General features: G+C 35.6%; 1 long non-coding RNA gene across 2 annotated transcripts; it reads left to right on the top strand.

The window, feature by feature from the left end:
• Nucleotides 1–55,913: 55,913 nt before the first annotated feature.
• LOC129532080 (uncharacterized) lies at nt 55,914–223,053 on the top strand. 2 transcript variants are annotated; one of them, XR_008677708.2, is made up of 10 exons: nt 55,914–56,366; nt 108,218–108,480; nt 109,288–109,407; nt 110,182–110,255; nt 115,964–116,052; nt 194,943–195,013; nt 195,174–196,939; nt 207,915–208,094; nt 212,039–212,119; nt 220,514–223,053. It is a non-coding gene; the product is annotated as an uncharacterized lncRNA (long non-coding RNA). The 2 variants fall into 2 exon arrangements; XR_010129583.1 differs by lacking the exons at nt 194,943–195,013; nt 195,174–196,939; nt 207,915–208,094; nt 212,039–212,119; nt 220,514–223,053 and adding an exon at nt 123,546–125,011.
• Nucleotides 223,054–288,358: the final 65,305 nt, after the last annotated feature.

Genomic DNA, 288,358 nt, shown 5'->3' with positions numbered 1-288,358 from the left:
CTAAATGTATAGTGTTCCTGCAGAATCAAACTAAAGTTTTCAAATAACCTATAGTGTATGCATTGGCTATGTTTATTTTAGGCTTAAATTATTTGAGTATGATAGCTCTTGATTTCTAATCTGAGAAAGGGAGAGATATTTACAATTAATCCCTTTCTAGAAGGAATATGTCTATTGTATAACTATAGTTCGAATTTCTATCTATTACAATGAAAATTTGCCATTAGGGATAAGACATTCTTTATTATTTCTCTGTATCATCAAAAGAAGTTTAAATCTACCCTGAAAACAAGGAGAAGTTGTTTGGCTACTCTGGAAGCGTGATACTCAAAGCAACTGGTATAGAAGTCTTTTCAACTTCCAACTGTGTTAAAATGAAAAAAATTAATGTCAACTACCCTATTAAATTCTGTACAGTTAGAAAAATCTACCCCTCTGATAGAAGCTTTAAAAGAACCAACCAGTTCTCACCAGTCTTAGGGTGAATTCAATAGTGTCCTAATAAAGTGGGAAGGGTTAGAATATAAGAGCATTTTTTTTGACATGATGCTCTCTAGGGAAGTTAAATTTATTTCTAACATAAGTACTAAATCATAAGAGAGCCAGTGCTTTAGCTTTTTCAGAATGTGGTGCAATTTTTATAACTGTACTACCTCATCTCTGTTTGAACTCTAAGATTTTATACTATGCAATCTGACAGCTAGTTATAAAATGGAAAATGGTGTTGTTTTAAGTCAAATTTGTTGAGGGCAGTATTGAGAAATTTGCATGACCTGTCTTTCAAGTTGTAATGCTGTATCAGGCAACAAATATTTCTGTTTCTATTTCCATGTTTATGTTTTGTGATGTCACCTGTAGGCATCTGTCTCAAAGAAATCTAAAACTATTTATTATTCTGTTTTCTAGCTCTGTCCAGATGTTTAGCTACAGGGTAGTGTTACAGCCCAGATTAGTGCAGCTGGTTAGAAGACCCTGCTAAATATGTACAGCATCTGTGGTTTGTCTTGGGAGGTTGGATTTCTATTAATTAAATGTGCAGCGAACTTACAAAGATCTTGCTTCTCAGTTAAACTGACTATGGTGCAGAACTAGTTTTAAAAGCCAAGAATAAATGATATAACAGAAAACTTTTTTAAACAAATGTACCCAACTATGCCAATAGAGTAAAAATATATTTAAATGAATAAACAGTCATTTTATCTAGAAAGTATGAGTCTATTTTCAATATTGCTGCTAGAAAATAGCACATTTTTGTAAGATTACCTGAGAATTAAACTCATTGCTTTTATTGATAATTTAGTTTAAAAGGCCACCATTTCTTCCTGTATCCTCTTCACTTTGGTGTTTACTTTTATTTAAAGAGAAAAAAATTGAGTCAAAAATGATCATTCCAGCAACATTACACTGAGCCAAAATTAATCAGACAGCAACTACAGCTTGTACCACTTATGATTACAGTTACGATGTTTAGATGAATTTCCTGGCTTAATATTCTGTTAGGGGGTCTTTTGTCATTATTGAGACATTTGGAAAATGGATTTTATGAAAAAGTATTCTAACAGTGAATGCTTACAAAACTGTCCACTGAACATCTGCAACAAATTAAATAAGCTTGTAAACATAATAAACAAGCTAACTTGAAAACTATGAGGGAATAAACAAAATTTGATTCAGTTTTCTTTGGCTAGCTCAAATAATTTTATTTGTAATGGTTTTTGCAATCTCTGTAGTATGCATGCCAGATACCCTGCCTGATACAGGGGACCACCAGACTGATTAGTTTAAAAAGGAAAGAAAAGAAAGAAAGAAAGAAAAGAACCAGAGCCCAAGCCCAGATTTCACACATAACATGAATTGGGAATTGTAGAGATTTTATGCATATAAATGTGTGAATTCTCATTGGCTCTTTATTTTTCTTCAAACTATGTTATGGACTGAATTGTGTCCCTCCAAAATTCATATATTGAAGCTGTAACCCCCTGTATAACTGTATTGGAGATTAGACCATTAAGGAAGTGATTAAGATTAAATGAGGTCCTAAAGACAGGGATCTCTCATTTGCTAGAAGTGGTGTCTTTATAAAAGAGGAAGACACACCAGAGATAGCTTTCTCTCCCCCTACCTTGTGAGGACACAGTGAGAAGGCAGCCATCTGCAACCCAGGAAGAGAACCCTCACCAGAATTTGACTATGCTGGCACACTGATCTCAGATATCCAGCCCTCAGAACTGTGAGAAATAAATTTCTATTCTTTATGCCAGCAGTCTATGCTATTTTGCCATGATAGGCTACCTGACTCGATGACACCTGTTTAAAAGAAGTAATTCTTCATTATTGAAGCAGGTTATAAAGCTTCTTCATAATTCAAATACTGCAAAGAAGTTTTCACTGTTGATTTCAGCTTGCTCTGAAGTTATCAGCACAGATATTCAGAAATTATAATTAACAGATGAATAAATTAATTGTCATACGCTTTATTTTCAAAATAGTGAGCTCTGAACCTTGGTCATCTCCTGGGATGACACATTCCATGAGGACAGGAAGCAATGCTGCAGGAGAATATAAAAGATCATCACCTATATAAAAGACCTATGAAACCTTTCCAGTTTCCCTTGAATTGGTAACAATATCTAGCTTTTAAAAACCAGATAAATTAAACTTCGTAGCATGTTGCTATTTGAATGACCTACTCCGTGGAATTACAGCAGCAGTCTAATCCTTTAGGAGAGATGGCTCTATCAATCTTTGGATTTTTCTAATGTGGAAGCTACTCAATTGCATCTCAGAAATCAGGGAGGTAATTACTCATGCAGACAGCACAAAATGAAAGAAAAAAATGCAAGTTCTGCTGAGTATCCCTTTTAGAACAAGCCGTGGAACAAGGAAAACAGCCTCTATAATCAGTCAAATTCTTCCACTAATTTTTCAGGTGTTGAAGGCTGTAGTGAGAATACATGATATGAAAGTTAACAAACCAAAGTGGCTTTAAGAGTGGGTTTTAGCGAAAAAAGGCAGGGGTTGCAATCCTAGTCTCTGATAAAACAGACTTTAAACCAACAAAGATCAAAAGAGACAAAGAAGGCCATTACATAATGGTAAAGGGATCAATTCAACAAGAAGAGCTAACTCTCCTAAATATATATGCACCCAATACAGGAGCACCAAGATTCATAAAGCAAGTCCTGAGTGACCTACAAAGAGTCTTAGACGCCCACACATTAATAATGGGAGACTTTAACACCCCACTGTCAACATTAGGCAGATCAACGAGACAGAAAGTCAACAAGGATACCCAGGAATTGAACTCAGCTCTGCACCAAGCAGACCTAATAGACATCTACAGAACTCTCCACCCCAAATCAACAGAATATACATTTTTTTCAGCACCACACCACACCTATTCCAAAATTGACCATATACTGGGAAGTAAAGCTCACCTCAGCAAAGGTAAAAGAACAGAAATTATAACAAACTATCTCTCAGACCACAGTGCAATCAAACTAGAACTCAGGATTAAGAATCTCACTCAGAACCACTCAACTACATGGAAACTGAACAACCTGCTCCTGAATGACTACTGGGTACATAACGAAATGAAGGCAGAAATAAAGATGTTCTTTGAAACCAACGAGAACAAAGACACAACATACCAGAATCTCTGGGACGCATTCAAAGCAGTGTGTAGAGGGAAATTTATAGCACTAAATGCCCACAAGAGAAAGCAGGAAAGATCCAAAATTGACACCCTAACATCACAATTAAAAGAACTAGAAAAGCAAGAGCAAACACATTCAAAAGCTAGCAGAAGGCAAGAAATAACTAAAATCAGAGCAGAACTGAAGGAAATAGAGACACAAAAAACCCTTCAAAAAATTAATGAATCCAGGAGCTGGTTTTTTGAAAGGATCAACAAAATTGATAGACCACTAGCAAGACTAATAAAGAAAAAAAGAGAGAAGAATCAAATACACACAATAAAAAATGATAAAGGGGATATCACCACCGATCCCACAGAAATACAAACTACCATCAGAGAATACTACAAACACCTCTACGCAAATAAACTAGAAAATCTAGAAGAAATGGATAAATTCCTCGACACATACACTCTCCCAAGACTAAACCAGGAAGAAGTTGAATCTCTGAATAGACCAATAACAGGATCTGAAATTGTGGCAATAATCAATAGCTTACCAACCAAAAAGAGTCCAGGACCAGATGGATTCACAGCCGAATTCTACCAGAGGCACAAGGAGGAACTGGTACCATTCCTTCTGAAACTATTCCAATCAATAGAAAAAGAGGGAATCCTCCCTAACTCGTTTTATGAGGCCAGCATCATTCTGATACCAAAGCCGGGCAGAGACACAACCAAAAAAGAGAATTTTAGACCAATATCCTTGATGAACATTGATGCAAAAATCCTCAATAAAATACTGGCAAAACAAATCCAGCAGCACATCAAAAAGCTTATCCACCATGATCAAGTGGGCTTCATCCCTGGGATGCAAGGCTGGTTCAATATACGCAAATCAATAAATGTAATCCAGCATATAAACAGAGCCAAAGACAAAAACCACATGATTATCTCAATAGATGCAGAAAAAGCCTTTGACAAAATTCAACAATGCTTCATGCTAAAAACTCTCAATAAATTAGGTATTGATGGGATGTATTTCAAAATAATAAGAGCTATCTATGACAAACCGACAGCCAATATCATACTGAATGGGCAAAAACTGGAAGCATTCCCTTTGAAAACTGGCACAAGACAGGGATGCCCTCTCTCACCACTCCTATTCAACATAGTGTTGGAAGTTCTGGCCAGGGCAGTTAGGCAGGAGAAGGAAATAAAGGGTATTCATTTAGGAAAAGAGGAAGTCAAATTGTCCCTGTTTGCAGACGACATGATTGTATATCTAGAAAACCCCATTGTCTCAGCCCAAAATCTCCTTAAGCTGATAAGCAACTTCAGCAAAGTCTCAGGATACAAAATCAATGTACAAAAATCACAAGCATTCTTATACACCAACAACAAACAGAGAGCCAAATCATGAGTGAACTCCCATTCACAATTGCTTCAAAGAGAATAAAATACCTAGGAATCCAACTTGCAAGGGATGTGGAGGACCTCTTCAAGGAGAACTACAAACCACTGCTCAAGGAAAGAAAAGAGGATACAAACAAATGGAAGAACATTCCATGCTCATGGGTAGGAAGAATCAATATCATGAAAATGGCCATACTGCCCAAGGTAATTTACAGATTCAACGCCATCCCCATCAAGCTACCAATGCCTTTCTTCACAGAATTAGAAAATAGTACTTTAAAGTTCATATGGAACCAAAAAAGAGCCTGCATTGCCAAGTCAATCCTAAGCCAAAAGAACAAAGCTGGAGGCATCACACTACCTGACTTCAAACTATACTACAAGGCTACAGTAACCAAAACAGCATGGTACTGGTACCAAAACAGAGATATAGATCAATGGAACAGAACAGAGCCCTCAGAAGTAACGCCACATATCTACAACTATCTGATCTTTGACAAACCTGAGAAAAACAAGCAATGGGGAAAGGATTCCCTATTTAATAAATGGTGCTGGGAAAACTGGCTAGCCATATGTAGAAAGCTGAAACTGGATCCCTTCCTTACACCTTCTACAAAAATCAATTCAAGATGGATTAAAGACTTAAACGTTCGACCTAAAACCATAAAAACCCTAGAAGAAAACCTAGGCATTACCATTCAGGACATAGGCATGGGCAAGGACTTCATGTCTAAAACACCAAAAGCAAAAGCAACAAAAGACAAAATTGACAAATGGGATCTAATTAAACGAAAGAGCTTCTGCACAGCAAAAGAAACTACCATCAGAGTGAACAGGCAACCTACAAAATGGGAGAAAATTTTCGCAACCTACTCATCTGACAAAGGGCTAATATCCAGAATCTACAATGAACTCAAACAAATTTACAAGAAAAAAACAAACAACCCCATCAAAAAGTGGGCGAAGGACATGAACAGACACTTCTCAAAAGAAGACATTTATGCAGCCAAAAAACACATGAAAAAATGCTCATCATCACTGGCCATCAGAGAAATGCAAATCAAAACCACAATGAGATACCATCTCACACCAGTTAGAATGGCAATCATTAAAAAGTCAGGAAACAACAGGTGCTGGAGAGGATGTGGAGAAATAGGAACACTTTTACACTGTTGGTGGGACTGTAAACTAGTTCAACCATTGTGGAAGTCAGTGTGGCGATTCCTCAAGGATCTAGAACTGGAAATACCATTTGACCCAGCCATCCCATTACTGGGTATATACCCAAAGGACTATAAATCATGCTGCTATAAAGACACAGGCACACGTATGTTTATTGCAGCAATATTCACAATAGCAAAGACTTGGAACCAACCCAAATGTCCAACAATGATAGACTGGATTAAGAAACTGTGGCACATATACACCATGGAATACTATGCAGCCATAAAAAATGATGAGTTCATGTCCTTTGTAGGGACATGGATGAAATTGGAAATCATCATTCTCAGTAAACTATCACAAGAACAAAAAACCAAACACCGCATATTCTCACTCGTAGGAGGGAATTGAACAATGAGATCACATGGACACAGGAAGGGGAATATCACACTCTGGGGACTGTTGTGGGGTGGGGGGAGGGGGGAGGGATAGCATCAGGAGATATACCTAATGCTAGATGACGAGTTAGTGGGTGCAACGCACCAGCGTGGCACATGTATACATATGTAACTAACCTACACAATGTGCACATGTACCCTAAAACTTAAAGTATAGTAATAAAAAAAAAAAGGAGTGGGTTTTAGAAGACAGCAAAAAGGAGGAGAGGTATTTTTAAGCAAGAATTCTACTAGGAGTGAAGTTCAGTTCAAGTTTATTACTTAAGTAAATGTTCTAGGACTTAAGTCTGATGTTACCTTATGGATCATGTAGCAAAAGTCTGATCATTCTATTAATTATAAATATTTTCAAAAATATTAATCTGTGGGGTGAGTTAAATATTCAAATTTTTGAAAGCATTATTTGGGATTTCCAAAAGTTTAAGAGATCCTATTAACAAACAAACTATAGAAAAGAATTTGAGAGATGCTGCTTTGGTTTATTCTAGATTACTTCAGACTTTCATGTGTTCTAAAAATCTAAAGGATTTAAACCTCCAGCTGAAAGCTTCTCTTTGCCATAAAATGTTTGCCTCCAATCATTTAAGTAACTTGTGGAAGCTTCTTTTCACTGAAGTAAAGAGAGATAGCACTGTTTTTATGAAGCATGCAGTCACTGGGTTTGACATTACTTCATTTTGTTTTTGATACTGTGCATACAAAAATTTGGTTATAAGTCATCTCTTCCTTCTACTCAATCTCCTCTTTCTTCCAGTCAGACCTGAGTATTTTTCACTTAAGATATTTAATTTGAATACTTAACTAAGTTAACATACTTCTTTCTCCTTAGGGAAAACAAAAAGTGGGGAATAAGGTCAAGAGAGCTGTTCAACATTGTGACCATGGTCACGTGGACTCCAAATGTGCTAATTTCTGGTTGAAGTTCTTTTTAAATATAAGCCATCTTTCAGATTGCCAGCCATATGAGAACAATTTTGTACCATGAAAATACTAAAAAATGATGTAATTTTTTGGGCTGCTAGCTTTTGGGTGATTCTATATCTATAGTGGTAAAGAATATTGATATTTTTAATCTGTATAAATGAGCTAGCTACACCCTTGATTTGGCAGTAAATTTTTTTTTTCTCTGAGAGTTGGGTAATTGTCACTTTTGCAGCCATTTAAAAAGCCATCAGTGACAGTAGGCTAAGAAACAGGAAGAATGGAGGTTATTGTTCATCATTAGAGCTGGGCTTTTGTGTGGTCTTGAGGAATCACAGGTCGTTGAGGTTTCATTTTGGACAGGTTCCAGATAATGCAAAAGTGAGCTGCTTTATTTCAGAAATCCAATTCAAAGTTCACAAAACTATAATAGTACATACAGGTTGCATTCCACGTCGTCTCTCACTCTTTCTAGTTATATTTGCTTTGTACCAAATTACCATTTCCCAGAAGGTGTCAATCTTACTTTATATCATAGTCTTTGAATAATTAAGAGAGTTCAGTCTTAATGTGTAACATTCAAGTGAATGAAGAATTCAAAGAATGCTGAAAAACAGTTATCAAATTAATACTCTGAAAGTTTACATAAACAAAGGATGCAAAATATAACATTGAGAGACATAGATTCATTTTTGTGTTACTGGTTTTTTGAAAAGTTCTGAATTTCTCTTTTTCTATCTGCTTTGTCACAAAAATAGCTATAGGGGTAAGGCAACTGACATAAAACACACTCAATATTATGGGATGTAAAAGAAGGAAGATATTATAAAAATATTATAATGTGTATACGAGGAAAAATGCCATGGAGGAAGTGGAATTTCAAATGGATCTTAAAGTGGAGATTGTGATTTCTTTAGGCGGAGTGGATCTCAGTAACGCTTTCAGTAAACTAAGCTGACCACAGTGTGTAGGATGGATAAATACTAGTGGGGAAGGGCAAGACATGACCGGTGATCCTGGCAATCAAGGTAGGGAGTAAAAAAGGTTCAAACCGGGTGGTGGCAATAAGAATGGGAAGAGGAACGTGCAATGCAAAAAGCATTGAGATTTGGGAACTGGTTATAAAATTGAGGGTAAAAAGGGATAAAAAATATGAATCTGATTTTTCAAATTAAGAAACTGGAAAACAGTCTAGATACAAAATAACACACAAATGTTGAGTGTGTTATTACAACTAGGGAATTGGAATCAGGAACGAAGAGACAGATCTAGGAGTAAATTTCCTTAAGTGTGATAATTGAGCCAACAGGGATGATTGTGTTTTTTGAATAGAAGAGTGCAGAAAGGGAAGAGAAGAGTTTTAAGGACAAAACTTTAGGCGATGGCTACATTTCCAAGAAGGCAGGATAAACAGAGGTCATCCCCAGGTAACTTTACTTAGGTCAGAGAATCAAAGAGAAGGAATTTTCAAGAAAGTTTAAAGTAGTCCAATGTTAGGAGATGATAAAGAGGATAAAGACAGAGGAAGAAAACTAATTAAGGTTGAGTTTTCTTCTTTAACTCCATTTATTCATATATAGGTTGACTTTCTTTATAATATAATAAGCTTTTAGAAAGATTGACATTGTTTGCCAATTTTAAATTATTTCCTTTATGATTTCTATATGGCAGAAAAGATGGCTGTTAAGAACCGATGACCTAAAACACTTTCCTTCCTGTAGTTTCCCATCTTCTTCCTTAATCAATTCTCTCTCTCTCTGTCTCTCTCCCTCTCTCAAACTTAGACTGCAAGTTGAGTGAAGGTGCAGCAAACAATAAATACATTTTCGGTTAGAAGATAAACAACCTAGTCAGTATTAGAATTCTCTGAGGCCATGTCTTTCTCCTCTCAGAAAACATTCACTTCGTGTTTATTAAAAAATAAAATGGCATCATTGGAAGGAAAAAAAAATATGTGTGCCCTCAGGAGTGAACCCTCTGCCTAGTAGGAGAAAACAGTAAAAAGGTGGTCCTATCATTTTTCATTTTTGCTGCAGAAAACACAAATGCCTTTTGATGCCAAAATAAAAGAGGGCTGGAATTTGAATAGAATACATTTCTCCAGCCTGGAGATATTCCACCATACAAGGATGCCAATACTAAGACACGTTGTCTTTTATAAAACTTCAGGATCTTAATATTCTTATTAAGAGGGTGAGAGAGGAAAAAGAAAACACTCTTAGGGAAAGTTAGGTAGACAAATTGTGCCAGGAACTCTGATAGAATCCTATCTCGTTTCTCTTCACTGTCTTAAACAACAACATACTTAGAAATTCTGGATTCACTGACAAAAGGAAAGTAAGGTTATTAGTTATGAGCATCTTTATTTCCTAAATATGTATCACAGAAAAACTAATACCTCCTAAAGGTCAACAAGTCATTCTCAGGAAGAAGACAGTATTTTTAAGAGTTCTTATGTATATTAACCTTTAGCCTTTGAGATGAAATTTAGAATAATTTTCTGAAGTTAAAAAAAAAGAGAGACTAGGGTGTGGGTGAAACTGCCATTGCAAAATTATAACTGAGACAGTGAAAGGTATCTGACCTAACCAACTAACTCCATCTTACTTCTAACCTCCAAGCTGTCGTTGTTCATTCCTGAGCGTAGGCTGAACTAACTTTGGGAGAAACTTAGTTTATAGTTTAAAACAAAGACGATAGCAGCCCTTTTCCAAAACAAACCTCCTTCTTGCCTGGGGACTAGAATGCCTTTGTAGGACTAACAAATTAGCCACAAGATGAGAAATTATGATTTAGGAATCATGCAGCTGGAGGCTACAAGATTCTGACCCTCCCTAAATTGCTCCTAAGATAAGTGCTTGAGATATTTTGCAGACCCTGAACTTGATGGATCAGCTGGCACCACCCAGATGGATAAACTGGCTCATCTGATCTTGTGGCACCCAACCCAGGAACTGACTCAGCGCAAGAGGACAGCTTCAACTCCCTATGATTTTATCTCTGACCCAACTGATCAGCACTCTTGACTCACTGGCCTTCCCCCATCTGTTGTGGGACTTTTCCTTAGTTCACCTAAAAATGGGGTCCTTGTCACACAGCCATGAAAATTTAGGCTCACAGACTATTTGAAGAGTGAGAAAAAATGGGATTTCTTGGTCGAAAAGGAAAAAAAAGGAGGAAACAGAGACTCAGAGAATCGAGAGAGTATGCTTCATGCCCATGGGCTTCCTGCCTCACAGATTGAATCCCAGGTTCCATACAGGAAGAAGAGGGGCCAGGCTCCTCCCCACTGCAAATGGTGCAGACTTCTGTAGCTCCACCCCAGTGTGCATTTCTCCCAGTGCACAGGCCAGCTGGAGCCCTTCTCAGCTGTCTGTCTTACATACACCAAATTATCCTTAAAATTTCTGATCTCTGGATGGCTGGGGAGACTGATTTGAGTAATAGTAAAACTCTGGTCTCCTGCACGGCTGGTGCTGTGTGAATTAGCCTTTCTCTATTGCAATTCCCCTGTCTTGATAAATTGTCTTTGTCCAGGCTGTGGGCAAGGTGAACTCATTGAGTAATTACATGGGGAGGGGGAAGAAAAAAGAAACCTATTGGTATTTTATTAGAATTACTTTAGAACTATGAATCTATTGTGGGTGGTGATTGGCTATCTAGGCAATGTTGTTTTCTTATTGAGAAACAGCCTAAGTTGGCTTTTTCCCTGAATCTTCCTTCACGTACCCTACACTTTTGTTGCTAGGATTATCTTAGTTAATATTTTTGTTATTGCAAGTGTGCAAGTACGGTATTTTATTCTAATTTTATGATAGCTTTTTGATCTCATAAAGAAAAAATATTGATTTTTAAAGTGCACTTATGTATTCCTATATGTATACTTGTCACTATTCAGCATTATAATTATTATAAAAATAGTAATGTTTCTATTAAGCTTAAGCATCAAACTAGCAAAAATACTATTAATAAAAATAATTAATTTGAGGCCTAATATGAGCCAAGCACTTTGGTAAATATTTTTAAATAAACACCTCACATAAGCTTCACAATAACCCATGAAATTGATTCTTCTATGGCTTATCTTTCATAGATGAGGAACTTGAAGCTTGAAGAGGAGACTCAGCTCTTTAGTGGTCAACACAGCTGATGAGGGAGGAGTTCTAGACAGGCCCAAAGCCATTTAATGGGTTTTTAACCTCTATGCAAAACTGTTTTATAAGCTGGTAATATTGATAATATGCAGATTTAATTACACACTGTAATGGGTAAACTGACTGCAGGAGACACAGGAATTCTCCTTAGGGAAAGGACTTGTTTGCTTGTTTGTTTATAGAAGCAGAGTTAAGCTTTTTGGCTGTAAAAATTTAAAGAGGGAAGAAAGAGACTGTTTGAGAGTTGCCAAATGCTTTAACATCAGAAATGAACAGATAATTGGGCTTGGGGAAAGCCAAATAAGAGGAAAAATAAGAGGAAAAATAAGATAGTGGTAAGAGGAAAGAGAGAAGACCAAGGAACACAGAGTGGGCAGACGTGACTAAATTACATCATGACCTTAGCATCTGCAGACATCCTGGAGAGAACACTGGATTTCCCCCTGAATAAGGACAGAGTTTGTGTCAATTCTATGGAATTTAAGAGGAAAGAGTTGACATTTAGATTAAATTAATACAAGATATACAATTCTTAAAGAATCAAATACATATTGGTGTCTGTCATTTTATTGGTAATTTGAAAGCCATTTTTACTCTAACGAAGTATAAATACGATGAAAGAGAAAAACTCTGTTTTGATCTAAGTACATGATGTAGTTTGGCTGTGTCCCTATCCAAATCTCATCTTAAATTGTAACTCCCCAAATTCCCACACATTGTGGGAGGGACCAGTGGGAAGTAATTGAATAATGGGGCGGGTCTTTCCCATGCTGTTCTCATGATAGTGAATGAGTCTCACGAGATCTGATGGATTTATAAACGGGAGTTTCCCTGCACAAGCTCTCTTCTCTTGTCTGCTGCCATGTGAGATGTGCCTTTCACCTTCTGCCGTGATTGTGAGGCCTCCCCAGCCACATGGAACTCTTAAACCTGTTTCTTTTGTAAATTGCCCAGTCTCAGGTATGTCTTTATCAGCAGTGTGAAAATGGACTAATACAGCACAATAGATGAGAGCAGACCTCAAATTAATGTAAACCTCATGGTTTAGGAATAGTTAACTTGATCTTGTACAAGTAGTGTTTGAATAGTGAAACTGAGCATTAAGTCCATAGCTTATATAACCAAAAACTTACAAAGATACACACAGAGGGTGATTGCATTTACTGGTGCAACTGACCACTTGCCTGTGCTGTTATTCATGTTAATTATTGTCAAAAAAGTATCTCGGGTTTTAAAAGAAGATAATCATACTATCTGCAAATAATGTTATCTCCTTTTTACTAATAAAAGGTTTGTCATATAGTGGAGATCTCAGTTTACCTAGATTTTATTTATATTTTAAATCAGGAATAGATACTGCATTTTTATTAAGCTCCTTATTAATATTTATTGAAGCAATCGTCTGCTTTGTTGTTATAAATTGATGTCATATATTAATCCATTTAATATTGAATAATAATTACACAAAATGCTATGTGGTTGTGGTGAATTCTTTTAATGCTGTTGAAATTTTATTGTTATTATTTTATTATTTTTTTCAGCAGTATTTGTCTGTGTTTATAAGTAAAAGCAGCTTAGTTTTCCTTTTTTTAACAAATTTTTGATGCTTTGGGATGAAAGATTTGCTACTGTAATAAAAGCAAGTGCATCTTATGTGTGACAGAGCAATGTAAAAATCAGTTTCTTAAAAATTTGAAAGAAACCACAGTAAAATGAGGTTATTTTGCTGAAAGTAGAAGTGCAAAGAAAAAAACGCAAGAAAAAATTACAAAAACAATGACAAATAATTTCCTCATAACTCTTCAAACTAATATTTATATGCTTTATATTTTAATGGATTTAATAAAAATAAAAGCATTAGCAATTTTAAAATAACTTTTAAAATTATTTTCCAATTGGTGTATGTTAATTTTTTTGAGAAAACTTAATATATCAAGCATTTAAAATATATTTTCAATAACATCTATTTTACTAGAATAAGGAATCGAATATATTTAATAATTAAATTATGTTTCTACTAATTCACTGATTTTTCTCTTTAATTTTTATTTTCCTTTATTTTTTTGGCTAAGTTGCCCCTTTTTCTAACTTCTAGAGCTGCATATTTATTTTTTATTTCTATCTTTAGAAATAAAAATATTATAACAATAAATTTACTGCTGAAGATCATTTTTGCTAATTTCATAGGCCTGGTTTTGTGGGTTTTCATTTTTGCTTTCTACACCAGTATATTAACTGCAATTTGAATTTCTTCTTTGACTCTATAATGATTTAGGAGAATTATAATTTTATTTCCAATGTTTTGAGAATGTAATTGTTATCATTACTTTAAGTTTTATTACTTGTTTCGAGTTTATGGTACTGTGGTATCAGGGTTCAGAACGCAACACCCCAAAATATGTTGTGTTTGTGTGCTGACTATTTTGAACTGAAGAAGATTGGAAGGGTCTCAGAAGTAAGGCTTTTCTCACCTTCTACTGTCCTCTTGTCTCCCCCCAAATCAAGTCATAGACACCAGAATTATTCTTCCCCAATTCAAGTCATAAAACCTAGAAAGGTCATCCTACGACCTTCTTCCTTGTTTTGAAGACCTTCATGTGATAGGTGTCCTGCCTTATACCTTGGGAAAAAAATGCCACACAGAGAGGCCGTGAAGAATCTGAACAGACAAAGCCTACAGGGTTTTCCCCCTCAGTCTGCTAGTGTTAGCTCATACTCTTTTACTCAGTCACATTTCTACATGGCTGTCTATTCTTTATTCAACTTAAGAATAAACACAGACGGTTTTCCCTGGGTCTTTGGGTCTTCATTCCTGAAGTCTCTTGTGTAATATAAAACTTTGATTAAGTAAATTTTTGGCTGCTTTTCTTTTGTTAACCTGCCCTTTGTCATAAGAGTGTCTGTCAGGACCCTTATGATGGGTGAAGAAATTTATTGATGGCAGCGGCAGGCTATCCGGAGTGGCCACTGGCATCACATTGCCACTGTGGGAAGGGAATGGAGAGGAGGTGGACAGCCCCCTGCAACCTACTGCCCTGGGGGCAGCCATGATGGGGCTGCTCCGGGTCACCCACCGGTGAGGCAGCAGTGCGGTCGGGCAGAGAAGGGCCCTGAGACAGAGCTGGGCCTGGAACAGTGCTGCACTTGCACATGGAGGGTGGGGACTCAGCTTGGGTGAGGAGCTAGGGCTGCATTTTTGGGGGCCTGGAGCAGGAAGTGGGAATGGCACCTACCTTGGGGAACCAGCCAGCAGTACAGCCATGGTGCCCACCCCACGAGGGCTCTGGGTTTCTATGCCTCTGGAGGTGGCTCTGCACGGGGTCACTCATGGCTGGGTCCCCAGGTCCACCCTGCATCAGGGTGATGCTGAACCTGAAACTCCCAGTGGCTGGGCCCAGGGCCCGTGATCCACTCCTGGAGGTGCCCCATGGGTAGGACCTTGAGCCAGGTGAGGGTGAGCCCCAGGATGGAGATCACAGTGATGTCGCCCCTGCCCTGGATGCCAGCCTGGGCCCAGCGAGGACTTGGAGCCCTCGGCCCAGGTTGCGAGGGTGTGCGGCCGGGGTTGCATGCTCCATGGAGCCGGCAGGAGCTGGGAGCAGGCAGCAGTCCAAGTTGGGGCTGTGGACCCAGGCCTCCCTCTGCTCTTGGGGGTTGGGAGCGGGCAGGAGCCCTGCCCACCCCCAGGCACAGCTGCAACTGCCCAAGTCAGTGCTGTGGACCTAGGCATCTCTGTACTCTTTGGGACCTGGGAAGGGCCCCCACCCTGGGTCTGCAGGCTCAGAAGTGCCTGCTCCCACTGCCTCGTTTCTCCTCACTGTTAGTGCCTGCTCCTATCTTGGAGCAATGTGGGGCAGAGCCCAGGTGCTGTCATAGCCCGGCCAGAGGTGCACATGCTTGGGACAGCACTGACACGCCAGCCCCCTGTCGCCTTGATCCCCTCTGGATTTTGGGCACCAAGAAGCACAAGAGGGAGCCAAAGAGGGTGCTGAGGACAGCCTGGCACTGGCCTGCAGTTGCCACTTGGTGCAAGCAGCCTGGGTACCATGGACTGCTACATGGACTGCTGCAGGATCCTGGGTGGAAGGGGGCAGGTCCCTGGTGAGGCCCCACCTTCAGGCCAGGGAGGGCCTGAAGGCTGAGGGCTGGGCTTCCAGTCCCATTGACTGAAGTGGGAGCTTGTGGTGCCTTTTCCAGGCCTACCCATGGCTGCCCATGGACCAATCAGCACACATTTCCTCCCTTTGAGGCCCATAAAAGCCCCAGGATCAGCCAGAACAGAACAGACCATGGGACAACCAGCTGCAGAGAGGGGCTACTGTCTGTGCTAGGAGCTGAACACATGATGGGACACCCTGGCTGCAGAAAGGAGCTGCCCCCTGCAGGATACTGAGCTGTTCTATGACTCACTAAAGCTTCTCTTCATCTTGCTCACCCTGCACTTGTCTGCATATCTCATTCTTCCCGGTTGCAGGACAAGAACTTGGGGCCTGCCGAATGGCAAGGCTAAAAGAACAGTAACACAAACAGGGCTGAAACATGCCCCTTGCTTGCCACATTGTGGATGAAGAGAAGGAGAGAAGAGCTGTGTCCCTTTGAGGAGCCCAGACCTGGGAACTCCCCGAGCCAGAGCTGTGACTCCCTCTTTGGGGCCCTATGGTTCCTGATGTCTCCGAGCTCCTGGACATCAATGCATTCCCTGGTGATAGCCAGGGAAGCTGCTGTGATGCACCTGGTCCAGCTACACCCTTGCAGAGAGCTGGTGCCTGTGCTGCACCTGGAGCTGCCCATGCCACAGCAGCAGCTGGTGTGTCTGACTGCTCAGTGGCCAGGCCCCACACTTGCTCACACACCCCTCGCTGCTCCACGTATGACTGACAGTCTCCCTTGGAGGCGTGGGATCCAGGTCACTAGCATGAGCTGAGCGCAGCCTCCCAGTCTGAGTGGGTGGAACAAGCCCAGTGGGCCCTAGCAAAACTTGGGGCAAGGGCACCACTGGTCACAAATTTCCAGCCAGAAAAGCAACACCCCAAAGATCCCATAGCATTATTACATCTTTTTGCCCCTACAATGGGTAAAAGACTATGTTCAAAATTTTCATGTTTTGAAATATATTGGTTCTCTTCTGTGCAGCTTATATACATTTATTTTTTATCTTTATAAGTGAAATAAACTCTATAGGAACCAATTTTCTTAAAATTAAGATTTTAAAAAAGTTTACATTATTTATATGCTACATTTTAATTTAGCTATTGTACACTAACTTGATCAAAATTAAGCATGATCTGGTAAAAACTTCTATTTTGTTCTTGTTCATTTCTATTTTTATTTTTAAAACTTTTGCTTCATATATTTTGATAGCATGACCATGTAATTTGACATTCAAACTAAGAAACTCATGAGAGTGAAAGGGGGTGCTATTAATTAAGATGGGACAACAGGCTTAATTTTAAGACTACCCTATGAAAACATATTCTTATGGTTAACCTATATGCCTGTTTCCATTCTTCTGTTTGCCTGATGAAGAGAAAAATTGCTATCCTTGCTAGTTGCTTTAGCCTGTACTTTTTTTTTTTTTTGGTTGTTATTGCCTTATCTGAAAAGAAAAAATATTATTGATCTCTGTTTACCAAAGTGTTCTGATTCTTGTTAATAGTCCTGCTTAAGGGCGAGGGTGGATAAAGGAGCCTGGATTATGCAGATAGCTATGCCCTGTCTTCCCTCAGCTGCATGTTCTCCGTTTGCCTCTGGAGACACACTCTCCTCTATTCTCCTCTCCACTCTCTTCTCAGTCCTGAGACATTGACCTGGGATACATCAAAACTCCTTCCCTTTTGGCTTCCAGTGGGATTTTACCAATGGAAACCCAGCAGGAGACTGAAGAAAGAAAGGAGTGAGGGCTGGCTTGCTATTAAGTAGTGCTGCAGGACTGCATGGAGGTTGCCCTACGCTCAACCACACCATGGTAAGGATCTCTTTATTGAACTCTCCTCCATGATGTGCCATCTGTTTCTGGCTCACTCCATGACTAATACACTATCCACATATGTGTGACTGTGTTTTTTCCTGTATGAAAATATATGTTTTATAATAATTAACATTTTCTTCATCTAAAGCTTCAATGCATCTGTAGAGAGAAAACAAGAGTTTTTGTTTTTTTTTTAAGACAAAATCAACAAAATATTTAGCTTGGCATTCTCTAATTTTTAAAATTGTGTTTAAACAAAACAAAACATCTGGTAAGTGGAAACAATTGCTTGCAGTCATTTTTTCAAATTTATTCATTTATGTATTCATTAAACACGGAATTCTCGCCATGTACTAGGAAAGCAGTGCATGCTCTTTTAACATTTACAGTAATACCTGGGAAAGCAAGTAATTAGAGATGTGATGAGTGCTACAAAAAGAATTACCAGGCCGGGTGCAGTGGATCATGCCTGTAATCCTAGCACTTTGGGAGGCGGAGGTGGGTGGATCTCTTGAGCTCCTGAGTTCGAGATCAGCTTGGGCAACATGGGGAAACCCCAACTCTACAAAAAATAGAAAAATTAGCTGGGCATGGTGGTGTATGCTTACAGTCATAGCTACACAGGAAGCTGAGAGGGGAAGATCACTTGAGCCTGGGAGGGTGAGGCTGCACTGAACCATGATCACGCCACTACACTCCAACCTGGGTGACAGAGAAAAAAAAAAAAAAAAAAAAAAAGCAAAGATTCTGATAATAGATAACAAGAAGGCCTAACTTAGGGTCATGTGTGCCTATGATCAGGGGTGGGTGAGTGTTAAGGAAGGCTTTTAAGGAAATTATTTAAATCAAAACCTGAATGATAAATTAGGCAAACAAGGAAAAAGGGTGAGAATCTGAGTTAAAATGGGTCAGGTGGGCATGTCCTATAGAGATTCTGAAGGAATTGGTCCTTACTGTATGGACATTTATATAATGGGGAGTTAATAAAATGTTGATGCAGACAAGTAACAATAGATAACCACTTAAAAAATATCCCTCTGATTTGTGAGGTCTGGATTAAAGGCAGTTAGGACTAGAGGCAATTAGATAATTATTGCAATAGTCTAAATATGTTGTGTTGGGCCTTATTATGAAGGCGATGAACATGAAAAGTGGCAGAGTCTTCAGACATAATGAGGGAAAAAATTGTATCCCAGGATACAATTATACCAATAAGACCTTGTAATTGCTTAAATGGGCATAAGATTAAAGTAATACAAGTAAATAGTTGAATATAACTCCCAGGTAGATGTGCAGAAAGGGCACAATTGTCATGGTGAAATTACTTTCTGTTTCAGGTCAGTGGCTTTTAGTTCTGTTAAAATCACATGTATATATTTTTAAATTATGGCTTTATCTTGTCTAAACTCTGGAGATTCTGATTAAGTAGATCCCTTGGATGGAGCTTGGGCATTCATGTTAAAACAAAGTAAAACCAACCAACCAAACAACTACGAAATTCCTTTGGTGCTTCTAGCTTACCCTCTCAGTTGAGAATCTGTGAAACAAGTTTATTAGAATGAGGAAAAACTTTCCAGGTGAAGAAAACAAAGAAGCATGGAGACAAAAAATATATTTTATGCCTAGGTAAGGTTAGTGCATATATAAATTTGCATAAATTGCCTATAGATTAAATTGCCAAATTTTAGCATGGCATTCAAGATTACTGGCAATCTAGACCCTCCTGACTTTTTTACAAGAGATAAGGCTTGAAAGTCCGGAGGGTCTAGATTGCCAACAACCTTGAATGCCATGCTAAGTTTGGGAATTTAATCCATAGGCAATTTCCTGGAAACTAATCCATTAAGCCAGACTTTATGGAAACTCACAAGACTCAAATTGAATTATGAAAATGGTGAACAGAATAAATACAAATAGGTGAAAAATCTGCAGTGGGTTTGTAAATTGTCGTGGTCATTTTATAGGCATTTTAAGCTACAGAACTGTGATCTTGGTTTTGGAAAAAATAGTTTGCTGAATCTTAATGTGTAATATATTTTACTTTGAAAAAACTTTATATATATATACATATACATAAATTATTATATGAAAAATTAGACTTAATTTATTTCATCTTATTAAGAACATCAAAAATTTGAAAGAGAAAAAGAGATGTTATATTTTTAGAAATGACTTGAATTCATTCAGTGTTTGTGTATTATGAGACTTATAGAAAGCTTAAAATACTGCAAATTGATTTGCAAATAACCCGTTATTGTCTGTAATATTTCTGTATTGTTTGTAAGAGTAAAAATAAACCTTTATGTAAAGTATATATTATTTGAGTAAAAATTATAAAATGCACATATACAAAGGTGAAATTAAATATTCATAATTTTGCCATAGGTATTTATTTTAATAATTTTTTCTATGTCAATTTAGTTTTCATTTATTTTTAAACAAAAAAATTATATAGTAAGAATTTATTATAAATAGATTTCTATGTAGTAAATAATGTCTATGATCACAGCTAATGGTTGTATGGTATTCTATGTTATTGGATTGAATCAAATTATACTTAATCATTCCTCTTGTGCATTTATTTTATTTTATTAAAAAATTATTTAACTATTACAATTCTCCCTCTTTCTTCCCTCTTTTCCTTCCATTTCCCTTTCACCCCCCCCTCCCTTTTCCTTTATCTTTCCCTCTTCCGGTCTGTCCTTCTCTCTTTCAATTGTCCCATGTCTCTATATATTGACCTGTAAACCTACCTATTCTTTAAAAACTGTTGCTTAGTATTCCACTCAATTGAGTATAGTTTATCTTTTTCCTGCTGGTGAGCATTTAGTTTGTTTCTAGCTTTTTATTATTACAAAAAATAAACTAATGAAAATCTTTGTACTTTCCTCTTCTCTTGAAGGGAAAAAGTTTAATCAAAAAGATAAACACTTAAAAATTTTGGAACAATTGCCAAATTTTTCTTTAAAAATCTGTGTGTGTGACAAAATAATAAATACGCATTTTAGAAAATTCAAACAGCACAGAAATTCACAAAATAAAAAGTGATAGCTCCTATTCCTAGAGTGTGATCATTTTAGCCAAATTGGAATATATTTGAGAATAAAAGTAAAAGTAATTAAAGCTTACTTAATTACTTCAGGAACACAGGTGAATTAGAGCTGCCCCTCAGAACCAATTTTATGATCACCTCACCTATTCCTTTTCCTATTTTATAATCTCATCTCTCAGAATTAACAATTAAGTTTTAGTAGTATAAACTTCCAGGTATTTTTCCATATAAACATACATATACATATTTTTACAAAAGCAGGATTAAGTGGAAACTATTGTGCAAATTTTATTCTTTTAATTCAACATTATATTATAAAATACTTCCACATTAATTCTTACTGAGATACCTCTTTCTTTACTTTCATATTCCATAGTACTGTATTTTATGCAATCATCTTCTCATCATTATATATTTAGGTCGTCTCTCTTTTTCAGTTTCAAATCATGCTACAGTAAACATCTTTATACTAGTCACCTCAAGGAAATCTCTGATAATACTTGCAGAAGTAGAATTATTGGGTCAAAGACGTGTTTACTTTAAATATTTTTGGGTATTAACAATTTGCCCTTCTAATATGTTGGCACAAATTATGAACACATCAGGATTTCTTCATTCCATAACGTTTTCAATCCTTTGACAATGTGAAAGAGTCCAACTGATGTTACTGTTTAATTTGCATTTATTTGACTAATTATAAAGTTGATATGCTTTTTTTGTATATTTATTGACTATTGACAGTCCTGTTGCTAAAATCATACGTTTTATCATATAATATTATTTCTATTAGATAGTGTTCCATTTATCATTATTATTCAGTGAATTAACTAAAACATAGCAACTTAAAACAATAATTTTATTGTGTTACTGCATTCTATGGGTCAGAAAATGTGGAAAGGCACAGCAGGGTGTCTCTACTCTATGACGTCTGGGATTTCATCTAGGGGGTACCAGAAGCCTGGGAGTGATGTGGTACCTCTGGGCTGTTTCCAGAACAAGTTCAAAGAGTGAATGTGTAGCCTGTACAGCTGCACGTGGATCTGCACTTAGAAGGGCCCCATGTTTGGTTTTGTGCTCTGCTGTGGCTGTCTTGAGATTCTTAACAATTGTTTAATATGGAGTCCTGCATTTCATTTTACACTGGACTCTGCAAATTAAAAAGCCGGTTCTGATTGTATCACCTTATGATAGGCAGAATGATGCCCCCAAAGTACCCACATCTTAAACCCCAGAACATGTGACTGTGGTACATATGTAAAAGGAAACTTGCAAGTGTGATTAAATCAAATAGTTTGAGATAGGCGTATTATTTTGGATTATCCATCTGGGCCCAATGTAATCACAAGGGTCTTTATATGAGAAAGAGGACGGTAAAAGAGAGAGAGTGTCAGAGTGATGTGATGGGAGAAAGACTCAATTCGCCATTACTGGTTTTGCAGATGAAGCAGTTACAAGCCAAGGAATGAAAGCAGCCTCTAGAATCCAGAGAAACAAGAAAAAATTTTCTCCCATAGAGCTTCTAGAAGGAACACAATCCTGCCAAGTCAGTTCCCTTGATTTTAGTCCAGAGAAACCCACTTTGGAAGTCTAATCTCCAGATTCCAAGATAATATATTTGTGTTGTTTCAAGTCACCAATTGTAGTAACTTATTATAGCAGCATTTATTATAGCAGGAAACTGCTCGGGATACTAAAAGAAAGTATCATAGACTGGGTGGCTTCTAAATAATGAGAACTTATTACGTACAGGTCTGGAGGCTAGAAGTAAGCATGGTGCAGTTCTGGTAAAGACCTTCTTCTAGGCTGCAGATTGCTGACCTCTTGTATCCTTACAAGGTGAGAAAGGAGGTAACTCGATCTCTGGACTGTTCTGTTTTTAAAAATTTCAACTTTTATTTTAGATTCATGGGGGTATACAAGTGCACATTTGTCATGTGGGTATATTGTGTAATGCTGAAGTTTGGGGTATGATTGATCCTGTCAGACAGGTAGTGAGGATGACACCCAATAGGTAATTTTCAACCATTGCTCTCTTCCTACCTTCCACCGTAGTCCCAAGTGTCTATCATTCCTCTGTTTATGTCCATGTTTACTCAAGGTTTAGCTCCCACTTATAAGTGAGAACATACAGTATTTGATTTTCTGTGTCTGAATTAATTCACTTAGGAAAATGACCTTCAGTGGCATCCATTTTGCTGCAGAAGACATGATTTGATTCTTTTTTATGGTTGTGTAGTATTCCATGGTGTATGTGTACCACCTTTTCTTTATTCGATTCACCACTGATGGCCACCTAAGTTGATTCCATGTCTTTGCTATTGTGAATAGCGCTGCAGTGAAAATACAAGTGCATGTGTCTTTTTGATAGAATACTTTATTTTGTTTTGGGTATATATCCTGTAATGGGATTGCTGTGTTGAATGATAGTTATATTTTCAGTTCTTTGAGAAATCTCCAAACTGCTTTCCACAGTGGCTGAACTAATTTACATTCCCACCAACAGTGTGTAAGTGTTCCCTTTTCTCTGCAGCCTCACCAACATCTGATTTTTTTCTCCTCTTTAATAATAGCCATTCTGACTGGTGTGAGATGGTATTTCATTGTGATTTTGATTAGCATTTCTCTAACGATTTGTGATATTGAGCATTTTTTCATGTTTGCTGGCCATCTGTATGTCTTCTTTTTTGAAGTGTCCGTTCATGTCCTTTGCTTACTTTTCAGTGAGGTTATTTGTTTTTTGCTTGCAGATTTGTTTAAGTTCCTTTTAGAGTCTAAATATTAGATCTCTGTCAGATGCATAGTTTGTGGATATTTTCTCCCATTCCATAGGTTATCTGTTTACTCTGTTGAGAGTTTCTTTTGCTGGTCAGAAGCTCTTTAGTTTAATCAGGTCCTACGTATCTATCTTTGTTTTTGTTGCAGTTGCTTTTGAGAACTTAGTCATAAATTCTTTGCCAAGGCCAATGTCGAGAAGGGTATTTCCTAGTTGTTTTTTAAGGAATTTTATAGTTTTAGGTCTTACATTTAAGTATTTAATCCATCTTGAGTTAATTTTTGTATATGGTGACAAGTAGGGGTCCAGCATCATTCTTCTGCATATGGATAACCAGGTACCACAGCACCATTTATTGAATAGGGAATCCTTTCCCCATTGCTTATTTTTGTCAATTTTGTTGAAGATCAGTTGGTTGTAGGTATGCAGCTTTATTTCTGGGTTCTCTATTCTGTTTGATTGGTTTATGTGTTTTATACCAGTATCACACTATTTTGGTTACTGTAGCCTTGTAGTATATTTTGAACTTAAGTGGTGTGATGCCTCTGAATTTATTCATTTTGCTTAGGATTGCTTTGGCTATTCAGGCTCATTTTTTGGTTCCATATGCATTTTGGAATAGTTTTTTCTAATTCTGTGAAAAATGATGTTGGTTGTTTGATAGGAACAGATTTGAAACCATAGATTTATTTGGGCAGTATTGGCCTATTCTTTTAAGGGTACTAATTCCACTCATGAGAGCTTCACACCCATGAACTAATTACCTTCCATATGCCCCACCTCCAAATACCATCACAGCGGAATTAGGATTTCACCATATGAATTGTGGGTGGAGGGGACCAGCAAATCAGTCCACTGCAGAAACTAATATACACCAGTATTAATACACACACATAATACTAATACATACACAAACTCATTTACTCATATGTCTGGCACCTGGGTTGGGATGACTCAAAGACCAAGACTGCTGAGGAGAACACTTATTAAGGTCTCTCTATGCAGCTTGGCTTCCTCATAGTGGAGTATCTTCAGAATAGGTGAACTTTTTACACAGAGATTGAGTGATCCAAGTGTGAGTGTTCTAGTGAAGCTGCACTGTCATGCATCCTTGGAAGTCACACAGCATTACTCTGCCATACTCTATCGGTTGAAACAGTCACAGGGCTGCACCCAGATCCTAGAGATCATACATAGACCTAGTTTCTCACTGAGGGAAGTAAAACATATTTTTAAATAGAGAGTTTAAACTAAGTGTTTTAAAACTATCACAGATGGTTTGTCTTTTTCCTATTGAATTTTACTAACTCCTTGCTTATCTTATTGTGGCTGTGAACCATTTGCATCTATCTTATGATTATTACTAATTGTTCTGACCAGGCTTGAGATAGACAGATAGGATATCTGTCTTCATGACTTATTTTTGATATTGGAAATTTCAAATTAAAAAAATAGGTAAGAATTAATGAAGAAATTGAATTTCAGAGACTGTCTATGACCAGATTTAATTTATTCATGGACAGCACCTCAATTTCGAAAGTTAAGCAAGTAAAACATTATGGTAAGTTTCCAAGGTAACAACTCTTAGAAAATTGAGAAAAAAAAGAGTTAAATTTTGTTTCATATGATCACATTTACAGTGACATCAATGTTTTATTCTGTTTCTGCTAAATCTTTTTTTTTTTTTCCTGAAGTATCTATGTGCTTTTGTAACTAAAGCTTCGGCCAAGTCTAATTTCAGATGTTTATTAATAATGGAAACTACACTTTTGAAGTAAAAGAGTATCATATTTAAGAATTATTTTTCTCTTTTTAGGTTTGAGCAGATTCTGTTTTATTTATTTATTTAGACTGATTCTCGCTCTGTCACTCAGGATCGAGTGCAGTGTCATGATCTCGGCTCATTGCAACTTCCAACTCATGGGTTCAAGTGATCTTCCTGCCTCAGCCTCCCAAGTAGCTGGGATTACATGCACCTGCCACCACATCAGGCTAGTTTTTTGTTTGTTGGTTGGTTGGTTTGTTTTGTTTTGTTTTGCATTTTTAGTAGAGATGGGGTTTCATTATATTGGCCAAACTAGTCTTCAATTCCTGGTCTCAAGTGGTCCACTCACCTCAGTCTCCTAAAGTGCTGGGATTATAGACATGAGCCACCATGCCTGGCCCAGTTTCTATTTTATTTAACAACAGAACTTTAAAAAAATTGGCAGGGCAAAACTTTAAGGTATTTATTAATAAAATATATATTTTGAAATAAATATAAAAAAATTTTGAATTATGAGTCTAACTATATTCAAGCTTGTGTCTTCAGGTAGTGTGGTTTCTCATACTTTGTGAATAAATCTGTATGTTAATAAATGTACTGTTTTACATAATAAAATATAAACAATTTTAATCATCTTACAGAAAGGCTATGAAAGAGACATTAATTAATACATATGGATCAATGTTCAAAACCTAATGTTCTTTTAAGAAAGATCACCTATTTAGCACTCGTGTATTTAACACATATATGCTTCAATATATTTGATTGGGACATTAATAAAACCTTATTGCTTATATTAGCATCCACTTGTATAAAACAATTAGCAGGCAAGAGGAACCAGGCACAATACATTAATCACTGATAGAAAAAGCAGAATAATTTAAAGAATTTGTTAAAGATAATCACTTTGGATAAAAATAGGAAAATCAAATGTAATGTTATTTTCTTAATTAGTCTATATACAGAAAAGTGTAGGAAGGTGATGTTTGAAGACCATTAAAAAAACGGGGAAGGGCCTTGTCACAGACAATTCATAAGCCAGAATGATTATGCTTTGTGTGTTAGTAAAAGACTCGGGCTTTCATTATAATGATCAATAGTGTGTTTAAGCAACTGGTCATGTCTAAAAAGTGTTTGTTTATTTTCAAAGAACACATGTATTTACCATTTTAGAATTTCTTTTAGATTGCTCACAGTTAATTTTGGATCACACAAAAGAAAGACAAATAGTACTGCTGTTGTGAAGATATCTTAGATTAAAAAACTTAAATTTGGCTTTGTGATCTATCAGGCATATTTTTGTTTTCCAAAGAGGTGTTTGAGACTCATGCCACTGCAATTGTATTTTTATCAATGATATCAAGAGCCTGGTAATGCAATTCCCAGAAATTATACTTAGAGTGATATGTTTTTATAAAACTTTCCCTAAAGGGTTTATTATCAATTTCTGGAGGCAGGGTAATCCTTGTGGAAAGATTACATCAGAAAGGACAAATCCTCACTAACTTAACTCACATCCTGAGAGATCCTTCATGAAAGTGTGTCTCTAAAGTTAGGGCACTGAAGCAAAAAAGAAACAAGTGAGAATGCCCTTAATAATGGCTTAACAGTTTAATTGATATTATTTTGGAAAATTTAGAAGGCATAGAGGAAAGAGAAGCAAATTCTGATAGTGGTGAGGGCATGTGAAATATTGCAGATTGTGAGTTATTGTGAAGTCTTGGATCAGCCTTATACATGACAGTCCTAGCAGGCCAAAGAATGAGAGTACTCAATTAGTATTTATACAATAACTAAATTGAAAAGAAGTGTGAAAGGAGAGGAAAGTGTTCATTATTTTCTATTGAGCATCTACTATCTTGAAAACCATATTAGATGCTGGAAATATATACCCATGTCTACCAAATTTCAATAGCCAAAGCTGTGATATGTCCATGACTAACTGAATGATGTTAGAAAATGCAGTTAAACTGTGTGATGAGAAGGAAAAGGAAAATTATTTAGTGAGCACGTAGGCTACTCTTGCCAGAGTCTATCTTCTTATCACATCTGTTAAATAATTCCTTTCAAATATGGATCACACATCCCCTCCTCAGCTCTAAATCCAACCAGGATCTCTAGCTAATGGACAGTTCTGTTCATCAAGTCTAGATGTTTTTCATGGGCAACAAATTTTCTACTTTTCCTCTCCCCTACCCATCCAATATAGAATTGTGGAGCAGGGATTAAAAAATCATAATTAATACCCCATTTGGAAAGGACAAGAGACACACAATAGTTGCTGGTCCATAGCAATTACAAAATCACTATGACAGTCATTATCAAGGTTCCCTCCCTAGGTGTAGAGGAAATTCTTTGATTATCCTAATTTGACTCTCTGGGAGAAATAATCTTGCCCACTGGTGTTTATGGTCCTTGAATCCACTCTTTGGTAAATTCTGCCCTGTCCATTATTTAATTTGGCTATATCCAAGGTGGGTGTTGCAAAATATGCACTTCTCAGAGCTGTACAGTGTTTACAAGCTGCCTGTACATATTGAAGAATTTGGCATTATTCTAATGATCAGTAAGAGGCTTTTTAAGTATAGGCTGGTGAATTTTTTTGATGATACAATTCCCTCAAAAATGTAGTTGATTCATAAAACACGTGCTTAGAGATTTTTGAAGAGACTTAGATAACCGCATCCCACTTCAATAATAAGTGAAAAATTTCAGTATCCCACTGACCGTATTGGACAGATCATCAAAGCAGAAAACTAATACATTATATATTATATATATAATATATAATATATAGTATATAATATAAATACGTTAATACAGAGTCTCTCTCTGCTGCCCAAGCTGAAGTGCAGTGGTACGATCTTGGCTCACTGAAACCTCCATCTCTCAGGCTCAAGCAACTCTCCCACCTCAGCCTACTGAGTGGCTGGGACTACAGGCACATGCCACCATGTCTGGCTAATTTTTGTATTTTTTCATAGAGTTGGGGCTTTGCCATGTTGGCCAGGCTGATCTGAAACTCATGGGCTCAAGTGATCTGCCTGCCTCAGCCTCCCAAAGTGGGAGCATGAGTCACTGTACCCAGCCCTAACAAAGATATATGAGACCTAAAGTTGATACTTGACCGAATGGACCTAACAGACTTCTACAGAGCATTCCATCAAACAACAGAATATACATTAGTCACATCTGTACACGGCACATACTTTAAGATGGAATACATGCTCAGCCATAAAGCAATTCTCAACAAATTCAAAAAAAACAAAATCATACCAAGCATGCTCTTGGATCACACTGCAATAAAAATTGATACCAAAACCATACAATCACATGGAAATTAAACAGCCTGCTCCTGAATGACTTTTGGGTAAACAATGAAATTAATATAGACATAAATTTTTTGTTTGTAGCTAGTGAAAACAAAGACTCAACGTGCCAGAATCTCTGGGATACAGCTAAAGCAGTCTTCTAAGGAAAGTTTACAGCACTAAACATTAAGAAGTTAGAAAGATTTCAGGTTAACAACCTAACATCGCACCTTGAGGAACCAGAAAAATAGGAGGTAACCAACTCCAAAGCAGGTAGGAGAAAAGAAATAACCAAAATCAGAGCAGATGTGAATGAAATTAAGATGCAAAATCCCACGCCTGTAATCCCAGAACTTTGGGAAGCCGAGATGGGTGGATCAAGAGGTCAGGAGATTGAGACCATCCTGGCTAACAGGGTGAAACCCCGTCTCTACTACAAATACAATAAAATTAGCCAGGAGTGGTGGAGGGCACCTGTAGTCCCAGCTACACGGGAGGCTGAGGCAGGAGAATGGCATGAACCCAGAAGGCGGAGCTTGCAGTAAGCTGAGATCGCCCCACTGCATTCCAGCCTGGGAGACTGAGCGAGGCTCCATCTCAAAAAAAACAAAAACAAACAAACAACAACAACAAAAGATGCAAAACTCCTACAAATGATAAATGAAACCAAAAGTTGGTGCTTTGAAAGAATAAACAAGATAGGCCACTAGCTAGATTAATAAAGAAGAAAAAAAGATCCAAATAAACAGAATCAGAAATAACAAATGTGACATCACCACCAAACCCACAGAAATACAAACAACCCTCAGAGGCTATTAGGAATACGTTTATGCAAACAAACTAGAAAGCCTCTAAGAAGCAGATAAATTCCTAGAAACATAGAACCTTTCAAATTGAACCAGGAATATATAGAAATTCTGAACAGACGAATAATGAGTTCTGAAGTTGAATCATTAATAAAAAACCTACCAACCAGAAAAAGCCCAGGACCAGAAGGATTCACAGGCTACTTCTACCAGACATAAAAGAAGAGCTGGTACCGATCCTACTAAAATTATTCCAAAAAAATCAAGGAGGAAGAGACTCCTCCCAAACTCATTCTATGAAGCCAGCATCATTCTACTACCAAAACCTGGCAGAGATAGAACAAAAAAGAAAACTTCCGGCCAGTGTGCTTCATGAACACAGACCCTAAAGTCTTCAACAAAATACTAGCAAACCGAATCTAGCAGCACATCAAAAAGTGAATCTACCAAGATTGAGTAGGCTTTATTCCCGGGATTCAGGTTGGTTTAATATAAACAAATCAATAAATGTGATTCAACATATAAAGCTAAAAACATAAACCACATGATCATCTCTATAGATGCAGAAAAATATATGATAAAATTCAAACACCACTTCATGTTAAAAACCGTCAAGAAGGGAGGTGGAGGTGTGGTGGGAATAGTTAATGGGTACAAAAAAGTAGAATGAATGAATAAGACCTAATATTTGATAGCACAACATGGTGACTATAACAACAATTACTTAATTGTACATTTAAAAATAACTTAAAAAGTATAATTAGATTATTTGTAACACAAAAGATCAGTGCTTGAGGGGATAGATATCCCACTTTCCATGATGTGATTATTACACATTACATGCTGTATCAAAACATCTCATGTACCCAATAAATATATACACTTACTATGTAACCACAAAAGTTTAGAGAAAAGCCCTTGACAAACTAAGTATCAAAAGAATATACCTCAAAATAACAAGAGTCATCTATGACAAACTCCCACAACCAACATCATACTGAATGGGGAAAAACTGGAAGCATTGCCATTGAGAATTGGAACAAGACAAGGATGCCCACTCTTACCACTCCTATTCAATACAGAAGTGGAAGTTCTCGCCAGAGAAATTAAGCAAGAAGGAGAAATAAAAGGCATCCACACAGGAAGAGAGAAAGTCATACTATTTCTCTTTGCAGATGATATGATTCTATACATATAAAACCCCATAGTCTCTGCTGAAAGGCTCCTAGTACTGATAGACAACTTCAGTAAAGTTTTAGGATTCAAAACCAATGTACAAAAATCAGTAGCATTTCTATACGGCAATGACTTCCAAGCTAAGAGCCAAGTCAATAATACAGTTTAATTCAGAACAGACACACTAAAAATAAAATACCTAGGAATACAGCTACAGAGGGAGGTGAAAGAGCTCTACAATGAAAATTACAAAACTCTGCTGAAAGAATTCAGAGATGACATAAACAAATGGAAAAACTTTCCATGTTAGTGGATAGGAATAATTAGTATTGTTAAACTGGTCATACTGCCCAAAGCAATTTACAGATTTGAAGCTATTCCTATTAAAGTACCAATATTATTTTTCACAGAATTAGAAAAACACATTCTTAAATTTATACAGAACCAAAAAAAGAGCCTGAATAGTCAAAGTATTCCTAAGCAGAAAAAACAAAGCCAGAGGCATACACTACTGGACTTTAAACTATGTCACAAGGTTACAGTAACCAAAACTGAATGGTACTGGTACAAAAATAGACACATAGACCAATGGAACAAGTTAGAGAACTCAGAAATAAAGCTACACACCTAAAACTATCTAATCTTCAACAAAGTTGCACAATAACAAAGTTGTCAACAAAGTTGACAATAACAAAAAAATGGGGAAAGGACTCATTATTCAATACATGGTGCTGGGATATCAGGCTTGCCATATACAGAACATTGAAACTGGACCCCTTCCTTTCACCATATACAAAAACCTACTTAAAATGGATTGAAGACTTACATGTAAGACCTAAAGCTATAAAATTCCTAGAAGAAAACCTAGGAAATACTCTTCTGAATATCTGCCTTGGCAAAGATTTCATGATGGAGTCTCCAAAAGCAATTGCAACAAAAATAAAAATTGACAAGTGGGATCTATTAAACTAAACAGCTTCTGCCAAGCAAAAGAAACTATCAACAGAGTAAGCAGACAACCTACAGAATGGGAGTCAATATTTGCAAACTATGCATCCAACAAAGGTCTAATATTCAGAATCTATAAGGAATTTAAACAGAACAATAAAAACCAACTGACCCCATTAAAAGTAGGCAAAGGACGTGAACAGGCACTTCTCAAAAGAACATATACAGGTGGCCAACAAACATGAAAAAATGCTCAACATTCCTAATCATTACAGAAATGCAAATAAAAACCACAATGAAGTATCATCTCACACAAGTCAGAATGGCTATTGTTAAAAAGTCCAAAATAAAAACAAACAAATGTTGGCAAAACTGCAGGGAAAAGGAAATGCTTATACACTGTTGGTGGGAATGCAAATTAGTTCAGCCACTGTGGAAACAGTTTGGAGATTTCTCAAAGAACTAAAAACAGAACTACCATTCAACCCAACAATCCCATTACTGTATATATATATATATCCAAAGGAATTCTAATAAGACAAGGATGCCCACTCAAAGGAACATCAATTGTTCTGTCAAAGAGATACATGTATGTGTATGTTCATCTCAGCAAAGATATGGAATCAATCTGGATGTCCACCAATGATAGATAGGATAGAGAAAATGTGGTACATATACACCATGGAATACTATGCAGCCATTAAAAAAACAAAATCATGTTATTTGCAGCAACATGGATGCAGTTGTAGACCATTATCATAAGCAAATTAACACAGGTTTAGAAAACCAAATATTGTATGTTCTCACTTTTAAGTGGGAGCTAATCATTGGGTACACATAGACATAAAGATGAGAATAATAGACACTGGGGACTACAGAGGGGGAGAAAGGATGGGGAGGAAGGTTTGAAATACTACCTATCAGATAGTATGCTCGCTAGCTGGGTGGCAAATCATTTGTACACCAAACCCCAGCAATACACAATTTACCAGTGTAACAAACTTGCATATGCACCCCAAAAACCTAAAATGAAAGTTCAGAAAAAGAAACAAAAAGAAAAGGCCAAACTCTTGGTTGCCAAGGCTAGCAGCAACTACAGGCTACCCCTGTAGTCACACTCAGAAGCAGGACAGCTACAATAAAGTGTCAGTGTCCGCTTCCTTCTCTGGTGTTTAATTTTCCTTCATTTTCTTTCCATGGGGATAGCTCTTTACTGCCTCATGAGCTCAGCTATGCACGTCAAAGGCTTTATGCTATATTTATGCAGTTTTCATAGCAAGGGAGTTTTCATGATAGCCAGTCATATTGCTGGAAATGCAAGTCCTGGAATGAATTTTAAAGTGGGACTATTCTAGAAATTTCAAGTTGCATAGGGCCTGTAACTATAGATTTAAAAAAAAGAAGAATTGCATCAATTAAAAACAGGTACATTTTTATAAAAGTTTCAATGTTTAATGTAACTTTTTAATTCCAATGTTTGCAATTTTAAAGTGTTGAGACAGGAGATGATTTTAATATAATCTTCTGATATTTTTAAAATTTGTTTTTTTAATATATGAATAAACAGAGACCAAAAGAAGCCACAGAGTTATTCAAAGATATAATACGACTTAGTGGAAGAGACAAACTACATTTCCTGTCCCTCCTGACACTCTCATGTCGCTTTTTAAAATTACCCTGTATTGATAGGAGCTTTGAGGAATTTAATTTTAGGTTCAAACTGTCTAAAATTACTTTGATATGTTTAATGTAATCTAAAACAATTTTTTTCTATTAAAAGAAATCAAGACACAAAAATGTCCTTAAGACTCAAAAAATGCATTATAGCATTAAGCACAGTAAAATGTAACTTATTACAAACTATCTTATTCCTAATGAAGAGAACAGGAAAAGTAAAGTGGGAGGAAGATTATGTTAAAGAGAATAAAATCAAAGACATTTCCCTCCAAATCTAATTTAATAATGATAATTAGTTCTGTTTGATTTCACTTTAATCACAGGCAAGGTGCTCCTTCCACACCATGGTCCCAAGTATCCCATTTTTTTTGCTGAGAGTTTTTAAATGTTCAGAACTGTTGGCTGGCAGTTTATGCCTGCGTTAGGGTTGCAAGACTTTAAAAAACAATAATAGGAGGCAGCAAAAAACAGGGAACTCAATAAAGTTAGATTTAGATAAACAACATATAATTTTTAGTATGACCAGATCCCATGATTTTTTAAAAAAAATTTTATTTCTATTTTTTGTTTATTATTATTATTATTTTTTGAGGAAGGGTGGCCCAGGCTGGAGTGCAGTAGCACTATCATAGCTCCCTGGAGCCTGGAACTCCTGGGCTCAAGTGATCCTCCCCCGTCTGTCTTCCAAAGCACTGCGATTACAGGCGTGAGCCACCGTGCCCAGTCTATCCCATAAATATTGCATGGAACATACTTATACTAAATATTTATTATTTGTTTATTTGACATTCAAGTCTAACTAGGAATCCTGTATTTTATCTGACACACTCTGGGTGATGAGTCAGAGGGCAAAGGGGTCCCCAGCAATGATAGCTACATGCTGAGTTCATAATTTCCTTGTTCTCTTGAAAAAAGATTCTTCTTTTCAATTTCATTTAATGGACACTCTACTTTCAATACTTTCCCTTCTCTTTACAATTTGCTTACTTGTCCTTTTTAATAATAGTGTGGAGGTAAAAGATATCAAAAAATGTAGATTAACATTTCAAACTGAAGGCCTATTAGCTTGAATCAATTTATAAAATATATATCCCATAATTTAATGTTGCATTTTCCTGCAGAAAATAGAATTTCAATGTTATTCTCCATTTCTCTGACATGACTACATTTAAAAGACAAGATATTTTCCTTTCAGTTCGATTGCCAAATTCACCTTAATGGTTAATAAACAAGTGGGATCCTCACAGTAATCCAATAATATATCTCCAGTTACCTTTTGTCACCATGAAAAGTTTTTATTTATGACCATACCCTCTTCTGCCCTTTAGCCAGCATTCAATCCATTTTATGTACATTTATGTCCATTCTGTTTTCCTCCTTTTTTAGACCTCAATCTCTCTACCAAGACCTTGATCTCTGATGTGGAACTTTGTCAAATGCTGTCTGCAAACGTAAGAGCATGCTCTTCCTTGCAGGAGGACAAAGCCAGAGTCGTCTTCGAAAGGCAGAGGAGCGCTGAATGAATAAACATTGGCATTTCATGGTGGGGCTTGCTGTCAGACCCAAGCTACTTCAGATAGAACATTTTGATTAGAAATTTCAAGAAGTGTTGTTTGGAAGGGCATCATTCGTCCATTGTCTAGTGATTTTACAGAATAATACTTTTACAAACCACTTGTCAATGGATTGAAGAAGAAGAAAGTTGCAGTCAGGTGCTTTGCATAAAGCATTGTCCCAGACGTCACTAGGGAAATGAAGAAATGTTTTTCCTCCTTTCTGTTCAGAAAAAAAGTAGTTATTATGAAGGTCTTAGGAGAAGATAAATTAGACTGCTTTTCCTGGGAGTGGCTTGATGGACTGTGAATGAATATTCAGTCTTTTTAGAGAAAATTGATTACATTTTAAGGGCTGTTATAGGTTTTATGAGCAAACATATGCATCCCATTCCAATTTGCTGTAGGATGAATGTAGTTCTTTAGAACAAAGTGCAATTAAAATATATATAGAAACAGGATGACAAGAGTTCTCTTTTAAGAGCTGAATAAAACTGGAAACCCATAGAATGTCAAGATTTTTATCCAGTTAAGTTTACAGCTATAAACTTCTTCAAACTCAGTTAAAATAGTAATTTGTTTAACTTTTCACTAGTCTTCATGTTAGGAATGGAGTGTCAGAGGATGAGATGTACAAATAGTCACCCTGCCTTAGCTAATAAAGAAACCTGAGGAAAAACTGTGATGTAATCTCTTCTCCTTTCCCCCCTCCAACGAGCCTGAACTCTCAGAATCAGGGATCAGATTTATGAGGAATGTTTAAAATCCATTTCTTTTAGGTTTAATAAACCAAAATGTTCAACTTTCTCGCAAAATTTTCTAAATTTTATCTGCAACTGTTGACATTCATGTTTTTAAAAAGTGCACACCTAGAGTGACAAAATAAGAAACAAATGTATTTAAGTTAATGTAGAATTTTTATGAGTATCTTATAATCTGTAGAGTACCAATTTTTTTAAAGAAACAAAACATTAAAAAGTTTTAAACTCTATAGAAGTATTATGCTATAGGGCTTTATAAAGATTAAGTGAGGTAATATATAACAAGTGCTTAAAACATACACAGTATTACAGTAGAGTTAGCTTTATTATTAATAGTAACTCAAGCCTATGATGACCAAAACTGAGTTTTTGATTCCTGCAAGTTCAACATCTGCTCCTCCCCTTGTCTTTCTGTTTAATAAGTTGTTACACCATCTACCCTAATTCCTGAATTCCAAAACCTTGGAGTCTTCTTTGATTTCTTTCTCATGTTCTCCACGTTAGTAGGCCCTGCTGCTTTCCCTCCTCAGTGTATGCTAAACTCATTCAACTTTCTCCATTTTTACTGACAATGCACACCATCATACTCTGTCATCTATGCCACTGTAACACATTCTTAAATGGTCCCTCTGTTCAACTGTTGCCCCTGCAATTCATTCTATATGTAGTGGTGAAAGTGAATACATATAAACACAAATCAAGTTTTTTTACTTGATGGAAACCCTCCAATAATCATTTCACTATGAATAAAATCCAGACCTTTTGCTATGACCTTCAAGACCCCATGTGACCTGGTCCTTGCCTACCTCTCTGGCCTTGGCTCTCACGATTCTGTCTGTACTGATATTCACCAGTCATATTGGTTGTCTCTTTTTTCCTAAATTAAGCACTCTAAACTCATTTCTGCTTCAGAGACTGCAGATGCCATGCTCTGTGCCAGAAACTCTCTTTTCCCTTCTCTGGTTAGCTCCTTCCCATCATTCAGGTTTCAGTTCAAATGAGGCTTCTCTGAGGACTGATCTATTATTTGCCACAGCCATTCTTTATTCTCTATGGCATCCTCCATATTATTTTCTTTATAATACTTCTTAATATGTGAATAATTACTGTGTGGATGACTTCCTTATGTAGTTATTTATTTGTTCATGTTCTTGCTTACATTTCATTGTCAGCTTCTAGAAGAAGAGCTCTTTAAGAGCAGTGACGCTTTCTGTCTTGATCATGGAACAAAGACTGGTATATCCAGATGTTCAATAAATACTTCCTGTATGAATACATGAATATGTTTCATTTTCCTCTTCTTTCCTCCTTTTGCCCCTCACTTCTCTGTCTTTTTTTTATGTGTCTCTCTCTTTCTCTGTCACTATCTTACACAAAAGGAATATAAATATATATTTGTATATATGCAGATGACTTTGTGCCCCCAATGTTATAGAAATCATTACAAGTCAGTATATTTCGTTCTACCTTATACTTCTAAAACAGTTGTAAGATATTGTATGAATGAATCATAATTTATTTAATCATTCTCTAGTGAGAGACATCAAGATGACTTAAATTTTTTTTTCTTAAGTAAGTAATCATTGCTGTAATGAATACCTTTGCATAGTCTTTTTTGCTCACATGTGCTTGCATTTCTCTAAAATACATTTCTAGATGTGGAATAACTTTGTCATTTAAAAAAATTCTCTCTGAAAAGGCTTAACTAAAAATATAGAAATTTGCTCATTTTTTCCACCTTTACCCAAACTAGATATTAATATTTTTTAAAAGAATTATTTCTCCTTTTTTTGACAAAACATTGATATCTGGCTGGGCATGGTGACTCACACCTGTAATCCCAGCACTTTGGGAGGCAGAGGAGGGCAGATTTGTTGAAGTCAGAAGTTCAGGACTAACCTGACCAACATGGTGAAACCCCTTCTCTACTAAAAATACAAAAATTAGCCAGGTGTGGTGGCATATCTGTAGTTCCAGCTACTTGGGAGGCTGGGACACAAGAATCGCTTGAACCTGAGAGGCAGAGGCTGCAGTCAGCTGAGAACGCACCACTGAACTCCAGCCTGGGTGACAGACCTAGAACCTGCCTCAAAGAAAACAAAACAAAACAAAACATTGAAATCTTATTTTTAGATTATCTTTGTCTGATCTTAGTGAGGTTGATGACATTTCTGTGTATTTATTGGCTAATCATATTTCTTCTCTGAGTTGCTTTCTCTTATTCTTTTCTCATTTTCTGTTACATTGTTTATTCTTTTTGCTTTGTAGGAGGTAGATATATATTTTGATTATAAAAATTTTTACTATTACATATGTTGAAAATATTTTTTCTAGTTTGTGCCTTGTTTTTTATCTTTGGCCATAAGATCTTTGAAAATACTAAAGTATAAAAATTAGCCAAATCTGTCAAATGTTTTCTTTATGGATTTCAGATTGTAATTTATTTAAAAAGGCTTTTTAATTTCAAGACTATTAAAATATTTCAATTTTTTCTCTAATGTGTTGTATCTTTAAATTTTTTACATTTGTCTTTATACCTCTCTGAAATATACTTTTAGGTATGTTGCATGCATATATGGGATTGAACTTCATATTTTCCAAATAGTCAATTATTATATGGTCATTTATAAAATAGTCAATTTTTTCTAAATGATTCAAATTTTTAAATGGTGACATAGGCATTTATCTCCCTGGACACTTTGTTCTATTTCACTGATTTATGTGTATATTTCTTCAACAAATTCACACTAAGAATCTGTATAGCTTTATTCTATGTTGATTATAATGCTGATGGTACACAGTATGCCTCTATTTAATTGTAAATTCTATTGCACAGAGAATTGAAGCACAAATACTAAATGCCCTATCCAAGTTAAAGCTCAAAGACGGTGAAAGTCAAAAGAATGAGTCTGAAATGTAAAAAAAACTTGCTCTTGTGCGACCAAAAATATGAGGGCTGGGGAGAAAGGATATGGAAAGCCTGGTTATTTATTTATATTTGTCTAATCAAAGAGAACAATATGATATAGATTAACTCTTGGAAATATTTTAAGTTTAAATACGTTGTTTAACAATTTAGCAGGAGGATAGAAATAGATGTATAACTTCCAAAACCCCAGATAAATAAAGGAAAAATAGAGGAAGAAAACTTGAATAATTTTCCAAATGGCAGGAAAGGGAAGAAAATACAACAATAGAAAAGAATATCAAGCAGAACAGCTAAAAAATATATAGCAGGAATAGTCTCACATAGACCAGTAAATCGTGATCAATATTAAACATGGATTAAACAATCCTTTTAAACACAGAGACTGCTTACTTGCTTTTTTTAAATCTTTTTAGAAATCATGGTATCTGTAAGAATCCTCCAGAAAACAAAATTATGCAGAAAATTGAAAATGGAAGAATGAAACATGTTCATAGGCTATTATCTACACAATATAAACTAATTTCTGACAAAAATAAACCAAAAAGCATTAAATGCTACTGAGGCAAATTGCATACCTCTACCAGGAAGATGTAGAGTTATGTGCCTTTATTCAGTTAACAACATGACAGCATCGAGATATAAAGCAATTTATGATGTAAATAAAAGAAGACATGGACATTCAGCAATTGGCAGATTATTCCTAGTTTTCACAGAAATAGGCAACAACAAAAGTAAATAACAATGAAAGAGATTTAGCAGAATTGTTTATAATATACATACACACATAAATATGTATGCATACACAAATATAGTTTTGCACTAAATAAACAGAGAAAGTAATTATCCTCTAATTTCAATGAATCATTCATAGAAATTGTTGAATAAAAACCATGAACAACTTACAAGAAAATCTCTAGAAAATTCTAATACACCAAAATAAGAGAAGATATATTATTTATTTGATGGTAAAATTAGAAGTGAACCACAAAAGAATGTCCCATGATCCTAATAATCTATCTAGTGGAACATTTTAAAGCCTTTCTAAGTCTTGCATATAAGGAGAAAAATACAATTGTGATGACAAGAAATTTTGAAATGAATGACAGAGTACTTATATATATCAACACTTGTGAATTGAAGACAAAGTTAGAAAATGCAATGTATAGCCATCATTTATTTATTAGAAAACAAGAAAAGTAGAAAATGTCTTGTGTGTTTTATATATGAGAAAATAGAAAATAATTATCGTAAACAAAATATTTCTTGACAGCATTCTATGAGCTGGCCACACTTCTAACTCTAATCATAAATTCATTGAGACTTCAAAACAACTGTATGAGGTAGGAAAATATTATCCCTACGTTATAGATAAGGAACTGATGCACAAGAAGCTTAAGTAAGTTGCCTAAGATCACCCTGCTAGCACATTGATGAAGCTGGCATTGATTAAAACCCAGGATTGACAAGGCAGGACAAAACAAAACAAAACAAACACAAAACACACCAAAAAGCCTAGATCGCATCATTACACTCTAAAGATTGTTCTTTGAAAGGATCAAGTAAAGAAACCAAACCCATAGCAAGTCTGATAGCGCAGAAAAATAAATAAAATGCAAAAGTAAACATTAAGAATAGAAAGGGGTAAAATTTCAGAAATGAGGTAGAGTTTGAAATAATTATGGGAAAAAATTTACAAGCCATGGATTTCATAGTCTGGATGAACTCGATAATGTAGCATATGGACAGATGAATATCAAATTAAAAATTGACTCAAGAAGTAAGATTTAAAAAGCTTGTAAAGACCAATATTTGTAGAAATAAAAATCAAAATGTATTTCAGGATCTACCTCTGAAAGTGGATGGCCCAGGTTATTGGGTGAGTATACTCATTTATTCAACATATATTGATTGATTCTTGTTCAGAGTAAGAAAGTCCCTTCACAGAATGGCTTGCCTCTATCAGCAAACATCAAGTAGTGGATTTTTCCCCAATGTTTTTGTCCTTCATCTGACCTCCAGCTGTGACTTTTATAGATACTCCCTAAAGTCCAAAAATTTTTACCTTTATCTGTGGCATGAACTGCTTTGTCAGTCTGGTAAATTCTTTGTACCCGTTTCAGTAAAATGTTTTTAAATGCACACAAATATACACGAATACATATGATCATACTACAAAGGAGTATTTACAAAATCAATTATATTGAAATATTTTTCAGCCACAGATCCCTTGGGGATAAATCCTAATACGGTTTAGGTTTGTGTTCCCACTCAAGTCTCACTCAAGTCTCATGTTGAATTGTAGTTCCGAGTGTTGGGGGAGGGATCTGGTGGGAGGTGATTGGATCATGGGGGCGGACTTTTCCCTTGCTGTTCTCGTGATAGTGAGTGAGTTCTCACAAGATCTGTTTATTCAAAAGTGTGCAGCACTTCCCCCTTTGCTCTCTTCCTCCTTCTCCAGCCATGTGAAGACATGCCTTGCTTCCCCTTTGCCTTCTGTCATGATTGTAAGTTTTCTGAGGCCTCCCCAGCCATGTGAAACTTTGAGTCTATTAAACCTCTTTTCTCCATAAATTACCCAGTCTCAGGTCATTCTTGGTAGCAGTGCGAGAACAGACTAATACAGATCTCAAGTTAAGATCTCTGCCAGTTCTTGTTATCACACTATTTTCACTTTCAATTCTATGACTACTATATCCTAGGAGACCTTTAGTTCCACCCAAGAATTCTCCATTTCGATAACCCTTTCACTCACTCACCCTTCTAGATGACTATTGCCACCTTCTCTCCTCACTTCAAATCTTTCATGCCTCCTGAGCAAGGTGGATTATTATATTATGTAATATGATAATTATATTATTTTTTAAAAAAATTATTTTAATATTTCTTTAAAATTTCTCTGATAAATTTCTGAATAGTTTCTCTGTGCTTTCTTGATGTTCACTGAGCATTTTTAACCAAGCTATTTCCAATTTCTTTTCTAACAGATCACACATCTTCATCTCTTTAGAATCCATCACTGGTGCCTTGTTTTGTCTATAAGGTGAGGTCATAATTCCCTAATTGTTCTTGATGCTTGTGGACATACGCTAATGTCTGCACATTAACAAGTTAGGTATTCACTCCAGTCTTTTCTTTCTGGCTTTGCGTGTGCCTGTCTTTCTTCAGTGGGCCTATCCAGTCATCTAAGCAGACTGTTGTCAGAGACTGTGATCACAGCAACCATTTCAGCACTAGCAATTGCCCTAATCCCTGGTTCACAGTGAGGGCTCCAAGATTGGCTTGGCACCTCTGTCCATATGGATCTGGGGAAAACCTAAGGGGGTTACCCAGGCTATATGGAAAAGCTCACCAGAAACTTAAGTCTAGAAGTCATTCCTGGTGGCCAAGATGGATGTGTGTCTCCCAGAAGATTCCTGTATAGGTGGGACAATGCCATGACTGCTGCAAGGGTGCTGGAGCTGACTCTGGACTTCCTCTGAATCTGATGTGAAAAGATGCTGGTGAGCCCATCTCAGTGGCCCAGACATGTGTGCTTCCCAGCAGTTTCCTGCACTAACAGAGGAGTTCCCCAGTTGTAGCAAGAAGGCCCAGAACTGAGCTGGGCCCCCTCAGGAACTGCTGTAGGACAATGGGCCCATTACAAAGGTTCAGGCAAATTCCCAGGCTCTGAGATGTAAGTTAGTTTCCCTCTGGGTTATTGTGTGAGCTGTAATAAGCTGAGAGGTGAGGGTGGCTAGAGGTGATTTACAGGGTAACTTTCAGATCCACTCCCAAGATCAATGTTAGCGGGCAGGTGAGCCTTTATGCTGAGAGACTAGTGTGCATGATTCCTTCCAGGTCCCTTGGTAAATGGTTTTGTTTCCAGGTTCAAGTCTGAATGGCATTGTAGCCATGCCCTTTGGGGAATTACACTGTTGCCGGGTTTGAATCTGGGAACACAATCAGAGGGTCTGCAACCTGGATGCTGGTCTGCACTCTCAAAACACTCTTTCTAGGTTTGTACTTCACCAGGATTTCGTAATCTCCTACCTAAATTTCAAGGATCTCACAGCGAGACTTTGTGGATAGGTGCAGAATTCTTATTTTTGTTGGGGATGGTATGAGAAGCTTGCCTCATATTCTACCACCTTGCTGATATCTCTTCTCTATTTCTTTTATAACCCATTAACAAGTGTTTGCACTCTACGTAAAATATTATCTTAATATAATTTTAGTATAAATATATTATCACTTACTTTATTATAAATATATTTTGTTTAATCTAGTTACTCTAATATAGATTTTATTGATTTTTTTGTCATCACCTCCATCATTATGTAATAACTAGGTCAACAAATGCTTCATAGAGAACTTGACATGAGAACTAGGCCTCTAGAAAAAAATACAATTGGGGATGAAGTGATTTTAGGATCAAAAATTTCAAGACTGATACTTAGTAATTATGAAGAGTCTACAGTACAGATGCACAACATATAGTTTACGGGACTCATGGAGTTCTTTGAGACAAAAGTTCAAACTTTTATAATGAATGATTCCAGGATGTTAGTTGCTTTCTTACTTTCATTCTCTCATGAGTGCCATGCAGTTTTCCAGAAGCTATTTGACTTATAATTACATAATCACTCTGAACACTAATAGAATGTATGCTGTATAGACTTGTGTTTTAAGAAGTTTATGGGTTTAATTTCCAATATGGTATCCATCAATAGGCATAACCCATACAAACAAAAATTCTTTGGATTCTTTAATGCTAGTTAAAAGTATAAAGCAGTCCTGATACCAAAAAGTTTAAGAATCACTGATTTAGGATGATGTTTAGTATTTGTGACTAGTGTAGAGTAGTTAAGTAGAGTGTGTGTACATGTTTGTTGTAATGCAGCTGTCCCCAAGCTTTTTGGCACCAGGGACCATTTTTGTGGAAGACAATTTTTCCATGGACCAGGGAGGGGGGATGGTTTCAGGATGATTCAAGTGCATTACATTTATTGTGCACTTTATTTCTATTAGTATTACATTGTAGTATATAATGAAATAATTATACAACTAACCATAATGTAGAATTGGTGGGATCCCTGAGTTTTTTTTCTTGCAACTAGATGATCCCATCTGTGAGTGATGGCAGACAGTAGCAGATCACCAGGCATTAGATTCTCATAAGAAGCATGCAACCTAGATCCCTCACATGAGCAGTTCACAATCTGATCCCACTACTGATCTGACAGGAGGTGGAGCTCAGGTGGTAACGCGAGTGATAGGGAGTGACTATAAATACAGATGAAACTTCACTTGCTTGCCCACTGCTCACCTACTGCTGTGTGCCCTGGTTCCTAACAGGCCATGAACTGGTACTGGTTAGGGACCCCTGTTGTAAAGCATACTTAGCCTAAAAGGGTACATCATGGTTACTTTCTGGAATAAATATCAGAATAAAGACTGTGAAACTTATTCTGAACTTCAGTAATTTAGAACATGGGGGGACACTGCAGTTGGGCAAAAGAGGAGAATGCGGGTTGATTACCAGTACTATTTTTTTTTTTTTTAATAAATGAAAACTTATAGGTAGACAAGAGAACTTCTTGGAAAAAAATGTTTTACAAAAGCTTTTCTTGTGATTTTAATTTGACTAATTACTACCCCCACTCCCCAGCCACACCTCCTTATCCACCACACACACACACACACACACACACACACACGCACACACACACACACACAGAGTACCACTAGTTGGGTCACTAGAAATTCATTATTGTTTTATGAAGTTCACTGTATCTGTTTGGAAAAATCCAAGAAATGAGAAGCATTGAAAAGGAGGGAAGAAAAAGTAGAATTCGAAACGCATTGGAAGGAGGAATCGAGTTGGACTTAACTACTAATAAGGCAAGGAAGGAGTCAGACAGTTTCTAACCTGGTTGAGAGAGTAGTTGTTAATCTGTTATGGACAGAATGTTTGTGTCCCCCCAAACATTTATATGCTGAAACCTCAATCTCCAGTTGTATTTGGAGATAGGGTCTTTGAGGTAATTAAGGTTAAATGAGGTCATAATAATGAGGTCTTGATCTGATAGGATTCGTGTGTTTATAAGAAGAGACACAAGAACTCTCTCTCTCTTGCCATGTGAGGACACAGTGAGAAGGTGGAAGTTTGCAAGCCAGAAAGAGTTCTCACCAGAAACCTAATTTACAGGAACCTTGATCGTGCATTTCTAGCCCTCAAAACTATGAGAAAATGAATTTCTGTTATTTAAACTACCCAGTCTACAGTATTTTTTAAATGGCAGCCTGAGCTAAGACATGATCATATAAGATACAAAAACCTGGGTGGGAAAGGGGAGTAGTGTAGACAGATTTTAGAAGCAAAATAATGAATTGCCAACATGACTTTCCCTCTTGGACCAGCTAAGTTGCCTGAAATTTCTCAACATTCTGTGACTTTAATGCTTCTGGATTTTTTAAAAAGTGTTATCTAAAAGATGGAACAAAGTAAAAATTAGTTTTTATTGTTCTTTAATCCTTTAATGTTAATTTTGCTACTCAGATTAACTGTAATTAAATGGAACTGAGAAGAATTAATGTAGAATAGATAAGGAAAATTAGTGGTGGCCTACAACTGGTGCTTACTAGTTACTTATTCCTACAATTTGAGAAGACCTTGCAAATCAGAAAGACTTTATTTTACTGATGGGAAAGCTAAACTCCAGAGTTACAAAGTTCTTATTCATGAAACCAAAATAGTAACAAGGATGGCACTTGAACCCAAATTATCTTAATTCAAAATTTCCACTAGGAATGCTCAATATTTCTGATGGGTAGCTAATGACTTCCAAGCCAAAGTTTAGATGAACATTTGTGGGTGGTGGGTTTGTGTTTCCAAGGTATTATTAAATATTGGCTAGTTTTTTAAAACTTTTTTTTTTCATTTGAAACAGTTATTGCCTGGAATCATGCAGAAATAAAAGAACATAAATAATCTCCACCAATGTCCTTTGAGTTCACAGTTTCACAGTAAAGGCATGCATTTAATTATATTAATTATAATTACTACCCTAAATGTTATACCTTCACGGGTAATGTCATCAATATCTATTGAGTAGAATAATTAAAAATTGGTATGAAAATTGCTATGAATCAAAACAAGATACATATTACCACACTTGGTACAATATAAGCTTTCTCTTAAAGTTTTATTTCTTTAAATTAATATGCATAATACGTTTCCCTTGGGCAGGTACAGTACAAGAATGCATCCTCTTTTGACTTGGGCTGTCTTATTGATTCCCTCATTTTCTTCACTGTTGGGCCTGTGCTTGCCAATATAGTCCCCTGTAGAGAGAATTTTTAAAATTCCCAAATGTTTTGAAGAGCGCTTTAGAATGTAACTTCTGCCAGAACCTAATTAGACAGGAAACTTGGATTTGGGGAGACATTCTTTATAACTGGCTTTTTTTTTTTTACCCCTATTCTCAAAAAGACTCTTAAAAATATTGTCTTCATAATTATCCCTTCTCCTTATTTTTGGCCTTTTCCATAATGGTTTAAAAATTCTTCTAAACAATAAGAACAAATGTTATAAACAAACTCTTTCACAGGCTTTTTCTTCATCACACCCTCCTTCTCTTCCTACAGTCTGAATAAAACAAAGACGAAACCTCACAAAGCAGATCTTCAAGAGGAAAATACATAAATCATAAATTTAAGAAAATAAGGCAGGGGTCAATTTGCCACAATTTATCAATACATTTAGTTTTTCAACATGAGTTTTCTATCATATCTAAAGGAAGTGGATCCCATTAGCAACAAGCCAGCTTGGTGGTGTAAAGGCTGTTGACCATTCTGGCATTGATTCTGCCCACAAAAATATGCAGCCTGTTACAAGTGGAATTTACCCTTTGGCCTTTAGCTCCCCCTCTTCTGAAACCAAGAAGTATTGTTTGCACTGTGAGACCAACTTTTCCACCAGCTAAAAGCGTTTGCAGCTTATTACTAAATGATCTTAAAACAGTTCCAGAAAATATGGAATTTCTTTTCTCATGAGCACAGGAAAAAAAAAAAAACAGGCTTAAAGTTGCCAGTTTTTAAGAAAATAAACTACAAACTTTCTCCTAGATTTTTGCTTTTTCTTTAAATTTTTGGTATATTTTCATTTCAAAAGCATATTGGAAATTACAACACAGAATTATATGCATCTGAGAAGATATAGTAATTCCCAGTATTTTGGTTTCTACTTATTACTTTCCTAAAGTTTACTTATTTTTACTTTTAAATTAAATAAATTAAAATACTTTGGAGATACTTGTAGAGTTTCCAAAACAATGTTGATATGCACAAATAAAAAATGTCAGCAGTCAGAAGAGAGGATTTTGCCCTCTTTTCTTCTAAAACAACAGATAATACTGATTGGTTTATTGTAAAAATAAGGTATGCCAAGAAAACAAAGAAATTGAAAACATACATAAAAATTTGCCTAAATGCTCTTATATGCACCCAAATTTAGAGAATATTGTTGTATTTTTAAATACACTGTTGATGATTATCATGTTTAAAAGGCGTGTCCTTACCATGTGAACATTAGCTGCTATGGCTATTTTTAATATTTTTATATTTAAGAAAATTAACGAGTAAAATAGAGAATTGTTTAAGTTAGTGCCTGAGGTATGAAGAGAATCGAAATATAACCTGTGTCTCAAACCTTTCTGTTGTTCCTGAACACTTAGTTTCCCATGGTAAGAATAATTTAAAAAATGAAAAGAAAATTTTGTGAAGAAAATGATTACAATACACAATGACAGTGGAAAGAGTAGAAGAAAGCTAGAAAGAGTTAATATACCAAATGTGATTTTCTTGGTTTAATCATCTCAGATTTCAGATTAAGATCTGAGATTTATTTAAGTCTCTTTTGTTGAGGCATAAGGATGGAGTTCTTGTCAGAAATTTGTTCACTTTTCTTGGCTGTAGTAAAATTATAAATGCTGTACAAATACTGTTTTTTCATAGTCTGCCAAAAAAGTGGCAATAAAGAGTTAACTAAATATATCCACATCTCAAAAGCATTTTAATTTGAATTTTAGAATAAGATTGTAGTTAATTCACTTTTAAACACTGCAAACTTTCTTAATTGTAAGAAGTAAAAATGGAATTTATATATGAAAAACTGTGTGGTTTGTTAGAGAGAGAGAGAGAAAACAGACTCAAAAACTGTTAGTAACCTTTTCGAATCTATTCAAAGATTGAAAGTGATGTGAAAGATCAAGATCATTGCTAGTTCAACATTTTGCACTCTAGTTTAGGTAATAACAGGGGGCATAAGATGATACTGACCATATATTATTCTCTCTTGTCTAATTCTTTGGTCTGAATTCCCACAACATTTGGCATTTGTTGCCTCAAGAAACAAAATATTACTTGCAATGTCAGTGCTTTTATCCTAAAAAAATGTAATTCCTGGAACATATACTATTTTTCAGAGAGTCAGAATTAGTGAAAAAAAATGGAAACATTTTGCAAAGTGTTTACATTCCTCAAAATTGTCACAGCATCAAAGGATCATAGTCTAGGTGTTCTTTTTCTTGGTTGAAGAGGATAAAGAAGGGAGTGAAGAGATGCAGTAACAAGCAAAATACATTTAAGTTTTATCAGGTTTATTGATATAATTCACATAAAATAAAATCACAATTCAATAAGTTTTGAAAATATATGTATCTGAAAATTTAAACCACAATCATAATGTAGAATATTTCCATCACCCCAAAATGTCCCTTGTGCTCCTTGTAGTAAATTCCTCCCTATTTCCCCCATCAGCCCTTGGAAACAATTGACCTGATTTCCATCTTTGCCTTTCTCAGAATTTCATAAAAATAGAATCACAAAGTATGTAGTCTCTGTTTCTGGCTTGTTTTTATTTAACATAACACTTTTGAAATGTTTCTATGTTGTTATGTGTATCAGTAGTTATTTCGTTGCTGACTTAATATTCATTATATTCAACAAATTATTTATTCACCAATTGATAAATACTCCAGTTTTTGTCTGTTGTTAATAAAGCCTTATAAATATTGGAGTTCATGCTTCTGTGAGAACATATACTTTCATTTCTATTAGGGAAATACCTAGAAGTGATATCACTAGGCCTTAGAGTAAATTTATGTTTAACTGTATAAGATGTTGACAAACTCTTTCCTAAAGTGGCTGTTATAATTTTGCATTGCATTTTCACAATCAATGTATTAGAATTCCAATGGCATCACATTCTCAATAACACTTGGTATGGTCAGTCTTTTTAATTTTAGTCATTCAAGTGGTACTATGAACTGAATGTTTCTTCCTCCCCAAAATTCATTTGTTGAAGCCCTAATGCCCAATATGATGGAAATGGCCGGTAGGGCCTTAGTGGGGTAATAAGGTTTAGATGTCATCATGAGGGTGGGGGCTCCATGATGTATTAATATCTCTTACAAGAAGAGGAAGAGACTCCAGAGCTTTCTTTCTCTGTCTTATGAGGGTACAGTGAGGAGACCGCTTGCAAGCCAGGAAGAGGACCCTCACCAAGAAACAAACTGCTGTTATCTTAATCTGGGACTTCTCAGCCTCTAGAACTGTGAGGAATAAATACATATTGTTTAAACCACCCAGTTTATGGCATTTTGTTTTAGCATCTTGGAATGACTAAGATAAATGAGCATGTAGTAGTATCTCATTGTTATCTGAATTTGCATTTTCCTGATAAACAATGGTGTTGACATTTTTTTAATGTGCTTGTTTGCAATTCATCAGGAAACTATTTACTCAAGTCTTTTGCTCATTTTTGCTCAACTTTTAAATGAGATTGATTGTTTTCCAATTATTGAGCTGTAGGAAGATGATCCGTCACATATTCTCAAAGTTTTTCTTTTTTTTTTTTTTTTTTTTAACAGAGTAAAAGTTTTTCATTTTGGGAGAAGTACAATGTACCTTTATTTTTTTCTTATATGAATCTAGGTTTTGGAATAATATCAAAAAAACTTTAACTATCATAAAGTCACAAAGAATTCCTCCTGTTTTTCTTTTTTTTTTTTTTTCTAGAAGTTTTATAGGTTTAACTGCTACATTTAGCTCTATGGCTGATTTTGAGTTAATTTTTGCAAATGATGTGTAGTAAGGGTCAAGGTTTATTTTTTTTCTTGTATAAACATATCCAGCTGTTCCAGAACCATTGTTGAAAAGACTATTTTACTCTGTTGAATCACCCTGACACCTTTGTCAAAAATCAGTTTATGACACATGTATTACTTTTATTTCTGAATTATTTCCATTCCGTTGATTTGAATGTCTATTCTTTGTCAGTATCACAATGTCTTGATTACTGTAGCTTTGTTGTAATTCTTGAAATAGGACAGTGTAAGTTCTCCAGATTTGTTCTTCATTTTAAAGATTATTTTGGTTATTACACAGGTCACTGCATTTCACATACATTTTAGAATCATCTTACAATATCTACAAAAGGCCTATTTGGATTTTGATTGAAGCTACATTGAATCTATAAATCAGTTTTTCTAGGTCCTCTTTCATTTCTTTGAGCAGTTTTTTTAGTTTTCAGGGTATAAATATTGCACATAACTTATTAATTTTATCCTGAATGTTTTATCTAGTGACACTAAAGAAATCCAATTTTATGTTGTCATTATACATGAATACTCCTAATTGTTTGTATTGACCTTGTATTATATGACCTTCTTAAACTGACTTTATTTAGTGAAAAAGGAACAGAGATGTAGGAATATTTGAAGATTCATTAATTTAGTATTATGTGATATGATCAAGGATCAAGGTATGTTTTTTTTTCTTTGTGATGTGTGTGTTCATCTCACAGAGTTGAACGTTGCTTTTCTTTTTTCCTTTTCTTTTTTTTTAATTATTATACTTTAAGTTTTAGGGTACATGTGCACATTGTGCAGGTTAGTTACATATGTATACATGTGCCATGCTGGTGCGCTGCACCCACTAACTCGTCATCTAGCATTAGGTATATCTCCCAATGCTATCCCTCCCCCCTCCCCCCACCCCACAACAGTCCCCAGAGTGTGATATTCGCCTTCCTGTGTCCATGTGATCTCATTGTTCAATTACCACCTATGAGTGAGAATATGCGGTGTTTGGTTTTTTGTTCTTGTGATAGTTTACTGAGAATGATGATTTCCAATTTCATCCATGTCCCTACAAAGGACATGAACTCATCATTTTTTATGGCTGCATAGTATTCCATGGTGTATATGTGCCACAGTTTCTTAATCCAGTCTATCATTGTTGGACATTTGGGTTGGTTCCAAGTCTTTGCTATTGTGAATAATGCCACAATAAACATACGTGTGCATGTGTCTTTATAGCAGCATGATTTATAGTCCTTTGGGTATATACCCAGTAATGGGATGGCTGGGTCAAATGGTATTTCCAGTTCTAGATCCCTGAGGAATCGCCACACTGACTTCCACAATGGTTGAACTAGTTTACAGTCCCACCAACAGTGTAAAAGTGTTCCTATTTCTCCACATCCTCTCCAGCACCTGTTGTTTCCTGACTTTTTAATGATTGCCATTCTAACTGGTGTGAGATGGTATCTCATTGTGGTTTTGATTTGCATTTCTCTGATGGCCAGTGATGATGAGCATTTTTTCATGTGTTTTTTGGCTGCATAAATGTCTTCTTTTGAGAAGTGTCTGTTCATGTCCTTCGCCCACTTTTTGATGGGGTTGTTTGTTTTTTTTCTTGTAAATTTGTTTGAGTTCATTGTAGATTCTGGATATTAGTCCTTTGTCAGATGAGTAGGTTGTGAAAATTTTCTCCCATTTTGTAGGTTGCCTTTTCACTCTGATGGTAGTTTCTTTTGCTGTGCAGAAGCTCTTTAGTTTAATTAGATCCCATTTGTCAATTTTGTCTTTTGTTGCTTTTGCTTTTGGTGTTTTAGACATGAAGTCCTTGCCCATGCCTATGTCCTGAATGGTAATGCCTAGGTTTTCTTCTAGGGTTTTTATGGTTTTAGGTCTAACGTTTAAGTCTTTACTCCATCTTGAATTGATTTTTGTATAAGGTGTAAGGAAGCGATCCAGTTTCAGCTTTCTACATATGGCTAGCCAGTTTTCCCAGCACCATTTATTAAATAGGGAATCCTTTCCCCATTGCTTGTTTTTCTCAGGTTTGTCAAAGATCAGATAGTTGTAGCTATGTGGCATTATTTCTGAGGGCTCTGTTCTGTTCCATTGATCTATATCTCTGTTTTGGTACCAGTACCATGCTGTTTTGGTTACTGTAGCCTTGTAGTATAGTTTGAAGTCAGGTAGTGTGATGCCTCCAGCTTTGTTCTTTTGGCTTAAGATTGACTTGGCAATGAGGGCTCTTTTTTGGTTCCATATAAACTTTAAAGTAGTTTTTTCCAATTCTGTGAAGAAAGGCATTGGTAGCTTAGTGGGGATGGCATTGAATCTGTAAATTACCTTGGACAGTATGGCCATTTTCACGATATTGATTCTTCCTACCCATGAGCATGGAATGTTCTTCCATTTGTTTGTATCCTCTTTTCTTTCCTTGAGCAGTGGTTTGTAGTTCTCCTTGAAGAGGTCCTCCACATCCCTTGTAAGTTGGATTCCTAGGTATTTTATTCTCTTTGAAGCAATTGTGAATGAGAGTTCACTCATGATTTGGCTCTCTGTTTGTCTGTTGTTGGTGTATAAGAATGCTTGTGATGTTTGTACATTGATTTTGTATCCTGAGACTTTGCTGAAGTTGCTTATCAGCTTAAGGAGATTTTGGGCTGAGACAATGGGGTTTGCAGACAATCATGTCGTCTGCAAACAGGGGCAATTTGACTTCCTCTTTTCCTAATTGAATACCCTTTATTTCCTTCTCCTGCCTAATTTCTCTGGCCAGAACTTCCAACACTATGTTGAATAGGAGTGGTGAGAGAGGGCATCCCTGTCTTGTGCCAGTTTTCAAAGGGAATGCTTCCAGTTTTTGCCCATTCAGTATGTTATTGGCTGTCGGTTTGTCATAGATAGCTCTTATTATTTTGAAATACATCCCATCAATACCTAATTTATTGAGGGTTTTTAGCATGAAGGTTGTTGAATTTTGTCAAAGGCCTTTTCTGCATCTATTGAGATAATCATGTGGTTTTTGTCTTTGGCTCTGTTTATATGCTGGATTACATTTATTGATTTGTGTATATTGAACCAGCCTTGCATCCCAGGGATGAAGCCCACTTGATCATGGTAGATAAGCTTTTTCATGTGCTGCTGGATTCATTTTGCCAGTATTTTACAGAGGATTTTTGCATCAATGTTCATCAAGGATATTGGTCTAAAATTCTCTTTTTTGGTTGTGTCTCTGCCTGGCTTTGGTATCAGAATGATGCTGGCCTCATAAAATGAGTTAGGGAGGATTCCCTCTTTTTCTATTGATTGGAATAGTTTCAGAAGGAATGGTACCAGTTCCTCCTTGTACCTCTGGTAGAATTCAGCTGTGAATCCATCTGGTCCTGGACTCTTTTTGGTTGGTAAGCTATTGATTATTGCCACAATTTCAGTTCCTGTTATTGGTCTATTCAGAGATTCAACTTCTTCCTGGTTTAGTCTTGGGAGAGTGTATGTGTCGAGGAATTTATCCATTTCTTCTAGATTTTCTAGTTTATTTGCATAGAGGTGTTTGTAGTAGTCTCTGATGGTAGTTTGCATTTCTGTGGGATCGGTGGTGATATCCCCTTTATCATTTTTTATTGCGTCTATTTGATTCTTCTCTCTTTTTTTCTTTATTAGTCTTGTTAGCGGTCTATCAATTTTGTTGATCCTTTCAAAAAACCAGCTCCTGGATTCATTAATTTTTTGAAGGGTTTTTTGTGTCTCTATTTCCTTCAGTTCTGCTCTGATTTTAGTTATTTCTTGCCTCCTGCTAGCTTTTGAATGTGTTTGCTGTTGCTTTTCTAGTTCTTTTAATTGTGATGTTAGGGTGTCAATTTTGGATCTTTCCTGCTTTCTCTTGTGGGCATTTAGTGCTATAAATTTCCCTCTACACACTGCTTTGAATGCATCCCAGAGATTCTGGTATGTTGTGTCTTTGTTCTCGTTGGTTTCAAAGAACATCTTTATTTCTGCCTTCATTTCGTTAGGTACCCAGTAGTCATTCAGGAGCAGGTTGTTCAGTTTCCATGTAGTTGAGTGGTTCTGAGTGAGATTCTTAATCCTGAGTTCTAGTTTGATTGCACTGTGGTCTGAGAGAGAGTTTGTTATAATTTCTGTTCTTTTACATTTGCTGAGGAGAGCTTTACTTCCCAGTATGTGGTCAATTTTGGAATAGGTGTGGTGTGGTGCTGAAAAAAATGTATATTCTGTTGATTTGGGGTGGAGAGTTCTGTAGATGTCTATTAGGTCCGCTTGATGCAGAGCTGAGTTCAATTCCTGGGTATCCTTGTTGACTTTCTGTCTCGTTGATCTGTCTAATGTTGACAGTGGGGTGTTAAAGTCTCCCATTATTAATGAGTGGGAGTCTCAGTCTCTTTGTAGGTCACTCAGGACTTGCTTTATGAATCTGGGTGCTCCTGTATTGGGTGCATATATATTTAGGATAGTTAGCTCTTCTGGTTGAATTGATCCCTGTACCATTACGTAGTGGCCTTCTTTGTCTCTTTTGATCTTTGTTGGTTTAAAGTCTGTTTTATCAGAGACTAGGATTGCAACCCCTGCCTTTTTTTGTTTTCCATTTGCTTGGTAGATCTTCCTCCATCCTTTTATTTTGAGCCTATGTGTGTCTCTGCCCGTGAGATGGGTTTCCTGAATACAGCACACTGATGGGTCTTGACTCTTCATCCAATTTGCCAGTCTGTGTCTTTTAATTGGAGCATTTAGTCCATTTACATTTAAAGTTAATATTGTTATGTGTGAATTTGATCCTGTAATTATGATGTTAGCTGGTTATTTTGCTCGTTCGTTGATGCAGTTTCTTCCTAGTCTCCATGGTCTTTACATTTTGGCATGATTTTGCAGTGGCTGGTACCGGTTGTTCCTTTCCATATTTAGCGCTTCCTTCAGGAGGTCTTTTAGGGCAGGTCTGGTGGTGACAAAATCTCTCAGCATTTGCTTGTCTGTAAAGTATTTTATTTCTCCTTCGCCTATGAAGCTTAGTTTGGCTGGATATGAAATTCTGGGTTGAAAATTCTTTTCTTTAAGAATGTTGAATATTGGCCCCCACTCTTTTCTGGCTTGTAGGGTTTCTGCCGAGAGATCAGCTGTTAGTCTGATGGGCTTCCCTTTGTGGGTAACCCGACCTTTCTCTCTGGCTGCCCTTAACATTTTTTCCTTCATTTCAACTTTGGTGAATCTGACAATTATGTGTCTTGCAGTTGCTCTTCTCGAGGAGTATCTTTGTGGCATTCTCTGTATTTCCTGAATCTGAACTTTGGCCTGCCTTGCTAGATTGGGGAAGTTCTCCTGGATAATATCCTGCAGCGTGTTTTCCAACTTGGTTCCATTCTCCCCATCACTTTCAGGTACACCAATCAGATGTAGATTTGGTCTTTTCACATAGTCCCATATTTCTTGGAGGCTTTGCTCATTTCTTTTTATTCTTTTTTCTCTAGACTTCCCTTCTCGCTTCATTTCATTCATTTCATCTTCCGTTGCTGATACCCTTTCTTCCAGTTGATCACATCGGCTCCTGAGGCTTCTGCATTCTTCACGTAGTTCTCGAGCCTTGGTTTTCAGCTCCATCAGCTCCTTTAAGCACTTCTCTGTGTTGGTTATTCTAATTATACATTCTTCTAAATTTTTTTCAAAGTTTTCAACTTCTTTGCCTTTGGTTTGAATGTCCTCCCGTAGCTCAGAGTAATTTGATCGTCTGAAGCCTTCTTCTCTCAGCTCGTCAAAGTCATTCTCCATCCAGCTTTGTTCCATTGCTGGTGAGGAACTGCGTTCCTTTGGAGGAGGAGAGGCGCTCTGCTTTTAGGGTTTCCAGTTTTTCTGTTCTGTTTTTTCCCCATCTTTGTGGTTTTATCTACTTTTGGTCTTTGATGATGGTGATGTACAGATGGGTTTTCGGTGTGGATGTCCTTTCTGTTTGTTAGTTTTCCTTCTAACAGACAGGACCCTCAGCTGCAGGTCTGTTGGAATATCCTGCCGTGTGAGGTGTCAGTGTGCCCCTGCTGGGGGGTGCCTCCTAGTTAGGCTGCTCGGGGGTCAGGGGTCAGGGACCCACTTGAGGAGGCAGTCGGCCCGTTCTCAGATCTGCAGCTGCGTGCTGGGAGAACCACTGCTCTCTTCAAAGCTGTCAGACAGGGACATTTAAGTCTGCAGAGGTTACTGCTGTCTTTTAGTCTGTGCCCTGCCCCCAGAGGTGGAGCCTAGAGAGGCAGGCAGGCCTCCTTGAGCTGTGGTGGGCTCCACCCAGTTCTCGCTTCCAGGCTGCTTTGTTTACCTAATCAAGCCCGGGCAATGGCGGGCGCTCCTCCCCCAGCCTCGCTGCCGCCTTGCAGTTTGATCTGAGACTGCTGTGCTAGCAATCAGCGAGACTCCCTGGGCGTAGGACCCTCCGAGCCAGGTGCGGGTTATAATCTCGTGGTGCGCCGTTTTTTAAGCCTGTCGGAAAAGCGCAGTATTCGGGTGGGAGTGACCGGATTTTCCAGGTGCCGTCCGTCACCCCTTTCTTTGACTCGGAAAGGGAACTCCCTGACCCCTTGCGCTTCCCAAGTGAGTCAGTGCCTCGCCCTGCTTTGGCTCGCGCACGGTGCGCGCACCCACTGACCTGCGCCCAATGTCTGGCACTCCATAGTGAGATGAACCCGGTACCTCAGATGGAAATGCGGAAATCACCCGTCTTCTGCGTCGCTCACGCTGGGAGCTGTAGACCGGAGCTGTTCCTATTCGGCCATCTTGGCTCCCCCCCACAAGGTATGTTTCATAACTCAGTTCTGACATCCTCATTATGCTGGCTTTGACCTCGAATTTATTTTGTCATAGTCATAAAATGGCTACAAAAGCTCCAAGTATCATGTTCTCTCACAATACAATTTCAAGAACTAGATGGGAAAATGTTTCTTCTGATGTCTCTTTATAAGAGATTTATCAAGTACTGTCTTTTTCTACAGCCCATCAGTCAGAATTCCATTGCATGCCTGTTCTTGAACAACCATGGTCAAGGAGACAAGATTCCTGATGACTGACTCACACTAATCAAAACTCAGCCACTGGTCCTAGTGAACTTCATGAGATGACAGTGGAGAGTGTCCCATCTCATCTTAAGCATATGACTGTCCCATACCCATACAAAATCAGGTTCTTTGCAGAAGGAACAATAGAGGTGAATGACCAATGAGTAATCAAAGAGAGAGTTTTTCAGGTATCTGATAATTTTATGGGTGCTTTTATATGCTTTTAATTACCTGGCAACAGAATAATAAAAAAACGTTATTTTAAACTTGAGTTACTGTTATGGGACAGGGGTCTGGTATATTATCCACGTCAGTCATAATAGTTCTAAATCAAATCTTAATAGAAGAGTTAATGAAACACCAAATCAAGTACAGAACTATGAAAATTATACACAGATTTTAAGGGGAAAAAAAGAACCTTTGTTTCTCTTGAGACGCTATTCTAGTTAAGGTTTCCCACATTTAGAAACTTAAGTTTAATCTTATTTGAGTAAAACAGTGGCAAAGGGAAAAGACCTTATTCATGTTATTTTTGGATTTTATAAATAATGGCAAAAATGACTAAGATTATATCTGTAATCTTAAAAAAAGAAAGAGATTAAGGTAACCAAAAAGAAACTGGCCAACTAACACATATGAATAGAATATGAAATAACAAAGCATAATGTTGGAAAATTGTTCATTGATCTCTTAAAATAGACATTCATATGTGAAAGGGGTTGAGATTCCAAAAAGACCTACAATTAAGTATTTAAGTGCTTAATTAAAAACGTAAATTCACAATAAGCATAGAAGTGAGAGTTTAGACAGTTCTTTCAGTTATTTTCTTACTAAAAAAGCACAGTAATTTTGATATATGTGATTTTAATCATTGAACCCCCTCCCTTCTAAAAATAGCTTATGTCCCAAAACCTTTAATGTAACTCTCGAGATTTAAAGGTTAAAACTTTAAATTTGAAAGTTAAGGGTATAATAGCATTATTAACAAATTAGGTCATTTAGTGTTCAACTGGCCAATCCTTACATTTCTGCATGATAGTAATTTTAGAAAATCATATTATCTGATATAATGTATATAATATTTTATTATGTATAGCTACACATTATGAGTGTGTGTGTGTGTGTATGTGTGTGTGTGTATGTGTGTTTGTGTTTGTATGTGGGTGTAGTACATTGCAACCCCAGCAAGCATGCAGGGTATAAACTCTGGTACTAGGAAAAATAAACTGGAGTGTAAAAGTACTTTAGTACTTTAGTTTCTTAGAATTTGGAGGTTAAGGGAGTCTCTAGGAACATTCGGTCACAGGTAGCTAGGGCACAGTGATAGATAACAGCCTCAACAGCCCTTCCCAGTCTGCAAAGGGCAGAGACTGGGTGAGTTTGGGGGCAATGTTTGTCTAATGGAACATGTGTGCTGACAGACCCCTGAATCACCTATCTTTTAACTGAGGAAACATCACACATATATCCCAAGGTGAAGAAAGGGGCATGTTGAAGCCTGGGTTTCTGCGTCCAAATGGCATGACAGTGCCCAAGGGCCCTGAAGGGAGCCTTTAGGACTGGGCTTAAATTGTAGGAACCAGACATTCTATTATCAGAAAAGGGAAGGTAAGAGGTGACGAGAGTAACCAGGACATGTGTGGTTAGTGACTGTCTAATCCTTTCTCAAATTCCCCGGTATATATATAAATATTTTTTTTTCCAGAGGAAAACATATCCACCATTAAACAAAAATTCCAGAAAGTGAATTTCTCCTTCTTAGAATAACTTGTGTATTATTGTTCTTCAGATCAGAGTTCAGGAGGTCAAACATCCACTTGATATCAGATTCTGTGGAAGATGCTATGGGTATATACAATGGTTAACGGTCAGATTTTATCCCCTGCAATCTTTCTACCCTCACCTTGATTCTTTTTCTGCAGTTTTTAAACATACTCAACTACTTTTCCTACTTAAAGTAAAACAAAACCATGAAAAATAATACAAATAAAATGACAGTGACCCTGAAATCCCTTGGCCTATCAATCTCTGTCCTTTATTAGCTAACTTATGAAAACGCCTTCTACCTTCGTGATTTCTATTTACCTCTTCACTAATTGTTCTGGCAAAAAAAAAAATGTAGAATGATTTTCTACCTGCCACATCCAATATTCTCCTTTTAGCTTTCCTTTGATTTGCCGCTCTGAAGTGATGGACATTTTTGACTACTCTTTTAAGAACTCTCATCATCCTTGGCTTCTGTGACTTCTCTTTTTCTTGTTTGGCCTCAGCATTCTGGCTACTTCTTTTCAGTCTTTTCTTTCTAGTTTTCTCCACTTTGCATCTTACGTGGCATCATCAAGTGACTTGGTCTCTCTTCCTTTATCATACATGGCTTTAAGCACTATTTGTATGCTGCTGCTCTCAATTCTGTATATCCAATCCAGACATTTCTGGTTTGCTATTGTGCCAGCTGGACATATGCAATTTGGAAGTTTTATAAGCATTTAAAGCACAAATGTCCTTTAGAATACAACTCAAGTAATTAAAATGAATTTATGTAACTCCTACTCCAAATCTCCATCCCCTTCATACCTGATATCTGTTAATGATTATACTCACCCAAAATGAAACATAGGGGTCAATGTAACTTTTATGTCGCCTAAATCATTCATTCACTTATTCGGTCATAAAATCTAACAGAAACAGCCTTTTAGTACAATGGTTTTGATGTAGGTTTTGGAAGTGGACTGCCTTTGTTTAAATCCTGGCTATGTTACTTGGTAGGTCCATATCTTTTGCAAGTTACTTAATCTATCTCTGCTGGTTTCATCATCTCTAACATGGGTATAACATGAAGGAAGTCAGGTAAAGGCAGATACCAATCTGATAATATTGATTAGCTCAAAAATAAAGGGGGGAATGGAGAGGACTATTAACTTTTTCTTGATATATATATTTTCAACCCTTGAAAAGATAATTATTATTTTTATAATTTAGTTAATGAATGAAGAAAAACTTAAAAACAAATTATTTAACTAAAAGGCCCTAAATCGGGCAGTCATCATTTAAACCCCCAAGGCCATTACTATAAGTGACAAATATCAGAGTATCACAATCCCTTAATTTCCTAATGATTACTGATAGCCCACTATCAATATAAGTGTCCCCTAAACCATTATTGATACATATTGCTCATACATCGTTTATTTTAGTTCACCTGTAGTTTGGATTAGTTTAACAATGTGGCAGTATTTGAGGTCTGCCTGAAGCATACGACTTGCTAAATATAGTGAGAAATAAAATTATTTCACTAATTTCAGTTACAGAGAATTCTCTGAAATGCTATGATTTGCAGAAATTCTTAGAAGAAAAAAGTTTTAATCATTTTGGATTTTGTCCTTAAACATATGTATTCAGAATTTGTACAGCGGAAGTAACATAACTGTAATATTATCAAATGGGAAGACAGCAAAAGAAATAAGGAAAGAGAAGTGGAACTATTAGTGACAATTGTAATAGCTCAACTGAATGAAATAAATAATACAGTGTGCTATAGTGGATTTTTCTCTTAATAATGTATATCCTATTCAAATGAAGCTTTTTTCTTCTTTGACCCTGTTTATAGCTTTATTACAGACAGTGTTAGCCCATATTAACCACTTACTAGATAAATATAGGAAAACTGCCTGTCATTTATCAGTTTATCCATTGTCATCTCAGATAGGGCCGAGTGGTCTGATTTCAAAGTGACAGCTGGTGGTGTCTCTTCCTGATACGTGCTAATCCAGTTTTTATTATGGAAAAACTGCCTGTGCTTTCAGACAGCGAAAGGGAGTTACTAAATGTAATCACTAAGGAGAAACCTTGGGATCGCAAACATAAAAGACTAAAATGAACAGTTTTCTCATTACAGAATGGTTTCCTGATTAAATACAGATTAAGGGCAGGGAAAAATCATTTAGAGATCTAAACAGCATTCTCCATTGTGTATATACACACAGAATCACTGATACACACATTTTTAAATGGATATAGATATAGAAGTTACATGCACATGGATATAGGTATAGACACAATCATGGCATGTACTGTCTCTTAATATGTTCATAAAATAATTTGAGAGTATGTGAATCAATCCCCATTTTTAGACAATTTCTTTGGATGGCAGCGTAAAAGAAACAATTATCATTTAAACAAAGTGTGACTTCTACATATATCACTGCTATGGTTTTATTATATCACTCTAGTGTAGACAGACTCTGTACAGACTACACTGTAGTGTAGTCAGAGCAATGGAGGATTTTCTATTATCTTTTCCCCACACGAGAAATTAAAACCTAAGAGAATGCTATCAAAAATGACTTGGTAGCTAGTGCATTGTAATTGCATGAGAGTCACCAGAAATATGAGCATTTAGTGCGTATAGACATATACCTTTCCCGTACTCTACTTTGGGATCTTGATGCTATTTGTGCTATATAATAAACAGCTCTCTCAAATTTTAACTCCTAGCTGTCAAATGAAAAGGCCACCTAACTATTTCATTATGCCTTAATTAATAATACACTTCAATAAAATTAATTTATTTACTACATAATTTATCAGCATGTTGAACATCTTGCCCAATACTTATTGCCAGAATAAAATAAGCATCCTGTCTGGAGGACTGTTTAATTGACAGAAGAAGAGATATGGAGTCAAATCTAGAAAGAGTATCCCACTTCCTCAGTCCGTGTTGTGGCCTCATTATTTTGGACCTCAAATCACAAATACAAATAACTGTGCTGGAGTTAGGTAGTTATGTCAGCAGATTACCATTCGCCAGCCCCATTAGCCATCTGACCCCATTTTCGAAGTACAGGCATTATGGATTTTGTTCCAGACCATCCTAATAATGCAAATATTGCAGTCAAGTAAGCCACACACAATTTTTTTTTGTTTTCCAGTGCATATAAAAGTTATGTTTACACTATACTGCAGTCTATTAAGTGTGTAATTAATGGAAAAAACAATGTACAGACCTTAATGATAAAAATACTTTATTGCTAAAAATGCTAATGATCTTCTGAACCTTCAGCAAGTTGTCATGTTTTTTTTTTTGGTAGAGGGTCTTGCCTCCATGTTGATGGCAACTAACTGATCGTGGTGGTGGTTGCTGAAGGTTAGGGTGACTACGACAATTTGTTAAAATGAGACAATGAAGTTTGCTGCATTCATTGACACTTCCTTTCAAGGAAGATTTCTCTGTGCAAGTGATACTGCTTGACAGCATTTTACTCACAATAGAACTTCTTTCAAAATGGGGGTTGATCTTCTCAAACCCTGATACTGCTTTATCAACAAGGTTTATATAATATAATCCTTTCTTGTCATTTCAACAATGTTCATAGCCTCTTCACTAACAGTAGATTCCATCATCTAAAGAAACCATGTTCTTTGCTCATCCATAAGAATTAACTCCTCATCTGCTCAAGTTTTATCATGAGAGTGCAGCATTTCAGTCACATCTTCAGGTTTCACTTCTAATCGATTTATCTTGTTAGTTGCACCACATCTGCAGTTACTTTCCCCACTGCATTCTTGAACCCCACAAAGTTATCCATGAGGGTTGGAACTAACATCTTCCAAACTCCTGCTCATGTTAATATTTTGACCTCCTCCCATGAATCATGAATATCCTTAATGATATCTAGAATGGCAAATCCTTTCCAGCAGGTTTTCAATTCATTTTGTTCAGACCTATCAGGGGTCTGATAGGTAGCTTTACAAAGTGTATTTCTTACATAATAAGACTTAAAATTTGACATTACTTGATCCATGGCTACAGAATGGACATTGTGTTAGCAGGCATGAAAACAACATTAATCTCCTTGTATATTTTAAATAGAGCTCTTGGGTGACCAAGTGCATTGTCAGTGAGCAGTAATATTAACAGAATCTTTTTTTTTCTGTGCAGTTGGTCTCAACAGGGGGCTTCAAATGTTCACTAAAACATGTTGCAAACACATGTGTCATCATCCAATTCTAAGCTTTGTTATTTCATTTATAGAGCACAGACAGAGTAGATTTAGAACAAATTCAGCATAAATCCTTAGGGTCTAGGATTTTCAGAATAGTAAATGAGCATTAGTTTCCATTTAATGTCACTAGGTACATTAGCTTGCAACAAGAGAATCAGACTGTTCTTTGGAGCTTTGAAGCCAGGACCTGACTTCTCCTCTCTAGCTATGAAAGTCCTAGATGGCATCTTCCAATATAAAGCTGTTTTGTTTACACTGAAATTTTATGAGATCTTCTGGATAACTTGCTGAAGCTTCTACAACAACACTTGCTGCTTCACCTTGTACTTTTATGTTATAAAGATGGCTTATATTTTTTAACCTTATGCACCAATCTCTGCTAGCTTCAAACTTTTCCTCTGCAGCTTCCTAACTTCTTAAAGCCTTCATGGAATTGGAGAGAATTAAAGCTTTTCTCTGGATTAAACTTTGGCTTAAGGGAATGCTGTGGCTCGTTTGATCTTCTATCCAGACCACTCAAACTTTCTCCATATCAGCAATAAGCTGTTCTGCGTGCTTAACATTCATGAATTCACTGGAGTAGCACTTTTAATTTCTTTCAAGAGCTTTCTCTTTGCACTCACAACTTGTCTAACTGTTCAGTGTAAGAGGCTTAGCTTTCAGACTATCTTGGCTTTTGACATGCCTTCTTTACTAAGCTCAATCATTTCTAGCTTTTGATTTAAAGTGAGAGACATAGGACACTTCCTTTCACTTGAACACTTAGAGGTCATTGTAGGGTTACTAATTTGTTTAATTTCAATATTGTTGTGTCTCAGGGAATAGAGAGGCCTGAGTGGGGAGAGACTGGAGATTGGCCGTTGGTGAAGCCATCAGAACACACACAACTTTTATTAAGTTTGCTGTCTTATATGGATGTGGTTCATGGCAACCCAAAACAATTACGATAGTAACACCAAAGATCACTGATCACAGATCACCATGACAGATATGATACGAAAAAGTTTGAAATACTGGGAGAATTGCCAAAATGTGACACAGAGACACAAAATGAGTACATGTTGTTGAAATGGTCTCAATAGACTTGCTCCATGTAAGGTTGTCATATCTTTAAGTTGTAAAAAGTGCATTATCTGCCAAGCAAAATAAAACAATAAAAGGAATTATGCCTATATAAGTGCTCACAGTTTCTATATCCTTGGTTAGAGGCCTAATAGAAACCTCTTTTCAAAATCTAGCTGTCAGTGTCAACAAATTCTTCCTTAGCTAGTCTGTGAGTTCAAGAATCACAAATATTCATTTCTAGTTGCAAGAATTAATTAGAGAACGCAGACCAAATGCTGCTTCTCTTTAAAGAGAGGTAGAGGATTATTATTTAAAATTGAAAGAAGTCATATCTGTCAATGGGCTCCACAAATGGGTGTTTATTTTATGTACTTAGATGCCTTTTCATAATCTATAATCAAGGAATCTTCAGAGACCACTGTGGCAATACTGTGATCAAAATCATCAGATGATTTCAAACGTTGCCACCTTAACTGATCTGTTTATGTAAGAAGAGCTGATAACAAGATATCCTGTTCATTGACATGCTGAGAGAATGTGTCGCCATTTATAAAATGAACTTTTATCTTTATTTTTTTCTGGAAATAGTGGTGATTGGCATTCGTTTTGTTTGCATTCTGCAGTATTATAAACAGGAACCAGGATTCTTCAATACTAAGATCAGAAATGAATGAAAAAGCCCATGCAGTGGCTCACACCTGTAATCCCAGCACTTTGGGGGGCTGTGGCAGGTGGATCACCTGAGGTCAGGAGTTCGAGACCAGCCTGGTCAACATGGCAAAATCCCGTCTCTACTAAAAAGACAAAAAAAAAATTTAGCCAGGTCTGGTAGTGGGCACCTGTAATCCCAGCTACTTGGGAGGCTAAGGCAGGAGAATTGCTTGGACCTGGGAGGCAGAGGTTGTGCAAAATTATTTACTTACCATTCCACATTGATTCAGTTATGATATTGTAAAATAGGCTCCAATGAAAGTTAATAATTCTATTTCAAGAATGTTGACACTATGCTCATGGCAATAATATATGAGATAATAAAGCTTAAAAATTATGAGGTTATTCCCTTCAAAATGCCCCATAGTGTTGTCCTACAGTTTGTAAACCATTTTCAGAATAACCAAATTAGCTAACAGAATAAGGAATTATGTAACAATTAAATTTATATTTTGAAATAGGAAAGAGAGAAATCAATGATGAAATTGCCAAAATAGAAAACTAATCTAGGGATAAAAATAATTATTTACAGAGGTTCAGATTTAAAATATACTCACATCTAGATATTATTTAGAAAGTATCTTATTTTATTTGCATACACTTGGCTGGAGTTAATACAAACTTCACTCAAAATTCTCTACAGAGAGTTGGAGACCTGAATTCTAGGCCCTAGGGCAAAGTACTCAATGACTTCATTGAACCTCGATTTCTTCATTGGTAAAATAGATCATATAACAGTTTTTTCTTCTTCATAGTGTGAATGAGATAATATGTAATAAATCAGTTTGTAACTTGCCAATTATGTACTTCAGAATTTTTACTGTTGATTTATTATTGCTGTCCTGGATTTAAGCTTGTAGAAGTAAAGTAGGGCCAGTTAATAAAAGGCCTTAAAATCCAAACAACAGCTCATTAACTCTCTTGGTGATTCTGTTTAAAAATTTATTCTTAAAACTCCTAAAAAAATTGCTGGACATTTCTACTTTATGTCTTGTCATTACTATAAACTCAAATGTCTTTTCCTTTCCTCTTAATTTCCCTGTTCCTGTTAATTACTGCTATTTGGTCAAGCCAAACTTCAGAATTACCCTTTTTAAAATTTGTCTGTCAATATCCAAACAGTTGAAAAAACCTTTTTATAATGTCTTTTCCAATTCTATTATTAATATCTAAGCTCATGGTTATAATAGTATTCCCTTTAAAGAGTATTTTTCCTTGATTTTTAACAAATTACATATTCAATGTAAAACACATACAGATTCAGAAAAAATACAAAAGTAACAAAATTCCATATTTTATCACCCAGAGTATTCTACTGTTAGTATATTTGCATAAATTTGTTTTTTCTATGCATAATTTTTACATCATTGGCATCCTATTTGTATATGCAATAGCATTATTGCTATTATTATTAATTTTTCAGACAAAAATATTAAGCTGTACAAATTATTTACCATCACTAAAATTTCATCTAATAAGTGCATTTTGATTGTACATTTTAATTATTTGAGTGAGTTAAACATGTATGTGGTTCCAAATGAACAGAAAGTATGCCGTGCACACTTAACTTTCCTCTTGCCTGTTTCCCAGCCACTAAGTATCCCTCCTGAGAAGCAATCACTCCTGCCAACATTTTGTATATTCATCTAGAGATAATTGGTATATGTATAAATGCATATAATTACTATCAGATTTACTGCTATATACATCAGCATACTTTAAAAATATGTGTATTTTGGCCAGGTGCGGTGGCTCATGCCTGTAATCCCAGCACCTTGGGAGGCTGAGGCAGGTGGATCACTTAAGGTCAGGAGTTCAAGACCAGACTGGCCAACATGGTGAAACCCTGTCTCTACTAAAAATACAAAAATTAGCCGGGTGTGGTGGTGCATGCCTGTAATCTCAGCTACTTGGGAAGCTGAGGCAGGAGAATCATTTGAGCCTAGGAGGCGGAGGTTGCAGTGAGCCAAGATCACGCTACTGCACTCCAGCCTGGGCGACAGAGTGAGAGTCTGTCTCAAAAAAAAAAAAAAAAAAAAAAAAAAAAAAGCGTAGTTTTTAAAATATGTACATACATACACACACATACTCAGCAAAATAGTAATCTATCATGCTATATTTTTCCTTGCTTTAAAGGAATTTTAATAATACATCTGATAGCATTAGATTAATTCACAAAATTTTATTACTTTATCCTTATTTTTAATATATTGCACCAAAATTAATGAGATATCCCCTTGAGGCACTTCCAGTCTATAGAGAGTTATCTGACCACTATACCATGAACCATTAGCTAAGCTTAGGACTACCAAATATGTTCAGAAAACATAAGAAAGTAGTGATTATGTAAAATGTACTGCAATTGATTCTTTTTTCTGACAAACGATTGAGCTATATGATTCCTTGTCAAGAAATGTATGATATTTCCAGAATTTTTATTGGTCTTACCAGTATCTTCTTTAATGATAAAGTAGTCATTCAAATATGTAAACTTTAAAAAAATTTTTTTCTGCTCTCTTTGGTTTCTGAAAGTGGTAAGTTAAAAATCTCCCAGTATGATTGTATGTTTCAAATTCTTAATAATAGTTTTTTTCTTATGTATGTTGAGACTATCTTTCTAAGTTCATGTAGTTTTAGTAATATTATACCTTCCTAATTGTTCTTTTTGTGTAATTTAATGACCTTCTTTCCCCCTAAATTGCATATGCCTTAAAGACTAATTTGTCTGATACTAATATTTTCATACCAGTTCATTTTGATTATTATTTCCCCAGTTTTAGGTGTGTCTCTTACGAAGAGCATATGGACAGATTTTTATAATCTAACCTGAGAAAATTAAAAATGTTATTGTTTTACATTTGTTAGGATAACTAATAATATTTAGATGGTGGTTCTATCATCTTGTTTTGTGAGTTTTGATTACAATATTCTTTCTTATTTCTCCTCTGTTGCCCTTTATTAAGTTTATTGACTTTTTATGCCCCCCACCAGCATTTTCTCTCTCTCTTTCTTTCTTTTAGCAGTTACCCTTGAATTTTTAGCATGCATAATTTACCTAATAAGTCCGTCAGCATAACTATCCTCTCCATGCCATACTGTCAGCATACTTTAACTGAAATTTCTTCCTTACAGTTTCATTTCCATGATACTATTGTTTCATATTTTAGGTTCACCTAACTTTAATGACACAAAATTCAAGTTACGGTTGTTATAATTGTTTTATTTTACATTACAAATGTCTGTTGAATGGATGAATGTTGGTAAAATTTTGAATTCACATCCATGTTTATTACAGGCTTGTGCTTTTGATTTCTCCTCATAGATAGCTTTTTATTTTTCTACCTAGATAAGGCGTAAATCTTTCTTGACCTAATAGTTTTAAAAAAATTCCTTATGGAATATTAAAGCTGCATTCTCTCGTTTATAGGTCCTAAATCTTGAAGCAATTTCACCTGGGCTTCTGCAGCATTGACTTGTAATAGTAGCAATCTGCTCTAAACTTGATTTTCTCTTCTGGCACTCAGGAATTTCTCTTTCTACTAACTTTTAAGTGTTGTCTATTAGCTAGCATTTCTATGTACTTATGTACTTGTAGTTAGAGAGAAATCTATATAGGCTCAGCTCAGAATATTGCTAGTATTCTAAATTCAGCCTAAATTCATATCTATGTATATGCAATTTTATATGCTTTAGTCTAACTTAATGTGGCATTATAAGCACTTCTCCTATGACCACAAATTCTTTGTAAATCTCATTTTCCATTGATTTACAATATTCTGTATTTTAGAGCTGGGATGTCTGAGTTTGATTCTTGGCTCTGCCTCTTTCAAATATTACAAAAGGTGCAATATTTTGGAGAAGGTACTTATTCTTTCTATCACTGTTTCTTCACTCATAAAATAGGGAAACTAATACCATAGGATTATTATGAAAAACAAATGAGATAATAGTCATGGAACACATAGAGTCATGCCAGGCGTCCTCTTAGTATTCAACAAATGTTAACTATTTGTATTATTATTTTATATTATCGCCATTGCCAACCACCCTCCCTACCATTATCATCATCATCATCTACCACCACTATCATCAACATCATCATCATCATCCTCACCAAACTCTTTGGTTAGAAATTGCCTCCAAATTCAACAGTATAAATAGTTCTTTGACAAGCATATCTTTGCACAATCCTTATATATATTTTATTTTCTTAGACTAGATGTTAAAAATGAAATTATAAGGCACAGGACACAGTTATTTTAAAGCGGGTTTTGATATAGATTTCCCAGTGCTTAATGCCCTATTAAATGTGTTCTCTTCTACCAATTTCATTCTTTTCCAATGAATGGTGGTGTCTTGTTTCATTCTTATAAGGCACAGAACACAGTTTCATTCTTATCAGGCACAGAACACAGTTATTTTAAAGGGGGTTTTGATATAGATTTCCCAGTGCTTAATGTCCTGTTAAATGTGTTCTCTTGTACCAATTTCATTCTTTTCCAATGAATTGGTGGTGTCTTGTTTCATTCTTATAAGGCACAGAACACAGTTTCATTCTTATAAGGCACGGAACACAGTTATTTTAAAGGGGGTTTTGATGCAGATTTCCCAGTGCTTAATGTCCTGTTAAATGTGTTCTCTTGTACCAATTTCATTCTTTCCCAATTAATTGGTGGTGTCTTGTTTCATTTCTTCTTGGTCTTCTTAAATTCACCTTTACATGTGGTAGACCATTCTAGGTGTGCTCAAGCACCTGTGGTTCTCTCCATCTCTGCCTAAGGGCTTACTGTACCATCCAGGAACTTGTTTGACCATAAACAGGGCAATGTAAAAATACCAGGAAGTTAACACTCTCAGGGCCAACCTCCAATCAATAAGGGGTAGAAGTGGATGGAAAAGTACCCAGCCTGATCATCCTGGGCATGGATAGGCTGGAGCATTTGTAATATAATTATGAGATGTGTTCATGGTTTCTCACAGGCTACCCAGTGATGCTGAGCCCAAGTTGCTCACAATGATAGCTCACTCACTAACGCACCTTTCATGCCTTTCTCCCTTCCTGTCCCACTTCCTCTCTCTATTGATTCTGTCCTGAGATTTTCACCAAATAAACTCAAGCTGTAGTCTCAACATTTGCTTTTAGAGAAGGTCAATCTAAGAAAACACCATACAGCAGTTTCACCTTTCTAAACTTCTTTATCAGTTAGCTCAACAATCTTCCATGGCTCCCATGCCACAAGACAAAATGTAAACTCTCTGCTTCAGGAATTAAGATTCACTACAATCTATCACTTCCTATATCCACTACAAAACTATTTTTATAACCAAATGGTTTACTCATTGTTTTAAAAGTACAATAGGTAGGCTTTAGGCCATTTCTTCACATCACTTTGTCTGCCTGAAATCTAAGCCTGCTTCTCTGTTTTAGTTAGATTATATACTCTTTCTCCAAGACCCATCTTCTTTGTGAACATTCCAAGCTGCTCCTGTCAGGGTTGTTTGAGCATCCTTCTGGAGTCTATAGTGTGACTGTTTCCCCTCACTCATTTGGTTCTTGGCATACCTAGCTTGGAATGTCCTATTCGATTGTCATGTCTTAAGCTCAGTCCCTCAGGGATAAGGCCTCTGTTATTAGGGTTATCTAATGAATATTCATTAGAGAAACCTTAGCATATAATGAAAAGGAAAACAAAACCACTTTCCTGTTTAAAAATAGCCAGTGTCGACATTTTGAAATATTTTATTCTAGTCTTTCTCTATGCTTGTTTTATTTAAATATTATTTTGGCATACAGTTAATGACCCTAACATTTATTTTGAGGAGATATTATATGCTAGGCATTTTTGTAAGTCCTTTATATATAATATGCTTTACAACAGTGAGAAGGATACTGATAATTTTTCCATTTACGTATGAGGAGCCTGAGGCTTGAAGAGTTTAAATAATTCTTCTTCTATTCAAAAACTATTATGTACTCAAATTGGGACTCAAACCTGTCACCCTGCTTGAAAATTTTATGCTCCTAACCAATATAACATACTGCCCTTTTCACTTTCATGTTCTATCTCAGGATTTAGGTACATAGAAATGGATTAATCATAATCTTCAGTGATGTTACCCTGATCATTAGCCCTCCTATTTTCTTATCTATCTATCTATCTCTCTATCACCTATCTTTTTTCCTATCTATCTCTATTATCTATCTATATCTATCTTTATCATCTGCCTGTCTTTATTATCATCACATCATCATCAATTTATCTGCATTATTTAATAAAAACCTGTGAATATACCACACAGCTTGGAATTTAACTGAAACCCTTATTTATAAGCTCTCCCACATTGTATCACCCTGAAGCCATATTTATGATTATTTAGCTTTCATTTTTATACATTGTTGTTGCATTTATGTGATGTGTGTGTGTGTGTGTGTGTGTGTGTGTGTGTGTGTGTGCAATTTGTAACATTGTACAAAGGGACTGGGCATGGTGGCTCATGCCTGTAATCCCAGAATTTTGGGAGGCCAAGGCAGGAAGATAGCTTGGGACTAGGAGTTCTAGACAAGCCTGGGCAATATGGTAAGACCCCATATCTACCAAAAATAAGAAAATTAACTGGGTATGGTGGCGTGCATCTATAGTCTCAGCTACTTGGGAGGCTGAATTGGCAGGATCACTTGAACGAAGGAGTTTGGGGTTACATTGAGCTATGATAGTGCCACTGCATTGCAGCCTGGAGGAGAGTGAGACCATGTCTCAAAGAAAGTTGTACAAAAGGTGTCATGCTGAACTAATTATTTTAGACTATCTTTTCTTATTTAATAGGTGTTCAGATTCAACCACATTGTTGTATGTCACTGTAGAATCATTTTGACTACTCTGTAATATTCCAGTATGAGTATATACAAGTTTATGTATCTATTCTTTTCTGATAAACATTTGAACCTTTTCAAATTTTACTCCTGTGAACAATTCTATGAACATTTTTTTTTTTTTTAAGACGGAGTCTCGCTCTGTCCAGGTTGGAGTGCATTGGCACAGTCTCGGCTCACTGCAACCTCCGCTCCCAGGTTCATGCCATTCTCCTGCCTCAGCCTCCCGAGTAGCTGGGACTACAGGCACCCGCCACCATGCCTGGCTAATTTTTTTTTTTTGTATTTTTATTAGAGACGGGGTTTCACCATGTTAGCCAGGATGGTCTCGATCTCCTGAACTTGTGATCCATCCGCCTCGGCCTCCCAGAGTGCTGGGATTACAGGCGTGATCCACTGCGCCGGGCATGAACATTCTTATACATGTCTTTTCTTTATTTATCATAATTTTGAATTTAATATTGAAACTTTATAACACAAGTATTTATGATCTTACTGAATTTTAAAATAGTAATTTTTTTTTTTTTTTTTTTAGAGACAGAGTCTCACTCTGTCACCCAGGCTGGAGTGCAGTGGCGCAGACTTGGCTCACTGCAACCTCTGCCTCCCAGGTTCAAGCAATTCTCGTGCCTCAGCCTCCTGAGTAGTTGGGACCACAGCTGCCGCCACCATGCCAGGCTAATTTTATATTTTTAGTAGAGGTGGGGTTTCGCCATGTTGGCCAGGCTGGCCTTGAACTACTGACCTCAGTGATCCACCCATCTCAGCCTCCCAAAGTGTTGGGATTACAGGCATCAGCCACTGTGCCTGTCCTAAAATAGTAATTTTTATAATTAAATTGTTACTGAGTAATTTATTGATTTAATACAGCATATTTTACTTAATCAGCTCACTGTTGTAATTTGTGGGTAGTTCTAAATTTTTCCTATTATAAATAATTGTGTGTTGAACATCTTTGTACTTAGTGTTTCACATGTGGGAGGATCCAATCGTCATCCATACGAATTACTGGCATCAAGATAGAGATTACAAATAATACATAAATGCTAAGATTATGAGAATGTTGTATGAGTTATTTTGCCTCAGCTGCACAATAAGAATATGCTTTGTTAACTGTTACTCTATTGACACTATGTTATTCTAGAGACACTATGCTATTGTGATCATAAAGACATGTAACATAATGCACTATAATTTTTTTCTTTCAATAAACAATAGATTAATTCAGTTCTGCAGTCAAAAAGGATCTTACTGACACACATTTGATGAAACTCAATTTGAAAAACTAAGCTTCCTTGTGTGAATGAATATAATCTGTGAGCTGAAAATGGCTCAAAGCTCTCTAGAGTAGAACTAATTTAAATGTTTATTTGACTTGAGATCTGTGTATGCATGTTGTAAAAAGGAGGCATAATTAACTTGATTCAGATCAAATAAAATGAGATACATAGGGCAGTGAATAACTTTCTTTTCGCTAAATTTGAGAGTCCTGTTCTTGATCTCATCTCATTGACTCAGCTTCCTCCCAGGAGCACTTTGTCACTATTTATAAGCAGATTGGGGAAAACTAACAAGGTTCTCTACTTCCTTCTTCACACCTTGAGCCTTCTAGCCATTGTTCTTTATCTAAGCCAGAAGTTGACAAGAATTACTCTATCATTTTTTTGACTATTTTTTAATGACATAGTACTTACAATAAAACAAACATTTATAATAGCTCTCCTTATAGATGAGCTCTATCTATATATCCTTATAGATGAGTCCACCCTATCCAATTGCCACTACTTAGAAGTTGAAGAGATATTTATTTCCTAAACTGTCCTAGAGTTGGTGTGGAAACTATATGAAGAAGGAGAAAATGAAGATGCTGTTTTCTTAGGTTAGCATTAGTTCTGCATTGCTCCATGCCTCCGTTGTTCAAAGGCCATATGGTGGATAAAATCCTGGATACTTTCTATTGACAGTGTTCATTCTTGGTTAACAGAAGGAGGCCTGAAAGCATACAAAAACCATTTCTAAAATAAGTGACAGCCATTAATTTTATATTATGTAAAAAATTAGTGATAAACTACAAAGACATAATAAAATTGCACAGATTATATTCAAATAATTTATTATCAGAATTCTTATAAGTCTGAAAATTGTCATTGAAGAGCAAACTGTTTAAAATTTGTCACTATGTAATAAAGCATGTAATTGAAAATGAATAAAAAACACAGAGCATTGAACATGAATAAAAACCATAGAGCATTGCAGCCATGTATAGACCTTAAAACCATCTTTTATTCTATTAAAATATGAAAGGGAGAGAAGAGCTTCAAGATGGCTGACTAGAGGCACCTGGTACTCACCTCCTCCACAAAGAAGAACCAAAATAATGAGTAGATATTAATCACACTTCTAATAGATGATCTAAGGGAGAACACTGGAGTTTAACAAAGAAGTGCCAGCAAACACCTACAGCAAGGAAGGAAAGGGAAGGAGGCAGCCTGCTCTGCTGGGATCAACTGGGAACCAGGAGGGGCTCCCTAATGCAGGGAAAGGCTGAAGAAATCATACAGAGACTACACTACTACACACACCTGGAATCAAAGCCAAAGTACCCTACCCGACCAACACCACAGATACAACTTCAGGAAAAAGTACTCCCCTATGAAAGCAAATCCAAAAAATTGGAAGAAGCAACTGTTACACCAGATGCACAGATATCAAAGTAAGGACACAAGAAACATGAAAAAGCAAGGAAATATAACACCTCCAAGGGAGCAAATAATTCTCCAGCAACAGATTCCAATGAAAAGAAAAAGTATGAAATCCCTCCAAAAAGAATTTAAGATAATGATACTAAAGAATCTCATGAGATACAAGAGAATGCAGAAAAACAATACAAAGAAATTAGAAAAACAATTCAGGATATGAATGAGAAATTTGAAAGAGAGATTTCATTAAAATAATCAAATGTAGATTTCTGTGTTAAAAAGGAATGTTCACATTTTCTTAAAATTAATTTTGAAATAACATCTTTTAGTGTTTTTCAATATAGCAAATATTAGGTAGGTAGAAAGTGAAAACTGCACAATAATAATATTTAATACTCTGTGTAAACTATGTGAATAAAATAGTTATTAGTAATTCTTTTGAATCTTGTATCTATTAATCAGCATAACATATCTCTGCATAATTTACAGTTTAAGTGAAAAGCAGGAACTAAATTATACCACCTTAGTTTACAAAAATACAGAAAGAAAAGTATTAACCTAAATAAAACTAACAATAGCATGTCATGTAATTAGAAGAAGAAAAGCTAAAGATTTTTTCAGCATCTGAAGCAGTTTTATAAAAATGATAACAGTTATTCAAGTTGTAAGCAGTTTAATATAATCTGAATATAATCAGAGGCCCAAAATTAATTGAAAAGTTTTATAACCCATATCTTTTTTTCAAGAAAAAAAATTCTTGATATTACAAAGCAAAATTGAAATATTTTAAAGTGATTTCGAAATGAGGATACTAGAAAGTGAGAAATTAAGACAGAGAACCCCTTCATTGTTCATACAACTCCACATACGCACACATGTTCATACTGTTGTGGTGAGAAATTATGCCATTTCAGCTATTCCTAATAATATTCTCATTTGGCGGATTTAAGTCAGCACCTTAATATCATTCTAGCATAATTTTTATGGTATAATACAAAATGATTTTAGGTTAGATTTTGGTAGAAAATAGCCAAGGCCCATTTGGCTGCTACTTTTCTTGGAAGAGAAAAAAAATAAAAGCTTTATCTTAATTAAAGTTTAATTAAGGATCACGTTTGGCAGTACTTTTCACACCGATCTACACCAGCAGATTTTCTAGGGCTTAACTTTATCGTGCAGAAAATCCTCTTTTATTACTCCCAACCTGTTGTAAAAGCTGTTGGCACAGAGAGCTGGTTGCTTCATTCAGACGCCTTGTTTGCCACTGGAAATATCCCAAGTCTCTAGAGATAGCACCACAGTGGTTCAATTTAATATCTGTCCTATCACTACAAGACTCCAGCTCATTATTAATGATACTATTCATTAATTTCTTGTTGGGCTGATGTTGTTATTTATTAAAATATTAAAGAATGCCCCTGGGACACATGCATAATGAGGGACACCTCAGTTTCATGAGCGATACCAGCTGAAGGAATGAATGAACACACTACAGCTTTACCCACCCTACGCTGCACCATTCCTCCCTCATTAGTCCTGCTACATCTCTGAGTGACACTGTAAATTCATTTTGTGCTCTGTCCAATCAGAGCTTAATAAAAATGCAGGGCCCTTTTTTTTTAATGAGCCATTCCTATGCAAAATGAATTGACTACTGTCTAACTCATCTAATCCGCCTGTATTTTGGGGAAGAACTAAATTGCCTGTGTTTATATGGGAAATAAATAAAAGTTGACATATTTTTTTCCTTTTCAGTCTTACATTTGGAAAATTTCAACATAATAAATTCTCCATCTTAAGAACCTGCCACCTTAGTTAACTAAATCCCAGCATGACATTTAAACATGTGATCGTCGTATTTAAAAAAGCCTAAACAAGCAGTTTGTACATGGCAGTGGTCATTTGATGTGTGTTTGCACATGCATTCAGGTGCAGACTACAGAAATTCTGAGGATGCTTGATGTATTTGCTCACCCTTTTAATACATGGGTATTTAAAGACATTCTTTGAGTGTGCTAAAATGTATATGGTAGTATAAAAGAGAAAATATGTGAAATGTTGTAACATTTTCAACTATGTAGGGAATAAATAATATTAAAATATTTTTATTAGAGAAGAAAAATCTTATTTTTTGATGCCCCTGCTTGTCACTGAATGTACAGAGTGAAATCTGCATAACAATTGAGGTAGCATCTGAAGGTAAAGTTTTAATTTGTTCTATATGGTTGTTATTTTCTCTCCTGTGCAAATAATTACTCTGGTGAAGAAATACCACACTGTTTTGAGGGGATTAACTGGGCATAATTGCAGCCTGTTTTGATCCCTCTTTTAATAATGGATTCTTTCAATCTATATCTGGTAGAGCAGCTTTGTAGGGATAGTTTAAAAGCTCTTATAGATGCCTATGCAATCTTTATATTGTGAACTTCTACGGGTTTGTTTCTGAGCAAAAAAGGCTTTGTATTTATATGGTAACATGGAAGCTGTACGTTGCAAATCTTAACCCACATTTGCCTAAAACAATAAATTATGGTTGTTTTAAACTCTTCCAATGGCTTTTATTTCAGTATACACTATAGATTATATTCTGTTGAAAGTAGAGTTTATAGCATGTTTTATTTCGAAATATTAATTTTATAAAATAATTTTTCCTAACGAGTGTACAGGTGTTCCAAATCTTTTGCAAAAATAAAGTATGTTAAATAGACTGCAAAATCTTTCAATTGTTTAAGTTTACAAATCTTGAACTATTAGTGACCTGATTTTAATACTTTAGTATATTGGCCTCATAATCATGTCTTACAAAGGTACTGGTTATGAGGCCATATTTTTTCCAAGTCCTGATTAAGATAGACGATAACATCCTGTTTTAATTTATTGGTATTAATCTTATTAAAGAAGGGCATGGGAGTTTATTTTTTTCAAAGCGACTGGAACCATAATGACCAAGAGATTTTCAAGGCAGCAGGGCAGAATGATTTAATGAAATTTTAACACTGAAAAAAGGAATTAAAGAATTTCCTTAAGCATATATGTGTGTGTGTATATACTTAATATGTATATCAAATACATATATAAATACATATATATATATAGAGAGAAGCTGATATATATACATAGCATATATATAAATAGAGGCTGAAAAGGTAAAATTTGAGGGGAACATAATCAAATTTTAACAAAATCATGAGTGCAAAGAAGATTATGTTTTTACACAATCTCTGAAAAGTAAAACTTGGCCGTTTTGCAAGGATGTTTTATGTCAAATCGAATGATGGTAAAATAGAAAAAAAAAGTGTTACTATAACTCCTCCTGGAAAGTGAGCTGCATTCTTTATGGAAATGAATGCTTTCATACTTTGAAACCTGTTCAAAGACCTTGGAATGGAAAGTAAAACAAAGAGGGCTCCAGATCAGTGGAAAAACATTTAGTGTGATATTGGACTTGAAGATTGAGGGTAGGTGGAGAGGGAGAAAAATGTGTTTATTTCTTTGGAGAGGGAGATAGTAGAAAAATGTGATAGAAAGAGGATCTGCTGATGATTGAGCCATTCCCCTTCCTCTCAAGGTCAGTAAAACCTACTAATATCACCATATGATTGGTGTGAGAAGATCTTGGGGTGGAAATCAGTGAAAGGCTTATCTTCAGGAAAGGTATAACAGTTTATGTAGATATGGGAATTCTAAAATAGAGAGAATCTATGGAACTGGGAGTTGAAACCAAAATAATAAATTGTTTTATTTAACTCCCAGCCACAGCAGGATGACACACAAATTCCTATAGGAACCCATTCTCATCTACACTTTTCAGTCTAACAAGCCCTCTAATTTACAGATAATGAAAAACACATTAAGAAATTAAATGGCACATCTAATTATGCACTAGTTACTGTAGTTAGTGTAATTTCTACTCTACCATGTTTTCACAGAGTGGTTATAGGCTCTTAATGCTAAGAAGTAGTACAGAATTAAACTGTATAGTCCAGAAGATCAGAGATAAAATCATGCATAAAATTACATATGCATAATGGACAACACAGTTTCAGGATTTATTTAAACAAGTATGACTAACATCATAGGAAGTAGTTAGATATTATGACAAGAATTTCCTTGAATCTCTCTCCCAGAGACAAATGCTTTGCATGCATTGACCAGTGGAATGATATTCTTGGATTCTTATGCTACTTTGATTACTTTATATAAGAAAATATTCATTAACTACACCATATAGTTAACATTTTGAAGGATTAAATAATAAAGACAAGTTTCTTCAGGAGTTATGAGGAAAAGAAACATAATAATTTATCACTGAGATTACCTTTAAAATTCCAAGTTAAAGTATCTACTTAGTGGATATTATCATCATTAAATGACTACAGTTAGATTTTGAGAATCATATTTTAGGCTTTACAAGTGTGCAATATCTTGAGATTTCTTTTGCAATGTAATCTTAAGCCTTTGGATTAAGAAGCAGAAGTGGAATGTACTGTTTGTTTAAGTAAATTAGTCAACATTTTTGTTAATTTTCATAGAATCAATTTAAATAGTTGATCTTAAAAATATAATGCAAAGAGTAAACATTCTGCATGCAATTATTTAATATTATTTTTAATATAGTTTAAAGAGGATAGATCAAATTTTCAACCATCTCTTCATTGTCTTTTATCACACCTATCTTAAATAGTTTTCGGCAACCAATCATTATTGCTTACCATCTTTCCAATACTAAGTTAATATTTGTATTCCCCAAAATGATTCGTGAGGGATAGGGAGAGCTTAAAGTATATTGTTTAGAAGAGTTATTTGAATCAAGTATCTGTTTTTTCAGTTCCTCGGAATATTAAACTAAAGAAAATAATCTCTTTTTTCCTAGCCATATCTTCATACGCATATTTAGAAGTGAGTTATTTTTGTACTATATTTTATACAGATTTTCTATACAAACTGAGGAGTTTTTAAAATTTTAGTAAAAATGGTTATTTAAAAAGTGAATGAAAAAGGCAATTTCTAATCTATAATTCTCTGAAAAGAAAGGGAATCTTAGACTGCGACTTTGTCTCTGCTTTTCTAGAAAGCGAATCTAACAATGACAATTCAAAGGAAAAGCTTACTTTAAAAATAAGATTAAAAGGATAAACTCTGTCACAGACATGTGGAAAACTATTTTGTTCTTTGGTATAGAAGAGGGAGAATGAAATTTTATAATCCTGTGCTTAGAAAACAAGTGCCCTGCCAGCTTTGTCGAATAGCAGATGGTTGTAGATTGGCTCTGTATCCTGTTCCATTGGTATATGTGCCTGTTTTTGTACCAGTACAATGCTGTTTTGGTTAGTGTAGCTTTGTAGTATAGTTTGAAGTCAGGTAACATGATGCCTCCAGCTTTGTTCTTTTTGCTTAGAATTGCCTTGGCTAATTGGGCTATTTTTCAGTTCTATATGAATTTTAAAATAGTTTTTTTCTAATTCTGTGAAATATGTCATTAGTAGCTTGATAGGAATGGCATTGAATCTGTAAATTGTTTTGGGCAGTGTGGCCATTTTGATGATATTTATTCTTCCTATCCATGACCATGGGATGCTTTTTTATTTGTTTGTGTCTTCTCTGAGCTCTTTGAAGAGTGTTTTAAAATTTTCATTGTAGAGATATTTCGCCTCCCTGGTTAGCTGTATTCTTAGATATTTTATTACTTTTGTGACAGTTGTGAATGACACTGCCTTTCTGATTTGGCTGTTGATTTGGTGTTGCTGTTGTATAGGAATGCTAGTGATTTTTGTACATTGATTTTATATCCTGCAACATTGCTGAAGTTATTTATTGGCTAGGGGAGCTGTGGGGCCACAACTATGGGTTTTTTTAGATAAAGAATCTTGTTGTCTACAAACAGGGATAGTTTGACTTCCTCTCTTCCTCTTTGGATGTCTTTTATTTCTTTCTTTTGCCTGATTGCTCTGGCTAGGACTTTCAGCTTTTGCCCCTTTAGAATGATGTTGGCTGTGGGTTTGTCATAGATGGCTCTTATTGTTTTGAGGTATGTTCCTTTAATGCCTAGTTTATTGAGAGTTTTTTAACCTGGAAGGGTGTTTAATTTTATCAAAGGCCTTTTCTGCATCTATTGCGATAATCATGTGGTTTTTGTCTTTAGTTCTATTTATGCAATGAATCACATTTATTGATTTCCATATGTTGAACCAACCTTGCATCCCAGGGAAGAAGCCTACCTGATCATGGTGGATTAGCTTTTTGATGTGCTGCTGGATTAGGTTTGCATTTTGCTGAGGGTATTTGCATCAGTGTTCATCAAGGATATTGGCCTAAAGTTCTTTTTGTTGTTGTGCCTCTGCGAGGATTTGGTATCAAGATGATGTTGGCCTTATACAATGAGTTGTGGAGGAGTCCTCCCTCCTTAATTTTTTGGAATAGTTTCTGTAGGAATGCTACCAGCTCTTCCTTGTACGTCTGGTAGAATTTGGCTGTGAATCCATCAGGTCCTGGGCTTTCTTTGGTTGGTAGGCTATTTATTACTGATTTAATTTAGCAGCTCATTATCGGTCTGTTCAGGGAGGGAATCAGTTTCTTCTTGGCTCAGTTTTGGGAGGGTGTATATGTCCAGGAATTTTTCCTTTTCTTCTAGGTTTTCTAGTTTGTGTGTGTAGAGGTGTTCATGGTATTCTCTGATGGTTTTTTGTTTTTCTGTGAGGTCAGTGGTAATATCTGCTAACATGGTTTGGCTCTGTGTTCCCACCCAAATCTTATGTCTAATTGTAATTCCTAGTGTTGGGGGAGGGACCTGGTGTGAGACAATTGGATCATGGAAATAGATTTCCCCCTTGTTGTTCTTGTGAGTGAGTTCTCATGAGATCTTGTTTTTTGAAATTGTGTAGCACTTCCCCCTTAGCCCTCTCTCTCTCTCCTGCTCCGCCATGGTAAGATGTGCTTGCTTCCCCTTCACCTTCTACCATGATTGTAAGTTTCCCAGCTATGCTTTCTGTACAGCCTACAGAACTGTGAGTGAATTAAACCTCTTTTCTTCATACATTACCCAGTCTCATGTAGCTCTTTGTAGCAGTGTGAGAATGAACTAATATCCCTCTTGTCGCTTTCGATTGCATTTATTAGAATCTTTCTCTTTTTTCTTTATTAGTCTATTTTATAAATTTTTTTTTTTTAAAAAAACAGCTCCTGGATTCTTTATTTTTTGAATGTTTTTTTCACATCTTGATTTTCTTCAGTTGCACTCTGATTTTTGTTGTTTCTTAGCTTCTGCTAGCTTTGGGGTTGATTTGTTCTTGCTTCTCCAATTCTTTCAGTTGTGAAGTTAGGTCATTCATTTGAGATCCTTCTAACTTTTTGATGTGTGCATTTCATACTGTGAATTTCCTCTTAACACTGACATAGCTGGGTTCCAGAGATTCTGGTATGTTTTATTTTTGTTCTCATTATTTTCAAAAAGGTTCTTTATTTCTCTTTTAATTTTGTTATCTACCCCAAAGTCATTCAGGAGCATGTTGCTTAATTTCCATGCAATTGCATGGTTTTCATAGTCTTGAGTGATTTTGAGTGCCTTGGTTTTGAGTGATTTTCATAGTCTTGACTTTTTTTTTTATTGTGCTGTGGTCCAAGAGTGTGTTTAGTATAATTTCAGTTCTTTTACAATTGTTGATAATTGGTTTATGTCCAACTATGATGTCAGTTTTACAGTATGTGCCATATGGTGATGAGAAGAATGTATATTCTGTTGTGTTTTTTTGGGGGGGCGGTGTGTGGAGAGTTATGTAAAGGTCTATCAGATCCATTTGGTCCAGTGCTGAGTTTAGGTCCTGAATACCCTTGTTAATTTTCTGTCTCAATTATCTATTTAACACTGTCAGTGGAGTGTTGAAATCTCCCATTTTATTGTGTGGGAGTCTATGTCTGCTTGTAGATCTCTCTAGACCTTGCTTTATGAATCTGGGTGCCCCTGTGTTGAGTGCATATATATTTAAGACAGTTAGGTCTTCTTGTTGAATTGAACTCTTTACTATTATGTAATGTCCTTCTTCATCTTTTTTGATCTTATCTTTGACAAAGCTGATAGAACAAGCAATGCAGAAAAGACTCTCTAATCAGTAAATGGTGCTGGGATAAATGGCTAGCCATATGCAGATGATTGAAGCTGGATTACTTCCTTACATCATATAAAAAGTCAACTCAGGATGGATTAAAGACTTCAGTGTAAAACCCACAACTGGATATAAAAATCCTGATAGACAACCTGGGAAATACCATCCTGGACATAGGAACAGGCAAAGATTTCTGGACAAAAACATCAAAAGCAATCAATCACAACAAAAGCAAAAATTGACAAGTGGGACCTAATTAAACTTAAGAGCTTCTGCATTGCAAAAGAAACTCAATTGAGTAAACAGACAAACCTACAGAATGGGAGAAAATATTTGCAAACTATGCATCTGACAAAAAGTCTAATATCCAGCATCTATAAGGAACTTAAGTAAATTTACAAGAGAAAAACAAACCCCTTAAAAAGTGGGCAAAGGACATGAACAGACACTTCTCAAAAGACAACAAACATGCAGCCAACAAGCATATGAAAAAAAAGCTCAGTATCATTGATCATTAGCGAAATGTAAATCAAAACCACAATGTGATACCATCTCACACCAGTCAGAATGTTTATTAGTAAAAATAAAGGAAATCACAGATAGTGGTGAGGTTGCAGAGAAAAGAGAACACTTATAAGCTGTTGTTGGGAGTGTAAATTAGTTCAACCATTGTGGAAAGCAGTATGACGATTTGACCCAGCAGAACTTCCACTTGACCCTGAAATCCCATTACTGGGCGTATACCCAGATGAATATAAATCATCTACCATAAAGACACAATTTTCATTGCAATATTATTCACAAGAGCAAATACATGGAATCAACCTAAATGCCCATTTATTTATCTGACAGATTGGATAAAGAAAATGATACACATATACCATGGAATACTATGCAGCCATAGAAAAGAATGACATGATATCTTTTGTAGGAGCATGGATGGAGCTGGAGGCTATTATTCTGAGCAAACCAACACAGAACAGAAAACCAAATACTGCATGTTCTCACTTTCAACTGGGAGCTAAACATTAAGAACTTATGAAAACAAAAAAGGAAACAACAGAAACTTAAGTCTTATTTTGGGTGGTAAGGCATGGGAGAAGGGAGTGTAGCAGAAAAGATAACTATTGGGTACTGGTCTTAATACTTGTGTGATGAAATAATATGTACCACATACCGCTATGACACATGTTTACCTGTGTAACAAACCTTCACATGTACCCCCAAACCTAAAATAAAAGTTAAACAAAAAAGAAATACCATGGAAGCACTATAATGAAAGTGATAATTTATCAATAACTTAAAGAAATGAAGTTGTCTTTAAAATATGTACATATGTACACACACATACATCTTAGAAAAGAAAGCAAATTTGTCTTTTAATTTTAATCTCCAACTATCATCTAGAGAAAACTTACTTCTAAGATTTGTAAATACAATACTATTTTTCTAGTTTTCAAAGAAAAGCATGGTTATACGTCATAATAATTCTGAAGTTTAGTCTGTCAGTATCCGTAAATCAATAGCTGTTCAAGTCTCCCTTACGGGAGTAAATTCAGCTATTTCTCTTTATCCTTTTGTGCATCTGATTACTCTTGACTTGGAATGACCTAACAAAAAAAATTGGTAAACTTTGAGTTGAAGTTGTACAGTTGCTATTGTTTGCTTTTTTAAAAAAAAAAACACTTTTAAAGAGGTCTTTTTTTGTACTTATAAAAATGCTGTCTCTAAGATAAGCTATTTTCTTTGCAAGTATCATCCAGAGGCAAATATGATCATTTCCGTTTTCCAAAAATGTACCCAGAGACATAAAAATACTATTTGTACCATAAGATGGAAAAGGAGCATTGCCTTGTTACAGTCAGATTCCAAGCTAGGGTTTAGCCCAGTGTCTTGGCTCTGACCACTGTAGCAAGTAGCCATGTGTGGAAGGGCATGATTGTTCATGGTCACAACTTCAAAAGTTACTCTTTTTGAAACTCTCTTATTTTTTAGAGCTCATTAAGAGTTTGTCACTTATTTTTTTTTGTATTATTTATGGGGGCAGAAAAGGCAGAAGTAGTGAGCTCTTAAAACCAAGTAAAGAAATGCTTTCTTAAATTTATATTTACCAATTTTAAGAATTTATCTAGGACTTTGTGAATAAACTTTTTTTTGCAATAGCCATGCGGGTGGTGCCTATTTTTCTTTCTATTTCCTAAGAAACATTAATCTTTTAGGAATACCTGAGATGTATGGGCAGATTTGGGGAAATTATATATGTGAATATAATTATATATGGGGAAATTATATATGTGTATATATATATATGTGCGTGTGTGTGTATGTATATATATATACATACACATATATATGCATTTATACATATTCATATGTTAACTCATTCTGAATTACTAACATTATATTTTGATTACAAGTAAAACTAGATCCATTTCTGGTTGGAATACAGAAAAGTTACAGCAAATCTGTACTTTCAAAACTAGGAAACTATACTATCATATAAGTTAAAAGGCATAGAAAACTGTGGTTATAAGAAACCTAAAAGACCTCAATTCCATAGAGGAAGATAGATGGATAAATATATATTAGTAGCCACTGTTTTTTGCTGGTTGCATTAGTCACTTTGGGCATGAGTGACATAAGTGAGCAGAATGTGGAGCTCCCTTTGGCTGAGGGATTGTATGTGAGAAGAAATCAGTGACATTTTAGTGAGCACGCTGACCAGTGTGACCACTGGAATCTCAGGACCCCTTAAGTCACTGATCGTGCCCCCACTCATCACCATCAGTTTTCCCTTAAAGATTTTGTTGGGTATGAAAGACTAAGGAGCTAGCCTAGAAAGGCAGAGAAAAAAACTCCCACAGACTAATGATGGTTAGGAGACAGTTCTTCTTGTAAAGGGGACCAGCAGTAAAACACAAGAATGTTCATGCCCTCAAAACATTTTAACATGAGGTAAATGATACTAAATAATACTGCAAACCAGCCTCAACACAGCTCAGTTCTCAAATACATCCAGGCGATCAGCCTCTTACCCTACCTGCCTTATGAGAACAGGACACGTCTTGCCTGGGGAAAAATATATATCAAATTACCTACCATTTTCAAAATACAGAATCTGTGGCATGTAATCAAAACTATGAAATATATGGAAAGATGCAAGAACATTTGAACCATATAATGCAGAGAAAAATTATTTTATAGAAGCAGAAACACAAATGATACAAACACTGTAATCCCAGACACGTAACTCAACATAGCTACCATAGATGTGTAATAGAAAATAAAGAAAAAAATGGAAAATGAAAGAATGATAAAAAAAAATCAACAGCATATTGGAATCTTGAAGGAAAAAGAACGTCAGGACATTCTAGAAACAAAAATAAAATACCTGAAATGAGTTAATTGGATAAGCTTACAACAACTGAATGCGGCAGAAGAAATGCCCAATTAACTCAAAGGAAGAGATTTAGTCTGAAGTAGAGAGAGAAAACAAAGAAAAAGCAGCAGAAAAGAATGTCAGAGATGTGAGACTTTGCCATGTCATCTAACATGTGTAGTTGAAGACCCAAAAGGAAAGAAGAGAAAGAACAGAAGTAATTTTGATAAAATTATTACCAAAAATTTCTTTAAAACTGATACAAAGAATCCAATCTCCATATTCAAGAAGTTTAGCAAACCCCAAGTAAGATCAATGCAAAGAAATTCATACCTAGGTACATCATAGTGTAATTGCTAAAAACAGAAGTTAAAGAGAAAACCTTACAAGCAGCCAGAGGAAAAAGATACAATATTTACAGGGGAGCAACAATGATTAAAGACTTATTTCTAAATACAAACAATGGAAGCAAAAATTATAATGGAATACTAACTCTAAAGTTGTAAGGCAAATAATTGTCAGATTAGAATTCTATATTCATTGAAAACCACTGAAAAATGGAATCAAATAAAGATATTTTTAGAAAGATTAAGAAAATTCATTGCCAGAAGACTCATATTATAGGAAATACTACAGGAAAATTTTCAGGTTAAAAAAATGTTCTAGATAAGAGCATGGGACTGCAGGAGTACGATAAATATTTGGGTAAATATTAAAGACGCTTAAAACCTTTTTAAAGAAATTTACTCTTTAATGCAACAAAAAAGATGATGGATTTTAGGACATATAACATACATAGAGGTAAAATATAGCATCCAACAGCACAGATTATAAGAGAAGAGAATAAATAGAAGTATGCTATTGGTATGTTCTTACCTTATTTATAAAGGAGTAAAACACTACTTTATGTAGACTCTAGTTAAAAATGTATATTGTAATCTCTAGAGTAGCTAATTAAAAATACAAAAAGTTGTAGCTAAAAAGCCAGTAGAGGATTTAAAATGGAATTATAAAAAAGTTCTTTATTAACTTAAAAAAAAGGAAAAGAGAGAATAAAGAAGCCACATAGATGTGCAAACGTGAAAACAAATAGAACATATTTAAACCTAACTGTACAAATTACAACATAAAGTTTTAATAAAAGTTTCAGTTTAAAAAATTGTCACGCAGTATAAAATAAAACCCAAATATAATATACATGTATTATAATTCCAAAGTAAAAGCCTGGCAAAACCTATATTGCACTATGTTAATATTGGACCAAGTAAACTTTAAGTCAAAGAGAATTATGAAAGATAACAGAAGACATTTCAAAGTGGCAAATGGGTCAATTCATCATGGAGTCCCAAGTATTCTAAATGTATATGCAATTAACATCCTAACTTCAAAGTCTATGAAGGCAAATTGGGAAAATAGACAAAAAAGATGTAGACAAATTCCTAATAATAGTTGAAGACATATCTCTCAGTAATTTTTAGAACAAGCGGACAATTATGGAAGTTTATAGAACATCTGAATAATATTAATAAAACGGAACTAATTAACATTTGTATAGAACATTATGTGCAACCACTACAAAATATATGGGCATGTAGAATTTTCACCAAAATAGGCCACATGCTAGGCCATAAAGCAAGTGTCAGATCATTTGTTGAGTAGTATCTACAGAGAATGACCCGCAAATGCTCCTTAAACGCTGGAGGGGGAGGGCAGTTAGAGAAGGCCTCACAGGCCAGCTGTCTCCATCATCTCCATGGATCTCTCACATTTCATATTGGGCTAGGCTGTTTTGGATAGTTTCTCTTGAGCCCCTCACTCCAGGAAGGAATACTTGCAGACTGAAGGAATCATACTCCATCTTACTTCCAGGTGTTGGTACCCTACACACCCTCAACTTCCCTCTTATTTTTTGCTTGGGAAATTTGTTCTTACTTTTGAGGACATACCTTAATTCCTCTTCATTAGGGAGTTTCCTTGTCACCCAAAGCTGTAATGCCTTGCTGTGCATTTTCAAAACACCCTGTACTTATGTTTAGCATAGTTCTTATTAAATTAGGTTTTATTTTTACCTTTCTGACACCCAGGTTTAAACAAACCTGTATTTTTTCATGTCTTGAGAACAGAAACTACGTTCTTAATATTTTGTCTACAGTGCATGGCACGATAAAGTTTTTGCATTACAGTGATTAAGAATAAATAAAAGTGTTTATGAGTATCAATATAAAGAGTCAGTATTACCAGAGAAGATAGTTTCTTTTTTCTACCTTTTCAGTTAAGTCTCTCTGTTGTCTTGAACAGCAGTAACTTTTCGTTGAAACTGCAACAAAGAGACTTGTTTCGTTTTAATGATTGTGCAGAACATACATGCTGTTCCAGCTCATTTTTACTTGAACTGAGAACTGTCATCTTCCCTTCTCTATTTGTCAAATATTTATTGAGAGTTCAACATGTGCTAAGCATGGTATGGCCTGATGGAGGGAGAGGATTAAAACTAAATCAGAATATTTTGTCTCCTTAAATATATTATAATCAAGTAATGGATATAACACATGCATATAAGCAGTTCTATTATAACATAAAAAATTGTCATTAGGTATAATGTAGTTCTATAGAAATTCTAGCAAAGAAGGAATCTGATTAATTACTCAAATGTTGGGTGGTCAAGGAAGGCTTCAAAGGGGAATGTACATTTCACATGATCTTTTTAGAAAAAATGGGATTTGGGCACAGTGAGATAGGGAAGAAGGACATTCAAGGTCAATGAACTATTTGAGCAAAGGCACAGAGATGATAAATCAAGATGTGTGAAAGAGAAATTTTTCAGTTGTCTGAATTACAGGGTGGAAATAATTCATTGAAACAAAGATTGGAATTGTGCAATTGATATCAGTGTGACAGTCCAGATTTTATTATGCTTGTGGATATTAGATGAGGATATCTTGCATTTTCTAAAACTAGGTAATTTACTATAGTCTTTCCAAGTTATATGGAGTATATGTGGAGATTGACTGTTGCTTCTCTTTAGTATATAGGTTCCCAGAATAGCCTCCCGAAAGTTCAAACTTAAAATTTAAAAACATAACCTTCCAACCTTGGGAAGCTGTTTTTAAAGAACAGTGCTAACCTTTTGGTTAGGCATTTCTTCTGTTATTTCTATTATTTCTATATGAATTCGATATGGTATCCCAAGAATATTTTTAGAATCACACTTCTTTAAATCTGAAGTATGCCTTGTAAAACATTTCCTGAGGGTTGATGTGTACTCCACAGTGTCAATAAAGTAGCAATTTCACATAAAGAACTAGGCAGCTGCAAACCGAATAAATTGTTAATGCTTTTTGACCTGAGTTTGTTTTTCTATGTAAAATCTGGAGGAAATAGTTTTAGAAGAGAAATAAAAAATGTGATTATTATAATTGAATGTTTCTGAACTGCTACTGTTAAGATTTCAGAGAATCTGTTGTGAGGGTTAATAACTCTTGGAAAGGGGAAAAATTTTATATCCAATGTGCAGAACTGTGAAATGTTTCCAAGGGTAATTTTCTTGAAGTTAAAGTTGGAATTACTTAGGTTCACTTAGCAGATAAAGTTTGCTACAATGTTTTGGAACTCTATGATAAGATGACAAGATTTCTCATTTATAAAACCTGGACAGATTATTAGAGGGCCACAAGCCACACTCCAGGGACACTTCCAGATTTTTCCTTTTACATAGAGTCCAATTGAAAAAGAATTGGAGAATGTTCAAGCTGAATATTACATAAGTAATCCTCTTGGATCCTTTACTTATCTTTTTTTTTTTTTTTGTCCAAATAGTTAATTTTGATGAGCTCCATGAAACCTGTGAAACCGTGAAAATGTCATTATTAACCAGATTCAGGCTTTAAGTATAATTTCTATTTATCAAAATTTAGTGCTAATTTGTATAGGAATACTTGGAATAAATACTAATTTTTGAAGTCTTCTAATGTAGACAGATTTGTCTCATAAAGAACAATACTTATTTTTTAATTAAAAGGGACCATTTCAGTGGAAAGTCATTTTAATGTGACAATGATTTTCAGATATTAGAATCAATTGGATCACACTTTAAAAAATTACATATAACTAGAAAAATTTAGATTGCAGTACATTCATAATAGTTGACTAAACTTCTAAAGTCTCACTAACTGGTCAACTAAACCAAGATTGGTTTGGAAGATTTCTCATTGATGCGTCTTAAGGAGCTGAAGAGCTTTCTCACAAATGGGATACTATGGCAAGTAGCGTGGTTTTTCTTCAGGCTCAAGCATCAAAAGAAGATTAATTAGACTGCCACAATATTCTCATAAGAAAAACCACTTTATTAAGTAAATACATATTACCTTTTCCCATCTTTAAAATAAAGATATAATTTACATACAGTAACATTTGCCACTTTCAGTGTACAGTTGTGTGGGTTTTGATAATCATATATCATTTTGTAATATCAAGAAATAGAAAAGTTTAATCATCCTGCAAACTTCTTACATGTCTCTTTTAGTCGACTTTTTTTCTCAACCCAGCCCCTGGCAACCACTGGTATGTTTTCTATCCCTGAGTGTTTGGACAGTTCCAGAATATCATGCAGATGAAATCGTAGTGCTAGACCTTTCAATTCTGGCTTTTCTCACTTAGCATAATACATTTGAGGTTTATCCATGATGTTGTTGCTGTAACAGTAGTTTTTACCTTGTCACTGCTGACTAATATTCCATTGTATATTATTTATTCAGTACCCATTTGAGTTGTTTTTCTTTCTAGTTTTTGATAATTATAAGGAAATCATTTTAAATATTTGCATTTGTGTTTTTGTGTGAACATGTTTTTATTTCCCTGGGTTGCTAGGAGTGGGATGGCAAAGTTACATGATAAGTAAATGTATAACTTAAGGAATTACTCGTTTCCCAAAGGTGATGAACCATTTTGCATTTCCGCCAGCAATGCGTGAGTGTTCCAGTTGCTCCACATTCTCACCAACTCCACATTCTGATGACATTTTCATATTATTATTATTATTGTTGAAATTTTAGCCATTATAAAAGGTTTGGAATGGCATTTCCCTAAGGACTGATTGTGATGAGCTTCTTTCATGTGCTTATTTGCTCTACGTATTTCTTCTTTGAAAAGGTTCTGTTAAAATCTTTTCTCCATTTATTTTCTTTCAGTTTGTGTCTTATTGTTTTATGATTGTAGCACCATTTTGGAACTCAGAAGTACTTAATTCTGATGAAGCCCAGTTTATTGATTTTTTAAATGAATTGGGAGCACACTACTTTTAACCACTTACTTTATAAAAGGCAAAGGACATTGCAGTTATTGTTTTCTGTTTTGTATGCAAAGAAAATATTCAGTATCTTTGATAACCTTAAGTTTTGATATTCTCAAGTTAATTTATTTGGTTGTGAGTATAGGAAAATATAATATTTTTTAAAATTGTAAAATTATGTCTATATTGAATATTATTTTATTATTGTTTATATAACTGACTTGATAACAATATTATGCCAAATTACATTTGAAAATTTTAAAATCCTTTGGTTCAATTAATCATTTGTATTTTCTAGAAATTTTGGATTGTTTAATATTGATCTTTAAATTTTAAGTAATCTCAATGCAATGAAAAAAAAACTGGAATACTATTTTGAATATTTCAGTTGGTAAAAACACTATTAGGTTTTTGGTTAAGTTAAAATGAAAAATATCTCTCAGTAGGTCATCAACATATAATTCACTTTGATAATTATTTATCTATTTGTTTATTGCAAACAGTACTTCTAATTACTTATATTTAATACTATGTCTTCCTGAAGCTTTCAACCCAAAAACTGCACTGGAATTTTTAAGACTTCCATAGCCCCTTTCAACAAGAAAATAAAAAATTTCAACCATGATGATTCTATATTATCTGAAAATTCAACTTTATGAATTGAAGTTTGGTTTTATATTAATTTTCTGTCAGTATCCCAGATGTTAAGATTTCTGCCCCAGGAGCTTGTGGTTTTATTTGCTTGGAAACTATCTGACAATGAAGAGTTTGGGATTTCCCTGCCAGAATGCTAGAGTTTAGCGTAACAGAGTGCAAAGTAGATACAAAAACTTTGTATAATGCATGATGTCCTCAGAGCAGTGTTCTTTCAAGTGTGTTAAAATAATACTTCTCTTATTAATATGTTGCAAAACGAACTACAATTACCTGCTCAGATGAAGACTGCCCTGACTAGGTCCCTTTTACTGTCAGATAGAGTCATTTTTCAGCTACTATGAAGGTGGGTTACTAAGAGTTCACCACTATCCCCCGCCCCCCCACACTCTCTTTTTTTTTTTTTTCCTGGAGAATTACCCTCTTTTTTTAAACAGGAGCTGTCTGACATAGGAGGTAGAATGTCCTACACTCCCAATCCAGGCAACACCTAACCAATGATTGACTGACAAAGGGTCGTGTAGAGGCTAGCCACCTTGCCACAAAGCAGAACTAACTTTGTGGTGGAATTTGTGCTCTCTGAGGGGAGCTAACTCAAAGTAGTCTCCAGTTGATACAGTATTTTGCTCCGGGAACATTGCCTCAATAAATCATTTGCACTAGAATGCCTGTCTCCAGCTCTGCTAATGGGGAATCAGACTTAAGATAAATATATATTGCTTATTACTACTCACTCTTGGAGTTAGTGAAGTTTGCATATTAAAGACTGTGATGGTCTGTAGTCATAAGTATTAATTTGTTTAAATCATACTTTTCCAAATTTATTTAAAGATGGAATCATTTTTATCTATAGTAACATTTTATATCTCCCAGTTCTAGTGTTACTTTGAGAAAAACTGGCTTAGAATATGCGATTCTTTATTTAGATCTAGAAACATAAATCATTTGATTATTTACAAATAATTTTGATATATCTAGCTCCTCATGATATACCATGCCACATTTTGTCCAGGCTCTTATTTAACTTGCAAGAATGAGTTGCAGAATATTTTAGATTTCAGTCAGCTACCAACATAGAGCATTGTCTTTCAAGGAACACTCTTTATTGCTATTAGGAGCTTTTCTTTAGTACTCTAAATTGGCAAATTGCATTTCTGATTCTTCTGCATTGGCATTCATATTTTCCTCTCTCTGATTGCCTGTTGCTAAGAAGACTATACATAAAGTGGGCCCTGCACAGTAGAGTCAAACTATATTTATTGCCTACTCTAATTTTTAACGGAGTTTCTCTCTTAAAAATGTCCAGCTTTAGATAACAAATTTTGTTATTACCCTGATTACAATCACAGTGATTTTTCTTCCCTGACTCTGAGACTCTTCCTAGACCAGAAGAAATACCCTGATGTGTGGTTTAGTTTGCCAACAGTGATGCCATTTTGTTATTCTACAAATCTACTCTGCCAAAGTCCTCTGCCCTCTTGATACATTGGACTTCATTACAGAACTAAATTGAGATTATCATACTCAGGGAGAAGTTAATAACTTGCCTAAATTGATGGATTATTAAATCCATGAATATATTTTTTCTCCCTATCCATAGTTTTACCATCTGCTTACCACACCACCAATTCTTTCTTACTTCTTTAGAGAAACAGGAAGTTTCTACTTATTTTTTCTTTTGTGAAATTCTAGTTCTAAGATAGAATGGTGTGAGAGCATCACTATGTATGCCAAGTTGGAGCTACAATGGTGTGAAAATATCAGAAGTGTTGAATGTAAAACAAACTTCTGGAGAACAAATCGACAGTCGAAAAAATAGGTCACTTGCTGCTCATGACTATAGAAGTAAATAACCAAGATTTAAGAAATTTGGCCGAGTATGACACCTAGGAAAAAATATTTTAAAGGTTTTAGAACGTTTTTTTTCATTCTCGTAGAAGATTAAAAAGTAAATCTTTTTCATTTTTTCTTTATGCATCAAAAATCATTTTATATTATTTTCATCTGAACTTAAAATGTAGATCTAATTTATATATTTTAAATTTTACACTGAACTCCATAATAAAGAACTACACATGCTCCTTAAACGTGACCCTTCTATCTTGCCAGTGGAACTCATGTTACATTGTACAGGAATTGGGTTAAGTATTAGGAAAATAGGAACCAATCCACTTATTGGTGCTCCAGGGTAAGTCTCATTTCCCTGGCAAGAAAAATAGCAGTGTTCCTTATTATGTTATACTGTTCTCCTTCAACAAATTTTATGTTGAACTGTAATATAAAAATCCCACAAAATAAGTGGTGAAGCTTTTTCTCAAAATGTTGAATTTTCCATTGCCTTCTGTTTTTGGTTCTACAGGTATTCTAACAGAAAATAAATTCTTTTAAAATGTCGATGTATGAGCAGATAGGTTAGTGACTAAATCGAAAGTTGACTTAAGTTTCTTGATTCTTGCAGGGTTTCATTCACCTGACAACTCTGATTAGCACAATAACAAACAAACATATCAAAATTAAGAGGCTTTATAAAAATGATCAAAGATGTGTATCTAATTTTTAAAAATCACAAATATGTCCTTATTTAGTTCATATCAGAAAAAAATATTAATACTACCTGTGGAGCACCACTGGTTTCCAAATAAAACTTTGTAAGCACAGAGAAGACCACTAGAAATTCTATATCTAGCCCATGAACGCTAAACAATAACTGCATCAGAGATTCAGCTATTGTTCAACAAATGGTGTCAAATGGTCCCATGAACTTTTAATATGTAAAAAATTATAAAAAGTGGAGAAAAATGTAAATTTAAGCACACAAGAAAGTGTCCAATGACAGAACTGGAAGAGGTTTTGCAGCTTTCTGGCTCGTGAGCTGCCTAATCCCTGACTTATAGCAGAAGGAAACAGCATTGAGGAATCAGACATTGCAGTAGGAAAACCACAGCTTTATTAATAAAATATGCCAGAAATTAGCATTCAGGTTTGAAAATCACGTGGAAACTTAAAGGGAAATCTCTAGAAGTGGAAATACCAAGAAAGAGTAGACCCCTTTAGAACATAAATTATTTAAGACCTGGGGTGACAAAGTTTGCTTGTGCAAATAGACAACACGGAGAATACCGAAAAAAAGGCTTTACTGGCCTAGCGTCCTGGCATGCATCTTTCTCCCATGCTGGACTCTTCCTTCCCTCAAACATCTGACTCCAAGTTCTTCAGTTTTGAGACTCGGACTGGCTTTTCTTGCTCCTCAGCCTGCAGACGGCCTACTGTGGGACTTTGTGATCATGTGAGTTAATGCTTAATAAACTCCCCTTTATATACACACACACACACACACACACACACACACACACACACACACACACACACACACATCCTATTAGCTCTGTCCCTCTAGAGAACCCTGATTAGTGCAGATTTTGGTACCAGGAGGGGTTCTAGAGAAACAAAATATTAAGATGGAGTTCTTTAATTGGTTTTGGGGTTTCTGGAGTGGGTTTCTTAATATGATTAGACCCAAAAATGCTAAGGACTCTACTTCTAATAGTATGATGAACACTGATAGTCCTTGGTGTAAATGTTTAGAGAGTTATGCAAAATAAATGCATTTGGCACTCCTGATTCACTGCTCATGAAAGGCAAGGAGTTTAGTGACTATACATAATACCTTTGACCATATGTGGAGAACCTAGGAGCATAATGAAGCTGGCTGGTTGCTCTTAAGTTCAGTGGACAAAGAGACGAAAGAAAATGATGAACTCAGGGATTCCATCTCCTGGCTTCAAAAGTAGAGACTAAGCCTCAAGTCTGCTAAGATTACCCTGAGAGAGAGTCTTATCTCCTGTAGAGAAGGAGCTGAAATTGTGGAAAAACAGACACAAGCTCTTATCACGTGAGTGGCTGACCTGCAATGAAAGGTGCATGCACAGCCTTGTCAGGTGTCTACTGTTAATGTGAGGGCATTGATTGGAAAAGAATTGGACCTTGAATCTTGGAATGGGGATGTGTGGGAGGACCCTGATGAAGCCATGGGCACTGATTTTGTAAACTCTGATGAACCTTTTGTGCCAGAACAAACAGCTTCCTCATCCCCAGTTGTGGCAACATCCCCTCTCGACCCATGCTGCCATCAGCCTTTCCACCTTTGTCTGAGGAGATAAATCCTGTGCTGCCTGAGGCAACAGTGATGGCTTCCCCTGAGGCAGCTGCCATACAAGATAATGTTGATTATCCTCAGGAGCCTCCCCCAACACCCCTGTTTGCTTCTAGACCTATAACTAGACTTTAGTCCCTAGGCTAAAGAGGTGAGGTTGAGAGTGTGACCCATGACGATGTGTGTTAACTTGAAAAGAACTGCTTGAGTTTTCTAATTTATGTAACAGAAATCTGGAGAACAGGCATGGGAATGGATATTAAGGGTGTGGGATAATGGTGGAAGAAACATAGAATTGGATCGGCCTGAATTTATTGATTTAGGCTCACTAAATAGAGGCTCTATATTTAATGTTGCAGCTCAGGAGTTAAAAAAAAGGTTCTAATAGTTTATTTGCTTGGTTAGCTGAAATATGCATTAAAAGATGGCCCACTGTGAGCAAGCTGGAAATGTCTGATCTTCCTTGGTTTAATGTAGAGGAAGGGATCTAAAGGGTTAGGGAGATTGGGATGGTGGAGTGGATTAGTCACTTTAGACCTACTTATCCCAGTTGGGAGGGTCCAGAATATATATCCTTGTGAAATAGATTTGTGAGGGCAGCACCTGCATCTTTGAAGAGGCCTGTAATTGATCTTCTCTGTATGCCAGGTCTAACAGTGGGAACAGCAGTCACTCAACTGCAAAATTTAAATTACAAAATTTAAATACAATGGGAATAATTGGATCTCGAGGTGGCAGGGGCCAAGTGGTGGCACTCAACCATCAAAGGCAAGGTGGGTGTAGCTACTGTAATGGACAGCAGAGGCAAAGTGACAATCAGAATAGTCTGAGTCATGTAGAGCTCTGGCATTGGCTAATTAATCATGGTGATCTCAGCAGTGAAATTAATAGAAAGCCTACCGCATTCCTACTTACTTTATACAAGCAGAAAACTTCTAGGTTGAATGGACAAAAGACTAATTTGAATTACAAAGGCAGAGTCATGACCCCTCAATCAATTTCCAGAATTGAGGCAGTTTACAGACCCAGAACTCCTTGAATGAAGGGGAGGCTGGGTCGCCTTGAGGAAGGATCCCACTACACTACCAATAATTTATGCAGAGAATCTTTCTCCCATCCTTTCCCAAGGGGACCCCCAGCCTTTTACCAGGGTAACTGTGCATTGTGAAAAGGTAAATGATCAGACATTTCGCAGACTACTGGACACTAACTCTGAGCTGACATTGATTCCAGAGAACTCAAAACATCATGTGGTCCTCCAGTTAAAGTAGGGGCTTCTGGAGGTCAGGTTATTAATGAAGTTGTAGCTCAGGTCTGACTTACAGTGGATCCAGTGGGTCCCTGGACTCATCCTGTGATCATTTCGTCAGTGCCAGAATGCATAATTGGCATAGACATACTTAGCAGCTGGCAGAACCCTCATATTTGCTCCCTGACTGGTAGGGTGATGGCTGTTATGGTGGGAAAGGGCATATGGAAGCCATTAGAATTGCCTCTACCCAGAAAAATAGTAAATCAAAAACAATATCACATCCCTTATTGTGGAGATTAGTGCCACCAGCAAGGACTTGAAGGATGCAGTGGTGGTGATTCCCACCACATCCCCATTCAACTCTCCCATTTGTCCTGTGCAGAAGACAGATGGATCTCAGAGAATGACAGTGGATTATCATCAGCTTAACCAAGTGGTTACTCCAATTGCAGCTGCTGTACCAGATATGGTTTCATTGCTTGAGCAGATTAACACATCTGGTACCTGATATGCAGCCATTGACTTGGAAAATACATTTATGTCCATTCCAGTCCATAAGATCCACCAGAAGAAATTTGCCTTCAGCTGGCCAGGCCAGGAATATACCTTTACTGTCCTACCACAGGGGTATATCAATTCTCCAGCTTTGAGTCATAAGCTTATTTGGACAGACCTTAATCTCTTTGCTTCCACAAGATATCACACTGGTCCATTACATTGAGGACATTATGCTGATTGGATCCAGTGAGCAAGAAGTAGCAAACACACTGGACTTAATGGTGAGACATTTGCAAGCCAGAAGATGGGAAATAAATCTGACTGAACTTCAGGGACTTTCTACCTCAGTAAAATTTCTAGGGGTCCAATGGTGTGGGGCCTGTCAAGATATTCCTTTTAAGGTGAAGGACAAGTTGCTACATCTGGCCCCTCCTACAATCAAGAAAGAGGCACAACGCTTAGTGCGCCTATTTGGATTTTGGAGGCAATACATTCCTCATTTGGGCGTGTTACGCTGGCCCATTTAGAGAGTGACCTGAATTTGGATTTTGGAGGCAGTACATTCCTTTTTTGGGTGTGTTACACTGGCCCATTTACCGAGTGACCCGAAAGGCTGCCAGTTTTGAGTGGGGTCCAGAAGAGAAGGCTCTGCAACAGGTCCAGGCTTCTGTGCAAGCTGCTCTGCCACTTGGGCCATATGACCCAGCAGATACAATGGCGCTTGAGGTGTCATTGGCAGATAAGGATGCTGTTTGGATCCTTTGGCAGGCCTCCATAGGTGAATCACAGCGGAGGCCTCTAGGATTTGGGAGCAAGACACTCCCATCTTCTGCAGATAACTGCTCTCCTTTTGAGAGACAGCTCATGGCCTGTTACTGGGCTTTGGTGGAAACTGAACGTTTGACTGTGGATCATCCAGTCATCATGCGACCTGAACTGCCTATCATGAACTGGGTGCTTTCTGACCCATCATGCACAGCAGCATTCTCTCATCAAATGGAAGTGGTATATATGTGATCAGGCTTGAGCAGGTCCTGAGAGCACAAGTAAGTTACATAAGGAAGTGGCTCAAATGTCCATGGTCTCTACTCCTGCCACCCTGCCTTCTCTCCCCCAGCCTGCACTGATGGCCTCATGGGGAGTTCCCTATGATCAGTTGATAGAGGAAGAGAAGACTATAGCCTTGTTCATGGGTGGTTCTGCACGATATGCAGGCACCACCCGAAAGTGGACAGCTGCAGCACTACAGCCCCTTACTAGGACATCCCTGAAGGACAGCAATGAAGGGAAATCTTCCCAGTGTGCAGAACTTCAAGTAGTGCACCTGGTTCTGCACTTTGCATGGAAGGAGAAATGGCCAGATGTGAGGTTACATACTGATTCATGGGCTGTAGCCAGTGGTTTGGCTGGATGGTCAGGGACTTGGAAGAAGCATGATTGGAAAATTGGTGACAAAGAAATTTTGGGAAGGGGTATGTGGATAGTCCTCTGAGTGGTCAAAAAACATGAAGATATTTGTATCCCATGTGAGTGTCCACCAACGGGTGACCTGAGCAGAGGAGGAGTTTAATAATCAAGTGAATAGGATGACCCATTCTGTGGACACCATTCAGCCTCTCTCCCCAGCCACCCCTGTCATCTCCCAGTGGGCGCATAAACAAAGTGGCCATGGTGGCAAGGATAGAGGTTATGCATGGGCTCAGCAACATGGACTTGCACTCATCAAGGCTGACCTGGCTACGGCCACTGCTGAGTGACCCATTTGCCAGCAGCAGAGACTAACACTGAGAGCTCGATATGGCACCATTCCTTCGAGTGATCAGCCAGCTACCTGGTGGCAGTTTGATTATATTGGACTTCTTCCATCTTGGAAAGGGCAGAGGTTTGTCTTCACTGAAATATATACTTACTCCAGATATGGGTTTGCCTATCCTGCACACAATGCTTAAAGAAGTGCAGCAGTGGGCTCATGCTCATGGAATTCACTGGTCTTAAACCATGTTCCCCATCATCTTGAAGAAGCTGGGTTGATAGAATGGTGGGATGGCCTTTTGAAGTCATAATTACAATATCAACTAGGTGACAATACTTTGCAGTTCCACCCTCTAAAAGGCCTCAGTATGTGTTGTTCCCCTCTATGTGTCCATGTGTTCTCATCATTTAGCTCCTGCTTATATGTGAGAACATGTATTTGGTTTTCTGTTCTTGTGTTAGTTTGCTAAGATAATGGCTTCCAGCAACTTCCATGTCCCTGCAAAGGATATGATCTTTTTTATGGCTGCATAATATTCCGTGGCATATATGTACTACATTTTAAAATCCAGTATATCATTGATGAACATTTAGGTTGATTCCATGTCTCTGCTATTATGAATAGTGCTGCAGTGAACATACATGTGCATGTTGCTTTTTGTTTGATTTTATCAATATAGAAAATGTTGCAGTATATCATGAGTGTCATTTCTATAGTCGTAGGGGAAGGGAAACCTTGAAGGTGGCAACGTGGGCTGGGTGCAGTGGCTGATGCCTGTAATGCCAACACTTGGGAGACCGAGATGGGTGGATCACAAGGTCAGGAGTTCGAGACCAGCCTGGCCAACATGGTGAGACTCCATCTCTACTAAAAATATAAAAATTAGCCAGGCCGGGTGGCACACGTCTGTAATCCCAGCTACTTGGGAGGCTGAGGCAAGAGAATTGTTTGAACACAGAAGGTGGATGTTGCAATGAGTCAAGATCACACCATTGCACTCCAGCCTGGGTGACAAGAGTAAGACTCTGTCTCAAAAAGAAAAAAAAAAAAGAAAGTCTGGACATGACTGGAAATATGAAGATTGTAATATTCACAATCAATTAAAGCTGCTTCACTATTTGGCATCATAATTTGGTAGCAAACATGAACTCTGTCATATTTATTGAGTTAAAAATAGACCTTCAGCAAATGTTTATTAAAAATAAATGTAGACAATGAATGTAAGTAGTTGGAAGATGATATAAGACATTGAGAAATTTGTGATAGAGATTGGAACTGAAGGGAAACATGAATTACTGTAATATTTTAGAGATAATAGCAGAAAACACATTCAACTTATCAACTAAGAGAAAAGAAAAAGCAATCTATTCCAAGACAAAGATAAATGAATGAACTCAATGGGCAGTCTTGTTTTCTATGTAGGCATATGTGAGTCATTATGTAATTGTAAAGGTGCCCAATACTAGAAAATTAAGTGTAAATAAATACCAGCCAAGAATGATTTCATAAAACCCCAATTCCTAGAATTGAGTATGCAATACAACTTTCACATTTTTCTTGACAAAGCTTACGTAAAATTATTTTGAAACATTTCTAATAATTGTGTATGAAATAAAAACTTGGAAATAATAAGAATTGAGTAATAATACAGACATTTCTTGGTGTCTGCAGGACTTGAGTTCCAGTACCTTTCATGAATACCAGAATCTGAGGATGCTCAAGTCTTTGATACAAAATCATGTCCTATTTGCATGTAACCTGCGCACATCCTCCAGTATACTTTAAATCATCTCTAGACGTATAATACCTAATATAATGTAAATGCTATGTAAATAGTTGTTTTACTCTATTGTCGGGGAGTCATAAAAAGAATAAAAAGTCTGTATATGTTCAGTACAGATGCAATTTTATTTCAAATATTTTTGATCTATGGTTGCTTGAGTCTACAGATGCAGAACCCATGCATACAGAGGGCTGACTGTATACTGAAAATGTACATGTGTTGATATTAAATATATATATAATTGTTTTCTTTTTATATATGCTTAGATTACTTCCCTATTAAATAGCTAACATTTATATATTGCTTTCAGAATGACAGGCATTTTTCTAAGCATTTTACATGTATTAATATTATCTTGATAAAACTAATAATAACCTAAAAAGTAGGCACTATTATTATAATATAGACTTTATAGAAAGGAAACTGAAACACAGAGAGAATAAGTAACTTGCTCAAGTCCACACAGTTGCAGATTAAAATAGTCAGATGTCTTCCTGTTACTATTACAGTAATATCAAAAGTCCTTGTTTTGGTAATTTTATGTATTTGACATTTTATTATAAATCTACTTCTAAACATAAGCTAAGTCCATGGGCATAAAGTCTATCATCTGGTTCACTGTGTTTATAATAGTGCTTGGCACCCACTAGGAACAAAAATGTTTTTTGATAAAGTGAGTATTAATCAATTGTTCTTTCTTATATGTACATTATGTATATATTGCACCTGTGCATATAATTGCTGGAAGAACTTTAAAGATCAGTTGATAGAGTTATTAACTTGAGTTACATGGAACCCATAAGATGATTGAATGAAATATCAATATGATCGGTTTCCTTTTATTTATACATAGTTTATTTTGTACTTTAAAAATATTATTTTAAGAAAAGTCCATAGGATGTAAATGGACCTAGACAAGATTAAGACTAAGCATCCATATTTGTGGTTTAGTTTATAGTTTTGTCTAGACCTATATTTTTCTTCTGAGGCCACCAAGAGGAAAGGGAAGTTAAATACCATATATATCAGTTTTCATCTATTTTTCATATTGTGATTCCCCACAATATTTACCTGAAATAATAGATTCTGTTGTTAAAATATAATTTTGAAAACCATGAATATAATCAAGTTCTTTTATTTTATATATATTAGGAAATGGGAATTCAGAGAGAATAAAAGAGTAACCACTGGTAATTACTAAGGAAAAGCCATTGACAACAGAGTAGGGAACTTGAACTCAGGTTTCAGTTCAATTCAGCAAAATGAGAATTTACTGAAAACTTTTTACATGAAGTGTAGAATTCAAAGGGGACATGGGCATGGTTAAAATAATTCATAGTCAAATTGACAGATTATATGTACAAACAAGAAAAAATACAGAATGAAGTAAGCATTTTAAGATATTATGTGAAAGTAGACAGTTATGGGAGATAATAATATTGTGAGGTAATAACAAACTTATCTGGGGGAATCAAGCAGATCTAAATTTGAAGCCCAGTTCGAACACACAACTATTTGACTTCAGCCTTTTATTGAACCTCTCCAAGCCTTGATGCTGATGTTCTTACCTATAAAATGAGGATAACAATGCTGAATGCATAATGGCTTTGTTTTTCGGTATTAGATGGTGAATATAAAGCAGCTTAATACAATGCCTGACAAATACATTCTCAAAATGTGACAGACAATTATTTCTGTCATCATAGTTTTGTCAGTCGCTATGACTTTACCCAATGTTGTGGGATATCACCAAGAAGTATTAAATTTACTGTCCTGGACTTTGATAACACAAAAGACAGAAAAAATACTTTCATACTTAAATTACTCAATGATATAATAAATATTACTTAATAAATCAAATAGTTGACCTTCTCTACAAGCATTTACGATTCTATGAAGAAGATGTTATCTCAGTGTTAATTTGTTTTTAATTGTGTTCCAAAATCCTTACTCAGATGTTTTCAGTGGCAATCATATTAACTATTTTTACAAACTTCAAAATGCATTTGCCTAAATATGAGGTAGAAATTACCAATAAACTGGAGACTTAAAATGTGAATGGGTTTATATACTGTTTATATATATAGCAATTTAGCTACATACTAACCAAGAAGTTACAAAGATAACGGAAATCGAGGGGATCTTGTATTCAGTCTTTAATTAGATAATAAAGCCATTAGTGTTTTGTTGTTGTTGTTTGTTTGTTTGTTGTTTGAGACAGAGTCATGCTCTGTCACCCAGGCTGGAGGGCAGTGGCATGATCTTGGTGCACTGCAACTTCTGCCTCCCAGATTCAGTGATTCTTCTGCCTCAGCCTCCCTAGGATTCTCCTGCTTCAGCCTCCCGAGTAAAGCTGGGACTACTGGCGCACGCCATCACACCAGGCTAATTTTTGTATTTTTAGTGGAGACAGGTTTTTGCCATGTTAGCCAGGTTGGTCTTAAACTCCTGACCTCAGGTGATCTGCCTGCCTTGGCCTCCCAAAGTGCTGGGATTACAGGTGTGAGCCACCACACCTGGCCGCCATCAGTGTTTCTTATTAAGGTTTTAATTTTTCTTATTTCTCTATTATGCTGTGTCCTTTATGGCAGCTACTAGTCATATGTAGATATTGAACAATTAAAATGAAGCTAATGTGATTACAGAAATAAGTTTTTACTTGTATTTTATTTTAATTTAAATTTAAATCTGATGTTTGGTTTAGTTATTGAAAAACTTCAAAATGTGTTTGGAAATTTGGGTGTGTAAATCTACTGTTTCATCTGTAAATTCTGTGAAATTTATATACAAATTATGTATTTTTAATGAAAATTTAGTGTACATATCAGGATGTGGTTAATTGTAAAATATACTGATTTTCCAAGATTAGGTATAAAAGTGTAAAAAATTTAATTAATAACATTCTATGTGCATTATATAGTAAAGTGATCATATTTTTAATATACTGGGCTAAATAAAAATATTTGAGATTAATTTCACTTTTTTTTTTGCTGTTTGAATGTGAATGTGGCTACCAGAAAATTTAGACTTACACATGTAACTTTCATTGCAATTCAATTGGACAGTGCTTCTCCATATAGTCTTGATTTGTTTTATTTTAATCTTATTAAGTTAACGTCAGTAGTTTTTGGGAAATATATAAAATTCTAAAAAATAGATGAAAAGTGTAGAGTTTTGGGTGAATTTTATAGAATCAGGATTCACATTTCAACCAACAGAACTGAAAAGTTGGCGGTGAGGAAAAGGGATGTTTTTTTCTCAAATGTAGTATGATTTTCACTAGAGAAATTAACTTTAGCATTAGCTATTTAACAGCCATTTGAAACTGAAAATAAAAATGCTTCAGGACCTGGTATCTAATGGATGATGGATTGAGACTAGCACCATCTGAACTGTATGAACAAGAGTGTGTATTAATTGGTTTTGATTATTTTCTCTCTCAGAACTCTTACACATTTTCCTCCCTTAAATTGGTAGAAGGAAATAAATGGAACCGCTCACTGAACTCTACTCTTTCTTAGTTGTTCATGCCCCAGAGCACATTCTACTACTTTTCAGAAGATAATAATTAAAGCTACAGTTATGTTCTCCAAGCTTCCCTTATTTTATTTAGGGAAATAAGATTTTTTTTAGGGAAATAAGATTTTATTTAGGGAAATAAGATTAAGATTTGGACTTCTGCTTGTGTTAGTTTTTTTGAATGTAATGAATGACTACTTCAGGTTTCAGAGGGATGCTAGTGTATTTACATCTTGTTGAATTTGTTGTATTTACCAGATACCCAAGCTTTTTGCTTGTTAATATTAATGATGCAGAAAGGGAGAGGGAAATACCATCAAACATATATTTATTGTAGGCTTATTGAGTTAATTCTAATAGTTTGAGATTTTTAACTCTAATGAAAAGCTGTAAGTGAAAGAGATTTACATGCTACATCTTTACTCACTTTTTTCCTTCGATGCTAAAATGAAGGAAATATACGGGTATATTTACAAGTTGCTATGTGAGCAGTTATGTGAAATTTATGCTGTGTAATGGATTATGGAAAGTAGCTTTGAACAAACTAAATGGCCATTTCATTTGATCAAAGCATATTTTTACAAATCCAATAATTAAGCAATGCACAGGTTTTTTTTTAAGTTTTTCAAAGTATGGTAAACAAGCAGTAGGTTTTCTCATTTGCACAGTAAAATGGACTTATAGGGTAAGGGTGATTAATGTACTGAAGTAATTTAAATTCCATACTTTCAAAGTCACAATGCATATGTTACATGCCTATAATTATGCTCCTCCGGGTGTGCACGCCAAGAAGGTGGCAGAGTCAGACACAGAAAAAGAAAGGAGATTGATGATATGGTATTTTGCTAATACAATGCAAAGGCACTAACTGATTATGAGCCTCATTCTTGCCTTTCCTACTTCTACGTACCCTCTACATTACATTTTCAAACTGATGTCTTCACTGATCTGTCATTTACAGAAAATGCCTTCATTATGAAGAAGCCCTCCTGAAAAAAATTGGACAAAAACCCAATACTTCCAATATTACAATTCAAACTTCTTTGGTTTAAGGATAAAGAAACTCCCCCAGCACTCCACCACCACCGTACACACACACTCATTTATTAGATTTGATATACATATGCTTAAGTATTAATTTCCTCTTTTCTAAATTTGGGGCCATTTTAGGAAGGAAAACTGTTTTGTTGATATCAAGATAATGCACTGGTGTCCTATAAAAAGTCATGCCAAAGGAAGACAGAATTTTTTAGGAGAGTATTACAAATTTTACAACTTTATAGTTACAATTTGTGTATACTGTCATTTTAAGAAAAGTGATGTTGCGGCTTTTCTTAGGATTCCCAACAGGTTGCTAGACATTTTCTTACTCCTAAGTATTGGGTGACCTCAAACAGACTGAACATTTATAGGGAATACAATCAGGGTAAACAAATTTTTTATTAAATCATGCATCCTAATTCCTTTATTATGTTAGTGCCATGATGTTTAATGACCACTTCCTTTGGGTCAACTCAACTATAGATTCTATTATCTCTAAACTATTAACAGAATCCTATTCGATTTCAAAGTTTTAAATACATACACCTCTGCTTTTTTCTCCCCTAAAAAGTACGTTATTCCATTGACACAAAGATTTAGTGCCACAATGTACCTAGTCAAAAAGAGAAGAAATAAATATTGCTTTAAATTTTTGAGGACGGGGCTGGTGCTACCTTTTTATGCCATATAACGTATGAGTTTGGTTTTCAGTTTTTTGTTTGTTTGTTTGTTTGTTTTTTGAGATGGAGTCTCACTCTCTTTCCCAGGCTGGAGTACAGTGCAATGATCTTGGCTCACTGCAACTTCCCTCTCCCGGGTTCAAGCAATTCTCCTGCCTCAGCCTCCCGAGTATCTGGGACTACAGGTGCACACCACCATGCCTGGGTAATTTTTTCTGTTTTAGGAGAGACGAGTTTTGCCGTGTTGCCCAGGCTGGTCTCGAACTCCTGAGCTCCGGCAATCTGCCCGCCTCGGCCTCCCAAAGTGCTAGGATTACAAGCATGAGCCACCGTGCCCAGCCTGGTTTTCAGTTTTAATTACCAACCTTATCTGGCCATTTCAGCTGAAGTTTTACATAAACCTATATTGTACTTTTGATGAGATGATGATGAAATAGAAATTTGCACACATAAAAAAGTGGACTGATGTTTGATATGTCTGAAAGAGGGTAATAAATTAAAAATATAGAAACTTGATACTTCTTATTAGAAAAAAGGGAGTATTTTGAATAGTTTTGTTAGTGTTGTTTGTTTAGTTTGTTTGCTTTGCCTGGAATCCTGTGGTTTTCGATATATACAGTTTGACCGTGGAAATTTCAAAGCTCTGTTCTTTATATTCTGAATAATACAATAAACTCATCTAGCTACAACTTTTTAGGTAGCTTTTTTTTTTTAACAAATGTTCTTTTGGCCTAGAATTTTAAAAAGAAATTAAAAAGATTCAGATTATTAATTAGCAGTAATAAGTGATTATTTTTAGGATGAAATAGCTAGATCTGGCCCCTTATAGGGAGTAGTGGCTACTGTTGTCTTTTATAGGAAGACTTATATTAATGTAAGTGAATGAGTGTGTGAGTGTTATTTATGATCTTTGTGCTGTGTTTGTACAGTGAAGTCAGTGAGACCCATAGAGACCACTAGGGTGCTGTTAATGTATGTGGTCTATTGCATACCTTTGAGAGCTAAATCATGGGGCTCATTTTTGAGACTAATTATTATAGGGAGCTTTTTATCATATCATGTATGCATTTTAAAACTTTAAGATAAGAATATTGCTCAACCATACCATAATGGACAGCAATTATCATATTTTCAAATATTAATAATGAAATTAAAATTAGGGAATTATTGCAAATATCAAAGTCACTTTTTTAGTGATTGTTCAATATTCACTATATCTAATAATCATTATTATGTAATACAATTATTAGAGAATTACAAATATTAGTAATAATATATTAAGAATATTTTTAGTTATCCCATAATTTTCTAGAAAGTATTAAGCAGTCTTTGTTCATTAAACACATTTTCATGAAGCTAAATACATTCATAAATTGGTTATCTTTTGCTAATAGCTTCCTTAAGAAAGGTTTGCTAAAAATTCTTCCAAAGTGAAAAATAACATAGGTTAATATGAATATAGAAAACCTTCCAGTCTGAAAATGTTCTTAAATTAAAAAATAATCATTTTAACTTTTTGTTTTTCCTGAAGCCACCAAGTCATGTAATATGTATATATATAAATAATTGTTTATTCTTCTAAGCACTAATTATAAATTTTTCTACTAGTTAACAATTACTGAATCCACAAATATGTTTCCTATACATGACAAATTGTAGGTATTATAGATGTAAAAACAAAAATATAATACTTTCTACTTTAACGAAAAGATAGAAACAAAAAAAGAAATGTAAACCCACTTGTTAATTAAAATGATTATTGGTTTAATGAGAGCATTTCAGAAAGCAGTAGGAGCATAAAATTACTAAGAATGGAGAAATTCATTCAAGTTGTTATAGTTCTGTATATAGTTGCATCAATTTTCTCAAAATCATTTTATATTTGTTACTATGTTTATAGAAATACCTAAGCAACTAGTGACAAGTAACTATTGTATTTTTACAGAGATTAAAATAAATAATGTTATAATATGGACTCCCATTGTACACTGAGGAACTCAGAACAATGAAGTAACATTTTCTGCAGAGTAGGGGACTGTGAAAGACTAAAATGGATGTTTAGGATAGGGTGCAAAGGTTGCTGTTATGGGCTAAATTGTATGTCACAAAATTCATATGTTGAAACCCTTACCTCCTGTATTTCAGAATATGACTGCATTTGGAAATAGGGACTTTAAAGAGGTGATTAAGTTACAATGAGGCCACTAGAGTAGACAATTATCCATTTGGACTGATGTGCTTAGAAGAAGAGCATATTGGTGAAAAGAGACACCAGAGGTACACCAGCACAGAGAAAGACCATGTGAGGACACAGTGAGAAGATGGCCATCTGCAAGCCAAGGACAGAGGCCTCAGGAGAAACCAACCCTGATGACACCTTGATCTTGGACTTCACAGCCTCCAGAACTGTAAGAAATAAATTTCTGTTGTTTAAGCCACTCTGCCTATGGTACTTTGTTATGGCAGCCCTAGCAAACTAATACAGATGTTTACAGTCTTTGCCCCAAGAACAGTTTGACACAAAAATGGACAGGCAGAGCAATCACGAAATATCATAGAATGGCTTTCCCTAGTGTGTTTCTGGTCATTGTTGCACCAATGGCTCTAAGGAGTAGAAGGCTTATTTTTATACATACATATATTGAAACAGATGAGATGACTAAAATTGGTCTCTGTGCCTCTAAAAACCAAAGTTGATTCTTAGTTCTTTTATTGTTTTTTTTTTTAGATAGCAGGCATTTCTTTGCACCCAGCTAATCTTGCAGTAACTTGGGAGATAAATTTTTGCCATGATTCAGAGTTGAGTGACTAAATTCTTGGTTTAGTAAATTCACCAGAAAAGCATGCACATGTTTGAGAAATTTTCCTCTGATTTTATGGATTTCATGTGTACATCTTTGAAGAAAAAGTGAAGTGTGTTAATATACTTCCTGTTCACAAACTATATGGTTTTATTTGACAAGTATTGCCAGTGGCATGAGCAAATTGTATTGTTCTTCATTGTGCGATCAGAAAATTCTCATTCCTGAATCTTTCATTATTAAAATATTTACCTTCAAATTTACACCTGGATGTTATATACCTATTCTTACTCTATATCTCCAGCACCATTGTGTTTTACAACTATTTCCTCTTAACATTTCTTGGTTTTCCAATTTATCTACAAGTATGTTTCCTAGTGAATAAGCTTATTTCTGCAATTTTTGATCTAACAGAACATACTCAAGTGTCTCAGCTCAACATTTGGAGATGAGCCATCCTCCTCTTATTGTAAAAAAAGCTTGAAGGAGTATTTTCACAGCGATGGAACTGGAAGTTAAGGCAACTTCTATCAGGTAAAATGGCAAATCACTGTTATTTTCCTGAATCTGCATACAAGCAAAGCCTGTGTACTTGCAAAGCCATAATGTTAGAGATGATCATTAGTAAATTGTGTTTACTTGTATCTTAATATGTGATTATCCACATATTTAGTCGTTTTAGGGCTCTGTGAAACAGTATGCCATTTGACCTTCTTTGATGTTCAGGTTCTTGAATTCTAAACACTTGATTTACAAAGTTCAATTTCTAATGCATGTTTATCATTCTGAATGTTTCTTGTGGGATTAAAAAATTCAGAGAAACAAGAATATCCAGGAACACATTTCTGGCTACTAATATTGCTGCTGATCTTATTCTTTTTTGTAATGTACTATCATCAGTGTTTTAGATGAACAACTATATATAGCACAACAATTTCTATATAATGTAATTATTGTGAAAATTTTATTAGAAAACATGGGACCTTCCTGGTCAATATTTATCTAAAATGCTGGAATTTAAAACACCAAAACATGTAAATGGTATTTCAAAGTAAAAGATTACTGGAGATCAGCAATACATCAGCTTTATTTTGGCTATTGATTTGGTTTTCTATTTTTTGCTTTGTGATTTAGGGGAGCAATGTTATCTCCATAAAATGAGGCTGTCCTTTTCATTAGGTAATTGTAAAGCGAACACCGCATATTTAAGTAGAAACAGTGTTGCTAATATGGAATTGTTAAATTTTAAATTATTGCACTATCTACTAGAATAAATATATAAAAAACCTTTTTTTTTTTACTTCCTAGCATCAAGAAAAGAAACGAAGTATTCACCACTTATGAAACAACATCTCTCTTCTCATCAATAGTTTGATTTACAGGTATATGTTTTGCTTTAGAAGTTTTTATTTTTTATAAATGTAATGTGTATTCTTAAGGTGTAACATTAAGAACCTTGTTTTGTTGTTAGAGATTTTAGCAAAAGTAAAAATAATATTAAAACTTTTCAAAAATCTTAGGTATAACAGACTTTAGATGAGAACAGAGTTTAAAAACTGATGCTCTGATACTGTTTTCTACATTAAATAGGCAATTCTGGGGCTCTTCAAATGTAGTATTTGTAGAATGTCTTCTTTTGAGGAATTCCAAATTCCTATCAAGTTTGATTTTACATACTAAGTATGCTTTTCCACATGAAGTTACATCGTTTTATTCCAAGAATATACTGTATATGTGGAAAATAGACGAGGTGAAATATTGCATGTTAAAATTGCATGGCAGAGACATAGAAAGTTGCCAAACAACTAAATTGCTTTGTCTTTTGAATCTTTCAACTGAAGAGTGTGCACCAACATTCTTGGAAGTGATATTAAAGAATTACAAACCAAATAAAACAAAAGCCAAAGACAAAGCCTTTAACTTTTTATTTTTTCACTCATCATTTTCATGCATAAACTAGCACTGTATTTATTATAATAAAATATAATAACCTTTTCTTTATTTTTTGATAAAAATGTAAGACTACATAACTTTTGTAACCATACAGCCATCATTAGTTATTATATTCCTACTGAAGAAAAAATAGTAAATAGAGGGGTATTTAAAAAATTAAAAAATAAAAAAAAAATACCAAACACTTTGCTTACCAAAAAGTGTCTGCACCTCAGAAATGTGATAAGAATTTGGAAAAAAAACCCACAAAGTTTTTCTTTGTAAATGTCATGTAAGACTGTAAAATTTAGAATTTGGTTTTATGCAATTTCTTTAGTTTTACCTTTTAATTTTTAATTATAAAAGCAAATATCTCGTTACTGTTTTAAAAAAAAAGTCAGCCCAGAAATACATGTAGCATGTCATGAAATTATCCCTCTCGTTCCCACCATTAGGATCCCTGGAGAGACTCATGATTAAACACTGATGTGCATTATGCTAGACATTCTCATATAACCAAATTAAAAATTTTAAAAACTGGATCATTCTTTGCATACTTTTTTGCTGCTTGCATTTGGAACATTTAACCACATATAATGCATATATATTCATGCTGCTATATGAAAAGAAGAGTTATCTCATTCTTTGAGATTATCTAACAACATTTTATGATATATTTCATATATTGAACCAATTCCTGTTAGGTGGATGTTTAGGTTTTTTTCAATTTCATTTCATTTTCTAGAGGAATATTTGTAAAAGATATTCTTTACTTAAGCTAGAGTATTGGTTATTTAGACAAAACACGAATCTCCTAGGGAATTCTGACTGATAAGAATTTTTAAAAATTGAGCTCTAAATGTCATATTTTAAAATATCAGTCAGCAACTATATAGTATATTGGAAAGGGTTATAGGTTTATAGCCAGGAGAATTGGGTCTTTTTGATCCCTGACACTTATTAATTATATAATATTGTGCAAAGTATCTAAATTCTCTGGGCCTTGTTTTCCCATCTACAAAATGATGAGTATGAAGTAGATGGTCTTTAAAGGGTCTAAAAACTCTAAATAAAAGACTCTATACTGCAATTATATATATATAAAAAAAAACAACTATGGGCTCATCACTGGCTAGGAAGGATGAGTATTCCAGAGAAAAGAAGCAGTCACCAGCTATTTTAGGTTGCTCACTATGTGGTAGAAAAAACTGATGGAAATCATGGTATTGGGTTTGAAAAATTGAAAGGATTTATACCCCTTGCTGTGCTTGTATTTTAGCCACGCCTTGCTCTATACTCTATTGTATAGGTAAGCGTGGGCAAACCCAGGCTCGACATTCCTGTCAGGGTTGCATTATACTCTGACACAGTAGTTTAATTCAATAATGGGTAGAGACTTTTCTAATCTTTGTTCAGTCTTGATCAGGTTTCCTCAGAGCCCTACTTGTTTGGATAGACTCTTGATGTTAGAATAGAATTAAGACAGACTACCTAGAGTGTAGTGCACCAGAGAGCAGCTTCTAGAGATTCTGTCCCTTAGAGGATGCAGTGAGTTGATGCTGCCTCTTAAATGGTTTGCTGTCAGTCCATGGCTGAGATCAGATTCATAGACCTAGTATTACTCCTGATTATTCTCCTGGTTTGCTAGATGATTTGTTATTGGCTCTGAATCGTTAAATAATTGACAAATAAGATTATTTTCTAAAATAGTAATGTGGGAAAAAGTGATTATAATCATTTTGTTCTTTTGTTTGATTAAAATTTAAATGGTCTTCTTCTGAGGAGTCTTTTGGTCATACATATCAGACACAACACTAGGGTCTCTTTGTCTCTGTAATAACAATACATATGTCAAATATAAAATTTCTCCTGTGAAAGCATGTAAAACATTTGGATACATGTTGCTACAAGGTATTACTGTTATGAATGTTATGTGTATTTTCTTTTTCTCAAGTAGTTGGAAGTGACTACCTGAAACCAAGATAAGAGGAGAATGGAAAGGTGTTCCCTTGTGGTGACAGATAGGTCATCTACATTAATTGTAAGCACCCAGGGCCCAGGACTATTCTTATTGATGTCCTGGATGGTGTGCAGTTTTATTTGCTTTACGTTGCATTTTTCCACAAAATATATTTCAAAACCAATTTTCTTAATGGCAATTCATACACAGTATATTTAATAATGTCATTAATCGCTCTGTTACTAATTGTTTCATTACCTTTCTCCTATTAGCAACTGTGAATACCCAACATTATTTATCAGGTATGCGAATGCCCTTTCTCTCCTGGGCGGTGATGCTTACCTAGGAAAAGAAATGAAACCCTTTAACAAGTTTCTTGCCTTTCACCACAACTCTCACTCTCACCTGGGGTGAAGGCCAGCCCTAATTTCTAAAGTAATTGCCATAAACATGGTTTATATATACAAGGAGCTCATGAAAATAGCTTCAGTGTTGATCTTCACATTAATCCCATTTTTCTACTCTCAGAAAAAAACTAGCATTATCCTTATATAAATAATGTATACAGAGCCATTCAGCAGGGGAATGGGGTGGTGGTGGTGGTGGTGGTGGTAGTGGCCTATTTAAGAACTCTGATAGGCCAAATTACTTATTCTGGTAAAACTAGAAGATTTTTAATGAGGTTCTTGCATTTGTTTTAATCATTTCTATAATGATTAAACAAATCATACCTTTTAAAATGTGTGAATTTGAATAAATAATTTTACATTTCAATACCAATAATTGTGTGAAAGCTTCACAGGAATTCACTGTCTGGGAAAAACTAAAATGACTAAAGAGTCAGGTGTGCTTTCAATGTTTTGCTATTCACCTCCACACAATGATACCTTTAGGCTACCTTCTTTCTCTTTTTGGTGAGTTTAATATGAATCATCAAAGAAAAATTACAGTTGTTTATAAAACAAATTCATCTCTTGCATTTATATATTGGGTTGGTTAGCAAGCATTGTTTAAGTTAAAAAAATACTAATTTTCCAGCATTATCACATTGAATATTATCAGATACCTGCATCTGGATCTAACTAAAAAGCTATATTTTAACTCTTTTGAGAATCTTGATGCTAATGCAGGCACCACTACCAATTCTGGGTCAGACGGAATGAATCCATTTTCTCAGCAAGATTCAAGCCTTCGTGCCCCCTGTTAAGACTCATGCTATGAGCAAGGCTGGTACTGTTTATGAAAGATGCAAATTATACTCAACATCTTTTGGATTTTACAATTTATAATCAGGCATGCATCCTCCAAACCCAATTCTTTTCTTTAAAGCCCAGAATTCTGGACACTTCGTAAAGCAAAAAGCTTGCTGCCACCTTCAAGGAACTCAAACTATCTGATTTTTTTTTATTTGCTGCTGCCATTAGATTGAAATGATTTTTCTTCAGTTTGCTCAAAGCCAGATTTAAAGTCAGGTCCCAGAGGTAACAGGCAAGTCGATCCCCTAAGCTACTCAGTCGTTGTTTGCTTTTTTTACATGTAATATCCTACTACTAAGCCAGAATATAATTTAAAATACAAAACACACTCTACATAAATATGTCCTTTAGTAATTTTGTAATCTGACATTTAATAGAAGTTAACTAAGTGCCTTATATCATGTTTGTCAAGGAAAATGGAGAAATTATAAATATCCTTCAAGACAATTATTTCTTAATAGCTTTCTACATATTTTTAATGCTACACATTTTCTTACTACTTCAAATCAACAATACTATGTGCTCCTTGAACATAGACCTGCCAGATTACTCACTTACAATGCACCTGAATAAGCCCGAAATCATCCTAAACACTTCACACATTATGAGCTTCTGAAAACCATTCAAATAGCTCAGGTTTACAGTCACTTTCTGTTTGCTAGGGAACAGCAAAGGGTTACTTTAGCCCAGGTGCTGCAAGTGTGAGCAACAGGAATCCATTGGCTTTAATTTGTCCATGTCTTTCATTTGATACTACCAGTATTAATAGCTTTGCAAGGAAATTCTGCAGTCATTAATCATAATAATTAATCAGATCCAATTATATTGCATATAAATGCGAACAAATTGCTGAAAAAATAATGATCTATCACCAACATGTCACAAGGAAAAAGAGACTAAAATAGTAATTAGACACAGGGATTTAGTTGTGTATGAGTGCCCTGCAACTGATTTTAACTGTATGATGATCCGATGATGTAATTAGTCGAAAGTCTAGCAGGCCTTTTTAGCAGACCATCTAATGACTGTGCAACTGGAGAAAATAAGGTCCACTTTTCTAAGAGATCTTTTTGCATTTTCTTCTAGCTTTGCTGTTCTGAATAAAGGAGATCCATTGCCCTTGGTGTTCTAATACTGGGAACTAAATTTTTCCTGCATGGGTTTTCTGAATTTTTATTGCCTGTTTTTAAAGTAATGCTATCTGTTAACTGATGATTACTCAAGTTAGGAATCAAGATATTCTAAATGGCATTTTTTTTTTCCTTTTTACTCTTGTAATCATACAAATGTGTAACATATAATTCAAAATGAAATGTTTTGGTTATAGTAAGTTAACACACTGTGGGTAGCATGCATGTTAGCTATTTTCACCTATCTTCTTTCCCTTGAACTGAACTGAAAACATTTCAGAAAATGGAATTACTCTGTTTTCACTTCAGTTAGCACTCTCTGGAGCACTGGCAGATTTTATCAGAAACCATTTAAAAATATATGTATGTGCATATGTGTGTGTGTGTGTGTGTGTATATATATATGTATATATATTCTTTAACAGATTCTTACATTCTGACCAAAGTGAATTGTTTAATGCAAATTATTCTATGAAATAATCTTAACGTTCCTATTTTCTTTTTAATTTTCACTCTTGTCTCACAAGATAGAGCTTCCACTATAGTGTTATATATATGCATAATTAGCATTAGTTTATTGTGTGGTCAAATATGTGTTTTTAAACCTTTCAAAATATTTTCTTGCTCCACTCACAGATTACACATGAAATGGTTAACTAAAGATTGATGAGCAGTTTTTATGATAGGTTTGCGACCTGAAAATAAATGTTAGGTTCATCATAGTTTTCAATACTAAGCACTGCACTTTACCGTCTTTGATCTCAGTGTTGTGACTACTACAAAGAAATAAAACCTTATCTTACCTTTTCCAGCATCTACTGCAGAAGACCTCAATAATGCATAAGAACATCTGGAAGTACGGTAATTTCAGCTATCAGAGATAAGAATTGACACAGAACAGGTAAACCCTACAAAGTCATCATGTTGAAATGAACTGATTAAGGTTTAGTAACATAAAACATCATGTATAGTGTTTCCATGCTTGCTACATCTTGCTATTTTATATTTAAAAAGGAATGTCAATTATATATATTTAATAGGTTGATTAGCTGGTGGCAATATTATATTTTACATAAAGAGACAGAAATGTCTGCAGATATTGCCATACCCATCTATTTAGAGTTAACTGTGAGTTCATAGAAAATACATGGGCATAGTAAACAGGGTTTTGAAATGACAATTTTTTACTGGTTGCCAAGTGCTAATTGCTAGTTTCTCAAGGGTATAGAATTAATCACCTGCTAGATTTACAGTCTCTAGGTTGAGACCTGAGGATGGAGGCAATAAGAAAAGCTCTTGAGGGACATATCATATGGTGAGTCTAAATATCAGTCTCTATGCATATGTAAATTGGTAACAAAGTTTTTTCAAAGCTCAAGTATGCTAATTTCAAACAGGCAAGACTAAAGCTAGCTTTTAGCAGCTGTTTAACGTCTGCCTGTGGGTGGTAGAGAGAGCTTAAAATACAAGCAAACAGTGGTGCATAAGTAATTAAGCAACATTTTGCTGGGCATAAATAATTCTGTTTATATTGCTCTTTTGAAGAGTATAGAATACAAAATAACAGATCAAGTGTACCTTTGGTCACCAGAGGTTAACTGTTCTTCCTCTTTACATTTCCTTTGGTTTTATGATTTAAGAGAAATAAATAACAAAGTCTGATATACAATATTTTATAACTTTACAGAAAATAAAATTATTTCAGGTGAAGAAAAAAACCCTGTTATGGAATCACTGTACTATAAAATCAATATAGTGCAACTATATTGATTTTAGTTTATTCCTCTAACAATTTATCAGAAGAAAATGTAATATTTAATTGTGGATCTGTTTATTGCCTTCTTAACTTTTAGGATTATTGAAAATAGAGTTTGGGTTGTTTGCCAAAATAGAAAAATCAAACTATTTTCAAATTCCACAAAAGGAAAATATCCTCAATTTTTCAGGACAAATTTTAATTGTCCCATGCATTAAAAATAAAGAGATAAATTAATGATTCACCTGGAGATTATTGTCTAAAAATTAAGACTGCTTAAATCAAGGTACTACATATAAAATAATCACCTAATTTGAACAGCTCTTGCTAAGCCAGTAGAAGTGTCTAAAAGCAAAAGAAACGCTGGTATAAAAAAATTGCATTTGATTCAATAAAAACCTTGAAATTGACCAGAAGGAAGATGAAAGATTTAACACGATTTAGAAATACCTAGTCTGGAAAAAGGGATTATAGATACTAACTGTGAAAAGAGTAAGGGGTTTAAACTTTGTTTGCTTTAAATATTCATGGTTTAAGGAGTTAATGGTGAAAGGAAGTACTCAGTTGGGTATCAGATCTTATAAAGGGCTTTATAACACATAAGAATGCTAGGAAGGCAGGAGTGGCCATTTTTGCACAGGATTGCTATTTCCCTTTGCACTGAAGGAACAGGTAAATGAAATAGGATTTGAACAAACTTCCTTTTATTTATTCTCAAAATTCTAAGAAAATATGTAAAATTTGGTGGCGAAAAAACACCCTGTTTTTTTCCTGATATTTATAATTTCTCTAAATTCGTATTTTTTAAAAACTTGCTACAGGGCTGGGTTTTAAACCCACATGGCCTGAGTAGAAAAGTGGATAGGACAGTGGATTATGTGCAGACATGTACAGTCAGGGTTGATCTGTGTTCTTTCTTTGCCTCTTGTTCTTCCTCTTCCTCTTGTGGATATGTGATATCCACATATGTAATATGTGGATATTAACACCTGTTCCAGTCTCCCTAACAAACCAAAGAGATGAAATTCAGTTAAGTGATTGCAGAATAATGATTTCTTTGAGATACTATTCTAAACTTTCTCAGGCTCTTGGGACATCTTATTCTGGTTGACTTAGTCAAACAATTCATTCTCTATGTACTGTACCAATGGGAGTAGGCCTCATTACCAATTTCATGGAGGAAGGATAGAACAAGCAGACAAGCAATAGGCTCCCTATACCTATGTGAAAATATTCAGACTTGTTTGAAAAGTTTGACAAAAATGGATGACAAAGACTCACAACTACTCAAAGTAATATAATTGATACTTTTTCTCCTGAATTGCCATTTCCCTGCAAATTGTAATTATTGCCTGTGCATATTCTGCAAAGTGATCTTTTGTGTTAGAGGGGCATTGTCCAAGCCCAATTAGGTGGGAACTTGAATATTATGCATTATTAGGTTAACATAAGTCTTGGTCACATATGATCGCAGAAGAACTTTAAAATTGTTTTAGGAGATTTGAAGTGTTCTGCTTTGCCATACCCCTGCCTTTTTTTTTTTTTTTTTAATTCTGGATCTTCACGCTTCTGTGTGTTGCTTAGTACATGTCACTTGTCATCACTTTGAACAACAAACTCTTTGTCTCACCAAGAATGGATAGTTACTAAGAAAGTAACACTGGAAATGGAAATGCTTTAGTTTGGGTTTCCGTGGATATACCATGAAACCATTGTCCTGTACCTCCTCACTCATTTGTCAGTAGAGGCTACCTGTTTAGGTACTTTACTGTAATTCATAAATAAAAATTTGTTTTTTCTGATTATCTAGGAAGACATGAAAGCAGCCAAGTTTAGACTTTTGTTGATCAGATTAGTTTCTCCTTTGTATCTGCAAGATTATTAATGCTTATTTAGGTAGAAAATAGTATAATTTTTTTTGAGAATTGTGAGTCTAATTGATACAGACCTGAAAGATGTGATAAACTATGATCAATTCATCATGTTCTATTCACTAAATTAGGGTAAATATACAAGGTATGTGGAAACAGTCGATAGCCGACTAGGAGACATCCTAAGTAGGAGTCCTTGCTAGATGTGGTGGTGTCCACCTGTAGTCCCAGCTAAAAGGGAGTCTGAGGCAAGAGAATCACTTAAACCAAGGAATTCAAGACCAGCCTGGGCAACACAGCAAGACATCATCTCAAAAACAAAGGAAAAAGTAAGCAGGAGTCTAGGAAAAAAATAATCTGACAGATACTGAAATATAGAGTTTTATCCTAGAGTTTGAATCAAGTGCTAAATAGAAAGGACCTAGCTGATATAATGTATATAGATAGTCAATATCATATAATTACTGTGAACATTATGGGACTGGAAAAATCCAGAAAAGAATTCTAATCTTAGGGTGGAGGCTGATTTTTTTCTATTAACTTTGCTGCTTTTTATAGTGTATTCACAAGTTTGTGTGTATATATACACATACGCACACACACACACACACACACACACATACACATAGTCAGAGATTTGCAGAGCATCTGCAGATATCTCTTCTCCAATGGTGGGTGAAGCAAAGGGTTCCCATATGTGCACCAAGGCATGGTCTCAGAAAAGTCTGTAATCCATCCCAGTTTGTGCTTAGTGTTTTATCACGAGGAAATGCTGAGATTGACTTATTCATTTATTCACTCAGTCATTGACTGTTTACTTAGGTACTACAATGTGTTGGTCACTGTGAAAGTTTCTAGAGATGCAAAGATTTATAAGATACAATAAAACACTAGAGTCAATAAATGTGAAAATACTGTAAAGTTAGATTTGGGGGAATACTCATCATTGGCAGATACCTCACTCCATCTCTGACTTTTTGAGCCAACATTATGATGGATATGAAGAAGTGGGATTACTAAGCAATGTGACCCACAATATACATAGAATTCAGAATATCTTTGAATGCAGAATATCTGATTGTAAGCTTTCTCTTTTTAACTACACTGCAAAATTCTGATGACTCATCTTGCCAGGCTCTTTGGAAATAATTGCATGAATATATGCTAATATATATAAATATGTTATATATATAATCTAATAGTGAATATATGTTAGTGAATAGTGAATGATATGTTATTTATAGTGTGTGTACGCCTGTCAGACTGGCACCAATGAGTATGGAATACTGATGAGATAATTCCAGGTTCAAGGTATCCCACAAAGCCTGCAGGCCCCTGGGACTTCAGTGAGAAACACTCTATATATGTTTGTGTGTGTGTGTGTGTATATATATATATATATATATGATTAAACATATAATCTAATAGTGAACATATATTTTTATAATCTAATAGTGAATATTAAACAATGTGTATATTTCACAATTTGATTATAAAAACTTTGAATATAGGGAATATACCCATTCTTTTTTTTTCTTTCTTTTTTTTTGAAATGGAATTTTGCTCTTGTACTCAGGCTGGAGTGCAATGGTGTGATCTCAGCTGACTGCAACCTCCGCCTCCTGGGTTCAAGTGAGTCTCCTGCCTCAGCCTCTCGAGTAGCTGGGATTACAGGCATGCACCACCACATCCACCTAATTTTTGTATTTTTTAGTAGAGACGGGGCATCACCATGTTGGTCAGGCTGGTCTCGAACTCCTGACCTTAGGTGATCCACCTGCCTCTGCCTTTCAAAGTGCTGGAATTACAGGCATGAGCCACTGTGCCCAGTCAGGAATATATCCATTCTTAAATGGTATCCCATATGCCCATACCCCCTATTTCCAATGGCCATTCAGAAAACATTTGCAGTCTATTGATAAAACTTCCTATTTCAAAATAAAGCTTTGTCTTGTCCTTATCTCAACACATAAACTAACTTACATTGTTCAAACTAAATTAATTGAAATTCCGAACTTTCTCTGTTCCAAAACTGTTGATTTCAAATGAAGGCTGCATAGCTTTCTGCATTCAGAAAGACAATTTCAATTTGTGAATTACTTAGTAACATTTCTCCCTTTTAAACTTGGAAGCAGCACTCTACTGGTTTGCTCTAAAGATGTGCTACTATGAAAAAGACAACAATTACATATTGTGGAAGACTTTATCTAGGGAAAATTGGTGGGTAATACATTCTGGTGGCGGAGAATAGAGAAATAACCCCCAAACATGAATGTCTAAAAGAGAAGTCCTATTTTCTTAAATAAATTAACTTATTTTTCAGCTATTATTCAGACCTTCTTGACAAGCAAGGGAAATTTGTTTTGTTAATTTCCTTTGAACATATGTATGCTTCTCTTTATTTTTCTATTTCTGATAGTAGTCAGCATATAGTCTTAACAGGCACTTGGGCCAAACATGATGGTGACATTAGCAAATCATATACTAATGCTCTTACTATGAGAGAAAAAATATTTTTTATGCAGTATATTTTTTATACACAATACTATTATGTATATATTGTTGGAGGTAAAGAAACTTTTAAGAAAAAACAAACCTATCATCTAATCTTTCCTACCAACCCAAATCAACAGCTATATAAAGGGTAGGTTTGGAAGAGGGGAAGATGAAATTTTCTCACTGATGGCCCATGGGCCTGCAGGCTGTGTAGGATACCTTGAACCTGGAATCATTCCATCAGTATTCCATGGCCTTTGGTGTCAGCCTGATAGATGTACACGTGCTATAAAATGCTCACCCTTATTTTGCTTTCTGAACTGAGATTCTTCTTAAAGGCATCATCAGTCTGTTGTCTATATCTCATGTTAAGGGAACATCTAGATAGAACCATTTCAGTGTTTGTGTTTTTCACTTTATTTGTTTGTCTTCATAACTTTTTATGCAGATGATTGTACAATGTTGAGATCAATTGTAGCTGAGAAACTTCTCTCATATTTAGTAATTTATATAGCAACCAAAAGATAGAAGGGAAATAAAACAAAAACATACTTGGTAATTTAATGAATTTAAAAACTAGCCCTGGGGGAAAATGCATCACTTTATATTTTGTATCACTGCTGTGTTTAAGAAACCTAAAAATGGGAATTTCATATTCTCATATTTTGACAAGTACTTTACATTTGCTTGAATAAATATTTTACTATGAAAGGAATATGATTAAAAAGAAAAGAACCCCCACACTATTAACTTCTCAGGAACATTAAAGCAGTAAAAGTACACATTCCATAAGCCAAGGGATGCAGCAGCATTCAGTTAGCTCCAACTTATCCTGGAAAGAGATTTTCTTTCTTATTTTTAAGGTGCAAGGAACCCTGCACTTACAGAAAGGAGAGGTGTGCTTCAACTGTCATATTGATGTGGGAGAATTTAGCTCTTTTCTGAAGAGTTTTCATATCCCAAGAGCATAAAGACAATAGCACACTATATAGAGAGCCAATAAATCAATTAACTTTAACAGCCAGAGTTCAGGAAATGCATTTATTCTCTTCGATGAAAACACGGCTTCTCCTTGTAGCTATACTTCAAACTGTTAAGGTCAATTTTTCACATGGAAATTATATTTAGTGGCTGAAAAAAATCACTGAAATTTCATAAAGCAAAAGAGAAGCACTTACTAATGTAGGAGAACAAGTTTGTTTTATTTGTAATTATCTATCTTTAGAGTAATTGAGATTCTAAACAGCAGCTAATAGCCTCACTGTCTCAAATTACTACTGCCTGTAACTTTACCTTGCCAAATATCAAAGAGCTTTTCAATTGCAACACTACTACTAAAACCTGGGTCATTTTCTAGCAATTAATTGGAAGAGGTGATTAATAGCTTAATAATGGGTTGCTCTGTGTTTAAAAAGTGCAGGGGACGTGCATAGGAAAGGAATATGTAATTTTGTATCCCTGAAACATAACCTAATTGAAAAATCAGCAGTTGGTCTTATTTACTTTAGGCTTGTATTTCCAAACCCTCTTTTGATCTACTCTGAGAAAATGTGTAAATCTGGAGAGTATTTTTTAATTAACTCCTTGAACATTGAACATGCTATGAATTTAAGGAGCACAAGCTATTCCATGGCACCTGCTGTGCCGCAGTCAACTTCACAGGAATTTGAGGGCAATACATGTCAAATATCTATCTGGATGTGCAGATGGTAGTGCCCATTCAGCAAGTCACCCACTACAGGACCACCGGTGGATTCATATGGCCATTTGCCAATAGCATAGCCTAAGTAATGTGGTTCCTGGGAGCCTATGTCCACTTCTACAATGGATTCTTGTTATATTCACCCCAGACTTAGTGACTGTAAAATCTACCTTCAACCTTTCATAATATTCTCCCAGAAACCTCCATTAAGACAGTCAGTGCAATTCAGCAAGTTCACCACTCTCAATGTTTAGCTGGTTTACAAGGAAATGGCAAGTTGACTAGTCAGACAAGTAATTTAATAGAGAGGTAGGTCTCATAATAAGGTAAGGGATGCAACCAGCAAATAGAAAGGGACCAGGACTCATTTGTCCAAACTATTACAACATTGGGTTTATCCATGGCAAGATGTTTGGGTAGGGGCACACTGATTTTGTTTTAAATTGTCTATTGCAATTGCTATCAATGTACATGTGTTTCTCTTTTATGTTGCTAGAAGATAGTCAAGATTAAAACTCTTGGTTTCCCATAATTTCTTTCACATTGTGCATTCCTGCTTCTCATTTCAGTCCAATTGTATCCCAGTTGAACCTAGAAGTACTGGACTATTCGTCCCCCATTGTATTTGCACAATGACTTAATGTTAGTGGAAATTAGGATTTTAGTAACTTCCTGGCACTAATTCCGTGGAACCAAACCTAAATTGGGAATGAAAGGACATAGGAAATAAAGACAACTACCTGGAAGGGAGCTCCACATACCCAGCTCTCATACACCCAGGTAAGCAATCTTGAAATCATTTATTCTACCAAAGGCAAGGCATCAAATGAAGACTCAACTGGTCATAGAATTTTTCTTTCAATTCTTTTCACTTTTTTTGGATAATATATAAAGATAAAGTGAAATTATGAAAATTAAAACAAAAAGGACTTGGTCTTCCTCTGCTAAAAGGCACACAGTTCACCAATTTTAATAAACTGGAATGAAGATAGAACAGTTTGCTAGTGGTGGGGAAAGCCAGTCAGCTGAAAACCAAGACAAGAGTGGCTTTATGAGATTATTATATGCTCCCAAACTGGAGCTCACTTATGCTCAGAAGTTAAAGGCTAGAGAAGGCCTAGATAAATGGAAATTCATCAGTGTGAAGGGGGCTGGCCTGTACCTCTGAAATTCCTGCTGGGCAGGTAGCCTAAAGTTCTAATCATCCTCCAGCTCAGAGCAAAAAGCTCTGATTCCAAGATGTGATGGAGGCAGACCAACTCAGTGGGAGTAGTTCTTTTCTTGCATAGCTTTTGATAATTTTCCTTAAAAAAAATTTCTTTTTTTTTTTTGAGACAGGGTCTTACCCTGCCACCCAGGCAGGAATGCAGTGGTGTGATCACAGCCCATTGCAGCACTGACCTCCCAAGCTCAAGCTCAAGCTCAAGCAATCCTCTGCCTCATTTTTTGATTTTTTTGTTTTTGTTTTTGTTTTTGTTTTTGTAGAGATGAGGTCTTACTATGTTGCCCAGGCTGGTCTCAAACTCCTGGGCTCAAGCCATCCTCACACCTCAACCTCCCGAAGTGTTGGGATTACAGGTATGCACCACTGGGCCCTACATATTGTTATTTTTAATTTGCTTAATTTCTTTGTACTCACAGCTAAATCTCCCCATGACTGTCAAATATTTAGTACAATTTTCTATGCCTTCATATTTTTGAATTTGTCAACTTTATTTCTCAGTTCTTTCTTTCTCAGAAGGCCCCATCTCAAATCTGGTTTGATGGTTTTCAATCTAGGCCTGCTAATAGCTAATACTTGTCTTCTGGAATTACCTTTATTTCTCTCTTGCTTTACTTCTTTAGTTTTGTGGAGTAAATTTTCTAATAAGCTTTCTGAGAAAGAGTTCTTGGAAAGTAAGTTGTTTGATGCTTTCTCCATCTTAAATATCTGTCCCCTAACCATACTTATTCCATTGTTTGCTAGCTCCCGGTGTTTCTTCAAAGAAGTCGCATATCTCTCTGATTCTTGATCCCTTGTATATTAACTTTTTTAAAGGACAGTGTTTTGTTTTTCTCTTGGGAAGCAGTTAGAATCTAATTTTAATATGTGACATTTTGAAATTTTATGATTTTTTACTTTGGCATGAATCTTTGTCATTCTTCATACTGGGTACATATCTGAAAATATATATTTTTTAATTCAGGAACAATTCCTTACGTATTTTTTAAAAAAATAATTTCCCTCTCACCGTCTGTGTTTTCTGCTAGTCAGATGTTAGAGCTTTGGATTTGATCCTCTAATTGTTTTACCTTTTCTCATCCAACTTATCATGCTTTTTTTTTTCTTTCTATTTCCTTGAGCTTATATTCTAACTCTAATATTGATTTTTAATTTTAAAAATATTTTTGATATGTATGGCCCATGTCTTGTTCTCTAATTTTTTCAATGGCATTCTATCTTTATATTGTATGAATGCAATATTGTCTATTTTCTTAATCTACTGATGACATTATATTTTCCACAATTCTATTATCTTTATTTTTATTTCCTATTTATTTTGGTGTTTCCTTTTTTTCAAGATCTTTTGTTCAGATCTTCTTGCAAATATCTGATGGTTGTTGGTTATGCTGACTGAAAACTTACTTTGCAAAGGAAAGACTGCCAATTGACCATTTTGCTAGAGGGTGCACAGCCTGCTGGCCAGCTTGCTTTTTTTCAGGGTATGTAAGGTAATATAAGCTTAGCTGTATACACTGAAAGTGGGATGAGAAGAAGGTTGTTGATCTTACCCTTATGTGTGGGAACTTTTATTTAGTCCACTGTTTACATGGTGGTGGCATTCTCCCATCATCTCCTGTGCTTGAATCCCAGAATTTCTTTGTTTTGTTTTTGTTTCATTTTGTTTTTCCTCCAGAGATTAAAATTCCCAGAATGGGAAAGATGGAGAAAATACAGTGGTTTCTCTATAGGTGGGGTCTGGAATATTTTTTACCTAACTTGCTTATTTCCAGTCAGATATTTTGCCCTGTAAATTGCTCTAGTTTTACATATCTTTCTTTTCTTGTAATGTCGATACATTTGTGATGTCTTACTTTTTTCTTTTTTCTTTTTTTTGAAAAGTGGCAAAGGGAAGGGTCTTTATTTTTTCACTGAAATCAGGGTAAACTAGGCACGATAGTAAGGTATTTTCACATATCTTTATAACAATTTTAGTTAAGAATTATCATCTTTTACAGATTAAATAATTTAAAGCTTAGAGAACTTTCTTACATTGCACAAGGTTTTACAGCAAATCAATGGCAGAATCCGTGTTTGTGTCCACATTTCAAAGACTCTAGTGCACATTTTTTTTAAACACTCTGCTGGATGCCTCCACAACACAGGAATATTTTTAAATGGGTTCAAAGCTGATTCTAGCAGGTAAAGATTTCATGGGCTATTGAGTTAGCTAGACTAGAAATCAAAATAATTTTCTTTTGGCAGGATACTGTTTTTCCCTTCGTTTAACTCAGGCCTCCATTCTCCTTATTAAAACCTATTTTCAAAATTTTAACTTACACTAGGTTATAAATTGTTGACAAAAACTTTAAAAACTTTCCCTCTCAGGGGTATTTGAAGGTTAATTTAAGAATATGTTTGATGAAGCTCCAACAGTATTTCAGGAGGTAGAAGAAGACATAGTTTAGACACAACTAAATTTCTGAAATAACTATATAGACACTTATCTATTTTCTACCTATAAAGCAGGTTATCAATGTTGAGGAAAAATTGAATTATCAGATAATAGCCCTTCACAGTTGGGGGAGAGGGTGGAAGAGAAAGATCTTCTTGGGATCCTGACAGGATAGGCTAGCTTTTAATATTTGGCTCTTTGGGGCTGGGCCTGGGATGGGTAGAATATTTCATCTGAAATATCTAGGAGAGGGGAGAGTCAGAGTATGATGAAAAGTAAGTGGGGAGAACAGTAAATAGATTAGATAGGAGAGAGCATGGTGTATTCAGAGGTTAAAATCAGATTAAGGAGATTCTTATATTGAACTTTATTATATAACCAATGGAAAGTGAATGGTAATTTTTGCATCTGGGACTTACATATGCAGACCTATGTTTCAAGGGATTTAATCTGGTACAGATAGCTTCCTTATCTTTCTCTGCTATTAAAATAGTTTAATTTGACGAGAATATAAATGGAATTGAAAGAACAAACTCTTGAGTCACTATAGATAGGATGACTATGATTCATTGTCTAACTTGTAAGAGTGAAAGGGAGGTACTGGGGCAAAAGGATAAACAGAGAATTCCAAAGGCTCATTGGAATGTATAGCTATCCTCCCTATGGGCAAATTGGGGAAAGGAGGTAGGACAGAGTATATGAAACCCTGTCTGAATAACTGCAGGAAGAGTAGGGAAAAAGGAAGAGTAATTAATCATTATAATACAATATTTGGTTTGCCAATTCCATATTCATTTTTAATGGACCAAGATATAACATTTATTTTTATGTGGATCTTTCTAGTTTTTAAAGATCCTACCAAAAAAAAATCAGTGAGTGCTCTTGTGAACCCATATGTTCAGGAATATTAAATAGCAACATGTTTGATTATTTTAAAATTTTGCTTTAATTTGGTTAGAGAAATATATTCAATTTAGCTCTTCTAGTAATCTGGGCAACCACAGTCCTTGTCTTTTGTGTTCTAAGTGCTCTAAGTACATGTTAAATGATTATTTAGTGATATGGAAAACCATAAAAACTCTGTGAGACACAACTGTAGTGCTTGGTTTGAAGAATGATTTAGCCATTTGAGAGACAAACTGCGTTCAAAATATTTTCCTCTCATTTGAGCAGGGCCAACTTATCCATTAGGCACTGTAAGCACAGCAGTTGAGCCTCCCTTCTTTTAGAGGCCTATGAAAAGATTTTAATTTATTTTAAAATCTGAAGGGAAAGCAAGAAACTTTTAGATAAAGAAAAAATTTTTAATATGTAATGACATTTATTTTATGTCAGTTAATGTGGTCAGAAAATATATTTTTGATAATTTTTATTGAGAAAGGGGCCCACAAAAATAGAATTGCTCAGCACCTACAAAAGTCATTGGGTCCACGTAAACTATGAAGAATCTATTTCTTAGTATACTGCTGGAATAATCTTTTTGTTATTGTTGTTCATACATTAGGTTTTATTTTAATGTGAGTATCTAAAACAAGGTAACATGTTTTCTTTTTGAGCTGAAAAATCTCTAAAGCTAATCATTCTCTTTCATGAAGCAACCTTATGTGTTTTGTGGAGACAGGCTTCTTTCATTTCCTTAAATCATTTCGCCAATAGTGGTGAAGGCCTTCCTGGGGACCACTGAGGGCTTTCCTTGGGGAAAGGTTGAGAAGATGCCTGAGGCTGGAAGCATGGGGCAAACCAATAAGCTGGAAGCAGGGAGAGATCATGGGACATTTGGTGGTAGCGGGTCTGAAAATCAACTAGGTGGGATGCAGCTTCACATGGCTGACATGTATTCAATTTAGGACCTGTCCCAGATGGCTGTTACAGAACGCTACATTGCCCATGGCTGTGTGAAGCAAATGGATGTTCTTCCTTCCCACATCCAAGCTTTTGCTAGTAGTTAGTGAAAGCCAACATCACACACATGGAATAAAGCTAAACACATGCCCCCATTACATTAACATTTTAATGATAACTACAGTCTTCCTAACACATACACATGTTGTACTTACTATTTTACCTGTAACCTCTTATAACATTATTAATACAAATAGTGATACCAGTGAAAAAATAACTTAAAACAATAATAGTTAATGTACTTTGGGTCACACACTATTCACACATATTTTCCTGAATTTTTGTTAGAATTATTTGAAAGTTGTTGGAATGTCTACTATATACCAGACTGTTCTAAACTCTGGGAAGATAGTAGAGAATAGATAGGTGAAGTTTCTACTTTGATAGAGTTAACATTCTACTGCAATAGTAAATAAAAAAAACAAAAAGATAAATATCAGATGGTGATAATTTCTTTAATTTTCCATTTGAAATCATCATATGAATTTTAATCACAGCAAATGTGTTTTAATGGTAGTCATAAAATCAACATTACCACGTATACAAGAGACGAGACACCAGTTTGGCATACAAAAATACTACATATTAAAATTGGGTTCATTGTCAAAAGTCAAGGCTAGACAAGATGGTGATGCTTTTAATGAAGAAAATTATAAAAGAATAATGAGATAGAGAATGTTGGTGGCTATATTCGATTGACTAGTCTAGCATTTAATTTAAAATATAATGTTCAAAAAATAGAAAATATCCAATGCAGCTACAGCATAGTAAAAAATGGAGGGGGGCAATAAAAGAGGACATCAGAAAGGTGCATGGGGTCAGATTGCATGGAACACTGTAACTAAATAAAGTCAAAGACCATGATTTTGCCAAACAGGTCTCTGGTTAACCTTGGACCAACCAAGTCCTCCCTCCTTTCTTACTTGTAGTTATCAAAAACAAAACAAAACAAAAAAAACTAAAAACTTTAGAATTTGATGGGAATGCAAATTTCTGAGATAAAGGGGGATTGACTGTAATAGCCTAGGCTCTGTTGCAGTCCCTTGTAACAACAGGATGTCCTGCAGTGCTTTAGTGCAGTGAGTCTTGTGACACCAGAGTATAAAATCCAGGGCAGGCTGCTTTCCAGGGTCCCTCAGCTGTGATGCAAGTGGGGAACAAGCAGTTGAGACTCCATCCACCCTGGAGAAGCTTTCCTGAGACTTTGAGGACCATCCAGCAATTAATTCTGTGGTGCTCTTGTCCCTTGCTGCCTATCTGCAAGTGAAAAAACCCTCTTCTTGTAACTTATGTGTATAAGTGTTATTTCTCAGCAAACTCAGGTAAGTAACCAGTGCACGTTGAACCTGCTTCACCAACTCAATTCTTGGAGTAATGGGAATTCATTAGAGAATTCTCATATTTAGCAAGAGAAGAACATGAACTTACATATTTGGCTTGAAAAGCTGGGCAGATGGTGGTCATCTTGCCAGAGTGTAGAAAGCTCAGGAAAGAGCAATTTGGGCAAGAAAAAAATTAAAAAATGTGTTTTAATTACTTACCATATAAAATTTGTTCTGCCGTTCAAGAAGCAGAATGAACTAAGTAGTTAGATAATGAGTTTTGAGTTTAGAAAGGTACAGACAGAGGCTTGCAGTTGGAATTTAGAACTGTGGGACTGGATGAGGTCACCAAGGTGGACGATACAAAAGAGAAAGAGATACAAGACTGAGTTTTCAGGTCTTCAAAATTTAGAAGTTAAGCCAAGTAGGAAAATCCAGCAAATGATACCACAAAATGGCCATCAGTGAAACAGAAAGAAGACTAAGAATGTAGAAAGACTGAGACCAAGAAAAGAAAATATTTTCAGAAAGGTAGACTACTTATCAAGTACTGATAAGGGTTTAAATTAGATAAGAATAGAGACTGGACCATTGGATTTTAAAATGTGGTTACTTTAACAAGAGCAGTTTTAGTGATGCTGTGAGAATGATAGTATGTTTGGATTAGATCGAGATTAGAGTAGAAGGATGTGGAGAAGGTAAATATATACCATTATTTCAATAAATTTTGAGATGAAAGAGCCAGTCCAAAGGGAAGTAGGCTAGAAAGATAGTATGGTTGGATTAGATTGAGATTAGAGTAGAGGATGTGGAGAAGGTAAATATGTATCATTATTTCAATAAATTTTGAGATGAAAGAGACAGCCCAGAGGGAAGTAGACTAGAAAGAATATTGTTTTCCTTCCTTCCCTTCTCCATCCTATCTCTTCTTTCCTCCCCTCCTTGTCTTTTCTTCCTTTCTTCTTTCCTTCCTTCCCTCCTTCTTTTTAAAAGATAGGATTTAGCATGTTTGTATGCTGATTCAAATAGAATTGAAAGGAGGGAGAATCTATGATTTAGGAGCTATAATGGAGAAGCAAAGTTCTTACTAATGCAGTGGGTGAAAAGAAGGAAAAATCCACGGGGTAAGTTGAAGACTCCTCCGTTGACAGGCAGTAGGATGCTTCACTCCTACTGATAGGTGGAACAGGGGAGTCTGTGATGTTGACTGGTTGGACATTTTGGTGGCAAAACAATAAAGAATTCCTGGTGCTGTAGACATTGGAGAAAGAAAATAACATTTGAAGAGAATTACTAACTAGACAGTTAGGAAAGACAGAAACAAGTATTAAAAACAAATCAAGTAAGAAAAATAGGATATGCTTTTACTTGATCATTTTTAAAATGGATTTTTGGAGTCTTAACTTGTAAGTTTCTAAAATGATAACTTGTTTGAATAATGATAATTATGCAGCAGATTACCTTATCTTATTTTGTGATTATGGATAAATTGCATTTTTTGGTTCAAATGTCACATGTAAATGTGTTATATTTAAAACATCTAAAACCTTGATATAAATTTTGTCAATTTTTTTGTTTTAGGTTATTTAATGCAAATTAAGTATCAACTTCAGGGAGTAGTACCTTTCTGCTAGTTCCCCCCAAACTCTTACCCCCCAAAAAACTATCATAGAGTTCAGTTATTTTTGTATTATTTGGGAGAAACAACATGCAAGACAGGCAATCACATTTTTTACCAATTATTGCACCATCTAAGGGAGATTTATCTGGTTATGATTAGCCCCATGTTGAGGGAAAATCTAAATTTAGTTTCTTAACCCATATCTTGCTCTGATGGCATCACCTTACTGTGTTTTTATGTCACAGCTGGTTCACTCAAGGAAGGACAATTGCCTCAGTGCAGCTAGTCTATAGGCTGTCTGGTAGAATGGCCTGGGAGGTAATTTTGCATGAATGTTCTGTTACTAGATAGTCAAAACACAGATGAGGATTATTTAGGCCAGCTCACATCTTCTATCTGGAAACATTTTGCTGAATAGATAGGGAGAAAGGGGGAATTATTTTGTTAGCAATAATAGAGTTGAGTAAGCTGAAGTAACAAGTAAGCAGAGGCTATGAGGGAGTAAGTATGTGTAAGTGGAAGACAAAAGATATAGAGCATTAGAATGTGAGATAGCTGGCTTGGTGGTGGCTAGATCAGAAGTGGAGGAATTGATAACAAAGAGAGATTGACATTGTTCTTCTGTTGAAGCAGGGGTAGGCTAACTAGCTCCTAAACATGCTTTGAGTTAATTTTTGACCTGTTCCAAATTCCAGAAGTCCAACCTACCACTGTTTCTGGGTTTTCTCAAGATTAGGTCAATGTGCATGTTCACAATATAATCTTATTACCTGAGGTGATTTGAATAAAGCTTTGTCCCTTACCAGCTAAAGAGCTGAAAGAGCACTCCAGGTATTATATCCTTTCCTTTTGTCATGGAAAGAAAAAATAATGAACTGTAAGATCCCAGATGGGAGGAAATAAATTGCATTCATTACTACAAGTCAAAAATTTCAGATGAAGTATGAAATTATAGTAACTTTCCCCAAAAATATTTTAATAAATAAATGGAAAAGAGTCTGTTTTTTCTTTTTTCTGTACTAAGGCATATTTCTTATACAATAAAATGCACATATGTTAAGTGTTCAATTTGTTGAGTACTGGTTCAGTTTGTTAATGTGTATAAGCATTATTACAAGCAAGACATAAAATATTTCTGTCAATCCCAAAAGTTCCCTTATCCCCCTTTCTAGTCATTCTTTCCCAGCCCTGAAGAAGTGATCACTATCTGTACTTATCACCACAGATGACTTTTGCCTATTCTTGGACTTCAGGTAGAAAGAACCATATAATAGATTTTCTTATGTATCCTGTTTCATTTGCCCAAGATTGTTTTGAGATGCATTCACATATACATACACTGTATATGTACATATAAATGTATACATACATACATAAATGGATACATACATACAATACACATACATAGCAACATATATTCTATGTTCAGGAGTCATTTGTATGTATTGCTGAGTAGTAATCCAATATTGTGGTTTTCATTTATGTTTTCCTAAATATTAATAACATTGAGCACTTTTTTTCATTTTTATTGGCCATTTGTAAATATTTTTCTGGGAAATGTTTAAGATTTTTGCTTAATTTTTATTAATTTACTGTTTTACCGATACATAATATTTCACATACTTATAGGGTACATGTGATATTTTATGCTTGTATAGAATGTGTAATGATCAAGTCAGGGTCTTTGGGGTATTCATCACCTTGAATATTTGTCATTTCTATTTGTTCTGTCTTCTAGCTACTTTTAGCTTATAATACATTGTTACTAATTATAATTACCCTGCTCTGCCATTGACTATTAGACCTTATACTTTATATTGAAATACATGTTTGTACCCATTGATCAACTTCTCTTCATTCCTCCTCCCACCCACAAACTCTTCCCAGCCTCTAGTATCTATTTTCTACCTCCATGAGATTTTTTTTTCTTTTTTACCTCCCTCAAATAAGTGAGATCATACAAAATTTGTCTTCCTGTGTCTAGCTGATTTCTCTTAACATACTGACCTCTTGTTTCCATCCATGTTGCTGCAAGCGATATGATTTCATTTTTTTAAATGGCTGAATAGCATTCTTGGGTGTATATGACACATTTTCTCTTTTTTTTTTTTTTTTTTTGAGACAGAGTCTCGCTCTGTCGCCCAGGCTGGAGTGCAGTGGTGCGATCTCGGCTCACTGCAAGCTCCATCTCCCAGGCTTCCGCCATTCTCCTGCTTCAGCCTCCCAAGTAGCTGGGACTACAGGCGCCCACCACCACGCCCAGCTAATTTTTTTTTTGCATATTTAGTAGAGACGGGGTTTCACCGTGTTAGCTAGGATGGTCTCGATCTCCTGACCTCATGATCCGCCGTCCTTGGCCTCCCAAACTGCTGGGATTACAGGCGTGAGCCACCGCGCCAGGCCTACATTTTCTTTATCCATTCGTCTATGGATGAATACTCAGGTTGATTATAAATCTTTGCTGTTGTAAATCGGGCTGCAATAATCATGTGAATGCTGGTATCCCTTTGATAGACTAATTTATTTTCCTTTGGATAAAGGAATATAGTGAAATTGCTAGATAATATGGTAGTCCTATTTTTAGTGTTTTGAGAAATTCCCATACTGTTTTCTATAGAGGCTGTACTAATTTACATTCCTACCCGCAATGTATAAGAGTTGCCTTTTCTCCACATCCTTGCCAAGATTTTCATTTTTTGTCTTTTTAATAATAGCCATTCTAACTGAGATAAGATGATATCTAATGGTTGTTTTGATTTGGGCTTGCCCGATGATTAATGATATTGAGCATTATCTCATATTCCTGCTGGCCATTTTATGCCTTCTTTTGAAAAATTCTTTTGAGAAATATTCTTGTCCTTGCCCACTTTTGAATGTGATCATTTGGCTTTAGGCTACTGTTTAAATTTCTTATATATTCCAGATATTAATTCCTTACTAGATGCACAGTGGGCAAATATTTTCTCCCATTCAACAGGTTGTCTCTTTACTCTGTTCCTTTGCTGTGCAGAAGTTTTTAGTGTAATGTAGTCCCATTTGTCTATTTTTGTTTTAGTTGTCTGTGCTTTATGAGGTCTTAGCTATAAAGTCTTTTCCTAGGTTAATGTCCTCAAATGTTTTCCCTATGTTTTCTTGTATTAATTTCATAGTTTCGGGTTGAACACGTAAGTCTTTTATCCATCTTGACTTGACTTTTGCATATAGTGAGAAATAGAGTCCTAGTTTCATTCTTCTGCATGTGGATATCAAGCTTCCCTAGTACCATTTATTGAAGAGTATGCCTTTCCTCAGTGTATATGCATGAATTGATTTTTGGATTCTCTATTCTGTTACGTTGATCTATGTTTCTTTTATTTTTCTTAATAACAAAACCATGCTGTTTGGGTTACTATAGCCTTTTAATGTACTTTTGAAGTCAGGTAATGTGACACCTGTAGCTTTGTTCCTCTTTCTCAGCATTATTTTTGCTATTCAGGCTCTCTTTTGGTTCCACGCAAATTTTAGGATTTAAAAATGTCTGTGAAAAATGACATTGGTATTTTGCTAAGATTTGTATTGAATTTGTTGATTGTTTTGGGCAGTATGGTCACTTTAATAATATAAAGTCTTCCAGTCATGAACATAGAGTGTCTTTTTGTTTGTGTTATATTCCATTTCTTTCATCAATATTTTGTTGTTTTTCTTGTAGAGATGTTTCACCTCCTTGGTTTACGTTATTCCTACATATTTTAATTTTTGTAGCAATTGTAAATGTGATTGCCTTATTGATTTCTTTCTCAGGTACTTCATTATCGGTGTATAGGAACATTACTCATTTTTGTATGTTGATTTCTATGTCACAACTTTACTAGATGTATTTATCAGATCTAAGAAGTTTTTTTTTTTTTGTTATTGCTGATGACTTTAGTTTTTTCCAGATATAAAATCATAGCATCAACAAAGAGAGACAATTTGACTTATTTTCCAATGTGGATGCCCTTTATTACTTTCTCTTGCCCCATTTCTTTGGCTAGGACTTCCAGTACTATGTTGTATTGTAGTGGTGAAAGTGACATCTTTGTCTTGTCGTAGTTCTTAGGGGTAAGGTTTTCAGCTGTCCCCCATTAAGTATGATGTTAGCTGTGGGTTTGCCACAAATGACCTTTATTAAGTTGAGGTATGTTCTTTCTAGGCCTAGTTTTTTGAGAGCTTTATTTTTATTTTTTTTTTGATACTTTAAGTTCTGTGATACAAGTGCAGAACGTGCAGGTTTGTTACCTAAGTATACATGTGCAGTGGTGGTTTGCTGCACTCATCAATCCGTCATCTGCATTAGGTATTTCTTCTAATGCTATCCCTCCCCTATCCCCCAACCCTATGACAGGCCACAGTGTGTGATGTTCCCCTCCCCGTGTCCATGTGTTCTCATTGTTCAACTCCCACTTAGGTGTGAGAACATGTGGTGGTTGGTTTTCTATTCCTGTGTTAGTTTGCTGAGAATGATGTTTTCCAGCTTCATCCATGTCCCTGCAAAGGACATAACTCATCCTTTTTATGGCTGCATAGTATTCCATGGTGTATATGTGCCGTATTTTCTTTTTCCAGCCTATCATCCATGGTCATTTGGGTTGGTTCCAAGTCTTTGTTATTGTGAATAGTGCTGCAATAAAACATATGTGTGCATGTGTCTTTATAGTAGAATGATTTATAATACTTTGGGTATATACCCAGTAATGGGATTGCTGGGTCAAATGGTATTTCTGGTTCTAGATCCTTGAGGAATAGCCACACTGTCTTCCACAATGGATGAAATAATTTACACTCCCACCAACAGTGTAAAAGCATTTCTATTTCTCCAGCATCTGTTGTTTCCTGACTTTTTAATGATTGCCATTCTAACTGGTGTGAGATGGTATCTCATTGTGGTTTTCATTTGCATTTCTCTAATGACCAGTGATGATGAGCCTTTTTTCATATGTTTTTTGGTCACATCAATGTCTTCTTTTTTTTTTTTTTTTGAGACAGAGTCTCACTCTGTTGCCCAGGCTGGAGTGCAGTGGCTCGATCTCGGCTTACTGCAACCTGTGCTCCCTGGGTTCAAGTGATTTTCTGCCTCAGCCTCTTGAATAGCTGGGATTACAGGTGCTTGCCACCATGCCCAGCTAATTTTTTCTTTTTTCTGATTTTTAGTAGAGATGGGGTTTTGCTATCTTGGCCAGGCTTGTCTTGGACTCCTGACTTCGCGATCCACCCCCATCGGCCTCCCAAAGTACTGGGATTACAGGCATGAGCCACCGTGCCCAGCCCAAATGTCTTCTTTTGAGAAGTGCCTGTTCATATCCTTTGCCCACTTTGTGATGGGGTTGTATGATTTTTTTCTTGTAAATTTGTTTAAGTTCCTTGTAGATTCTGGATATTAGCCCTTTGTCAGATGGACAGATTGCAAAACTTTTCTCCCATTCTGTAGGTTGCCTGTTCACTCTGATGATAGTTTCTTTTGCTGTGCAGAAGCTCTTTAGTTTAATTGCATGCCATTTGTCAATTTTGGCTTTTGTTGCCATTGCTTTTGGTGTTTTAGTCATGAAGTCTTTGCCCATGTATATGTCCTGAATGGTATTGCCTAGGTTTTCTTCTAAGGTTTTTATGGTTTTAGGTCTTATGTTTAAGTCTTCAATCCATCTTGAGTTAATTTTTATATAAGGAGTAAGGAAGGGATCCAGTTTCAGTTTTCTGCATATGGCTAGCCAGTTTTCCCAACACCATTTATTAAATAGGGAATCCTTTCCCCATTGCTAGTTTTTGCCAGGTTTATCAAAGATCAGATGTTGGCAGATGTGTGGCATTATTTCTGAGGCCTCTGTTCTGTTTCATTGGTCTATATCTCTGTTTTGGACAGTACCATGCTATTTTGGTTACTGTAGTCTTGTAGTATAGTTTGAAGTCAGGTATTGTGATGCCTCCAGCTTTGTTATTTTGGCTTAGGATTGTCTTGGCTATACAAGCTCTTTTTGGTTTCATATAAAATTTAAAGTAGTTTTTTTCTAATTCTGTGAAGAAAGTCAATGGTAGCTTTATGGAAATAGCACTTAATCTATAAATTACTTTGGGCAGTATGGCCATGTCACAATATTGATTCTTCCTATCCATGAGCATGAAATGTTTTTCATTTGTGTCATCTCTTATTTCTTTGAGCAGTGGTTTGTAGTTCCCCTTGAAGAGGTCCTTCACATCCCCTGTAAGTTGGATTCCTAGGTATTTTATTCTCTTTGTAGCAATTGTGAATGGGAGTTCACTCATGAGTTGGCTCTTTGTTTGTCTGTTATTGATGTATAAGAATGCTTGTGATTTTTGCACATTGATTTTGTATCCTGAGACTTTGCTGAAGTTGCTTATCAACTTAAGGAGATTTGGGGCTGAGACGATGGGGTTTTCTAAATATACAATCGTGTCATCTGCAAACAGAAACAATTTGCCTTTCTCTCTTCCTATCTGAATACCCTTTATTTCTTTCTCTTGCCTGATTGCCCTGGCCAGAAATTCCAATACTATGTTGAATAGGAGTGGTGAGAGAGGGCATATCTGTCTTGTGCCAGTTTTCAAAGGGAATGCTTCCAGGTTTTGCCCATTCAGTATAATATTGGCTGTGGGTTTGTCATAAATGGCTCTTATTACTTTGAGATACGTTCCATCAATACACAGTTTATTGAGAGTTTTTAGCATGAAGGGGTGTTGAATTTTATCAAAGGCCTTTTCTGCATCTATTGAGATAATCATGTGGTTTTTGTCATTGGTTCTGTTTATATAATAGATTACTTTTTTTGATTTGTGTATGTTGAACCAGCCTTGCATTCCAGGGATGAAGCTGTCTTGATTGTGGTGGATAAGCTTTTTGCTGTGCTGCTGGATTCGATTTGCCAGTATTTTCTTGAGTATTTTCACATCAATGTTCATCAAGAATATTGGCCTGAAATTTTCTTTTTTTTGTTGTATCTCTGCCAGGTTTTTGTATCAGGATAATGCTGGTCTTATAAACGGAGTTAGGGAGGAGTCCCTCTTTTTCTACTGACTGGAATAATTTCAGAAGGAATGGTACCAGCTCCTCTTTGTACCTCTGGTAGAATTTGGCTGTGAAGCCATCTGGCCCTGGGCTTTTTTTGGTTAAGGCTATTAATTACTGCCTCAGTTTCAGAACTTGTTATTGGTCTATTCAGGGATTCAACTTCTTCCTGGTTTAATCTTGGGAGGGTGTATGTGTCCAGGAATTTATCCATTTCTTCTAGATTTTCTAGTTTATTTATGTAGAGATGTTTATAGTATTCTCTGATGGTAGTTTGTATTTCTGTGGGATCAGTGATGATATCCCCTTTATCATTTTCTATTGTATCTATTTGATTTTTCTCTCTTTTCTTCTTTATTAGTCTGGCTAGTGGTTTATTTATTTTCTTGATCTTTTCAAAACACCAGCTCCTGGATTCATTGATTTTTTGAAGGGGTTTTTGTCTCTATCATCTTGAGTTCTGCTCTGATCTTAGTTATTTCTTGTCTTCTGATAGCTTTTGAATTTGTTTGCTCTTGCTTCTCTCATTCTTTTAATTGTGATGTTAGGGTTTTGATTTTAGATCTTTCCTGCTGTCTCCTGTGGACATTTAGTGCTATAAATTTTCCTCTAAACACTGCTTTAGCTGTGTCCCAGAGATTCAGGTACATTGTGTCTTTGTTCTCACTGGTTTCAAAGAACTCATTTATTTCTGCATTAATTTTGTTATTGACCCAATAGTCATTCAGAAGCAGGTTGTTCAGTTTCCATGTAGTTGTGTGGTTTTGAGTGAGTTTCTTAATCCTGAGTTCTAATTTGATTGCACTGTGGTCTGAGAGACTGTTTGTTATGGTTTCCATTCTTTTGCATTTGCTGAGGAATGTTTTACTTCCAATTATGTGGTTGATTTTAGAATAAGTATGATGTGGTGCTGAGAAGAATGTATATTCTGCTGATTTGCGGTGGAGAGTTCTGTAGATGTTTATTAGGTCTGCTTGGTCCACAGCTGAATTCAAGTCCTGAATATCCTTGTTAATTTTCTGTCTCATTCATCTGTCTAATATTGACAGTGGGGTGTTAAAGTCTCCCACTATTATTGTGTGGGAGTCTAAGTCTCTTTGTAGGTCTCCAAGAGCTTGCTTTATGAATCCAGGTGCTCCTGTATTGGGTGCATATATATTAAGGATAGTTAGCTCTTCTTGTTGCATTGATCACTTTACCATTATGTAATGCCCTTCTTTGTCTTTTTTGATCTTTGCTGGTTTAAAGCCTGTTTTATCAGAGACTAGGATTGCAGGCCCTGCTTTTTTTCCTTTCCATTTGCTTGGAAAATATTCCTCCATCCGTTTATTTTGAGGCAATTTGTGTTTTTGTGTGTGAGATGGGTCTCCTGAATACAGCACACCGATGGGTCTCAACTCTTTATTCAATTTGCCAGTCTGTGTGTTTAATTGGGGCATTTAGCCCATTGACATTTAAGGTTAATATTGTTATGTGTGAATTTGATCCTGTCTTTATGATGCTAGCTGGTTATTTTGCCCATTAATTGATGCAGTTTCTTCATAGTTTCAATGGTCTTTAGAATTTGGTATGTTTGTGCAGTGACTGGTACCAGTTATTCCTTTCCATATTTAGTGCCTCCTTCAGGAGCTCTTGTAAGGCAGGCCTGGTGGTGACACAATCCCTCAGCATTTGCTTGTCTGTAAATGATTTTAATTCTCCTTCACTTATGAAGCCTAGTTTGGCTGGATATGAAATTCTGGGTTTAAAATTCTTTTCTCTAAGAATGTTGAATATTGGCCCCCACTCTCTTCTGGCTTGTAGGGTTTCTGCAGAGAGCTCCACTGTTAGTCTGATTGGCTTCCCTTTTGGGTAACCTGACCTTTCTCTCTTGCTGCCCTTAACATTTTTTCCTTCATTTCAACCTTGGTGAATCTGATGATTATGTGTCTAGGGGTTGCTCTTCTCGAGGAGTATCTTTGTGGTGTTCTCTGTATTTCCTGAATTTGAATATTGGCCCATCTTGCTAGGTTGGGGAAGTTCTCCTGGATAATATCCTGAAGAGTGTTTTCCAACTTGGTTCCATTCTCCTCATCACTTTCAGGTACACCAGTCAAACGTAGGTTTGGTCTTTTCACATAGTCCCATATTTCTTGGAGGCTTTGTTTGCTCCTTTTCATTCATTTTTCTCTAATCTTGTCTTCACACTTTATTTCACTAAGTTGATCTTCAATCTCTGATATCCTTTCTTCTGCTTAATCAATTTGGCTATTGATACTTGTGTATGCTTCACGAAGTTCTCCTGCTGTGTTATTAAGGTCCATTAGGTCATTTATGTTCTTCTCTAAGCTCGTTATTCTAGATAGCAATTCCTCTAACCTTTTTCAAGGATCTTAGCTATCTTGTATTGGGTTAGAACATGCTCATTTAGCTCACAGGAGTTTATTATTACCCACATTCTGAAGACTACTTCTGTCAATTCATCAAACTCATTCTCCATCCAGTTTTTTTCCTTTGCTGGCGAGGAGTTGTGACCCTTTGGAGGAGAAGAGACATTCTGGTTGTTTGAATTTTCAGCCTTTTTGCACTGGGTTTTCCTCATCTTCATGGATTTATCTACCTTTGGTGTTTGAAATTGGTGACCTTCAGAATGGGGTTTCTGTGTGGATGTCCTTTTGGTTCATGTTGATGCTATTTCTTTCTGTTTGTTAGTTTTCCTTGTAACAGTCAGCCCTCTCTACTGCAGGTCTGCTGGAGTTTTCTGGAGATCCACTCCAGACCAGTTTGCCTGGGTATCACCAGTGGAGGCTGCAGAACAGCAAAGATTGCTATCTGTTTCTTTTTCTGGAAGCTTTGTCCCAGAGGGGCACCCGGCAGATGCCAGCTGGAGCTCTCCTGTATGAGGTGTCTGTCGACTCCTGCCAAGACGTGTCTCCCCGTCAGGAGACACGGGGGTCAGGGACCCACTTGAGGAGGCAGTCTGTCCCTTAGCAGAGCTTGAGTGCTCTCTTGATCTGCTGCTCTCTTCAGAGCTGGCTGGCAGGCAGGAACGTTTAAGTCTGCTGAAGTGGTGCCCACAGACTCCCTTTCCCCCAGGTGCTCTGTCCCAGAGAGATGGGAGTTTTATCTATAAGCCCCTGACTGGGGTTGCTGCCTTTCTTTCAGAGATCTCCTGTCCAGAGAGGAGGAATCTAAAGAGGCAGTCTGGCTACAGTGGCTTTGCCAAGCTGCGGTGGGCTCCACCCAGTTTGAACTTCCCAGCGGCTTTGTTTACACTGTGAGGGGAAAACTGCCTACTCAAGCCTCAGTAATGGCAGATGCCCCTCCCACCACTAAGCTCTAGCATCCCAGGTTGACTTCAGACTGCTGTGCTGGCAGCGAGAATTTCAAGCCAGTGGATCTTAGCTTGCTGGGCTCTGTGTGGGTTGGATTCACTGAGCTAGACCACCTGGCTCCCTGGCTTCAGCCCTCTTTCCAGGGGAGTGAATGGTTCTGTCTCACTGGTGTTCCAGGTGCCACCGGGGTATGAAAAAAAACTCCTGTAGCTAGCTTGGTGTCTGCCCAAATGGCTGCCCAGTTTTGTGGTTGAAACCCAGGGCCCTGGTGGTGTAGGCAACCAAGGGAATCTTCTGGTCTACGGGTTGCAAAGGCCATGGGAAAAGCGTAGTATCTGGGCTGGAATGCACCATTCCTCACGGCACAGTCATTCACGGCTTCCCTTGGCTAGGGGAGGGAGTTCCCCAACCCCTTGCACTTCCTGGGTGAGGTGATGCCCCACCCTTCTTTGACTCACTCTCCGTGGGCTGCACCCACTGTCTAACCAGTCCCAGTGAGATAAGCTGAGTACCTCAGTAGAAATGCAGAAATCACCACCTTCTGTGTTGATCTAGCTGGGAGCTGCAGACTAGAGCTGTTTCTATTTGGCCATCTTGCCAGCCACCCCCAGCTGAGAGCTTTGATCATGAAGGGATGTTGAATTTTGTCAAATGCTTTTTCTGCATCCATTGAGATGATCATACTGTTTTTGTCCTTCATACTGTTGATGGGATATACAATGTTTATTGATCTGCAGATATTGAAACATTTTTGCATTTCTGGGATAAATCTCACTTGATCTTGGTGCATTTTTTTTAATGTGCTGTTTAATTTGGTTTGCTAGTTTTGTTAAGAAATTTTGTATTTTTGTATGTTTCATTGGATATAGGTATAGCTATTCCTCCTCACTTTTGTTTTCTGTTTGCATGAAATATCTTTTCCCATCATTTTATTTTCAGTTTATATGTGTCTAGAGGTAAGAAGAATTTCTTGTAGGAAGGATATACTTGGGTCATGCTTTTTAAAAAATTCCATTCAGCTAGTTTATGTATTTTAAATGGAAAGATTAATTTGTTTACATTCAAGGTTATTATTGATATATTGAGGGGTTATTCTTGTCATTTTATTAATTGATTTCTGATTGTTCTGTATATCATTTGTTTGTTTCTTTCTTATTTTTTACTTTTGCAGTTTTGTGGTATTCTATAATGGTAAATTTGAGTTTTTTCTCTTCCTTTTTTGTGTTTGTTCTGTTATTTGCTTTTTAACTTTTGTGTTTTCATGATGGTAGTCGTTGTTGTTTTGCTTCTGAGTACAGGACTCCCTTAAGCATTTCTTGAAGTATCAGTCTAGCAGTGATGAATTTCCTCAGCTTTTGCTTGTCTGGGAAAGACTTCATTCCTCTTCACAACTGAAGAATAATTTTGCTGTGTATAGTCTCCTTGGCTTACAGTTTTCTTTTCTATTTGTACTTTGAATATATCATCCCATTCACTCCTGACCTGAAGATTTCTGCTGAGAAATCCACTGTTATTTCTTTGTAAGTGACTAGATCCTTTTTCTGTTGCTGTTGTTAGAATTCACCCTTTGTCTTAGACTTCTAACAGTTTAACTATAATGTGCTGTTGAGAAGACTTTTGTGAATTTTATTTATTCATGAATTTTTGAGCCTCTTGTATCTGGATGTCTAAATCTTTTTCAAGGGGGAAATATTTATCTACTGTTTCATTAATAGGATTTCTTTTTTTTTAAATTATACTTTAAGTTCTATGGTACATGTGCACAACGTGCAGGTTTGTTACGTATGTATACATGTGCCATGTTAGTGTGCTGCACCCATTAATGCGTCATTTACATTAGGTATATCTCCTAACGCTCTCCCTCCCCCCTCCCCTCATCCCATGACAGGCCCCAGTGTATGATGTTCCTCTTCCAGTGTCCAAGTGTTCTCATTATTTGATTCCCACCTGTGAGTGAGAACATGCGGTGTTTGGTTTTTTGTCCTTGCAATAGTTTGCTGAGAATGATAGTTTCCAGCTTCATCCATGTCCCTACAAGGGACATGAACTCATCCTTTTTTATGGCTGCATAGTATTCCATGGTGTATATGTGTGACATTTTCTTAATCCAGTCTATCATTGATGGACATTTGGGTTGGTTCCAAGTCTTTGCTATTGTGAATAGTGCCGCTATAAACATACGTGTGCATGTGTCTTTATAGCAGCATGATTTATAATCCTTTGGGTATATACCCAGTAATGGGATGGCTGGGTCAAATGGTATTTCTAGTTCTAGATCCTTGAGGAATCACCAAACTGTCTTCCACAATGGTTGAACTAGTTTACAGTCCCACCAACAGTGTAAAAGTGTTCCTATTTCTCCACATCCTCTCCAGCACCTGTTGTTTCCTGACTTTTTAATGATTGCCATTCTAACTGGTGTGAGATGGTATCTCATTGTGGTTTTGATTTGCATTTCTCTGATGGCCAGTGATGATGAGCATTTTTTCATGTGTCTTTTGGCTGCATAAATGTCTTCTTTTGAGAAGTGTCTATTCATATCCTTTGCCCACTTTTTGATGGCATTGTTTTTCACTTGTAAATTTGTTTGAGTTCTTTGTAGATTCTGGATATTAGCTCTTTGTCAGATGAGTAGATTGCAAAAATTTTCTCCCATTCTGTAGGTTGCCTGTTCACGCTGATGGTAGTTTGTTTTGCTGTGCAGAAGCTCTTTAGTTTAATTAGATCCCATTTGTCAATTTTGGCTTTTGTTGCCATTGCTTTTGGTGTTTTAGACATGCAGTCCTTGCCCATGCCTATGTCCTGAATGGTATTGCCTAGATTTTCTTCTAGGGTTTTTATGGTTTTAGGTCTAACATTTAAGTCTTTAATCCATCTTGAATTGATTTTTGTATAAGGTGTAAGGAAGGCATCCAGTTTCAGCTTTCTACATATGGCTAGCCAGTTTTCCCAGCACCATTTATTAAATAGGGAATCCTTTCCCCATTTCTTGTTTTTGTCAGGTTTGTCAAAGATCAGATGGTTGTAGATGTGTGTTATTATTTCTGAGGCCTCTGTTCTGTTCCATTGGTCTATATCTCTGTTTTGGTACAAGTACCATGCTGTTTTGGTTACTGTAACCTTGTAGTATAGTTTGAAGTCAGGTATTGTGATGCCTCCAGCTTTGTTCTTTTGGCTTAGGATTGATTTGGCAATGAGGGCTCTTTTTTGGTTCCATATGAACTTTAAATTAGTTTTTTTCCAATTCTTTGAAGAAAGTCATTGGTAGCTTGATGGGGATGGCATTGAATCTATAAATTACCTTGGGCAGTATGACCATTTCCACGATATTGATTCTTCCTATCCATGAGCATGGAATGTTCTTCCATTTGTTTGTGTCCTCTTTTATTTCATTGAGCAGTGGTTTGTTGTTCTCCTTGAATAGGTCCTTCACACCCCTTGTAAGTTGGATTCCTAGGTATTTTATTCTCTTTGAAGCAATTGTGAATGGGAGTTCACTCATGATTTGGTTCTCTGTTTGTCTGTTCTTGGTGTATAAGAATGCTTGTGATTTTTGCACATTGATTTTGTATCCTGAGACTTTGCTGAAGTTGCTTATCAGCTTAAGGAGATTTTGGGCTGAGATGATGGGGATGCTTCTCTGCAAAGGATTTTATTTCTGCTTCACTTATGAAGCTTAGTTTGGCTGGATATGAAATTCTGGGTTGAAAATTCTTTTCTTTAAGAGTGTTGAATATTGGCCCCCACTCTCTTCTGGCTTGTGGAGTTTCTGCTGAGAGATCCACTGTTAGTCTGATGAGCTTCCCTTTGTGGGTAACCCACATTTCTCTCTGGCTGCCCTTAACATTTTTTCCTTCATTTCAACTTTAGTGAATCTATCTTGGAGTTGCTCTTCTTGAGGAGTATCTTTGTGGCATTCACTATATTTCCTGAATTTGAATGTTGGCCTGTCTTGCTAGGTTGGTGAAGTTCTCCTGGATAATATCCTGCAGAGTGTTTTCCAACTTTGTTCCATTCTCTCCATCACTTTCAGGTACACCAATCAGATGTAGATTTGGTCTTTGCACATAGTCCCATATTTCTTGGAGGCTTTGTTTGTTTCTTTTTACTTTTTTTTCTCTAAACTTCTCTTCTCGCTTCACTTCATTCATTTGATCTTCAATCACTGATACCCTTTCTTCCAGTTGATCGAATTGGCTACTGAAGCTTGTGCATTCATCACGTAGTTCTCATGCCATAGTTTTCAGCTCCATCAGATCATTTAAGGACTCCTCTACACTGGTTATTCTGGTTAGCCATTTGTCTAATCTTTTTTCAAGGTTTTTAGCTTCTTTGCGATTGGTTCGAACTTCCTCCTTTTGCTCAGAGAATTTTGATTGTCTGAAGCCTTTTTCTCCTAACTCGTCAAAGTCATTCTCCATTCAGCTTGTTCCATTGCTGCAAGGAGCTGCATTCCTTTGGAGGAGGAGAGGCACTCTGGTTTTTAGAATTTTCAGCTTTTCTGCTCTGTGTTTTCTCCATCTTTGTGGTTTTATCTACCTTTGGTCTTTGATGATGGTGGCGTACATATGGGGTTTTGGTGTGGATGTCCTTTCTGTTTGTTAGTTTTCCTTCCAACAGTCAGGACCCTCAGCTGCAGGTCTGTTGGAGTTTGCTGGAGGTCTACTCCAGACCCTGTTTTTCTGGGTATCAGCAGCGGAGGCTGCAGAACAGCGAATATTGTTGAACAGCAAATGTTGCTGCCTGATCATTCCCTGGAAGCTTCGTCTCAGAGGGGTACCCGGCTGTGTGAGGTGTCAGTCTGCTCCTATTGGTGGGTGTCTCCCAGTTAGGCTACTCGGGGATCAGGGACCCACTTGAGGAGGCAGTCTATCCGTTCTCAGATCTCAAACTCTGTGCTGGGAGAACTACTACTCTCTTCAAAGCTTTCAGACAGGGACATTTAAGTCTACAGAGGTTTCTGCTGCCTATGTTTGGCTATGCCCTGTGCCCAGAGGTGAAGTCTACAGAGGCAGGCAGGCCTCCTTGAGCTGCAGTGGGCTCCACCCAGTTTGAGCTTCCAGGCCTCTTTGTTTACTTACTTAAGCCTCAGCAATGGTGGGTGCCCCTTCCTAGACTTGCTGCCACCTTGCAGTTTGATCTCAGACTGCTGGGCTAGCAATGAGTGAGGCTCCATGGGCATGGGATCCCCCCAGCCAGGCATGGGATATATGGGGTGTGCCGTTTGCTAAGACCATTGGAAAAGTGCAGTATTAGGGTAGGAGTGACCCGATTTTCCGGGTGCCGTCTGTCACAGCTTCCCTTGGCTAGGAAAGGGAGTTCCCTGACCCCTTGCACTTCCCAGGTGAGGCAATGCCTCTCCCTGCTTCGGCTCATGCTCGTTGGGCTGCAACCAAAGTCTGACAAGCCCCAGTGAGATGAACCGAGTACCTCAGTTGGAAATGCAGAAATCACCCATCTTCTGCATTGCTCATTCTGGGAGCTGTAGACTGGAGCTGTTCCTATTCAGCCATCTTGGAACCACCCCCTCATTAATAGGCTTTCTAACCTTTTCAATTTCTCTTTACCTTCTAGGACACTGAAAATTTAGAAATTTGATTGCTTTGTGGAATTCCATATGTCACAAAGACTTCACTCATTCTTTTAAAATTCAATTTCCTTTATTTTGTCTAGCTGGGTTATTTCAAAAGACCTGTATTCAAATTCTGAGATTTTTTTTCTTCCTGTTTGAGCTAGTCTATTGTTGTAGCTTTCAAATATGTTTTGTATTTCTTTCAAGGAATTCTTCACTTCCAGAATTTCTGTTTGGTTCTTTTTCATGAGATCTGTCTCTTTAGTCACTTTCTCATTTCTATCCTGAATTGTTTTAGTTATTTCTTTATTATTTTTCAGAATTCTCTTGTATCTCTCTGAACTTCTTTAGTATCAATATTTTGGATTCTTTTTCAGGGATTTCATAAATGTGTTTTTGATTGGGATTTGTTCTTAAACAATATTGTGTTCCTTTGGAGGTTTCACATTTTTAAAAATGTTTCCTGTGTTCTTACATTAATATCTGTGTATCTGGTGTAATAGTTCTTTCTTTCCATTTTTGGAATATGCTGTACTAAGGGAGGATGTTTTCCTGAGATAAATCTGTGGTGTTGGTTGGTTAGGACCCTTTGTCTTTGATTCTGGGTGCATTCTGTAGTGCAGTCTCTGTATGATTTATTTGGCTGTAAAAACTCTCAGTTGGATCTGTGATTGCTTCTGTGGCTTAGGGTACAGTTGTTAGTAGAGATAGTGGTGAAGTTTTGCTGGGAACTGATATGCCAGCTGGGCCAGTATTCAGACCCTAGTGAGGTTGCAGCTGTAGGCTGTGCATGCCTGTCTTGGGCTCCAGGGCAATGTATGTTGGCTCTAATGTTAGTGAGTCTAGGCAGATCAATTTTAGGGCCTCCAGGTGCCTTGCTTGGGTGCTGGGAATGGCAATGATTGGTTTGGCCGATGGGTGGGTTCTCAAGCCCCTGGGCAGGAAGCGTGGCATGGCCTACGGCATTAGAAGTAGTGGGACAACATTCTGGGATCCAAGTTGTCCATACCGTTGTTGACAGTGGCTGTGATGGGTTGGGCAGGCTGGTCTCGAGACTTACAGGTGGTACATGTTGGTGGTTGTCAGTTGTGATGGTAGTAGCAGGTTCAGTGAACCATAGGCAGGTACCTGGAGGGTGTATGCTTTGCTTTCGCATTGGTCCTACAGCTGCTTACAGCAGTGGCAATTGTGGGCTTTGCAATTTGTCTTCAGTGTACATGAAAATGTGCAGCTGCCTACAGGGTAGGACACATTCTGGTGGAGACTAGCATCTCAAATTGGCACCATGCTGCAGCTTAGGAGTTATGGGATTTAGAAAGAACTCTCTCTCTGAAGCAATGCCTTTGTGTGGTTTCCAGACAGCTACCTATGTTCGTCTTGTGGCCCATGAAGATTGAGGGACTCTCCTTGGCTTAGATTGTAGGCACCCAGGTGGGAACGTGGACAACTGGGATTCCCTCAGTTACCCTTTCCCTGCATTAGAAAGTCTCTCTAGACTCTAATTCATCCTTGATGAACAGGCTGCCTCGATTTCCTCTCCTTCCTTGCTTTCAGTGCCTCCCATCACTTCTCGGTTGAATTTTAGTGTTCTCACTTAGATGATCTGTTAATTCATGTGATTATCTACTCACAATTTGGTTCCTCTCCATGGAAGAGGCATGTGCCAGATGCATCTAGTGAGCCATCTTGAAGTTCCTCCAGTTGCTTTTCATTTCTTTATAAATAATTTCTTCATGCATTTAGCAATATCAGAATTCGAACATTTAACTTGGAGGCTTCTTACTTTCTGGGGTATCTGTGTTTCTATCAAAGGCTAACTACTCATCCTCACTGCCTGCTTATATCCCCACCTACTTGAGTGTTCTAAATATGTTAATTTTTTTCCCTGAAATGCTTTAGTGTAAACCGTATAATGTCATGTTTGTACATGTTCTTTCGTGATACTCATTTTATCAGATACATTTCTCAATGAATTTTAAACACTTAAAGGTCAAAGAGCTGCCTGTTTCCTAATTTCCTACCCTTTCTTCATTCCCAAACCCAGTGCTGCAAGTGAGACAAACGCCTAATAAATACTTGCAGGAAAACAGAAATGAAATCTATTTCTAATAATTATCAGCTTGTATTTTGTTGATTTGTACCTTTTAAAGATTTGTTATTGCAAAAGTAACAAATACATATGTTCAAAAGGCTAATCAGTACAAAAAGAGATCTATCTGTGGCAAATAGATCTCCCCTATGCCCAACCTTCTGACCCTCTTCCCAGAAGCATTCCCAGCTCTATTTCCTGTACATCGCTCTTAGGGATCACCTAGTTCATTCATCTCAGCCTGCAGTGTTCTAGGTTGGCAGTCAGCCCTCTTTTCCTTCAGTTGGGGCATGTGTACATACCAGAGAAAGTTGTCTCTGAGTTGAGAGACTGGCTTGTTTTTTAGCTGCTGCAAAATAATTAAAAATGAATGGATACGGTTGAATTGTAGAAAGCATATTTATTATTTCCAGTAGTTATAAAAAAATCTTTGAAATTAAAAATCATACTTTGAACAGGTCGATTAGTCAGATTTAATTTTTCTTTCACTCTCTTATATTGGTGTAAATATTTTCATCTGTTATGCATAAACAAAAAGTATATTAAACTGTCAAAACATAAATGATTTCCTTTTGGCCACCATGGCTTGAGGGATTTATTTCGAGTCTGTTGTGCTACTATTTGCCCCTAGGATGTATAATCTATATTTTAGGGGAATGTGGCTTACTGTAAGACACCTGTATTATTTATGTGTGATTAATATTTGCGTTATGGTGAATGAGGTTTTTTGGCCTTACTTTTCTCTTATAGTGACTTAATCATTTCTCACAAGAATGTAGTCATTGTAATAAAACATTCCACGTACTAGTTTGTTTTTCAGCAGTGACAAATGCAATTGTAGTAAAATGTGAATTTTCAGTTATTAAATATGGCATCATGAATGTAATTTACTGAGCTACATCTGCAAGATACTGCTATATGGCACTGCTGAAGCTAAAACCAAGCCAGTCCTTATTGTATAAATTTAAATATAAACATTGGTGAACAGAATCTTTAAATCACAATGCTTAGGCCTCCATACCTAATTTTGTGTTTCTGGATATAAATCTGTAAACCATAAAAACAGTTGGTTATATGGATGCCTATTAAGAAGGGTTCATTGTAATTTGCAAATTTGCAACAAATTATGAAGATCTTTGATCATCTCTGACAGATAATATCATGCGCCAAATTAGGACATATGTCAAAGTTCCATTCTGTGGGTCATAAGACATGAAATTTTTTACAACATTCTTTTAGAAAAAGCACTTATGTTGGAAGAATGAGAAATTGTAAGAATTCCAAAATCTAGAAGGCTAAAATTCAGTTAGATATTAATGTTACCTGCCAGAATAATCTTCTTTCACAATGGTGACAGTGAAACATATTGCTTTTAGCAATTATAATACAGACTTGGCATCATATGGATTATTGAATATAAAAGAAATTAATCTTAAAATGGCCACAATGAGTCTTTTAATTGAGTTTTGGTGAGCTTTGCCAAGTGGTAAGAAAGAAGATATAAACATAAAAGATTATACATACACACACTCATGCACACACATGGGTGTGTGTGTGTGGTGTGTGTGTGTGTAGCTGGACAACCTTCCTTTGTGAATACCTGAAAGTAGTAACTTTTTTGTCACTTAATGACATTACTTTAAATTTGAAAAGATGCAAATAACTCTGGAATTTGAAACCTTTTTTTTCTTTATACCTTGTCTATTATTAGTTATAGCCCAAGTTTTATACTGTAATCTTGCAAGTGATAAATATTTTGGAAATAGAACCCTCTGTCAGTATTTCAGAGAAGGGATTAGATTATGTGTCTATTAAAGGTGTGATAGAAGAATCATGTATGTAAATACTGGAATTGTGATATATTAAAAACCTTTCAGGTATATATTAAAATTGTAAAAGTGCTCAAACTTACCGAGTTTCCAGAAGAAGTCATCAAGAGTATTAAAGAATGATGTTGATAATTATACTAAATTCTAAACCAGGATATGGGGGACAAGGGCTTTAAAACTTCAGAAACATCAATTAAAGCCCAAGTTGTGTGCAATAAGCATCAAAAATTGATAAAAACTCAAATTTAGGGTTTTAGATTTAGTGTTTAAATCAATCAACTGCAAACAAGATTTAATTAAAGAATATTATTTCAAAGTGTAATTACCTACTGGGATTAGAATGAACCTCTATTGCCCATAATGTTCTCCTACTGTGATCCCACACTGAAAAATGTTGAGTTTTAGATTAATATGCATCTTGTAAGTACAAGTCCTAATCTCAATCTTAAAGGACATTTAAAACACACTTGGAACCTTCTATGCAATCAAGCCCAGTGTGACTACTCTGTCCACCATGCTAAATTTGTGATTACATTTTTTATGTGCATGATTTAAATCGCTTTAGCAGCAGTCCAGGGAGCATTTTACCCTGCATATTAATTACACAAAGGCTTTGTCATGTGAGGGTCTCAGTGGTCATGGTCTGTAATCCAGCTCATTTGAACTGTGAGTACAGTTTTTGAGCATGCTGTGCACATCAAGCCCAGCTTTAAAGCTAGAATAGGCTGAGATGGTTAACAGGTATGGTTCCTGCTTAAGGAATGAATGCCATTTATTTAGTGACATCTGCAAACTAATTGCTTAAAAATCTGAAAGTGAATATGTGTGCTCAGAAGTCTGTTATTAATACATAAAGAACAAGATTCCAGGCCACAGCATTCCAGTTCCTATTGTCTCAAGCTAGCAGTATCTATATAATCATATGATTCCATCATAAAATTCTTCATGTTACGCAAAAGAGATTTTTTTTTCTTTTTATGCTTCAGTAATGTTATCATCATCAGTCCATTTAAATGTTTGGAACCACTTTTAAACTTGTGATTTAAAGAGGAATTAAATATATTTTAAATATATATTTATATATGTTATGCAATACCAAGAAGCAGAAAGTAAAGATCATTAAAAACCCTAGCATCTCTATTGAAGAATTTTCAAATATTCAGTACTTAAAATATGTCGCTTTATTATAAGTTTGGCATTGAAATATCAGAAAATTAATGTAGTCTTTGTACATGCATTTTAGTGGGCTAGTCATATAATATTAGTCTATCATATACTATTAAAACAAAAATGGAAGTTCATATCATATATGACATTGGAAGCTTGATGTCAATGGAAGCCTACAGTGGTTCCTAAGCATGAGGGAAATTCAGAATTATTTCAGTAAATGCTATATACAGACACCCCAGACCCATGCCAGAATTTTAAAATCAAAGCCAGTAAAAGAAGGATATGGTCGTATGCATGTGTATTCTGAGAAAAGACACTGAAAATCCAGAATCACTAATGGTTAGCTGAGCAATTTAATAGAAAATAACTGTGCTTTAATTTATGTCCAAAGAAATGTGATGACAGAAATATAGAAAAGACCCACAATAAAAGAATGGTAAATGCTTCAAGATTCACTTTTCTGGGTAACTCCATTGAATCCCTGCCAGCAAATGATGTAGCAAGCAATCTTTTAATTGACACATATGACTATATCATCACACTTTACTGGAAGAGCAAAGAAAGTATAATATTTTTAAATGCCAAATTATGTCTTAAAAACATAAAATGGACAGTCTAAATGTGAGCTACTGAAATATTTTATAAAACCTAAGTGGAAATAAAATAGGAATTGATTCTTCTTTTGTTAAACTTAAAAAATATGTGGCATATCTATCATGCCTACCAATATTTGAGGGAGAAATTAATCATCTCTCAGAACGAATGAACATCTCTGTTATTAAAAATATGTGTTCAATTATTTATGTATAACTTTTCTTATTCAAAGCAATTTACCTTTTACTTCTTAATCTTAAAAACCAGCTAGCAACTAAACTATTTGAAATTCTTCCTGAGACTCCTGATTAAGTTCTACTCATTCAATATTCAATACAGATGTTTTTTAAAGGATATTCCATGCATTAGGCACTATAAATGGTGCTGAGGAGAGAGAGATAGCTAAACTATAGACTCTGGCTTAAGGAACTCACAATCTTTAGGAAAGAAATATGACAAAACAAAAGATTAAAATTTAGTATAAGAAGAAATGCATAAAAATAAATAACTTTATTTTTCTAAGCTTGTCTTCCATTGTCAGTTTTATTTTTCATTATATAATAAATGTTTTGGAAATAAATTATTTTCCATATACTTTGAAATAAAAATTATTTGATAATGAAAATAGAAATTTATTATTAGCATTTACAAGAATATGTACCCTATAGACTTATTTTCATTTAATCAGAGTAAAGTTTATGATTTGAATAAGGTAGACCTGCCCTGCAGGTAGAGAACTTTAACATGAGTTTTTGGTGCAGGAAGAATTATGTGTAGGTTATAATAAGCAAAGGGTATGTAAAGTTACAGATATTTTTGTGAAATTGGCTCAAATGTATCCTATGCATTGAGTTGCATATTTAAAGGATTTTTTGGTGTGGTATTTGAAGAGTCAAATGCTACGTTGACTTACACTTATGCATCATTGTATTATAAAAAGATTCAAGAGAAATTTGGCTATGCCATTTAGCAGGTCTGACAGCCTTTGTAGGAGTGTGAACACTTAAGAGGCCATGTAAAAATGCAGTGTCTATGTCTGAACATTTGTGCTTTCGTACTGTTGGTTTGGGTTACAAAAGATTGTGATGGTTTTTAAAGGAACAGCATCAGTTCAATCAACTCTAAATATTTTAATATTAATTTCCACTTTGGTAAAGCAGAATGAAGATTTAAGATAGATATCCAACTAATTTGAATTATATAGGCAGCCTTTACAATTACCTGAATATCTCAGTAAAAAAAGAATTATCAGTAGGAAGTGACTTACTTCTGTTCTTCATTTCTGTTTGGCCACATGGATGCCAAAAATTATGAATATTTGGAAACAGCCTTGGCAATTGTGTTTTTCACTTTTCTTAGGGATGGCTGGCATCATATAGTCAAAGACCTCATTGAATTTTGTAGCCTTTACAATGATTTTCAAAAAAAGAAAACCATTTTATACGAGGCATATTTTAAGAGTTTGTTACTTAAATCAGTTTGACGACTAAAGCCTGACGTCATTCAATTTAAATTTTATCAAAGAATCAGGGCTCTTTCTTAAAATAATCTGTCTTCTAGTGACTGCTTAACACTATTCATGAACCAGTGTAATTCTTTCCAGAGAAATCACTGGAAATTAAGCTTTTGTAATCATTTATTTAAATTTCCCAGTTCTTTAAGCAACAGTTTTCCTCCCTTAAAACTGGTCTAAAATTCTGGTAATTGGAAGTTAATATGCCCTTTCAGGGTTGATGACTTTTCTTTAATGTTCTTTCTTCTGTTTACTTCATAGAGTTGTACATTAATAAAAATCCATAGATTAAAGCCATGGAGTTATTTTTCTAATGAAAAGGCTCCCTAAGTATCTGGCATTTTATATCAAATTTTAATGTTTCCAATTTTGAAATCTCAGCAAAAAACTGTTGATGTGGGTCCCCTTTGATAAATTATAAAGGTAAACTTTAATGAACATTGAATAGGATCACCTTTGCTACTTGGGGTAATAGAATAAAATAAAACAAGCAAACACATTTTTCTTACTGCCACATGCCTCTCCTTAATAATAACTTTTGTCTCTTCCACAGGAATAGATGCTGTGTAAGTCTCATTAAATTACCTGACTGATGGAATAAATACACAGCCTATAGCTCGGCAGTCCATAGTAAACTGAGCAAGGGTCTTGATATCTCAGAGTTCTGCTTATTTACACATGCCTTGGACTCTTCTCACAGATATGTAAATTATTCTGGTTAAAACTAAATGCTAAAGTCTACACCATTAGTCTTCCACTTCATGATCTCCACATGGGGCTGTTAGAGGGATAATGTACCATACAATACACGGTTTACTTTTAATTAATAGAAAAAAAATGTGAAATGAATATTAAATGTAGCTTAATGTGAAAGAAAGCTCAAAGCAGTTTGGTTGTTATTTATTTATTTTAAAAATATTCAGTCCCGCTTCATGATTAGAAAATAAGGAATGCATTACCGGACTGGAAGCCTTGCTGGAGCCTTGGAAGAAAAAAAGAGCTTGGAGAGGCTTTAACAAACCAGCTAATGGTACTGGGCCTGACACAAAGAAGGGATGCTTTAGGGAGCGGTCCAAGGAGCTCTGCTCTGTGCCTATTGAATCCCAGCAGAGCTTTTCTCTATATTCCCTGCTGAGATTGTCCCCTGCTCTATACCATATGAATTGAAGGATCTGGTATTAAATCATAGAGTAAAAAAGCTCATCAAATAGAGCATTTAATTAAAACACAAGATCTGTTTGTCTGTGTTATAATTCAATGTGTCAGAATTAATGCCTCTGTTTTTAATAAATAGAATTACCAATTCGCAAACAGTTTATCACACTGTTCCCAACCACAGAATGGAATTTTAATCATATAACATTATTTATGGCAATGAAATGATCGTGTTTCATAATGTTTGCCAACAGCAAAAGTTCGGGTTTAGAAAGAAAAGCTCTATTAAATAATCACTTCCTTCGGTGGATTCCCTTTTGTCTCACTTGGCTCACCTAGGATAAGGTAAAGACCTTGGGAAAAGACAAAGAGCATGAACAATTCTGGCTAGGCTTTAGGAGATAACAAAGTCCTCACCGAAAGCACTTATTTGCAAGATTAAAGGGTTTGAAGTAAAGCCTGAAATTAGTAACTTTTCATCTCTTTTTACCCAGACAGCCAGTGTTTTGTAATAAAATGAAGACCTTGCACTTTCAAACCTTCGTGCCAGACAGACTGTGAAACTGAATGCTACTCAATTTTAAATTATTCATACATTCTTAATGTGATGTTATCCTTATAAATGATAGTAATGGTACCATTTAAAACCTAGAAACCAGCAGGCACCTGCCAGTGAAACGGGTTCATTTAAAGCATAGTCATTGAATCCTTAATATGAGCGGATAGTCCAGAAGACTCAGCTAGAGGAAAGTCAGTAAGACATTTGATTTTACAGTTAGGAATTAGGTAGCTTGACGTGATTAGCAGAAGGGAAGTGAAATGCCAGTGCTTAAATTACAGAGAATTTACAGACCATTTGGAGAAATCACCCTGGGCTTAGACAGTACTTGTAGAAAATTCTACTAACTCTCTTTATAAGAGCATTAGCTACAAATAATTGTTTTCATATTACTTAGAAGAGATCAAAATATACCATGAGGAAAAAAGACATGTGAAATCGTGAATACATTCACTTGCTCACTTCAAAAAATATAAAAGTTTGTGTATATGTCTAAGTGCATCTGTGTGTGAATTTGAGTGCTTAAAAAAGTTTGTGAGAAAGATCCATGTAACAATCCAAATAGCTCTTTTCTGAGTATTAAGATAACTGAGTTGAGTCTATAAAAACTAAGGTCTTTACAAGACATACCATACCAGTCATTTTGCTTTCTCCAACATTAAAAAAAAATGATGTTGCTTTGAATTCATTTTCAGAATCCTTTTAGTGATATCAACACTTGTCATGGTGTTGGGAGAAGAAATGTCTCTCTGAAATGTGGCCATATTCTTTTGGAACATACTTGTTAAAAAAAAAAGCAACTTTTTGAGGTTGTGTCATTTTTAGATGGACATTTTTACATACATCAATTTTTGTAACCTTTTGAACATTTTTTCTTTCTTTCCTGTTTGTAATTTCACATTAAGAGTCTTTTTTTGAAAAGGAATTTAGTTGTTAAATACTTTATTCAGCTATCAGTTTTCACATCTAAATAAGTAAGGAAATTAATAACAGATTTCTGTTCATCCAACTTTGGGTTCAAGACACAAGTATCTCCAGGACTCTAATGATAACTGCTTTAGGTGTCATTAAATAATTCTGGCCTGCATATTATTAAAGCTTACAAGAGCTGGTGTTAGTGAATCTCATTTGAACTCCTTGAAATCTGTTATTTATACCTGAAGCCTTTTCTTGTATCCATTAAGAAAAGGTACTCTCATGTCTAGAAGTCTCAAAGTTGATTAATATGAGATTTTAACACTCTTTTCCACAAAACCCCAACCCAAAGGGTGTTTGCTCTTGTTAATTGTTTACTTGATTGCTTGTGTCTGTCCTGCGGCCTCAGTGAAAGGAACTCCTTTTTCCACATGCATGTGTACTGAAAAATAATATTTACTTTTAATTAGGATAATGAATACAATGGTCAGATAGGAAGCCTAATAATATTACACTACTAAAATAAGGTGTCTCAAAATTGAAATGTATCCTTTCCTTAAAATTTGAGATTTTAGAGTTTTAGAAGACACAGTTTAGTGTTTCAGGCATAGTTGCTTAATTCAGATTGTTTGGGTAAAATGCAGGATTTGATGCTTCCATACCACCTGTGTGTCCTTGGGCTCAACAGGGACACATATACAATCACAGCATCGAGATAGGTGCTTGACTCCTGTTAGCTGTTCAACAGCTATGGACTATTTGGAAGGTCAGTTTTAGTGGGGAACCAGCTTTATACATTTTATAATGTACATATACATTCTATATAGTCTTACTAGCAAATACTTGGGTCTTTAGCGTATTGAATAAGCAGAATGTCACAAAATCAATTTTGCTTAGTTGTCTCACTGGTCTTTTAAATCATTTGAGAGGATAATCCTCACCTTGATTCTTGATGGCACTTCCATCAGACCTCATGACTTCCTCTCATCTTGAAGCACACAAAAATGTTCTCTATCATTTTTCTAAGCTCAGTTCACTACATTGAGAAGGTCCAGTCCCCAAAATTTATCAAAATATTCAACTTCATTTAATATTATATCTTTTTCCAACCTCTATTTTATCACGCTGACAAGCATGGGCGCTTGCGGTGGGGAGGGCATGGCAGTCTCCTTTTTTTTTGCCACCGAACAGTGGCCTCACTCCTCAAGGGTGCCAATTGAGGTTTTAAGTTCTGTCAGGCTCAAGAGGTACTGGCTGGAAGAAAGAGTAGAGGGATAAGATAATTCAGCACATGATGCTTTTTCTTATTCGTATCCTTCTCCAAAATAGCCTCATTTTTATATTTAACTTTATTTTGTTCCTTAAGAACTAATGAATTCAGTGTCACCTGGTAAATGTTTATTAATAAATTACACGAAGTGCCAATCAATGGACAGCTAATTCTCACTGCATAATGACAAATACTGCATGATCTTACTTATATGTGGGATCTAAAAAAGTCAAACTTACAGAAGCAGAGACTGGAGTGGTGGTTACCAGGGGCAAGAGGAAATAGGAGATTGAAGAGATGTTGGTGAAAGGACACATAGCCTCTGTTCGGAAGAGCAAGCTCAGGAAATGTATTGCACAGCATGGTGATTATAGTTAATAACAATGCATTGTATACTTGAAAATTGCTAAGAGACAGTAGATTTCAAATATTTTCACTAGAATAAAAGTAAGTATGTGAGGTAGTGAATATGTTAATTAGCTTGATTTGGTTATTCCACGATGCAGACATATATCAAAATATTATATACACCATAAATATATACAATTTTTATTTGTAAATTAAAAATAAAAATAAAAGTTCTAAAAAAAGAAAAAGACTTGATTTCTATCCCTGAACATACAAATCTTTGTCACATTTTTGGTTCATGAAACAATTCTGACACCCTAACATTTGGAATTATTCTCTCATAAAAAGTTCAAGTATTTTATTCTCTTAATTTTGATAGTAAAAATTTCCCATTAAACAAGTCTTCTTGGGATAAGAAATATATTTCTTTTGGATAGTTTTGATGCCAGCTTAAAATTTTAAGTTATTTAATACGTAATCACATTATTTCTAAAAAATGTAATAGAATATAATTAGCCGAGTATGGTGGTGCCCACCTGTAATCCCAGCTACTTGGGAGCCTGAGGCAGGAGAATCACTTGAACCTTGGAGGCAAAGGTTCCACGGAGCCAAGATCACTCCACTGCACTCCAGCCTAGGCAACAGAGGAAGACTTTGTCACACACACAAAAAGTAACAAACTATAGAAAATTTGAAAAATAGTTCACAACACAGTTTCTCACAAAGGAATGGAAAATATTTTAATTTGATTGCTAAATTTAACATGTTTGTAATGACTCTAGCACAGAGGGTTGAGAAAGATTCTTTGGCCACAGTACCTGTAATTGATTGATAATGTCTGCTGTGATACACGAAGGAGTGCCATATATATGCCCTCCTCATCCTAACATTACCACTAACCACATGGTAAGAATTTCTTTCCAGTTATTTTCTTCTATGTATATTATTTACATTGTTATGATTATTGTGCTAAACAGCAATTCTAAATACATATATGTGCATGGCTTATGAGCCTCATTTCTGCTTCTGAATTTATTGAAATGACTAAACTTTTATGAATTATTCATTAGTATACAAGATGGGCAGGAAGATTCAATCACTTTAAAATTCCATGTAGAGGAAAATACACATAAGCAAGAGTGCTACTTATATATTAACTCTATTAGGAAGTATGTATTATATTAAAGATAATTATTTTATTAATTTAAAGTATTTGATTTGAAATTCTGGATTAAAAATTAGTATTTTACCTTTCTTAACATTTTAACTATTGGAAGAAATTTTGGTAAGTTCTGGGCAGAATATTTTACATTCTGTCATATTCCCCATATGGGAAAATAAGCTTAAATGAACCTTATGGAAGGCATGAAAATGGGCTTTATTGATGCCCAGCTCCCCTGCCGAAATATATTTTTACATGTATATACATGCACACACACACACAGACACTCGCACACTCACACACAGACACACACATATACATTCAAATATTTTATTTTGATTGTGAACTTTTTCTTTAGAAATTCCCACATAACTAATATATTTTAAGGATTGGGGTGAATGCTCTATTTTAAAAATATAACACTAATTATACATTAATTGAATCTTATATTCTTATATTTTCTTCAACTTTTTAATTTGAGAAAATTATAGATTCACACATAATTGGAAGAAATAATAGAGAGACATCACACATACCTTATACTAATTTCCCCCAGTGTTTACAGCTTACAACATTAGTGTAATAGTATCAGATCAGAAGCAAAATATTGACATCGATAAAGATACAGAACAGCTCCAACATGAAAAGTATCTCTCTTGTTGCCACACCAACTTCCTTCCCCATCCTTTTGCTATTTTTACAATTTTGTCATTTTGAACCTGTTATACATTTGGCTCTCTCTCTGAGATCCACATCCACAAATTTAACCAACTGTGGATCAAAAATATTCAGAAAAATAAAATATAATACAATAATAAAAAATACAAATTTTAAAATACAGATTAAGAAATATTTGCATTGTATTTATATAATAAGTAATCTAGAAATAATTTAATATATACAGGCGGATGTGTGTAGGTTGTATGCAAATACTATTCCATTTTCTATATGGGATTTGAGCATGTGTGGATTTTGGTATCCCTGGGGATCTTGGAAACAATCTCCTGCAGATACTGAAGGATGACTGTATACATGAAATCATAAAATATTTAGTGTTTAGGGATTGACACTTTTCACTCAGCCTAATTCCTGGACATGTATCTAAGTTGTGTGTATCAACAGTTTGTTTCTTTTTATTCCTAAGTAGACTTCCATTGTATAGATGTACCGCAGTTTGTTTAACCATTCACTCAAGAAAGGATGTCTGGGGTTTTTCATTTTTTAGCTGTTACAAATAAACTGCTGTGAACATTTGTGTACAGATTTTTGTGTGAACATAAGTTTTCATTTATATGAGACAAATACACGAATGTTCAGTGGTTGAGTCATATGGTAATTGCATGTTGAGTTTGATAAGAAATTGACTAACTTTTTTTTTTTTTTTTTGAAACGGAGTCTCACTCGGTCACCCAGGCTGGAGTGCTGTGGTGTGATCTCCGCTCACCGCAACCTCTGCCTCCAGGGTTCAAGTGAGTCTCCTGCCTCAGCCTCCCAAGTAGCTGGGATTACAGGCACCTGCCACCACGCCCAGCTAATTTTGTATTTTTATTAGAGACGGAGTTTCACCATGTTGGCCAGGCTGGTCTCGAACTCCTGACCTCAGGTGATCTGCCGGCTCAGCCTTCCAAAGTGCTGGGATTAAAGGCATGAGCCACTGCGCCTGGCCCAACTGTTTTCAAGAATGGCTGTGCTAGGCTGGGCATGGTGGCACATGCTTGTATTCCCAGCTACTCCAGAGGCTGAGGCAGGAGGATCTCTTGAGCCCAGGAAGTTGAGGCTGCAGTGAGCCATGATTGAGCCACTTCACTCTAGCCTGCACTCAACAGAGTGAGACACTGTCTAAAACAAACAAACAAACAAACAAAAAACCAAAAAAGAACAACTGGACCATTTTGCATTCTCACCACCAATATTTAAATGGTTCAGTTTCTTCAAATTCTCACCACCATTTGGTGGTGTCACTATTTTTTCCCCTAAGTATTCTAATAGATTTACAGTAATATTGATTGTGGTTTATGATTTTCATTTTTCTGATGGCTAATTATGTTGAGCATCTTTTCATTTGCTTATTTTGCATTTGTCTATTCTTTCAGGCAAATATCTTTCCATATATTTTTCCTAATTTGTAATTAATTTTTAAAAATTCTTCAGTTTTGAGAGTTTTTGTATATTCCAGATACTGTCTTTTCTTTTTTTTTTTTTGGTCTGTTATGTAGTTTGCATGTATTTTCTCCCGGTCTCTAGTCTGTCTTTTCATCTTCACATGAGCTTTTACAGATCAAAGATTTTAATTTTGATAACGTCCAGTTTGTTTTCTCTTATAATGTATGCTTTTGTTGTCATTCTAAAAATTTTTGCCTGGCCTAGATCCCAAATATTTTTATCCTGTTTTTTTTCTGGAAGTATTTTTTTCTTAACTTTTTCTAAAGTTTTAAATCTGTAATCTATTATGAGTTCATTTTCATATAAAATGTGAGATTTAAGTTGGGTTTCATTTTTTCGACTATCGATATACAGTTGTTCCAGCCCAATTTGTTGAAAAGGCTTACTTTTCTCCATTGGATTGCTTTTGCACCTTTGTTAAAATCAGTTTAGCATATTTATATTAGTCTGTTTCTGGGCTCTTTATTCTGTTCCATTGATCTGTGTGTCTGCCCCTCTGTCAATACCACATAACATTGATTATTAGCTATCTAGTAGGCCCTTATATCTGGTAGAGTGATTCACTCTACTGGCTAGAATCTTGCTGGAATTTTAATAAGACCTGCATGCAGTAAACCTACAGATCAGTTTAGATAGAACTGACACCTTTAGTATGTTGAGCATTCCAACCTATGCTCATGGCATATCTCTACATTTACTAAGATCTTTCTTTCATCAGCATTATATAATTTGCAGCATATAGATATGATATTTATTTTGTAGGTTTACACATAAGATGTTTTGTTAATTGTGGGGCTTTGGGGGTAATTATAAATTGTATTATGCTTTTAATTGTGGCTAATAATTTAAAAATTGTTCAATATTTCTGTTATTTTAAAGATGACTATATGACCATTCACTTTTCAGCAACGCTTAAACTTTTGTAATCATTTCTTTCCTTCCTAAAGAGTTTAAATACAAAACAGAGTGGAACCTAGAATTGTTACTACTAACAGAAATGTGTAGTGATCTAAAGCCATTATAGCCATATTGTTTGAGAGAGGAAGGCTCAAGCAAATATGTATGACACAGACTTATGGACAAGAGATACACACACACACTGGATCATAGTTTAAATGGAGCATCAGCTGGTTAAATTTATATCAACATAACTTTTAAAGCTTCTCCCTTATTATACATGTGCTTATATGTAATACATATAAGGATGAAGGTAGTACAATATGTATATTATGAAGTAGGCAAAAAATGTCTCAGAATATTTTAAGGGATAAAATTAACATAAATAGAAGTTTCATATTATTCTTTTCTTATCTCAAAGGATCATTTTGCATACCCAAAAAGTGTGTGCATTACACTTTTGAGAACTTAGGTTTAATAATCCTATTTAAAAGGTGATGACATATCTTGATCTAAGAGGAGGTCTCAAGTATTGTGGTCCAGGCCTAACCCTGTTCTATATTCTATATTTGTATTGATGTGTTTTCATTTCTCCTCTTGTCAACATCCAATCTATTACATACACATCAGGTGATGTAATTTTTGTAAAATTTGCATTTGGATGATATCATTCTTCTATTGAAAATCTGATAATGGCTTCTTAAAGCATATAGGAAAAAAATATCTGTTCCTTTATGATAGCCTACATGATTTAGTACAGCCTAACTCTCCTCCTGTATTTCTTGCTCATGTCTTCCATGTTACCCTTACAGTTCTGGCAGTCAGTTTTTTCCTCAAACAAGCTAAGCTCTGTTTTCCTGGCCTACATTATGATTTTTCTACATCTTCCCCTCATTGCTTCTTGTAACACAACCTTAAAGTTGTAAATTAAATGTGAATTCCTTTATGTTATCTTCCTTAAACTTTCAGTTTAAATTGGGTTTGTCTACCCATCTTCTCAAGCTATTCTTTATCTCAGCACCCATCCCCCGTTACATTAATACAAATGGTAATTATTTTTCTTGTTCTCTTGCTTTTGTTTCACACTATTTCCCTGCAAGTGGCTGTAAGCTATAAGAGGGCAGGGTACATAAGTCTTTTGTTTACCTTGGCTTATAATATAGGTTCCATAAATGTGTGCTGAGTGAATGAATGAATATTGAAGATACATAGAAGTTAAAAAGAAATAAATTTGGAATATATGTTTAGAATTATGTTTGGCCTATAAAATTAATTGTGTATAATTTTCCACAAATGGTAGAAGATCCTTGCAATTTTTCTTGACTGCATATTTACCAGTATTATTGTGGATGAAAAATTTAAAAAGAAAAATGGTGTCCAGAAACAGAGTTGGGAGCTTTGGTGCATTATTTTCTGATTATATTTCTGAGGTACCGTGTTCCATTTAGGTAAGTATCTTTGCCCCAGTATCTTTGTTTTTTACTAAGGTATCATTTATATTTCCTAAAAATTCACACATTTTGAATGTAGTTTGATGTCTTGGTAAGTGTATAAGATCACATAAACACCACTAATATCAAAATACAGAGCAGTTATTAGAGTGATATTTTAAAAAGGAATATCACTTACCTGAAGTGTATGTGGAAGAAGATCAACATTATGGGGTAACTAGAATGTGTACCTAATGGAGATTAGTGGAAGAAATTGGGCATATAAGACAGGTCTTCAATTTTGACTTGGAGCTAATGCAGGAGTGAAACGCAATGCCTTTTGTCAACTTTTTGAAGGACCATTACTTGAAAGAGGGATTTAATCACTTCAGTCTGTTCTTAGGAAGCAGAACAGAGACCTATACATAAAGATTACAGGCAGGTAGATTTTAGCTTACCTAGGGGGAAGATGTTTTAGGAACTGGTGCTTCACAAAGAAATGAGCTCCGCATAGTTGAAAGGATTTAACCAACAGTTAAATATGTTAGGAATCTTGTAGCAAATTTTTCCTAACTTGAGTAGAGGTTATGGAGGATGATCTTTAAGCTGTCTCTTCCAAAGTATTTGTTGAATAAATGAGATCACTGGGTTAGGAGGCTTAGGTGGTGAAGTACTCCAAGGAGAAGTGGGATTTGAGTTGAAGTAGAAAGCCTTTGGGGTTTTCAATTACATACAGAGAAAGATAGGCGGAAGGAATATTCAGAAGGAAAACTATTAGAAAGGCAAAGATATGTAACAACACATATCCATTCAGGTTGGATTGTTCTAAATAACCACTTAGATTTTATGGATCACAGACCACTGAAATAGGAAGAAAAAGTGCTCTCTCACACTGCTTTTTAAAAAATTCTTTTATTTCTAAATAGTTTTAAAAGTAAGAGAAGAAAGAGTTTTATCTGCTTGTACAAATTCTCTGGTCTCTTAAGCAGGACTAATGATCTTAAATTTGCAAATAGCAGATAGCTACAAACAAATATATATTTTTCATTTAAAAACACCATGTGTGTTTGCTTTTCTTCCAGGCAGATAATGGGCCTTTTTCTCTCATAGTTCAACTGAAAAAAATTGGTAGATTTTCTTTATAATATGCTATTATCCTAAAACTCAAAAGCAAACCCAAATACCATCAGTAGTTATAACCTGTGATGTGTTTGAAAATGGAAATTTGACCACTTCAAGCAGCAAAATCTTCATTTCCATTAGTTTTATGAACTGCCTGATTGTAGTTCAGGATAAAATGTACACTATTCTGTAGGCTGCTATGATGCACCAGTCAAGATGATGGAAACAAAGGCAATTATTTGTACTAGATATAGCATATTTCATTAAGCACTTCATGAATGAATATAGCCACTTTGGAGCACATTGCCTTTTATTGGATTTATACCCTCAAAGTTATAGACAGGTCTTCTATTTTAGTTATGGAGATTTGTCTTTGGACATCTTTCTTGTGTATAACTTTTAATTATGCATTTTATACACAATATTTTATAAATCAACATTCAATGAACTAAACAGTCAATTGAATTGATAATCATCTTCCAGTCAATGAACAAAAGACTACCCATTAAAAAACAAAGATAAGTTGTTCCTTATTGCTTTAGCAAAGGAAAATAAGGACAAAGTTTAAATAAATGATTTCTATAGGCTCAAACACAGGTAAAAAGCAAAGTTTCATAGAACTTTCAGAATTGTCAGGAGTGATCAAATATTTTATTAGAAATAGAATGATCTAGATATGGTTGTGAAACAATTTTACTTTAAAAAATGATAAAGTAATGGATCTGAATCTCCAACTAGGGATCACACTAGACAAAATATAGGCTATTTTGTTTTACTTATTGACATGTGAGTAGAAAGCCAGAAGCTTTAGACTTTTGTTATTCTTAAGGGAAGTGACAGCAAATATTGATGACCAAAATGGAAGTGTTTACCCAGACTGTATAAATGAAAACTCTCAAAATGAGTTACTAAAACATTTTTCCTTTCCCATAGTTCAGAAATGCAGACTTTAATTTTAAAGGGAGAGGATCTTCCTGCTTCTAGATTCAAGGTCTTCACATACTTCCATCATGGATGTAGGAGCAGGCCCTTGGGAAAATCTGTAGTCTGAGAATAGGTTATCTGGGAATAAATCACCCAGGCTTGCTAGTGGTTTGTGTTATTGAAGATTGAAAAATCATCATACCTGTATAATCTCTGGTACATTTTCTTGTGCAGTAGAGTTATACTATACCCATCTGGAGAATAGTCGGAGGTTGAGTCTACCAATTTTTAGCTATCTTATTTTGGATAAGTTACCCAATTATTCCAGACTTTAGGTTTTCTCCATGAAATGGGGATAACAATGTTCATTTTAGAAGGACTGATGTGAAGACTAGAGGAGTGCATGCAAAGCATCAACCTAGTGCCCAGTTCATGACACATGAAATCCATGTAAACCACAGTATAAGTAATTAGGTGAGATATAAGGAGAAGATCATTATCATGTTAAGCAAGAAATAATATGACTCATTTGCTAATTATTTAATCAAACTTGAGGGAAACCAGATTCAGTTGTATTGGAGATTCTGCACATTTAGCTCTAAAAATTCTTATCTACGTCCATTTCTAGTCATTCACTTAATAAACTTTTATTAAGTGCCCAGTATGTTTCAGTAACTATTCTAAACCCTACGTATGCAAAAATGAATAGAATAGGGCTTAACTCTCATTTTGCTCCCATTCCAGTGGGAGAGACAGATTCAAACAAAATGCATTAAGTGTAACTATGGAGGTGCAGGCAAGGGCTGGGAGAGCTTAAGGAGCAAGTATTGAAATCCTCTTAGAAAAGTCAGGAGAATTTCTAAGAAGAGGTAAGGAATTGAGCTAAATTTTACACCGTGAGTAGCAGTTTGCCAGGCAGATAAGGTGGAGAAGGACGTACCTGAAAAAGAGTCCAGCATATGAAAGCAGGAAGTTGAAAAAGAAAAAAGCAAGGGAGAGAGATGGCATGTAGCTGAGTACACTTTTTATCACATGATGAGAGTAGAGGAAGGTAAACCTTAAAATGAAGGTAAGGGCCCTGATACCATTCCATGGAAATTCAAGTGACCCTGAAGGACGTTAAGCAGGAATCAGGCATCAGATCTGCATTTTCCAAAGATACACTGGCATCAGCCTTAAGGATATATCTAATGGACAGCCAGAAAACCCAGGGAGACAAGTTAGAAGTCACAAGAGTGCTTTCACTCATAAAATCTGTACCTGATAGTTTAGTGTTGGGGATTGACTGTTAATTCAAACCCAATTAATTCTGACATATTTCCACTGTGTGTAACTACCTATCAATGAAAATTGTCACTATTGCCTGAAAATATGTTTTGAATTATCACCTTCTCCTGAAGTCTTTATTCAACATTGCAAAAATAAATTTATAAGGTGATTTGAGGAAACAAATATAGCTGTGATTTTGTGTTTGTATAGGTTTTTGCCCACAAAAAACTTTTCTTCTATTTGTGAAATTGTGCTATGCAAATGTGTATAGCATATATGCATTTTAAAATAAAAAATACCTATATACCCCATACCAGCTTAAGAAGTAAAAGTTTACCAATACCTTTTACAGGTGCTTGTGTGTCCTCCTTATCATATTCTTCTCCACCTTACTGTACTGAGTTTTGTATGCCTCTTCACTTATTTTTTGTAAGGGCTTAGACAGTCTTCTAATTTCTTTGTTTAAGTTCTCCCCCCATCCACCCACATGCCGACCTAAGACAGGATTAAGATATCTAGTGTCTACCCTATGTCTGATTGACATACATGAGAATATTCCCCAGTTGGTATTATAGCACAAAGTTGGTGAGGTGAAAGCACATTTTATGTTAGCACAGACTCAAAAATACTTGGAGCACTGGAATGCACATATGTTATCCTTGAACTACTGCCAAATCATAAGAGAATGTAAAGAAATATGAAAACTACTATATAGACTAAGATATTGTCATTAAGATCAGACATTCCTTGGTGTCATTGTCATTCATGTTTTCTTTGAAGCAATTTTGACTTTATTAGTTATTGCTAAAAGATTTGAAATGTGCCTTTCTAGGTAAGTAGTAACTGTTTTCCAGATCTTCTCTGTTTAGGACATTTTACATAAAATAGTTCCTGTAAAGCTCTTTAAATAATGACCAACATAGAATAAGCCCTCAACAAATGTTAGCTAACAATATTGTTGTTATTATTGTCGTTATTGTTATTGTTGCCAACTCTATTCTTCCAGTAATATAGATCCTATTTTCTATTGAGAGAAATACAGTAGTGGGAGATGGTACTGTATAATTTGGTGTAATCTTACTGCATTGATGGTAAAGCACTTCTTTCATTATTTTATTTTGGTGGGAATTCGATGACCCTAGAATTAAATTTTTTGTGGGCAACCTTTCTGTCTTTCCATTTCCATCAATGTAACCATCCCTTAGTAAGCTGTCTTTTTATATTATTTAAAACATGAAAGGAGCATGTCATAGACATTACTGCTGTTCATCAATATCCCTTTTCTTTTTGAGTCCGCTGAGCTAGCTTGCATAACTTTAGGTAAGGCCAGGTGACCAACTGGCCAATGAAATGTATCCATCCCAGGTGGAGGCAATGAAAAGCCCCCGGAGCAACATTCTCTAGTCAATATTTCTTCAATTCTAATCATGAAAATTATTTGTTGAGAGGGCGAAGCAGCAAAATTTAAACAGGTTAGATTGTTATGTTGCCACACAGAGGACAACTGCCCAAAAGGACAACTGTCCTGACCTATAGCACACTTTGCATGAACCAAAAATAAATTATAGATGCTAAGCCACCGAGATTTTGTGGTTGTTTGTTACCTAGTCTGTCTTGACTAATACAAAGTACTACTTTATTTTTCATGCATAACTAATCTGGCATTCTTGACTGAAAAGAGAAGTAGCACATTCCTCATTTTAATGGACTATCACTGTGCTTGTACCAAAAAGATGAAAACTTGAGCAATAATATTTATTGCTGTTAAAGTTCACTTTCTATTATTCAGTATTCTAATACTTGTTTCCAGATATTTAAGAACATATAATAAACTGAGCTCATTATTTTACCAACTTAACACAATAATACCAATAATCACAAAACAATTTCTTGCAGAGATTAGCTGGCTATGAATATACACAGATAAACATTAATCTCGGATCTCTTTGACATCGCAGATGAAGTTATCTAGATTATGATGATCATGTCATTAATTATAAAACTAGGACCTCATTTTATATCTAACATCAAACTTAACCAGGTTAGTTTGTAGATGATGGATTGTTGTGGGTGGAAAAGTGTATCCAGGACTGAGCAAGCCATAGCAAATGCTGATTGGACAGAATTTGTGTCAGGCAGCTTAGGCTAAGTTATGCTGCAGTAACAAACAGCCTCAAAGCAAGTGGCTTATAACAAATTATTTCCTCATTTTAACTATATATCCATTCTGGGTTGGCTATGTCTCTGTTCTAAGTCACATCTGTTCTGGAATCCAGACTGAAGGTAGCAGCTGCTATCTGAAACATTGCTGGTTTTGTGTTACGGAGAAAAGAAAATATTAGAATCACAATGATAACCTATCTTTGAAGTATCACACATATCTTTCCTCACATTCTACTGGGCAAAGCAAGTTATATGACCAAATTTGATCGCAATGGGTAGGGTTAGATTATTTTTCAACAAGGAAGGGCAACAAATATTTTGAACAGTAGTTATCCAATGTAGACCGAGGTTAAGCTTGTGAGGTTGGGGTAAGGATCAGAAAGGTAAGCCTTTTAGGATTTCCAAGAGCACAAAGTCAACATAAGCAATGATTATAGCAAATTGGACAATTGTGAAACAATGACGAATATAATCAGTGGATTTGATTCTAATCTCTATTCCATACTGAAATAGAAAAGTATGAAGCCCATATGAGGAGGTCTGAGAAAAACAAGGCACCAGTTAAACATTGATAAGATTAAGACCAGAAGTTCTGAGACAGATTTCCAGCTCTAAATCAGAACTTAAAAACAAGTCAAACAAACTTTTTAAAATAAAAAAATTTCAAACATAGTAAAAAATAAGGTAACAATGAATCTTCCATATACCTATCATCCATATTCAACAATTATTAAAGTGTGCACAGTTCCATCTAAATTACTCCATTTTCTGCCCCTGGTTTATTTTGAAGTACATCTCAGACATCATCTCATTCATATCATTCAATTAGTATTTATCACTAAAATATACGGTCTTATAATTTAAACATATAATATTATTATAATTTGTAAAAGTTAAAAAAATTGCTTAGAATTGTCACATGTTGAGTCAGAGTTCAAATTTCCCAGTTATCTAACCTTTTTCTTTTGTTTATTTAAATCAAGGACCTGGTAGGTCTCTTATTATAGTTTTCATGTCTCTTAAGACTCTTTCAAGCCATAAGTTCCCCCCTCTCTTTATTTTTTATTTTCCGTTTTCATTTTGTGATTGTTGTTATTGTTGAATAAACAATGAAATTCAGAATATTTAATTTGATCTGTACCAGTGGATGTTGATTCTAGCAGAAGGTGTGCAGATAGAGGCAAATGTAAGCACCTAAATTGACCAAGGAGTTCAGAGAAAAGATATCTGGAAAATTATGACTTGTTATGACCTGCACTTATGGTGTATTGAAGAAAATGTGCCTTAGGATTTTGCAGGCATTACTGTCATTGTAAACAGGAAAGGTATAATGCTCAAAGTATTTCATTGCTCTTAGTCACAAAATGCTGGTTAGATTACCTTAGATCAATTACAGAACAATATTGCCAATGAGATTTTCATAGATTGTATTTTCAAAACAGTCCGCAATAATATGTTCTGTTCTACAACTTGATGAAGAGAATATAGTGCAAGTGGATCTCAGTCATGGTACATCTTCTGCCTGGCATTTTCTCTCTCAGGACTCATGCCTTGGAAGCTCTGAGCTAGAAGCCATCAGGCTGGAAAGACCACATAGAGATAAAGAGGAATGCTACTAAGTTGTCCAGCTCTCAGCGATTTAAATCTTTCTAGACCAGAGACCAGCTTGTAAATGTGTGAGCCTTCAAAGGATTCCGGCCCCCAGCTTTGAATAACCCCAGCTGACACTAACTAGAGTATGTAGTCCCAACCAAGGTCTGCCCAAATTGCTATTTGTAGGCAAAATGAATATTGTGCTGTTTTAAGTACCAAAGTTTTAAGTTGGCCTGCTACCTTAAATTGATACCAGCTTGCTGGTAAATTGGTGGTTTGCTACCAGCAATTGGTGTGGAAAAATGGTAACTGAATATCTGGTTGTGCTTTGGCTCTGCTGCTTTTAAGTTCCATCAAAGAATTCCCTTTCATTTATTTCATCAGGTATTTATAGTTTTCCTACAATGTGGCAGATATTATATACGGAAATAAATAAGACATGGTTCCTACCATCACATAGCTTACAGTTTAACAAAATTGATTATCAGGGCATAATTTTCAAGGCTTCATTAAATACAGTGAGTGTTAATAAAAATACTCATCACTTATTATACATGCATCATATTGCCAGACATTATACTAGATGTTTTACATAATTATTTCACTAAGTCTCAAATTAATCTCATGAAATAAGCATTAAGAGCTTCACTTTATACTTGAACACACTAAAATTCAATGAAGTTGAATAAATAGTCCAAGGTAATCTAGTAAGTAAATATCAGAACTAGAGTTTCTACACACTGCTGCCTGAGTCTTTTAAATGACTGTTTTTTGTTGTTATTGTTTTTCTATAATAGAAACTTTCAAATATTACACACAATCAGTTTCAGTTGAATGAAGGAAGATTTATTTATTTACAGGTTAATTCCACCCTAATGCTAAATGATATTTAAAGTAGACTCCAGAATGGCTTGATAAACATGAAAGTCATATGAGTATGCATATACATAGTGTAAAAGGATTTTGATTGGGATGTTTCCTATTCCTTTGAAGTATGCTATTGGCCCATGGATGAAAAGAAAAATTGTAAGCATGGCAGCACTAACTCATACCTACCTACAGTGAATTAGAGGAGGCATCCCTTGTACAGCTGTAGCTCTGCTCCGTGACCTGAGGTTTCATCAGCACTAAACAGAATAGATTTTAGTCCCCATTTGCTCTCTCAGTAAGGTATCTTTTTGCACAAAGATCCACAGAATCAAGCTTCCAACAATTTTGTTGGAAAACTTGCTCATTTTCTGGCTATATACTCTTACTGCTATTGGCACTGAGCCACCGTCTTACCTTCCTCTGGAGTCTTTGTGAGATGATTGGAGAGAATGGAGAGAAATTTTTTGAAAAGTGCATCATTTATATGGTAAAGTAGTTCTCTCTACACAAACCAAGTGATAAAGAAGAGTTAATCTTTAGGAGAATCATTCATGGAGATTGCAGGTGCCGAAAAGAAGAAAAAAAATCTGAAAATCTGCTTACCTGGTTGAATGCTTGCTAAGTTATAAAATTTATAGTTCTTTCTTTTATGTCAATTGAAGCACAAATTATAACAGTATTCTTGGAAGAGGGAGAGTTGAAATATGTTCCCTGATGACCAAAGGAGGATATGAACTTGGACCTGGTCTCTGCTTCTTATCTGGATATTTCTGAAGGCAAATATAATGTATTATGCCTATGAAGAAGATGGGAGCAAATCAAAGTCAACTTACTTATCCTCAGCTCTTAGAGTGTAAGAGGAAAAACCTGTCAGTTTTCACGGCTCTCTGAAGGATGTGAGGAGGTGAGAGGTGAGAAGAGAGGAAAGTTATGTTGGGCAGCCCATGTGAAGTGAAGCTTTTCCAGAGAGGAAGTGTAGATGTGGAGAACCACCAGGGTTGAAGGAATCCAGGATTTCCCCTCTGTGAAGTCCTCCCCTGTGGCAGAGTCTTGGAGTAAAGCTAAATACCATTTTCAAGAAAACCTTCTAAGAATTAAAGATCTGGAAGAAAACCAGGGATACCTCCAAATGGACATGCAGCTCCTTTCTACTTCGCTGTCCTCCTTGCCTCCAACCTCAGAGGTGCCAGACCCCAAAGAAGAAGCAAGCCTAACAGGAAAACCCAGATACTAGTCTCATTACTTCAAATTCTTCTTGCCCTTCAAGTAGCCAGAAAAAGGAAAAGGCACAGATCCTTCTCTTGAATCAAATAGAAACTAAAGTTTTAAATTAGCCTAAAATCAGGTTTAGTGAATGAAAGTGACAAAAAGTTGTAGAATTCACAAGATGTAATAAAGGTCAGTCCTGCCTCTCCCCAGCATCATCAATTTCTTCCTTTATGGATCTCTTCCATTAGCACACAAATATGCGATACCCTGGATGGCAAAAGGCTCCCTTGCCTATATTGCTGTTCAACTTCTATCCCATTTCCCCATTCAACTTTGCAGAAAATTTTTGTTAAAATGATTGACTAAAATCACTTCTTTTCCATATATTTTCTTTCAACACAACCCAGCTGGACTTTGGTCTCCATCACTCTGCTCAGATTTTCCTTAGCAAGGTCATAAATAAATCCGTGTTCCAAATCAAGTTGTCACTTCACTGTCATTTTCTGAACCTCTCCCAAACATTCAACATAACAAACCTTTCCTTCTTTCTTGAAATGCTTTTTTAAATTTGGCTTCAGGGATACTATGATATCATGATATTTTCTACTTCTTTGTTTGCTTCCTGTCCTCCACCTCTGACATTGGAGGGCCCTTGGTGCATTGATCTGCTCTCTTTTGTCTTTTCTATCTAGATAAACTCCTTAGGCAAGATTTTTTAGTCTCAGGGTTCCAATAAAACTTAAATTTATCTCCAGTGCTAATTTGGCATTCCTACAGGCATGATTCTAAGGTTTTATAAGTCAAAATATATCTTAAGCAAAACTTTTATTCCGCCCCCACCCAAGAACAGATTCCTCCCCTATTCTTTCCTGTCTGTGTAAATGGACTCACATCTATCTGTTGATAATCAAAATTCTTGGAATTATCCTTTATTACTCTCATTAGTTTTCTTGCCATCTCTTCTATAAGCATGTTTGGTAAATTCTACTTGCAAGATATATTCCAAATGCATTCAATTATCTCCAGCTTCCCTAGTTCCAGCCATCATCTTCTCTTTCTTGGACTACTGCAACAATTAACTAAGAATCCTGTTGTTTATTCCCTGATTCTTCAATTCTTCCCACTGTAGCCTGAGATATATTTTAAAATGCTACACTGTATACATATTTCCAGGCTTAAGACCTTCTAGGAACTTCTAAGGGAACTAAGCTTATTTCTGCCTTTTGACCTTTTCACTAACTCTTCCTTTGACTTGCAATGTTCTTCCCATAGATTTTATCACGGCTAGCTCCTTTGTGTCATTCAGATCTTTGCATAAATATCACATCCTCAGAGATACCTTCTTAAATCCTCAGTCTAAATTTGCATTCACTATAGCATTGCACTCATAATTTTCTACCAAATACTTACAACTACCTGAGAACCTTCTTGTTTATTTTTTGGTTTTCTTCTACCTGTAGTGTAAACTCTGTGATAATAATGACATTCTCTCCTTTTTCCCCTATGTCTGAGAATTTATACCTATTTCTGTCACATAGTAGGCATGCAATACATATTTTTTAATTAAGAAAATGACTAACCCTTATAGGAGACATATAAAAAATGTAGTTTAGAAATGTTTACCCTGTCTGCATAAACAACCAACATTTAGGAAACTGCATTCACAATCTAAAAACTGATGCCACAGAATAAAAAGCAGTAAGCATTAGGTATTAAGTTCTGCTTATTTAAGTAACCATGAAGTAGCAAAAACCTAGAGAAAATTTATCAAGACAAAGACCCCATCAATTAGAAGATTGGCAGAAAAAAATCAGTGTCGACAAAAGTTCCAGACTAGAGTAGTTTACCAAAGATCTTGAATCTGTTGTGTGAAGCATGTAGACACATTTTATTAGTAACATTTATGAGTCACAAATAGCAGTAAATAGAAAGGCAAGAAGCTAACCACAAGGTCAAATGCTGTCATTAAAGACAAGTTCATAGTAACCCCATTGTACTGGAGTGGCAATGGGAAGTGACAGGGTGACATCATAAAAAGTACATCATGTTGCACTCAAGAAGAAAGCAAGATATGGGGAAAATATTATATAAATAGCAAACAGACACATAAAGAGAAAGTAATTGCAATTGTTGGTATACAGAATGAATAGATTATGCATTTTGATAGGTAACTTTATAGAATTAAATACTCTCTACCCAAATGGGGACAGCTGGCAATTAAACAAACATTTTTAGTAGTGCATTGTGAAAGCAGAGAAGAAAGAACATCCAACTGGTTAATTTGGTCAAATTGTTCAATGTATTTGTCAGGTGGTCAGTTTCAGTCAGACTCTTGAAATTTGTAGTTCACCCACGTAAAACACTCAGCTGGATATTTAAGAATTAAGAACTCAGTTTGTTATTACATTTTTTTCCTGGCCTATGTATTTCGTTTTATCTAAATTTGTTAGATTGCTGCATAAAGAAAGAAGGGTTTTGCTTTAAGTAACATGAACTTCATTCATTCCCCGCTAAGTTGAGGCTGTAATTGAAACGGAAGTTTCCCGTGTCCCCTTCGAAAGGCTTGCCATGGGACTGTGGCTCACTTCTTCAGTGTCCTACGGCTCAGACCTCTAGGGCAGCATACAGACAGGCAGGCTGTGTGGCTCCAACCCCACGGCAGTGTCTAGGGGTGAATGTTTACAGCTGCTGAAGCCCCAGTGGGTGTGTGTTACAGGGTTCTCTCTCAGTTTGCCGTCTATAGGCAGCTTGTGTTAACCAGCTCAATTAGACCCCCTTCCTTATCACAAGGACAGAAGGAATTCTGTATCCGGGGGTTTCTTGCCTTGGTGTACTGAAGAATCGGATCACACGTGGGCTTGGAGAATGAGTGCAAGGTTTTTTTTTGCTTTGTTTTTTTTTTTTGAGTAGAAGTAGCTCTCAGCAGAGTGGGGAGCCAGAAAGAAGACGGTTTTCCCCTGGAGTCTGGCCACCTAGCCTGGCGGACTGCTCTGGCCAAACTCTGCCGCATTCTGCTGATGAATGGTCTGCCATCAGGCCGACCAGGGGCTGTCCGCATGCTCTTCCGCCAGGTGTGCTCTCCATGATCAGCCGCTTGTGTCTTCTGCCAATGTGTCCCTCACAACGTCCAGCCATTTGTGTGTCTGCCTGCTAGTGTCTCGGGTTTTTATAGGCCCAGGATGGGGGCGTGGCAGGCCAGGGTGGTCTTGGGAAATGCAACATTTGGGCAGGAAATGCCTGTCCTCACCTAAGGTCTGTGGGGGGTGGAGCCCTAGCCAGAGACCACCCTTCTCTACCCAGCACTTCCCTTCCCCTCTTCGTGCCATTTAAAGGGACCATGCTCTTCCCTTCCCAATAGTCCCCTATCGTAATGACTGAGCCTTAACATCCTTATTCCATAATGTGCCGTTCTCGAAACAAAAAGGCCAATAGAAAGGGCCAGGAAAAAACACAGTAAAATACCGAAACTTATCAAGACTCTTCAAATAAAAGATTGAGTCCTCAATTTTTAATATGAATAAAGAGAGCAGTTCTCACAACAATCAAATGGTTCTTGACTGTCAGGGCTTGATTAGCATTGCACAGGATGAAGGAGACAGAAGGGTTGTGTGCACGCAGGGAACAGAGCTGAGAGAGTCTGAAGAGAGGAAAGGATTATACTTAATAATGGATATATTTTTGAACTCCTTAGGAATGTTTTCTTGCCTTGTGACTGCAGAGCACTGTGGGATTTTGCCATTCTGTCTTTCCCTAGGGTCTTATCATGAGATGGTTACCTAATTAGCACACAGCGCATTCTTGCCTATGTTCTATTTGCACTGCAGATGCTTTCATTTCATACATCATTCACAACCTGCAGCAATTATAAAGTGGTAAATGACCTTATGCGATAATTACACTAATAGATCTGTATTGTTTCATTTGGAAGACTGTTTGGAGAAAAGAGGTGTCTGATAAGCACAGAATGGTTGCAATTATATTCTTTCTTTAAATCTGCAACAGAAAGCAAGCAAAAAGATAACTTTCGGTCATAAAAGTTGCATCATATACCCAATCTGAAAAATTCCTAGGTAGAGATTTCTCTTTAGAAGGAATATAAACTTTTTGCAAGTATCTCAATGTTGTACCGTTCCTTTGACCAACAATATTTGGATTTATAAATTAGCATTGGCATTTTAATAAATCAATAGTATCCTTATCTGCTAGAATCAGGAAAAGAGAGATTATTATTTCTCCTAAAACTACTCAAAAACCAGTCTTATACTAACTGTAAAATTCAGTGGATAAGATATGGTTCTAATCTTTAAAGTGGCTGAAAGCTAAACAAGTTGCAATTTTCAAAGGAAGTGCACACATAAAATATGAATGCTAATATAGAAGAAAATGAAACAAAAATAAATGGTCAGTGTTGGTTTCTTCCTTCCTCACTCTCCCACTCATGCAGTGAGGCACCTTACGAAGTTGTATTGAGATGGTTTTTAGAAAGAATTTGTATCATATGAACATACTAATAAAATAACCCAAAATTTGTATAGCTAAGTAAATACATATGTTTTCTTTGTTAACCTGATCTCATTTTATTGCCTTTTAAATTGAGCCCACAAAAATCTTTACCCACACTTTCTGGATTTGTTGCAAATGTGTGTGAACACTCTTTGAAGCTTACTCTATAATATATTAATTAAAATATACTTTTAGCAACTAATTAAATGTAATAATTTTAAAACAACTTTCTATGCAAGTCTAATCTTCATAAAACATGAATTATCTACACTGACGCAATTTACAAAATACTGGCTTAGTTTCAATTTTACTTGGTACTGACCAGAAGCTTAAAGGTGAGAGATGCATCATAGTATTTTTCTGTAACTTAAATCATTGTTGGTGGATGAAAACAATAATTAAAATGATAAATGTGATAGAGTGAAGAAAACACTTTATACCTAGGAAAGATGTGTTCTAATCATTGTATAGCTAATGCTTCAGTGGATTTGAAATGATTAAACAAGAAAAACTTTTAGCTGTACTGGTAGTGATATTCTGTTGAAAATTCCATCATAATCATGATTTGCTTATTAGGTATTCTGTGTTACTGGTTTAGATCTCGGTCTAGAAATTACTCGTCTGGCAAAGGCAAGAATGTAAAAGGGATCTTAGCTTTAACAATGGCTTTCTTAGTGGGGGGAAATAAAACAGGGAAAGTGAGAAAGGAAGGAAGATGGAAGGGAGGTAGGAAAGGAAGGAAGAAAGGAAGGAAAGAAGGAAGGAAGGCAGGAAGGAAGGAAGGGAGGGAGGGAAGAAGCAAAAAAGAATAAAAGAAAGCTGAAACGTGGTTTCTTTAAATGTACAAATTAATTGTAAATGCTCTTACATTTTAAAATTGTAAAACTGTGAAAATATAAATATATGATTTAGCATGAAGGGATTAAAATACAATTTACCTTGCTGTGGTGTGCACGTGCACACACACTCACACACACACCCTGCAAGTACAGTATGGACTAGTGATTACACTAACGGCATGGTAATGGCATTGAGCAGTCATTCAATTTGTTTGGACATCATTTTCTTCACCTAAAGATGAGACAGAATGAGGCAACAGACCACAATTTTCTAACGTGAGTTTTATCTTCAGATAAATGGACTCATTCTATATTCAAAAAAGAGTAGATGTCCCTTCTTTTTGGAGCAAAATCTGGAACTCATATAGGTGGACAGTAACACATCTCAAGGGTCGCCAACCAAATACATTATTTCCAGTAAAAAATAAGCATAAGTGATTCCACATAGCTTTTTATTGTTTTCTTCACTGCCCTGGCTTTGCTCAAGGAGGTTTTCTGCTATACTTTGAATATGGTCACCGTTAAGGTCAGGTTTGTTTTCAGGCTGCCTGGCATTTTTTTTTTCTCTTCTTTACCAGTAGCTCTTCTCACAGACATTTTCTTCGAGTCTTTCTCATTTAGTCACAGAGTGCTTTGGTGACCCGCACTCCTACGGGGTAGATTTAAACTTTGCTTCTTTTGTAATCTCGGAAGGTTTTTTTAGATTCTGTTATGGCAACATCATGGGACTTACTTCCCTCCCCACCCCCGAACTAGTTGCCATCTGACAGAATCAAGAATTGCATTATTTCATTCTCTTCTCATCATCACTATTGTTATTTTATTTTTTTAAAAAACCACACATTGTTCTTCTCTGCTCAAAGCTTGGCATTCTGAACTCTGAGTAATATTTCAAACGAGATGAAATGATGCAGTGCACCACTCTGTGCCAAAATGAAATGCTTGCCCCTTCTAATCAGTGCAGTTAAATAAGACAGACTTTGTTGCATATCTTATTATAAAGCATTCCTAAGTACACATTTTACATGTAGCTGAGTGAGTAAACAATTGGAGTACTGTAAGTTGCTTCACAGCATAAAGCTGAATAACGTATTGAAACAACTTCAAGTACCATCACTCAGAGAACTAATGTGTTTTCTTCCTTAGAGAAGTCTTCATATGTCACATTCTGGGAAACTGAGAATCTAATTTAGACATTTTTTTTTTCCATTTGATATTCCTTACCCCTTTCTTTTGTTTGACAACCATAGTAGAGTTAATCAGCTACAGTAACTCGATCTTCTATTAGCCTTGCTAATCATGCAAATACCCTTTTTGAAAGTCACCCTTGCATTTTTAATGGCAGTACTCCCCACCCAGATGGTGGTGAGAGGGTAGGGGAGAGGGGTGGGAAAGAACGACAACTTGAAATAAAATAATAATAAAGACAATTTTGGTCATCTAGCTCATTGAGTAGCCAGTTGGCTGATTTCCTGTGCAAGAGAAAGGGAACACAGGAATGTGAGTAATTCAATTCATCCATGAGCTTTCAAGTCAGATGAAGTGCTTCAAAGTTCTGACTGCCATCTGCTAGATTTATAACCTGAAGCAAGCTACTTATCGTCTCTAAGCCTCAGACTCTTCTCTAAAATGGGATAATAGTCGCTACTTTTAGGTTGAGAAATTTAAATGTTACTTTTTTTCAGCCTTTGCAGAAAACATACAAATATTTCATACTGGTTATTTTTTACTGATGCTGCTTCTGTTAGTGTTATTGTATAGAGCTTTAAACACAGATGATGAAAAATAGCAAGGACAGTTACACTGCTTCAACCAAGTCCAATGTTTAAGCAAATATTTCACTAAAAGGATTAGCTAGAAAGAAATTCATTACTTCATCTAATTCCTTTTTTTACCTATCATCCTCTTTCTTAATATATACAATATATTTTAAAGAACAAGTGGTTTAGCAATACTTTTCTAGAAAAGATAAACTTATAAAATGAAGCTTGTGCATTTTCAGAAAGAAGAGCAGTTCTTAAAATTAAAAGTATACAAAAACATTGATTTTGACCAAAATTTTACTTTTTTTGGCTTTCATTTCAGTTTCCTCACTGGAGAAAATAAGCCTGGTTATTTTTTGGCCTATGTTGAAACATCATAAGTAGAATGAAACAGCATAATTTTTTCCCCCTGGGGTTCAAGAGTTTATTTCTTTTGATACAACAATAAATCAACTGACAAAATGGAATTTCTTTGCAATACATATGCAACAAGTTAGTTTGCATGGACAAGTTGAGCTTCAGTTTATATATAGACACTCTGGAACATTTTATTATAAAGCAATAGTGCCGGAAAGCCACTTAAAGGGGTAACTGCACCAGTAACTATGAGAAGGAGATATATGATTAACCTAGTAGAACTTAAAAAGTGATTTCTGCAGCTTTGAAATCATCTACACATGAACTCAAGCAGCAATACGTATTGGGTGAGTATAACATAATGCTGATGTAATTAATCCTTCTGATGCTATTTCCTTAGAAAGAACGGGTGGTAGAAATTTTAAATGAATTGGTGTAATTTTGTTTTATTTTCAATGTAAATTGAATTTTTGAATCTAAGAATCCATGCTCAGCATCACAGGCACTATACTTTTATGTCATCACAGGTTTGGAAAACCCCATAACCAGATTTGTCTCTTCAAGAAACAAAAGCCAACTTTGTAGTTATAGACAAGACACACACGTTAAGCCAGCTCATATTTTCCTGTAGCTTCTCTTTCTAGTTAAGTCTGCAAACTAATTTGGATTAAACTAAAACAGACTTTTGCTCCAAGCATTTTGAAAGTTTAAAGAGTTTGGCTAATTTTGGTTGTCTTTTCAAAATATTTCTTATATGGCTTCATGTCTGTGTCCTGGAAGGGGACCAATATGTGCTTAAATCTTTCAAGAAGTTGCTCTTTTCTTCTGCCCAGGCTTCTGAAAGGCAGCAAATACATGGAAGTTGTAAGTCTTTCTGCCTGCTTTCATCAAATGAGATGCCGGACAAAGTTCATTGTCACTAGGATTCAGAGTCATCGGGGGAAAAATGTAGAATACACTGCATTAAAAAATACTGTCATTCTTCTGGTATTATAAAATGTAGTATGTACTTAAATCACCTTTTAAGGAAAATGAAAAGACATGTATGTTCCAAGTCCTTTGTCATCTTTGTTCCTCTCTTGTTCATACTCACTGACTTTATTTCTTGCCAGTTAACCTGAAATCACACTATTTTAATTTCTAGTTTAGATTCTGTGCTATCATTGGTACATGGTACTACACAGTGATGCTGTTTAAATGAAGAAATCTACTCTTCTAAAAAATCTTTGCCACTGATGCCACATACAAATACCGTATGGACTAGCTCTCAGAGCCAAAGCAGGAAAAATCGCCAAAGGGTAAAAATAGTTCTTGATATGATGATACGCTGCTAAAAGCCACATGGTGTTTGGGTGCAGTATTTCACAGTCAAACAATCATAATTTCATGCCTAAAATGTGCATGTTATTTCAGGAAAATACAAAATCTGAGCATTGCACATTTGCTACAGAATGACCAGTGAGTGTTGCTATAATGATTTGTTTTTCTTTTACAAATGAATATTTCTTGCTGAGCCTTTTCATGCCATATTGCCTGGGGTGGCAATGGAAGTAAGGACAGACTGAGGTTAGAGTCGGAGGGAGTATTGGGGATGTCTGGTCTTTTCTGCTAAATTTCTGTAATGCTACAGAGTAGGTATAGTATAAAAAAAGCTTCCCTTTTTGTTTTCTTTCTTTCTTGAAATGTTAAGTACTGTAGCTCTCATCTTAGAAGAAGAACTGGGCTTTGTGGGGCCGGATGGTAAGAGACAGCTTTTTCAAAAGCATGGTTTATATCTTTCTCCAAGAGTACTACGGTTCTCATGTGATCTTTAGTAAATATTTATGATATGAAACTCTCTCTCCCTTAAAGTTGTAATGGATTTGGAGGGTTCAATTGATCTGAGCCCATGGTCATTGCAGTAGAAATACAAGAACATATTATAAATGTTAGTTTCTCTAAAATACTCTTCATAATTTGTTTAAGCTATATGATACTCCACAGTCAGGCTGAAGAGTGAGAAGGATAGGTATAAAGAGAAATCTGTAAAAATTGGAAACAACAAGGAAAGGGAATTAGTATATGTTTTTTGTCTTGTTTTGTTTTGGTAACAAAAATTGCTTATGCAAAGAGAAAAAAACTCCTGACATTATTAAACAAAAGTGGAAGGTTTGTGGCATCCAGCAAACTAGAAAAATATTTAAAGTCCTGGAGAGAAAAAATAAAATAAAACAAAAACCAGTTGAAAGTCCATATCATGACCTCATACTCATGAGGATGGATGATTAATCCCGGTATCAATGCAGGGTAAATGAAAAAGGATTTGGTTCCTTACCATAATAATAATTGATAGCATTATATACAGCTTACTGTGTGCCAGGCCCTTTAAGAAAATAAACTCGTTTAATTATTTATAAAAAAATTTACAGGTACTATTACTATACCCATTTGGCAGAGGAGGAGACTGAGGAAGAGAGAAGCTAAGACACTGTAGACAAACCTTTAGAACATTAGCCAGTAAGTGCAAGCTGGATGACTGAGAAGAGTTGGGAACTGTGGCTAAAGGTACAGAGACCCAAGCTGTTGTCATGAGGTCAACTAGAACTAATGAAAGAAATTACTAAGTGTTGTATTAATAAAAGAAGACTATGTAAAAATTAAATACTAATATAATTAAGTGATGTTACTCTGTACACTTGTCTTCTACCTCAACTTAATAGTTTGTAGCCCCAGTGGCAATATATTTTTGAACTGGAGACCATCTTAAAGGTCATCTAGTTCAGTGAAACACAACATTTTTTCTGATAGAAAATGAAGGACAACACTCACTTGCAGAGCACATCCTGATATGAAGAAACTGAAGGCTGGAGCGATTAGCTCAAGACTTCATAGATAATTAGTAGTAGGATAAAGGCTCCAAATCAGCTGTTCTGACTCCCAGATCAAATTATTAAATATATACGTGGTGAAGAATAGGGGAAAAAAGACAGTATCTCTGAGGCCATACTGCTAAAATGCATACTGGGGATATTGATTGACTATCTATTATGTCTCAAGCATTATAACACATAGAACAGATGTGACTCCAATTATCATGGATCCTATGGCTAGCAAAGGAAATGGGTCATCAACAATACAGTAGGCTCTTATCCATGGTTTCACCTGAGGTTTCAATTACCTGAAGTCAACTGTGGTCTGAAAACATTAAATGGAAAATTCCAGAAATAAATAATTCATAAGTTTTAAATCCTATGCCATTTTGAGTAGCGTGATGAAATCTCCTGCCATCCTGCTCTTTCCTACCTGGAACATGAATTACCCCTTTGTCCAGCATATCCACATGGTATATACTGCCTCCCAGTTAGTTAACATTATCTGTTCCTGACATCCAGCCGATATTGTCAGGGCTCAGTGATTCAGGATCACCCAGAGCAGATGAGCCTCCTTCTGATGTATCACCAGAAAGTCAAGAGTAGTCAAACGCTATGTGACAATGCCACTGTCATTCACCTCACTTCATCTCATTATGTAGCTACTTTATCATCTCACATCATCACATGAAGAAGGGTGAATTCAACAATAGATATTTTGAGAGAGAGAGAGAGACTGCATTTACATAACTTTTATTACAATATATTTTTATTATTATTCTATTTTATTATTAATTATTGTTGTTACTGTGCCTAATTTATAAAATAAGCTTTATCATAGATATGTATATTTAGGAAAACAGCATAAGATGTATAAGTTTTTGTGTTATCTAGGGTTTCAAGCATCTACTGTGAGTCTTGGAATGTACTCCTTTTGAATAAGGGAAGACTGCTGTAAGGTTGTAGTAGAAGAGGATGCTTTCAGATCATGGAGAACAGGTACCAAATCTGGACTCAAAGACTTTGGGGAAAGTTTCAAAAATGTTTACTGAATAAATGGATAAAAGCTTGTCAGGAGAAAAATTAGAGGAAAGAAAGATCCAGCCAGACATAAAAAAGAGAGTATTGCATAGAGGAGCAACTTTTAAGAAAGTGTTGAGTTCATTACAGAGTCTAATGGGAAGTGGGAAAGATGAAGATAAAAGGGTAGGCAGGGGCCAGTTTTTAAAGAGCCTTCAGTACAGTATTAAGCAGTTTGAAATTTATCTCAAGGACCTTGAAGAGTTTTTAACAAGAAATTGGTATTTAACAGATTTAAATTTTCACAAAATTACCCAGTCTGTAGTGTGAGTAGATTCATGACAAAGAAACTAGTATAAGAGATATTTAGCAACAATCCAAGTGAGAGAGAAAGTGTCTTGCTGTTTTGGTAAACACATGCAGATGGAGGGGAATGGATGGGTTTGAGAGGTTTGAGGGGCAGAACGGTAAGCATTGTGCTAATTAAGTATAGTATGAATGGTGAGAGAGCAAGATGTAAAAATCAAAACAATGCTAAACTTTATAGTTTGTCCCTTTATCCTGGTATATAATAGTGACATTTGCCAGTTTTGGAAATAATGAAATGTGGATTTTTAAATGTAATTCTCAGAGGAGGAAACTAACAAGAAATAGATTTTAAACAAACAAAAAAAATCTGAAAGTGTAGTGTGACAGAAGTCAAGAAAAGATAATTTTAAAGAGAGAGTGGTCAGCAGTGTCAAATGCAGTGGATAGAACAAGAAAATTTACAACTAAAAAGAGTTCACTGACTCTTATCAGTTGGAAGCTTGATGAGAATGATTTTAATGATGGGGTATAACTGTTGAATTGGAGGAGGCTCAGTGTGTTGCCAAAAGAATATTACACTCAAACATGCTGCAGGAAGACAACCGAATGATAGCTCCAGGTGTTGGACTTCTGGATTCACCACTGTTGGAGCAGAGTCCATATTTACCATTGGCTGCCTATCACCAATGACTGAACACAGTAGGGGTGTCTTAGCCCATTATCTGTTGCTATAACAGAATACCTGAGACTGCGTAATCTGTAAAGAAAGGAGTTTTATCTTGGCTCATGGTCCTGGAGACTGGATAGTTCAGGAAACATGGTGCTGGTGTCTGGCGAGGGTCTCCTAACTGCATCATAAAATCGTGGATGATATCACACAGAAAAAGCATGTGAGAGAGAGACAGGACAAGAAGGCTGACCTGTTTTATAACAACCAGCTCTCACAAGGACTAATCAATTCCTATGAGAACTAATTCATCTGGTGGAAACTAACCCATTCTCACAAGAAAGACATTAATCTGTCTTAACAACCTAACCACCTCTTAAATGTTCTACCTCCCAACACTGTTATATTGTCAATTAAATTTCCGTATGAATTTTGTCAGAGACAGAGCACATCCAAACCATAACGTTCTACTATCCCCCCACAACTCGTGTCCTCTTTATATGCCAGATGTAATCATTCCATCCCAATAGTCCTCAAAGTCTTAATTTGGTCTGGCACCAACACAAAGGTCTAAGGTGTCATCTAAGACTCAAGGCAAACCCTTTCCAACTATGAGCCTGTAAAACCAAAAATCAAGTTATCTACTTCTAAAATACAATGGCAGAACAGATATAGGTTAAACATTCTTATTCCAAAAGGGAGAAATAAACAGGAAGAAAGGAGTAACAGGCCCTAAACAATCGTGAAACCCAGCAAGGCAGACATTAAATCTCACAGCTCCAAAATAATCTTTCACTCCGTGTGCCACTTTCTGGACACAATATCTTAAAACTGTGCCATTGTCTGAGACTCTTCCTAACCAATCCTTCTTCCTTCAATCTCTCCTTCACAGGGATCCTCATCACAGTGTGAAGGTTTTCCTCACCTATTCATGATCCCTCCCCTTCCTCTTTTGCAGGTATTTTCCCAGACATCTCTTAACGCACATTAAATCTTTTCTTGATATCTGCTCCTCTAAATTGCAAACTAATGTTGAACACTATGAATATTTGTCTCCTCCAAACCCTGCATTGAAATTTAATCCCCAATTGGAACAAGTTGAAAGGTGAGGTCTTTAAGAGGTGATGGGGTAATGAGGGTTCTGCCTTCAGGAATGAATTAATCAATTCAGGAATTAATGGGTTAATAGATGAATGGGCTATGATGGGAGTGTGACTGGTGGGTATACAAGAAAAGGAAGAGAAACCTGAGCTACTACACTCATTCTCCTCACCATGTGATATCCTGTGCTGCCTTGGGACTCTGCAGAGATTCCCTACCAACAATAAGGATATCATCAGATGTGACCCCCTTGATCTTGGATTTCTCAGACTAAGACATTTAGGAATCAATAAGAGGAGAAAACTGGAGACATTACCATGCAAAGAACATTTGCCAGAAGTGTGGTTATCAGGAAGGAGAGACCATAAAATGAGTAGAGAAGTTTCTCTGAGAAGTCACAAAGGATAGAATCTGGAGGCCAGCAGAAATGGTAGCCTTAGCAAAAGGAGAACACTTACATTTTCACAAAATGGGGAGGAAAGTAGGATAAAGATGCAGGTGATTTTATAGGTTTAGTGGTAGGATATTAAAGCAATTGTTACTTCTTGGCTTTTAAAAATTCTATGAATTAGGAGGTGAGGCATCCCTTGAGAGGGAAGGGGAAGATTGATATTGGAGGAAGAAAATAGACACTGTGGTCCCTACAATGTACAGCATTTGAGAGAGAGCAAACCAAGAAACAGCAGGACTCCAGGGCAGCTTCAAGGACCAAGTTAAATTTGGTTGGTTGCTTTTATCTTTCCAAAACGAGCACAGTAATTTTGTTACAGGGTGATAGAAGGCTGAAAGTTTAAGTTTAATTTTAATTTCCCCGTTTTCAACATTGTTCTGACTACAACCATGTCACTATCATTCGCTGTTTGGGCAATTTAAATGAAAGCATTTCTCTGAGATTTCAAACTAGTGTAACTGTTCTTTCAAGACATCTGGCTTCTTTAAAAACCTTGAGAGTCCCTTTAATAGTAGTAGAGAGACTCTCTCACTTTAGTATAAATAGTGCTGCCTGATTTCTAGTTCTTGACTAAACAAAATGCTAAAACAATAAAAATATATCTTTGATTTCTTCTCACCTTTCCATTGGGTATGTCTCCTGAGACATTTGTGTTCTCTAGGTGGACCTACTTCCCATATTATACCTGCCATTTATTCCCACCACTCATAAATAATGAAAACTCAAAGTGAGCCCATGAGGGCTAATATTTCACCACATTAGTAGCCTGAAGGTACATTATTATGTTTGCAATTATGGTTTTCTGAGACATCACATTTGTAGTTTTGGATAAAGGAATGGAGAAGAAAAGTGAAAGTCTGATGTATCCTACAGCAAGAAAAAGTAATCCTTAGCAACAAACTGATTGTAATAAGATTCAGAGATAACTATGAGTTTTATTTTTTCTGAAATAAATACAAAGACAGAATGATTACCTATGATATTAACATTGGATGTTGCTTTATTGCACACAGAAAAATGTTCATATCAGTTTCTTAATTTTATTTTTTAAACTGCATTGGCAAAATTGTTTGTAGATTGAGGTGCTATAAAGAATTTTAGAGTACAAATGCATTTTTAACTGTTAGTTATACATAGCATTTGCTGAAAATTCCATCACCTGGAAGCACAATTGAATATGAAAACCGACTTTGACCTGTTCCCACAAAGAAGAAGAGAGTGAAAGCAATGTTCCAAAATAAAATAACATAGAAAATGATGGTAATTAAGAGAAAAAACAATTCTAATAGTATTAACTATATTCTAAGAATCACTAGTATTAATGAAGCTTTTATAGCTATAAATATTCTTTGTAGTAATAAAGCTTTTTTAACTACAAATATTCTTTATATATTTATATTCTACTCTCCAATCCTTTCTGTGAAAATCATGTATTCAGTTGCTACTACATTCATAAAGGCCTCCTACAAAATGGAGGAGACTTAAGATAATACAAATTCACGCTTTATTCTTTGAGGAAATTTCTGAATACACTGGTGATTTATAATCATTATTATATTTTATATAAGGTCCTTATAAAAATACTGCAGAGAATATATTACTTTCATGAACAACAATGTATTTATTTTTATCTTGCCTTTCTTTGAAAGTGAAGGAGACAGCTTTAGTATTTTCAATTTTTTTTTAAAGAGAGACACATATTTTTCATTTTAGCAAATTATTTTCTAGTCCCAGCAGAAACACAGGAAACTGCAATTAGGCAGAATTTCCCAGAATTATTGTGTGTGTGTGTGTGTGTGTGTGTGTACATGTATATATATATATGTATTTTTACAATTTTATATACATATTGTATATAATTACATATCCAAAGATGTATACAATTATATATATGTATATACAATTTTACATGCATATATACACACATATATATACATATATGTAAATATACATAAACATTAAATGTCAAGACAACTGATATGAGAAATATTTTAAAAAGTAATCTTCAAGATAAAAAGCGAGTTTATCCTAATGATATAAACCATAAATACCTACAATACTTTATAAGTTACTGCTCAGAGATTTTCATGAGTATGAGGCACCATGAGACCATTAACATTTTCTGAGTAATTGAAAAAAATCAAAGAAATACTTAATATTTAATGTAGGTTCTATAGAATGCATATTATACTTATTTCTTAATAATCCATGCATTGGGTATATGCTAGTTTTTAATTAACTATAACATCATTTCAAATTATTTTGCTTAAATGGCCATTTATAAACAGCATTTTAAATGGATTTTTCCATCTTAAAAAAGAGAAAAATATATTTAATATCATGCCAGAAGTGTAAACTGTATAATATAGACAATATTAAAGCCTTACTGTTTTGTAAGTATCAGACATTTTAATCATCATCATCATCATCATCATCATCATATCTTTTAGGAATTGAGTTTACATTTTCAAAAACAGTTATTCTATAACTACCAATTTTTAACTTTTATGTTTAAAGCTTGGAGATTAATGGTGCTTTTGAATAGCAACAGAAAACTTAGAAGCTCTTAAGCTAGCTTTTATATTCATGCCTTACACTTATGTAACTTATTTACCTTTTATAGGCTTCATTTTGATTGCTGTGATTCTTGACATATCTGATGTTTTTTGTTATGAGTAGTTTTAACATGTTTATAACTTTTAATACAAGAATGAATTCAGTTTGTATTCAAATTTAACACAATTATGAATAAATAATGTAGGCACTTTCTTAAATCACTGTATACTTACAGTGGAGGATTCACCATTTCATGCCTACATGCTAAGGCAATTTTTATAGTTATTCTCTTTATAATGACTGTAATTATGACAAAAAACAAAAAAGGGTTGAACCTTTGTGAATACCATTGAATAGCAATGTTTTCCCTAGTGATTTCTAGATAAATCCATTTCTCCCTTGGACCTTAACACTCTGTGATTTTAATTTTTTTTCAAAAAAATCACACTTATTGGGACTTTGGTATTTTGAAACTTGGTCAAACTTCATGAGAAAATAACCTAAGAAATCATTCTCAAAATTTAAATGCACACTATTTTTAAATTAGACTTGAGAGTGACAGGCAAGTCACTTACAGGGAAAACCTCAGAAGGGGAGGAAAAGCCTGGGGCCCCAGCAGCTGAATGCCCGAGGCAATCTGTAACTACAGAACTGGTCTGTGAACTTATGCTGGTAGTGCATCTCACTGGACAGATTTGCTTGCTGGAGATTTTTTTTTTCTTTTCCTGGTTTTGAATCAAGATAGAGAAATCATTTTGCTATGACATTATTTAAAAAAAGAAGTCAGGCAAAACTTAAGTAGTGAGGTGTATATTCTCTTCTCAGTATGTGCCTGAAACTCTCATCGACACTGACAGTAGTTATGCAGATGCATGCAGAAGAAAATAGACCCCTTTTAACATTAAACATCAGATTCGGGTTTCCCCAGAGAACACTGGTTACTGAAGTGGCTGTGAATGATGCATTCTCACAGAATGTTTCAGCCATAAATCAATCCTGAATCGTACTTTTCCTAGAGTTCTTTTCTACTCATTTGAAATCCCAGTGTATTATGCATGCACTGACTCTATTTCAGACTAAGCCTAAATACATTTACCAAAATAAGATTCAAATAATTAAATGTGACTTTTATAATTGTTTTCCTCTGAAGATCCAGAGCCTAATCTGGCTCTGGTTAATCATTTTAATTTGACTTTTAATACAGTGTCAGTTTATTTAGTTGGAATTAGTTTTCTATTTCTCTCCTTTTTGTAAGCGCTGCCTGTTTACTTAACAATATTTGGCTTTGCCTAATGATATGTACAGAAGACAGTGCTAAGTGGAACATCAGCTGTTTACATCAGCTCTAACAATTAATGCATGTTAATTTTTAATTACACTGATTGTACTAGAGGCAGAATGTATGTTTCTTCACAGAACAGATGTACTAGTCAGCTTGGCTGGTGAACATGCATATCGATCAGATGTTGATGCTGCCAGCAATTCAGCAAAGTCTGCTAAGAGTGTCGGCTTCTAATGTACTTACAAGTTTACGGCTTAGAGTCCTGGTAGAGGCAATACAACTCGATGCTATATCCTCTAATGTTTACAGATAATCACAGTATGTCTGTTTTGTGGTTAGCATTCTACAGTGTATAATTAGAAGATTGACTAGGTATGAGGGGATCCAAAGGTGTCATTGCCTGTGGACTGCTTTCTCCATTATCATTTGCTGTGGTCTCTTCAAAGATTTTTTTTTAAAACTCATGTTTCTTTTCTTGTGTTAATACTAGATCTCTAACACTGATGACCACTCTTCCTTCAAGGAGAATGTAAAAAGCAATATAATTACTTGCAAAGAAATCTGTCTCTATTGAACATCATCACCAAAGCTAGATGGGAAATACATAGAAAATGCCAGCAGCTAAATAGCAGACAGTCAACAGGCTCTCAGTCAATGGCCAATCAATCAAGAGGCATTTCTTGAATGTTTCAGTATTTTGAGCATGTCACTAAGTACTATGGGTTACCTTGTCATGAGGGGTAAAAAGAAATCTAAAAGACCTTTGCCTTTAGGGAACTCATAATCTTACTCATAACTCATATGAAAAATAAGACTCATATGCACAAAACAAATAAATTGTTTTGTAAACTGCAGTATATATGCTCTAGTTGATAACATGTAGTTGGTAATGCATATACTCAGAATGTAGGAAATGCTTTATGATAGAGTTGAACCAGAGTAGAACTGGAGTTGTTTACCCAAAATTATGGTTTGAATATTGATATGATTTGGCTCTATGTTTCTACCCAAATCTCGTCTCAAATTATAATCCCCACATGTTGAGAGAGGGACCTGTAATCCCCATGTATAGAGGGAGGGAGGTGATTGGATCATGAGGGTGGTTTTTCCCATGCTGTTCTCATAATAGTAATGAGTTTTTATGACATCTGATGGTTTTATAAGTGTTTGACAGTTCCTCCTTCACATGCTCTCTCTCGCCTGCTACCATGTAAGATGTACCTGCTTCCCCTTCTGCCATAATTGTAAGTTTCCTGAGGCCTCCCTGGCCATGGGAAACTGTGATTCAGTTAAACCTCTTTTCTTTATAAATTACCCAGTCTTGGGAAGTTCTTTATAGCAGTGTAAAAACGGACCGATAGAATAAATTGGTACTGCGGAGAGTGAGGTACTGTTAAAAGGATACTTGAAAATGTGGAGGTGACTTTGGAACTGGGTTATGGGCAGAGGTTGGAACAGTTTGGAGGGCTCAGAAGAGGACAGGAAGATGTAGGAAAGTCTGGAGCTTCCTAGAGACTTGTTGAATGGCTTTGACTAGAATGCTGATAGTGACATGCACAATGAAGTCCAGGCTGAGGTGGCATCAAATGAAGGTGAGGAATTTATTGGGAACTGGAGCAAGGGTGACTCTTGCTATGCTTTAGCAAAGAGACTGGTGGTATTTTGCTCCTGACCTAGATATCTGTGAACTTTGAACTTGAGAGAGATGATTTAGGATATCAGGCGGAAGAAGTTTCTGTTTTTGTTGGGAAGGCATAATTGGTTTTGAAATGTGAAAAGACATGAGATTTGGGAGGAGCCAGGGGTGGAATGATGTGGTTTGGTTCTGTGTGCCTACCCAAATTTCATCTCAAATTGTAATCCCCACGTGTTGAGGGAGGGAGGTGATTGTATCATGGGAGCAGTTTCCTCCATTCTGTTCTCATGATAGTAGTGAGTACTTATGAGATCTGATGGTTTTATAAGTGTTTGATGGTTCCTACTTCACATGCTTTCCTTCTCGTGCTGCCATGTAAGGTGTGCCTGTTTCCACTTTTGCCATGATTTTAAGTTTCCTAAGGCCTCCGCAGCCATGAGGACCTGTGAGTCAATTAAACCTCTATTATTTATAAATTACCTAGTCTCAGGATGTTGTTTATATCAGTATGAAAATGAACTAATACACATATAAATGTATTAAGCAGTACTTTTTAAACTACTTTGCCAAACTCTTCTACATCATTCTACAGACAAGAATATCTAGCTAAAACATCTTTTTTTTTTTTTTTATTTTAGTGTATTCCCACCTATTGTCCTCTAAAACATTTATAAAGAAATCTCTTGGGTCTCTTTTTACTAGTGGATAGAAATGACTCTCTGATTTAATCATTTTGACACACTGATTAGACTTTAAAAATTCTGATTCTAAACTTATATGAAAATATAAATGACCAGAAATAGCCATAGCAATCTTAAATAAAAACAAAGATGAAGGATATACATTACCAGATTTCATAGTGTATTGTAAAGCTTTAGTAGTTAAGACAGTGTGGTTTGATGTAGTTATAGTTTAAAACACCAAAGCAACTAAGAATTAAGAGATAGGCCTGTTTATGCCATGACAATTTTGTGAGCATAAGATTGTTTAATAAATAATGCTGGACAAATTCTATATCCATATGAATAAAAATGGACTTTAAAGTAGATTGTATACTAGACATAGAGTAATTTAGGATAGTTTATAGTTGCAAATGTGAAATGTAAAACTATTATGTTTCCAGAAAAAAATATAAGACAATATATTTATGACCTTGGTGGAGACAAATATTTCTTTAAAAGGGCACAAAAAATTAGCTCTAAAAGAAAAGGTTGCTACATTGGAATTCATTTTAAAATAAATAATTTTGTTCATCAGAAGATATAATAAAAAGAGTGAAGAGGTAGGCCACAGATTAGGAGAAGATATTCAATGCATATATCTAACATAATATATAAAGAACTCCTAAAAATAAAATAGAAAAAGACAGCCAAACCAGTTTTTTTAAAAAATGGGCAAAGAACTCAAAATGGCACCCAAAAAACACTATTCATTTGGCCAACATATGGAAAGATACTTAACATCATTAGTTATAACGGAGATGGAAAATATAATCAGAATGAGATATGCTACCAGAAGGGCTAAAATTAAAAGAACCTGATAATACCAAAGGTTGTCTAAGTATGGAGCAACTAAAACTCTTATTTATTGCTGATGCTGGTGTATATTGGAACCATGTTCTTGAGAAATTGGCAAATATTACTAAAGTTAAACATACATATGTTTATGACTCGTAAGTTTCATTCATAGGAATATGCTGAGAATAAATGATTATGTTGATTAGAAAATATATGATGATTGTTATAAGAGCTTTACTTATAATACCCCAAACTGAAAATGATCCAAATGACACTGAAGAGACTTGTTATGGCATATTCATACCATGAAGTATTATATAGAAATGAAAGAGAAAAAATTATTGCTATACATAACAGCATAATAGTATCTCAGATGCATAATGCTCAGTAAAAGAAGCAGATATTACAAAAGTACCTCTATGTGATTCTCTTTATATGTACTTCAACAGGGAGGAAAACGGGAGCTCCTCTTCTGATATCACTGTGAGGAGCTCCATGGGTCCACTCCCTAGTGAAACTTGTAAGTATTATAAATAAAAACAACATTGAAGTTTTCAGAAAATTGTATATAGCAAATGAAAAAAAAACACTTATTCAAAGAAATCTATTATACTTAGTAAAAACTGCAAAAGCCTGGATACTTAAACCAAGACCCATGCCTTTCATCACCCCTTTTCCAGATCAGCTGGACAGAAACTCTACTCCAAAATGGAACAGCCAAGAACACAGGCTTCTCTCTTCTTCCAGCATCAAGTTGGAGGGCTCTCTTCCCTTATGGTTCAGAACATCAACAGTTTTCATCTTGATCCCAGCTACCTGTTTCTGAATCTAAATTCTGGATGAGTATGGCTAAGGCACGGAGGACCCCTTTTATTTCCTAGTCCTCACTTATGGGAAAAATGATCTAGTATGGGAGTGGTGTCTGGGCATACTGGAGCCCCCAGTTGCCCTTGCCCTGGCTCATGGGATGAGAATTTCATAAGAACAAAGGAAGCATGCCAAAGATACCTAAAGATGCTGCCCCCTTCTTATCCACTGAGTGTTCAGCTCTTCAACTGGGGTGTCACTTAGAAAGAAGCTCGCCATTTTCCCTGTCCCAACGCCAAACACTGGGTTAATATTTTGTCTGAGAAAACAAGCCGTAGAACAGAGAACTTCAAAGGCCACTTTAAAGAAAGGAACTTCATTTGCAGCAAAATGCAAAAAAGTCAGGCACTGGAGCACTCTCAGGAGGACATCTAGGTAAAAAGCAGTTGGCAAGTGATGAACACATTCATGTGAAATATGAGCTCTTCTTAGAGAAGCTAGCTCGTTGGAAAGAAATGGAGAAATAGACAGCTTGCAAGAGCCCTTCTGGTGTCAGAACAAATCTCAAACACTGACCTTTGGAACTACACCTTCAAGGAGCCTAAATTTCATTGGATTAGTGTGTGGAACAATTTATGCCCTGGGATATTACTGTAAACAGTAGAGCAATGAGCCAGCAATTGCTGGAGCTTAACATGTGGTGTGGTAAGGAGAGATAAAGAGAGCCCTGTCGAACCTAGAATAACTCTGGGCTTACCAAAGGGTGTATCCTCTGAAAAGCAACATCACGCAGACTTCACTAAAACAACCCAGCCAGTTACTAAACAAGTAAAGAAGAAAATATCAATAACCAGCTCTAGAATGGAGAGGAAAATTGCTACAATACATTATCTAAATTGTTCAGTTTCCAGAAAAAAAAAATTAGACATTCAAAGAAACATGAAAGGATGAGCCAAATACTAGAAAAAAAGCAAGCAACAAAAACTGCTGGTGAGAAACAACAGAAATTGTGTATAATAGATAAATACTTCAAAGTAGCCCTTATAAATATGTTCAAAGAGCTAAAGAAAACCATTATTAAAGAAGTAAACTATGATGGAAGTGTTACATTAGATAGAGAAGATCAACAAAAACATGGAAATTATTTGAAAAATAGAAAAATCTGAAACTGAAAAGTGTAATAACTAAAATGAAGCATTTACCAGAGGGGCTCATTAGTAGATTTTAACAGGCAGAGGAAAGAATTAGAAAATTTGAAGACATTAATGAGGAAAAATAAACAAAGATTCAGAGGAAATGTATATACAGGTTGAGTATCCCTTATCCAAAATGCTTGGGAACAGAAGTGTTTCAGATTTCAGATTTTTTAAAATTGTAGAATATTTGCATATACATAGTGAGATATCTTGGAGAGGAGACCCAAGTGTAAACACAAAATTTATTTGTGTTTCATATATACCTTATACACATAGCCTGAAAGTAATTTTGTATAATATTTTTAATAATTTTGTGTATGAAACGAAGTTTCTGCATATTGAACCATCAGAAAGCAAAAGTGTCACTATCTCAGCCACTCACGTGGAAAATCTGTTTTTGTTGGCATCACCATCATTCCTGAATCTGAATTTCTCTGCTATCAGTAAGTAATTATTTTCTTATACTTATTCACACATATGTACTTAACAGTAAAAAGTATGTCATATCAGTAATAGTGAAAAAATTATGTGTTCATGGTAACTAAGAAGCACAGTAGCAGCACCAGAATTCCTGTGTAGGCTGTTAAACAACAGCAACAGGAAACAACAGCAGGCTTTCAGTCTCCACCTGCAATTCTGTGTCTTGATTAAAAGGTTACTGTACAGATGCTGAATGAACTGTGTGTTGTGGGCCTGTGTTTTGACTGTGACCCATCACCGAAGTTAGGTGTGAAATTTTCCACTTGTGGCATCATGTCAATGCTCAAAAGTTTTGGATTTTGGAGCATTAAAGATTTTGAATTTTTTGAATTGAGGATGCCTAGTCTGCACATGTATACACACACACACCTATTTAATACATATATAATATATATACACACACATACATTCATACACTATATGTGTATATAGTATTGTTGGACTTATAACACATAGAATTGTAATATATTGTCTAATAACAGCACAGAACATGTGGGTTGGATGCAAAGCTGTATTGGGCTAAGGAAATGACTACAAATAAAAACTTGAAACCATGGGAATAAACAAACAGAATCACAAATGATAGATGAGAAGGTTAATATAACAACAGCTATAAATAAATATTTGCTCACCCTTCGTCCCTTAGTTTCTTTAAAGTACATACTATATAAAATTATGATTTTAATAAGCGTCATTTGGTTTGAAGAAATAAGTGTAGTATGTTTGAGAGTAATATCACAAAAGGAGGGAAAGAAAATAGTTATATGGGAGTAATGTTTTCCTATCTCAGTGAAATTAAGTTTGTATAAATATAGAGACATTTCTTATAAGTTAATATCTATATGATAAGCCTGAAAGCAGCCACTATGGAAATAACTTAAACAATAGAGTAAACCATTCATAAAAATATATTAAAATACTTCCAGAGAAAATATTTACCTGATGCAAAAAAAGCAGTAAAAGAGGAGGAAAAAGACACAGGAGATATAAAAACAAAAAGCAAAATGGTACGTGAAAATCCAATTATGTCAATAGTAACAGTAAATCTTCATGAATAAAATATTCCAATTCATAAGGAGTAATTTTTAGACAGGATTAAGAAAACAAGATCTAAGACACTTGAGATTTAAATATATGAATGAATTTAAAAAATAAAAAATGGAAAAAAGATTTACGCAAAGAAAAAATTAGAAAGTGACTATAATAACAATAAACAAAATAGACTTTGAAACAAATAATGTTACTAGACATAAAGGAAGATATTTATAATGATAAAATAATCAATGCATCAGGAAGATATCACAATTATATGTATATATGCACTTAATAACAGAGCACCAAAATAAATAAAGCAAAAACTGACAGAAATGAAAGGTGAAATAGATCATTAAACACTAATAGAGAACTCAGATGCCCACTTCTCATAACAGATCAAATACACTTCTCATAACAGATCAAATACAACAAAAAAGAAGACTCGAACAACATTATAAACAAATGAAATCTAATAGATATATGTAGAACAGTCCATTCAATATCAGAAGAATATACATTCTTTTCAAGTACACAGGGAATATTCTTTAAGGTAGTTAATATGTTATGTCATTTTAAAAAAGCTCAGTAAGTTTCAGAGAATAGAAATAATATAAAGTATGTTCACTGACTACAATAAAATAATGTCAAAATAACACAAATTAGAGAAACTTACATATACGTGGAAATTAAACAACAGACTGGGCTTTTAGTTTAACCATCAACAGAAGAGTGTACATTGTACTCATTAAATAATTTCCATCCCCCACCCCCTCCCACCATTTCACATTTTAAGTCTCCAATGTCTATTATTCAACTCTCTATGACCATGTGTACACATTATTTAGCACCCACCTATGCATGAGAACAAGTCAGTATTTAACTTTTGGTTTCTGATTTATTTCCTGTAATATAATGGCCTATGATTGCATACATTTTGCTGCAAAAGACATGATTTTATTCTTTTTTTATGACTGAATAGTGCTCCATGGTGTATGTGTACATGAGTGTGTGTTTGTGTGTACGTATACACAGCACATTTTCTTTATCCAATCATCTGTTGATGGGCACTTAGGTCAATTTTATATCTTTGCTATTCTGAATAGGGCTGTGATAAACATAAAAGTGCATGTGTCTTTTTTTTTGTTATTCATATAAAGATTTCTTTTCCCTTGGGTAGATACCAGTAGTGGGATTGCTGGGTCGAATGGTGGCTCTATTTTCAGTTCTTTGGCAATCTCCATACTGTTTTCCATAGAGATTGAACTAATTTACATTCCCACTAACAGTGTATAAGTATTCCCTTTTCTCCACACTCTCACCAACATCTGTTGTTTTTTGACTTTTTGAGAATAACCATTCTGACTGGTATAAGATGATATCTCATTGTGGTTTTAATTTGCATTTCTCTATCATTGATGTTGTTTAAAGTTTCTTCATGTTTGTTGGCAATGTGTATGTCTTCTTTTAAGAAGTGTCTTCATTTTTTTTTACTCATTTTTAAATGAAGTTATTTGTTTTGTTTTTTCTTCTTGAGTTGTTTGACTTCCTTGGAGAATCTGGGTATTTGTTCTTTGTTAGATGCATAGTTTGGAAATATCTTCTCCCATTCTGTAGATTACATATTTACTCTGCTGATTATTTCTTTTGCTGTGCAGAAGCATTTTCACTTGAGGAAGTCCCATTTGTCTACTTTTGTTGTTGTTGTTGCTTGTGCTTTTGAAGTTTTGGTCATAAATTCTTGGCCTAGGTCAATGTCCAGAAGTTTCTCCTAGGTTTTATTTTAGGAATTTCATAGTTTCAGGTTTTAATTTTAAATATCTAATCACCTTGAGTTAATTTTTGTATATGGTGAGAAATAGGGGTCCAGTTTCATTTTTCTGCATATGACAATCCGATTTTCCTAGCACAATTTGTTGAATAGGGTATTGTTTCCCCAGTGTATGTTTTTAGTTGACTTCGTCAAAGAGCAGTTGGTCATAGGTATATGGCTTTATTTCTGGGTTCCCTATTTTGGTCCATTGATCTATGTGTCTATTTTTATACCAGTACCGTGCTATTTTGGTTACTATAAACTTATCGTATAATTTAAAGTCAGCTAATGTGTTGTCTCCAGTTTTATTCTTTTCATTTAGACTTGGGTTGGCTATTCAGGGTCTTGTAGGTTCCAGGTGAGTTTTCTGACTTTGGTATTTTGATAGCAATTTCACTGAATCTGTATCTAGCTTTAGGGAGTATGGTCATTTTAACAATATTGATTCTGCCAACCCCTGAGCACAGGATGTTTTTTCATTTATTCATCAGTGTTTTGTAGTTTTCCTTGTAGAGACCTTTTACCTCCTTGGTTAAATTAATTTCTAGGTATTTTATTTATTGTTTTTGTAGCTATAATACATGGAATTAATTTGATTTTCAGCTTAGTCATTATTGGTGTGTAGAAATGTTCCTAATATTTGTGCATTGATTTTGTATCCTGAAACTTTACTGAAGTCACTTATGACTTTATCCATTTCCTCTAGGTTTTCTAGTTTGTGGGTGTAGAGCTAGCTGTTCCTAATAGTCTCTCATGATCTTTATAGTTCTATGGCATCACTTGTAATGTCTCCATTTTCATCTCTGATTTTGCTAATTTGAAGCTTCTCTCATCCTTTCTTGGTTAATCTAGCTATCAGTCTATTTATTTTGTTCATCCTTTCAAAACATTAACTTTTAATTATATTAATCCTTTTTATTTTTATATTTTGGTCTCAATTTCATTTAGCTCTTCTTTAATGTCTTTTATAATTTTTTCTTCTGCTAGCTTTGGGTTTGGTTTGTTCTTGTTTTCCTAGTTGCTTGAGGTATAATGTTAGGTTGTAAATTTGTGTCTTTCTATTTTCTTGATGTAGGCATTTAATGCTATTAACTTCCCTTTCCATACTGCTTTTGTAATATCCCAAATGTTTTGCTTTATTGTGCATCTATTTTTATTCATTTAAAAAATTTTTAAATTTCCACGTTAATTTCATTGTTGACACAAAGATAATTGAAGATCATATTCTTTCATTTCCATGTATTTGTATAGTTTCCTGAGTTCTTCTTAAAATGAATTTCTGCTTTCATGCTACTGTGGTCTGAGAAGATATTTGATATAATTTTGATTTATTTAAACTTATTAATATTTGTTTTGTGGACTTGGTCTACCTTAAAACTTCCATGTAATGATGTAAAAAGTGTATATTCTGCAGTTGTTGGGTAGAATAATCTGTAAATGTCTATCAGGTCAATTTTGTCCACAGTCTAATTTAAGTCCAGTGTTGCTTTGTTCATTTACTGCTTTAATTATGTTTCCAGTGCTGTCAGTGGGGTGTTAAAATTCCACTATTATTGTATTGCTGTCTATCTCTTTTCTTAGGTCTAGTAGTGTATTAGTCAGTTTTCACACTGCTATATATATACTACCTGAGACTGGGTAATTTATTAAAAAAAGAGGTTTAATTGATTCACAGTTCCATATGGCTGGGGAGGCCTCAGGAAACTAACAATTATGGTAGAAGGTGAAGAGGAAGCAAGTCATGCCTTACATGGTTGCAGGAGAGAGACAGTGAGGAAGTGCCACACTTTAAAGTCATCAGGTCTTGTTAGAATTCACCCACTATCACAAGAACAGCATGGGTGAAACTGCCCCCATGATCCAATCACCTTCTACCAGGTTTCTCCCTTGACATGTGGGGATTACAATTCAAGATGAGATATGAGTGGGGACACAAAGCCAAACCATGTTATTCTGCCCCTGGCCTCTCCCAAATCTCATGTTTTTTTTTTTCACATTTTAAAACCAATCATTCCTTCTGAACAGTCCCCCAAAGTCTTAGCTCATTCCAGCATTAACCCAAAAGTCCAAGTCCAAAGTCTCATCTGAGACAAGGCAAGTTTCTTCTACCTATAGGATGGTAAAATCAAAAACAAGTTAGTTACTTCCATGATACAATTGGGGGTACTGGCATTGGGTAAATGTTCCCATTTTAAGTGGGATAATTCAGCCAAAACAAAGGGGCCACAGGGCCTCTGCAAGTCAAAAACTTGGCCAAGCAGTCATTAAATCTTAAAGCTCCAAGCAGATCACCTGAGGTCAGGAGTTCAAGACCAGCCTGGCCAATGCACTGAAACCCTGTCTCTACTAAAAATACAAAAATTAGCCAGCCATGGTGATGGGCACCTGTAATCCCAGCTTCTTGGGAGGCTGAGGCAGGAGAATTGCATGAACCTGGGAGGTGGAAGCTGCAGTGAGCCAAGATCATACCACTGCACTCCAGCCTGGGTGACAGAGTGAGACTCTGTCTCAAAACAAAAAGAAAAACAACAACAAAAAAACCTTAAAGCTCCATAATCTTTGATTTCATGTCTCACATCTAGGTCATGCTGCATGCTGATGCAAGGGGTTACTCCCATGGCCTTGGGAAGCTCCATTTCTGTGGCTCTGCAGGGTACAGTCCCCATGGTTTCTTTCACAGACTATCACTGAGTGCCTGCAGCTTTTCCAGGTGCATGGTGCAAGCTGTTGGTGGACCTACCTTTCTGGGGTCTAGAGGACAGTGGCCTGTTTCTCACAGCTCCATTAGGCATTGCCCCACTGGAGGTTCTGTGTGGGGGGCTCCAACCCCACATTTCCCCTTTGCACTACCCAAGAAGAGGTTTGCCTTGAAGGCTCCACCTCTGCAGCAAACTTCTGCCCAGACATCCAGGAATTTCCATACATCCACTGAAATCTAGGTGAAGGTTCTCAAACTTCAACTCTTGTCTTCTGTGCACCTGCAGGCCCAAAACCACATGTAAGCCACGAAGGCTTGGAGCTTGCACTCTGTGAAGCAATGGCCTGAGCTGTACACTGGCCTCCTTTACCCATGCTGGAACTTTTGGCTGGGATGCAGAGCACCAAGTCTCAAAGCTGCACAGAGCAGTGGGGCCCTGAGCCTGCCCCACAAAACCATTTTTCCCTCCAACACCATGTGTAAACCACCAAGACTTGGTGCTTGCACTCTCTGAAGCAACGGCCTGAACTGTGTGTTGGCCTCTTATAGCCATGGCTGGAGCTTTCAGCTGGGACACAGAGCACCAAATCCCAAGGCTGCACAGAGCAGTGGGGCTCTGGGCCTGACCCACAAAAACTATTTTTTCCTCCTAGGCCTCTGGGCCTGTGATGGAAGGGGCTGCCTTGAAGATCTCTGAAATGCCCTGGAGACATTTTCCCCATTGTCAGTGATGATTAACATTGGCTCCTCATTATTTATGCAAATTTCTGCAGCCCGCTTGAATTTCCTCTGAGAAAATGGGTTTTTCTTTTCTACCATGGTCAGGCTGCAAAGTTTCCAAACTTTACACTCTACTTCCCTTTTAAACATAAGTTCCAATTTCATATCATCTCTTTGTAAAAGCAAGGTCACCTCTTGAATGCTTTGCTGCTTAGATATTTCTTCCACCAGATACCCTAAATCATCTCTCTCAAGTTTAAAGTTCCACAGATCTCTAGGACAGGGAGAAAATGCCACCAGTCTCTTAGCTAAAGCATAGCAAGAGTCACCTTTGCTTCAGTCCACAATAGTACCAGATCCCCATCTGATGCGGACTTCATTGTCTATATCACTGTCAGCATTTTGGTCAAAATAATTCAACAAGTTTCTAGGAAGTTCCAAACCTTCCCACATCTTTCTGTCTTCTTCTGAGCCCCTCAAACTGTTCCAACCTCTGCCCATTACCCAGTTCCAAAGTCAATTCTACATTTTCAGGTTTTCTTTATATCAGCAGCCTACTCTGCTGGTACCAATTCTCTGTGTTATCTGTTTTCACAATGCTATAAAATAACACCTGAGACTGGATAATTTATAAAGAAATAAATTTAATTGACTCACAATTCTGCATGTTTGGGGAGGCCGCAGGAAACTTATGATCATGGTGGAAGGTGAAGAGAAGGCAGGGCACATCTTACAAGGTATCAGGAGAGAGAGAAAATGGAAGTGCTACACTTTAAAGCCATCAGCTCTCATGAGAACTCACTCACTATCACAAGAACAGCATGAGGGAGACCACCCCCATGATCCAGTCACCTCTGAGCAAGTCCCTTACTTGACATGTGGGGATTACAACTCTGGATGAGATTTGGGTGTGGATATAGAGCCAAACCATATTAAGTAGTATTTGCATTATCATTCTGGGTGTTCCAGTGTTGGGTGCTTATATATTTAGGATTATTATATCTTCCCATTCAATTGATCATTTTATCATTATATAATGACTCTGTCTTTGTTAACTGTTGTAGATTTAGTCTGTTTCATTTGACATAAATGTAGTTAATCCTGTTTGCTTTTGGTCTCCAATTGTTTGAAATATCTTTTTCCATCCTTTACTTTGAATCTATGTGTCTTTAATAATTAGATTGGTTTCTTATAAGCAGCATATAGTTGGATCTTATTTTTTTATTCATTCCACTAATCTATACCATTTAAGTGGAGTATTTAATTCATTTATGTTCAAAGTTAATATTGGTATGTTAAGTTTTGTTTTGTCATAATGTTGGTTGTCTAGTTGCTTTATAGTCTCAATTACTGTTTTATAAGGCCTGTGAGTTTTATAATTTCATGTGTTTCTATGACGGAGGTTATCAACCTTTCATTTCAAGGTTTAGATTGCCTTGAGCCTTTCTTGCAGAACTGGCCTAGTGATGGTGAATTCTCTTAGTGTTTGCTTGGCCAGAAAGACTTTATTTCTCCTTTATTTATAAAGCTTAATTTAGCAAGTTACAAAATTCATGATTGATAATATTTTTTATTTAAGAATCTGAAAATTGGACTTCAATCTCTTCTGGCTTGTGAGTTTCTGCTAAGATATCCACTGTTAGTCTTATGGAATTTCCTTTATATGTTATGAGATGCCTTTTTTTTCTCTTGTTGACATTTGAGTCTTGTTTCTTCATATTGACTGTGTGTAATTTGATGACTATATGTCATTGTGAAGTCTGTCTTGCAGTGTATCTTGTTAAACTTCTTTGAGTCTTTATATCTGGATGTCTAAGTCTCTAGCGAGAGTAAAGAAACTTTCACTTATTTCCTCAAATAAGTTTCCCAAACTTTTTACTCTTTCTTCTCCCTTAGGGATACCTACAACTTGCAGACTTCGTTGTTTTCATAACCCTGTACTACTCAAAGGCTTTATTCATTAAAAAAATGTTTTTCTTTATTTTTGTCTCACTGGGTTAATCGGAATGACCTGTTTTCAAGCTCTGGGAAACTTTCTTTCACTTGGTCTAGTTTATTGTTAAAGATTTCAGCAATAGTTTTAAATTCCTTCAACAAATTTTTAAATTCCAGATGTTTGGCTAGTTTTTTGTTTTTACCATCTATATATTTAGCAAATTTATCATTCATACCTTGAATTATTTTTCTCATTTTTGTGTGTGTTGTTTTTCAACATTCTCTTAGATTTCATTAAGCTTCTTTAAAATAAATATTTAAAATTATTTATCTGATATTTCAAAGATGTCATTTTGCTTAGGTTCAATTGCTGGACAGTTAGTATGATCCTTTTGGTGTGTTGTAATATTCTGTTTTCTGTACATCCAAAATTGTTTCTATGGTTTCTTCTTAACTGGATAAATTATCTCTTCTTATTTTGTAATGTACTTATTGTTTCATTTGGGAAGAAATTTTTTCTTTTCCAATTGGTGGTGTGACTATAATGTATGTTGTGTAAGGTCATTTAGGTTTGGTTCTGGGTGCTTTCAGTGGCAAAGAATGTGTAAGTTCCTTGGTTGTAGATAACTTTTGTGTGGTGGCTTTTTTAAATGCTGGCTATAATAGTGATGGACTGGGTGTGTGAGCTAACTCACTGCCTCCTGTGGGGCTGGGATGCTGGAGGTCTCAGGAAGCTTATTTTGTTTCCCAGTGCCGTGCACTTGTGTCAGCAGATTTTGTAGTGGGTTGTGCAATTCAACCTTTAGGCCAGTGGGTGGTGCTTAAGGGTAAGAGCTGGTTATAGCAAAGGCAGATGGGAATATGCTTGATCTTTGTTTACTTAGTGAAGCTTTCACTTGTCTGGGGACAGGAACTGGTTTGTGGAATGCACAGTGGCTTGAACTCCCTTTTCAGTCCTTGAGTTGGGGACAAACCTGGGCTGAGTTGAACCACCAAGGCTGCCCTTGGAAATCCCAACATCAGGCACAAGCACCAGCCCTGATTAGGATGGCAGGGTCAAATTTATTAAGATCTCTGCAGAGGAGGAGCAGGGCTGCCCCAGCTCCAAGGCCTAGGCAGGCAAAAATGTGATCTGCTCCCTGCCACACCCTTGTCTCAGTGCTTGGGACATGCAAATAGGATGGACGCTGCCGTCTATCTCCAGGCGGCAGTCAGTATAGCCAAGAGCCATGAAAGACATTTGCCTTCTCGCTCACTGCTGAAATATCTTCTGTGCAAAATCTCCTCTTTCAGCCCAAAACACTCAGGTTTTTGGCTCTCCTGCTAACCACTGCAGAAATCTTGCTGTTCATGTAGAGATGATGACAGGCCTCATCTTTCATGCAAGCCTGGGCCCAGTGGGCACACTGCCAGTGGGGACATGGCCATCCCTAATAGCCCTAGAATGGCTATCCTCTGATGTGTCTTTACCAACCTATCACATGTGAAGCCAGGGCTGTCTCTGAGGCTATAGGTGGGGAGAGGAGAAGTTCCTCTCTCCCTCTCCATGTCCATGCCTGAGCACTGAGGCTTTCTGTCCGCTGGGATGGAACCACACTCCTTTGTTACAGAGACAAGCACACCACCCACATCTCTGCTGGAAGTGGCACAGTCACTCTCAGCCTACCAACTGGAGCTCCAGGGCCAGGAGAGTGTTTGCACTGGTCTCCTCTCTGTTCACACTCCCTTGGTATGCTGCTCTTTCCCTTCTCTTTGGAGCAGCCCTCCCTGAGGGCTAGACCACTGGTAATCCTGCCACTCTCCTGGGTCCAGCAAGTCCTGTGTAGCTGTTACAATCCAAGTGGGTGCCAGGGAATGTCTGCAGTGTCTCTGGTGATATGGTGACACAAGGGCTGAGGTTTCCTGAGCTGGACACAGTCCCCCAGTCTGTGTGTACTCAAAGTATAGCACCCACCACCACAGCTTGGATCTAGCGGGAGGGCAAGTGACTTTGCGTGAGCTGGTAGTCTGGTGTAATGCTCTTAAGAAGTCCCTAAATTGACACTCACAGCAGTGTTTGGGTTTTCAAGGAAAGAGGAGCACTCTTAGTTCAGACACTGGTAGTCTACTGCAGGGTCAACGGGAGACAATACCACACACACCTACCCTTTTGATGAGGTAACAAGTCCTTTGGGTTCCCAGCCAATCCCTGCCAGCCTCGTGCTTCCTTCTTTGTCTGTGCCCCAGTTTCTTCCTATGAGTTTTTCATAGGCTCCAGCACTTTCCCCTTGATAACTTTTTTTTTTTCCTGAAGGAAACTGGTATCTGATGTTTCTAGTCAACCATCTTGAAAAGAGAAAGAAAGTTAATCTAATTTTGACAAAGATGCCAAAACCATTCAATGGGGGAAAAATTGTGTTTTAGGTGAATGATATTGAGAAATTGGATATCCATGTACAAAAGAATGATATTAGATTCTATCACATCATATATAAAAAGTAACTCAAAAGTTTTTCAAAGACTTAAATGCTAGAGCTAAAACTAAAACTCTTAGAAGAAAGATAGGGCTAAATCTGCACAATTGCAGATATGACAATGGTTTGTTTACATATGGCATCAAAATATGAGCAAAACAATATGAACAACAAAAGAAGAAGATAGATAAATTGGACTTCATCAAAAATTTTTAAAAAGCCTTGCTTCAAACTATGCTAAATGCCTAAGCTCTTTGAATTTAATATGTAGTGTTTCTGTCCTCCAGCATCTGGAAATCTGCAGATTTGGATGCACAAACAATTAGACATAAGACACAGCATAATGAAGTATTTGTTTTCATAGAGGATCATAGAAATTCATAAACAGAGGATGAAGAAACACAGAAGACAGAGGAAGGATTTAGTTTTGGGGACGTGTGCTAATGGCCATCAAACAATTCTGAAATGTAAGTAACATTTCAAAAAGCAGAATTTTTTTTGGCCCTTATTTTCTGCTTTTTTCAGTTTATAATGATAGAGAACATCAGTTATCATAAATAGCTTTATAGAAGGGTGTAGCTAGTTTATATCAGATAATGATTTTACTGTCTTTACTAAATCTAAAAATATATTAAATATATTAAAAGCAACAATAATTAGAATAACATTTTCCTGGTACAATGATAAAGAGATCCATGAATTCACGGTCCAGAAATATATTCAAGTACACTCAGGCAGTGCATAAAGATGTTTTGGTCAATGATAGATTGCATATAATGTGGTGATCCTGTAAGAAGGTAAAGGAGCTGACAATTTTCTATCTCCTAGTGATGGTGTAGTCATCATAATGTTATAGTTCAATTACTTTATTTTTAAATAAATGTAGTGTAGCCTAAATATACAATGTTTATGAAGTCTACAGTAGTGTTCAGTAATATTCTAGGCCTTCACATTCAATCACCATTCATTCACTGACTCAGCCAGATTCCTGCAGGCTCCATTTATGGTAAGTGTCTTATACAGGTATACCATTTTTAAAATCTTGTATACTGTATTTTATGTACTTTTCGTATGCTTAAAAATGCTTAGATACACAAATGCTTACTATTTGTTAAAATTGCCTACAGTATTTAGTGCAGTAATGTGCTTCACAGGTCTGTAGCTTAACAACAACAGGCTAGGCCATGTAGCCTAGGTGTAGGCTATACCATCTAGGTTTGTGTAATGCACTCTAGCATGTTTGCTCAGTGACGAAATTGTCTAACAATGTATTTTGTAGAACATATCCCCATTGTTAAGTGATGAAGGACTGTACAAATAGAAATAAAAGTTCTCACACCAGTGGGGAAGAGATAAATTTTTAAATAAATGATTGTTATAATAAAAGCATTTTGTGAGAAAAACCCTTAAAATTTGATGTTCAATTTGTCCCTCACAAAATAGGTTCTCAGTGGATAAAAGATCTAAGTGTATAACATTCAATCCTAACATAGGTAAATGTGGGAAAAAGGCACTGAAATGTTATTTTACCTTTTACTTTAAAATAAGTTACCTAAATTAAATTGAAAATATATGTAAATACTGTCTTTTTTCTCTTTTTTTTTTTTTTGACGGGGTTTTTCTCTGTCTCTTAGGCTGGAGGGCAGTGGTGCAAACACAGCTCACTGCAGCCTTGACCTCCCAGACTCAAGTGATCCCCCCACTTCAGTCTCCCAAGTAGCTGGGACTATAGGCACGTGTCACCATACTCAACAAATCATTTAAATTTTTTGTAGAGATAAAAGTCTCACTGTGTTGCCCAGGCTGGCTGGACTTGAACTCCTGAAGCTCAAGTGAGGATTCTGCCTCTGGGTCCCAAAGTGCTAAGATTACAGGTGTCAGCCACCATGCTTGGTTGTCTTTGTACGTTTAATGAAAGTACATTTTTTATAAGTGTGTCCAAATGCCTAGAAGCTCTCAACATCTCTTACCTGGGCTATTGCAATTTCCTGATAAATGTTCTCTCTACTTAGCTTTCATTCTCATGTCCTATGGTCTATACCTTGTGGTGCAGCCTGAATGATCCTTTGTAATGTAAGTCAGATAATGTCACCCCTTTGCTCGAAATCTTCCAGTGGCTTCTCGCATCACAGCCTAGCACTCATGGATCCCCTCAGCCTTTGGCCTCTTTGCCATTCTTCACATGCACTTAGTAGGATCCTGCTTCATCTGTTGTTCCCCTATGTGGTTCACTTCCTTACTTTCTTCTAGAGTCTTATTAAATATCGTCCTCTCAGAGAGGCCTTTCTTGATTGCTTTATATAAAGGAGTAGCCCCCTCCCCCTAACACCTTTTTACTCTCTCTCTTGCTTATCCTCATACTTTGCATGACATAAGAATCATATATATATATTCCTGTGTCTATATATATATATTTAATTGAGACAGGGTCTCATTCTGTTGACGGGGTCTTTCTCTGTCTCTTGGGTTGGAGTGCAGTGTTACAAACACAGCTCACTGCAGCCTCGACCTCTCTGGCTCAAGTGATTCTCCCATTTCAGCCTCCTGAGTACCTGGGACTACAGGTGCGCACCACCACACTGGGATAATTTTTGGAGAGATGGAGTTTTGCCATGTTACTCAGGCTGGTCTCAGACTCTAGGGCTCAAGTGGTCCGCCTGCCTTGGCTTCCCCAAGTGTTGGAACTACAGGTGTGAGCCACTGCTTCTGGCCTGTAAACATTGTTTTTAATCCTATATCTTTGCCTCCTAGGAAAGAGTGTAGGTACTCAGTGATGAATAGATCTGGGAAAACTAGTAATTTTTGACTATATAAAACTTCTAAAATTGTTAAGAAAAGCAGCATAAGCAAAGTCAAAAGATCAATATTAAACTGGGTAATTATTTTCAACCCCACTGATGGAAAAGGGAAATTGGATATAAAAAGAGCTTTTACACATCCCTTAGGAAAAAAATAATACATATATAAATAGGTAGTGAAGATAAAAAACAATAATAATTGTCATAACATATAGGATAAAATCTGTAAACTCACTGGTAATCAGGGAAATGGAAGTAGAAATGCCATTTCTCACCATTAAGTTAACAGAACAATGAAAAAGTGTGACAGTCTACAGGGTTGGCAAGGTTTTGGGAAAATAGAATACTTACGCAGTCTTGGTGTCAGGTATTGAGGTACTTTAGTAAAACTAGACTGGAGGACAATTTGGAAATAGTTGTCAACATTTTAAATGTGTATCTATTGTACTTTTAGAAATCTTTATGATGGAAAAACTCAGAAGTACACAGCATTCATTTGACATAGGACTGATCACTCAGTTCCTTGAAATAGTAGAAATATGGAACCAATCTATATGTCCTAATGATAAATCAATTTCCTGGGACAGCATGCTCATATATTTATTCAAGCCTCTGTTCAAATATCCCCTCCTACTTTCTTGATCACCCTATCTAATGTAAGCTCCAGATTTTGTTTTGTTTCACAATGTGTGTAGAGTACTCAAATATTTGTTAAAAGAAACCTATGAACACTGTCATGAAAAGATAGTCATATGTTGTCGAGAAAAAAGCAAGTCATGGAATGATGTGTTTATATTCTTAATTTGTAGAAAAATCTGTGTGTATGAATGTATTTGTTTTTGTTTAGAAGATACCTGCAAAGATGTAAACCAATCTATCATCAGCAATGGTTCCTTCAAAGGAGTAGAACGGAGGATTTAGCTCTTTTACTTTACGTCCTACTGAACTGATTTATTTTTTAACAAGAAGCATGTGTTTATTTGACATTTAAAAAATCAAAGAACAACAAAATGCTGACTTAACTTTAAAATAGATGGCAAAACTTATAATTATTGATACCCTTTAACAGTCTCAAAAGAGAGTTGATGTGTGAGATTACAAATTTATTCCAGTAAATTTTCTCTCCAGGGAATAAGTGAGTGAACTAGGGAGAAAATGTGCTCATGAGTGCAGTGGATACACTTGTGAGCATGCACAAAGGTGTATGCATGTGATATGTTGCTTCTTACTCTATTCCCACTTAAGAGGTGTCGGGCCTTTTGGGTCCAAAGACAGAGCAGTTGTAATATTCATAGGGAAGAAGGGCACCCTAACATTTTCAATTTTTATTCCTACACCCAGCATCTCCCCATGATCACAAAAGCTGTATTTTTAATAGAAAAGGTGAGAGTTGACAAGTGTTTGGTATTTCAGTAAGATTCTATTAATTTTCAGAACTGACATTACAATCTATGTTTTCTCCAGATTGCTTTCCTATACTTACCTATATGAAACTTACTTTTTGCCAATACATAGTATATTTTTAAGTCAGTTTAAAAATATTAAGGATTTAATGTGAAATTTTCATTCTCCTTGATATGTATTCATAACATATTCTCTGAATTTCTTACCAGAACTGAAAGAGAACCTTTGAAACACCCTTTAGATTAAGAGCCTGGCTTGTAATCTATAACAACAAACGGTATTACAATGAGGTAAGAACTCTACTACATCTGTTTCTATTATTAGGATTGCTACTGATACTAATAATTATCATTATTATTGCTAACACTTATTGAGTGCTCGGAATATACCAGAAACTATTCCAAGTGGTTCATGTAATGACTCAATATATGTGTAAAGATTTAGAACTGTGATTGATGCATATTAAATGCTCACAAAGGTTAACTACTATTATTATGTACAATAAGATAAAAGCTATTACTATTGTGCATAGGCGAAAACTAAGAATATTTAAGTAACTTTCCCAGGGTTGTGCTTCATGCTGCTAACAAATGACATTATTAAGATTTGAACCAAGTTCGTATGACTCCTGTCCATATTCTTAACATTAATTCCACACTTACATTCAGCAAAATAAATCTTACATGTTACATTGTGTCATATAAAGGACACATATTATTTGAACCTTAAGTTAAGATAGGAGCAGCAAGAACACTGAGAAAAATTAGTTCTTTTGCTGTATTTTGCCAGAAAATTCCAAAAAAGTCAAAGAACTCATTCCTCTAAACATTAAAATAAATTATTTTAACCCAAACTTGAAAAGCATTCTTGTGTTTGGTGTAAGAAAATAGGCTTTAAGTGTAACAGAGCAGAGCCATGTTGCACAATAATCTGGGACTGAAAAGGAAAGGACAAGAGTTTTTTAGGCTCGTGGATTGTAATTACCCGGTTGGAATATTAATTCCATTTGTCTTCCTTTGAAGGGTATTTCATCTTTTGTTTTACTCCTTGGTGGTATATCCAATTACTGAAAACAGGATGTGCTTATAAAAAAAAATTCAGTTCCCAGCATTGAGGAACAAATGCACATCTACTACTAATTGTTGTCATTGAAATTGAGTACCACAGAACACCAAAACAGCAAATGATGATGTTAATAATTTAAAAGAAAAAAAACCCCTTACTATATTGTGTAACAAGAAAAACAGGGAGACCACATTTCAGGGTTTAAGTTTTTCTCTCTAGAACTAAAATGACTTAATTAGGAGAAACTTTGGAATTAGTTAGTTGTACTTGTCAGTTCCATTCCATCCAATTTTGCAAAATATACAGAGCTGAAAAAAATGCTCGTGTATTTACTGGGCATCGTTTCACTGAAAATGCTCAAGTTCACATACCCACTGCCCATCTGAATTACAGCAGCATTATTCACAATAAACAACTTCTCTCTTTTAAATGTTTCAATATAGACAGCCTAGAGTTCTTGATATAGAACTCAGTGTACCTATTGCAATCCATTGTCAAAAGAGGAAAAAAAGGAAGCCACTTTAGCATTTTTGAATGAGGTATTATAAAATCATTCAAAAACAAAAAATCAAAGACTAAACGAGACAGTACCATGCTTTCAATGAGGTCTGTGTTTATATTCTATTGGACAGTAGAGAATATTATTAAGCTTATACACAAACAGATACCATGAGCTTTCTTATCATGGATTCCCATGGCAATGTGTGTAAGAGACATTATTTACTTAATGTACTTGTTGATGTTCTACATACTGTAGAGAAAATATTGCACTTTATTATTTCTATTGTGATGTTGCCTTTTTGAAGTAACAGGGCTGTCTCTGATGTTTTGTTTGGTGTTCCAACCCCCAAACAAAAAACAAGCAAAGACTCTGAATTTGTCATGCTTTAAGATCCCATTTTGTGATTCATCAGCCAGCCCTTTTCTAAGCTTTAGAGAATTTAGTTCTTTGCGTGCTTAAGAATTGTGTATTTCACTACAGTCATGTGCCCCTTAATGACAGGGATGCATTCTGAGAAATACATCATTAGGTGATGTTGTCATTGCACAAACATCCTAGAGTGTACTTACACAAACCTAGATGGTATAGCCTACTGCACTCCTAGACTATATGGTATAGCCTGTTACTTCTAGACTACAAATCTGTACATCATGTTACTGTAGTGAGTACTCTATGCAATTGTAACACAGTGATAAGTATTTGTTTATGTAAACATATCTAACATAGAAAACCTACAGTAAAACTACCATATTATAATCTATGGGACCACTGTCATATATACGTGGTCCATGGTTGACCAAAGCATCGTTATGCAACTCATTACTGTATTTTAACTATATCCATCTTTTCTTTTCAATGAGTGCAAAGGAGTATCTTAGATGTAAAGCGTCCCATATGCAGGGATTGTTTCTGTTATTTATTCTGTGTATAAGCCCGCATGGTCTTTAATACATGTCTTTTGTTGAAGATACTAAAGAGAGGAAAGAGGATGACATCAGATTAAATGTGGTGTCAAATATTCCAGAATGAAAGATAATTGTTTCAGGTTTACTCCTCTTATATTAGGTAAGAGGAGCAGTTGAATTCATGGTGTGCAAATTAAGTAGTTGTAGTTGTTAAAGTTTAAAGCAGGATTTGGTAAAAACGAGCCTACTTTTTGTCTCATTTTAATTGATATTTGTTAGATTTTTTATACTTATAAGTATCCTCAGATCTTATTTTTGAAATCCAATCTTTATGATAACCCTCTAAACTTTGTGATATCTTGAAATTCAAGAAGTATGTCTCTTCCCATTTTCCAGTAAACACAAATGCAAGTGAGAGACTAGTAATGGTAGGAGATGTGTGTGACATGCTTCTAAGTGGTATCAGTCCAATCTTCTGTACTCACATTGGTTGTGACTGTTCAACCCACCTTCTATCCAAATGCTTTGGCAACCAGCCCCTATTGCTTTCACCTTAACCAATTGTTCAAATGCCAGTCAAGACAGGTCTTTTCTGTAAAGGCAAAAAGCCTCCAAATCTCAGCAGTTGTATTACATTTCTACTACAGCCCACAAATTGTTACCAATTCATTAGCTCAAAGTGAAATACATTTATTGTCTCACAGTGTTAATGAATCAGAAGTCTCAGCACAATTTACTAGAGTTTTCTGCTCAGAATGACACAAAGCTACACACAAGAAGTTAACCAGGCTGTGTTCCTTTCTAGAGATTGAGGTCCTCTTCCAAGTTCACATAGTTGTTGGTAGAATTCTGTTCTTTAAAATTTTAAGACTAAGAGTCCAGCTCTTTTGCTGTCTATTGGCTAGGGGATGCCCTCAGGACCTAGAGACCTTTCACAGTTTCTTGCTGTGTGCCCTTTTCCTTGGGCAATTCATATCATAGCAGCTTCTAAGGGCACCAAGAGAGTCTTTCTCCTGTAGTCTGTAAGACAGAGTCTGTTCTAACAGCATAATACGGTCATGGGTATGACATCCCATTATCTTTGCCATGTGACATAACCTATTCAAGGAGTTGACCATCCACTTACCTTTGCTATGTTCTCTTGGTAAGAGCAAGTTGTTGGTTTTGCCTACACTCAATGAGAATAGATGATATAAGGGCACAACTCATCAGGGTTCACTTTAGGACATGCCTTCTACAGTGGTTTATCAAAATAAGGGTTTATTTCTTGGGCCTGCAAAGTCTGCTGCAGTTTTGAGTCACCTCAGGGTAGTTTTCCTCCATGTAGAGACCCAGCTGACTGGGCTGCCTCATGAGGTCTTGTGAAACTTCATCTCAACTCAAGATCAGATCACTATGGCAGGAAAATAGAGTGCTGGAGAGCTTCATGCAAAGAGTTAAAATGGTTGCACAGAATCATGACCAATTGGCCAAAACTAGCCACAAGTTCCTACCTAACTGCAAAAGGACAGGATGTCTAATCTGCCTCAAATGCCTAAGTGATGTTAAAGGTCTAACCCCAATATGAGTATTTGGAGATAGGGCCTTTAAAGAGAAAACGGGTTAAATAAGGTCATAAGGTAGGGTCCTAATCCAATAACTGGTGTCCTTATGAGAAAATAAAGTGACACGGGAAAATAAAGCTTACAGAGAAAAAGTTGTATAGGTATAGAACATAAAGGTGGTTGTCTGCTAGCCAAGGAGAGGAGGGCCTCAGGAGAAACCAAACTTGCCAACACTTCGATTTTGGACTTTCAGCCTCCAGAACTGTGAGAAAATACATTTCTGTTGTTTAAACCACCCAGTCTGGGTAATTTGTTATGGCAGCCCTAGCAGACTAATGCACCACCAAAGAAAAAGAAATGTAATTTAGCCTAATATTTAAAGCTCTGTAACTCCCTTTCATCCATTCGCTTATTTATTTTGATAGCCACACTATGAATTATGTTTTTGTTTTGTTTTAGTGCCCATTTTACAGATCAGGGGAAAGAGACTCTCAAGAGGAAAAGTAACTTATGCAAAGTCACATAGTTAACAAGTGGATCAAACAGCCTGGTTGAGCCCCAGTACACTGCTTTGCATTCTAGGGTAATCCGGATTTTTGCCAATGATTTGTCTCAGGCAAAACTGGTTATTTAAGTTTATAAACATTGGCCTTTGGCCATAGACAGATGGCTAAACTAAGCTTTCTACCTTGGGTTTACTAAGATTAGCCCCATAGAAACTTCAGTTTACTTGGAAGTCCCCAAGCAGCATTAATTTAGCAACTGTTTACTAACTGTTAACTCAAATTTTCTGTGATCTTAGAAAACAATATTTGAGGCAACCAATTGTAACAATATTTTCTAGTGCTATTATTATGGTACACATGTTAATGGCTAGGTGTCTATGAGTAAAATATCAAAGGATCTCAGCTTGGACAGCTTTTGTTAGAAGAATTATAATATAAATATGACTGGGGGAGTGAATGCTTCTGCAAAAAGGAGATGATTATTTAAATAATAAAGAAAAGTCTCCTATTCCCATTGAAGGTTTGGTCTTGTTAAGTGCATTCTTCCACAATGTGGGCAATCACTAGTTTCTGTGGTACATTTAACATAATTAATATAGGCATTTGTATTTGCAAGGATCTTTCCTCTTTCCTTTGTTCATGCCATGAACCTTATTCACCTTCATTTTTCTATTCTTAAAATATACTTTAGTTCATTAAATTTTCAGAGCACCAAATTTGCTAAAATGCATAGAGTTTATTCATGATTCATAAATAGCATTTTTCTCTCTTTTTCCTATTGTTTAAAGCAGTTTAATATATTCTGCCCAGTGCCTCTGTTTTAATACATTTAGCATTTTCTGCCTATAGTTTTTATAAGATTTTCCAAAAACTTTTCAAGCTTACGTCTTCTAATCCACACCACTGTATCCTAATAATATTATCTATAGGACATGAGTTGTATCTGTTTTGTCAGATTATGGTAGAAGTTCATTTTCTATCCCCTATCACCGTCATCACAATGAGCCATTCCAAGTCACTTTGATGTGTACTTGAAGATTCAATGAGCTGTATTCCATACCAGAAGATCATCTGGGACTACAGTCCAGTCTCATATAGGAACACCCATGAAAGCTGTCAGTTCTTGCTTCAGTCTGAACTGATTGCATTTTCCAAAATGCAGATGCACCTTAGGCAGTCCCCCAAAAACTCCAGAAAGTGGTCAATCACTATTTTCCAGCTATGTCTGTGAGTGTTGGTGTGTTGCTTTAGGTTAACAGACTGCTGCTGTGTTAATGAAAACACATACAAACTGCACTTGCAGTCTTTTTTTTTCTTGAATAAGTGCCCATTAAAGATAACTATATGATAATTAATGAGGAAGGAAAATAGTACTGTGTAGATGGTTTGTCAATATTGTAGTTAGGTCATTCATCTGTGGAGCAGTGGTATTCACCTACTTTCTCCTTTGTTACAGAGATGTACAATTAATATTTCACTTTGTATTTTAGACACTCTTGCAAGCATTATTTTAAACAGGCAAACAGGGACCACTTCCAAGATAAAGAAAGTTGCCATTCTTTTGATGATGAATTCATAATGAAGGGAATCCTCATTCCAAATGGACTTCTATAAGGCACCATTCCCCTGAAATTAATGTTCCTAGGTATGTGGGGAGAACTAGTTAATGAATGTTAAATTAAGTAGTAACATACTTAGAGTCAGGGTGATGTTTGTGTGACACTAGTTTACTTTAAAACACTCCCTATTGACCTTTACAAAAATAATACGATAGCAATTTGAGATGAATATTTACAGTACGTGGAAATAGTTCTGAAGGGCTAATTCCCAAACCACTGTTTGCAAAATGTCCTGCTTCTTTGATCTACATTTTCATAGGCTTTTTAAGGCAGAGATTGGCGAGATTGTCAGTTCAACAAGAAAATTTCTTACTTGAGAACAGATGGTACCTGCAGCCTTTAAATGGCAGGAATCAAGTAGACCAGGTTACTGAAAAAAAATCACTAATTTTGTGACATGATAACATGTACATCCAAAGTACTAGCTACATTTCCAGAAAGCTTGGAAATATATAAATCCAAAGAGAATGTATCATTTTAAGTGAAAAATCTATAAATAGTTAATACTTGGTACTTTTACATTTAAAATGCTCCTTTAAAAATTAGTTCTATTTATTGATGAATATTGTCTTTACAGCTGATAGCTCTTTTTTTGGGTCTTATGTATTTATAAGTTGGGGAAAATATTTTAAATCAACGCTGTAATATAAGCATAGTTAGAGAGCTAACATGAGGATTTTTACTTCATTTACATTCATTACATATTATGAGTTTAATTACCTTCCTCAAATAATACCAGTATGAAGGAAAGACACTGAAGAAGGCGTACTTCTATGATGATTTTATTGATTGTGACTGATGGATGGCATCTACATTTCATAGTGAAGAATCATGGTTTTCTTACATCAGGAAAATTAAATTGGGAGAGTTATTTTCTTTCCCAGTGATAGTGGCAGTTAGAATATTTCACCTGTAATGAGATGTGTGCGTTATGTGCCATCGTGAACCACGGCTCAGCCATTAAATATATGTAAATGAAGAGAAACACAAGAGAGCCCCGGCATAATAACATGCAGAACAGAGAAATGGATCCTGGAAAGTGATTAATTTATTTGATGATGCCTCAAGTGAGGAATTTTAGGTCACAAATGAAGTGACAGAATGACAAATTACCATTTTAAAGAATTTACTGGGCATCATTACTGAACAATTGTCAGGTAGTTTATGGTGGCTGAGAAGATGGTATAAATATAGATCTTTTCCTTATCTGAGATGAATTATTAATCACCTTTTTAAAAATCTTTGTGAGTGATGGTTGGCTGTCTGATTGGAAATAATGTGTTCTACAATTTTAACTAAATTCTAATATGATATGTAACAGGAATCTTTACAATTAAAGTCTCAGTGGAGAGTGGTAGGAGGTTTACAGTCAATTGCAGTTTTAATGTGATAGAAGAGGATGAATCCACTAACATATTTCAATAGATTTCCTTAGGTATATTATCCCTGCTGTGATGTTATTCAAATGTTTACAGTTTATTTTCATTTGAAAAATGACATTCAGATACTTAAATTGTTTTCCTTGGTTTATTAGTTAATGAAAATGAAATTCTAGTAATTACTATAGTTTTGCAGCCTGCCACATTATTTAAAGTGAAGTGACTGGCTTTGTCAGCTGCATTGTAAATGTCATCTTCCTGTGTTTTGTTCAATTTTTATTTGCGTTATCTGTGTCTTGCCCCTTGTCTTTCTACATGTCTACATGTCTAATACCAGTAACGACTAGAATGTGGAAGAAAAAAATCAGAATTTGAAACAAAAATGTTTTCTCGTTTGTTTTTATGTTTGATAATAAAAGAATATACTAACCTACTCTGGAACAGCACTAACAATACCAAAGATAAAAACAAAACTCCTCAATATAAGGTGTACTAAAATTTCTAAACATATTTTTAAATGCCTGCATGTGTCATGCTACTTAAAGCTGAGTTTATATGTCCACTCATGTTTGATCACATCAAATGTACCTCAAAGTTCCTTATTTTTGATGAGTAGAGAAAAGGGTGGTTTTTAAAAAAGTGTATGTTAGATATTTAACAGAGTAGAAATGTCTAGAGAACTATTTTTAACAAGCGTGTTTCTAAAGCAAGCAAATATAGCAGTTGCTGTTTGCTTTCTGGATTCAAAGGACTTAAATGACTAATCTTTCACCTAGAAAAAAACTTGAGATTTTGCTCCTTTTTATGCTATTATGTGCACCTCCTCATTTTAATCTTGATTCCTTTTAAGAGTATATGAACCACTTAAATAAGTATTCCCTGTGTTACCTATGACATCTAACATTGCTTAACTGGAAAGAAATTTAAATTTTGAATGTACATGCCACTTTTCAACTCATTTTGCTTTGACTTTTTTTCCTCAACCTGGATGGTAGAACATTACTGAAACTTTCTGTCATTTAAAGAAGGAAACAAAAAGATTTATTGTGCTTTTGATTTCTTGGTCCAGTTGATATAGTGTGCCCATAAAGGGCACACTGCATTTAAGGAACATTTTAGGGATGGCAGTGCTTCTTATGTGTGGTGTTTTCCTTTTCCATAAAGGATGCTTAGGTTTGCCCTGATGCCGGAACAGCACATTTCAGGTTAGTCTACACCAGCATTTCTCCATTAGAGATGACCGTCACCTTTTATTGGTTTTTTCATCCTTGCTTGCCACAGAAAATGCAAACATGCAAACAAATGAATGAGGGCATGCCCGTCTAAGGAAAATTCAAATCCTGTATGAGGTACTATAGTGAGATTGGACTTGTTTAACCAGCATAGTTCAGAGTGATCAAGACTGTGTTGGAGGAGAAGATGATTGCTTTATGTGAACTGAGCCCTGCTGCCACACTTTAAATACTTTTCATCTTCTGCCAGCTTGCATCAGCTGTCAGAGGGACATGCAAAAAAGGAAATGAAGATGCATTTGACTCCAAAACATTTAGAGAGCAAAAGAAAAGATCCTTAAAGTGAAGAATAGATTTTAAATTCACTGAAAGACATCGAAAAGAAGATTCTCTATGCAGTTACAAGATCATGATTTTTGGCCATTTGCATGGTTCAGGAATACGATAGAAGAAGAAGAGGAGCACTTGATTAATTGAAACGTCATTGCATGGTCACCACAGGTCAAGTGTACAGAGAAAAATATATGTTGGCTACACCCTTAAGAATCTTACAAACTGATGAGAAGTTGGGTAATAGAAAATGTGCAGAAATTTCTTATAATTTTGCCACTGGGTTTTCTGAAAAATTTTATCCTGCATAAGTGACTTAATTATGCCCATTTCTTCTTTTTCAGTCAGTGTTGGTTCATTTCAAGATCAGCACTTCTCTGAACCCTTTTTTTCCATCTAAACCCTCATGGTGGCATAAAAAAAAAAAACAAAAAAAACAAAAAACCAGTCCAACCAAAAAACTCCAGACACTATCTCCTTACTGCTTATTTTCCCAATATTTTGTGATACAAAATTTCAAACAGATTCAAGGTGAACATCTATGTGGCCACTACCTAAATTCTACCATTGATATTTTACTATAAACATTTCATCACATATCCAATTATCTAGCCATCAATCCAACTTATAATTTTTAATGCATTTCTAAGAAATTGCAGACAACATTACACTTTCCCTAAATACATCAGCATGCCTATAATTAACTAGAGGTTAATATATGTTTACCATATTTTTTTCTCTTCAAGTACATTTTACATACACAAGACATATATACTTGCTGAGTTCTGATGAATGCATATGTTTGTATAACCCAACCCCCTGTCAAGATATAGGTCACTACCTGTATCCCAGAAAATTCCCTCATCCCGTTTCTAATCAATATTCTACTTCCACCCCAAGAGAGGAAACTGCTGTTCTGTTTCTTCAATACAGATTAGTTTTGCTTGTTTTAGAACTTCATATAAAATGGAATAATACAGTATGTACTCCTTTGTGGGTGGCTTCTTTCGCTCTGCAAATCATTTTTTTGAGATCCATCCATGCTAAATGTATCAGTAGTTTGTTTCTTTTTATGGCTGAATAGTATTACATTCTCTGAATACAGTGAAGTTTGTTTATCTATTCTCATATTGATGGGCACTTGGACTTTTTCTAGTTTTTAGGTATTATAAATAAAACTTCTATGAACATTCTTTGTTATTTATGACTTTAGTTTCAATAGTTTTGAGAGTACAGGTGGCTTTTTCTTACATGGGTAAGTTGGTTAGTGGTAATTTCTGAGATTGTGGTGCATCTGTTACCTAAGCAGCGTACACTCTACCCAATATGTAGTCTTTTATCCCTCACCCCCCTTGAACATTCTTTTTATGGACATATGATTATATTTCCTTTGGAAAAATATCTGAATGGAATTGCTGATAATAGAGTAGGTATATTGCTACTTTTATAAGAAACTGATGGGCCTTTTTACAAAATTAATGCTTATCTTTATATTCCCACCAACATTAAATTAAAATTCTGGTTGGCTCACCTCCTTGACAACATCCGTTATTGTCAGGCTTTTTATTTTAGGTTCCCTTGCATTTTTACTTCTCTAGATTTTTCCTCATTTCTCTTGTCTTCAATCACTCTCTTTCTCCAGAATTCTTTTTATCAGCCTTCAAACACGCTCTTGTACTTTCCTCCTTAAAAAACAAAGCAAAACAAAAATTTTGACCAATGTCCCCCTTCAGCTACCAAATTATTTCTCCACTCTGCTTAACAAGTATGTTTCTTCACCTTATCAATTAACCTACCTCCACTTTATCACTTGAAATATCCTGATGTCTAGATGCTGGGATTCCTTAGACTATGGTCCTGGGCCCTCTTATGTTCTAATCATTCACTCTCTCCCCAGAAGATCATATTAATTCCTGGGGGTTTTAAATACATCTCTATGCCAACAACTTTTAAACTTATATTTCGGGTCTGTATTTCCCTCTGAGTTCTATCTACCTTCTTTACATTTCCATTTGTCTAGGATTCTGATATTTCAAGTCACAATATCTGACTTTGAACTAGAACTCTTCCAAGTATTCTGTTCCTCCAGGATTTTTCATCTTCCTTAGGATAGTGTATTTCCTTTTCTTCATGTCTAGAAAAAAACTGAATAATATTCAAACCCAAGTTAACTTAAAAGATATAGTTTAGAAGAAATAAAAATGGTCTTAAAAAGAACATCTCAAGAATCTATTATCTAAAATAAAATTAGACAATATTTAAAAATCAATGAATAATTCATATATCAATACTTAGTGGGTATAGCTAAAGTTAACAGTAAAAAAATTGTAGCCTTAAGATATTTATATTATGATAGGGCAAACATAAATAAGTTATGCAATCAAATTCCAATAATGAGAACAGAACAAACAATCCTAAATAGAAGAATTTAAAAAATAAAGACTAGAAAATATTAAAATAAAATTGATGTCAGAAATGAAACATTTAGCATGATCAAAAAAGCCAGAATATGTTGTTTGAATAGACTAACAAAATTGTTAAATCTTCAGGAAGACTTTTTAAAATAAAAAGAATGTAGGCTCAAATAAGCACATTTCCAGTTAAGAAAGCAGGAGTAAATACAGTAAAGATTTAGATGATGTTAAAAAATATTATGAACAACGTTTATGCCAGTGAATTAGAAATTTGAAAGTGTATACTAATTTGTCATATTCCCAGCAAAATGTAGCTTTCTAATTGAGCTTCAAGAAGACATAGAATACTTATATGGTCCTATAGCTCCTAAAGATATTAAAATAGTAATTGAAATCAGCACATAAAGAAAGCTAGAAAGTTTTACAGGGTGGTTCAACCAAATAATAATTAAACAATACCAAATGTAGTTAATAGCAAAAATAAACAAATAATTGTGAAGACAATACAAGAAAGGGCACTTCCCAAAACAAACACACATGCAAATATGTGTGTGGCTGATATAATATTAAAACCAAAATCAAACAAGAAACATATAAGAAAGAAAAATCGTAGGCCAATATCAATCATGATCCCAGATGCAAAAACCAATAAAGATGAGCAAATTAAATCCATCAAAGTATAAAATGTGTAAACCATGTAGGATTTGTCGCAGAAATGCAAATGGATTTAGCATTAGAAAAGTCATCAACTTAATTCTCTATCTGAACAATTTTAAAAGCAAAAGAAGAACTTAATTAATAAAAGATGCAGAGGAAAACATTTGGATAAAGTAAATACCAACTTATGGTAAATGAGTAAAACAGAAACCACCTATTAGAAAACCAGGGAAAGAAGAGAAATTATTTAATCTGAAAAAGATATGTATCAAAATCCTGTATCAAGTAGTATAGCAATGTTGAAATGTTAAATTTATTTCCATTAAGATAGGAGTAAGACAAGAATACTCATATTTACTCATTTCTGTTCTTTATTTTATTGCATTTTGACATCAACATAGTAACCCAAAAACAAAGATAAAAATAAATGGTACAAATGTGTGGAAAATATAAAAACTGTCATTATTTGTAGATGTCTAGATAGACTACCAAAAACAATACAAATTACTAAAATAATAGTTTTGTAAGTATATATGTATATACATATACAGAATAATATAAATAGTATATATAGTTATATAGATATTACATGAATACATGAAAGAAATATTTATAGCCATGTTAATATCAATCAGAATAGACTTAGGCAAAAAGCATTATGCAATTGTTTTAAGAAGCAATTAGGAAAAAATCCCAACGTAATCAAAAAAGAGAAAAGACATTAGTAGACATTTTACACAAAAGGAAATATAAACAGTTAAAAAACATGAAAAGATGCTCAAAATTCTAGATACATACCCTAGTGAAACCTTGCATGTTACATAAGGAGATATATGAAAGAATGTTATTAGAAATATTGTTTATAACAACAAACACAAAAGTTTGTTCAACATTTGAATGCAGAAATAAATGGAAATATATGTGTATAGTGAAAAGACATCATGTAGATACAGAGATGCAACTCTAAATGGAAGACTACTGATATGGTTTGGCTCTGTGTCCTCACCAAAATCTCACCTTGAATTTTAATAATGCCAGTTGTCAAGGGCTGGACCAGGTGGAGATAATAGAATCATGGGGGCAGTCTCCCCCATACCTTTGTCCTGATAGTGAGTGAGTTCTCACAAGATATGATACTTATATAAGGGGCTTCCCACTTTGCTCATCACTCTTTCTCTCTCCTGCCGCCCAGTGAAGAGGTGCTTTCTGCTGTAATTGTAAGTTTCCTGAGGCCTCCTCAGCCATGTGGAACAGGAGTCAATTAAACTTCTTTTTCTTATAAATTACCCAGTCTCAGTGTTTCTCCATAGCAGTGTAAAAATGAACTAATACAGTAAATTGGTACCGCAGAGTGGGGTGCTGCTATAAAGATACTTGAAAATTTGGAAGTGGCTTAGGAACTGGGTCACAGGCATAGGTTAGAATAGTTTTGAGGGCTCAGAAGAAGACAGAAAAATGTGGGAAAGTTTGGAACTTCCTAGAGACTTGGAGGGCTTAGAAGACAGAAATTGGTGGGAAAGATTGGAACTTCCTAGAGACAAGATGAATGGCTTTGACCACAATGCTGATAGTAATATGCACCATGAAGTCCAGGCTGAGGTGATCTCAGATGGAGATGATAAACTTGTAGGGAACTGGAGTAAAGGTGACTCTTGCTATGCTTTAGCAAAGAGACTGGTGGCTTTTTACCTCTGCCCTAGATATCTGTGGAACTTTGAACTTGAGAGAGATGATTTTGGGTATCTGGTGGAAGAAATTTCTAAGCAGCAAAGCATTCAAGAGGTGACTTGGGTTCTCTTAAAAGCATTCAGTTTTAGCATTCACAAAGATACGGTTTGGAATTGGAACTTATGTTTAAAAGGGAAGCAGAGCATAAAAGTTTGGAAAATTTTCAGCCTGATGATGCGACAGAAAAGAAAAACCCATTTTCTGAGGAGAAATTAAAGCAGCCTGCAGAAATTTGCATAAGTAACAAGGAGCTGAATGTTAGTCATCAAGACAATGAAGATTATGTCTCCAGGGCATGTCAGAGACCTTCACAGCAGCCCCTCCCATCACAGGCTCTTAGGCCTAGGAGTGAAAAATGTTTTCCTGGGCCGGGTCCAGGGCCCCTCTGCTCTGTGCAGACTTGAGACATGGTGCGCTACAGTACAGCTGCTTCAGCTTCAGCCGTGCTAAAAGGGGCCAAGGTATAACTTGGGCCATTGCTCTTCAGAGAACAGAGAATGCAAGCCTCAAGACTTGGTGACTTACACATGGTGTTGGGCCTGTAGGTGCACAGAAGTCAAGAATCTAGGTTTGGGAATCTCCATCTAGAATTCAGAGGATGTATGAAAAGGCCTGGATGTCCACACAGAAGTCTGCTGCAGGGTGGAGCCCTCATGGAGAACCTCTACTAGAGCAGAGTGGAAGGGAAATGTGAGATTGGAGACCCCATACATATAGTCCCCATTTGGGGTATGCCTAGTGGAGCTGTGAGAAGAGGGCCACCATCCTCTACACCCCAGAATGGTAGATCCATTGACAGCTTGTACTGGGTGCCTGGTAAAGCCACAGGCACTCAACACCAGCCTGTGAAAGCAGCTGGGAGGGGGACTCTAACCTGAAAGCCACAGGGGTGGAGCTGTCCAAGTCTGTGGGAGCCTACCTCTTGCATCAGTGTGACCTGGTTGTGAGACATAGAGTCAAAGGAGATCATTTCAGAACTTTAAAGTTTAATTACTGGCCTATTGGATCTCAGACTTGCATGGACCTGTACCAGCTTTGGTTTGGCCAACTTCTCCCATTTGGAATGGGTGTATTTATCCAAGTGCCTGTACCCCCATTGTATCTAGGAAGTAACTAACTTGCTTTTGGTTTTACAGGCTCATAGGTGGAAGATACTTGCCTTGTCTCAGATGAGATTTTGGACTTGGACTTTTGGGTTAATGCTGAAATTAATGAAGACTATGGGGGACTGTTGGAAGGGAATGACTGCATTTTGAAATATAAGGACATGATATTTGGGAAGGGCCAGTGGGGCAATAATGTGGTTTGGCTCTGTGTTGCCACCCAAATCCCACCTTGAATTGTAAGAATCACCTTGCTTCAAGGATAGGACCAGGTGGAGATAATTGAAACATGCGGGTGGTTTCCCCATGCTGTTTTCATAGTGAGTGTTCTCACTATCATGAGTGTGAGTGATAGTTCTCTCATGAGCTTATGGTTTTATAAGGGGCTTCCTGCTTTGCTTGACACCTATCCTCTCTCCTGCTTCCCTGTGAAGAGGTGCCTTCTGCCATGATTGCAAATTTCCTGAGGCCTTCCCATCCATGTGGAACTGTGAGTCAATTAAACCTTTTTCCTTATAAATTACCCAGTGTCAAGTGTTTCTTCATAGCAATGTGAAAACAAACTAATATAACTACTACAAATATAAGATTTAGTAAAAATAGTAGATAGCAACATACTGAACTTATAATGTTTCCATTCATATAAAGTTGAAAACTATGCAGAAATAAACCATATTTATTTAGAAATGCATCCATATGTTGTTAAAATGTTTAAAGGCAAATTAATTGTGAATACTATATTCAGAATAGTGATTTTTGTCAGGGAATGCAATTTTATTACAACGTCTTGCAAGCCAATGTACTATTACTGTTATAATTCTTGAACAAGGTGTTTGCTGTATGAATATTTAGCTCAGTATCATTCTTTGTATTTCATATGAACATTATATATTTTTATATGCATGAATTTTGCATAATAAAATTATTTCTAAAACAAAACCAAAAAGAATACATATTTGCATTTGGATACTTAGTCTAAGGATTAAAAAAAGATATTGTTTTATATAAAACTGATATAAATATACTCTATGGAGACATATTCATTACTTTCATTTCTTATATTTAAGAACTGAAAAATTATACACACCTACTGGAAATAAAAATAAAGATAACATGAAAAACCAAATATATGATGCCATTGGCCTTTTCTTTGTAACTAAATTTATTTAGACAAAAGTATAAATACTACCTGTGGAGAAATGTTTAGCAATTCTGTATCTAATTATGTTATTGTCATATGTAAACACAATGAAAAGACTTTATAAACTAGGTTAAGTGTTAGAAACTATAGTGTTTTCTAGGGGGTGGGACACACCTTAAATTACCACTATGAAACCAGCAATTTAAAAGTGTGATATTGGCCTGATAACTGGATTTAGGCTGTGATAGTTGGTACTATATTTGTCACATAAATTCTGTTTCACTTTATCTTGTTTTGAACTCCATCTAAAGTAGAAGATTTCCTTCATCAATTTTCTTTTTGGTCTCTCTTAGAGTACACCCTGTGTTTTCAAATGTACTCTGCTTGCTTATTAAATACAGGTTAAGCTTGGTTTCCGATGTGGAAAAACAAATTCTGGAATAAAAGTTCACTAATCAATAGCATGGCCTTTTCACATCTACCCCCTCCCCAACAATAATCCCATAGCTTTACATAGGACCAATATGAAAACAAAATGAAATGGTGCGAGAATAAAAGCCTCAATATTTACTAATTTGCCACTAGAATAGTATACTTACCAGTCTGACTGACAGAGATTTTAAATAAATTAAATATTGTTATTCAATCTGAATTCTTAAAACAGTGGAAAGCAATGAAAAAAATAAAGAAAGCTACTTACAACATATTATACAGCTGATCTTTGAACAGCATTAGGATTAGGAGTGCCAACCCTCTACACAGTTGAAAATCTATATAACTTCTGACTCCTTCAAAACGTAACTACTAGTTGCTTACTGTTGACCTGGAAGCCTTATAGATACCATGAACAGTCAATTAACACATATTTTGGATGTTATAGGTATATATACTGTATTCCTACCATAAAGTAAGCTAGAGAAAAGAAAATGTTATTTAAAAATCATTTGTAAAATACACTTGTCATGTCAGGTATGGCAAAGTGCAAAGAAAATTCATGTATAGATGAACCCACATGGGTCACACCCATGTTGTATAAGGGTCACTTGTACTTCTTGAATCTGAGTATTCAACTCTTTCAAATACTTTGGTAAATTCTCACCTGTTACCTGGAAGCATTGCCTCCCACCATTCTCTGTATTTTCCCTTTATACTTTTAGACATATATTGGATTTCTGTTGGACATATATTATTTTTTCTTATTTTATCATCCGTGACTCTTCTATATTTTAAATTCTTTATTTTTTTCTTTATACTGGGTAATTTCTTCAAATGTATCTTCCAGTTAACAAATTCTCTCTTCAGCTGTGTCTAATCTGATTTCTAGCACATAAAATGAGTTTTTAATTTCTATCCTCATATTTTTATTTCTAGAAATTCTATATGATTCTTTATAAAAATACTTCCTGTTCTTATTTTCCTGGTGTATTGTTATTTCCACATATATTCTATATATTTGTTTATCTTTGTAATCATTTTAAACAGGCTTTATTAATGCTATCATATGAATAGATTATAAGAATACATGAGGGAGCTAAAGAGATTTTTTTGTCCTAATGAAGATATAATTATAGTATAAAATTTATTTTATTTCCATCACCTATTGTTCTTCTATATTCCAAAATTAGAGAGGTGTTGATGTAAGCCTATTGCTTTTTATATTTGTTGACTCTTATTTATATTGCAAAATTTTATTTTCTATATGACACCAGAGATCTCTCTGAATGCATGTAGAAAAGGTCATATGAGCACATAGAAAAATCGTGACCATCTACTAACTAAGGAAAAAGCCCTCAGAATGAAACCTACCTTGCTGGCAGCTTGATCTTGAACTTCTTGGCCTCCAAAACTGTGAGAAATAAATCTATGTTGCTTAAGCCACCCAGTCTAAGGAATTTTCTTATGGCAACCCAAGCAGATCAATACAGGGAGGAAAAAGGGAGATATTTTAATCATTACTGGGTGAAGAAGAATGATTTAGACATGAAATAATTTAACTGCCAGGGGAGAGGGAAAATATCAGAAAGTACACTGAAATGATTTTTCCTGTTTAATGTCTGTATCTAGGAAATAATTGAAAGGTGCCCCCTGAAATGTCTCTGAAACAGAGAAGCCATAGTAAAGTCATCTCAGAAGTTTGTACATAATAACTGCAACAACTAAACAAGGTAGTTACAAAATCTTTGGAAGAATTTTAGAGGGTGTGAGTGAGAGAATCCGCTAAGCATTAGTAAATGAGGTAGCAAGAGATTTTAAGTGAGGAGTACAGTTTTGATAGGTAAGGAGATGTTTAAAATACCATATACAATTAAAGGCAGAACTAATAATCTAAGATGTCCATCTCTTAATCTTAAGAATCTGTAAACTTACATGTAAAAAACAAAAAAGAACTTTGCAGATGTGATTAAGATTATGAACCTTGAGCTAGGGGAATTAACTTGGATTATCCACGTGGGTTCAACCTAATTACATGAATCCTTAAAATGAAGAACCTGTCTTGGCTGTAGTCAGTGAAAGAGATGTGATGACAGAAGTGTCATTAAGGAGGAATAACAGAGACCACAAACCAAGAAAGAGAGGCAACTTCTAGAAACTGAAAAACTCAGGAAAACAGATTTTTCCCTTGAGCCTCCGGAAAAGAAGACAGCCCTTTTGATACCTTGATTTTGGTTCAGTGTGACTCATGTCAGAATACTGAACTGCAAAACTTTTTAGATAATAAATTTCTGTTTTTTAAGTCAATAAGTTTGCAGTCATTTTTAGTAGCAGCAATAAAAAACTACACAAATTAGATTCTGCAAATTTGGACCACAGGGCATACCATATGGACACATCAAGTAGTATACACAGTCAAAACTTGCCATAGCCTATAAATAAAATATTAGTCCAACTACATTAAGGAAAACAATATAAGGAGGGTGAGTCTGGGTGTGGTGGCTCACGCCTGTAATCCCACAGCTTTGGGAGGCTGAGAGGGGCAGATCACTTGAGGTCCAGAGTTCGAGACCAACCTGGCCGACATGGTGAAACCCCATCTCTACTGAAAAAAAAAAAAAAAAACAAAAAAAAGGAAGGTGAACACTAAGATACCTAAAATACCTATTGGTTTACATATGCAGATACATTTGTATAAGAATTTAATATTAGAAAATAAAATCAATCACTTTAATACATCTCAGAGTAAAATAATAAACACGTTTAGCACTTCCTATGGGACAGGTATGGTTTTAAGTGCTTAGATGACAGATTGATAGGTGCAGCAAACCACCATGGCACTTGTATACTTATGTAACAAACCTGCATGTTCAGCACATGTATCCCAGAACTTAAAGTGAAATAAAATAAAATAAAAATATAGATTTTATATATATAAATATATATATTATACACACACACACACACAGCCTTAATTCTCACAATAATCCTGTGAGGTAGGTACTTTTATGATCATTCTATTTTCAGACATGCAAATAATGACAAAAAGAGGGTAAGCAAACTACACAAGGTCACACAAATGATAAAGTGGTCCAGCTAGGATTTAAACCCAGGTATTTTGGCTCCAGAGAAGCTGCTCTTAAAATGTATGCTAGAGAAATTGAAATATCAATAGATGCTGATGTAGTTCAAGGATTTTTAAATAACCTTGATGAACTATAGGTAAAATAGTATAGCCCTTGATCAGTTAAGAACATCCAATATATTACTGTATGCTTTTAATTCATCTGTAAATAATATTTAGTTACTTAATGTTATGTGAATAATAAGAGAATAGAGCCATTCTTATTAAAAGCATAAGCCAAATACAAAGAACTACCCCATATTAATTAGCTTTCTTCCTTTACGTTTTTTTTTTTTTTGAGATGGATTCTTACTGTCTAGAGTGCAGTGGCATGATCTCAGCTCACTGCAACCTCTGCCTCCCAGGTTCAAGCGATTCTCTTGCCTCAGTCTCCCGAGTAGCTGGGATTACAGGCGCCCACCATCACACTTGGCTAATTTTTGTATTTTTAGTAGAGACAGGGTTTCACCATCTTGGCCAGGGTGGTCTTGAACTCCTGACTTCGTGATCCACCTGCCTTGGCCTCCCAAAGTGCTGGGATTACAGGCGTGAGCCACCGCGCCCAGCCTGGTTAGCTTTCTTATGGGCTGTTTGCTTATTGCTCTAAAGCATAGTGATTTAAAAAATTTAAAAAAGGTGAAAATATTATCTGCCTGTACAAATTTAGATTTCTAAAAGGAAACTTAGGGTAAATAAGAAATTAAAGAGATAGCAGAATAAAAAGTAAGTTCAAAATATCAATTTATTAGTTTCTATGCTATATCTACTAAGTATACATAGATTGAAGACATCTCAAATTTATTTTAATAAGATGGTATGGCTCCTCTACTAAATGATAGACAATAAAGGCAACTACATGCCAATTTTACTTACAAAATAGATAAAATGCTAAATAGCATACTAGCCAATTTAGTGTAATAGATTATTCAAAATAATCCAAAATAACCAAATATATTCATTTAAGGAATGTGAGAAATGTTATATTAGGTAATTGATTAATGTAACACAGCATATTAATTATTTAAAAGCGATAAACCACATTACATTCTCCAGAAATACCAAAGTAGAATTTTGGATTTATTTAGTATACACCCTTAATATCATTTGATCATGGAAACTCCCTCCTCCTGTAATCATATGCTAATATTTACCAGAACACCAATTTTTTTTTCTATTTGTGTAACTTCTAAGTTTCTCCCACTATGTTTCCCTTCTTCTACTATTGTTGGAGAAAGGAGAGTTAAGATATTTTTAACAGTGAGATGCTGGCATAAGAATAGTAAAATACTAATATATTGCATTAAAATGTCATGTGTAATTTGGAGTATTTAAAAAATCAGTGAAGAAGAGGCTTCTGTAATAAACATTATTTGGACTACTGATTTAGCAATTTGGAAAATGATATAGCTATATTGTCATATTACACCATTTAGCCAAAGAAGTCTTAGATATATTAAACATATATTAATAAAATAAGAATTAAATAATAACATTAGGAGGAACCATTTAATATTTAAATGCAACTCCTTGCATTTAAATATGCAAGGAGTGATAAAAAGCCTAAGGAAAAATATTAGAAGTTTGGGTAGCATAAACATAAAAAAGAAAGTATATGTCCATATCAAAATAAAAATATGATAATGTTGGGCTACATTATAGCACATCTTACACATAAACTATTGATCATCTTAATAGCTAAAAGACTTTTACACTACATCTAACAGGAGAAAAAGGTTTTCTTTTTTTTTTTTGTTTTTTTTTGTTTGTTTGTTTGTTTTTGTTTTTGAGATGGAGTCTCACTCTGTCACCCAGGGTGAGTGCAGTGGCACGATCTCGGCTTATTGCAAGCTCTGCCTCCCAAGTGGTTCACGTCATTCTCCTGCCTCAGCCTCCCGAGTAGCTGGGACTACAGGCGCCCGCCACCACACCCGGATAATTTTTGTATTTTTAGTAGAGACGGGGTTTCACCATGTTAGCCAGGCTGGTCTTTATCTCCTGACCCTGTGATCCGCCTATCTCGGCCTCCCAAAGTGCTGGGATTGTAAACGTGAGCCACTGCGCCCAGCAGAGAAAAAGTTTTTCTTTGCAAGGCAATTCATTAAAGAAAAAATATAGATATACAGATGGTCTATAAACATGCAAACATTGTTCACAGTAATGCACCTTAAGTGTACATTGAGACTTTTTTTTTTTTAACCTCAATTTGGCTAAGAAAAGAAAAAGCATCTACTACCTAGTGAAGTTTGAGTACCCTAGGAGGCAAACTTATGCACCCGGATAAAGTGTGAAATAATGCCAAATTCGTAGGCCAAAGGAAAATTTGGAAGTATAAACTAAAGGGTCCTAAAAATATCCATTATCTCACTGACAGATCTCAATTAAGGAAAACACTTGAAATATATGTTACAGTAATTCCTATTTTAGGAATAATCAAGCTATGTGATGACATTCATTTTTGAACATGCTCACTAATTTAGAATTTATAATACCTAAAATTGTATTACTAATAGCTAAAATTGTATTATTATGATCAAATGGTATTTAGGTTAAATACATTGTGAAAATTCTGTAATGTCATACCATGCAATAATTAAATTTAGTCTACTTTAAGATGCTGTAAGACTTTGGGAAATTCCAGCAATATATTTTTACAAAGGAAACTATAGAATTTATCCCATAGTTAACAGGAATCAGAAAGATATGCATAAATTGTACATACATACAGACTCCTGCACAGAGAAGACCCTCTTCCATTCTACACGATATTTTCCTTACTATGTTGCTTGACTTTCTCCTTTTTATTTTTTTCTAGATAAACTTTTCCTTCTTATTTTCCCTCCATCTATTCCCATCATTTTCTCCTCTGCATCTCTTTTTCTCTTTCCCTATTACTGGGTACAAATTTTGAATTCCTCTAATTTTTTAATGCAGAACATTTCAGTCCTCAGCCCTCCTTTTTCTTGCTCCTTTTCTTCAAGAGCTTTGCCTTTTATCTACGTACAATCTGCCAGATGATATTCTCCCCCAACAAGTCAACTTATTTTATCTAAACTATGCACCTTTCTAAATATAAAAAGCAGATTAAGTGTCAGGATTTCACAAAACGTTTGAAAACATTTTCTTCTATTGTTTTTAGATAAAAGACTATTCAAAGCAAAAGTCACAAAGGGAAAGGGAATTTACTTATAAAGATGTTCAGTGGTGCACACCTGTAGTCCTAGCTACTTGGGAAGCTGAAGCGGGATTATTGCTTGGGCCCAGGAGGTTGAGGTGCAGTGATTGTACCACTGCACTCCAGCCTGGGTGACAGAGTGAGACCGTGTCTCAAAAAAAGAGGTTTGTCAGTGTTATTCATAATACATTTTAATTATATGAAATAATTTAAATGTCCTTCACTTAGTAAGTGCATTTTATAGCTTGCCATAAAATGCATATTTACATGATATACTGTTACAACATACATTATGTTGCATATAAATATATATTACAATGTATACTTGCATGGTATAAGTAAAAGCACATTATTAGTACACATAATATTACAGATATAGATATACACACACATATACACATAAACACATCATTCACACATACACTGGTTGGGGTGGGTAATTCAAACAGACCAATCAACTGGTCTTGAATGAGACCTGGGAGTTTCTAAACTTTGTAGTATTTGATATGTAACCCAGATTATTATTATCATCAGCCAAGTTAGACAAACATTAAATTAGTTTGGTAAAGTTAACTTGTATCTAATATGTAAATGAGGTTAACTGTTCTGAGAGACATAGTTTCCAAATTTGGAGGAGGGGTGAGGTGGGCTATTTTAAATTACAGGGGACAGAGGATTTGACTTAGGAAGTGACTAAGAGCAAAGTTAGCACATTGGGTACTTGCAGACACAAAGAAAATGATACTGTGAAGTGAAAAATTATACAGAATAGGTTAATATGTACCAACAATGTTTCACATTTTATTTTATTCTTTTTGCTTATATTATTCCCCTTTTGTCCTCTGTTGTCTGTAATGTCCGGATTTCAAACCAGTACTGCAAGATTTATAAACTGATCCCATTTTGGTTTAAATAATCTACTGTGGGATATCTTGGTATCTTATCTACAATCATAAAAGTATTCTACGTAAGTATATCCTGAAGTTTGAAGAGTTCTATCAACATTTGAAGCACAGCTTTTTAAAGTTGGTACCAACTAAAACTGTATTTTTACTGTATAATTTATTTTACTATGATTTTTTTCCTTTTAAAATTTGGGAATATCCAAATACATCCATTCAGTATATCCAGTTCTTTAGCATTCAACATGTATGTGTGTGTGTGTATATATATATATATATATATATATATGCTCTTAATCACAAGTGTCATAAATGACATGATATGTAACAGTATTTCCTTGTCATTTCTCTGATAGGCAGAGAAGTTATTTGAGTTTAATGTCTGTTTAAATTTTACATTTCCCCAAGGGATGTAATGGCTGATTGTAAGGCAGAATGACTAAATTAGAAAGAGTGTAACAGAATGTCATAAAATCTAGTGGAAATTTTCAAATTTGGACTTTCCACATAAAAGTAAAGTAAGCTCAAAAAGCCAAGTGTCTTAGGATTTGTCGACAACCTGTTAAATGAGCTTAACCCTTCTCTGAAGAAAATGTAAAGTGATCTGTATTCAATTTAAATTTCTATATCATGATTCTACACCAAGAAAGACAAAATCATGATTTCAATTTTTTTAATCAATCTTTATGCCAGTTTATATTAAATAATTAACTTCAACCAAGCAATATAATTCATTTAACCAAGCAGTGTAATTCCTTGTGTTTTCTCCTAAGGCAATAGGCAAGTAGGCAAATATGACTTTACAAATGTTCTTTGTAACACTGGTTATAATAAAAACGGAAATGTTATAGAATAGCTCACTAGTTCTAATAGCTTGCTTTAAACCCCACTTGTATTTAATTTTTAATATAATGTACTATAAAATAATTCTATGTGCACATTTATTGGTTCCCCCAAATAGTAGACAATTATTTAAAACCCTGTGATGATTCCATTTCTAGGTTTTGCTGATTTTTTAGTTGTAACATTGTATCTCACTTCAATACTTAGTAACCTCCAGTTTATTACCCTCTCTTTTACTATTAATATAGGAATAAAGCCAGTATCTGCTTTTTATACTTTTTTAACATTAGATGTTATTTATATAGTTTTAAAAGGAGAATCATGGATTGTTTGATCAAAAACTTCCTTATGTTTTAAACTTGAAAAATTTCCTTCTTAAGTCTTCATTTGTAGCAATCATTGACTTTTTTCACCAGTTACCAGCACAGAATGCTCCTGCTTCTTACATTGGTTTTCGTAGAAAGAACTCTGTGAAATAAATATATTTTATTTGGAGTATACTCTTGAGAATTCCCTTCATTGTCCTCTATTCTCTCTCTTACTCTCTATTCTATCTTCTTTCTCTCTATATAGAAAGAGATAAGCATATATACATTTTATACATTTGTATACATATAAAATGCCCTTTGTGTCACTCTTTTCTGTTTTTCCTTAGTGTTTAATTCATATCTGTCTTTCATGCTAGTGAAAACAGAAACATTTAGTTCAAAATCAGTAAGTTACTTTCAGTAGTTTAATGGTACTCATTTCTGTGATAATATCTGCTTCTGAGTATTATTTCCTCTACAGATTAGATGTCTTGTTCTGACATACTTATTCTTTTTAATACATTTTTTGTTAACTTTATTAAAAGAAAAACTCTTCAGTTTATTTGTGAATTCTCAATTGAGCTCCTTTAATTTTTTTTTTTTACTTTTTATTTTAAGTTCAGGGGTACATGTGCAGGTTTGTTACACAGGTAAACTTGTGTCATGAGGGTTTGTTGTACAGATTATTTCATCACCCAGGCATTAAGCCCAGTACCTATTATTTTTCCTGATTCTCTCCCTCCCTTACCTTCACCATCCAATACGCTCCAGTATGTGTTGTTCCCCTTTATGTGTCCATGTGTTCTCATCATTTAGCTCCCACTTATAAGTGAGGACATTTGGTATTTGGTTTTTTATTTGTGCATTATCTTGCTAAAAAAAAATGGTCTCCAGCTCCATCTATGTCCCTGCAAGAGACACTATCTGGTTCTTTCTTATAACTGCATAGTAATGCATGGTGTATATGTACCACGTTTTTGTTATCCAGCCTACCATTGATGGGCAGTTACATTGATTCTAAGTCTGTGCTATTGTGAATAGTGCCGCAAGGAATAAACACGTGCATATGTCTTTATAATAAAATGATTTATATTCTTTTGGGTTTATAACCAGTAATGGGATTTCTGGGTCAAATGGTATTTCTTTATTTAGGTCTTTAAGGAATTGCCACACTGTCTTCCACAAAGGTTGAACTAATTTACACTCCTACCAACACTGTATAAGTCTTCCTTTTTCTCTACAACCTCAACAGCTTATTATCTTTTGACTTCTTAGTAATAATTATTCTGACTGGTGTTAGATAGTATCTTATTGTGTTTTTTATTTGCATTTCTCTAATGATAAGTGATATTGAGCTTTTTTTCATATGTTTGTTGGCCATATGTGTCTTCTTTGGAAAAGGGTCTGTTCATGTACTTCGAACACTTTTTAATAGAGTATTTTTTTTCTTGTAGGGAAAAAACAGGGACATAGATGGAGCCATTATCCTTATCAAGCTAATGCAGAAATTTGTTTAAATTCCTTATAGACGCTGGATAATAGACCTTTGTCAGATGCGTAGTTTGCAAAAATTTTCTACCATTCTGTAGGTTGTCTGTTCATTCTGTTGATAGCCTCTTTTGCTGTGCAGAAGCTCTTTAGTTTGATTAGATCCCACTTGTCAATTTCTGCTTTTATTGTAATTGCTTTTGGCATCTTTGTCATAAAATCTTTGCCCATGTATTCTAAATGGTATTGCTTAGGTTGTCTTCCCAGATTTTTATAATTTTGGGTTATACATTTAAGTTTTAATCCATCTTGAGTTAATTTTTGTATAAGATGTAAGGGAGGGGATCAGTTTCAGTCTTCTGCATATGGCTTGCCAGTTATCCCAGCACCACTTATTAAATAGGAAATTTTTCCCCATTGCTTGTTTTTGTCAGATTTGCCAACGATCAGATAGTTGTAGGTGTGCAGTGTTATTTCTGGGTTTTCTGTTCTGTTCCATTGGTTTATGTGTCTGTTCTTGTACCAGTACCATGCTGTTTTGGTTACTGTAGTACTTTAGTATAGTTTGGAGTCAGGTAGCATGTTGCCTCCAGCTGTATTCTTTTTACTTAGGATTGCCTTGGCTATTTAGGCTCTTTTTTGGTTCCCTAGGAATTTTAAACTAGTTTTCCTTAGTTCCATGAAGAATGTCAGTGGTAATTTAATAGGAATAGCACTGAAACCATAAATTGCTTTGGGTAGTATGTCTATTTTTATGATATTGATTCTTCCTATCCATGAGCATGGAATGTTTTTCCATTTGTTTGGGTTACCTCTGACTTCTTTGAGCAGTGTTTTGTAGTTTTCCTTGTAGAGATCTTTCACCTCCCTTGTTAGCTGTACTTCTAGGTATTTTATTCTTTTTTTGGCAGTTGTGAATGGGAGTTCATTCCTGATTTAGCTCTTGGCTTGACTGTTGTTGGTATATAGAAATGCTAATGATTTTTGTACATTAATTTTGTATCCTGAAACTGCTGAAATTGTTTATCAACTTTAGAATCTTTTGGGTGGAGACTATGGGGTTTTCTAGATATAGAATCATGTCATCTGCAAATTGGGATAGGTTGACTTCCCCTCTTCCTATTTGAATGTCCTTTATTTCTTTCTCTTGCTTGAGTGCCGCAGCCAGGGCTTCCAATACTATTTTGAATAGGAGTTGTGAGAGATGGCGTCCTTGTTTTGTGTCAGTTTTCAAGAGGAATGCTTTCAGCTTTTGTCCATTCAGTATTATATTGGCTGTGTGTCAATTGTATATGGCTCGTATTATTTTCAACTCCTAGTTTATTGAGAGTTTTTAACATGAAGAGATGTTGAATTTTATCAAAAATATTTTCCTTATCTATTGAGATAATCATGTGGTTTTTGTCTTTAGTTGTCTTTATGTCATGAATCACATTTATTGATTTGCATATGCTGAACCAACCTTGCATCCTGGAGATAAAACCTACTTGGTCGTGGTGGATAAGATTTACCAGTATTTTGTTAAGAATTTTTGCCTCGAGTTTCATCAGGGATATTGGCCTGCAGCTTTCTTTTCTGCTGTATCTCTGCCAGGTTTTGGTATCGGGATGATGCTGGCCTCATAGAATGAGTTAGGGAGGGGTCCCTCCTTCTCAATTGTTTTGGAATAGTTTCTGTAGAAATGGTACCAGCTCTTCTTTGTACATCTGGTAGAATTCAGCTGTGGATCTGTCTAGTCCTGAGCTCTTTTTGGTTGGTAGGCTATTTATTACTGCCTCAATTTCAGAGCTTGTTATTGGTCTGTTCAGGGATTCATTTTCTTCCAAATTCAGTCTTGGGAGGGTATATGTGTCCTGAAATTTATCCATTTCTTCTAGACTTTCTAGTTTATATGCATAGAGGTGTTTGTAATATTCTCTGATGGTCGTTTGTATGTCTATGGGGTCAGTGGTAATATCCCCCTTATCATTTCTGACTGTGTTTATTTGAATCATCTATTTTTTCTTCTTTATGAATCTAGCTATTGGTCTATTTTATTGATTTTTTTCAGAAAACCAGCTCCTGAATTCGTTGATCTTTTGAATGGTTTCTCATGTCTCTATCACCTTCAGTTCAGCTCTGATTTTGGTTATTTCTTCTCTTCTGGTAGCTTTGGGATTGGTTTGCTCTTGGTTCTCTAGTTCTTTCAGTTGTGATGTTAGGTTGTTAACTTGAGATCTTTCTAACTTTTTTGTTGTGGGCATTTAGTGCTATAAATTTTCCTCTTAACCCTGCCTTAGCTGCATCCCAGAAATTCTGGCATGTTGTATCTTTGTTCTCATTAGTTTCAAACAAATTCTTGATTTTTTCCTTAATTTCATCATTTACCCAAAAGTCTTGAGGAACAGGTTATTCAGTCTCCATGTAATTGTATGGTTTTGAGTGAATTTCTTTGTCTTGATTTCTAATTTGATTGTGCTGTGGTCCAAGAGTCTGTTATGGATTTCAGTTCTTTTGCATTTGCTGAGGAGTGTTTTACTTCTGATTATATAATCAATTTTAGAATATGTGCCATGTGGTAATAAGGATGTGTATTCTGTTGCATTTGGGTGCAGAGTTCTGTAGAAGTCTTTAGGTCTGTTTGTTCCAGTGCTAAGTTCAGGTCCTGAATATCTTTGTTACTTTTCTGCCTCGATGATTCATCTAATAATATCAGTGCAGTTTTGAAATCTCCCACTATTATTGTGGTCTCCTTGGAGGTCTCTAAGAACTTGCTTTATGAATCTGGGTGCTCTTGTGTTTGGTGCATATATATTTAGGATAGTTAGATCTTCTTGTTGAATTGAACCCTTTACCATTATATAATGCTTTTCTTTGTCTTTTTTGATCTTTGTTGGAAACATAATTCTTACGAATTTTAACTCAATAACCATTCCTCTATATAATTAAAAATTCACAGCAATTTAGAATTTACGCGACAATATGGTACAAATCGTGTAGCTTCTCTACTTTATTTTCTCTGTCTGTAAAATGAGATAGAGATTTAGAAATTTCCTTTTAAAGTGTCTTTAATAAATACAGTGATACTTTACATATTTTATTTGTACCTGCCTCAATTACACTGGGTCAGTTAATTGAAAGGACTCACAAGACTCCACAGGATAAGATGGAATAAAGTCTTTAAGGAAGGTAAAGTGTACACTCAACAGGAGAAACAAGGAGCAGAAAGTCACAGAGATGTCTCAAACTTACAGCTGCAGCCCTTCAGGATCCTTCTCAGCCACAAAGGACTTGCTTCACATTCAGATTCTGAAATGCTCAGATCAGTGTGAGGTAGATCAGTTTCCAGGAAGTCCAACCACAGAACTACAGAGCAGTCATTTCTTCCTACGTATCACACAGCTAAAGACAGGCTGGGAAACCATTTAAACCAAATACAGAACATTTATTTATATATCCCAAAGAACGTAGACAAGCTATTAATAGTAGATGATTTCTCTAGTGGTGTTTCCAGCTTTAAAACGGATATGATAATCATGATCTATTGCATCTACACTTCATTTTTTTTCTGACCAAGGATCAGTACCAGACTTCCAGGTATCCCTGGAAATAAGGATAAGTTTCGCTATTCCAAGGGAAAAATAACACTATTCTTACACAGGGTCTCCCTGCCGCCCTACCCTGCCAGTCTCACATGTTTTTGTTATTGTGTGAGTACTAAAAATCTTTGTGGTAAGAGATATTTCACATATAGTTTTTGGTTTAGGGAAATACAAAAAGAGAGAAGGACGTTATTAGATGATATCATAAATGGAACATAATGACCAGAGTGACTCACAGGATAACATGTAGATTTCCTTGGTTTACCATTAAAAATGGGATAGAAAGATGTAGGGATGGCATAAATATCTTCTTTCCTCTACTTAATTCTTGATAAAAAAGTAATAAGGAAATAATAAGAAATTTCCAGTGTTTATTTATATATCAACAAAAATTTTATTCCCAAACTGAGATTACCTTAGTGAGCAAATGAAGGAGAGATAAAATTTTTGAATCAGTAATGGAGACTGGTTAAACTGATGAGGAAAGATCTTAATACCCTTCCCCCATATATATGTAGATAGGTAGGACCAAGCAGAAACTAATATGTACTTAGCTGAATTTGAATCCCAGAAAAGAGAATTCCAGGTTGCCTTATAAGAAGAAGGGCCTAAACGGAAGAGCTGTGAGCAAATGTTAAATCTAGGAAGCTCGTGGGGGTTTTTGCTTCTGGATGTTTTTGAGCTTAGGCCCTAATGCTTATACTGGGAGAAAAATCCAATAGGCCTGCTTTGGTGTACTTGGGAGGTAATTTGAGTTACTTGCAAAAAACTGAACATCAAAAATCAAATAAAAGCTACCAGTCTCCAGTTTGAAGAAAGATATTATTTTTTGTTGAGTAGAATAAAAAACATAAATTTGCACCTAAGTTGCATTATAGAGAACTGAGAACATGAAAAATAAAAAAAAATTGTTAAAGAGGCAAGAAACAAGAGATAGGCTACAAGGAAAAATCATTGGATTCTTGGCACATTCATTACCAACAAAATAAATAATAAAAATATCAGAATTATATTTTGAGGATGCTGAAGGTAAACATCTCCCAGAATTTTCTACTTATGATTCAAATATAAGAACAAAATGAAGGTATTCCCTGACCTAGACCGAGGAGGATTACAATTCACAAACCTTCATTAGAGGAACACTTAATTATAAATATCATCAAAATAGAAATTAATCTTAGAAGAAAGAGGAGAATGCAACAAAAATAATGTGCAAAACATTGTCAAACACATTTGTAAATCTTAAGTACAGGCCCACCTGTGACATTAGGAGGGTATAGAGTGGGAGTAGAGATAGAAACTTAGACATCATATCTCTAAATATTTAAAAATTATATATTATGGTAACAAACTATTAAATAAAATCTGACTTAATCTGTTCCCCTGAAAAAGGTCCTTCACAATTGTCTAGACCCCTGGGCCATTTAGAACTGAATAATTTAAGGGTATACATTTTCCTCTTAGTAACACATCAGTCATGTTCCATTATTAATGCTTAAAGAAATTAGGGCCCATGAAGGGGCAAGGGATAACAAAAAGGAATAAAGTAAGACATGTGCAAGTTAGAATTATATGGGGCACTAAAGAAAATTCCTTCTGAATGTCTTAGATGTGTAAGGGGGAGAAATTTTAAACATTCATTTATTATAGTCATTGATATGTTTTGTCTAATGTCTATCTAACATTGTAATTGGCAACTGATATGTTTGGTTTTATATCTGTTACTAGAGTCAAAGTTTTCTATTTCTATTTTATTATTGTTTTACTTTTATTCTACTATTCTGCTTTTCTTAGACATAGAAAAAATTAAGGCTATATAATAATCAGTAGGTACGGCTTTTCTTCAAATAAGACAAGACCTTCTTCTTCAACTTGACTATTGCCCATCCCTTCCCTTAAATCTTCTGCAACTTTATTTTCACATTGCTAATAAATGTTTTCCATTGTGTTTCTTCTATTTCAGAAATCTCCATTTGAAAGAAAACATATACAATCATAATGGTGACAATTATATTAATTATACATTTTATTAGTAGATATTAATTCATTTTTCTTGTATTCTATGTCTCCGGTGTTTGGTATTACTTTGTATTTTGTTGGCATATACTGCTGCAATTATTTTGTTCAGAAATGGTTTCTAGGTTTATGTGAATAACATAATTTCTGAATTTGCATATTTTAAAAATGTGTAACAGTATTTAAAAATAGGTCTGTTGATTATAAAAGTAAGATTTTAAAATCCTTTCCTTCAGATTTTTATGATCATTATTCTATAGATTCATATGTGCAAGTGTATGGAAATCTGATCCTACTGATTTGTAGGTTATCCCTGTTTTCTTTCTGGAGGTTTGGAGAATTTTCCTCTTGATTCTTAAATTTCATCAAGATCGTTTAGGAAGAAATACTGTTCCCCAGTTTTTTCGCTAAATGTAGAGTGGCCCGTTTTTTTTGTTGTTGTTGTTTTTGTTTTTAGACATCAGTATTTGTTCAAGGATATTTGCTTCTCTTTTTCTCTCTAAAGACACCACTTCCACTGTGTTCAGTATCAGGCTTGAAATTTTACACTTGCCTCAAGAATTCTTCTCTGTCCATCTTCCAGTTCACAAACTCAGACTTCAGCTACATGTATTATGCATTCTATTAATTATTATTACTTTTGAAACTTTGATAATTATGTATTTAATTCTCAGAAACTTCTTACAGTAATCTGTTCTTGTTTTATGTATGTGTTTTTTTAGAGCTCTTTTAAATTGCATAATACAAATTTTGAGTTCTCTTTTGTTTTCTTTATGACTTTCATATCCTTTGGGATTACCTTCCCACCCCCTTTTATTTTTCAGCTTTTTAATTCTTAAATGTTCAGTATTGTTTCCTGATGGAATGAACTGTTCAAGGTCACACTGCTACTAAATAAAACTGGTATTTTGACAAAAGTGTTTTTAATTTCAAAACCCATTATTTTTTATAGTAACCTATTCAGTTTTTTTATTATGTCATAGAAGCCACAATTATTTCTAAATGAATGCTTCATATTTACCTAATAACAAAGCAATATAGCATAGAGGTAAAGAGGACAGACTCAGGAATCAGATAGCCTGGATTTAAAACCTGCACTTTCTATTGGTGTGACCTGGTACAAGTTAGTCAACTTTGTATATTTAAATTTCCTCATTTCTAAAATTGAGATAATAATATCTGCCAAATATAGTGTTGAAATGAGATTGACTGAGTTAATGCATATAAAAAACAATGTAATGGTTTCTATTGGTAAGTACTAGAAAAATGTTAACATATATGTTACAGTCATCTAGAATATTTTATAAAGGAAGATGAAGTCACAAATTAGATCTTCATAAAATAAGATTTATTAAAACATATAATTACGAGAAATTTAGATTATAATGGAAAAATTTTTTAAAGTCATATAAAAATGGAATTTTTTATGTGTCAGATAGAAGGAGAAAAAGCCTTCAGGTGTGATGACAGAAGAGTCAGCCATTGAGAATAGAGTAAATGCAAGCTGAGGTGAAGACATCAGTGCAAAGACTAAGTCCCTGGGAGAACAGAGACAAGTAGGGACCAACTGAATATGTACAGGGAATACCCATGAAATTATAGTGTAGCATCCTCTGAGAGGTCAAAAAGAAAAAGAGAGAAAATAAAGCTAAATGGAAATGTAAAAATAGAGCCTAAGATAATAAAAGTAAAGCACACTGGAAAATACATTATCTTTTTTTTAATGGGTGAGTAATTCTTATTTATTTTATTTTTTAAATTATACTTTAAGTTCTTGGATACATGTTCAGAATGTGCAGGTTTGTTACATAGGTATACATGTGCCATGGTGGTTTGCTGCATCCATCAACCCATCATTTACATTAGGTATTTCTCATAATGCTATCCCTCCCCTAACCCCCTACCCTCTGACAGGCCCCTGTGTGTGATGTTCCCTTCCCTGTGTCCATGTTTTCTCATTGTTAAACTCCCACTTATGGGTGAGAACATACGGTGTTTGGTTTTCTGTTCTTGTGTTAGTTTGCTGAGAATGATGGTTTCCAGCTTCATCCATGTCCCTCCAAAGATCAGGAACTCATCCTTTTTTATGACTGCATAGTATTCCAAAACTTTTGAGTTCTGTGCTAGAGACATAGATTTGGCAATGGTCAATATTTAGAATCTATATTTCAGTTGAGACTTGAAGCCACTGATACAAATGGTGTGCTTGAAGTATATGTAGAGTGAAAGGAAAACTTGAAAAAGAAAAGCTTCATTTATACCAAGAGATGGCATAAGTATTCAAGACAAGTCTGGGAATATGCAGGTATTTGCTACCACTGGAATACCAGTGCTATCTTGGATGGCATTATAAGGTGGATGATTCACTACTCCAACTTTTCGGTTTGTACAATTGCTTCTTCTGAATAAATAAACGTAAAACAATATTTACATGTTGTAATTTCATTTACCTAAACAGCCTGAATTTATTTATGGATGGATACAAGTATTTGTTGTGATGTAGGAAAACTCTAAGACTAATGAAATGAGAAGAGAAGGCAGCTGCATGAAGAAAGCACAATAAAATTGTCTTTTATATATATATGTAAAGTGTTGGGAACATTTACAGAATAATTGTTGCATGTTTTCAACAGAACATTGAGAGTTTACATATTTTCTGAATGTCCCAGGTAAGAAGTAATGTTGCCAAAAATATCTTGCTCAGTCTTTGAAAATTCATTAAAATTGACTTAATTTCAGTGAAGTTTGGGGAAAGCAAAGCCATCTTTAATTCTCCAAATGAGATGCTTTCTGGAATATTTTGTGGCACGGTTATATTCTCAGGTCATATTCAAAGAGGACTAGGAAAATATAACTTCAGTCTCTCCCTTTTCAAAGCACGTAAAATGCTTAGGGACTTCAAACTTGACCTTTGCTTGGGCAAACTCACCTGAGAGCAGAAGAACAGATGAAGAGACTGTAAACTATGTTATCAACACCCATTTTATATTAAATCTTGTCCCTGAAGAGACTCAGGAACTGAAGGTGTCCACATTACTATAGTTGTGCAATATTTATAATTTTCCATCAAATGTGTGATAGCTGTGTGTAGATTACTGTGATCACCGAAGGCTGTGAGTCATAGAGGTGGGGGAGAACTTTGAAGCCAGAAAGTTTTGGGATCAAATTCCATTTGCTACTTAACTGTTGATGCGACCAAGACCAAATTACTTAGCTTCTATAAGACTCAGTGGCTTCATGTGTATCAAAAATATAATAAAACTCACCTTACAGTATTGTGAATTTTAAGTAAGCATTCATACCAAAGTTGAACAGCTGAAATTAGAAATTTTAAACACAGTATCATTTACATTAGCACCCTCCAAAATGAAATACTTAGGAATTCCACAAATACATATACAGAATAAGTACAAAATATATATGAAGAAAATTGCAACACTCTGATGAAAGGTATTAAAGAAGAACAAAATAAATTAAGAGATGTTTCATGTTCATGGATAGGGAGATTCAGTATTATGAACATGTCCATGGATTTAATGCAATCACAATCAAAATCCCAGCAAAATATTTTGAACATGTTGACAAATTGATTCTAAGGTTTATATAAAGAGGAGAAAAGCCCAGAATAGGCAACACAATATTGAATGAGAAAAGTAGTCAAAGGACTGACACTATCAAACCTTAAAACTTACTGTAAAGCTACAGTAATCAAGACAGTATGGTAGTAGGCAGAAGAATACACAAATAGATCCATGGAACAGGATAGATAGCTCAGAAACAGACCTATGCAAATAAGGTAAACTGATCTTTGATAAGAAACAAAGGCAAAGAAACAAAAGGTAGTTTTTTCAACAAATGGTGCTTGGAACAACTGGATACAGTATCTACATGATAAAAAACGAATCTAGATACAGACCTTATACCCTTTACAAAAGTTAACTCTAAAGGGATTTTACACATAAATGTAAACTATAAAACTCTTAGACTATAACATAGGAGAAAATCTCCTATGCAAAAATGCAGAAAAATAAAGTGTGAAGTGTTTGTAGGTGGAGAGACTGAGAATTCTTTGCTATTTGTATTTGCTATTGTATTGAACGACATTTTAGATGCAACATCAAAGGTCATATCCATGAGTTTGAGTGATAATTATGTGTCCGTGTATGCCTACTGATTGTAACAAATTTACCACTCTGTGTAAGATATTGGTAGTGGACAAGGCTGTGCTTCTATGTGTACAGGGGTCATATGGGAACTCTATGTACTTTCTGCCCTATTTTGCTATAAACCTAAAATTGCTCTGAATTTTTTTGAAAAAGGTAATATCTAGGTGAAAAAAATGAACATAGGAATATAGAGTGGAGAAACAAAAATGAAGCAATGGAAAATAAATGTGTCTATCAAATAATGAAATAATTGAATCTTTCTTTATACTCTCCTCATATCCAGTATCCTGAAAGAGAATTCTCTATTTTTAAAGATTTCATTTTATTTTAGATTCAGTGGGTACATGTGCATGTTTGTTACATGGATATATCGCATACTGGTGGGAATTGGGCTTCTAGCATACCCATCACCCAAAGAGTAAATATTGTTCCTAATAAATAATTTTTCATCCCTTGTCTCCCTGTTTTGGAGTCTCCAGTATTTATTATTCCATCTTATGTCCATGTGTAACCATTGTTTAGCCTCCACTTACAAGTGCAAACATGCAATATTTGGCTTTCTATTTCTTGTTACTTCACTTAGGACAATGTCCTCCAGCTCCATCTATGTTGCTGCAAAAGACATGATTTCATTCTTCTAATGGCTGCATAGTATTCCATGTTGTAAGTATACCACATAGAAACTTATTTCTAAAGAAACGATAATTTTAAGCTCTTTACATCATTAGCAGAAAATATTATGGTGTATTTGTTATAATTCTTCGAACTTAGATCCCAGAGATTATAAATGGGATTTTATACTTTGTCTTCATTTTTTTTAAACAATTATTGTCTTCCAAGGAAGAAAGCAGGTTTTAGTTACAATCTTTATTTGCACATTATTGACATAAAGTACATTTAAACATAATTATTGTGAATACATTTGCAATATTTTTTATTTCATGTAAGAATGGAAGATAGCCAGTCTTGGAAGGCAGAAATGCCATGATTTTAGTGGAAACAGATACAAACTGGAAAACTCCTGCTTTGTTCTTGCTGCATTAAATTTTCAGAGTGAAGTATCACCTTTTAAGGAGTATATCAAACTCTATCTACCTTCCAGGTTTGATACTTCCTACTTACCTTCTGGACCATTTGCCTACTGAAGATTCTTAGGCATCACCGGCAATCTCATCTCCTAATGCTTGTGGCTGAGTATGGCTTTCCTAGTGTCTACCTGGAGGGGACAGCTAACTAACTTAAAATAGGCAGGGAATTTTCGTCAGTGAGAGACAGAAGGCAACAAGGAACCAGCAATGGTTGTTCTAAGGCATGATGGCTCCATATGGCCAGTCCAGTGGTACCTGGTGTTGTTGAGCATTCAGCTACGTGTCATTATGAGGGCTGACTGGCTTAGTGGAGTACCACCTTAGGATAGCGTTTCCTCTTTCTCTGTTTTAATCTCCTTTTACCCATACTCTTGTTGCCCTGGGATTGCAAATCTTTTTCATCCTCTTGTTCCACAAAAATACGTTAGGATATAAACTTTGCCTCAAACTAAAGGAGCCTGGACAGGACAAGTCATATATTTTCAGTGGGTGAGAACATTTAACTTACTGATATAAATATGAAATATGTACCATGAATTGCTAGTTCTGTTATGTATCATTACATATCTGTTACATATCTTTAAAGGCCTCTGCAGCCAACAGTGTCTGAAAATGTTGGGTAAACAAGTTTAGTTAAGTTTGTTGTTGTTGTGATTTTTCTTTTTTCCTTAGAGCATCCACTGAGACTAGTATATCCAGAACACTTCATGAAAAGTAATATTTAAAGAAGATAAATGGTAGAAAATTCAAACCCCAGAGGATCCAGGGAAGTAATGTAAATAGCAAAACAAACTGGTAGCAGACTGTGCTAAGTGGAGTATGCTCTCCCCACCTCGACAGGAGCGTCTTCAGTGGAGGGTGGTATGTGTGAGTGTAGGTCTTTTGTGGCTACACCTACCAATTTTTTGGATTAAAGCAAAACATCTAGATCTGTTTAAAAAATATAAAATTTCCCAACGTTAAAAGTATTGGCACCTAATTCTAGTTCTTAAAAGTCATTGCATGATCCAAAGAAAGCAAGTCTGTGATTCGGGCCAGAACCAGTGATTTGTAACAATGGTTACACTATCCTTAGGGTATGCTGATCAATTGACCATGTTCTAGGCACCAAAAAGTGAAGGAAAAAAAAAAAGAATCAAAGAAATGTGCCTACCTTCAAGGATCTCACAACATATTTTGGGAAAGAAGTCATAGCATATACATTTCAATTTGTGCAGTTTCATTTAACAGCAATGTATTTAGGATCCAGTATAAGACAGGCAATGAATACTACCTTTGATAAACTCCCAGTATGGTAGAGGTGAAGGGTCCATAAACATGTGATAATGTAGTAGTTTGAAGTTTACACTAATTTTAGCCTATACCATATGCTATAAGATACACAAGAAAAAAAGTCTTGACCTCTGTAAACATATAACATTTTATAAATAATCTAGCCCTCATGCATACGTTTGTATTTATTATAAACTTACATATAAATTAAATTTTATGTAGTTTTGTAGGCCAGCCCATAAACAGTTCTTCATGGGTACCTATTGAGAAACTAAATTTTTTTTCTTGGATTGAACCATCATTGCTAATTGGATTATTCCTATTTGAAAATGCCTTTCAGTAGCCTTTAAGAAAATGATGAGAGAATTAGATTTAGCGTGTGGGTTTTTTTTAATCTTTCTATTTTGAGCACTGAAGGAGAAGGAAAAAATAAATTTGTATTAGGAAAGAGGAGACTTTTTAAAATTACACAAATTTCTTTATAATAGGTGAAATACCACCCACCCTTGGTAAATACTTACAAAGTACTTTTTGTATGTCTGTAAGAATAATTTTAGGTTATTTGCAATTATGCAAATAACTTTCAAAAGCCTCAAAAAATAAGAATTTTGGGGGACCTAAACCTTTGCCACTAAAGTCATTTGAATTAAAAAATGGCATAATCAGTGGTACTGCAAACAAATTCTTAGATCATGGTTTCACCAATTTGTCTTTTATTCTTGTACTATATTAATAAAGAGGAATGGGGGGATTTATGGAAAAAGTTTAGGATTAAGAGGGACAGTAAATTTAGACATTTATCTTTCACCATTGGGAGACTCATTCCAGAATCATTCTAAGGCTCAGTTAAGTTCTAACTAAAAGTAAACCTCATCATATTTCATATTGCCTGCACAGCTCACATAACTCTGTATTTAAGCATTTACACCAAAGGACTATATTTCCCAAGAGGTCTGGTTCCCATGAAAGTTAGCATTAGGAATGTTAGCAAGAATTTCTTATCATTTTATGTCTAGTTTGCAGAGGTATGTACAGTGCATTTTAAAATTCATCCCAGAATAGTCATCTGTCTTAAAGAATTTGATGTCCTTGATCAGTCTGAAGACATGATTCTAAAAATGCATCAGTTCTACTTTTTGATGTATTAAACCACTGGTAAGTTGTTTACTCCTTTTTGTTTTTTCATTTTGAAATTGGTATGTTAGACAAACATTTATACTTATGTTTTATACCTAGATATGCTCTTGTATGTAACTGAAGTAAATCCTTAGGTAGGTGGTGTCACTTCACAGGAAGGAATTTTTTTCTTTTTTTTTTTTTTTTTTTTTTTAGATGCAGTCTTGCTCTATCACCCAGACTGGAGTGCAGTGGCACGATCTTGGCTCACTGCAACTTCCACCTCCCAGGCTCAAGCAATCCTCCTTCCTCAGCCTCCCAAGTAGCTGGGATTACAGGCACTTGCGGACTTTTTTGTTTAAGAAGTTGTGTTGAAAACACAATTTCACCACCACGTTTTACCAACTTTTACAACCTGAGGAAGTGTAACAAAATGATGATGATGATGTTGGTGATGATGATGACAACGATGACTGATAATGCTTCCCAAAGTTCATTCACATGTGATGTGATAATAATTGAGCAATAACAGAGTTGCATGTAAGTTTTTCAATTACCAGCATAGAATTCATCAAGGTGCCTTCTTATTTTACAAACCAGTTTTGAGGACTTTTAATTTTAGCTCCTAAATGTACAGTGCTGGAAAATCATTACTTCTGTCTCTAGAACAAGAAGAAGTCTAAAGAAACAGAATCAATGACTATTTTTGGATCCATCAAAGAATTGAGAACACAAGGAAAATCACTATTTTGAAATCTGAAAAGAGAGATTAGTATAGAGAAGCACAGCTGAGATTACCTTAGTGGAGCAGAAGCCATCTTAGCCATAAACTGGAAGGGACATATATAGTATTTGTGATAAACTTCTGGATGCGGGGTGTGAGCTAGCCTGAGAGTGAGATGCTCCTGGGCATTCAGTCTTAGAGAGTCTTCACACTTCCATGGGTTTTACCTCCAGGAGCTCCTTCAGGTAGTCATTGTGAAGAGCCAAGAAAAAACATCTTTAGTCATTGGCAGAGAAGGAAAGAAGTGAACACTTGAAATATGCCCAGTGTGTTTTATATTACAAAGGCCTATAATCTAGCAAAGAAGATTTTATCAGAAATTTATCTTACCTATGCTGCGAAAGGGCAATTACCCAACTCTAGTCAAGTCTAGCCTTCCTACCTCACCTCAGAAGGAAGAAAGGGAAACAAACAACAAAACAACATAAGAAACACTTATAAAGGTCACAGCACAGGGACATAGGCCACTAAAAGACTGAGATTTAATCATAACATCATAGAACACCCACACTCAGGGCTCTGGTATAGTAACAGTTGATTAGAGCTGGAGGAGCTGCAAGGTACAGACTGTATTTTAGAAGGAATCCTTAGGGAACTAAAATATAACAAAGGAGGGTAAAACAACAGCCATAGGGGAAATTAGAAAATCTTGACACCTATAACTGTGGCAACCTTCAATCACAGTTCAACTCCCAGCCAGATTAGCAGAAAATCAGAAACTTTATGTAAATCAGAAACTCAGATTTACATAAACAGTGCTGGAGAAAAAGTAAATGAAGGTAAAATATATTTATTATTTTTCTTATTCTTAATTGACTTAGAGAATTGTTCAAAGTAATAATGGTAGCAATGCATTGTGTGATTCTAACAGATAAATAAATGAATGAATAACTGCAATGTTCTCTTTAAGAACTGGAAGGAGGAATTGAGTATACTCTGTTATATGTACCTGCACTAGTTGAGAAGTGCTAGTGTTAATTCAAACAAGAATTACATTACTTTTACAATCATATTGCAAACTTTAGGAAACACATTTGTTTTTTTCTTGAGACACGGTCTTGCTCTGTCACTCAGGCTGGAGTGCAGTGGCATGATCGCAGCTCAATGCGACCTTGAACTCCTGGGCTCAAGTGATCCTCCTGCCTTAGCCTCCCAAAGTGCTGAGATTAGAAGTATGAGCCACCATGCCTGGACAACAATTTTTTAAAGTACAATTGATATGTTAGAAAAGGAGAGAAAAATGGAATTACATAAAATTCTCAATTAAAACCAGAAAAGGCAGGAAAAGGGGTAAAAGAAAGGAAAGAGCAAGTGCAAAAAATTAGAAAATAGTTACAAACATGGTAGATATTAACCCTACTCTATCAATGATTACTTTAAATGTGAATGGTCTAAATACATCAAAGTAAGTTAAAAATCTCTTTTTCACTTGATAGACCAAGCGGGTAGAACATCAGTAAAAATATATATGAAATGACTAGCATCATTAATCAGCTGAATCCAACTGACATTTATAGAATGCTATATCCAGGGACAGCAGAATAATCATTCTTTTTAAGCTTGGATCCTTCACCAGGATAGACCACATTCTGGGCCATAAAACACACTTTAACAAATTTAAAAGAATAAAAAGTATGCTTTTAGAGCACAATAAAATTAAATTGGAAATCAATAGAGTTACATTACATTACATTAAACAACACACTTCTAAATAATGCATAGCTTAACAAAGTCCCCAGGAATTTTATTTTATTTTATTTTATTTTTTGAGACAGGGTCTGGCTTTGTCACCCGGGCTGGGGTGAGTTGCATGATCTCAGCTCACTGCAACCTCCACCTGCTGGGCTCAAGCAATCCTGCCACTTTAGCCTCCCAAGTAGGTGGAACTACAGCACATCACCTTGCCCAACTAATTTTTTTTTGTTTTTTTGGTAGTGATGGGGTTTGGCTATGTTGCACAGGCTTGTCTTAAACTCTTTGAGTTCAAGAAATCTGCCCCCTTTGGCCTCCCAAAGTGCAGGAATTACAACTGTGAGCCATTATTAATGGCCTCAGAGTAAGTTAAGCAAATATTTTTAAATAAATAAATGTGAAATTACAACTTACCAAAATTTGATATAGCCAAAGAAGTACTCGGATGAAAATGTATAGAATTGAGTGAATATTTTTGAAAAGAAATATCTAACATCAATAGTCTAAGTTTCTATCATAGAAAACTAGAGAAGGAAGAGAAATCTAAGCTTAAAACATCCACAAGAAAATAAGCAAAACTTGAGTTGGCTGGCAAGATGGCTGAATGGGAACAGCTCCAGTCTGTAGCTCCCAGTGAGACTGACGCACAAGGTGGGTGATTTCTGCATTTCCAACTGAGGCACCCGGTTCATCTCACTGGGACTGGTTGGACAGTGGATGCAGCTCAAGGAGGGCGAGCCAAAGCAAGGTGGGGTGTCACCTCACTGGGGAAGCACAAGCAGTCAGGGAACTCCCTCTCCCGCCAAGGGAAGCCATTAGGGACTGTAACATGCTCTCCAGCCCAGATACTCTGCTTTTCTCATGATCTTCACAACCCACAGATCAGGAGATTCCTTCCAGTGCCTACACCGCCAGGGCCCTGGGTTTCCAACACAAAACTGGGTGGCTGTTTGGGCAGACACCGAGCTAGCCGCAGTTTTTTTTCCTACCCCAGTGGCACTTGGAACACCAGTGAGACAGAACCATTTACTCCCCTGGAAAGGGGGCTGAAGACAGGGAGCAAAGTGGTCTGGCTCGGTGGGTCCCACCCCTACAAAGCCCAGCAAGCTAAGATCCACTGGCTTGAAATTCTCACACCAGCACAGCAGTCTGAGATCGACCTGTGACGCTGGAGCTTGTTCGGGGGAGGGGCTGTTGCTGAAGCTCAAGTAGGTGGTTTCACCCTCACAGTGTAAACAAAGCTGCAAGGAAGTTCTAAGTGGTGGACCCCAGCTCAACAAGGCCATTGCAGTCAGAAGGCCTCCTTTCTGGGCAAGGCATCTCTGAAAAAAAGGTAGCAGCCCCAGTCAGGGAATTATAGACAAAACCCCCACCTCCATGGGGCAGAGCACTTGGGGGAAGGGGCTGCTGTGGGTGCAGCTTCAGCAGACTTAAACGTCCCTACCTGGCAGCTCTGACAAGAGCAGCAGATCGACCAGCACAGCATTCAAGCTCTGAAAAGGGACAGACTGCCTCCTCAAGTGGGTCCCTGATGCCCGTGGCTCCTGAGTTGGAGACACCTCTCAGTAGAGGCCAACATATAGGAGAGCTCTGGCTGGCATCTGGCAGGTGCCCCTCTGGGACGAAACTTCCAGAGGAAGGAACAGGCAGCAATCTTTGGTGTTCTGCAGTCTCCTCCAGTGATAGCCAGGCAAACAGGGTCTGGAGCAGACCTCCAGCAAACTCCAGCAGACCTGCAGTAGAGGGGCCTGACTGTTAGAAGGAAAACTAACAAACAGAAAGGAATAGTATCAACATCAACAAAAAGGATGTTCATTCAGATACCCCATCCAAAGGTCACCAATTTCAAAGACCAAAGGTAGATAAACCCATGAGGATGGGGAGAAACCAGCGCAAAAAGGCTGAAAATTCCAAAAACCAGAATGCTTCTTTTCCTCCAAGGGATCACAACTCCTCACCAGTAAGGGAACAAAACTGGACAGAGAATGAGTTTGACAGATTAACAGAATTAGGCTTCAGAAGGTGGGTAATAACAAACTCCTTTGAGATAAAGGAGCATATTCTAACCCAATGCAAGGAAGCTAAGAACCCTGAAAAAAGGTTAGGGGAATTGCTAACTGGAATAACCAGTTTAGAGAAGAACAAAAATGACCTGATGGAGCTGAAAAACACAGCAGGCGAACTTTGTGAAGCATACAAAAGTATCAATAGCTGAATCAATCAAGTGGAATAAAGGATATCAGAGATGGAAGACCTACTCAATGAAATAAAGCAAGAAAACAAGATTAGAGAAAAAAGAGTGAAAAGAAATGAACAAAGACTCCAAGAAGTATGGGACTATGTGAAAAAACCAAACCTATGTTTGGTGTACCTGAAAGTGATAGGGAGAATGGAGCCAAGCTGGAAAACACTCTTCAGGATATTACTTCCCCAACTTAGCAAGGCAGGACAACATTCAAATTCAGGAAATACAGAGAACACCACAAAGATATTCCTCGAGAATAGCAACCCCAAGACACATAATCATCAAATTCACCAAGGTTGAAATGAAGGAAAAAATGTTAAGGGCAGCCAGAAAGAAAGATCAGGTTACCCACAAAAAGAAGCCCATCAGACTCAGAGCAGAACTCTCAGCAGAAAGCCTACAAGCCAGAAGAGAGTGGCAGCAAATATTCAACGTTCTTAAAGAGAAGAATTTTCAACCCAGAATTTCATATCCAGCCAAACTAAGCTTCATAAGCGAAGGAGAAATAAAATACTTTACAGACAAGCAAATGCTGAGAGATTATTTTCACCACCAGGTTTGCCCTACAAGAGTTCCTGAAGGAAGCACTAAACATGGAAAGGAACAAACAGTACCAGCCACTGCAAAAACATACCAAATTGTAAAGACCATCGATGCTATGAAGAAACTGCATCAACTGATGAGTAAAATAACAAGTTAGAATCACAATGGCAGGATCAAATTCACACACAAATTTATTAACGTTAAATGCAAATGGGCTAAATGCGCATATTAAAATATACAGACTGGCAAATTGGATAAAGAGTCAAGACCCATTGGTGTGCTGTACTCAGGAGACCCATCTCATGTGCAGAGACACACTTTGGCTCAAAATAAAGGAATGGAGGAATATTTACCTAGCAAATGGAAAGCCAAAAGAAAGCAGGGGTTGCAATCCTAGTCTCTGATAAAACAGACTTTAAACCAACAAACTCAAAAAAGACAAAGAAGGGCATTACAAAATGGTAAAGGGATAAATGTAACAAGAAGAGCTAACTATCTTAAATATTTATGCACCCAATTCAGGAGCACCCAAATTCATAAAACAAGTTCTTAGAGAGCTACAAAGAGACTTAGACTCCCACACAATAATAGTGGGAGATTTTAACACCCTACTGTCAATATTAGACAAATCAATGAGACAGAAAATTAACAAGGATATACGGGACTTGAACTCAGCTCTGCACCAGGCAGACCTAATAGACATCTACAGAATTCTCCACCCCAAGTCAGTGGAATATAGATTCTTCTCAGCACCACATCACACTTATTCTAAAATTGGCCACAGAATTGGAAGTAAAACAGTTCTCAGCAAATGCAAAAGAACGGAAATCATAACAGTCTCTCAGACAGTGAAATCAAATTAGAACTCAGGATTAAGAAACTCACTCAAAACTGCACAACTACAAGGAAACTGAACAACTTGCTACTGAATGACTACTGGGTAAATAACAAAATTAAGGCAGAAATAAAGATGTTCTTTGGGACCAATGAGAACAAAGACACATGTACCAGAATCTCTGAGACACATTTAAAGCAGTATGTAGAGGGAAATTTATAGCACTAAATGCCCACAAGAGAAAGCAGGAAAGATCTAAAATCAACACCCTAACATCACAATTAAAAGAACTACAGAAGCAAGAGCGAACAAATTCAAAAGCTAGCAGAATACTAGAAATAACTCAGATCAGAGCAGAACTGAAGAAGATAGAGACATGAAAAACCCTTCAAAAAATCTATGAATCAAGGAGGTATTTTTTGAAAAGATCAATAAATAGATAGACCACTAGCCAGACTAATTAAGAAGAAAAGACAGAAGAATCAAATAGATGCAATAAAAATGATAAAAAGGATATCACCACCCATCCCACAGAAATACAAACTACCCTCAGATAATACTAAAAATACTTCTATGCAAATAAAGTAGAAAATCTAGAAGAAATGGATAAATTCCTGGACACATACACCATCCCAAGACTAAACAAGGAAGAAGTCGAATCCCTGAGTAGACCAATAACAAGCCTGAAATTGAGGCAGCAATTAATAGCCTACCAACCAAAAAATGTCCAGGACCAGATGGATTCACAGCCAAATTCTACCACAGGTACAAGGAGGAGCTGATACCATTCCTTCCAAAAGTATTCCAAACAATAGAAAAAGAGAAACTCCTCCCTAACTCATTTTATGAGGCCAGCATCATCCTGATACCAAAACCTTGCAGAGATACAACAAAAAAAGAAAATTTCAGAATAATAACCCTGATGAACATTGATGCAAAAATACTCAATAAAATACTGGCAAACCGAAGCCAACAGCACATCAAAAAGTTTATGCACCACAATCAAGTTGGCTTCATCCCTGGGATGCAAGCCTGGTTCAATGTATGCAAATCAATAAATGTAATCCATCACACAAACAGAACTAATGACAAAAACCACATGATTATCTCAATAGATGCAGAAAAGGCCTTCGACAAAATTCAACAGCCCTGCATGCTAAAAACTCTCAATAAACTAGGCATTGATGAAACATACTTCAAAATAATAATTGCTGTTTATGACAGACCCACAGCCAACATCATACTGAATGGGCAAAAACTGGAAGCATTCCCTTTGAAAACTGGCACAAGACAAGAATGCCCTCTTTCACCACTCCTATTCAACATACTATTGGAAGTTCTGGTCAGGGCAATCAAGCAAGAAAGAGCAATACAGTGTATTCAATTAGGAACAGAGCAAGTCAAATTGTCTGTTTGCAGATGACATCATTGTATATTTAGAAAACCCCATCATCTCTGCCCAAAATCTCCGTAATCTGATAAGCAACTTCAGCAAATTCTCAAGATACAAAATCAATGTGCAAAAATCATAAGCATTCCTATACACCAAAAACAGACAAATCATGAGTGAACTCCAATTCACAATCACTACAAAGAGAATGAATTACCTAGGAATACAACTTACAAGAGATGTGAAGGACCTCTTCAAGGGGAACTACAAACCACTGCTCAAGGAAATAAGAGAGGACACAAACAAATGGAAAAATTTTCCATGCTCATGGATAGGAAGAATCAATATCTTGAAAATGGCCATACTGCCCAAAGTAATTTACAGATTCAGTGCTACCCCAATATAGCACTGAATTTTTTTCCGATTTCTTGACAGAATTGGAAAAAACTACTTTAAATTTCATATGAAATCAAAAAGGAGCCTACATAGCCCAGAGAATCCTAAGCAAAAAGAACAAAGCTGGAGGCATCATGCTACCTGACTTCAAACTATACTACAAGGCTACAGTAACCAAAACAGCATGGTACTGGTACCAAAACATATATAGAGACCAGGGGAACACAACAGAAGCCTCAGAAATAACACCACACACCTACAACCATCTGATCTTTAACAAACCTGACACAAACAAGCAATGAAGAAAGGATTCCATATTTAATAAATGGTTTTGGGAAAACTGGCTAACCATATGTAGAAAGCTGAAACTGGACCCCTTCCTTACACCTTATATGAAAATTAACTCAAGATGGATTAAACACTTAAAAGTAAGACCTGAAACCATAAAAACGCTAGAAGAAAACATAGGCATTGCCATTCAGGACATAGGCATGGGCAAAGACTTCATGACTAAAACAGCAATAGCCATGGCAACCAACTCCAAAATAGACAAATGGGTTTTGATTAAACTAAAGAGCTTCTGCACAGCAAAACAAACTATTATCAGAGTGAACAGGAAAACTACAGAATGGGAGAAATTTTTTGCAACATATTCATCTGACAAAGGGCTAATATCTAGAATTTACAAATAAACAAATTTACAAGAAAAACACAGACAACCCCATCAAAAAGTGGGCAAAGCATATGAACAGACAATTCTAAAAAGAAGACATTTATGCAGCCAAGAAATATATGAAAAAACGCTCATCATCACTGGTCTTAAGAGAAATGCAAATCAAAACCACAATGAGATACCTTCTCATGCCAGTTAGAATGGCGATCATTAAAATGTCAGGAAACAGCAGATGCTGCAGAGGATGTGGAGAAATAGGAACACTTTTACACTGTTGGAGGGAGTGTAAATTAGTTCAACCATTGTGGAAGACAGTGAGGTGAATCCTCAAGGGTCTAGATCTAGAAATACCATTTGACCAGCAATCCCATTACTGGGTATATACCCAAAGGATTATAATTCATTCTACTATAAAGACACATGCACACGTATGTTTATTGTGGCACTGTTCACAATAGCAAAGACGTGGAACCAACCCAAATGCCCATCAAGGATTGCCTGGATAAAGAAAATGTGGCACATATATACCATGGAATACTATGAAGCCATATAAAAGGATGAGTTCATGTCCTTTGCAGGGACATGGATGACACTGGAAACCGTCATTCTCAGCAAACTAACACAAGGACAGAAAACCACACACTGCATGTTCTCACTCATAAGTGGGAGTTGAACAATGAGAACACATGGACATGAGGAGGGGGACATCACACACTAGGGCCTGTGTGGGGTGGGAGGCTAGGGGAGGGATAGCATTGGGAGAAATACCTAATTTAGATGTTGGGTTGATGGGTGCAGCAAACCACCATGGCACATGTATGCCTATATATCAAACCTGCACATTCTGCACATGTACCTCAGAATTTAAAGTATAAAAAAAAAGAAAATAAGCAAAACTTTAGCAAAACTTTTAACAGAAATCAATAAAACTGAAAACAGGAAATTAATAACAAAATTTTATGTAAACAAAAGCTGGTTCTTTGCAAAAAATCAATAAAATTACATCCTTCAGACAAGCTAACCAACAACAAAATAAGACATAAACTAGTGATTTCAAAGTTGAATAAATAATTATAAATACTGATTTCATGAATATTAAAGAATAGCAAATATTATGAACATATCTATTTCCAAAAACTTAATAACTTAGTTGAAATGGGTCAATTGTTTGAAAGATGCAAACTATCAAAACCTGCCCAAGGACAAACAGATATTCCTAATAGGCCTGTAACCATTAAACAGATTGAATTGATAATTAATAATCTTCTAGAAAAGAAATCACCATGTCCAGGCAGTTTCACATGAGAATTCTATCAAACACTGAAGGAAGAGGTGATAGTAATTCTTTATAATTTCTTCCAACAAATAAAATCAGAGAGAATACTTTGAAACTAATTCTATAAGTCCAGCATTACTCTAATTTTACTAAAACCAAATAAAGACATTTCAAGAATAGAAAACTAATCTTATAGACAAAGACAAAAAATTCTCAATAAAAGATTATCAAATTAAATCTGACAATGTAAAAAGAGGAATTATATGGCACAACAGAGTAAGATTTATTCCAGTTGTGTAAAGCAGTTTCAACATTTAAAAATCAATTAATATATTCTTCCACATCAAAACACCAAACAAGAAAAATTATATGATGATATCAATTGATGGAGAAAACATTTGACAAAATCTAACATATTCATGATTAGAACTCTGAACAGATTAGGAATTGAAACTTGATAAAACTGGATATATAAATTTTCACCCCCAATCCACAGGTTTTCTACAGCTTTAATCATAACTAATGATGAGAAACTGGACACTTTTCCTCAAAGACCAGAAACAAGGCAAGGATGTCCATTCCTACCACTGTTTTTCAATATTGTACTGGAAACCTTAACAATTGCAATAAGACAAGAAAATAATATAAAACGTTTATTGATTGTAAAGGGAAATAAAACTGTCTTTGTTCAAAGATGACATGATTGTCTAATAGAAATTCTCCACAAATCTAAAAAACAAACTTTTGAAACTAATAAGCAATTATAGCAAGGTCACATGATATGAGGTTAGTAAACAAAAGTCAATTGTTTTACATCAGTACTGAAAGATTTGATTTTGTAATAAGAACCATAATACTAGTTATGATAGCATAAACATAAATACATATGTGTAAATCTAACTAAATATTTATAGAAATTCAATACAGAAAATTATAAGCCTAGAGAAAAAATTTAAAGAGGGGACAATTAAATAAAAGATATTCCATGTTTATTGATTGGAAGATGCCATAATGTTAAGATGTTAATTCTTTCCAACTTGATCTACAGATTTATCACAATTCTAATGAAAGTACCAGCAAGCTATTTTATGTATATGAACAAATTAATTCTAAAATTTACATAGAAAGGTAAAAACAAACCAGAAGAGAAGAAATAATACTGAAAAACAAGAATGAAGTTAGAGGACTTACATTTTCTGAAAACAAATGATACAATTAGATAATTGAACTATTTGTACAGACAGCTCACCAAAGAAGACATATATATGTCAAATAATATGAAAATCTTCTCACATCATTTGTCATTTGAAATTGGAAGTTAAAAACAACAAGGTATCAGTGCACACTTAGTAGAAAAGCTAAAATAAAATTTGTAAAAACCCTAACAGTTTAATATGCTGATGAGAATTGCAGAGCAAAGGAACTTACATTTATTGTTGGTGAGATTCAAAATGAGACAGCCATTTTGGAAGACAATTCATCAGTATGTTATAAAACTAATAGAGTTGAAGGTTTATTTCTAAGCAATCAAGTTCAAAATTTATTTCTACACTACAACATGCAAATTGTGTTTGTGTTAGTCCATTCTCACCCTCCTACAAAGAATTACCTGAGACTGGGTAATTTATTAAAAAAAAGAGGTTTAATTGACTCACAGTTCCATGGGATGTACAGGAAGTGTGGCTGAGGAAGCCTAAAGAAACTTACAATGATGGCAAAAGGTGAAGGGGAAGCAAGCATGTCCTACATAGCTGGAGCAAGAGAAAGAGTGAATGGGGAGGTGGTACACACTTTTATCCAACCAGATCTCATGAGAACCCACTCACTCTCACAAGAACAGCAAGGATATCTGCCATCATGATTAGTCACCTCCTACCAGGGCCCTCCTCCAACACTGGGAATTACAACTTAACATGAGATTTGTACAGAAGCACAAATCCAAACCATATCATTCTGCCCCTGGCCCTTCCAAATTTTATGTCCTTCTCACGTTGCAAAATACGATAATCTCTTCTCAAGAGTCCCACAAGTCTTAACTCACTTCAGCATTAATTCAAAAATCCACAGTCCAAAGTCTCATTTGAGACAAGGCAAGTCCCTTTCACTTAAGAGCCTGTAAAATAAAACAAGTTAATTACTTCCAAGATAAAATGGGAGTACAGACATTGGGTAAATATTCCCATTCAAAAAAGGAGAAATCAGACAAAACAATGGGGCTACAGGCCCCATGAAAGTTTAAAACCCAGCAGGACAGTCATTAAATGTTAAAGCTCCAAAATAATCTCCTTTGACTCCTTGTCTCACATCCAGGCCATGCTGATGCAAGAGGTGGGTTACCAAGACCTGGAACATCTAAACCCCTGTGGCTCTGCAAGGTACATCCCCCCTCAGCTCCTTTCATGGCCTGCCATTGAATGCCTGTGGCTTTTCCAGGTGCACATCGAAACCTGTCAATGGATCTACCATTCTGGAGTCTAAAGGACCATGGCTGTCTTCTCACAGTTCGACTAGGCAGTGTCCCAGGAGGGACTGTGTGGGGGCTCCAATCCCACATTTCCTCTTTGTACTGCCCTAGTAGAAGTTCTCCATGAGGGCTCCCCCAGTGGAGCAGACTTCTTCCTGGACATCCGGGGATTTCAATACATCCTCTGAAATCTAGTCAGAGGCTCCCAAGCCTCAAATCTTGCTCTCTGTACACCTGGATGCTTAACACCACAGGGAAGCCACCAAGGCTTATGACTTGTACCATCTGAGGAGCAGCCTAAGGTGTATCTGGGGCCCTTTTAGCCACAACTGGAGCTGGAGCAGCTGAGGTACAAGGAGCAGCATTCCAAGGTTTTGCTGTTATCATGGTCCTGGGCCTGCCCATGAAACCATTCTTCCCTTCTAGCCCTTAGAGCTGTAATGGAGGGGCCGCTGCAAAGGTCTGAAATGACTTCAAAGCACTTTGCCTATTTTCTTGGCTATTAACATTTGGCTCTTTTTACTTATGCAAATTTCTGCAGCCAGATTGAATTCCTCCCCAGGAAATTTTTTTTTTCTACCACGTGGTGAGCCTAGAACATTTCCAAACCTTTATGTGCTGCTTCCCTGTTAAATATAAGTTCCAATTTAAGATCATCTCTTTGCTCATGAATATAAGCATAGATTGCTAGAAGTAGTCAAGCAACGTCTTGAATGTTTTGCTTCTTAGAAATTTCTTCTGCCAGATAACCTAAATTATCACTAAATTATCACAAGTTCCAAGTTCCACAGATCTCTAGAACAGGGGCACAATTCCTCCAACCATTTTGGTAAAGCATAACAAAAGTGACTTTTGGTCCTGTTTTTAATAACTTCCTCATCTCCGAGACCCCCCCTCAGCCTGGACTTTATTGTCCATATCACTATCAGCATTTTGGTCGCAATAATTTAACAAGTCTAGAAAGTTCCAAATTTTCCCTCATCTTTCTGTCCTTCTCTGAGCACTCCTATCTGTTCCAACCTCTGTCCATTACCCAATTTCAAAGTCACTTCCACATTTTCAGTGTATGTCTGTGAGGGTGTTTTCAGAAGAAATTAGCATTTGAATCAGCTGACTGAATAAAGATGACTTACCAATGTAGGAGAGCATCATTAAATCCACTGAAGGCCCAAATGTAACCCTGAATTCTCTCTCTTTTCTTGGGCTGGGATATTCATCTTCTCCTGTCCTTAGACATTGAAGGTCTTGATCCTCAGGCTTTTGAACTTTAGTATTTTCCCTACCCTCCCTCCAGACCAATTCTGCACCCCACCTATATTTTCTCAGGTCTCAGACTTAGACTGGGAGTTTTACCATCAGCTCCCCTGGTTCTTAGGTTGTCAGATAGAGATTGAATTACACTACTGGTTTACCTCATTCTCCAGCTTACAGATAGCAGATGGGACTTCTTGGCCTCTATAATCATGTGAGCAAATTCCCATAAAAAGTCTCTCTGTCTCTCTCTCTCTCTCTCTATATATATATGCACACATATTGATATGTATATATGTGTGTTAATATATTTGTGTGTATCCATATGCATACATACACATAAGCATATATATATGTATGTATATATCCACATATATACCTCCTGTTGGTTCTGACTAATATACATGACATTAAGCATTTGTCAAAACCTATAGAACTTTACAACACAAAGAGTGAATATGAATGTATGTAAAATCCAAGGATCTTCTTACTATTCCGTGCTTGTGCTCTATGAGGATATCTCAATAAAAGATAACAGGAGATGTGACATTGAGAATCTGTAAGGTTTCATATGGCACATAAATTGAGCTATTTACTTTTTTCCCTGGAACATAGTATCTACTATAACAGAACATGAATGGAAGGAGGTGTTTGGCATAAAAAGCTGAGGCTGTGATGTTGACTTGAAAGTTAGTGGATGAAACGAATCACTTCATTCCACTGAAATGTAAAAGGTCAGTTACCAGACAGAAAAAGATCAACTGAGGCTTAGATTTAGTATAGCAATGCTTTAGCTGATATTGGATAACTAGGTTAATGAACTTGCCTTAGTGGCTTTCTTGTGTCATTTATTTTTCTGAAAGTCCATATTAAATTCAATATGTTTTAATTAAGAGAAAAAGTATCATTTTTGTTGAGAAATGTGAAAGCCAGGGAAAAAAGGGTTAGAAGAGAATCACTGCAAATTAAAACAAGAAAAGACATGATAAGTATTTTTTTAAGCATTTAGGTTAGCAAAATTTGAAACTATAACAGAATTTGGGGGCCATGACCTTTAAAAATAAAAATAATCAATAGCAAATAATGCATATTGCGTTTGAGAATATAACAGGAGCAAAATTACTAAAACTAGTCTCAAATTTTGTTCTTTGTCACTGTTGCAACTAGAAGCAAACATTACTGATGCCTAGTGAATAGGTGATAGCTGGCAGTTCATCCAGAATTGTTCACATGCAATCAGTAGGCACAATGCCGTATGTGGCAGCTCTTCATTTAGGTTAATTTACTGTAACTCACGTGTACTAATATCCTAGTAAGCTCCCTGGTGTCCCATTTCTGGCAGTGTGTGTGTCTCTTCTTCTCCGTATGGGATTGCCTTGTGAAATATTTGGGGACTCTATCATGGAAAGCATCGAGAAGAGACTGCTGTTTGGAGGAGTAGTTTTTTCTATGACTGAGTAAGTAATCTGTTGAAACATGATAAAAAATGTAGTTTGGGTAAATTGTCTCAATATTCATTGAAAACATTATATTGGTATTTTTATTGAAAAGAAAACCATTGAGTGAATATAATATCACTTGCTTTTCTTACTATATTTTATTCCTAAATTTTACAGATGTTTATTATGTTCATATGAGGTATAAGCCACAGTGGTATATATTTTGCAATCCAATTTGATTGTAAGAAATTCTCTTTTCACCAGTATAATGAAACAGATACATCCTCCTAAAAACAGCTATGAATGTCTGATAAACTCTACAGAGTTTTCTATTTATTTGTTTATTTATTTTCATTAGGATTGCTCATGGATTTATATTTTGTGCAATGTATTCCATAAATATCATTGTTTATTTTTGGTTCCCAGTGTATATTACATTTGTTCAGTGAGACTGTCTTAAATCTGGAATTTATGTCTTTTTGATGTGTCTCCATCATTCTTTGAGTATTTTGTTATTGAACACAGTAGAAGATATTTCAGGCTCATTTATTAACTTTCATATCTCAAGCTTGGAGTCAGCTTTTTCTTCATAAAGCCCTAGCAAACATTAATGGAAAATGGTATTTAGAAACCAAGATCAGTGTACTGGGTGTGCTCATTTTCTACCTCTGTCATTGCTCCTAGGCCCTCTTTCTTAGTGGGCAGAGAAACGGAGTATGACATACGTCATATCATTTCTTCATCTATTTGTTTATGTCTATCTGTCTTAAAAACTACGAGTTCATATTGATATTTCAAATTCCCAAATGCGAGAAACTGGGATTTCATTATTTTCAAAATTTTTATTCATTTGTTCAAGCCTATAACACACAGAAAGTAGTTTCAAAATTACTAAAATATTACTACAAAAAAGAAATTTGATATTTATTTACTATTCTGTCTTTTATTTGGATAAAATTTACAAAGTATGAAATGCATGAATGAAGCCTTTAACTCAATTTTGTCAAAAGCAAACAGCCATGTAATCCCCATCCCTATTAATATATAGAGCATTTTTATTACTTCAGAGAATTTTTTCATGCTCCTTTCCAGTTGTTCTCTTTTCTAAAAACTTCTACTTTAAGTTTAGGGGTACAAGTGCAGGTTTATTACATAGATAAACTTGTGTCATGGTGTTTTTTTTTTTAAATTATACTTTAAGTTCTGGCGTACATGTGCAGAGTGTGCAGTTTTGTTACATAGGTATACACGTACCATGATGGTTTGCTGCACCCATCAACCCGTCACCTACATTAGGTATTTCTCCCCATGCTATCGCTCCCCTAGCTCCCTTTCCCCAAACAGGCCCAGTGTGTGATGTGTCCCCACCCTGTGTCCACGTGTTCTCTTTGTTCAACTCCCACTTGAGAGTGAGAACATGCGGTATTTGGTTTTCCGTTCTTGTGTTAGTTTGCTGAGAATGACGGTTTCCAGTGTCATCCATGTCCCTTCAAAGGACATTAACTCATCAACAAAATACTGAACAGACCGCTCTTTCAGTACTTTAAATGTTTCATTTTACTGTCTCCTGGCCTGTCTGGTTTATCCACAGTTATATAAAACAATGTGGACCATTAACATGCCATTTTTCCCTCGATGCTTCCAATAATTTTTCTTCATCTGTGGGTTTTAGTGTTTTGAATCCACTGTGTCTAGGAATGGCTTTCCTTGAGTTTATTCTGTTTAAGATGGCTGAGCTTGTTAAATTTATAAATTTATGTCTTTCACCAAATTTGAAAAGATTTTGGTCACCATTTCATCAAATATACTTTCCACACTAATCTCTTGCCTCTCTTTCTGGGACAAATGCTATTATTTTTTCATGTTTTATAAGTTTCAGAGACTGTTATTTTTCAAGTTTTTCTTTTTATTTTTAAGCTTGTGTAATTTCTATTGATCTATCTTCAAGTGCATGGACTCTTTATTCTGTCATCTTGATCCAATCAAGTGAATGCATTTTAAATTCATTTATTATTAATATATTTTTGTACCAAAATTTATATTTTTAATACAGGTTTTGTCAGAAGAGTACTTAAATTTTTCTGTTCATTTCAAGTGTTTTCCTTTACCTCAAGAAGCATTGTTATAATAGGTGCTTTAAAGTTGTTAACTAATAATTTCAACCTTTAAGCCATCTTGAAATCGACATTATTTTTACCATTTGGAATTTGTCACATTGTTCTAGTTCTTAGTATGTCAAGTAATTTTGGATATATCTATGAAATTTTGAAAAGTATATTGTGGGGTTATTGCTGCTGTTAATACTCACTTCAAAGTTAATTTTTGTTTGTTTTTGCAGACAATAAGCTTGGTTGGGTTTGATCAGTCTTGTATGTCAACTTCTGTGGGCAATGGTTCTAATATAAGTTCAATTTTCACAGCTTTTTCTAAATCACTGAGCTCTATATTGCCTATGTTCCTTTTAGTGGTTAGTCTTGGATTTGGGCTGCAGTTGACTTTATAGTTAGTTCTCAGCATGTTCTGTGTTGTTTTGGTTTTATCTTATGCAAGTTCCATTTGGGGATTAGCCCAAGAGTTTTATGAGTTAATATGCACATTTAGTGCATCGTTTTCTCCGGATCACTTAATGTAGATTTTCTCTATGTTACACTTTCCAGTTCTTGGTTCTCTGGCTAGAAAAATAGGTTTTATTCTCAGAAACTTTGTTTCTCACTATGACTGAGTTTCACTCTCTGGGGATCACCCTCAGGACTAAGCAACAATATAAAAAAGCATAAAAAGTTAATAAAGACTTCCTTCAGCATTTTAACCACAAGTTCTTCTTTTCCTATTCTCTCTCACCAGAAAAATAAATGTCCTATCAAGGCATTCCTTCAATGACATCTTGTCACACAAGTCTATATCCAAGGCTGCCCACAAAGTGGAAAAATGGGGAAAATGTGAGTTCTCTCAAATCCTTGGTTTATTTTTGTTTGATAACTCTTACTAAGATTTTTACAAATTGTATATTTTCAAAAAACAGATTTTTGTCTTTGTTAATTTTCTTAAATATTTTTCTTTCAAAGTGTTCTGTTCTTATTTTTGTTATATCATAAATGTTCTTTATGCATCCTTAAAATTTTGATATGATGTATTTTATTATGATTCACTTCAAAATATTTTAAATTTTCTTTATAATTTTTCTTTGACTTACATGTTTATTCTAGTGTATGTTGATTAATTTCCTTATTTGGAATATATCTCAATATAATATTGCCTTTTTAAAAATTACTTTTTTATCCTGTGGCAATATTGTCATCTTTGCATTTTATGTTTACATATTTTCTAATGTTCTTTAAAAATAATTGGTTTTATAATAAGAACTGTATATATTTAAGGTGTACATGTGATGATTTGATATATGTATACATTATATAATGATTAGCACATGAAATTAACTAACACACCTATCACTACCCATGGTGAAAATTAGATCCCCAGAACTTTTTCATCTTATAACTGAAAGTTTGTATCCTTAAACTAACATCTTCCCATTTCCCTCACACTCCAGTCCCAGGCAACTACCATACTATTCTCTGCTTCTATAAGTGTAAGTTTTAATTTTTATTATTTTTTTTAACAGTGTCTCACTCTGTCACCCTTGCTGGAGTGTAGTGGTGTGATCATGGCTTACTGCAACCTTATCTCCTGGGATTGATTGATCTTTCCATGCCTCCTGAGTGGCTGGGACTACAGGTGTGCACCACCATGTACCACTATTTTTTTTTTTTTTTGTATTTTTCTGTAGAGATGAGGTTTTGCCGTGTTGCCCAGGCTGGTCTTGAACTCCTGGAATCAAGCAATCTACTCACTTCAGCTTCCCAAAGTGCTGGCATTATAAGTGTCAGCCACTGTGCCTGGCTCGAGTTTAACTTTTACAGAACTTACATCTACGTATATGTGAGAGCATAGAGTATTTGTTTTTCCGTGTCCAGATTATTTCACTTAACAGAATGTAATCTAGGTTCATCCATGTTGAAACAGAACAGACTCATAATAATTGCTTCAAATTCATTGTTAAATTTTACATCTGGGTAATCTCTAGGTTAGTTTCTATTCATCTCTTTTTTATTAAAATTCTCATGTATATTATTTTCATGTCAAGTAATTTTTGAGTAATTACTGAGCATTTTTATAACATAGATTCTCTTTTTCCTATGCCCTCTGCATATAAGGATCATGTTAAAAATAGCTAAATTTCTGATCTCCAGCCTCTTTTTGTTGTTCCCAATTTGATTAGATTTAGGTTATATAATCATGTTCTTTTGAAATGACCTTATATTCCTCATTGATATAGAGTCCCATCAAAATCAAGCAAAAAGAAAATACAAATGGAAAGAAAGCATTTTCAGAATTAATTTATTATATAACATTTATAAAAACTTTGATTTAACTAATGCTTAGTGTGCAGGCAAAAATTTAATTTACTGTTTTTTTTTTTGTTTTTAGTAAAATACTCACTTAAAGTATGGTTATATCTTCTTTTAAGGTATTAAGAATTTTCTGAAGTATAAGAACAAAATTTGCTACAAAACTATAAGAAATTTTATATCAAATTTTTGTTTGTCAAGCAGAATAAAACCATTGACCCCAAAAAATTATTAGTAGAATTTACCGATAAATAATAAATAGCAAGAGATGAAGATTTACCAGTGACAAGAAGCCTAGAAGATATTTTTTATATGAAACATTATATGGTAAATATAAAACAGATAAAGTAATTTTTTAAAGTCTTGAATATTAAGAAATAAATTAAATAGCAATAAAGAATTATTAATTGGGTTTAAATGAATATAGTCCCCCTTTAATATTTTGTTATGACTTTTGTAATTTTTCATCAGTATTATTTTTATAAATACTCATCTGAAAATTCAGAAGGAAACAGACAAGATGATATTTTGTTATTGTCCACCTCTGCCTTAGAGTTAAGCATAATGTCATACTAATTTAAATGAATATAACAAATATCTTAGTGCTTTGAAAATGGCCAGAATTAGTTGTACATATTTTTATTCATTTGTTTTAATTTATAAACTGCAACCCATGGCCTCTGAGTTCATGTGCATGCTAAAATTATCAGAAAACAAATTATAAATAGTAATCAGTGACCTCTTTCTTAGCCACTGAACTTTACCAATGGCCTGACCCAAGATCCCAGGCCTAAAGGCCAATCAACTTGTCAGTTCATAAGGCAAAGAAAATTTTAAATACAATCCCCTACATGAGGAATTGCCAACCAATAGTTTGATAAAGCTGAGTGAGATTCACTGGCTGCTGTCTGTAGTAGCCAGATAGCAAATTTTAACTGTGAAATATAGAAGCAAAATTTACCACAGTGATCTTATAGAAACTATTATTAGTTCACGTATTTAATTCATTTTTTCTAAATCAATTTACACCAATAAATACAATTGAATAATTTAGAATGTCTGTCCTGAAAATAAGTTTATTTCAAGAAATATGATTTCATTTTTAAAAAGGTCTTCATGTTGACAAAATTAACCCAATAGCAGTTGGCCTGAAATCTATAATAAAGCTTTAATTTCTTAGCTTTTACATGTCCCACATTTCAATATAGTGACTAGATTTCTGAAAACAAAGCAGTTACTTAAAATTATGAAATGAAAGGAAATACTTGCTTTCACCTGTAATGTTTGATAATTGCAGCTATTTTATTTTCTTCCTACTTTCATCCATGTGGTTAAGATCTTTATAAAACTTTAATGTCATTTAAAAAGTGAAGGACTTGCTCATCTAAGGCCCCACTCTCAAGAATTATTGAGAAAAAATGTGATATGAGATGAGGTGGTGGGCGGTGGTAGTGAGAGAAAGAAAGGCCAGCAAGAGAGAGACTCAGAAAAAAATGTTCTTGAAAACTATTCAAGTACAAAGTAGGATCTCCTGAATTCAATCAAAGCAACCTAGAAAATAGGAAAAATTCGACAAAAACCCAAGGTTTAAGAAGAGTACTATAAGTATTTGGAATGTGTACTACATGCAAGAAGAAATTTTGGCTTGTATCAAAGTCGGAATTTTTTGGACTAGGCAATGAAGATAGTCTATCCTAAGACAACCATGAAAAATAAACAATGTAGAAAGAACTATCAGCAGCATATTTAGTAATATCATACCAAAGTGTTCAGAAAAACTTTGCTTTGATTTGACATCAAAGGCAGGGAAAAAATGTTAGTATCCAGTTCCAATTTCTATTAGAAATTAAGATACTTCATTAAGATTTTAGTGCAATTAACCCATCTGGGAGCACCACATAGCACTCTCTTTTCACCTGGTTTTATTTTCCACTCAATTATAAGTCAGTTTGATTGCTACTAATTACTTTAGTCAAGTGGATTGTTGTTTTTGGAATGTATTATATCTGCAGGGAAGTTTGACAATTTCTATATATTTAATTTTTGTGTGTATAATATAGTTTCTCTTTTCCCAAAATTGAGATTTTATTCCTTCAGTTTATTTTTTAAAAACTGAAGCATGGGTAATACAGAATACAAACTGAGACACTTTGAATCTACTTTAAGTTTGGTCGTATTGCTTATTAGTAAGATCATAAGGAAGCAAACATTAATAAATTATCGAACAGGCCAATATGTCTGAATGTAACTGTTTAAAAGCATTAAAAGAGAGATATTCTCTTTATTGCAAAAACAATAAATCAAAAAATTTAAACTGAACATGAAGACTTTATTAAATTCCAAAGATGAGGAAGCTACAATTTTTCCCATACTATACCTCATAAATTTGACTTAAACTACAGAGATCATTTGGTAGCAATATCCTTAATGGTAAATTCTAATTGTCAACATTAAAGTGAAAGAAAAAAAGGTGCTGAGGTAAGCAAAGTGTAGCATTCTTGTTTCAGTATATAGTTTTCTTCTGTAAATGTAGGAAGAATTTCTATATTGGCATAATAACCTCTATCAAGAATCATTGTTCAGCTCCAAGTGTCATTAGAAAGGTTATAAATTTAACCTGTCCAATTTTGGCAAATGGAAAAATTTGGGACCTTAGGCTAGGATACTCAGGTATTCAACTTAATTCATAAGAAATAAATGTTTAGCAAGCAGGGTGTAGAATCATCTATTCAGAGAAATTGATTCCAAATACATTTACTTACAATACTTATTCTTATTGGAGACTAGTTTCAAAACTGAGCAGAGGGCTATTTCTTGAGAATTATACCTAGTAATACAATTCAAAGATATTTCTCTTCACAAAAAAACCACACAATTATTTCCTGTAGTTGATATATACAGAAACTAGTTATGCATTTAATTTATTTTTTCTAGATCCAGTTACACCAATAAATATAATTGAATAATTTAGAATGTCTATCCTGAAAATAAGTTCATTTCAAGAAATATGGTTTTATTTATAAAAAAGGCTTCATGTTGACAAAATTAACCTAAAAGCACTTGGCCTGAAACCCATAATGAATTTCTAATTTATCTTCACAAAAAACCACACAGACAAATATTTCCTGTAATCTATATATTTATTATAAGATAATAGCAATTATAATAATAATATTGAATCTGAATACAACACTGAATACACTGAAACACTGAATGCAACACCAGTAAGTCTATGAATTTAAATTTTTGAATCTCCCTAAAGTACTGCTTATCAAATTTAGGCTTCTCCTACCCCAAACATCTCTAATAACATAAAACTAGCACAATAATTAGACATTAATCTAAAAAATGCTTTGGTTGTGCTGAAAAGTCTAGTAAAGTGAATGTAGAATACATCCTCTAACAGGATTGAGACCAGAACACCCCATAAGAGGGAACACAGAACAAAAACCCTTCATTTGGAACGAAACTCTATCCACCTACAATGACCTTTATTTTTATTTTATTTTATTTTATTTATTTTTACAAGTAAATATTTTATAGTGTTTCAGCTTTACTGTCAGGGTCCAACTTTTTTGTTATTTTATTTTACTTTAAGTTGTGGGATACATGTGCAGAACGTGCAGGTTTGTTACATAGGTAAACATATGCCATGGTGGTTTGCTACACTGTCAAACCATCACCTAGGTATTAAGCCTTGCATGCATTAGCTATTTGTCCTGATGTTCTCCCTACCCTCCCCACTCACCGACATGCCCCAGTGTGTGTTGTTCCTCTCCCTGTGTCCGTGTGTTCTCGTTGTTAAACTCCCACTTATGAGTGAGAACATGTGGTGTTTGGTTTTCTGTTCCTGGGTAAGTTTGCTAAGGGTGATGGCTTCCAGTTTCATCCATGTGCCTGCAAAGGACATGATCTTGTTCTTTGTTATGGCTGCATAGTATTCCACGGTAGGTATATACCACATTTTCTTTATCAGGTCTATCATTGATGGGCTTTTTGGTTGATTCCATGTCTTTGCTATTGTGAATAGTGCTGCAGTAAACATACATGTGCATGTGTCTTTATAATAGAATGATTTATATTCCTTCCGGGAAAATACCCAGTAATGGGATTGCTGGGTCAAATGGTATTTCCAGTTATAGATCCGTGAGGAATCATCACACTGTCTTCCACAATGGTTGAACTAATTTACGTTCCCAACAACAGAGTAAAAGCGTTCCTATTTCTCCACGGTGACAACAACATTTGTTGTTTCTTGACTGTTGAATAATCTCTATTCTGACATTGAGATTGTATCTCAATGTGGTTTTGATTAGCATTTTTCTAATGATCAGTGATGTTGATCTTTTTTTCACATGTTTGTTGGCCACATGAATGTCTTCTTTTGAGAAGTGTCTGTTCGTGTCCCTTGCCCACTTTTTTATGGGGTTGTTTTATTCTTGTAAATTTGTTTAAGTTTCCTGTAAATTCTGGATATTAGATCTTCATCAGGTGGGTAGATTGCAAAAATTTTCTCCCATTCTGTAGGTTGCCTGTTCACTCTGATGATGGTTTCTTTTGCTGTGCAGAAGCTCTTTAGTTTAATTAGATCCCATTTGTCCATTTTGGCTTTTGTTGCAATTGCTTTTGGCAATTTCATCATGAAATCTTTGCCCATGCCTATGTCCTGAATGGTATTGCCTAGATTTTCTTCTGGGATTTTTATGGTTTTGGGTTTTACAATTAAGTCTTTAATCCATCTTGAGTTAATTTTTGTATAAGTTGTAAGGAAGAGGTTCAGTTTCAGTTTTCTGCATATGGCTAGCCAATTTTCCCAGAACCATTTATTAAGTAGGAAACCCTTTCCCCATTGCTATTTTTTGTCAGATTTGTTGAAGATCAGGTGGTTGTAGATGTATGGTCTTATTTCTGAGACCTCTATTCTCTTCCCTTGGTTTATGTGTGTGTGTTTGTACCAGTACCATGCTATTTTGGTTACTGCAGCCTTGTAGCATAGTTTGAAATCAGTTAGCGTGATGCCTCCAGCTTTGCTCTTTTTGCTTAGGGTTGTCTTGGCTGTATGGGCTCCTTTCATGTTCAGTATGAATTTTAAAGTAGTTTTTTCTTTTTCTTCTTTTTTTTTTTATTATACTTTAAGTTCTATGGTACATGGGACAATGTGCAGGTTTGTAACATATGTGTTCATGTGCCGTGTTGGTTTGCTGTACCCATTAACTTGTCGTTTACATTAGGTATTTCTCCTAATGCTATCCCTCCCCCACCCCCCCCCACCCCATGACAGGCCCTAATTCTGTGAAGAATGTCAATGGTAGTTTGATGAGAATAGCATTGAATCTATACATTACTTTGGGCAGTATGGCCATTTTCACGATATTGATTCTTCCCATCCATGAGGATGGAATGTTTTTCCATTTGTTTTTGACCTCTCTTATTTTCCTGAGCAGTGGTTTGTAGTTCTCCTTGAAGAGGTCCTTCACATCCCTTATTAGCTGTATTCCTAGGCATTTCATTCTCTTTGTTGCCATTGTGAATGGAAGTTTATTCATGATTTGGCTCTCTGCTTGTCTATTGTTGGTGTACAGGAATCCTTCTAATTTTGGCACATTGATTTTGTATGCCGAGACTTTGCTGAAGTTACTTATCAGCTTGAGGAGATTTTGGGCTCAGATGATGGGGTTTTCTAGATATCAGATCATGTCATCTGCAAACAGAGACAATTTGACTTCCTCCCTTCTTATTTGAATACTTTTATTTCTTTCTCTTGCCCCATTCCCCTGGCCAGAACTTCCAATACTATGTTGAATAGCAGTGGTAAGAGGAGGGATCCTTGTCTTGTGCTGGTTTTCAAAGAGAATGCTTCCAGCTTTTGCCCATTCAGTATGGTATTTGCTGTGAATTTGTCATAAATAGCTCTTACTATTTTGAAATATGTTCCATCAATATCTAGCTGATTGAGAATTTTTAACATGAAGGGACGTTGAATTTATCAAAGGTCTTTTCTGCATCTAATGAGATAATCATGTGGTTTCTCTCATTGGTTCTGTTTACATGATGGATTATGTTTATTGTTTTGTGTATGTTGAACCAGCCTTGCATCGCAGAGATGAAGCAGACTTGATTGTGGTGGATACGTTTTTGATGGGCTGCTGGATTTGGTTTGCCAGTATTGTATTGAGAATTTTTGTATCAATGTTCAACAGGGATATTGGCTTGAAGTTTTCTCTTTTCATTGTGTTTCTGCCAGGTTTTGGTTATCAGGATGATGCTGACCTCATAAAATGAGTTAGGGAGAAGTCCTTCCTTTTCAAGTGTTGGAATAGTTTCAGAAGGAATGGTACCAGCTCTTCTTTGTACCTCTGGTAGAATTTGGCTGTGAATCTGTCTGATCCTGGGCTGTTTTTGGTTCATACACTATTTATTACTGCCCCAACTTCGGAAGTTGTTATTGGTCTATTCAAGGATGCGATCTCTTTCGATTTAGTCTTGGGAGCATGTATGTGTCCAGGAATTTATCTGTTTCTTCTAGATTTTCAAGTTTATTTGCATAGAGGTGTTTATAGTATTTTCTTATGGTGGTTTGTATTTGTGTGGGGTCAGTGGTGATAATTGTGCCTATTTGATTCTTCTCTTTTCTTCTTTATTAGTCTAGATACTGGTCTATCCCGTTATTTTTTTCAAAAAAACTCCTCCAGGATTCATTGATTTTTTGAAGGATTTCTAGTATCTGTATCGCCTTCAGTTCCACTCTAATCTTAGTTATTTCTTGTCTTCTGCTAGCTTTTAGATGTATTTGCTCTTGTTCCTCTAGTTCTTTTAGTTGTGATGTTAGGGTGTTGATTGGAGATCTTTCTAGTTTCATGATGTGGACATTTAGTGTTAAAAATTTCCCTCTTAACAATGCTTTATCTGCATCCTAGACATTCTGGTACATCGTCTCTTTCTTCTCATTGGTTTCAAAGAACTTTTTATTTTCTGCCTTAATTTCATTATTTACCCAGGAGTCATTCAGGAGCAGGTTGTTAAATTTGCATGTAGTTGTGTGATTTTGAGTGAGTTTCTTAATTTCGAGTTCTAATTCAATTGCACTGTGGCCTGAGAGACTGTTTGTTATGATTTCCATTCTTTTGCATTTTTGCTGAGGAGCGTTTTACTTCCAATTATGTGATTGACTTTAGAGTAAGTGCCATGTGGCACTGAGAAGAATGTGTATTCTGTTGTTTGGGTGGGGAGTTCTGTAGATATCTATCAGGTCTACTGGATCCAGAGTTGAGTTCAAGTCCTGAATATCATTGTTAATTTCCTGTCTCAATGTTCTATCTAATATTGACAGTTGGGTGTTAAAATCTCTTACGATTATTGTGTGAGAGTCTAAATCTCTTTGTAGATCTCTAAGAACTTGCTTTATGAATCTGGGTGCTCCTATATTGGGTGCATATATATTTAACAATAGTTAGCTCTTCTTGTTGAATTATCTCTTTACCATTATGTAATCATCTTCTTTGTCTTTTTTGATCTTTGTTGGTTTAAAGTCTGTTTTGTCTGAGACTAGGATTGCAACCCCTACTTTTTTCTGCTTTCCATTTGCTTGGTAAATTTTCCTCCATCCCTTTATTTTGAGCCTATGTGTGTCTTTGCATGTGAGATGGGTCTCTTGAATATAGCACACTGCTGGGTGTTGACTCTTTATCCAATTTTCCAGTCCGTGTCTTTTAATTGGGGCATATAGCCCATTTACACTTAAGGTTAATATTGTTATGTATGAATTTGATTCTGTCATGATGATGTTAGCTGATTATTTTGCACACTAGTTGATGTATTTTCTTCATAGTGTCATTGGTCTTTATATTTCAGTATGTTTTTGCAGTGGCTGGCACTGGTTTTTCCTTTCCATATTTGGTACTTTCTTCAGGAGCTCTTGCAAGGCAGGCTTGGTGGTGCCGAATTCCCTCAGCATTTGCTTACCTAAGAAGGATTTTATTTCTTCTTCGTTTATGAAGTTTAGTTTGGCCATATATGAAATTCTGGGTTGAAAATTCTTTTATTTAAGGATGTTGAATATTTGCCCCCACTCTCCTCTGGCTTGGAGTGTTTATGCTGAGTGTTTCACTGTTAGTTTGATGGGCTTCCCTTTGTAGATGACCTGGCCTGTCTCTCTGAATGCTCTTACTATTTTTTCCTTCATGTCAACCTTGGAGACTCTGATGATTATGTGTCTTGAGGTTGATCTTCTTGTGGAGTATCTTACTGTAGTTCTCTGTATTTCCTGAATTTCAATGTTGGCCTGTCTTGCTAGGTTGGGGAAGTTCTCCTGGATGAAATCCTGAAGTGTGTTTTCCAACTTAGTTCCATTCTCCCTGCCTCTTTCAGGTACTCCAATCACTTATAGCTTTGGTTTTTTATATAGTCCCATAGTTCTCAGAGGTTTTTTTCATTCCTTTTCATTTCTTTCTCTAATCTTGTCTGCCTGCCTTATTTCAGCAAGATAGTCTTCAAGCTCTGATATTCTTTCTTCCACTCGGTCGATTCAGCTATTGATACTTGTTTTTGCTTCAAGAAGTTCTCGTGCTATGTTTTTCAGCTCCATCAGGTACTTTATGTTCTTCTCTAAACTGGTTAGTCTAGTTAGCAGCTCCTGTAACCTTTTGTCATGGTTCTTAGCTTCTTTGCATTGGGTTAGAACATGCTCCTTTAAGTCAGCTTTAAGTTTGTTATTACTCACCTTCTGAAGCCTACTTCTGTCAATTTTTCCATCTCATCCTCCATCCAGTTCTGTGCTCCTGCTGAAGAGGTGTTGAGATTATTGAGAGGAGAAGGGACGCTCTGGCCTTTTGGTTTTCAGTGACTTTTGTTGAGTTCAGGACTTGAACTCAACTCTGGATCCAGTAGACCTGATAGTTTTCAGTGATCTTTCTCATCTTCATGAGTTTGTCTAGTTTCAATCTTTGAGGCTGCTGACCCTCGGATGAGGTTTTGTGGGGACGTTTTTGTTGATGGTGTTATTGTTGCTCTCTGTTTGTTGGTTTTTCTTTCAATAGCCAGGTCTCTCTTCTGTAGGGTTACTACGGTTTTCTGGGGTGTTCATTTCAGACTCTGTTCATCTGGGTTGCTCCCACATCTGGAGATATGACCAGAGGAGGCTGGAAAGCAGCAAAGATGGGTGCCTGCTCCTTCCTGTGGGATCTCTGGCATTGAGGGGTACTGATCTGATGCCAATAGGAATGCTTCTGTATAGGGTGTCTGGTGAACCCTGTTGGGAGGTCTCTCGAGTTAGGGGGCAAGATAACCAGGACCCATTTAATGAAGTACTTTGGCTGACTCTTGGTTGAGGGGGTGTGCTGTGCTGGGAGGAAACCCACTCGTCTGGGCTGCCCGGATTCCTCAGAGCTAACAGGAGGAAAGACTAAGTCTGTTCATACGTGGGGACTATGGCCACCCCTCCCACTAGGGGTTTAAGCCCAGGGAGGTCAGAGTTCTGTCCCTGAGCCCCTGGCTGGAGTTGTTGGAGTTCCTGCAGGGAGGCTCCTCCCAGTAGGAGGGATGGGTCAGAGTCCAACCTATAGAGGCAGTCTGACCATGGTCTGCCAATGCTGGTGTGCTGTGCTGTGGAGAAGAATACCTCTTGGGACCAAGCTGTTTAGCCTCCTTGGCTCCAGCAGGGGAAAAACATGGCCTGGAGCTACAGTGATGACTGCCTCCCTTCCTCCTGGGAGCTTACTGTCTTATGTAGCTAGCAGCCACGGGTGATGGCTGCTATCCCTCCCCCAGGGAGCTCAGTTTTCTTAGGCAGCTGGCAGCCACAGTGATGGCTGCCGTCCCTCTTCCAGGGAGCTCAGAAGCCTTAGACAGATGGCAGCCACAGTAATGACAGCTGCCCCTCCCTCGGGGAGCTCTGTTGTCTTAGGCAGCCACAGTCATGGCTGCTGCCCCTCCCTCAGGGAGCTCAGACAGCTTAGACAGCAGGCAGCAGCAGTGATGATGGCCACCCCTCTCCCCAGGAACTCAGTAGTCTTAGCCAGATTCCAGCCAAGTGGATGTTGAGAATCTGTGCAGCTCTGTGGTTGGATCAAAAGCCCTGGTGGCATGGGATCTTCTGATCTGTGAGTTGCACAATTCCGTGGTAAAAGCATGGTTCCTCAGGTTGTGTAGCACACTCACTCACCACCTCCCTTGACCGAGGGTAGGGGCTCACCTTCCCCGTGTGGCTGTCAGGTGGGCCAATGCACCACCTTGCTTTTCCTTGCCCCTTGTGGATCACGCCAACTGCCTAGTTGATGATAGAACCTGGATACCACAGTTGCTGGCATAGGATTCCTATGCTGTTTTGGTTCTTCTTGGTGGGAGCCTCCAATTGCAGCTGCTTCTAGTTGGCCATCTTGACCCTGCCTCAACTTTTATGTTTCTTGAGGAAGGAAGTAGAAAGTTTTCTATCAGCAAGACTCAAACTGAAAGTACATACACAGAGTTGGACATCTACTGTTGATTATTACTCAGTCATTACTAATTTGCATCACTCAACTAAGAAACGTCAGTGAACTGAGCCCTGTCTAGAGTTTCATTTTAGTATACAAATAAGTTTTGCATTAGTAGAAGTACTATCTTGTTTGTTTAATTCTATCTGTTTGTACTCAAAAGTACAATCTTTCAAGTACAAACAAGTCAAAAGTACAAATAGATAGGATAAAAAAATGAAATATCACCAGGGTGTTACCTATTCCTTAAAAATTCTATGTTGTATATTGTTGTGTAACAGACCTCAAAATTTAGAGGCCTAAAACAATAATTTATTATTCCTCACAAATCTGTGGGCTGGCTGTATAGTTCTTTTGCATGATTGACTGTCACTGCAAGGACAGCTGGGATGGAATGTTTAAGATAACCTCAGTAACTGATTTAGAAGTTGATTCTGGTCTTGTTTTCCTTGATGTGGCCTTATAACTGACATGTAAAAATCCATTCTAGCCTTGATTCTCCTGTAGGCTAGAATGGATTTTTACATGCCAGTTATAAGGCAGAATTTCAAAATAGTCAAAGCAGAAGCTGCAAGACCTCTTGAGAACTAGGCTTGGTTATGCACACAATGTGATTCCTACAACATTCTGGTGGTCAAAGCCTAGACAAGATTCAAGGGATTAGAGAATAGACCACACCTTCTGATGGAAAGTGGGTAAGAATAGACCACACCTTCTGATGGAAAGTGGGTAAAATATAATGACTGTTTTTCAATCCACTACAGAAATGAATATATTATTTTGATGGGAACATAAGAGATAATGAAACTTTGATTGAATGATGAAGAAAAGAATTGTATGGAATAGTGGGGACAGTTTTTTTTTTTTTTTGCCTGTTTTCTCTTTGATTATTGCTGTTTCATCACACTTTTTTCAATAACCCTCTTGGTCTTGTATGTTTTAATATTTAATGCTTTAGCATCTACTGTGATTCTAAAACTCTGCCTTGACAATTAATATTAAAAATTAATTCAGGAAAACATGTGTCAAGGAATGTGAATTTATAATATACTTAATGAAAGTTAACATGGATTAAAAGCTTCATTACAATATCTGAATTCAACTTTGTATACATTTTTAAAGATAATCTGGTTAGGACTAAAATAGACTGAATATTTAAGACTAAAGGAAATCTTTGTCTCTTTTGTTAGAGATAAAGATTCTCTCTCTCTCTTTTGTTAGAGAGAGAGAGAGAGAGATTGAGAGAGAGAGAGAGAAAGAGATACAGAAAAGAAAAATATGAAACCTCAGAAGTCAGAATGTTATTGAACTTCTCAATAGCAATATTGGAAGCCCACAAAACAATATCTAATCTTTTGTTAGATATTGATGAATTACACTCGCATATATTTATGGGATACGAAATGAAGGGGTTTTTTTTGGATAGAATGTGGAATGTTAAATCAAGCAGATTAACTTATCCACCACCTCTAATATTTGACATTTCTTATGATTAGAACATGTGAGATTTACTCTTCTAGCAATATTGAAAAGTACAGTATTCAATTATTAGCTATATTGCACCAAATTGTGCAATCAATCTTTTAAAAAAATCAAACTTATTTCTCCTATCGAATTAAGGCTTTATACTCTTTGATTATCATCTATCCATTCCTCCCACCCCCCGCCTCTGGCAACCACCATTCTATTCTGTTCTTCTATGAGGTCAATTATTTTAGATTTCACATATAAGTAAGTAAACACGATATTTGCCTTTGTGTGTTTGGCTTATTTTATTTAGCATAATGTTCTTCAATTCCATCCATGTTGTCATAAATGACAGCATTTATTATTCCATTGTGTATACATGCCACATTTTCTTTATCCACTCATCTATTTAGAGACACATTGTGAATAGTGCTGCAATGAACATAGGCATGCAGATGCTTCTTTGATATGCTAGTTTCAAATATTTTGAGTAAATACCCAGAAGTGGGATTGTCGGACCATAAAGTAATTATATTTTTAGTTTTTTAAGGAACTTTTACACAGTTTTCCGTAATAGATGTACTAATGTACATTACTACCAATAGTGTACAAGGGTTCCCTATTCCACACATCCCTTGCCAACATTTGTTATATTTTGTCTTTTTGATAGAAGCCATTCTAGCAAGTATGAGGTAATATCTTATTGTGGTTTTAATTTGTACCTCCTAAATGATTAATATTGTTGAGCATTTTTTTCATATATCTGTTAGCCAATTGTGTGTTTTCCTTTGAGAAATGGCTATTCAGGTTTTTTCACTATTTCTTAATCAGGTTGTTGTATTTCTATAGAGTTGATTAAGTTCCTTATATATTTTGGATATTAATTCCTTATCAGATGTATGTCTTGCAAATACTTTCTTTAATTCCACAGGTTTTCTATTCATTCTGTTTAATTTTTTTTGTACTGTAGAACTTTTTATTGTTATGTAATCCCATTTATCTATTTTTACTTTTGTTGCCAGCACTGATGGGTGTCAAATCTGAAAATTCATTGCCCAGACTAATGTTGTATAGTTTTCCCCCTCTTTTCTTCTAGTAGTTTTACAGTTTTAAGCTTTAGTGATTATGCTTTTAATTCATTTTGAGTTGATTTATTAATACTGAGATAAAGATCCAATTTAATTTTTTTTGCATATAGATATCCAGTTTTCTCAATAACATTTACTAGGAGACTATCCCATTTCCAGTCTGTATTCTCAGAACTGTTGACAAAAATAAATTGACAATAGTTTAATGGATTTATTTCTGTGCTTTCTGTTCCGTTTCATTGGTCTATGTGTCTTTTTTGTTTGTGATTACCATAACATACCAGAGACTGGGTAATTTATAAAGAAAAAGAGGTTTAATGGACTCATAGTTCCATGTGCCTAGGGATGCCTCGCAATCATGGCAGAAGGCAAAAGGCATGGCAGCAGACAAGAAAGAATGAGAGCCATGCAAAAGGGGAAACCCCTTACAAAATCATCAGATCTCATGAGACTTATTCACTGCCACCAGAATAGTATGGGGAAAGCACTCCCACGATTCAATTATCCCCCAGTGGGTCCCTCCCACAACACGTGAGAATTATGGGAGCTACAATTCAAGATGAGATTTTTAAGAGGGGACACAGCCAAACCATATTAGTGGGTGAGTTCCCTTTTCTCCACATCCACACTAGTATTTACTATTTTTTGTCTTTTCAATAATAACCATCCTAACTTCAGTAAGATGATACCTCAATATTGCTTTGATTTTTATTTTCCTGATGATTTATATTTATATTTGATTTTCATTTTCCTGATGATTGGTGATAGGCCTTTTTGCATATATTAGTTGGCCATTTGTGGGTCTTCTTTTGAGAAAAGCCTGTTCAAATTAATAAATATCTTACCCTTATAATAGTCTATTTTAAGCACATAATAGCCTAATTCTGACTGCATAAAACAACTCTATGCTTTTACTATCACCTCATTTTATATTTTTGGTGTCTAAATTTATGTAATTTTGTAGTATATATCACTTGACAATTGATATTAGCTCTAGTTATTTATAATTTTTCCTTTAACTTTCATACTAAGGATATAATTATTTTACACTCCACCATTGCAGTCCTAGGGTACTCTAAATATTCCTCTATATTATATAAACCACTATGTTCGCTGCTTTAGTATATTTTATGTTATTAATTACAGTTTTTTTGTTGTTTATGTTTAAATAACTCCTTTTAACAATCACTAAGGTCTAGCTGTGATTAACTTCCTTAACTTTTGTTTGTTTGGAAAAGGTTTTTTTTTTTTTTTTCTCCTGTGAAATTTAGTTTTTCGGAATAAAGTATTCTTGATTGACAGGTTTTGTTTGTTTTTTCCTTCAGCATACTGAATATATCAACCCGCTCTCTCCAGGTCCGCAGGGTTTCTGCTGAGAAATCTACTGATAGTCATAATGGGATTCCTTTCTTTGTGAGGTATTTCTTCTCTCTTGTTGCTCTCAGAATTGTTTTCTTTGTCTTTGATTTTTGGTACTTATTTATTATATGTTTTAGAGAACTCCTCTTTGAATTGAATTTAATTGGTAACCTCTACCTCATGTACCTGGATATTTTTTTCTTTTTTCTAATATTAGAAACGTTTATTTTACACACCAACATATTTCTTTAAATATGCTTTCTCATCCTTTTTCTCTTACTTTTTTTTTCTGGAATGCCTATTTGCACAGGGTAGGTCTCTTAATGGTGTCCCATAATTTCCATATGGTTTCTTTATTCTTTTTTATTCTTTATGCTCCTCTGATTAAGTAATTTCAAATATCTGTCTTCAAAGTCACTGATTTTTTCTTCAGCTTGATCAAATCAAGCTGTGGCATTTTTCAGCTCAGTCATTGTATTCTTCATCTGTAGGATTTCTATATGATTATATTTATTGTTTCCATTTCTTTGTTAAGCTTCTTATTTTGTGTATGTATTGTTTTCCAAATGCCATTTAATTTTATTTTATCCATGTATTCTACTTCGCTGGACTTTCAAAAAGAGTTATCATTTTTTCCCATTATTTCATAGAGCTTTTTTACTTTAGGGTCCATTGTTTGAACTTCATTAGTTCATTTTGGAGATATCATAATTTCCAGGGTCTTTTTAATTATTGTGTCCTTGCATCAGAGTTTACATTTTTGTGAAAATAGCCATCATTTATGGCTTTTCCATGAGTTCTTTAGCAGGGACAGACCTTCATTAATCAGTTTAGCCTAAATCCGGGATAGGCCACCTGCTAAAGACCATGGGCAGGTAGAGCTTGCTTTGAGATTTTCTGGATAGATGGCTTGCTGCCTTTGCTCTGAATTCAAGTGAGACAGCTAGCTAGGCTCTGCACTTTTGCAAGACTACTGGCTGAACTCTGCTATCAGGCTGAGCTACTTATAGCACTGCAATCACCCCTGAAACAGCCAGGCCACAGGGTGTATTCCCTGGCCAGAAGATACCAATATTTGAGTTCAGCAGTTGGATAGCATTGCAAGAGGGACCTTGAGGTTAAGTAGATCAGAATGAATGGACGAACTGCTATACTGAGTTGAAATGCACAGCTGAGATTTGCCTTTCTCCCTGGAAGGGCTCTGGGTGTGGGCTTTGAGACCACTAGGAGTGCTGATAAAATTCCCAGGCCTGGCAGATATAGTGTCTGCTTGTAAAAATTTGTTGTGGAGATATGTTTCCTCCCTGGGTGGGGCCCTGGTATAGTATCTAAGACTAAGCCTGGAGGGTGGCTGCCTAAGAATACGAGACAAGTAACAGTTCCATCTCTTCTGAGAGTGAGCAGCTGAGCTTTGATAAGCTCTGCTGCTAGCTGTTACCTCTGATTGAGTACCATTGCTAGAAGTACACTGAGCTTTCATAAAAATCCACACATTGGTCTTGGTGGACTCTGCCACGTTTTGTTTCTACCTTGCCACAGGGGTCTAGCCATGCAGTTTCCACTACCTTCCCCATTTCTGATGAGGTGAGAATGGAGTGGGCTTTCTGGGAAGTGTCTTAGAATGGTAGAGTAGCTGGATGTCCACCTCTCCAGTTCTCTTTTTTTCACTGTAGAAACCATGGACCCTGGAAAGTTCTCTCCGTGTGTTGCTGTTCCAACTTGGGGCAGAGCAACATGGTCAGAGTGAGATTATTTATCCTACCCTTTCAATGTGGACTTCTATTGAGTTATGTAGAGCATACAGGTACTGAGGTTTGTTCTTTCATTTTGGAGTTTTCACCAAGGTGTTTTGGCCTGAGTATAGTTGCTAGTTGATCTTTTTGTTGAGGGAAGTAAAGCCTGGCATCTCCTACTCCACCATCTTGGTGATGCCACTCTCCTGCCTCTTTGAATTATAAAAATTACTAAATTATAAACTGCTACATAGCATCTGTATTCATATTCACTTTAACAAATATTACATTAAACAAAATGACTCATGAAGAATTAGACATACATTAACACATGAATCAAATAGTTTTATTATAATGTGAAATACAGTGATTGAATTCCTATACAATAAACTTGTTAGTAGGAATGTAGAGAAAATACTATAATTTGATTTATTATCAGCACATTTGAATTAAAAACATCTAATACTTTGACCCAGTAAAAATTTTCAAGCAAATAATTTTCATTGCCTGCTGTTATGCAATATCCACTTCTGTTAGTGTTAGTGCATAAGCAATGGCTAAGCAACATATTGGCGCCATCATGTAATACTCATAAGTTACAAAGTATTTTGTTCTCAAGAAATAATTATTTCTCAAACAAGTTAAGTAAAAAATATAAAGCCATGCAAATCGTAGAAAAACAAATTAAAAGGTACAATACATTAATGTTAAGGTTAAATTCAAGAAGAATATAGTGAGCAAAAAGAAGAGTGTTATATGAGAACAGGTATAACAACAACTAAGTAACTTTATGCACTCAGTAATATAGCAATAAATTATACAAAGCAAGAAAAGAAAAGAGACAGAAAAAATAAAAAGAGAACTGTAAAAAAAAACAAAATAGATTTCATAATTCTCCATCTAAAAAACAGGTAACAAAAATAAAAATGATAAGAATTTAATTACCATAATTAATAACTAAATAGTATGTATATAAATCATGTACATATATCAAATTATTCACCTCACAAGCAGTATATAAGAAACTTTTTATATATTCACACAGTATTAATTCTAGTAGAGGATGACTTTCTGTTATCAGAGTGAGCCTTTTATAGATAACAATTATAAGCTCAACATAAAATATAAAGAATAACTATGTAAGACACTGAAGAGTGACCAAATGCAGGCAGAAAAATAAGAAACTAGCCTGGCCCTTGAGAAAAATGCACTATATTTGACAAAACTCACATTTATACAGTTAGTTGTTTTTTTTGCTGAGGTTATTCTCCAGTCCCTGCAGTACAGGACCAAAAACTGAAGTGGATGTCACTGTCTTCTGTCCTAAGAAAAAAGAGGATAAACTGTAGTCCCAGCTACTCCGGAGGCTGAGGCAGGAGAATG

Source organism: Gorilla gorilla, chromosome 11 (assembly GCF_029281585.2).
Source record: "Gorilla gorilla gorilla isolate KB3781 chromosome 11, NHGRI_mGorGor1-v2.1_pri, whole genome shotgun sequence".
In the NCBI taxonomy this organism is placed as follows: domain Eukaryota; kingdom Metazoa; phylum Chordata; class Mammalia; order Primates; family Hominidae; genus Gorilla; species Gorilla gorilla.
The sequence above is the reverse complement of the archived record's forward strand: the minus strand, read 5'-3'. Positions and strand labels throughout refer to the sequence as shown.